General features: G+C 43.4%; 3 protein-coding genes across 6 annotated transcripts; all 3 read right to left on the bottom strand.

The window, feature by feature from the left end:
- Positions 1–449: 449 nt before the first annotated feature.
- On the bottom strand, positions 450–124418 carry acads (acyl-CoA dehydrogenase short chain). Of its 4 annotated transcripts, none has more exons than XM_068005661.1 (11): positions 124326–124418; positions 117405–117568; positions 107101–107250; positions 103778–103889; positions 100266–100417; positions 57037–57207; positions 26623–26697; positions 21523–21660; positions 20502–20597; positions 8323–8379; positions 450–1561 (listed from the first exon to the last, which is right to left on the bottom strand). In XM_068005661.1, exons 1-11 carry the CDS (start codon positions 124360–124362, stop codon positions 1409–1411), a joined length of 1305 nt encoding a protein of 434 aa, XP_067861762.1. In that variant the 5' UTR covers positions 124363–124418; the 3' UTR covers positions 450–1408. The 4 variants fall into 4 exon arrangements, with proteins under 4 accessions (XP_067861762.1, XP_067861764.1, XP_067861765.1 ...); XM_068005663.1 differs by lacking the exon at positions 124326–124418 and adding an exon at positions 123968–124295; XM_068005664.1 differs by lacking the exon at positions 124326–124418 and adding an exon at positions 119951–120017.
- A 10290-nt stretch (positions 124419–134708) lies between these two features.
- On the bottom strand, positions 134709–185886 carry unc119b (unc-119 lipid binding chaperone B). The gene is made up of 5 exons (XM_068005660.1): positions 185500–185886; positions 153993–154106; positions 151960–152071; positions 144230–144402; positions 134709–140192 (listed from the first exon to the last, which is right to left on the bottom strand). The coding sequence occupies exons 1-5, from the start codon at positions 185684–185686 to the stop codon at positions 140080–140082; spliced, it is 699 nt and encodes a 232-aa protein (XP_067861761.1). The 5' UTR covers positions 185687–185886; the 3' UTR covers positions 134709–140079.
- Positions 185887–200161: 14275 nt separating this feature from the next.
- Positions 200162–201121, bottom strand: LOC137342433 (zinc finger protein 436-like). Its single transcript, XM_068006352.1, has one exon. It carries the CDS (start codon positions 201119–201121, stop codon positions 200162–200164), a length of 960 nt encoding a protein of 319 aa, XP_067862453.1.
- Between the last annotated feature and the right edge of the window lie 40860 nt (positions 201122–241981).

Raw genomic sequence — 241981 nt, 5'->3', positions numbered from 1 at the left:
GTTATAGTCCAGCAATTTTATTTTAAATTCACAAGCTTTCGGAGATTTTCTCCTTCCTCAGGCAAACATTTGCCTGAGGAAGGAGAAAATCTCCGAAAGCTTGTGAATTTAAAATAAAATTGCTGGACTATAACTTGGTGTTGTAAAATTGTTTACAATTGTCAACCCCAGTCCATCACCGGCATCTCCACATCATGTTAAATTAGACCTTGGTTCAGACAAATGTAGAAGACTGATTAGCTCTCAATGCAATATGTGTCCTGGAACAGTCCAACCCACTGGAGTTCATCTTCATTAACACTACATACCATTCACCATTGCCACATACTTTCATTGTTCAAGCCTCACAGGCAGAATTCCTGTTTAGATCATGTTGAATTGATTCCATACTTTATGCAACATAAATTTGCTGTTTAATCTTTAAAAATATATAAATTAAATTGTCTGTATTTCTGTTAAAAAAAATGTTTTATTAATTCATTCAAAAGAGTTAGCAGTATTCTCAATTACTGCTGCAGTCGCTGATTTTGGCAAGACATAAAGATAATGTGCTTACTGCAGCTAGTGATTTCACAATGAATGTGTAGTGAAAAATTCAATTGCTAAATAATGATACCAAACTAAAAGTTGTCAAGGAGAAAATGAGTTGATCAGCTCCTCTATGCTGGACTGAATCAGCAGCAAGAACCCAATCACATTTTATGAAGTATAAATTCATTTTTATCAGTACAATGTAGAAAGCAAAGATCAGACAGAATATCATTATACTGTGCACGGCAAGAAAGTGCCTTGGTCATTACAGGGAAGCTTGCCTCTGTGCGCTAGATGTAGTGAACTCCTATGTGCGTCCTTTATAAATAGGTTTACAAGTCTAGTGCACAGAGGAAATCATCTCCCCCGCCTCCCCTATAACTCCTCCAGCTTGGTTGTAATTTTACACTGCAGCAGAATGAGTGCTCAGGGCAGTGGAGCCCACAATGGCAGTGGGAGGAAGAGAGCAAATGATGCAAAGTTCCCAGTTACATCAGCTTACTTGGCAGGGAGGATGAGTGATTGAAGAGCGATTTTTACTGTGTGATATATTCATCATTGAGTATCTTGTGTATTGGGTTTAAAGCCTTTGAACATTTCAAATGATAAATCATTCAGTTTCTTTCTGGTTTTAAATGTGATCATGGCTGTGGAATTCTCTTGCAATGTCGTGACACCTTAATTCAACTTGCTTCATATTCTGACAAATTTACTTCCAATTTGCAAAAACTTTTCTGTATTTGAGGTGTTAGAATGAGGTATCAGAATTATATCACAGATTAACAGCAATGGATTAGAATTTCATTTCCTGTTTACCAGCACTCTGGTTGCATTAGGCACTTTCACCGTTGTCAGCAGATTGTCCCCGAAGACTCTCTTAACCTTTGTATCCTTTTAGCAACTGGTTGGCTATGACCAGCCGCTGGATTTCGCTGGTTCCTTCATAGATCTCAGTTATGCGTGCGTCACGATAGTGCCTCTCTGCTGCCATGTCCGTTACGTAACCCATACCTCCCAGAATCTGCATGGCCTAAACATATGAGGAAGCAGAAGTCAGGCTCAACTAAACAACTGACAGTGCAATTACTAGGAACCGGGCGGCCTTTTTAAAAAAAATATAACATGCATTTTGTGGAGTGGCTGTACAGTTTGTTACACGGGGCTCACAGGAGAATAAAATGGCACATTGGGCATGATTTTAGCACTGAGCCAGGAATCCAGCGTGTAGGTAGATGTTTGCATGGGGAACCCAAAAGTCAAGTGAGTGTGTCGCATTCTGCGATCTCAATACAATTAAAGGTAAGTATTGGTGCTTCTGAATTTCCCATGCGATAGCCAGCCAGACTGACAGGCTGGCTGCCTTTCGGGAGGGAAAGATCTTGGGCCATGGACGACATCAGGGGTGGGGGTTCGGAGGGCCGTGGTGGACATCACGGGGGGGGGGGGGGGGGAGGGGGGGAGCATGGAGGACATCGTCGGGGGGGGGGGCATGGAGGACATCGTGGAGTGGGGGGGGAGGGGTGCCATGGAGAAGATCGGAGGTCGCCAGAAGATCGGAGTCGAGAGGAGTTGGGGAGGGGGTCTCGGCCATCAAGGTGGGGGTGGGGGTTGGACCATCGGGTAGGTTGGGCATCAGCGGTAGTGGGGGGGGGGGGGGGGAAAGGTTGGCTGATCATGGGGGTCTGATCACGCCAGGGCTTGTTGGGCCTGGGGGAAGCACTCCTGCCATGTTGGTGAGGCACTCACCTCATTGATCCGGCGCTTCTCGCCTGCTTTCACCTGATGAGAATTAGAAACGATGGGAAACCCGTGCAGGTAAGGTTAAATTTGTTTTACCTTTTTAATACACAAAATATTATGTGCCTCAACTATCGCAATGAGGTAAACTGCCCCTTTAACAATCCAACCGCCGGAATTAAATGGGGACGGGACTTCCGGGTTTCGGATGCACACATCCAAACACACCTGGTTAAACCCAGAAGTGGGCGCGCTGGAGCCGGCCTGCTGGTAATGTGAGGGTTTGCTTCCATAACTTCCCCACCACTACTATTTTTTTCAGATGTCATCAGCCAGAGTCACAGTGCAGCAACTCCAAGACCTTAACAGGTGCATTAACTCTAGGTTCTATGGGGCAGGAAGGAAACTACAATTATGCTTCAAACACCTCCACTTCCATGTATCCGAAGATGGGCTCAATCTTCCCTGTCTCCTGGACTGGTTTCGATTTTTTGCCTCACCCAGGAGATTACATGGCGGCGGGGGAGGGGAGGGGAGTAAGTGTTTAGCCGTGATGCTCTAGCCATCGTGCGGTGTGGGGCAGGCTTGATGGACCAGCTAGTCTTTTCCTGCCTGTCAATTTTGTATATTTGTATGTCTCAGGCACTACTACTGAGTGGCCCAATTCCGGGGAATTATGGTCTGTAATCTAATCAGCACATAAAACAATGTTTCCTGTGTTAGCAAGTACTTAGTTTAACTAAGCCTTTCAAAGGTGTGACAGAGTAACTGTTGCTCAGGATTTCCTTTTCTCACGTGCTGACATTTGAAATGTTCCAACCACGCAAAAAAATTAGTAACAGCTTATAGAAAATAACATAGATTCAGAATGTGAAAACAAGTGTGACAAAACACAGCTGGGATGAAACTGCACCGTGCACCATTAGCATCCAAAGATGTTAATTATCTTATTTTAAACGGGTTAATGCCACTGTTAAAAGGAATTCCATACAAAATGCATCGATGAACTAAACCCGTGCATTTATATTGTGCCTTATCGCATCTCCAGAAAAGCCCCAAAGCACTTCATGTGTAATTAATTATTTTGGTGCAATCATTGCTGTTACGTAGGTGAATGTGGCACATCGTAAGGGTGGCTCCTCCAACAGTGCAGCACTGGAGTGACAACATAGACTATGTGCTCAGCCCCTAAACCCACAACCTTCTGACTCAGAGCAGAGAATGCTACCAACTGAGCCAAGTTGACACCATATTACACATTCATATGCTAATATCACACAACATAATTTGACTCCATGTGTATTTCCTGAAGGAAGAGCAGCTGATGAAATTCTAGTGAATGCTGTAAGTAACGGTGACAACATCAACTGTGATGAGTTTTATCTCTTTGGGAACAGGGGCCCTGAAATTCCACTGGGTGTTCTCCTGTTCTCTTGCTGGTACTTCAGCAGTAGACTGGCAAAACCCCCAGAGAAACTGTGTTAATGGCTGAAATCATCAGCAAATCTCAATATGGTCCCTATGCCCAAGTCCAAATCATCTAGTGAGAACTCTGCTCCAATCCGAGAAACACCCATTAACTTTAGTTTCTTGTCCACCTATCAACTTTCTATCCACAGTGCTACATTTTTTCCTATACCATACATCTGAATTTTGTAACAACCATCATGTGAGGCACCTTATCAAATACCTTCTGAAAACTCGCATACATTGCATTCTCTTCAAAAAGCTATTACGTTTGTCAAACATAACTTGCCTTGAACAAAGCCATGCTGATCCCATACATCTCCAAAGCTCACTAATTTGATCTCCAACTATGGATGTTGATGGTGAGAGACATAACAATAGTGATGTCGTTGAAGGTCAAGGGGAGATGGCTGAGCTTTCTCTTGATCAAACTGGTCATTGCCTGGCACTTATGTGAGACGAATGCTACCTGCCACTTGTCAGTCCCAGCCTGGATGATATCCAGGTCCTGCTGCAGGCTGGCATAGGCTGCTTCATTATCTGAGTTGCAAATAGAGCTGAACAATTTGGAATAGTCAGTGAACATCTCCCTGTCCTGACATTATGACAGAGGGAAGGTCATTAATGAAGTACCTAAAGATAATTGGGCTGAGGATGCTTCCCCGAGGAACTCGTACAGTGAAGTCTTAGGGCTGCGATGATTGGTCTCCGACAATCACAACTGTTTTCCTGTGTGAGGAATGACTCGAGCCATTGGAGGGGTTTCTCTTTGACCTCCATTGACCTCAGTTTTCCAATATGGCTACTATATACTGTCTTGAGGCTGAACCAAACTGTTCACAACCTTGACATCCTATTTCCCAAGATGAGCTTCCGACCATATATCCGCTCCATCACCAAGACCACCAACTTTCACCTCCATAACATCGCCCGTCTCCGCCCTGCCTCGGCTCATCTGCTGCTGAAACCCTCATCCATGCCTTTGTTACCTCTAGACTTGACTATTCCAATGCTCTCCTGGTCGGCCTCCCATCTTCCACCCTCCATAAACTTGAGCTCATCCAAAACTCTGCTGCCCATATCCTAACTCGCACCAAGTCCCGGTTCACCCATCACCCCTGTGCTCAATGACTTACGTTGGCTCCCGTTCCGGGAACACCTCAATTTTAAAATTCTCATTCTTGTTTTCAAATTCCTCCATGGCCTCGCCCCTCCCACCTCTAACCTCCTCCAGCCCTACAACCTCTCTGTGCTCCTCCACTTCTTGCCTCTTGCTTCCCTGATTTTAATGGCTCAACCATTGGCAGCTGTGCTTCAGCTGCCTACGCCCTAAGTTCTGGAATTCCCTCCCTAAACCCCTCTGCTTCTCTACCTCTCCTCCTTTAAGAGGCTCCTTAAAACCTAACACTTTGACCTGTTCTAATATCTCCTTATGTGGCTCGGTGTCAAATTTTGATGGAAAATTTGCTCCTGTGAAGCGCTTTGGGACGTTTTACTACGTTAAAGGCACTATATAAATGCAAGTTGTTGTTAGTATCATATCACTCCATGGTCACAAATGCTTCTAGCTCTCCAATTTTGTTTGGTGTGCTTTGTGCATTCACATACATACCAGTCAAAATTGACACTAAATTTTGGCAATCTTATTATTAATTCCTCCTCCTTCTAATCTGTTCTTCAGTACTTTCCTATTTTTCTCATTTTCCTTTGCTATACCCCTTGCCCCTTTTACTTTCCCCCTCCCATGACATCAGTTTAAACCCTCTCCCACAGCACTAGTTACTCTTCCAGCAAGGACATTGGTCCCTGCTCTTTTCAGGTAAAGTCTGTTCATTCTGGAGAGGCTACACATGACCCAGACTTGGTCCCAATGCCCCAGGAATCTCAATCCTTCTCCCTATACCATCTCTCCAACAATGCATTCACTTCCTTATCTTGTTATTCCTATACTGACTAGCATGTGGTATTGGTAGTAATTCTGAGACTACTACCCTTTAGATCCTGTTTCTTAATGTATCTCCTAACTCTTGAAACTCCTTTTTCATTTCTCTGTCGCTGGCTTCAATGTGAACCATGACTTCTGGCTTAAATTACATGTCAATTGACCCCAAATTAACTACTTCGCTGGGAGTCTGTGCCACATGCCCACCATCTTGTGTTTTTTTTAATCTCTAGATTATGTTGTAAATGTTGTACTTGCGTCTAGTCTTATGCTGCCTGTGCAACCTTATCTGTACCTTCATTATCTGAAAAGCCTGTATCATATTTCCCCTCATTTTTTCACAAACTAAATAAGTTTAGTAACTTGAAGCTTTCTTTAAAACTTACTCCACCAAGGCCTAAATCATTCTGGTCACCCTTCTCTGTAGTCTTTTGAGTTAGGATGACAAAACTGCATACCACTCTCGCCATTGATCTGTACAGTGTGAGTACATCTTGTTCTGATTAGGGCTGCAGTGCCTTACAAATGCATCCCAGTACATTATTTGCCTTACTACTAACTGCTACACATTGACCAGATGGTCTCAGAATGTGATCGATGGTCATTCCAAACTCATTTTCCTCTTCAGCTACTGCCAGTGGAGAGCCTTTCATGTTTTGATTTGACCTGTTTTTACTGTAATTTTATTTTTGTTAAGTGTTAAAATCAGTTTGGATGGGCCACCCCTCCTTGAGCCTTTAGTGCTGCTCTCCCTTTAAGGGAAGGTACTTGCTTTAATCAATCCCACAATTTCACTGGCCTTTTGCAAAATAAGAGCCTCTCATGTCGAACACGTGTTTACTGTTACCTTTTCCTATAGATATTCTACATTTATTCACATTATAATCTGTCATTTTTCAGCCCATCTATATAATAAACCATCCAAGTGAATACATTCGATGGTGGAATTATGTGGAATTTAATGATGAAAATTAGCTTTTCACGAAAAAAATACTGAGAGTCGAGACATCAGAAATCAGGGATACATTCATTGCAAGGATCTGTCTGAAGATAGAGAGCTCATCTTTCATGTGTAATAAATTGACTGTTCTGGCAATTGCATTTCATTTCAACTGTTAAGTGTTTCTAAAGCTTTCCTTTTCATCTTTCAGACTTTATTAATGTGAGCTGCCAAACTGAATTTCCCTCACAATGAATGCTCCTGCTGTCACTTTTGTACAATTCAGAATCCAGATTTCTTTATTATTCTGAGCTAAATGTGTTTCATTACTTTGCTTCAAAAACATCATTTGTTCCAGAGCCAGCAGATCATTTAAATAAATTACAGACACTAACAGATCCAATGTCATATTTCCTTATATTAGGTGACTCCAGATGGCCTGTACACCCATTGACTCAACATCATACTTCTAGTTTGCCTTTTTGTGCCTCAAAAAATGAACTGACTCATGTTTTTCATATACTTCTATTCCAATGGCATTGTTTCTAATGAAATACTGGAAAAGCATAATAAAATTTGCACTGATTTTATCATGTTTTAAAAACAATCTTTTTTTTAATCCATAAACTAGCAGCAGATCCAGAAAAATTTCTGTCTCCCTGGACCAACCAGTTTGTTTGTTTTTAGGTCACACACTATGACACTGAGAAAAACACTAATTATTAAAGCTACTCAAGTGTCAAAGATAGCTTTATTTATGTAATATTAAAACTAAACTGTTAGAATAAATACCAAAACACAATTTTAAATGCAAAGATGTAAACATTTAGTTGTGTCCATCCATCATTCCATTTGTCCTCCTATTCTGTGTCCTAATTTCCTTGAATTTAATTTTACTCTTTTTCTAACTAAAATATCCATTTAATACATTCTAACCTTTTTTCCTTTTTTAAGTCATACTCAGAGACCCACAAACTCTGTCTGCTGCAACATATCTGTTGGAGGCCTGTTTCTAAATGGAGACCCACACATTGCAGATGCCCATAATGTTTGAAATTATATGTGAGTGAAGTGAGGGGCGTCAAGATGTGGTGCAGTCTCGGGGCACTAGGGAACTAACCTAGCATATCCAATGGCCTTAAATAATTTAGTTATGGATCCTAATAAAATAGTGTACAAAAGCAGTATGTAATAACACAATACTATATTATTTCCTATTTCAAAAAAGGTAACTTGGGTTTTTGTAAGGTTTTCCTGTTCTCCATACTATTCCCCAGCCGAGAGTGGGCAGTTAATACCTGTTGCCAGTGCTGCTCTGTAACCAGATTCAGAGGTATACAACAGCAGCCCGCAGTGAGTCAATCACTAATTTTCATTTAGAATCATAACAGCACAGAAGGCGGCCATTCGGCCCGTCGAGCCCATGCCGGCTCTCTGCAAGGGCAATCCAATTAGACCCACTCCCCCTTCCTCCGTTCCACTAGGTAAGTACCTTGACTTACCTAGTGGAACGGAGGAAGGGGGAGTGGGTCTGCTCCTGACCATTGTGTAGGGAATCTGATCAGGAACTTAATGTGTAGGGAACTCCTGGCGCAAACTCGCAACCCCTCCTATGCATCAATGTTGAAACACTTACACACAATGCCACCCAATCTAATGCAACTTTTCAATCAAAACTGGCTCATGAAACAACTGCAGCACTTACTTTATGAGCTATAGTTGTTGCCGCCTCAGATGCTGCCAGTTTGGCCATTGCAGCTTCCTGTAAATCAGTAAAAAAAAAATCAAAAATCAGTTACAGTAAACAAACAGCTTTTTATACTATATATAATATACATTATGCCTGTACTTTATTGCAAGTTCCAATGTTATGATGGATGATACTGATCTGAAATTAACTCTGAAGCCCTTTCAGGATTTCTGCCTCATTTTACATGGCAGAATTACTTCCAGTAAAAGTGGTCCTGCACCATGCTGGGCTCCCAGTACTCCGAAATCTGCCCCAAATCTGTCATGGGGTGGATTCCATAGCAGCGGCAATGAAGAACCAACTGCACATGTGCCGAGGCTGCTCATGTGTATTTGTTTTTAAGCTTTTGATAATCATTTTCTGTTTCTGTACAGACCACGGGTTTGCCCTATGTGCCTGTACAGATGGGCTTGGGTGCTTAGACCGCTTGCAGCCTGAAGAATGGCAGCTACAGCCAGCCCCCTGCATTTGCTGCCAGTGCTTGTAGTGGCAACACCTCATTTATTTTACAGCAAGTCAAGACTGCCATCAGCGACAGTGCTGTAATATTAAATAGCCGTAAGATGAATTGCAGCAAAATGTGTCTATTTTGCCCATAACGCATGATGTACTGCAACAGGCATGCCTTTGGAATGTTCTGTACTATAAGAAGATTTTTTTAAAATTACAAAATACTATGAAGCTGTTAAAAAAAAATCAAAGTTTCAGTAATGTGACACAGACTACAATATCGCTTGGAGCTAATGCTGGCAATATACCAGAAAATCAATAGACTTCAATAAATTAAAAATGTAAATTGTAAACTGGAATATAATGTGCCGCTTTACAAGATTGTCACCACAGGGCACATAATAAATTGCACTCAACTGTAATGTTGCCAAGCCCTGATTAACAGCACATACTCTGTACCACTTCAGTCCTCCCATTACCTATGTAGCATTACACAGTTTCAGTTTCTGATTCCAATTCAGCAGCATACACAAGCACTCTCCATCAGCCAGGGAGAAAAATAATTTTTCATGCAGATTAATGTTCAGTTCTGATCTCTGAAGACTTTCTCCTCCAGATACTGACTGACCTGTTGTGTATTTCATACATGCCAATCATCAGCATTTCACGGCAAGAGTCAGCAATTGGAGGGCCCAGTCAGCACGCTGGCATCTTCTGACACAAATCAGTGCAACCGGGTCACCCTCTGCCCCTGCCCTCTCCTCCTGAGTTTGGTGGTTAATGGACCATACAGGTCCTACTTCTCCTCTTTGCAAAATTCCCAGTGCTAGTGGCCTGGATTTCCATCTTGTTCGGAGGGCACTTTCCTGAGAAAGGGGCCTTCCTGCCTACAGTATACAGAGGCAGTAATCCCAGGAGTGATGCCGAGAGAAGAAGTGGCACCAGTTCGGCCCATTAGCACTGGACTCGGTTAGGAGCGGGCGGGGGGAAATGGATGCTAAGAGAAAGTGACGGGAGAAAAGATATTGCGGGTGGGGGATGAATGCAAGGAAAGAGGATGGAGGCAGTATGCATAGCAAGGATAGGAGAAAGAACAGAATGGGCGCTGAGGAGGGGGGGCAAAATGCATAGCAAGGGAAGGAGGCAGAATACATACTGCAGGAAACAGTTGGGGAGGGGTGTCAATGGGGTATGGATGGCAATGAAAGATTAGGGAGTGGATGGCAGTGAAAGGGAGAGGGAAGAGTAAATCAATGACAATGAAGGGGAGGTAAATACATGACAATAGAGGGAAGAGGGTTGGAGAAGTGAGTGTCTCACTTTTAATTTAAAAGTTAAAAGTCTGTTTTGTTGGATTGGCAGAGATCTATTTACACTAGGCAAATTATTTTTCTACATTTGTAATACCATCCCAATATACTGCAATTAGCAATAAAAATGACGTGGATCTTATCTACAATTAACCCTGTGGCAGCATTTTTCTAATCCGCACTGAAAGAGTTATTGTAATTGGGGATTACATTTGCCTACAATTTCTTTATCCATAAAGTCAAGTCACACAGGAGCACAGAATGCTTTATATTCCATTAAAGACAATCAAGCCTTTGAAAAGGCAAGGTGCGCTTACACTGACTACTGGGAATACACCCTGAGGCACAAATTGCATCTGACAGTGCAGTGAAGTAACATTCCAGTTTGGCAAATTTTGTACAAATCCTCTATCAATTATAATGCTTGCAATCCACATAATGGAGTTTTCTGATCTAATAAACAAAACAAGCCTGACAATCAGCCTTCCCGACCCCTCGCAAAGCCAGACTATGAACCACAAAGCAACAAAGTTACAGATTTAGATGTTTTCACCAATTAAATTCATTCTGGGTAGATAAGGCTTAGTTTGACCTTGAATCCTAATCGCAGCTTTAAAAGGAATTGACTTACTGAGAGCGAGTTATCCTCCTTGATCACATATAATCCAAATAACAATCACGGAAGCTGAACTGCTCTGCTGCCAAGAGATGTTACGGATAAGAAACTTTCTAACCCAAATCCAATATTTTGGGACGTAGGGTCTAGTGTTCCAGGGTCTGCATGCTTTCCGTTCTAGCTTGGCTTGGTGTCTTCATTTTCCTAATGCTAGGAAAACTTTGAATTTTTTTATTGTAAAGATTCTTTAGAAATAACAGGAAAAAAGTGAACCTTTCAGTAAATCCCACCCCTCCCCCCAATACACACACAACAATATGGCCTATTTTGAATTGAAGACTTTAACTATTATGGGCCAGTTATATCACACAGTTATCATTGATGCAAGACATTTCAGATGCAGCAAAGTGTGCAGGGCAGTTTGGGTATAGTCGCCTAGAGCAAAGTAGATAGGAGATGAGCGACCGGTTCCAGGAGACTGTCTCACACAGGCTGCAGTATAATTAGTTTGGTCATTAATAATTAACCGAGACGATGGATGTAGCAGCTTTGCAACACATCCAACAACAGTGTTAGAATTTCCCACTGTCACTTAATTACTGGGTGGTACTCCAGCTGACACATGCTCAAGAACTGGCAACTTTAGTCCAGCGAGGGTAGGTGAACACTGGGCAAGGCCATGTTTCGAACTTAGACCTTCTGGCTAAGAATATGATAATATAATATACCTAATAGTTTTGCTGTTCGAGCTGTTGGGCCTCATGAGGCACTTTCTTTTGAAGGCTCTGCAGAATGGCAGTAAAGCACTAAAAGATACTTGGTGCCTTGCTAATTTCTTCCTAACACCACAATATATCAGCTCAAACTGATTGCAATAATGCACAAGTTAACTGCTATTTGAACGAGAGAAAAAGTATAATCACTGTAGCACGATAATTGTATATCACAACCTTTCCAATAGGCACAATGAGACGCAAACAACTCATAATGCTTTAATGTCAATTAACTAACTAGAATACCTGAGTTTACAGCATTCCTTTTCTTGGCCTCTTAAGAGGCCTATTCCAAAATATAGAGGCCGGGAATTTCCTCGGAGCTGCTCCCACTCCGTTGCCGGAGGCGGCAGAGGGGAGCAGTTCTGAGGGAATTCCAGGCCAGAGTCTTTGCTACACTACTGGTTTCAGATTTCACCATAGTTCCTGTAAGCAGACTTGGTCCACTACAATCTGAAAGCTGTCTCTCTTTATCATGGACTCATACAGCAGTGGTCGAAGTGTGCCTGTGCCGGCTCTTTGAAAGAGCTATCCAATTAGTCCCACTCTCCTGATCTTTCCCCATAGTCCTGTAATTTTTTCCTTTTCAAATATATATCCAATTCCCTTTTGAAAGTTACGATTGGATCTGCTTCCACCACCCTTTCAGATCCGCCTTTGCAGAGGTAGTTTCACCCAAGTATCCCCAATTGCTGTAATCCGCAGACTGGAATTTACACAGAAAAAGACACCATCATCTTGGTATGGCAGAATGGAACAGAGAACAAAGGACAGAGTATTTACATAATTATCTTTGAATAATTGAAAGAAACAAGATTTTTAGAATAGCTCACATCCATTTTAGAGGACTATATGCAAGTGAGGTATACAAGTGCTTTAAGATTCATGATTATGGATGAAAACAATTACTTAAAGTTGTTACAAGTCCATGCATCATTGATCGGGAAAGTGGCTGAGAACACTGGATGTTGAGAAAAGCAGAGTCAAGTGGGAATGTTCTGTGTTAGAAGTCTGAATTGTGTCTATGCTTTTAAAGTGAGGTATAAGAACATTAGAACATAAGAAACAGGAGCAGGAGTAGGAGTAGGCCATACGGCCCCTTGAGCCTGCTCCGCCATTGAATCAGATCATGGCTGATCTTCGATCTCAACTCCACTTTCCCACCCGATCCCCATATCCCTTGATTCCCCTAGAATCCAAAAATCTATCCATCTCAGCCTTGAATATATTCAATGACTCAGCAGCCACAGCCCTCTGGGGTAGAGAGCTACAAATATTCACAATCCTCTGCACGAAGAAATTCCTCCTCATCTCAGTCTTGAATGGCCGACCCCTTATACTGCGACTATGCCCCCTAGTTCTAGACTCTCGAGCTAGGGGAAACAATCTCTTAGCATCTACCCTATCAAGCCCCCTCATAATCCTGTATGTTTCAATGAGATCACCTCTCATTCTTCTAAACTCCAGAGAGTGTAGGCCCATTCTACTCAACCTCTCTTCATAGGACAACCCTCTCATCCCAGGAATCAATCTAGTGAACCTTCGTTGCACCATATGAGGCAGCAGTACAGTGACCACTCACTAAAGAAAGTAATCTCCTGATCTTCTACCTCATTTACAGTGGAGTGTAAGGAAAGAAATGGACTTATCTGATTCTTAAACCAAGCCCAAGACCGCCTAGGGAGTTACTTCAGTGGCTGAAGCTGGATGGACTTTGAGTGTAGGTCTTGGGATTTGTCCCACTGAAGTTATCCCTGAAAATCAAAGATGACTTGAAGACTGGGTCCATTGAATTGCAAGTGGAAATAGGACTCAAATATTTGATTATCAAGGGTGAAAATCTAGCCTGTTACATCTTGAGTCTAACCATAGAATCAGGACTGCATTTAACTTGAGCTTTGCAAATTTTCCAACTTACACAATAAAATTATAATGATGAACAATTTGAAAAGGCTGAGAATAAAGAACACAATACTTTGAATTGCATTTGCATTGATTGAAAGCATAACATTTCTGCTGTGTTTTATGCTGGTTTTGAGAGTACATAAATGTAGCAAAACAAAGTCACTTTAGTATTCAAATACAACTTTCAAACAGCTATATAGCAGTGACTTCAGACGGGGGAATTTTAAAAGGTTGTGCTCCCGGCTTTTGATTTTTGAGTTACAGAGGACTTAAGACCCAACAGGATTTCCAATCAGGCATTGGCAGCAACACTGAAAAGATGACATATGTTCTTACTAATCCTTTAAAATATTATTGTGGGATTTAAACTGAATTTTATGAGAAAATAAAATGTTTAAAGAAAGAACTTACATTTATATGGCACCTTTCATTACCTCCAGACGACCCAAAGTGCTTCACAGCCAATTAAGTACTTTTGAAGTACCCCCTACTTAAACCCATAACTGCTGTAGGGGATCGGATTCTTCATTTATGCCATCTGCTTTTGCACTGCATTTTGGTGTAAATACAGTGTCCTTTTGGGTCCAGATCTGAAGCCAAAAACGCAGTATAACGTAAGGAAATTTGCAGCATTGCACCAGGTAAAGATGGGCAATGACTGCAGTAAGACACTTGCGTAAGAAACTCTCTCAAAAGGAACGTATTTGAAGCTAGAAACAAATTCTGCCTTCGAGTTGTACAATCATTCATACTAAGCTTCCCCAATGGGATTAAGATTAAAGGGCATGATTTTTGTTTTCAGGTGTAGAGGTGAGTGTCACAAGAAGGGGGAAGGAGGACAAAAATGTAGAAAGAATCTGGAGAACAATAAAAGGCATCTTAACTCATCAGCAACCTTTGCCATGGCTAGAGAAGCAGGGGACTAAGAAGTGATAGACCAGCTTGAAGGGAAAGGGACCATTAGGTGCAGGCATGAGTCTGCAGACAATTGACAGCACAGTTCAGCACCTGGACTCCTCTTTGCTGGCTGTTGGAGTCGAGGTGATGCTCCATGAGATACCATACTTGCAAGGAGAGTTTTATTTTGTGCTATTTCAAAGCACCATTCCATAGGTCAGCGCTGAAGCACGCCTACAAGAAGTGCAGGCACATTTCAGGCCACAACTGACCGTTACTATTTCTGCACATGTACAAGCCCTACATTGCATTGTAGATGTCCTTGCAGCAGATGGCACAGCTTGGCATTTGTCCCTCTGCTGATCCAGCCTGAGAAGGCAGGTTCCGATTGTCAGTCGCTGGTACGCTTGCTGGGCCCCGCAGATGCGCCTAGGGGCATCTTAGCAGGTAAATGCAAACAGACAACAGTGGCTGTTGATCACCTTGGCATGCCTTCCTTGATGCAGTGCCATGTAAAGCATAACATGCTGTGATTAGGTTGCTTCTGTAGAACCTTCCAGCATTTGGGTTAGTCAGGTATTCACAGCTCATTGTGATGCCACGAGAGATCTGCTGGTGCAGTCTCCTTTGGGAAGGGAAGCCTCCACCAACAATGTCTGCCAAAATGAGGTATGCAACCTCTCTGCGTATGTTGGGGTGTGGATGCTAGCAGGAGGGCACAAAGCAAATCTTGGGCAGTCTTAACTGTCTGGCTTCCCTCTGCAGTACGACGGCTCAAAGAATCAATAGTGACAAGCCTTCTGGCACCGTCCGTTCAACAGAAATGAAAATCGGGTGGTTTCTATAACGGGCAGCCAGTCCGCAATTCCAGTTTAACGCCCAGGTGGAAAGTTGAAAATCTATCCCTCCTCTTGAAAATTCCAGATCAGGGCAGTATATGGATGATTTTACACTGTCCATCACATATACAAAATGGTTGAGTTCAAAATTGTAATCACTTTTTAAAAAAAATCCAAAATCCAGAAGACTGAGGTGTAGAAATTTGTTTATGCTGCGCTAGTTTTACAGGCATAAAATGGGCACGTAAGGTTCCAATACGACATGAGCCGGAAGTGTGGCGCCCGCCATATTGGTGAAGGCTAGGTGTCCAAGGCCCACGCCTGAAATAGGCATTAGGACCTTTTGCACATGCAAATAGGGGGCTTAATGCCTGTTTCAGGACCCCCTTTCCGAAATTTGGCTGCCCTGAACTCAGCCGGCGCCGGACCAGATGCCTTTCAGGATAACAACGTCTACACGCGGTCTAACCAACGGTCCTTAAAGGAATCGGATCGCTGGAGACCGCCACCAAAAAGGTAGGTTTTTAAAAAATTACTTACCTGAACGTGGAGCCAGGAGGGGCCAGGCGTTGCCAGCTCCCAGTTGGCTACCTTCCTCCCGATCGCGCCCCCTCCCTCCTTCCAGATCGCCCCCCTCCTTCCAAATCGCCTCCCCCTCACTCATCCCAGGACCTACCCAAGTGCCACTGCCAGCAGCCCGAAATTTACATCCGCTTCACTGACGTGCTGCCTGGGGACAGGTGCCGGTCTAATTTAAACCGCTCCTCGGGCCCACCCGTTTCAGCACAGGGATTATGCCATTGGTAGGCCAGAGCTGTTCAGTTTCACCCCTTGAATTTCTGGTCTAGTTTTGAAAACATTTCCAAGTGAGTATGTTGCAAAGAAATGTTGACATGTAGTGGTTTACTCTTATGCCTGTCTTCACTGCTACTAATTTCTGCTCAAATCCCATATGTGTCACTACTCAGTGAATGGGGAGAGAAAATGAAATTTTTAAAAAACTCGAGGAATACAGTCCAGATAAGTCTGCATAAAGCCTCTTGGAATTTTAGGACCTCCATATAATCTGTCGGATGAAGCTCATGCGGCAACTGTGAAAGTTCCTGTTGTTCGAATGTTTCAGCAATTCTATACAAAAGCCTTCAGATGGATGCCTTGCTATTATCTACAGTACATGCTGGTGTGGACTGAAAAGCTCTTTACACAAAGAAGCCTCTGTAAAATTCAATGGCATACTCATGGAAATACCAGAGACTTCACTTGACCAAGCTCTATTGATGTTACAATGAGTTACAGTGATGGCTCTGTTGAGTCAGAAACATCTTACAGGAAGAACTCCTTTGAGTCAGACCAACAGACAACATAAAGTTTGTGACAGGTTCTAAAGAGAGAACAGGTAGGGAGGCAGGCAACTAAAGAGGCAATGTCTCTTTAACTGAAACAAGAGCAGGTGTTAGTGAGTGATTCACCGTGCAGCTGCCTCCTGAGCATACAGCTGGGGCTGACAGAGGAACAATTATACAGGGGTATCGTGCGTACAGCTGTGTGTTGAAACTGGGCGCACAGCCAGAGCAGATGGTTGTTCAAAGTTACATCTTAAGAAAAAGCCGTGAACAGAAGACAGTTACTTAGATCATTTTACATTTGCATGATGACTGACTTAATGAGTTATGGAGCACTGTGCTTGCTCTGTGGCCTGAAAACTGGTGGCATAGCAAGAATTGTCGGCCCACAGCATCCAATTCTCTAACAGGTCTAGGAAGACTCTGCTACCCAGCAGTTTGAACATCAATTTTTAACTGTCCAAGTTTCAGTACAGTCCAAATCTGAATTAATCCAAGTGTTCAGCCCCCTCTTAAACCTTTTTTAGAATGTAGTATGGGGTTTTACATTCCCACCATACTGCATTGATAAACTATTATATTGGAGTTTAAATTAGATGATTTCACAGTGACATTATTCACATAAAGCTGAGAAAAATTGGTGTCTTTATTATCAGATGTAATCTGGTCGAGAGGAAATTGGTATTCTAGCCATCTAAATGCAGTTAATATTTAACTGACAGTCCTCAAATTTAGAAATGCCTCAATATCTATCATATACATGAGGCCAAAGAAACTCATTGTCTGTCACACACAGAATCAGCCGCTTAGTTCGTCAACTGGTTCCAGAATTAGGTGACAGCAGGAAGGAATGGAAGCAGCCATTTTTTGCTCCTGGCAATTTTTAGCTACCAATTTTTGGTTCAATGACTTGTTTTCAGAATTTGCGGTGAAGTATGTTTGCTTTGCTTGCTGTAAGGATCCCAAGTAAAAACATTCTAGGCAGTCTGGAACAAGGTTTAAGACAAAAAAGTACAATAGACTGAACTTCACTGTCAAGGAAATAGAAAGGACAAACAGGAAGTGATGTTTCTTGGAGATTGCAGTGAGTCACATAGAAACACACAGAAGGAAGCCATTCAGCCCATCAAGCCCGTGCCGGCTCTCTGCAAGAGCAATCCAGTTAGTCCCATTCCCCCGCCTTCTCCCCGTAGCCCTGCAAATTTTTTCCCTTCAAGTATTTATCCAATTTCCTTTTGAAAGCCACGATTGAATCTGCCTCCGCCACCCCCTCAGGCAGTGTATTCCAGATCATAACCACTCGCTGCGTAATAAAGTTTTTCCTCATGTCCCTTTGGTTCTTTTGCCAATCACCTTAAATCTATGTCTTCTGGTTCTCGACCCTTCCGCCAATTGGAACAGTTTTTCTCTATCTACTCTGTCTAGACCCTTCATGAATTTGTACACCTCTTTCAAATCTCCTCTTAACCTTCTCTGCTCTAAGGAGAACAACCCCAGCTTCTCCAGTTTATCCACGTAACTGAAGTCCTTCATCCCCGGAACCATTCTAGTAAATCTTTTCTGCACCCTCTCTAAGGCCTTCACATCTTTCCTAAAGTGCGGTGCCCAGAATTGTACACAATACTCCAGTTGTGGCCGAACCAGTGTTTTATAAAGGTTCATCATAACCTCCTTGCTTTTATACTCTATGCCTCTATTTATAAAGCCATATTGGAGAAGATAGCTCCAGTTGAAGAGGTAGCAACTGATGGCCTGGACAGCCTCTTTCCATGCTGCAATTTCTATAGTTCTGTACTGGGCCAGTGCAAATCGAGGTTTCTCTCTTTATCATTTAGCTCCTGAGATACTGGGATTGCATGATTTTGGCACTTGGTACAGTACCGTAGCTGGGATTCTACAATATTGACACTGATGAAACAACTTACTCGAGATTGTATGATATTGACACCAGGTGCAATAGTTTACCTGAAATTGCATAATATTGACACCGGGTGCAATATATGGGGAGGGGATATAAACATTCTGTTCCCCACTGTTGACATCCTTCATGTGTCAAATCCAAAAAATGGCCCAACCTCTCTTCAAATTAAATATTTCACATTTCATATTAATCTAATACCGTAGTATCCAAATTACAGATAAATACACACTTTACTGACGCATCTTAATATTTGCCTTGAAAATACGGCCTTTTCACTGGGTACTCTAACCCATTTTCAAAAAGAAATTTCTTATCTGAAGCCTGTCAGCTGAAAGAGAAATGAACTGTATCTGCCAGCAATGTGTGAACAGTAATGGGATTTGCAGAAACAGCTTCCTTTCAATCTTGTTTTGCCAAGTAACAACTTTCAAATTGATCATTCATTTCCTTTCCAACACTGAGCTTTCTGTTATTATTGTGAGCAGAGGAGATCAGTAGTAATTCTATACATGAAAAACAATACAACATTCAGATTTCCCATTTTGTCAGACTGCTATAAAAAGACATTTTCCATGTACTATATAACTGCAACTGCTTTTCTGTGGAATGCAGTGTTACAGCTTTGAAGGTAGTTATTTCAGAATAAATTACATTTTTGTTTCAAACTATTTCTCCCAGTTCTCAAAATGACAGGAATAACATCATTTTTGTAAAAATGAATAAATGATACTCAAAAGTGTTTTCCTCCAGGCATTATTTATTAACTGTGATTGACAACGTTGAGCTAAGAAAATACATCACATCATACAACATTGTTTGATAGTCTTGCTTCTTATTACGACTATCCTCACCTCTCCCCTCCTCTCCTGCAGGTGTTGACTAATGCTGGGGCAGGCAGCCCTCCATTACTTTGCCCCAGGTAGCCACACTTCATACTTGAGCCTCACTAGTGAACAACAACAGGGTATTCCACTGCACAGGGCACCACAGTCACTCAAGGATACGAGCAATTTAAAGCAGCGGTCACTGAACAGAGATCAGGAGCAGGAACCCTGGTTGATTTTCCCTCTAAGACATTGAGGCCAATTGTAATTCCCCCACTGCTACGCTGGCTGAGATCAGATACCTCAGCACAGAACAGGTATTGATAATATGGAACTGTATGACTTACTTCCACACCATGCCATCAGGTAAGCTACTAGTGGTCATTTGTAAGTGCAGAATATTTGATAGGGGGGGTGGGGAGTTTCAGGGCAGAGCTCTATCCTGTGCTCACCCACCGTACATACAGACGCACTGTCCAGCAAAGACCTCTGCACAGTGATTGGAGCAGGAACGTTGGACGATATTTTTCCCCTCCTTAATCCAGGGATAAAAAGGTCAAATGGTAGCACCTCCATTGCCACCCCATCTAAGATCGGTTAATTCAGCACAGACCAGACCAGGGATAAGAGTTCGACCTTCCTGCACCGTACAAATCAATACCACTGAGCCATAGGGAGAAGCTGGGGAACCACTTTCTACTTTCTCAGGAGAGCAGTTGATTGCTCAATTATTTGAGTAGAATTTACCATCAGTAATTGGTATGTTAATATTACCAAGATCACAATATTACCAATACCAATATTACCAAGAAATGTACCTCAGCCACAGCTTTGGTAACATAATTATCATTTTTAAATATTACCACCAAACAATATCATTTTTATATTTCATTTATCACTGCAGCTTTCTTTGCTTCATCCGAATCTTTTACCTCAGAGGACAGGTGAATGTGCACTGGCTCCAGTAAGACCTCTGACGTACAATGGATGAAGTAGCATCTATCCCAACACAATAACGCTCCATCTGCCAAGATCACTTAATGCTTAACAAGTGGCCTAGGTGACAATTGACCGGGGACTCAGACCTGCAGCAGCAGTGCAAAGGAAGTTATCTATCGAAGATATTTAACAGAAGTTTCTGTCCTAACATTTTACAGGCATACTGCAGCGAAAATGGACAGGGACACACCCAAAAGAAAAACTGATTTCAAACATCGGAACTGTGTTTTGATACAAATGAAAGAGCCTTGCATTACCTTTATGTATGATTTGCCATTGTCCTTCAGCATGGCTGCTCTCCAGGTCAACAAGCGAGCACCCTCCAGTGCCAGGCCCATGTCAGCCAGTTTGAACTATAAACAAACAAAATTAATGTTATTAACACCAATTCTTTCAACTCACTTTTATTTCACCAAAAGATATACATTGTAGTTTGACTTGGTAACTTTAGCAGTAGAGTGCTGGATTCCCACATTGGGAATGGGTCCGTGGCTGGAAATCCAGTTGTGACTATCATTCACATGCACTACTGTTTACAACAGATGAGTTACAAGTTATTGCCGACAGATGAAATGGCTCACAGATAGTTGGGGGCAAATTCTAAATGTAGAGCGGGTTGGCAGTCCAAACTATGGCTAGACAGCAGTCCAATCTAAACCACTGCCATTGTTCTGGGGGAGGCGATACATCAATACTGAAAGAGTAACAGAAATGTAAGTCTACTATGATTTTTCCAATACTCCTTTTCAAGAGTTTAAAGTGAAATCTACTTGCAGGTAACATTATCTGGAGATCCTAGTTTTAAAACATTCCAAACAACTTGCTGTAAAGAGGGAGACAGATTTCTCACCAATTCTCCAAATTGTTATTTCTTTTTTTGCAAACAGAACCTTGTGGCAATATCACTTCAAACATACACAGCCAATGTGATGACAATACCAGAAAACAGCTGTGTTGGGCCAAATATCATCCAAACTGTCAAAGGTTTATATTAATCTATAAGGACAGTCAATGCCTAAATAGGGAGAGGCCTCACAAGTTTAGGTCATTGCCCAATCAAACGGAAGAAAATCCTTGTGGCCATGTTCTGAGTTAGCTCATTTTTATCTTCTAGATGTGTGTAAAGCCTCTGGGGTCGTATTTCTGCTGGGGTTCTCCCAAACATCTGCAGGAACACCGTTTATGTCATTTCTCCGGGGATTTCCATGGGATCTCCCACCGATGTTATGATGGGTGAACGGGAGAGCCTCCAGGGAAATAACTGGTGCCTATTTTTACCTGTATAGCCTGGAGTTTGGAGATCGGTGAGCCAAACGCCATCCTTTTCTCAGCATAGTCCACAGCACAGTCCAGTGCTGCCTGAGCAATTCCGAGCGCCTGGGAGGCAATACCTATCCGACCTGAATCCAATGTTTGCTGAAAGACAAATTGTGAAAACGTTTACCTATCAACATGATAAGTAACAATGTATGATTGAGGTAACATCCCTGCACCAAGGACAAGAGACATCAGAGAAAGTCCTGGCATACTGACAAAGTGTTACTTTGCACATACTAAAGGTGAGCAAGATTTGCACACACCCAGCTGCTTTGAAGTTGTGCTCATGGCATCTGAGCAACTACGCATAGCCACTTTTCCAGTTCATGCCAAATCCACCCTGTTGTTTAAATGAGACAGATTCATCAGCAAGGGAATCGAAGTTATACTATAGAATGACTTATGTTAGAAGTGGTTCAGTAATATAGAAATGGATCAGTGCGCACAAGCTACAAGCATGTGATCTGGTGATAACTTTGAGAGCGAACATTCAGGCAATGCAGGCTTAATGGCAATGCGCACTGCAGGCAGTATATACACGAGATATCTTAGAAAGTATCTTTGTTCTTCCTTGTCCTATTCTCTGCCAAATTTTCCCTCCTCCACTTTCCTAAAGGCACTGATCGCATGCTGAGGAAAGGCTCCATGGACACTAATCTTCTTCCGATAACTCCTGCAGGCAGCCATTATTGAAGTGTGAGCACTGATTTTGAGTGCCAGCTGGCTGTTTGACTTCAGGAATGAGGCGTAACAACTGATCTACTAAACAGTCCTGTGGGACCACTCATGAAACAGCACCTCAAGTCGCAGGACATTCAACAGTTCATGGAGAGTTTGGAATTTAAAACAAAATAATTTTAAATATTTTCATCAAACCTATCCGCACAAAAGTTTGAGAGCACCCATCAATCTTCAAAACATCAAAGTTATATAAAATAAAAAGAAGGAACGGCTGTTATTTCAAACTTTTTTTTTGGCCTGGAACCTGAAATTTACAAGCATATTCCAATTTGCAAACTTCCCTTCTAAACAGCAATTAAACTCTGGTTGGCCTCAGACTGTGTTTATTGACAGGAATTAAACTTTGGAGACATAAAGGGCTAGGCCAGCCCCACCTTAGTCACTGAAAACACACAGGTCCATTACATAGGATAATGCTCCATCGTCCAATTTAGTATGAGCAATACAATGTGAGATCCTCTAGAATTCTAACAATCTACTGAGTCTCATCTTTGTGCATGTTTTAATGTAGCAATTTGCACAAAGTTTTTATCAAAATAGCAAAGGGAAAACAGGGAAGTGATTTACTCAATACTGAAGACTACAATATTCACCCATTCTAAGGGGGTCTTCTCCAGGTGTTCCTAGCAAAAATTCCTGGACCTGTTTTGCAGGAGTACCTGAAAGCAGTCTGAAATTCAACTCCAGTAACAGATGATAGGCAGTCTTTGTAACACTGACTATTTGAAACGCTAGTGACAGGGTGGGTGAATTTTTAAAAATTTATTGTTCCTATTATTTTGAAGGAGTGCTGTTAAAATACTTATGGCGTAAAGTGCCCTTTCTAGAACTTTCTGTGCACACTTGACTGCAATCTTTCTATTTACAGTTTGCCTTTTTATTAATGTATTTTAGTAATGTGGTTTGGAGGAAATTAAGTGAAATAGTAAACCAAATACTGCACTTGTGCTATTTTTTTTAATGTGCCATAGCCCTCAGAAGTACACATCTGCAATATTCTATTAAATTGCTGTGCACTAGGTTATCTTAGAAGTAAAAATTCTACTTAATCCATCAACCTAGAACAGCATTAAACCATAGAACTGCAAACACTCACTCTTTCACTTTCAATTTACAAGATTATGGAGATGTGTGGAGTTCTTACCACCATATAGTCCCACTGAAAATTCTCCTGCATCATGAGATTACAAGGTGTTGACAGAGGAGGATCTGAATCTGTACACAGACGTAAGAATCTCCAAACACACCAGTTAAGCTGAACTGCTTTACATATAACTGGGGTAATCTTTTAAACATGTGCAAACTATTGCTTGCTCATTCAGTCTAAATAAATAGTTATCTTTTTGAATAATGTTATTAATACCATGTTTCAGCTTGCTGAACAGCATCGACTCTACTCTGTTTCTAGAGTTGCATTTATGCTGTTATCTCGAAACACATATGGGTAGATTTTGACTTTGTGCGATAACCTAAAATGTGTGATTGTGAATCAGCAGCCCGTTTTACATCTCTCCCGAATTTTATTTCCATTGACTTCAATGGAAATAAAACGCTGAGGCCTAACCAGTGATTCATAAAGATTTGGCATAACTTCTTTGCTCTTGTACTCCATGCCTCCATTTATAAAGCGCAGGATCCCGTATGCTTCCTAAACAGCCTTCTCAACTTATCCTGCCACCTTCAAATATTTGTGTACATACACCCCCAGGTCTCTCTGTTCCTGCACTCACTTTAAAATTGTACCATTTAGTTTATATTACCTCTCCTCATTCTTCCTACCAAAATGTATCACTTCCGTGTTAAATTTCATCTGCCATGTGTCTGCCCATTTCACCAGTCTGTCTATGTCCTCCTGAAGTCTGTTACTATCTTCCACATTGTTTACTACATTTCTGAGTTTCGTGTCATTTGCAAACTTTGAAATTATACCCTGTATACCCAAGTCCGGGTCATTAATATATATCAAAAAGAGCAGTGGTCCTAATACCCACCCTTGGGGAACACCACTGTACACTTCCCTCCACTACTCTCTGCTTTCTGTCCATTAGTATTATAAACTCAAAAATGTTACAATTCTATCCACATCCTGGATCAGCAGGAATAAGGGTGGGAGGTGCTGTGAATCTCGGAATGTAGCATTATCTTTGGTAAAGTGAGCTTAGGACATATTACTGACAGCAATTGTTAGTGAAGGTACATATCCTTGGTATTAGCCAAGAAATTTCTTCCTGGACAGCAAAGAAATTTGTGACTTTTTTGTACATCAGTGGCTTAACTGCAAGTTATTATGAAGGGGTTACTCACTCCCGCCACTTATGTACATCGACTGTCTGTGCAATACCCACAACTTTTAATCCCACTCCAGCAACCCTCGAACCTATAGTATATGGCAGCCTGCCCAGTGTTAAAGAAGAACAGTGGCAGTAGCAAGGCTGGTGTCATGAAAAACGGTGGCCCCCACAACAAAATCACAAATTATGAATCCATCCATTACACAGTCTTCCCCATCGAGATAAATGCTTTCTTTCAAAGAAATAAAGTCATTTCCCCCAAAAAATAAATTCATCCTAACCCATTGTCCAACCCTAACCCTAACTCTAAGCAAACCATAACTCTAACCCCAAGCCAAATCATAACCCAAAACTAACCTTAAGTCAAAAACAAAATCTAACCCCAACCAGGGAAGATTTTATTTTGGGACAGATTTAGTGAGATTTACAAGGGTAGTGGGAAAGGCAACAAGGTAAAAGGATTCTGTAGCAATGTCAATGGGGCAATCAAAAATCGGATAAAAGGTGTTAAGGAGGTAAACTTATCTACACTAGGAACAGGAAACTACTGGTCTGAGAACACTCGGGTGCAAATCAGAAGAACCAGAAAATGAAGCCAGCATGCAAAAGTCTTTTCCTAATTTCATAAAATCCAATGATCAATTAAATTAGGCCAATTTTGGAAATCTTGTGAGAAAAACAGGTACCCAGTGAAAAAAAAACATAAGTTGTGACAAAAATGAAGTATTTTGTCTGTGATATATCATGTTATTGATTTCTTTCTTTTTGCCTTGGTACATATGGGGTTTAGATCCAGATTTTTACTCAGAAAACATAACACAGTTTGTTTTGATATACAAAAGCCCCAGAACTGACATTGTGGCCTAGAAATTCGGGCACAACCATTTTTGGTTGCGCGGAGGGGCACAGGGAACGATCCCTGCGCCTGAATGGTGAGTCACAAGGCGCCTCGATATTGAGCTTTGGGCCTCATTACCACCGAGCTGCATAAATAACAGGCAGCCTGCCGGTGAAATGGGATTGAAGATTGGGCTACTGCAACGCCAGCATCGGCCCTAAGGTTAAGTGATGAAGAAGGAGGGCGACCTGGAAGTGGGGGGGGGGGGGGGGGGGGGAAGAGAAAACGGGTCAGGAAAGAAGCAATAGCCAGGGTGGAGGTAATAACGGTGATTGGGGCAGGGGTGCGGTGGTCGGCAATGGCCCATGTTCTTTGAATGTGGGGTCGAGTGGTGCACTCCAGTTCCTCCGGGCTCCACATTCAGAATATACTTTGACCGCCTGTTAGGCCACATGTAGACCTGGTTTTCCTGAGCGCAGCTCGCGCTGGCTGCCCCAGGGCAAATTAATCTTGCAATGGGGGCCTCAAATGGGTGTTAGGCCCCTTGGTTGCATAGCAAAGGGCCCTGCACAACGATTTTTTGGCCTTTACCAATATGGCGCGTGTCGTATTTCTGGCTCGTAATGAGCGTGCATTTCCTGCCCGCCATATTGGAGGCTTAGGAGGCCGTTTAGCGTCCGAAAAACAGGCACTGCATGGCTGAATTTCAAGGCAATTATGTCTATAACAGGAATCTGAAAGAGGGGCCAAGCCATTAAAACAAAAACATCCAGTGGGTTTTGTTAAGGCTATATATTTAATAGTCAGCTCTATTCGAGTTTAACAAGTACATGTTTAAATTTCCTTTGTCCTGGTCAGATTTTGAAATGATAGCCCAGATTTTTCAATTGGTATTATTTTAACACCAGCACTAACCCATTTAAACGCACACGTTAAAATATCCCTGATCAGAAAGTTTAGGCCTATATCTGAGCTTGTCTTGTTCTAAATGAGTACTCTGTCTGAAGCTGACAGGGGCAGATAAATAGACTAGATATATTCTGTAAACTGTACGCAGCGAACTGCCCCACAACGATTCACAAGAACCTTGAGCCCAATTCAGTTCATACTGAAGTTTACAGTAGCAGATTCAATTATTTATTTTCTATCTTCTAAAGAGCTTGTAATTATTGTAAGTATAAAGCAGGTTACCTCTGGAGTCCCCCAAGGGTCTATCCTTGGCCCCCTCCTGTTTCTCATATACATGCTGCCCCTCGGTGACATCATCTGAAAATACAACATCAGATTCCACATTCACACTGACGCCAACCAGGTCTACCTCACCGCCACTTCTCTCGACCCCTCCACTGGCTCTCATTTGTTCTTACGTTCTTGAGCAGTGTGACCAGAGAAATAGGAGAAGGAGTAGGCCATACGGCCCCTTGAGCCTGGTCTGCCATGCACTCAGATCATGGCTGATCTTCGACCTCAACTCCACTTTCCCGCCCGATTCCCATATCCCTTGATTACCTTAGAGTCCAAAAATCAATCGATCTCAGTCTTGAATATACTTAACAACTGAGCATCCACTGCCCTCTGGGGTAGAGAATTCCAAATATTCACAGCCCTCTGAGCGAAAAAATTCCTCCTCATATCAGTCCTAAATGTCTGACCCCTTATCCTGAGACTATGTCCCCTAGTTCTAGACTCTTCAGCCAGGGGAAACATCCTCTCAGCATCTACCCTGGCAAGCCCTCTTAGAATCTTATATGTTTCAATGAGATCACCTCTCATTCTTCTAAACTCCGGAGAGTGTAGGCCCATTCTACTCAATCTCTCCTCATAGGACAACCCGTACATCCCAGACAATCCAACATCCAATACTGGATGAGCAAAAATGTCCTCCAATTAAATATTGGGAAGACCGAAGCCATTGCCTTCGGCCCCTGTCACAAACTCCGTTCCCCGGCCACCGATTCCATCCCGCTCCCTGGCCACTGTTTGAGACTGAGCCAGACCGATCACAACCTCGGCGTCCTATTTGACCCTGACCTGAGCTTCCGACCCCATATCCTCTGCATCACCAAAACTGCCTACATCCACCTCCGTAACATCACCAGTCTCAGTCGCTGCGGATGTTTTATTACGTTAAAGGTGCTATATAAATGTAAGTTGCTGTGTCTTTGCTTCTGTTCAATTATCCATTTACTGGTTAGTAAGACTGTTTGGCAGTTTCTAATCTAAACAATGGTCTAGTGAGGGGTTTACTCTACCACCGTCCAAAGTTGAGGAAGATCGCGTGAGGGCATTTGATATAACCAGTAAACTGAAGTACAGTAATAAGGGATTTCTATTCAATCCCTGGGCTTGCTACAAATTAGCTAGACATTGGGCAGATATAGGCATAATTTGGGCCTTAGAGAATGAGGGCTTGCCGAAGAGAGACACTAAAACTGAGTATGTTATCCAACAACAACGTGCATTCATACAGCAGCTTTAACGTAGAAAAACAGTCCAAGGCGCTTCACAGAGGCATAGGCAAATAAAATAAATGTAACAACATCCTGGACTATCCTGGTCCATTTTATTCCCTGTATGTAGGAAGAAAGTAATGGTTAATAAGAGTCTCAGCTGATACAAGTTTTACACAATTGCACTTTGTTGAATCATGCAGTGGACTCACACATTGCGAAATAAAATGCAAGAATACCAAGACTTTTGCATTTATTTTAGAGATCCTCTGTACAGGTTTCACTGGTCATCTACTTCATAAAGTACAGTAGAAAAATATACTGAACACTGAATGGGTGGTAACGCTGTGCAAGAGGAAATCCAGTTTTCTGTAGTAAGGGTTACTATGGCATAATAGTACAAAAATGCAGGATAAGGGTAGATGATTAAGGACTTTCTGAATAGATCTCTTTGATAAAACTAAACTAAAAATATAGTTTCTTTAGCTACTTGGTGCCAAAACCTTTTTTTCCAGGCCTGTGGTCACATATAGAGTTGAATAGCATGAGCAAGATGTCAAAGTAAACTAGCACTACTTTCAACCGCAAATAATGAGCCCACTTTGTGAGAGCTCAGAGCAGCTGCTACATGCCATTCATAGATCTCCCTCCTCCAAACACCTTGAAGTGGAACACAAATTCCACTTTGTGCTTTTTAATTTTTTTTCTCTGCTTATCAAGATCAAGGATGTTAGTGCTGAGGAATGGAACACCTTCTATTTCAAGCACCCATTATCAGCATCAAGCACTCTCAGATCAAGTGTAGCACAGCTAGATGCAGAGTAAAGCTCACTCTATTTTGTCCCAGATGAGCACCCTGCTGCACCAGTATGACATTAATTGTCTGCATCCCTTTAAATTTCACCTACATGCAACCTTCAGCTCCCACCACTAGAATGCTCCTTGCACCTAGTCAAATCTGCACCTGGAGCTGTGAATAATTATGCAAATAGACTGATTTATGAAAATTGAGTGCTATTGGCACATGATCATTTAACAAAATTTGCACCAGTTAGAAGCGACACCATTAGACAAAATTGCTGGGTATGTACTGTAATCCCAAACTCACTAGGAACTGGAATGAGACCGTCCAAACTCATTTCACATACAATCCTTAAAGGCAGCATTCAGGGGAGACATTCCGCCCATCAGTTTGGAATGGATTTGGACTACAGTGCATTTCCCACGTTTTCTGTTTTATCAGCCGTTAGAGGGCAGGTTGCACATGATCTGTGGAAGGAACAGACTTGATGGGGTGAATGGCTTTTTCTTGTTCTAACCTCAAAGCTGAAAATACCAGCTTCATTACATTTCTACTTAAAATTTCAGAAAGAAAAGTCACTTGACTCTTGTAAAGGCCCAGAGTATCAATTAGGGAAAGTTTTGTGATATCTTAAACAATACCAGAACAATGGACGACTGTAACATTAACAATTGTGATCCAGAATACATTGAAGGCAGGCTCAAAATTGGCTACACTGAAGTGGTTTAATCCCCAGGTTCTACAATCTGTATCACCTTGAAACTGATTGCACGTGGTTTACTAGTTCCCTCAATCAACCTTTCCTTCATTTCTCATTCGGTTATCCTCCATTTCTTGACCCCAAGGTTTTCATCATTTTGCAATGTCTAACATTGAACGGTACTCGACTCAGCTCCAGGGTTGATCAGTATTTCAAATGTTGCTTATATTTCCACAAGCACTGCAAGAACAGCAGTTTTTTCTATTACACTTCTAAAGCCTAAAAGTACAGATTGGTTTCTGATTTGGTTGAAGCTGCAATTATGGTTACTGCTGGCACCTTTTATAAATTGCTGAGATCACAATTCACTTAGAAATTTTCTCTTTCTTGTATTTATGCCCAACATTTATTAAATAGCCATTCTTAGCTCTCACAGGGAATAGAATGAGCTGTTTTACATATATATAATAAAAAAAATGAAATATCTTATTGATTCTGCCCTCGAGCAAAGTATGGCTTAGCACAGTGCCATCATAACAGCTGAAAAGATGATAGACATTTTGAGTGTTCTGACAACCTTTTAGAAGTATATAGGAAACTTTCTGTTACCAATTGGAAAAACAAGCTAAAGCACACAGCAAGGGGTTATTTTTGAAAAATGCAGTTAGGCCTGAAGGAACACAGATGAATTAGGGAGTTCGAAACCAAATCAATTTTAATGCATGAGATCTCTTGTTAATTATAAGAACAAATCATAAATTTGTATGAAACAAGTTACTTGATGGTCGATTCTTGGGCTGCCAATCTCCCATTGTTATTAAGTCACACGTCTTGTTATCTTAATTGATTTAATTAAAATAACAGGTCATACCCTTTGTATTCTACAGATAACATTTATGTCTAATGGAAATTTAATTTATCTTTTTCCTTGTGTTAATGAGGTGACAAACAATAATGGACACATGAATATCTACTCTTGCCAAACTGATTCTAACCTTCTCCCAATCAACATTCCTCACTTAACCAATACCACCAACATTACATATTAACCTGCCATTCATCTCATAGCTGTTTGAGGGATGTCGCAAGAGCAGAATGGCCGCACATAGGCCCTCCAAAATGAATTCATTGTGTGAGGTGCTTTGAGATGTTTCATTGTGAGAGAGTGTTATATAAATGCAACTGTTATGCTGATTCAATAAAGGTCACATCCATTAATCAGTCAGCCTATGTTCGTGCTGCAAAGATAGCCATGCCAGCTTCTTTATTCTGTCGTTTTTTTGGAAATTAATTTTCTCAATTTTTTCCATTCAAATTATCTCTTTGCACCACACACTTTCCTTGGGAGTTTAGCCAGCTACTAGAAGGTACATGGTACTGCCATTCTGATTTTTTTCTTCCTTTCCTCTGGAGAATTGGCTGGTGTCCATGTTTTATTAAAGGCGTTTCAAAATCTCAGGCCAAGTGAGAGTGTCGATTTAGTTTCTTTTTTTATTATTAGTTCATGGGATGTGGGCATCGCCGGCAAGGCCAGCATTTACTGCCCATCCCTAATTGCCCTTGAGAAGGTGGTGATGAGCCGCCTTCTTGAACCGCTGCAGTCCGTGTGGTGAAGGTTCTCCCACAGTGCTGTTAGGAAGGGAGTTCCAGGATTTTGACCCAGCGACGATGAAGGAACGGCGATATATTTCGAAGTCGGGATGGTGTGTGACTTGGAGGGGAACGTGCAGGCGGTGTTGTTCCCATGTGCCAGCTGCTCTTGTCCTTCTAGGTGGTAGAGGTCGCAGGTTTGGGAGGTGCTGTCAAAGAAGCCTTGGCGAGATGCTGCAGTACATCCTTCCTGTAGATGGTACACACTGCAGTCACAGTGCGCCGGTGGTGAAGGGAGTGAATGTTTAGGGTGGTGGATGGGGTGTCAATCAAGTGGGCTGCTTTGTCCTGGATGGTGTCGAGCTTCTTGAGTGTTATTGGAGCTGCACTCATCCAGGCAAGTGGAGATTATTCCATCGCACTCTTGACTTGTGCCTTGTAGATGGTGGAAAGGCTTTGGGGAGTCAGGTGAGTCACTCGCCGCAGAATACCCAGCCTCTGACCTGCTCTTGTAGCCACAGTATTTATGTGGCTGGTCCAGTTAAGTTTCCGGTCAATGGTGACCTCCAGGATGTTGATGGTGGGGGATTCGGCAATAGTAATGCCGTTGAATGTCAAGGGGAGGTGGTTAGACTCTCTCTTGTTAGAAATGGTCATTGCCTGGCACTTGTCTGGCGCGAATATTACTTGCCACTTATCAGTCCAAGTCTGGATGGTGTCCAGGTCTTGCTGCATGCAGGCTCGGACTGCTTCATTATCTGAGGGGTTGCGAATGGAACTGAACACCGTGCAATCATCAGCGAACATCCCCATTTCTGACCTTATGATGGAGGGAAGATCATTGATGAAGCAGCTGAAGATGGTTGGGCCGAGGACACTGCCCTGAGGAACTCCTGCAGCAATGTCCTGGGGCTGAGATGATTGGCCTCCAACAACCACTACCATCTTCCTTTGTGCTAGGTATGACTCTAGCCACTGGAGAGTTTTCCCCCTAATTCTCATTGACTTCAATTTTACTAGGGCTCCTTGGTGCCACACTCGGTCAAATGCTGCCTTGATGTCAAGGGCAGTCACTCTCTCCTCACCTCTGGAATTCACCTCGTTTGTCCATGTTTGGACCAAGGCTGTAATGAGGTCTGGAGCAGAGTGGTCCTGGCGGAACCCAAACTGAGCATCGGTGAGCAGGTTATTGGTGAGTAAGTGCCGCTTGATAACACTGTCGATGACTACTTCCATCACTTTGCTGATTGAGAGTAGACTGATGGGACGGTATTTGGCCGGATTGGATTTGTCCTGCTTTTTGCGGACAGGACATACCTGGGCAATTTTCCACATTGTCGGGTAGATGCTAGTGTTGTAGCTGTACTGCAACAGCTTGGCTAGAGGCACAGCTAGTTCTGGAGCACGAGTCTTCAGCACTATAGACGGGATGTTGTCGGGGCCCATAGCCTTTGCTGTATCGAGTGCACTCAGCCATTTCTTCATATCACGTGGAGTGAATCGAATTGGCTGAAGACTGGCTTCTGTGATGGTGGGGATATCGGGAGGAAGCCGAGATGTATCATCCACTCGGCACTTCTGGCTGAAGATGGTTGCAAACGCTTCAGCCTTGTCTTTTGCACTCACGTGCTGGACTCTGCCATCATATTCTCATGTTTCTTACTAAGTTCCATGGCTTTCGCTGGAAGGAGGCCTTATCCTTTCTCCTTCCCTGCAGTATCTCTTGTTATGATTCTCCTGAATCTTCCTGTCATTTATTTTACAGCTCTTCAATTCATATGCTTTATCTCACCCTCACACACTTAGCGCTGTTGCAAGTCTCACACCCACAACTCACAGTTCACACAAACTGATAGCTATTCAACCATGACAACCACATCACCCAAACATTCTACAGGACACTCAATGACACACTTCCCTCTTTCCCGCAGAAGGTGGCACATAACATGAGGCAGCAAGAAACAACTGGAGGAGGACACGTGCACCTACATGTCCTAACTCCCATGGAGGAGATAGTACTGGCCATCAAGGGAAGGACCAACACTCAGGCCCTGGCCACTGGCAGTGCTGGAAGGATCGATGATGAGGGTTTCTGCATACCTAATCCTCCTTCTCTCTTCCCACTTCTCCCTCATCCCACAATCGTTTCAGACTCACGTGCTGCAGATGGTGTAAGCATGCACTTCTTACTTTCTCTTCCCCTCACCACAATCCAACCCTTGTCCCTTTGACATTTCAGATGCCCAAGAATTTGAACCTTCCCAGTCAGATGAGGCAGAGGAAGAAGACAGTGATGATGAAGAGACAACATCACTTGAACTTACACAGCCACCAGTTCAGAGACTGCGTGTACTTTAAAGGCTAGGATAGAGGAGAGATCTGCACATGGTGAGACACCGGGCACAAGTGAGCAGGAACAATGGCGGGGGAAAGGATACGGCTGGTGCCAGCTCACCGGAGGGCGAGGTCGCACACTAGTTCTGCTGCAGAGGATTCAGATGAGGACTTCGATGGGTCAGGCTACACTCACCGACATACTTCCCTCTTTCTTGCAGAAGGTGGTGTATAACAGGAGGTAGCAAGAAAGACCTAGAGGAGGACAAGCGTGCCTACACATTTTTACTCCCATGGAGGAGACAGTGCTGGCCATCATGGGAAGGCCCATCGCTGAGACCACGGCCACTGGTGGCACTGGAGGGATTAACCAAATGCTTGGTGCACTGGAAAGCCTGCCAGAAAGCCTGTCACAATGTCAAGGAGCATGGAGGAGTCCAACTTCAACTTGGCACAGGGCTTTGCTCAGAGCTTGGAGCCCATCCTTTCCAACATGGAACGGGTGGTCACCTCCATCAGCAAACCTGTGGAACCCACCATGATGCAGCACCTAATGACCGATGTAACAGCTTCCATCAAAGGTCTGACTGCTGTCATCATGGCTCTGGGTACCACATCACAGCAGTCCAACAATCTGTTCTCCAACAGATCACCAGGATTGCTGAGACGCTGCCCCGGGAGAGTGGCAGTGGCTTCATGGAACCAGAACCTGCTGTCCTCTCTCAGGATGACAGCATTCCTGCTCCCACCCCTGCCACTCTGCCAGTGCCCTTGCTGTTGCCTGTCAGGCAGCCAACCCACTCCCTGTAGAGTATTGAAACTTTATCCAAGTAAAGGAAACCTCCAAAAACACGTACAAATGCACCAATTGCCAGAAGAAATAATCCAGCAACTAACCTGTAACTATTTCATCATCCCTTTAAATAACGCTGGTGTGGGGGTCCTTCATGCCATTTAAGTCATGTTCAGCTGTGCGAGGTTAAGACAGTGCATTGGATGGAGTGTGGAGTTCCAAAATAGCAGCATTGCCTTCAAATCAGTGTTGCACACTGATTCGCGCCATATTCCCTCTATGCTGCATGCTGCCGGCGGCCATTAGGTGCGTGTGCGCAAACCCCTTTACCAAGATGGCGTCCCGTGCACTTCCCACTGGAAATGTGCACGCGTGCATCTTGGACCCCATTTTCGAGGCTTAGTTGTCTGCGTAGTGCCTAAAAATTAGAGCTAGCCCGTTCAGGGTTGATGTCAGAAAGCACCTCTTCACACAAAGGATAGTGGAAATCTGGAACACTCTCCCCCAAAAAACTGTTGAGGCCGCGGGTGGGGGGTTCAACTTAAAATTTCAAAACTGAGATTGATAGATTTTGTTGTTAGGCAAGGGTATTGAGGGTTGCGGAACCAAGATGGGTAGATGGAGTTAAGATAGGTTGGTGGAACAGGCTCGAGGGGCCGAATGGCCTACTCCTGTTCCTATGTTCCTAATATACGGCCAAAGTTTACGGTATGGAAAGTGATCCATGCTACCCTCAATGAAAAAACAAGATGGTCGTTAACGTGGCCCCATGCAGCGTAAATGCTCCTCAGGCATTGGGAACATTGGGGACGAGTACAGCTGGCTTCTCCAGGTAACGCAGGATCGGCTAATTTGAATATCAGTGTAGCACTCCAGTGAGTAGTACAGGTACGCTGGCAGCGCTCAAGGATTAGGGGGCTGTATTTCCTGAGCAGCATCTATTAAAGGACTGTTAGTCGCTCTTAAAGCCACTCTTCTACAACAACGACACTTGCATTGGTAAAGCTCTTTAATGTAGAAAAAACTCCCCAAGGCACATAACAGAAGTGTAATCAGACATAAATCAACAACGAGCCAAAGAAGGTGATATTAGGAGAGGTGACCAAAAGCTTGGTCAAAAATACTGGTTTTAAGAAGGGTCTGGAGGAGGTTACAGACATAGGGAGGGGGCCAGGCCATAAAGGGATTTGAACACGAGGATGAGAATTTTAAATTTGGGCATTGGTGAACTGGGAGCCAATGTTGATCAGCAAGTACAGGGGTGATGGGTGAGCAGGACTTAGTGCAGGATAGGATACAGGCAGCAGAGTTTTGGATGAGCTGAAGTTTATGAAGGGTGGTGGATGGGAGGTCGGCCAAAAGAGCATTGGAATAGTCGAGTCTGGAGGTGACAAAGGCATTATATTACCATTGTTTATTTGCTTGTTCATCTATTGTTTAATAAATTTGCTTGATAGTTAAACGAGGTCTGAAGTTTTGATGCTTTTTAAAAATGCGAGAAAGATCTTGTGGACGCACATGATAGATCCAGGAGCTAAAAAATATTTTTAAAGAAAGGGTTTATGTTCATTATCATGGACACGATATCAAAACCTATCTAGATAGCAGGGCCAGTGAAGGTACTCTCAAGCAAGACAGTAATCCGAAGCACAGAAGCCAAAGTATCTAGATAAGGAGGACAGAAAAGACCTAAAAACTTAACACTCCTTTCTGCTTGTGAAGGAGGAGGAATTGGGGGTAATGACTCATATGGCCATACACATGCCCTACACTTTGGGAAATTCAGATAGACTAGGAAAGCGTACAGATCTCTTTTGGGATGCATTGCCATGCTCAGTTCACATAGGTACTAAGTATGCTTCAGCCCGCAGCACCTGATAAAATGAGGCGCCGGCATCACCATGGTTACCAAAAGTAGTTTCGTCGGCCCTGAGGCATATACCCTACATTCTAGTGAAGAAATTTTTTTTAAATTAAAAAATCTAAAGACTCCAGTCAGCTAAAATAATAAGAGTGGGTACATGCCAATGACACCCATTAAAGGGGATCTCCTTGGAGCTGATCTACTTCCCAGCATTAGTTTAGTCTCAAAAATATATTTTCCTCTTCCACCCTCCCTCATTTCGTTATCTCCAGTCGATGTTTCTGAAGAAAAATAAATAGCAAGAATCTCATGCACACTGATGCATGGATTAGATGTAGGAAGGCTCTGGACTCATCCTATGGCACACCCCAGCACATATTCTGTGGGTCTTTCTATGTATCCATCAGGTTAAACATCTGCTAACGTTAAAGTTGTCTCTGGCTGCACAAAATTACAACATCCGACACCCAAAGTACAAAACTGTTAGGACTTGATGCCTAACTAATGGCTAATTCCAGCTCATGCTCATGAGTGTCCTCAAACACGTGCCTGGAGCTCTAACTTGCTGGCCTCTGACTGCCAGTGAAATTTTGCCAATGTCATTCAAAATTGAAAAGTGGTACAGCAAGCTATCCAAGTTCTTTTCAAGCTTCAACTTTTATTTACAATGTCCAGTGTGAATCAGCTCTAGCAGCTGTACTGCAGCCAGCACTAGTGAGATGAAATTCCCTTTCCCAGGCATTCTTACCACTAATATCAAACTGCTAATTTCTGTGAATTTAGCAGCGTTCACTGGATATTTGACACACCAATGACAAACTGAGGCATAAGAGAATTACATCAGCAGCCTGATGGAAAACAGATATAATAGCATATCACATCCCAGAAAGGCCACATTCCAGGGAAGGCAATTTTAAAATAAAATTGGAGCACCTTCACGAGAAGAGATGCATTATGGTAACTCTGATGATGAAGATTATTTAATACGCTGACTGTATCCTAAGCCTGGATTTGTATTTAGGGAGAAAAAGGGAGAAAAGAATAGACCCAGTAATTACAGGCTAGTCAATCTAACCTCGGTGGTGGGCAAATTATTGGAATCAATTCTGAGAGACAGTATAAACCGTCATTTAGAAAGGCACGGATTAATCAAGGCAGTCAACATGGATTTGTTGAGGGAAGGTCATTTCTGACTAACTTGATTAAAATTTTTGAGGAGGTAACAAGGAAGGTTGATGAGGGTAACGAGTTTGATGTAGTCTACATGGATTTTGGCAAGGCTTTTGCGTGGCAGACTGATCAAAAAAAGTAAAAGCCATTGGATCCAAAATTGGCTCAGTGGCAGGAAGCAAAGAGCAATGGTTGATGAGTGTTTTTGTGACTGGAAGACTGTTTTCGTGACTGGAAGACTGTTTTCAGTGGGGTTCCGCAAGGCTCAGTACTAGGTCCCTTACTTTTTGTAGTATATAGTAATGATTTGGACTTGAATGTGGGGGGCTTGATCAAGAAGTTTGCAGATGATACAAAAATTGGCCGTGTGGTTGATAGTGAGGAAGAAAGCTGTAGACTGCAGGAAGATATCAATGGACTGGTCAGGTGGGCAGAAAAGTGGCAAATGGAATTCAATCCAGAGAAGTGCGAGGTATTGCATTTGGGGAGGGCAAACAAGGCAAGGGAGTACACAATAAACGGAAGGATACGGAGAGGTGTAGAGGAACAAAGGAACCTTGGAATGCATGTCCACAGATCCCTGAAGGTAGCAGGACAGGTAGATAAGGTGGTTAAAAAGGCTTATGGGATACTTTCCTAAATTAGCTGAGGCATAGAATATAAGAGCAGGGAGGTTATGCTAGAACTGTATAAAACATTGGTTAGGTCACAGCTTGAGTACTGTGTACAGTTCTGGTCACCACATTATAGGAAAGATGTGATTACACTAGAGAGAGGACAGAGAAGATTTACAAGGATAGGCTGGGGTTGTTTTCTTTGGAACAAAGGAAGCTGTGGGGAGATTTAATTGAGATATATAAAATTATGATGGGACTAAATAGAGTGGATATAGGGAGGACCTATTTCCCTTAACAGGGGGGTCAGTGACCAGGGGCAAAGATTCAAAGTATTTGGTAGAAGGGTTAGAGGAGAGCTGAGGAGAATTTTTTTCACCCAGAGGGCGGTGGGGGTCTGGAACTCACTGCCTGAAAGGGTGGTAGAGGCAGAAACCCTCAACTCATTTAAAAAGTACTTGGATGTGCACCAGATGTGCCGTAACCTATGGGGCTTCGGGCCGAGTGCTGGAAAGTGGGATTAAACTGGATAGCTCTTTTTCGGCCGGCACGGACACAATGGGCCAAATGGCCTCCTTCTATGCCGTAACTTTCTATGATTCTATGATTATACTGCTCGCCACAAGTGTCAATGATTTAAAGACCTCTCTTACAAATGCACATGATGTGAAAAGCAGACTCTTGTACCAATATTGAACTATGTACTTGTGTGTCAGACCATTCGTATGGGCAGAAGATGTTTACTGACTTCCGTAAAGAATTATATTAATAAAAGTAGCTTGAGTAAAGTACAGAGGGATTGGTTTGATTGAAGGTTCGTAAATCCTCAGATGAGATTGGCTGGAGTCCAGTAGTTTAGTTGTTCTACTGTTTCAAGTCTACAGGTCTCTGCTTCTGAAGAGCATTTTAATCCTGTGCTGACAGCGATTTTTGAAAATATTATGCAGTTTTAAATTAATTCTTACATTTCTGATGAATAATTTTTCACCCATCAGTCAGTAACATTATAAATCATAATCCTTATCCTGTTGTAGATTGCTTTTAATATTCCAAAAATGATCTGGAAAACTAACCAGGAATAACATTTACTAGAAATACATAAACTATTTGTTCAGAGAAAGACTTGATACAAGAAGCTTATCTAAATTTTAAGTTTTAAATGCTAACAGAAGGAGTAATAATGCAAATGTTCGACTTCAAAATAAAAACAGAAATACGTAAATCAGTGAGCCTCTGAAAGAAGATAGGTTCGTGTTTTGAGTGCACAGAGGAAGGGTCATGCCCAAAATGTTCACTTATCTTTCTCTTTCAGATACTGGGGGAAAAATTGGATAAGGGTCCGTTCTGGGTGATGGTAGCATTATGCGCCAAACGGAGCCTGGACAAACAAGACGCAAGTTTGGTCCCCAGGGAGCACTTACCTGCAACCAGCATTCCTTTCCAGGCCTTGCATGCGGAATGAATGCAATTTGCAATTTCCACCACCAGAGGGAGCTCCATCTCTTAAAGGGAGGGTGTTTTTTAGAAATCTCTTAAAGGTAGCTGGTACCTGTTATTTGCTGAAAATAACAGTCTACTGTCTGCATGGAGATCAGACATCACACACGTAAAACACAGATGCAGATTCCATCCCTATGTTTACACACTGATGAGTTATGTTAAAATGTTGAATAAAGGTTGCGCATTACTAAATCCCACATCCTCCAATCTGCACACCAGACCTCACCAATCTGCCGATCTGAGTTGGTACCAGGGCCTGCGAGAGTGCATGCACCAAGGTTCTCTGCTGATGCACTAGAGATCTTTGGTGCAAGAGGTGGACAGAAGGAGGGACATCCTATAACCGCAGTGGTGGGGGGGGGGGGGGGGGGCGCGGTGGGCAAGAGGCCCTCCAGACATATACCCAAAAGACAGTGGGAGGCAGCGGGGGACGAAGTCAATGCCAGGCACACAGCATCATGAACATGGATGCAGTTCAGGAAGAAGTTCAATGCTTTGACATGAGTGATCAAGGTGAGTGAGGTCAACTGTCAAGTGACGTCTCATACCAACTGCACCACGCACTACACCCCCATCACCCACATACCAACAAACTCTTTCCATCAGTACTCAACTCTTCCAATCAGATGCTTCTTCCCGCCCTTACACATTACCACTGTTTCAAGCCGCCCACCCACAACTCACAGGCCACACACACTGGCAGCTATTCAACCATGACAGGCACATAACCCAGACACACGTCCCACTTTCTTGCGGGAGAAGGTGGCGCATATCAAGATGCAGCAAGTGGCAGTGGCATTTAGCCCCTCGAGCCTGTTCCACCATTCAGTAAGATCATGGTGGACCTGTGACCTAACTCCATATACCCGCCTTAGCCCCTTTTGCCTTAATACCCTTGGTTCACAGAAATCTATCAATCTCAGATTTAACATTCACAAGTGAGCTAGCATCAACTGCCGTCTGCAGAAGAGCGTTCCAAACATCTCCCACCCTTTGCGTGCAGAAGCATTTCCTAACTTCACTCCTGCACGTCCTGGCTCTAAATGTTAGGCTATGTCCCCACGTCCTGGTATTGACGTCTAGGAGACCTCCAAAAACAGTTACAAATGTCTTGGCAGCCAGAGGCAATAATCCAGCCACTAACCTGTAAATCCTGCATGGTCCTGGTGGGGGGGTCCTCCAGGCACTCTAAGACACGTTCAGATGGTCGGGGTTAAGACTGTGCATTGAGTTGAGCGTTAAGTCCCAAAATTGTGCCTATCACTTTAAATCAGCATTGCACACTGATTGAAGCCATTTTCTCCCTACTTCCTACTTTACATGATTCCAGCGTTCGGGGTTAGCGTGCGCTAACTCCTATACCAAGATGGAGTCTGGTGCACGTCATACAGGAAACGTGCATGCAGATCCAAGACACCAAAACAACGGGCGCTACACGGCCCAATTTAGCGCCCGCTGACTCATCTGTTGTGCACTTTCTATTATAGTTCTGCTTTGCATCATTCAGTAATTTGATTCTCTTTTAGGTCATTTTAAAAGTGTTCAGAGATTGAGAGAAATTATACATTGATACTAATGGTTAACTCAGCTAGCTGAGTATTTAATTTAAGTCATGAATTAAGCAAGAGAACCTTGAATGAAGCAGCTCACCAAGTGATTTGGAAGACACTGCTATGGGTAAGGCATTGGGTCATTTACTCGTATGCGGCCACAGTAAAGAGGGGTGATATTAAGAGGGCATTTTTGATTGATTAGCTAAAAAGGGTCATTGTAATGACACTTAATCACTGCTTTTGTCCAATAAAATTAATATACACATAGCTATAAACTAAACACTTGCCACTCTTCAGCTTATGTTTACTTTGTGCATTTTTGGCTCTAGAAGCTGCTGAGGTACTCCAGTACTGCAGTAGTACAAGGGAGCCTACCACTGTCATTATAGCAAATCCTGCTCAGATACTGCTGCTGTTATTTTTTTGTGGGGAGGGGGAGGGGAGATGTCCAAATTATTCCCAGCCATGTTGGGGAATGTTAATCATAACTGGAATCTTAAGGAGTCTGAACATTTCATTGCCTCCCATATAGGATGCCAGTTATGTACACGACTGTGTTGCCTTGACACATTTCTTCAACCTCACTGCATCCATGAGAAAATGTAGTCACTCTTGCGCACTAAGCGCCCAGTTAGAATACAGGTATCCAAGATCAGTACTTGAAGAAATGTCACACTTGTCTCAGATGGAGATCTCTATTATAACTGGCCCTTTAGTGAGCAAGGTAGCTAAATTGCCATCTTTCAGATGAAACCGAGGCCCCATCTGCCCTCTCAGGTGGACGTAAAAGATCCCATGGCACTATTTCGAAGAAGAGCGGGGAGTTTTCCCAGTACCGTGGCCAAATTTATCCCTCAACCAACATCACTACAGCCTGGTTATATGGCTATTATCACATTGCTGTTTGTGGGACCTTGCTGTGTGCAAATTGGTTGCCACATTTTCTACATTACAACAGTGACTACACTTCATTGGCTGTAAAGCGCTTTGGGACGTCCTGAAGTCGTGAAAAGCACTATGTAAATTCAAGTCTTTCTTTTTCTTTCTTGGATGTTGCAAAGTTGAAGAAGTGTGTGTAGCGCCATCAGTGCAGAATGGTAGGATGAATACTGGGAGTCAGTGCAAGAGGCGAACCTGCTAACAAGCACTTTAGAAAAGTTGGGGAGAGCAGTTCAAAGAATGAACCAAAGATCATTAAACAAGAAATTAGACTGCATCAGTCAAGGAATTGCAGTGATAAGACCAGGAAATGGTTTACCACTCACTAAACATGATTATAAGGAATCAGGAGTCAAATACTTTTACTTTGTGCAAAAGAGGGCTGTTTGGGGAGGGAAAGATAATTAACCATAGAAATATGATAAAATTCACTAAGTATGCATTCACTTTATTACTTACTACTTATTGTACTGACAGAGTACATTTTTGTTTGGAACATTGCACATGTTGTCCATCTAACACTGTTCCAAGGGCAAGACAAATACCCTACCCAACTGGTGGTATTGAAGGATTATGGACTTTTGATTCTTATTTTAAAGAAGACTAAAATAACGAAACCCTCGATTTCTTGGTAAAAGAACACAGAGCTGTCAGCTTGACCAAAAACAGAATGCATGATGGTCTTTGCCCATTGCCCAGAATGCTTAGAGAAACCTACGTGTCAGCAAGACTAAATGGAACCTCCGAAAGATAAAATCTGAAGTAACTGATAAGAAGAAATAATGCTGACAGTTGCAGAGATAAGAAAGCAAGACCTGCAAACTGATAAGAGATTCCTTGATGTTTAAAACACCTCATTTGATTTAAACAGCAAATTTGAGAGAAAACCATATAAAAGACCCCATTCTACAAGGGTTTTCAGGAGAATCACAATGCAACGTCCAGACAAGACAGCGTAGGACCTTCTTTTTCTTCCAGGACAAAGAACTTGATCAAATTTTTGTCCTGTGTTGTACTTGCTAGAAATAAGGTTGTATGAAAAATTACTACTTTCTGGTTAAAACTGTTGCATTCTATGTTAAATTAAATTCTTTAAAGTTAGAAAATAACCAGAGTGTCTCTCTTGTATTCTGAAGGAGAGAAAAGTAATCCTACAGTACAATAGAGGGTCTTGGATCTCTTGTCTTCTAAGTATATTACATGCACGCAATCTAACAATCCATTAAGTTATGAACAGTAAATATCTAGCATTCAATTGTGTATTTACTACACCAAGTCCTTTTGAACCGTTAGAACATTTCCCAACACAGTTGAGCTTCTGATACGTAACTACCTAGAACTGAACATTGGCATTCTTCTCACATGTAAACATTGTAGTCTAAATTGATACTCTGGTTAATTTGTGTACTGTATTCAGTGTCTGTGAATACCAAATATTTGGTTGTGCTGTTGCTATCATAATTATGACATCGAGCCAAAGGAGACATTAGGACAGGTGACCAAGGTCCAAAGTGATGTTATCTTTGCTGATGGCACCACCCTATGCGGAGATATACACTCTTGGTCAAAGAGGTTGGTTCTAAGAAGTGTTTTAAAGAAGGAGAATGAGGTGGAAAGGTTTAGGAAGGGAATTCCAGAGCTTAGGGCCTAAACAGCTGAAAGCACGGTTGCCAATGCTGGGCGAAGTAGGTTGGGGATGCAGAAGAGGCCAGAATTGGAGGAATGCAGAGTTCTCGGAGGGTTGTTGGATTGGAGGAGGCAATAGAGATAGGGAGGGGCGAGGCCATGGAGGGATTTGAATACAAGGATGAGAATTTTAAATTTGAGGCATTGGTGGACCGGTAACTGAAGAGAGCATATAACTGAGGTGAATTTGCAGCCCTTTAGAGTAGAGGTGGGTGGCAATATCATTGTCAATCTGTCTCGATAGTTATTGGCTTGACCTTCTCAACACCCATTGCCCAGTTCTGTCCGAATCTACGTGTAGTGTTTCAGTCAGATGGAGAGTTTATATCTCCGCGTAGGGTGGTGCCATCAGCAAAGATAGCATCACTTTGGACCTTATCCACCAGATCACCGATAGAGATGAGGAACAAAGTGGGATCAAGATACTTCCACAAGAGGCCTATGCATAGGTGTTGTGATAAGACAAATATCCACTTATAACCAATAATTATGTCCATTGCCAAAGTTGTGTATCCAATTTAACAGATCACAACAAGCCAGCTTCCTAATGAACGTTATATAATATTAGAAGACAACTACTGAATTCCTCAAACTTTGAGTTATATAGTAAGAAAAAAAAAATTTTTTTTCTTTTTTGTTGCATTAAAGTGAACAATGCACATGGCCACTAACACTGTTAACACTGCTTTTAGGAATAAGGGTTGAGTTAAGATTTCCTGAGAGACAGGACACATCCAGACCTTGTTTATAAACTAAAACACTAACATAATATGGCTAAAAATAGACACATACTGGAATTGGGGACAAAAACAGCTGATTATTGCTGTGTCTGGTTCAGTGGTTCACCACAGAGAAAGCAAGACTGAGAGGAGACATGAACCAGGTTTTTAAAATTGAGAGGAATGGTTAAGGCAAATGCAAACAGGTTACTTAACCAGGACTGAGAGCACAGAATGAGATGACATGAATATAAAATTAACAAGTCTCAAGCAGCATGAGAGATTTCTTTACAGAATCATGGATACGTGGAATAGATTCCCAGATAATGCAGTGGCGGTTATCACCCTTAAAAGTTAGCTGGGTAAATGATTGGCTAGGACCAGGATTGAGTTATAAGGATAAGTTCAGAGAGAGATAATTGAACACTGTAGAACATGCAGGAACATAGAGATGTCATACAAGGAAAAAGAAAAAAAGACTTGCATTTATATAGCGCCTTTCATGACTTCAGGATGTCCCAAAGCGCTTTACAACCAATGAAGTACTTTTGAAGTGTAGTCACTGTTGTAATGTACGAAGTGTGACGATCAATTTTGTGCACAGCAAGCTTCCATAAACAGCAATGAAATAAATGACCATATCATCTGTTTTAGTTGTTGGTTGAAGGATAAATGTTGGCCAGGGTACCGGGAGAAACTCCCCCCTCTTCTTCGAATAGCCATGGGATCTTTTACATCCACCTGAGAGGGCAGACGGGGCCTCGGTTTAACATCTCATCTGAAAGGAAGGCAACTGGTTAAAGATTTATAATTGTGGATGTTGAAATTAAATCAGCATTCGTGTTCTGAAGTTTTGTCCAATTTATCTGGGGTGGGGGAGACAAATTTGCAGAACATTCCTCGGGAAACTAAATGGTTTGAGAGTGTCAGTAATAGAGCAGATTGTACATGATCTACAGAAGAAATGGCCTGAACATCTTTTCTCGTTCCACACGTTCTTAGGTTCCCCATGTTTGGTCCCTTCTATTTTGTTGAGCTAGCGAATAGCAGCTGCAGTGGTGCTACAGTTGGTCTCAGAATCATGCTTCTGTCAGGTGAGGGCAGGACAGGCTCAGACAGGCTTGACAAGTTCCTAGGAGAAGAGGACTTGGCCAGATATGGGGGGGGGGGGGTAAGTAGTTAGTTTAGATTGTGATGCGTCATCAGCAACCACAGCCTCCTTGTACCTGCTTGATTGCCTTAGGGAGCCGGAGGAGAATTTCCCAAAGCTTTTCCTGAATTGGCTACATTTTCTTTTTTTTTGGCTTCTCTCAAGAAATAGCATTAGTAAGGGGTGGGTATATGGTGTGGGAGGTTACAATGTCTACTCATGGAACAAGCTTGATGGGCCTGACGGTCTTTTCTCACCTTTTTTCTCATCTGTTCCTAAATATCTCTGAACACTTGATTTTTTTTTGTTGCACAGTAGATACAAGTTTTACATTCCAGAGAAACCAGGTACTGGTGTTACTGGAGCAACATCACCCGGAGGCATGAGGTCATCTTCCATATGTATCCCGAGATTGATCACTGAGGAGCAGGGGTCTCTCACAAACCTATCTGGACCACATCAAGCAGAGTTCAAATCAGTTGTACTGCCCTTTGGAACCTGTATTATGCTGGAAGTAGGAAAAGTTCCAGTTTCGGAAGGACTGAATATTAAGCATTCACTTGGCCTTACTTCTAATTCTAATTTGGGAGGTGGCCATCTCAGATCCAGTTCCCATTTCCTCCTATTATTTCGCCTCTAAGTGTGAATATTAATCTGGATTACTGTTGCCATATTTTTTATACTTGCCAGTCCTTCAGGGTTTTTTTTATGCTTACATCTCTGGGATTATTAATCACATCACCAGACTCTTAAAATGTCTAGGTCACAGGCACGGTTGGAAACTACAAGTCCTGAAACTATCAGGGTGAGAGATGCATCATCACAAGCCTGTTTGTGCTCTAATTGAGCTAATCCTTAAATTTTGCTTTCACAGCAATAGGGACTAGTGGCAGATCAAATCAAATTGAAAGAGCGACTGACTAAGCTGGGCAGTCGGCCAGCCTCAATGTGGTTCAAGGGCAGGAAAACAAATTAGATAAAAGGCAAAGGGAATGGAAATTCATGAGGTAGGAAAATTTACATTTCAAATGTTTTTATGAAGGGATTATCATTACAAAATAAACACTAAAATATTAAGGGAGACCGCCTGAGGAGCTAGCCACATAGGATTGCTATGAGGGAATGAAGGGAAACACGGAAAGGTAGTGACTGAAAGCATGTGTGGCAAAGGAAAGCAAGAAAATAAATCATTCAGTGCAATTTCAACTAAGGGTCAAGTAATTAAAGCAGGCATCATGGCAGAAAGATTAAGGTAAAAGGGTTTTTTGAGAAACCAATTTTTTTTTTGAAAACAAATACACACAGCATACTTTTATTATACTAGAGCTGCAAAGAGGAAGCAAAAGAACTCCAGCACCCACTACATTATATCACATTTCAATTTTGGTACTGATGACCACATAGAAACATAGAAAATAGGAGCAGGAGTAGGCCATTCGGCCCTTTGAGCCTGCTCTGCCATTCAATCTGATCATGGCTGAACCTCTAACTCAATACCATATTCCCGCTCTCTCCCCATACCCTTTGATGCTTTTTGCGTCTAGAAATCTATCTAGCTCCTTCTTAAATATATTCAATGACTTGGCCTCCACAGCCTTCTGTGGTAGAGAATTCCACAGGTTCACCACCATCTGAATGAAGAAATTTCTCCTCATCTCAGTCCTAAATGTCCTACCCTGTATCCTGAGACTGGGACCCCTCGTTCTGGACCCCCCAGCCAGGGGAAACATTCTCCCTGCACCCAGTCTGTCTAGCCCTATCAGAATTTTATATGTTTCAATGAGATCCCCTCTCATTCTTCTAAACTCGAGTGAATACAGGCCGAGTCGACCCAATCTCTCCTCATACGACAGTCCTGCCATCCCAGGAATCAGTCTGGTGAATCTTCACTGCACTCCCTCCATGGCAAGTATATCTTTTCTCAGGTAAGGAGACCAAAACTGCACACAACACTCCAGGTGTGGTCGCACCAAGGCCTTGTATAACTGCAGTAAGACAGCTTTGCTCCTGTACTCAAATCCTCTTGCAATGAAGGCCAACATACCATTTGCCTTCCTAACTGCTTGCTGCACCTGCATGTTTGCTTTCACATTTCTGCTCACCCAAGAACCAATAAAACCCACCCAAGTCCAAGTGATAGGAACCGTGGAAGTAAAACTTATGTGGTCACCCAATTCCTATTCCTTCACTGTATGTTTAATATTTAAAAACCCGCCTTCATTTCCACAGGGCTCATGGCTTACATAGGGGTAAATTTTAACCCCGAAGAACAGGTGGGTTGGGGGCAGGTGGGCAGTGAAAATTGTTGGTGTTGGGAGTGGGACCGCATCCCGGATCCACCTCCCCGACTTCCAGGTTTGACCCAGACCCAGCGCGTGCGTGTTTCTGAAACCCGGAAGTCCCGCTGACATTTAAAGCCGGCAGGACGATATTTAAAGGGCCAATTGAGCTATTTAGACTACTTAAGGATGTTAAATTTTTGTGGTTTGAACTACAAAAGCCATTTTATCTGCTTCTGAATGTATCTCCCATGGCCTCTGAAACACGCTATGGAAACAGAGGCGAGTTGCAGCCGGCACCCATTTGGACCTTTAAACCAGTGACTGACACGTGAAGAAAAGGTGAGTTTTTGCAGCAGGGCAATCCGTTCCCTCAGACAAACCTTTGGCTGGAAGTGCGTTGTGTTTAGACTGAGATTACTTTGTCAGAATTCTTGTGTTCAGACATATTTACCTACATTTTGGACCCCCTCAAACTGACACCATCAGAATAGGGAGTGCAATAGATTTATTTAGCAGTACATCGGAGGAGGAGGCACATCACCATCCACTGCAGGTACAGCGTGCAGTTCTGGGAGCTGCACGTGCAAAAGACAGAGGTGTGCCACCAGGACTGCAGAAGAGCAGAGGGGGGACCAATGGAGGGGCTGAGGTTGCAGGAGGCACTACCCACGTGACAGGGTCTACAGACAGACGCTGAGCTTCCTGGACCTCTCTGAGGAGCAGTGCCTACGAAGCCTCAGATTCAGTCACCAAGTGGTCACAGACATGTGAAGGCTCCTTCATGCAGAGCTGCTCCAGGCTGGGCCTGGTGGCCACGCATTGCCAGTCACAGTTAAAGTCACCACTGCCTTCAATTTCTTCGCCTCCGGAACCTTCCAGGGCACTACCGATGACATCACCAGGATCTCTCAGTCTTCTGTCCATAAGTGTATACGACAGGTCACAGATGGCTTGTTTGCCAGGGCATCCGACTACGTCAACTTCCCCATTGACGATGTCAACCAGACTGAGAGGGCAGTGGGTTTCTACACTCTGGCTGGCTTCCCACGGGTACAGGGCGCAATTGATTGCACCCATGTAGCAATCCGAGGACCTCCACACGAGCCAGGAGTGTTCATCAAGTGAAAGGGATATCGCTCCATCAATGCGCGGCTTGTTTGCGACCACTGGAGAAGGTTTCTGCTGGTGTGTGCCAAATTCCCTGGCAGCTTTCATGATTCCTTCATTTTGCATAAATCCAACATCCCGGCCCTCTTCTATGCACAAGACAGACTTAAGGGCTGGCTCCTTGGAGACAAAGGATATCCCCTGCAGATGTGGTTCATGACACCTCTGAGAAACTCAACCAGCAAGGCACAGCAGCAGTACAACAAAAGTCACATCACCACCAGGTCTGTCATTGAAAAAGCCATAGGAATGCTCAAGATGCGCTTCAGATGCCTGGATCAATCTGGGGATCCCTTCAATACTCACCGGCAAGGGTGTGTAGAATAATAGTCGTGCATTGCGTCGGTACAACATCACTCAACAGAGAGGGTTACACGTTGATGAGGTCCCATGCGCTCATGAAGCATCCACACCTGCATTAGCATTGAAGAAAACGAGGAAGATGGGGAGGAGGATGGGCAATCAATCGGCAGAGCAGCGGTTACCCTGGCCACGCGTGATGCCAGGGAGTCACTCATATTTGATAGATTCTCATAAGGAGATCTGCAAAGTGATGATAGTGAAGCACTCGGACCACCTGGAATGACCACCAACATCACCAGCCACCACCCCCTACCCTCCAAATCCGTTTCCACAAAACAGTCCTACACCCACACATACACCCATTGTAAACGCGCCCAATAAGTGGCATCAAGTCTCGCCGTTCATGATGAGGGACATGCAAGGGCGAAGGGTGCTTTCACAAAAGGGACTCCAAAATTGACAAGATGTGGCAGTGGTAGGTGACAAGTATGACATTCATTGTGAATATAAAAAACATCCAGAGAAATGAAAAACATGACATTGCATCAGACAACCTTGTGCATACCCTTGGTGATCACAAAACCTTCGCCTTCCTCTTCCTACTACTTCTGCGGGTGCATCTCTTGTGGCTTCAGCAGAGGTAGTGGCAGATTGCTCAGGTCCCTGCCCTGACTGCTGAGATGCTCTTGGTATACGCCCTCTGGGTTTTGGAGCCCGTGAGGGCTCCGCCAAAGACTGCTCCACCTGCACCTGTGCAGGGGCAGACTAGGCCATGGGGAGAGGAGGCAGCATTGCAGATACTGGTTGAGGGGGGCGGGGCAACGGGTGAGACATGGGAGCACTTTGAGTGGAGTCCCCACTTCCATGTCTTCTTTTGTCATCATCCCTCTCCTGGGCCAAGGCCACATCACTCCTACCATTCTGCTGGACTCCAGTTTGGAACAGATCTGTGACTTGTTCTAAGGCCACGGCTAAAGTGTCTGTCTGCCTGTTTAAGGCAGCAGACATGTTAGCTTCCAGAGTCTCCCCGCTGTTGTCAGGGCCTGAATGGACTCATTTGAGAGCCGTGCTTCAAGCTCAATGGAGGCTGCCATTCTCTCCATTGCAGACATTGCCACACTTCCTGCGTCACCATTCCATTCAGTGGACTCCTCTATCCTCTCTGCTAATGTGGAGACTGAGTGTGGCACATCTTCCAGTACGTTGCAAAGGTGCATCTGTACCTCGATCATTCTCCTTTTGAAGGACGGCCCCAGGGGTTCAGCTTCTGTGTCCAGCCGAGCAGAGCCTGGAGAGGGGTGCACCCAACGACGCAGACTCTCCACAGCTGCCCCTACCACCAATGTCTGCTCGTGCTCACTTGTGTGTGGTAAATTACTAGTTGACAACCCAACTAACTCTCTAACAGGATCCACTGAGGTGTGAGGCATGGAGCTCCTCTGAGGAATCGCTCTCGTCGTGGGCCTCTTCAGCAATCCTTGAAGGCCCTGGAAGATAACACACAGCAATATTAAGAAGCATCGCAGAAGTGATGTTGCGATGAGCATCCTGAGGTGTGCAACAGGTCACTCATTGATAACATCAATTCATGTTGTGTGTGAGGGCTGTTAAAGTTTTGTTACCAGACAGTTGTGGGCTGCCAGTCTCACCATCTCCGACAGCCAGGCATTCCTGCGTCCAGCTGAGTTCCAAGGCCTCCTCCTCTGCCTCTGTCGGGGCCACTATTTGTGGAGGCCGCCCTCCAGTCCTACCCATCTCACGTGCATTTTGTGCTCTTCTCCTACAAGGGGAGAAAGAACAGACCTGTGAGTGAGTGAAGGTGACGGGGTCACCCGATGGATGTGCTGTTTTGGGTGAGGCTGGCAATGAAAGAGATGCAATGAGAGGGTGACTATCAGACAGATTCATGACATTGCAGCAGGATTGGGGTGAGTGGGAGTGGTGGGTTCACAAATGGGCAGATGAGGAAGTGCACAGAAAGTGAAGGTAAGTTGATAATGAGACTTAAGTGGGTGTGAGGAGTGAGTGAGAGGGGGTGTGATGTGCACCACAGGATGTAGGTGGATGAATAACTGTACTCACTTTTTCTGACCTGGTTAGGTCATTAAAGCACTTCCTGCATTGTACCCATGTCCTAAGCAAAGTGCTCCTGCTGCTCACCTCCTCTGCCACCTCAAGTCAGGCCTTCTTGGTGGCAAAGGCAGAGTGCTTCCTCCTATCTCCCGGGCGTGGGACTTCCCTCCTGCACCTCGCACCGGCCAGTATCAACTCAAGTGAAAAGTCAGTAAAGCGGGCTGCTGGCTTTGTCCTTTGTTGTTCCATTTCTTTAAATTGCTCCTTTCTCCCTCGAAATCCATCGTTGCAATGTCCTTTAAATACTCCAGCTGCCAGCATGTCATTCGGGTGCGCAGTACGCCCGCTGCACAGCTTGGAGACACGAAACCCAGAAGTCACCTTAAGGGCCTTCGATTGAGTCGCGACCACTTGAGAGAACGCACAATAAACTTTTCCTGGTTTCCCACCCGCGTATTGACCCCCCCCTGCTGAGATCCCGCCTCTATGTTAAAATTTACCCCATGATGTCTCAATGCACTTTATAAGGCGAGGGACAAAAAGAATGGGAGCATGCAAAAAGAAGCTTCAGGGGGCGTGAAAGGACAGTTAAAGAGAAAGGCCAGGAGGAGATTTTTGACAATCAGGTAGAGTGATGATGTGACAGAGATGTTAAGGGAGGGAGTTCCAGAGTATTCAGCTTTAGTGGCTGAAGCATGGGCACCAATTATAGAGTTGAGAACAAGGAGTAGGCCAGACTCAGAGGAACAGAGGGTGTGCACAGAGATGTACGGCTGGAAGAGACCGCTAAGGTAGGGAGGGGTGAAGCTATGGAGGGATTTGAAAGCAAGGATGAGGATCGGCAGCATTGGGAGTCAATGGAGCTTGGCGAGAACAGGGATGATGGGGTATGAACTTTTATGCAGGTGAGGATGTACACTACTGCATTCTGGATGAGTTGTAGCTTGTGTAGGGCAGAAGCAGGAAGGTCACAAGGAGAAATTGGGTCTCAAGGCGGTGAAGGCAAGATTAGGGTTTCATTCAGCAGAGAGGGAGATGTTGGAGCAAGGGCAGTTGATGTTTCGGAGGAGGCAAAAGGCGGTTTTGGTGATGGATCACACATGGGGAAGGAAATTGAGACTGGCTCCTGCACGCATTTATGCACAAGAGAATGGATTTGGCTTTACCAACATTTAGCTGGAAGAAGTTATAACTCCTCCAGGTCTTAATACTGGATGAGCAATTGGAGGGAGTAGCAACAGCCTTGAGGCCAACGAAGGAGGCAGAGAGTTAGAGCTAAGTGTCGTCAACATATAATTATGGAAGCTGGTCTCATACGTAAAGATGTTATTGCCGAGGGAAAGCTTAAAAATGAAGAGGATAGGACCAAGGATGGAGCCCTAGAGTGCAGCAGAGGTGACTAGAGGTGGTATAATGTCTAAAATCTGACAGATAGCAGTGGAACCATGTGAAAGCAAGTCCCATGGTGGTGGGCTTTGGAGGAGAAATATGGGAAGGAGTGGTTGACAGACTGAAAAGCAGCGAGAAACATGAAGAAGGACAGAGAGTCATAGTCACAATCACACAGGCTATAGTTTGTGACTTTGACCAGGGAGGTCTCAATGCAGAACATTGAGAGGTCTCAAAACAGTGAGTGGTGGTAGCGTAGTTGCAAGGCAATGATGCATTCCAGGACTATGGAGAGGAACAAAAGGTGGAAGGTAGGGCGATATGGAGAAAATGGACTGACGGGCTGAAAGCTCGGTACTAAAATATTTTTTTTTCTCTCTTAACAAAGGCTTAATTTGGAGTATTGTTTTTAGTCTGAATGTTTTTTTTTAAAACAGAGAAGAAATTTTGTACATGAACAAGTGAAAAGATTTCAGCAAGCAGATTACACATTACAAAGCTCAACATAATACATCAATCTCACACATGTATCTTTTTTCATATGCTGACTTGGGGAAGCTACATCATACCCCGGCCTAACTGATTCCTATCTTCTTAAGGTATTTAGAAAGAAGGATGAGAAAGGACCATTCAACCTAACAAGCTTACCCTGTTGTTTAGGTTAATATCCAGGACCGTTTTTTTATCTCCCCTCTGCCTTGATATCAGGCTCATGGTTCCACTGTTGATTCAGGAATTGGTCCACTTCTTTTTTGAATGATTGAACTAAGCCCACGGCTGCCTGCTCCACAAGTTAACAAATTTAAATGTACAGTGGCAGGTCACCTGAGGTAACAGCTGCTTACGATTTAAGCAATTTATAAAATCATGTCCGCCGCTAGCTCTCAGTGGACGTGGTCCCCAGATCAGGTTGCAGCATGTGGCCCAATTGATTGATGGTATCCCTTTTGAGGCGCAGCCCCGGTCAGGAAAGACAAACAGCAACAAAGACACGAGACTGAGGCTTCGAAAGCAATACGGGAGCGCACAGGACGTTATATACTATAACAGTGGATTTTTTTAAAAATCCTGTACACATACAAGTAAAAATAAACAAATATGGGAAGTACTTTGATTGGTTCTGTACTTTTCCTGGTGAATTCAAATGTGTGTGAACACCAGAAAATATACAGGAAAAAAGAAAAATTAAAAATACAGGAAAATAAAGTGTGATGCACACAAAAAGTCTGCAAACAGCATGGTGAGGGATGTTGGCCCTTTGATATTATGTAGGAGTCCACCACACTTTGTGGAGAATAGGGGCTATCTAGTTTCTGGTGCTTCTGAGCTATATTTGGCTTTTATATTTTCAGCTAGCTGGCTGGGCATTAACAGCCCAATGTATTTTTTGGGAGTCGAGGGTAACTATGAATTTTGACTCCTGGATTATGCAGCAGATAGTTTTGTTTATGTAGTACTACCAACTTTATAACATTATGTAAATTGTATCAAACAAGAAATGTAATTCTCTGCAACAATAATCCCTGGATTACTTAACGAGTATTTTGTAGGTATAAACAGCAAAACGAAACGCTTTTAACACTTGCACCCACCACTCTCTGTAGTTCCCTATCTTTGTTTCAAAAAATGGGTAATGTGAATTTGCTTTAAAACATATTTATATACCATAAATAAGAATCTAAATGTTGGGATCTGTGCCCACGTATGCCCTCAGCAAAAAAAAGATCTACTGTGATTTTTTTTAAGATCTACATCTCTACGGCTTTTTAAATTGAAAAAAACCCAAGGGAAGGAGAGATTGAGGATGGTATGGAATTGCTCTGCCGTAAAGTCCTTGAAAAGAATGTGTTAACAGATTAGGAGATGGTACAGTATGCCTAGGTTTTGATACTGGTGGATACATTTTCAAAAATGGTTCCAATGGGCCATGAGAGAAGAAAGACAAAGGTCCAAACACAAAGCCTGCATGCTTGGAACAATGCATGACTCAGAAGTGGTCACGCCTAGAATCAGAAAACAGCAAAAACGTGACAAATGATAACAACGTCAGATCGGAAACTCTAAGCCTTGGCACGTACCTCGGCAGCCAATTAAAAAAAAACAAGGACAATTCACGCACAAAAAACAAACTTAATGTGAATTAATTTAGTTCCATCAGCCAGTTTATGAAACTATGAATTGCTGTAAAACAAGCTTGTCTGATCCTATGATGTTAGCAACCCTGTAATAAAAATAATTCACCGTGACCAACGCTAGTATTAAGATCAACGTACTGAAAAAACAAAAGATTGAAAAAATAACATAGAGACATGCTGTACTAAACACTTAATCTCTCTAGTATGACACTGAATTTCCTTGATTTATGGTTCTGGAGATTACAGATGCATTTATTCTGTAGCTACATGCAGAATCCAGCCAGGCAGTATGCTGTTTATACTCCCTGGCTCCAAACCAGGGTGGAGGACAGGAATGATTAAATAACAACGGGGTTGATGGTGCAAGGCAAAGGGGGTGGTAAATGCCATTTACAGCTCCTCTAGACCCATCTTTTGTTTCTTTGCTTGTCCCATTACCACCCCCTTTTGTTATTTAATCACTCCTGCCCTCCACCCTATCATAGACCTTCCCTTTTATTCCCCCCACCCCAAACTTTCCCTGGCTCTGTACTTGCTTAAAAACTGTTAAATCTTTACCTCTTCCAGTTCTGACGAAAGGTCATCGACCTGACGACCTGAAACGTTAACTCTGTTTCTCTCTCCACAGATGCTGCCTGACCTGCTGAGTATTTCCAGCATTTTCTGTTTTTATCTTAGAAACCGTACCAATAGGATGTTGCTTTTTACCAACTGGAGTCCTATAATGGAAAGTAGCATTGCTCTGCACGTTGAGGAGTTTTAAGGCAGGCTTAGTTTCTGGCACAGCCTGCACTGACAGTCTGCTCAACATCCACAATGTTGGTCACCCAGGAAGTTTAATTCTGCCGCAAACACTATATATGCCGCAGTGTGAACTTTTCACATTACCGATTCTGTTTACAAGATTTCTAAATAATTTGCTGCACCAGAAATGTTTAGATTGCAGAAAATTTACAGAAAAGTCATTGCACCACAGATCATGTGATTTAATATGAGAAACCAGCATTTTCGTAGTTCTGGGACTTTTTATGTAAATTGTAGCACTCGGGCAGCAATTCACATAAATACTTGTTAAGTGTCGAAATTCACAGCATTAATCACAGGTGTTGCACGCATCACTGATTGGACATTCCTCAATACACATAGTTGAGTATCTTGCAAAACACTACCATGACAGCAGAGCCCCTCTAAAATGGACAGTTGCCGGTGTATGTTCTTCAGCCAGAAATGCTGAGTGGATGATCCATCTCAGCCTCCTCCCGATATCGCCACCATCACAGAAGCCAGTCTTCAGCCAATTCAATTTACTCCATGTGATATCAAGAAACGGCTGAGTGCACTCGATGCAGCAAAGACTATGGGCCCTGACAACATTCCGGCTGTAGTGCTGAAGACTTGTGCTCCGAAACTAGCCGCGCCTCTAGCCAAACTGTTCCAGTACAGCTACAACACTGGCATCTACCCGACAATGTGGAAAATTGCCCAGGTATGTCCTGTCCACAAAAAGCAGGACAAATCCAATCCGGCCAATTACCGCCCTATCAGTCTACTTTCAATTATCAGCAAAGTGATGGAAGGTGTCGTCGACAGTGCTATCGAGTGGCACTTACTCACCAATAACCTGCTTACCGATGCTCAGTTTGGGTTCCGCCAGGACCACTCGGCTCCAGATCTCATTACAGCCTTGGTCCAAACATGGACAAAAGAGCTGAATTCCAGAGGTGAGGTGAGAGTGACTGCCCTTGACATCAAGGCAGCATTTGACCGAGTGTGGCACCAAGGAGCCCTAGTAAAATTGAAGTCAATGGGAATTAGCTGGAAAACTGGAGTCATACCTAGCACAAAGCAGCTCGCTTGATTGGCACCCCATCCACCACCCTAAACATTCACTCCCTTCACCACCGGCGCACTGTAGCTGCAGTGTGTACCATCCACAGGATGCACTGTTGCAACTGGACAAGACTTCTTCGACATCACCTCCCAAACCCACAACCTCTACCACCTAGAAGGACAAGGGCAGCAGGCACATGGGAACACCACCATCTGCACGTTCTCCTCCAAGTCACACACCATCCCGACTTGGAAATATATCGCCGTTCCTTCATCATCGCTGGGTCAAAATCCTGGAACTCCCTACCTAACAGCACTGTGGGAGAACCTTCACCACACAGACTGCAGCGGTTCAAGTAGGTGGCTCACCACCACCTCTCAAGGGCAATTGGGGATGGGCAATAAATGCTGGCCTCACCAGCGATGCCCAAATTCCATGAACAAATTTAAAAAAAAATATACTCTGCTAAGCAGCAGTTATAGGATGTCAGTGTAGCAACATACCATACTCTTATTTCAGTACAGGTAACACACACTGGGTTAAAATAGTATAAGCACATACCATGGCTATTTTGAATCCAAAGCCTGGTTCTCCTAATATGTTGTCCTTTGGAAGTCTGCAGTCTTCAAAAATGAGGTTTCCAGTAGATGATGCTCTAATTCCCAATTTATCTTCTTTCTTTCCCAAGGATAGCCCTGGTGTAGGCATTGGAACTAAGAATGCACTTATTCCCTGTAAACATGATGCAAGCAAAACACATTAGATACATTGGAATAGAAAAATGGAATATATAAGAGAAATTCTTTAACAGTTTTAATTTTATATTACTATATTCCTATTCTCTCTCCTACCCCTTCCCCTAATAATGCCAATCTGTTTGGCTGAGGTTGGACACTCTGACACCATGAAAAGTTTTCAATCTAATTATTTCCTTGACCCAGCTGGAGATTTGCTCAATTTTTGTGGAAAGGCCTCCCCCTGCAAGTTTACTTATTGGCCTCTCCACAGCCAGGATCAAAACTTGGATGTCCTTGATGGGAAGCCAATAATCTGAAACCACAGTTAACAAGAAGCAAGACTGGGGACAGAGAGGGATCTACAGTGTCTAGTGGGTGTGATAATGTGCCAAAGGTGAAACAAGAACAAAGGCAAATAGTAATAAATGAGGGAGATGGCCAAAACTGGAGATTAACAGCAGGGGAGGCAAAATGAAATAGGAACAAGACATTGTTAGAACAGCAAACACAATCAGGAACTCACACACAGTAAGTATTAGTGATACAAATAGGACTGCACAGAAGATGAGGGAGGAAAAGCTTCAAGGAGAAAGATAAGTCTAACATAAAGATTAGTGCTTAGGTTAAATACAGAGGTTAATTAAAGACCAATGTTATGTGGAAGGTGCCCATCCGCCTGTGCTGATGCTAGCCCTTCAGCTGGAGCTATCTACTCTAATCCCATTTCCCTGCTCTTTTTATATTCTTCCTTTTCACATACTTATCAAATTCCATTTTAAATAATGTTATAATATCTGCCTCAATAGCAGGTTGTAGTAAAGCATTCATAGGAACAAAGGTCCCTCGAGCCTGTTCCATCATTCAATTAGATCATGGCTGATCTATACTTCAACTCCATTTATCTGCCTTTGATCCATATCCCTTGATACTCAAACCTAACAAAAGTCTATCGATCTCAATCTTGAAAATTTCAATTATCCCAGCAACCACAGCCTTTTGGGAGAATGAGTTCCAGATTTCCACTACCCTTTATGTGAAAAAGTGCTTCTGATTTCACTCCTAAATGGCCTAGTTTTAATTTTGAGTTTATGCCCCCTTGTTCTGTATCTATGCTACCGAATCCCTTTATCATTTTAAACACCTCGATTAGATCACCCATCAACCTCCTGATAGGGAATACAAGCCAAGTTTATGCAACCTGTTCTTATACTTTAACCCTTTAAGCTCTGGTATCATTCTGGTGAATCTGCACTGTACCCCTTCCAAGACCAATATATCTTTCCTGAGGTTCGGTGCACAAAACTGAATGCAGTACTCCAGATGGGGTCTGACTAAGGCTCTGTACAACTGAAGCAATACTTCATTTTTATATTTCAGCTCCCTTGAGATAAAGGCCAACATTCCATCAGCCTTTTTGATGACTTTTTGTACCTGCGCACCACCTTTTAGTGATTTGTATACATTTAAATCCCTTTACTCCTTCACAACTCCTAGTCTCTCACCATTAAAAAATATTCCGATTTGTCTTTCTATGATCCAAAGTGGATAACCTGATACTTCCCCACATTGAACTCCAATTTTCATAGTTTTGCCCACTCAATTAGTCTGTTGATGTCCCTTTGTAACTTCCTGCCCCCACCCACACAACTTACTGTGCCTCCCAACTTAGTGTCATCTGAAAACTTCGATATATAACTCTCTATTCTTTCCCCAAGTCATTAATATATTCGGTAAAAAGCCCCAGTACAGATCCCTAGGGAACACTATTTGTCACATCCCACCAATCAGAAAACGAACCCTTCATCTCTACTCTGTTTCTACCTCCCTACTAATTACCGGACCCATGTCACAAGGTTACGTGCACTCTCATTTTGGCTAATAATCTCTTGTGCGGAACCTTATCAAATGCCTTCTGGAAGTCCAAATAGACAACATCCATAGACACTCCCCAATCCACCATGCTAGTGACCTCCTCAAAAAACTCAACTAGATTAGAGAGCTACGACCTACCCTTCACAAATCCATGCTGACTCTCTTTGATCAGCTGATACTTGACCAAGTGCTTATTCACTCTGTCTCTGATTTGAGTCCAGTAACTTCACCACAATTGATGTTAAACGGACAGGTCTGTAGTTAGCTGGTTTCTCCCTCTCTCCCTTCTTAAATAATGGAATGACATTTGCAATTTTTCAATCTAAAGGAACAATTCCGGAATCCAGAGAGCTTTGGAAAATTATGACTAATGCATCTGCAAGGTCCTAATCTATTTCTTTTAATACCCATGGGGTGGAAATTATCATGCCCTGCATCTTAATGACTATTGTAAAAGAGAAAGGGTACTGGTGGCACAGGGGGTTAACACACATTCTATTATTTTTACCATTACCATTTTTTTACTTCATAGAATGATACAGCACAGAAGGAGGCCATTCAGCCCATCGTGCCTGTGCCAGCTCTTTGAAAGTCCTACTCCCCTGCTCTTTCCCCAAAGCCTTGCAAATTTTTCCCCTTTAAGTATTTATTCAATTCCCTTTTGAAAGTTACTAGTGAATCTGTTTCCATCACCCTTTCAGGCAGTGCATTCCAGATCATAACAACTTGCTGCGTAATTTTTTTTTCCTCATGTCGCCTCTGGCTCTTTTGCCAATTACCTTAAATCTGGGTCCCCTGGTTACCGACCCTTTTGAAATTGGAAACAGTTTCTTCTTATTTACTCGATCAAAACCGTTCATGATTTTGAACACATCTCTCAAATCTTCCCTTGACCTTCTCCGCTCTAAGTCTTTCATCCCTGGTACCGTTCTAGTAAATCTCCTCTGCACCTTCTCTAAGGCCTTGACATCCTTCCTAAAGTGTAGTGCCCAGAATTGGCCACAACACGCCGGCTAGGGCCTAACCAGTGTTTCATAAAGGTTTAGCATAATTTCCTTGTTTTTGTACTCAGTGTCTCTATTTATAAAGCCATGGAACCCATATGCCTTTTTAGCAGCCTTCTCAACTTGTCCTGCTACATTCAAAGTGTACGTATACCCCCAGGTCTCTCTGTTCCTCCACCCCCTTTAAAACGGTACCATTTAAGGTTAACATTTGAGGAGGCTGCATAAACATCCCCATCCTCAATGATGGCAGAGTCCAGCACGTGAGTGCAACAGACAAAGCTGAAGCATTTGCAACCATCTTCAGCCAGAACTACCGAGTGGATGATCCATCTCGGCCATCTCCCGATATCCCCTCCATCACGGAAGCCAGTCTTCAGCCAATTCGATTCACTCTACGTGATATCAAGAAACTGCAGAGTGCACTGGATACAGCAAAGGCTATGGGCCCCGACAACATCCCGGCTGTAGTGCTGAAGACTTGTGCTCCAGAACTAGCCGCGCCTCTAGCCAAACTGTTCCAGTACAGCTACAACACTGGCATCTACCCGACAATGTGGAAAATTGCCCAGGTATGTCCTGTCCACAAAAAGCAGGACAAATCCAATCCGACCAATTACCTCCCCATCAGCCTACTCTCAATCAGCAGCAAAGTGAAGGAAGGTGTCGTCGACAGCACGACAGTGCTATCAAGCGGCACTTACTCACCAATAACCTGCTCACCGATGCTCAGTTTGGTTCGGCTAGGACCACTCGGCTCCAGACCTCATTGCAGCCTTGGTCCAAACATGGACAAATGAGGTGAATTCCAGAGGTGAGGTGAAAGTGACTGCCTTTGACATCAAGGCAGTGTTTGACAGAGTGTGGCACCAAGGAGCCCTAGCACAAAGGAAGATGGTAGTGGTTGTTGGAGGCCAATCATCTCAGCCCCAGGACATTGCTGCAGGAGTTCCTCAGGGCAGTGGCCTGGGCCCAACCATCTTCAGCTGCTTCATCAATGACCTTCCCTCCATCATAATGTCAGCAATGGGGATGTTCGCTGATGATTGCACAGAGTTCAGTTCCATTCGCAAGCCCTCAGATAATGAAGCAGTCCGTGCCCGCATGCAGCAAGACCTGGACAACATCCAGGCTTGGGCTGATAAGTGGTAAGTAACATTCGCGCCAGACAAGTGCCAGGCAATGACCACCTCCCCTTGACATTCAACGGCATTAACATCGCCGAATCCCCCACCATCAACATCCTGGGGGGTCACCATTGACCAGAAACTTAACTGGACCAGCCACATAAATACTGTGGCTACAAGAGCATGTTAGAGGCTGGGTGTTCTGCAGCAAGTGACTCACCTCCTGACTCCCCAAAGCCTTTCCAACATCTGCAAAGCACAAGTCAGGAGTGTGATGGAACACCCTCCACTTGCCTGGATGAGTGCAGCTCCAACAACACTCAAGAAGCTCGACACCATCCAGGACAAAGCAGCCCGCTTGATTGGCACCCCATCCATCACCCTAAACATTCACTCCCTTCACCACCGGCGCACTGTGGCTGCAGTGTGTATTATCCACAGGATGCACTGCAGCATCTCGCCAAGGCTTCTTTGACAGCACCTCTCAAACCTGCGACCTCTACCACCTAGAAGGACAAGCCAGCAGACGTATGGGAACACCACCACCTGCACGTTCCCTTCCAAGTCACACACCATCCCGACTTAGAAATATATCGCCGTGCCTTCATCGTCGCTTGGTCAAAATCCTTGAAATCCCTTCCTAACAGCACTGTGGGAGAACCTTCACCACATGGACTGCAGCGGTTCAAGGCGGCTCACCACCACCTTCTCAAGGGCAATTAGGGATGGGCAATAAATGCTGGCCTCGCCAGCGATGCCCACATCCCATGAACGAATAAAAAAAAGATTAGTTTATATTGCCTCTCCTCATTTTTCTTACCAAATTGAATCACTTCACACTTCTCTGCATTAAATTTCATCTGCCATGTGTCTGCCCATTTCACCTGTCTGTCTTCCTCACATAATAAAATCAACCCTTGACTTATTCTTAGGTTCCCTTGTACCACTAATGTTTTGTCCTCTTCCTCCACTGTGAAAATCAATTCAAAGTACTCATTTAACAAGTCTGCCATTTCACAATTATCTATTATAGTCTCACCTGCATCTGTCTTTAATGGGTCCACATTATCCTTTACCACTCTTCTTCTCTTAACATATTTATAAAAAGTTTTGCTGTCAGCTTTGCTATCCCTTGCCAGTTTTTTTTCATTTTCCCTTTCTGCACCTCCTATTACTTTCTTTGTATCCCTTTGTTGCTTTATAGAGTTCTCCCAGTCCACTGGATTTCCACTTTTCCTTGCATTTGTGTAAGCCTTTACTTTTAGCTTGATACTGTTTCTTACCTCATTTGTTGACTACTCAAATGGAGCCTTTGCCTTTTAGGGGTATGTACTGATTTTGTAGTGTACCAAATACTTTGAATACTGTTTGTCTGTAGGTTTACCAATTACCAGTTCAGCCAGTTTATTGCAGTCAATTTATTTCTCCTTCGAAGTTTGCCTTACATAAATTTAAAACCTTGGTTTATGACTCTCCCTTCTCACTGTCAAACCTAATACCAAATTCAATCATATTATGGTCACTATTTGCAATTTCCATATCTTAATATGTATGTTCTTTTTTGCAACTTCCCCCTTGTTCTCCATGTGATAATCCTCAATGTACGCCCCCTTGTTACCAATGTGCATTAACCCTCTGTGCCACCTGTACCCTTTCTCTTTTACAATAGTCATATTCCCTTCTTTAAGTTCCTATGCATCAAGGGTCATTCCTATGCTTACGGCACTGATGCATTGCAACCTGAAGGAGGCTTCCTAGTTCTCCCAGGCCTTGGTCAATCCCCGTCATTGGACAGCCCAAGACACTCCTTCAGATTTTCTCTCCCTTCATAGAAATCCATTCCCCACCCATGTGATCCAATTGAATTCCAAAACTTGCAGTGAGACACACAATGGGTGTGAATACAAGTGCTACTATTCTGTGTGCAGTATGTTAAACCAACCAAGGTGATAGTTAAAATAATACTAATGCAACTTGTGCATGGATCATGGAAAAGGCATTAAAGGCCAACTGCATGAAACAGTACATTAAGCAGCATAAGACCATAAAAAGTACAGAATGAGAAAAGACCATTTGGTTAATCATGCTTCTTTCTTCCACAAACTGTGCACTCCATCAGAGACTCTACCCCACCCATTTAACCGCTTGAGCAAATTTTCTCCCTGTCTCTCAAAGGTAATTCAAAGAATTTTCCAGAATATCTATTTAATCGTACTTGCTCCATTGTTCAATTTTGACAGATTGCCTTCCTTGCCAAGACATTTTCATGTTCCCAGTAGTTCAGGACCTATTTTGTTCCACACAGCATTTGATCACATCCATCTGTAGTTATCCTTGTAACCCACAATCTTGCTCATAACTGGATGTCCATCCAGTTCTTTTTCCATATTATTTGCAATTAGCTGCTTTAGCTGGGATTTTACAGTGTGTATCCACCACTCTATGGAGAAAATAATCATTCAAATCCCAAGTCTTTCTTGTGCTGGCTTGATGCTCATTCGCCAGCCTAACTCTGAAAGTAAAACAGCATATCCTCCAGGAGTAGTTGTGCCAAAAGGAGAGAATCAAAGTAACTGAGTAACGGCCTTGCAGAGTTTTACCAGTTAGATGGGAAAAGCCACAATTATAATCCTCATTTCCAAAATAGGAGTGGGGAGGGAGAAAAACAAAACTTTAATGTCAAGTTATGAAAACAACTGCATTCTTAAGCAACTCCATCAAGTGGTTAAACTGCAGGAAAAGGGAGTCACATAAGGCGAGTTTGTCAGTATACACCACTGGCAGAAACTGTCTTTTGTGCTAAAATTGTAGCTGACAATAAGGCACAGTAACGGCGGAATTTGTTGATAGCAGGAGACAAAATTCCACTTGTACATTTGAATTTGCATCTGGCTGCGGAAACAACGCCTTTCATCATCATCTAAAATACGGGGTATTCATGCAAAAAAAGCAAAATGTCAAAGCACAACCATTCAAATCTTATAACAGCCATAGCTTGAATAACATTACAGCTGACAGTCTACAGACAGTTTTGCCAGTGATCCCGCAAGCACCAATGAAATCTAAAGCTCTTAATGCACACCCTGATTTGTTCTTCGAGAACAAGATGCTATTTATGTGGAAACCTAACCCACTGAATGCTTGTAAAAAAAAATCACTGGGCCCAGGTGTCAGCTTAGCAAAGTGAAGAATAAAGAGAATACATTTCACTGGCTCAAACTATAGTGGCAGGCATTGTCTTCAGAGACAGACCTGTCAAATGTGCATTTAAGGCAGTGAGTAAATTACATTCGGTTTTCACGAGCCTCTAATGGGCTTTTTACATAACTGAACCACTTCCATTGGATTTGTGTCAGTTCCTGTTGTCATCAAGTTGCCCCACTGAGCGGCAGGTTCTGTTATAGAAGTGCGACTAGCACATTCACTGCAGAAAGTCAGTTTCGCCAAATGATATTATCATGTCCAGGGCCATTAAAGATGAAAATCCTACACCACACCAGCTCGGTAGTCATATTATTGTCTGATTATCGCCTTCCCTATCTCTGTAACCTCCTCCAGCCCAGAACCCTCCGGAATCTCTATGCTCCTCCAATTCTGGCCTCTTGCACATCTCTGATTTCCTTCACCTCACTACTGGTGAGCGTGCCTTCAGCTGCCTAAGCCCTAAGCTCTGGAATTCCCTCCCTAAACCTCTCTGCCTCTCCTCCTTTAAACTTACCTCGTCACCTGTCCTTTATCTTGTGTGGCTCAGAGTCAAATTTTGTTTAATAGTGCTCCTGTGAAGCACCTTGGGACATTTTATTACGTTAAAGGCGCTAAATAAATGCAAGTTGTTGTTGTTGTTGTTGAAGAGGATCATTAATCACTTAAAGCTTCCCTCCCTGATTCTGTCCTGCTGGGCTGTCTCCAATTTCTAACATCCATCTTTGGAGAAATTGCTTCACCAGGAAGGAAATGAGCCAGGAAGGAAATCTGAGGGAGGATATGATCCACAGATAAGACGGCCATTCTTGGCACCAAATAGGGTAATAAATTACTGATCTTACGTGTGAGCCAAGCACTATCCTGTCCTATGCAAGGTGCGTACATGTGTACTTTCAAGGAAGGGTCATTAGATAGCTATCAAGAGTTGTCTTATTTTTCCCTACCTAACCCAGGGAAAATGTTTTTGTCTATCGTTTATAGGTCTTCCCTATAAGTACTAAAACGCTTACTTTATCCCACCCTGATCATTCCCCCGGTACAGCCCCCATCTTTGTTCCCTTAAGTCCATGGGCCGCAGACTTGAACATAAATGGCGCACAACTGGTTCAACCATTCATCATCAGATCTGACTGGACCAAATCAAGCACTATATGGCCCTGCTCTCCTTTGCTAAAACTGCTCACTACTCCAGAATTATCGTGCAATGCAAAGATAACCCTTGGCTTCTTTTCTACACTACCAACCAACTCCTTAAGCCCCTCTCTCCTGCCCCCTCCATCCTTACCTCCAACAAATGCCAGGAGCTGATGGACTTCTTTAAGATTGAGACCATCCATTGAACTGCCTCTGTCGCATCCCTCCCTTCCCATTTGCCATCAAGCCAAGGTTCACCCCTTCCCTAGCCCAGAACTCGCATCTTTCTCTTGGTTCTCTCCTATCTGTCATGTCTTCTCTGAGCTCATCTTGTCCATGAGGCCCACCTCCTTCCCTCTCGACTTTATTCCCACTAAACTGCTGACTACCCAACTTCCCTTCCTGGCCCCCATGGTAGCTGGTTTTGTAAAAAGTTTCCTCTCCTCTGCCAACATCACCCCTCCTCAAAAAAAAATTCTTGACCCCTCTGATCTTGCAAACCACCACCCCATCTCCAACCTTCCTTTCCTCTCCAAAGCCCTTGAACGTGTTGTTACCTCCCAAATCCGTTCTCATCTTTCCCACAATTCCACGTTTGAACCTCTCCAATCAGGTTTCCGCCCCTGCCACAGCAGTGAAATAGCCCTAATCGAAGTCACAAAAGACATCCTCTGTGACTGTGACCTCATCCTTTTCGACCTGTCTGCAGCCTTTGACACGGTTGACCACACCATTCTCCTCCAATGCCTTTCCTCCGTTGTCCAGCTCAGTGGCACTGTCCTTGCCTGGGTCCCCCCTTACTTATCCAGTCGTAGCCAAAGAGCCGCCTGTAATAGCTTCTCTTCCCGTCCCGCTCTGTTTCCTCTGGAGTCCCCCAAAGATCTATTCTTGGCCCCTTTCTATTTCTCATCTACATGCTGTCCCTCGGCAACATCATCTGAGGACAGGATGTCCATTTCCACATGTACACCGACAACACCCGGCTCTACCTCACCAGCTCCTCTCTCAACCCCTCCACTGCCTGTGTTGTCAGACTGCTTGTCTGACATCCAGGTCTGCACGAGCCGCAGTTTCCTCAAATTAAACACTTGGAAGACTTAAGTTATTGTCCCCTGCCCCAAACTCCATTCTCTCGCCACCGATTTCAGACTGTTTGAATTTGACCCGGAGCTTAGCTCCCATATCCTCTCCATGACAAAGACCGCCTACTTCCACCTCCATTACATCGCCCGTCTCCCCCGCCTTAGCCTATCTGCTGCTGAAATAGTCATCCATGCCTTTGTTACATCCAGACTCGACTATTCCAATTCTCTCCTGGCTGGCCTCCCATCTTCCAACCCCCATAAACTTGACCTCTTCTAATACTCTTGTGCCCTTTTCTTAACCTGCACCAAGTCCCATTGACCCATCACCCTTGTACTCACTGACCTACATTGGCTCCCGGTCCACCAGTGCCTTGAATTTAAAATTCTCATCCTCGTGTTCAAATCCCCCTCTGGCTTCGCTCCTCCCTATCTCTGTAACCTCCTCCAGCCTTACAACTCTCCAGGAACTCTATGTTACTCCAACTCTGGCCTCTGGTCCATTCCCCCCTCTCCCTTCGCCTCACCATTGGTGGCTGTGCCTTCAGCAGTAAAGGCCCTAAGCACTGGAATTACCTCCTTAAACCTTTCTGCTTCTCTGCCTCTCTCTCCTCCCATAAGCCCCTCCTTAAAACTACATACTTAACCAAGCTCTTATTCACTATCCTAATATCTTCTTCTTTGGCTCAGTATCAATTTTTGTCCGGTTATGTTCCTGTGAAGCGTCTTGGGGTGTTTTCATATGTTTAAGACACTATGTAATTACAAGTTGTTGATGTACATGACGCTGCTTAAAAAACAATTTTTTTTTTAAGAAAGTGAACCACCCCCAAATTGCTTCTGCCACTGTATGCTGGGAAATTGGCTATATTTTTTCTGGCCCTGCCTGAAGCATATCTGAAAGAAGCCAGTCAAGCTGGTGATCCCTAACAGATATAGCCTAAGGGAAACAATGATCGAAGCGCTGGACACATTTACCGAGCACTTAAGCAATGTCACAATCTAATCAGGACAACCTTAGTTGAGACAGCTGTGATTGAACCCACAAGTGGTCTTTCACAGACCTTTGTATGTGAATTTAGATGGCCATCCACTGTACTCGTAATTTCCTTAGTCTCAATGGCAAAGGGTGCGTACAAAAGCATGCAAGGAATATAAGATCTGGACATTTCTGACATTCTAGTTATGATTAAGACTGAGTCGTAACAGACACAGAGGCAAAATGTGAACTTGTAGGTAGGAACAACTACACCATCTCAAATATGAATGTAATCAGTAGGGATTAGGGTGCTACTGAGCTACCAAGAAGAGCCTACTATATAATCATTTAAAAGTTTTACAAAGAAAAACCATTGAAAAGACCGGTTTGCCTGTTCATGGGCTCGTTTAAAGCTACAGTACTGTGTTATGCAAACTGACTTCAATAACTGACTTAATTGCTGGAACTGTAGAAGAGTATCTGACTAAACCTGTTTAGTCTGGTGCGACATTATCTGACTTGACTGGTAGTAATTGTCCTCTGAAATGATGTGGGTACATAGTGGCAATCCCACGAATAAATCCAGAGCAATAAATGCATCTATTGTTCGCCCAAGGCACAGTATCCCAAATTACTAGGTCACATTTAGGATCCTAGGGAATGAAAGTGCTTTTCAATGAGACCTGACTATTGTGCTGGGTGCCAAAAAACCATCTGGTAAGAACTCGAACCATAACATAACACACATGCACACATGTAGGAGTCATTGGTTAGCTATCAGATAGCAGGAACCTTTGCTGTTTTGTTTTATCCCCCTCTCTAGTCCAAGGTGTTTGGGCCAATTGGCCCAGCTGACATCAACTAACTCAGCGCAGACCAAGATTGAACCTGGGATTTTCCTGCTCTGTATGTCTCAGTATAACACCGCACACTGCATTAACCCACAAGCGCTCTTTGGGGTAGCTACTAGACCGAGGGCAGAACTCTCCGAGGCAGGCAGATTATCAGAAAATCACAGGTGCATTGCCTGTGATTTTTTTCCCATTAATGTCAAATGAGAGAGTAGGGTTGCCCTGAACACAAAATTGTTGATCCATTGAGAAGACATGGGTGGGGGGTGGATTTTGACTTTAGACGATAGTGTAAACCGCTGATATTGGCTCGGACCCTCCCTTAAACGCCTCTCCCAGCTGACTTCAACGGAAACAAAAATCGAGAGGTCTTTAACGGGCAATCCTAGCCAATAGCGCCCGTTTTACACTATCGTCCAAAGTCAAAATTACCCCCTCAGTGTCCTAATTTTACATATTCAAAATTCGATCATCTTAATTGATAAGCAACATCACATTTAACATGACTTAAAACAGCTTGATTTAAGTAACAAGTACTTCAATTCCCATTGAAATAAATGGGAAGGCATCTCTTGTGAGCAGCGTTATGTTATTGCACCACAGAGGCAGCCTGCTCCTTTCCAGACAGGTTTATGAGAAGGTAAATTACTTACCCTCTGTGATGAAGCTCACCTATAATGAAGTGACTACCATACTTAGGGATTAATTATCAAGTTCAGACGCAATTATTTCCCTCTCATGTAAATATAAAAATCAAAGAGTTTGCCTTCGTTTCTTACCATTTCTGATGTACTGCTCTTGAATCATACATGCTTTGACATATTTAAGAGGTGAATAATACACTTTTATTATGAATTGAGAATACCTTACAGTCAGTTAACAGGCTAAACACTGTGAAATACCCTCCCGATTCATCCTGATGCTGCATGTTTCTTCATATAACAATTTTTTAAAAATTCTAAAAAAGGAGCATTTTATGAAAGGCGAAACAGAACTACCTCTGCGTTTATACTGCAGGGTGCATTCAGTAATAATTGTAAACAATTTTACAACACCAAGTTATAGTCCAGCAATTTTATTTTAAATTCACAAGCTTTCGGAGGCTACCTCCTTCGTCAGGTGAACGATGTGAAAAGTTCACATCGTTCACCTGACGAAGGAGGTAGCCTCCGAAAGCTGGTGAATTTAAAATAAAATTGCTGGACTATAACTTGGTGTTGTAAAATTGTTTACAATTGTCAACCCCAGTCCATCACCGGCATCTCCACATCAGTAATAATGGTGCAAGATTTACGCAGTTCCTCACACTATAACTGTCAGTTTAAAGCTGCTGCGCGTGCTGGTTATTACAAAATCATCTTTGTGACTCTGTTATTCTGGTCAGTACCTTCCCTGATGTAGAGGGAAAGTCTGTGCAGAGCGGCAATGCTGAAAACGCATTAAAAGAAAGACTTGCATTTATATAGTGCCTTCACAACCTCAGGACGTCCTAAAGTGCTTTATAGCCAATGAAGTGTGGTCACTGTTGTAATGTGGTGAAATGCAGCAGCCAATTTGCGCATAACAAACTCCCAAAAACAGCCATTAGATAATCTGTTTTAGTGATATTGATTGAGGGATAAATATTGGCCAGGACACCGGGGAGAACTCCCCTGCTCATCTTCGAAAAAGTGTAATGGGATCTTTTGTATCCACCTGAGCGGGCAGATGGGGCCTCGTTGCAACATCTCACCCAAAAGATGGTACCTCCCAACAGTACAGCACTCCCTCAGTACTGCACTGGAGCGTCAGCTTAGATTACACGTTCAAGTCCCTAGAGTGGGATTATGAACCCACGACCTTCTGATTCAGAGGAGAGAGTGCTACCCACTGAGCCACAGCTGACACCCTGTATGGATTAACTGAGCAATTGACCTGTGGCTGGAGACAAATACATAGGCAATGCCAGCAGAAGCCATACATATTTGCTGCCTCAGCACCCAGGCATTGGAGGCACCCAGCAAAACCACCTCCCAAGGAGGCCTTCACTGCAGTTAGCTGTGATAGCATTCTTCCTCAGAGGAAACCCCATATTATAAAGGGGACATTAATAATTTCTTAATCAGCCTCAGGGGCTTCTATAGAGACCTTCCCAAAAACGCCAAAGTATCAATGACTTATCGGATAAACTGATTACAGCTCAGAAATGTTGGGGTCAATTTTTGTCTCCGTTACATGGAAAACAGATGCAGACAGGGCAAAACGGAATTGAAAATGCAGCAGAGATCAGTCCCGACTGATTTTCCAATTGGCGTTGGAACGGGCGTCCAAAACTCCCATCTGAAACAGGCAAGAGCTTCATTCAAGTATTCTAATGAGGGCAGGGGTGCCCAGAATACAATTTCCTGATGTGCAGACATGGGGGACATCAAGTGCACCCCATATCCGGGAGACCAGGCATTCAGTGTTGCTAGGCACTGACAGCTCAGGTGGCAATTCATTTAAAGGACATGGAACGCAAATATTTCTCATCCATTTCTGGGCCATTTGCTTAATTTTTTAAAAAAGAAAATTGCTGCTGACACCTAGACTTTCAAAGCTTTTGCAATGATTGGTTTTAATTATTTGTTCCAGCAGCATTAAAGAAAGAACATGTATCAATAAAACACCTCTTACATCCCCAGAATTCCCCAAAATGTTTCACAGCCAATGAAATACATTATTTTGAAGTGCAGTCATTGATGCTGTGAATCCTCTGAGTTGACATATTGATAAGAGGAAGGCCACCTATGGAGTGATGCCTTTTGAAACTCTCCAAAGGCATTCTGAATCTATGTCCTTCTATTCACTTGGCTTTAATTGGCATCATCCCTTTAAAATTTACTTAACATGCAATTTTCCTCTACTATCACTCGTGCTCCCTAGACCCATCCAAGTCAGGACCTGTGAATAATTATGCAAAGGAACTTATGCCAGAAAACAGAGTGCTCTTAGCACTTTCCCATTCATACAGGATTTGCACTAGTTCTTAAACATTTAGAACCGATTTACACCAGTATACCAAAATCTGCCTCACTATGCTTTATCAGTTTCAACAGATATGTGCACTGAGTCAATTAGAATCAACAGGAAGGAATGCTTAGAAATGTCTCAAAAGCGAGATGCATCTTTTTGCAAACACAGCGCACCTTTTTGCTTAACGAATAACTAGGGCTGCAGATAGGGCTTTAAACTAAAAAGAGGCGGGGAAGGGGTCAGGTGACAGGAAATTTAGAAATCTAATGAGAAAAGTTAAGACAATCGAACAGTGTAGTGACTTGGGTAAAGAAATAACAGAGTGTGGCAGGAAGGGACAGAGATTTTACCGATAATAGTGCAACAAGAAGTAAGGTCAAAGCAGGAAAAAATGGTAAAAAGTCAAAATTAAAGGCTCTTGATCTGAATGCACGGAGCATTTGTAACAAGATAGATGAATTAATTGCACAAATAGAGATAAATGGGTTTGGCCTAATAGCCATTACAGAGAAATGGTTGCAAAATGACCAAGGTTGAGAACTAAATATTCCAGGGTACATGACATTTAGAAAAGACAGGCAGACTGGAAAAGGAGTGGGGGGGGGGGGCCTAATAATAAAGGGTGACATAAGGACAGTAATGAGAAAGGATCTGGCACCAAAGATCAGGAAGTAGAATCAGTATGGATGGAAATAAGAAATAACAAGGGGCAGAAAACACTGGTGGGAGTAGTTTTTGGGCCCCCTAATAGTAGCTGTTCCATTGGACAGAGTATTAATCATGAAATAATAGGAGCTTGTAACAAAGGTAATGCAGTAATCATGGGGGACTTTAACCTGCATATAGACTGGGCTAATCAAATTGGCAAAGGTAGTTTGGAAGGCGAATTCATGGAATGTACATGGAATGTTTTCTAGAGCAATACATCAACCAGGGAACAGGCTATTTTAGATCTTGTATTATGTAATGAGATAGGGTTAATTAGTAATTTCACAGTAAAAGAACCTCTGGGGAAGAGCGATCATAATATGATAGAATTTCACATTGAGCTTGAAAGTAACGTACTTAAGTTAGAAACGACAGTCTTAAACTTAAATAAAGCGAATTACATAGGTATGACGGGCGAATTGTCAAAGGTAGATTGGGAAATTAAATTAAAGGGTTTAACAGTTGAAAAGCAATGGCAAACATTTGAAGAACTATTTCAATAGTCTCAACAATACACATTCCATTGAGAAATAAAAACTCCAAGGGAAGAGTGATCCACCCGTGGCTAACTAAAGAAGTTAAGGAGAGTATTAGATTGAAAGAAGAGGCCTATAATGTTGCCAAAAAGAGTAATAAGCCTGGGGATTGGGAGAGCTGTAGAAATCAGCAAAGAATGACCAAAAAATTGATAAAAAGGGAGAAAATAGAATATGAAAGTAAGCTAGCAAGAAATATAAAAACAGATTGTAAGAGCTTCTACAAGTATGTAAAAAGCAAGAGAGTAGCAGAAGTAAATGTTGATCCCTTAGAAGCTCAGACAGGAGAAATTATAATGGGGAATCAGGAAATGGCAGATGCGTTAAACAAATATTTTGCATCTGTCTTCACAGTAGAAGACACAAAAAGCATACCAGAAATAGTGGGAAATCAAGGGGTAAATGACAGTGAGGAACTTAAAACAATTAATATCACCAGAGAAAAAGTACTGGAACAAACTAATGGGACTAAAAGCAGACAAATCCCCTGGACCTGATGGCCTACATCCAAGGGTTCTAAAAGAGGTGGCTGCAGAGATAGTGGATGCGCTGGTTATGATCTTCAAAAATTCTCTAGATTCTGCAATGGTCCCAGTGGAATGAAAGGTAGCAAATGTTACCCCACTATTCAAGAAGTGAGGAAGAGAGAAATCAGGGTACCACAGGCCAGTTAGCCTGAAATCGGTCGTCGGGAAAATGCTGGAATCCATTATTAAGGAAGTGGTAACTGGGCAGTTAGAAAATCATAATATGATTAGGCAGAGTCAACATGGTCTTATGAAAGGGAAATCATGTTTGACAAATCTATTAGAGTTTTTTGAGGATATAGCCAGCAGGGTAGATAAAGAGGAACCAATGGATGTAGTATATTTGGATTTTCAAAAGGCATTTGATAAGGTGCCACATAAAAGGTTGTTACACAAGGTAAGGGCTCATGGGGTTGGGGTAATATATCAGCATGGATAGAGAATTAGTTAAAGGACAGAAAACAGAGAGTAGGGATAAACAGATCATTCTCAGGTTGGCAGGCTGTAACTAGTGGGGTGCCGCAAGGATCGGTGCTTGGGCCTCGGCTATTTACAATCTATATTAATGACTTAGATGAAGGGACCAAGTGCAATGTATCCAGGTTTGCTGACGATACAAAGCTAGGTGGGAAAGTAAGCTGTGAGGAGGACACAAAGAGTCTGCAAAGGGATATAGACAGGTTTAGTGAGTGGGCAAGAAGGTGACACATGGAGTATAATGTGGGGAAATGTGAGGTTATTCACTTTGGTAGGAAGAATAGAAAAACAGAATATTTTTAAATGGTGAGAAACTATTAAATGTTGGTGTTCAAAGAGACTTGGCTGTCCTTGCACAAGAAACACAAAAAGTTAATATGCAGGTACAGCAAGCAATTAGGAAGGCAAATGGCATGTTTTCCTTTATTGCAAGGGGTTGGAGTACAAGAGTAAGGAAATCCTACTACAGTTGTACAGGACAATGGTGAGACCTCACCTGGAGTAGTACGTACAGTTTTGGTCTCCTTATCTAAGGAAGGATATACTTGCCTTAGAGGTGGTGCAATGAAGATTCACTGGATTAATTCCTGGGATAAGAGGGATGTCCTATGATTTAATTTAAGCATGAAACATAAATATCACAACACTGTGCAAGTCGCACCTTCTTTACAGATGTGAAATTGCAGGCACTTTTATAAGCCAATATTTTGAAACTTGGTGTAGGTGTAGGGATTGTTATGTATTAAACTCAGACAACTGAAGAACAGCTAAATTGTTTTGTACAAACCTTGCAACAGAGTCAGTTTTTATACTTAAACATTCTTCTCAATTACATGAGATCTCATTTCACTAGTGGTTAGAAACCACACTACATAGCTGGGAAAGTAATCTGATTCTAATCATAAAGAAGTATCCATCAGTCTGGCTGTACGCTGTGTAGAACATGTAGAATAGCGTCCTGCTACTCAGCCACAAAACTTTAACATCCCTTTCAGACAATCTTAAAAGCTCCATTTATCTGTTTTCCTAAGGGTATATGAATGTTACCACTAATTGCATTGATTATACAGTCATGAGTTAAAATTGTAATATATAAATAACATCTCTATTAAAGTACCACAAAAAATAATTTTCTATGAACACGTTAACACATTCACTACTAATATTGCACAGTCCCAATTACATTGTCTGTACCAGTCAAAGTCACCACTGCCTTGAATTTCTTTGCAACTGGATCATTCCAGGCAGCATCTGGTGAACTAGTCAGAGAGCAGCTCACCACTGCATCAAAGAAGCTGACTCTTGCTCTCTTCATACAATTTATATCTTTCCCTGTGGAATCAGATAAACAAGGAGACAGAGTTATCCAGTTCTGCAGACTGCCAGGGTTCCCACCGGTGTAAGAAGCAATTGACAGAACACATCTGGCACTCAAAGCCCCACCTGAGATCCGCCTCAATTTCATAAACAGGAAAGGCTTTCGTTCGATTAATGTGCAGCTAATGTACAATGCCAATCACCTGATCCTGCATGTGAATGCAGGACACCCAGGAAGCTGTCATGATGCTTTCATCTAATTCCAGTAGACAATCCACATGGACCAAATCTAAACCTTTCATTATTTGAAAGGCCTCAATCAAGTCTCCTCAAAGTTTATGCTTTTCTAGAATAAAAAGCTCTCTAAGCCTACCATGGTAACTGAGAGCCTTTAAACCAGGCACCAATCTCATGGCACCCCTCTGAACCTATTCCAGGGCCTCTATATCATCCACCTTGTAAGGGGACTAAAATTGGACACAGTACTCTAGATGAGGCCTACCCAAGGTGTTATACAAAGACAGTTTTTGTTTTGTATTTGATTGTCCTGCCAATACATTCAAACACTCTATTTGCTTTTGCTATAGCCTTGCAGTAATGGTTGTGAACCTTTGTAGATTCATGTGCTATAACACCTAGGTCTTTCTCCACTTAATGCCTTAAGTTCACAATCCTGCACGTGTACGAATGCCTTTGAAAATCCAAATATACTACATCCACTGGTTCCCCCTCATCTACCTTGTTAGTTACACCCTTAAAAAACTCTTAATAGATTTGTCAAATACGATTTCCCTTTCATAAAACTGTGTTGACTCTGCCTAATCATATTATGATTTTCTAAGTGCTCTGTTACTGCATTCTTAGCAATAGATTCTAGCATTTTCCCTACGACTGATGTCAGGCTAACTGGCTTATAGAATCATAGAAATAGAATCATAGAAAGGTTACAGCATGGAAGGAGCCATTCAGCCCATCGAGTCCATGCCAGCTCTATGCAAAAACAATCCAGCTAGTCACACTTCCCCGTCCGATCCCCGTAGCCCTGCAAATTTTTTCCTTTCAAGTACTTGTCCAGTTCCCTTTTGAAAGCCATGATTGAATCTGCCTCCACCACCGCCCCGGCAGTGCATTCCAAATCCTAACCACTCGCTGTGTAAAAACGTTTTCTCTCATTTCACCTTTGGTTCTTTTGCCAATCACCTTAAATCTATGTCCTCTGGTTCTTGAACCTTCCACCAATGGGAACAGTTTCTCTCTATCTACTCTGTCTAGACCAGTCATGATTTTGAATACCTCTATCAAATCTCCTCTCAACCTTCTCTGTTCCAAGGAGAACAACCCCATCTTCTCCAATCTATCCACGTAACTAAAATCCCTCATCCCTCGAATCACTCTAGTAAATCTTTTCTGTACCCTCTTTAAAGCCTTCACATCCTTCCTAAAATGCAGTGCCCAAAACTGGCACAATACTCCAGTAGTGGTCGAACCAGTGTTTTATAAAGGTTCATCATGACTTCCTTGCTTTTGTACTCCATGCCTCTATTTATAAAGCCCAGAATCCCGTATGCTTTTTTAGCCGCTTTCTCAACCTGCCCTGCCACTTTCAACAACTTGTGCACATATACCCCCAGATAGAATCATAGAATCATAGAAGTTACAACATGGAAACAGGCCCTTCGGCCCAACATGTCCATGTTGCCCAATTTATACCACTAAGCTAGTCCCAATTGCCTGCACTTGGCCCAGATCCCTCTATACCCATCTTACCCATGTAACTGTCCAAATGCTTTTTAAAAGACAAAATTGTACCCGCCTCTACTACTGCCTCTGGCAGCTCGTTCCAGACACTCACCACCCTTTGAGTGAAAAAAATTGCCCCTCTGGACCCTTTTGTATCTCTCCCCTCTCACCTTAAATCTATGTCCCCTCGTTATAGACTCCCCTACCTTTGGGAAAAGATTTTGACTATCTACCTTATCTGTGCCCCTCATTATTTTATAGACTTCTATAAGATCACCCCTCAACCTCCTACTCTCCAGGGAAAAAAGTCCCAGTCTATCTAACCTCTCCCTATAAGTCAAACCATCAGGTCCCGGTAGCATCCTAGTAAATCTTTTCTGCACTCTTTCTAGTTTAATAATATCCTTTCTAGAATAGAGTGACCAGAACTGTACACAGTATTCCAAGTGTGGCCTTACTAATGTCTTGTACAACTTCAACAAGACATCCCAACTCCTGTATTCAATGTTCTGACCAATGAAACCAAGCATGCCGAATGCCTTCTTCACCACCCTATCCACCTATGACTCCACTTTCAAGGAGCTTCTGTCTCTCTGTTCCTGTACCCCTTCTATAATTGTGCCCTCTAGTTTATATTGCCTCTGCTCATTCTTCCTACTGAAATGTATCACTTCGCATTTTTCTGCGTTAAATTTCATCTGCCACGTGTCGCCCATTTCACCAGCCTGTCTATATCCTCTTGAAGTCTATCACTATCCTCCTCACTGTTCACTACCCTTCCAAGTTTTGTGTCATCTGCAAATTTTGAAATTGTGCCCTGTACACCCAAGTCCAAGTCATTAATATATATCAAGAAAATCAGTGGCCCTAGTACCAACCCCTGGGGAACACCACTGTACACCTCCCTCCAGTCCAAAAAACAACCGTTCACCACTACTCTCTGCTTCGTGTTACTTAGCTAATTTTGTATCCGTGCTGCTACTGCCCCCTTTATTCCGTGGGCTTCAATCTTGATGACATACCTATTATGCGGCACTTTATAGTTCCCTGTTTTCTCTCTACCTCCTTTCTTGAATAGCAGGATTACATTTGCTTCCTTCCAATCTACGGGAACCGTTTTAGAATCTAGGGAATTCTGGAAGATCAAAACCAATGCATCCACTATCTCTGCAGCCACCTCTTATAAAACCCTAGGGTGTAGGCCATCAGGTCCAGGGCATTTGTCAGCTTTTAGTCCCATTAATTTTTCTAAAACGTTTTCTTTACTAATCTTAATTACTTTAAGTTCCTCCCTCTCATTAGACCTTTGGTTCCCCACTATTTCCGGTATGTTTTTTGTGTCTTCTACTGTGAATTGAACAATGGGAGACCTTCAAGGAGGAGATGGTTCGGGTACAGAGTGGACACATTCCCACGAGGGGGAAAGGAAGGGCATCCAAAGCTAGAGCTCCTTCGATGACTAAAGAGATAAAGATTAAAATGAAACAGAAAAAGGAGGCGTATTACAAATTTAAGGTACATAATACAGTAGGGAACCAGGCTGAATATAGTGGCCTTGATATTAGCAGGGAGGCGGGACAGCAGCGGGGTTAACCCGCCCAATAAAATCTGTCCATTCCCCACGCGATCGCGGGTTAATTGGAGCCACTTAACTTGGCTTCCGGGTTTGCCGTCTGAAAGCTGCGCAGCGGGCGGACTGCGTACCCGCTTCACAGGCTGTCAGCTGGAGCAGCTCTACTTAAAGGAGCAGTCCTCCAATGGCTGCTCCTGGAGCAAACACCCACACAGCACAACAGAGTAGCACAGGGGAAAGGCTGCTCCTAGATTGATGCCTCACTCCAGGTGCTGCTGGATGGGGTGAGGAGGAGGAGAGATCTCTTCTACCCGGCAGATGGGAGGAAGTGGCCTGCCTCTGCCACCAAGAAGGCCTGGCTCGAGGTGGCAGAGGAGGTCAACAGCAGCAGCATCTCCCGCACCTGGATCCAGTGCAGGAAGCGCTTCAATGACCTAACTAGGTCAGCCAAAGTGAGTACACTTACTCATTCTCCTACATTCCGTCTTCCACATCATCACCCCCATCCCCCAACTCATTCTGCACTGCCAACACTACTCTATCACATCACTCCTCACACCCACTCAAAGCTCATCCTCAACTTACCTGCACGTCCTCACCTCCCCATTAGTCACCCCACCACGACCAGTCAACCCAATCCTCATACAATGTCATGGCTCTGTCTCATACTCAACCTCTGATGCATCTCTTTCACGGTCAGCCGCACCCAAACCAATGCCTTTATTGGTTGGCCACGTCACCATCACTCACTCACGCATCTGTACTTTCTCCCCTTATTAGGAGTAGAGCGCTCAGAATACACGGGAGAGGGCGAGGACCGGAGGGGGGTCGCAACAGATCGTCGTCCTCACAGATGCGGAGCGGGAGGCGCTGGAGCTGAGCCGCTCCCTGGGGAACCGGTCCGTCGGGGATGCCGAAACTGGCACCTGACAAATGTCTGGTGACAGAACTTTAACATTCAGCACGCACAATATGAATTGATGTTAACATGCCTTGCCATCTTCAGCACTTCAGTATACTCATCACAACATGACACATCCGTGATCATGCTCAATATTGCTTTCTGTTCCCTTACAGGGCCTTCAGCAACCGCTGTGACGGCAGAGGGAGATTCCTCAGAGGACCTGCCAGCCTCAGAGGGGGCACCATCACATCTGAGCGAGCCATCCACCAGCACAGGTACACACACCTCGGTGAGTCCCAGTCCGCAGTTAGTTGGGGTTGCACATAGTGAGTTTGGCAGGGGCAGCTGTGGAGAGTCCGTGTCGTTGGGAGCACTCCTCTCCAAGCTCTGCTCAGCTGGACACAGATGCTGAACCTTGGGGGCCACCCTTTAAAAGGAGAATGATCTAGGGTGCAGCAGCACATTTGCGAGGTGCTGGAACAGGTGCCATGCGCACTCTCCACAATCGCGCAGAGGATGGAGGAGTCCAACTCCTGCATGAGTGGAATGGTGGCACAGGCACGGGAGGGAATCTCTGAGATAATGTCACAGGGACATGAGGGCATCTCTGAGATAGTGTCCCGGGTAAGTGCGGGAATATCTGCGATGGAGGGAAGGCTAGCTTCCATTGAGCTTCATGCACGGCTCACAAACGAGCCCATTCAGGCCCTGACAACGGCCGTTCGGACTCAGGGTGAACAACATTCTGCCGCCTTAAACAGGCAGGCAGCTACACTAGCACCGGCCTTACAAGGCTTCACACATGTCCTCCAAACTGTCGTCCAGCAGAGTGGTAGGAGTGGTGTGGGCCTGGCCCAGGAGAGGGATGATGGCGAAAGGGGACATGGAAGTGCAGATACCACTCAAAGCACCCCCACATCTCACCCATTGCCCCCCTCTCAACCAGTACCCGCAATGTTGCCTCCTCTCCAGCTGGCTGAGTCAGCCCCTGCACAGGTGCAGGTGGCGCAGTCTTTGGAGGGGCCCTCACGGGCACCAAAGCACAGAGGGCGTAGGCCCAAAGCATCTAATCAGTCAGGACATGAACAAGAGCAACCGGCCACCACCTCTGCTGCAGCCACAGGGGATGCACCACGTAGAAGTAGTCGAAAGCGAAAGGCGAAGGTTTTGTAAGCACGAAGGGATGCACAAGGGTGTTTGATGGTTGGTCATGTTTTTTATTTATATTTGCTTTTTGTTGAACTCACATTAAATATTACTATTGTCACCACTACTGCCACGTCTTGGCCATTCTTGACTGGCTTCTGTAATAAGGCCCTTTCATGAGGTTCACCATGAACGCTGACACTTGATGCCACCCATTGGGTCACTCTACAGTGGATGTATGTGTAGTTGCAGGACTGTTTTGTGCAGGGAGTGGGTGGGCTGGCGTGGGTGCTGCTTTATCCAGGTGGTGAGAGAACTGGACTCGTCACACTGTCTGATGTTAGGAGAACCATTCACATATCAGTGACTCCCTGGCCTCACGAGCAGCCAGGTGAGCCGCTGTTCTGCCCATGGGTCGCTCCTGCTCCTCCTCCCCCTCCTCAATGAGGGTGGCAGATGTGGATGGGGCCTCCTCAAGCGGCATTCCTCTCTGTTGTGCCATGTTGTGCAGGGCACAACACACGACTATAATACGTCCCACTCTGTCTGGTGCGTATTGAAGCGTTCCCCCAGAATGATCAAGGCACCTGAAGTGCATCTTGAGCAGCCGTATAGCATCTTGAGCAGCCGTATATAGCATGCTCAGTTGTAGACCTGGTAGCGATGTGGCTGTCGTTATATCGACGCTGTTGCTCGGTGGTGGGGTTCCTCAGAGGTGTCATGAGCCATATGTGCTGGAGGTATCCCTTCTCCCCGAGGAGCCAGCCCTTACAGGTGTTCGGTGCGTGGTAGAGGGGTGGGATGTTGGATTCCCGGAGAATGAAGGAATCGTGGCAGCTGCCAGGGTATCTGGCGCACACGTGAAGGAATCTCTTGTGGTGGTCACAAACGAGCTGAGTGTTGGAGTGATAGCCCTTCCTGTTGATGAACAGTCCTGGCTCGTGTGGAGGTGCTCGTATTGCTATATGGATGCAATTGATTACACCCTGCACCCATGGGAAACCAGCCACAGCGTGGAATCCCACTGCCCTCTCCATCTGGCTGAGGTCATCAATGGGGAAGTTGACGTAGTGGGAGGACCTGCGAAACAAGCAGTCGGTGACCTGCCTTATGTACTTGTGTGCAGACGACAGAGATCCCGACGATGTCTCCGGTGGCACCCTCAAAATTGATTCCAATAATTTGCCCACCACCAAGGTTAGGATGACTGGCCTGTAATTACTCGGTCTATCCTTCACTCCCTTTTTAAACAACAGTACAACGTTAGCAGTCCTCCAAACCTCCGGCACTACGCCTGTATCCAGTGAAGTTTGGAAAATGATTGTTAAAGCCTCATCCAGTCAGTCGGACAGGAAACCAACAAAAAAGACGTCCTTATGTCAAAATTGTAGGAACGTCCGGGAAACACGTACTAATGGGTTTCCCAACCTCAAATTGACCCCCCCCACCTCCTTCCCAGCTCCGTTTGAAAATTAAGCCCTTAGACTCAATAATCCAGGACAAAATTAATTGGCACTTGCTAATAAATGGAAGTCAGCACGGATTTGTTAAAGAAAAATCGTGTTTGACTAACTTGATTGAGTTCTTTGTTGAAGTGACGGAGAGGGTTGATGAGGGTAATGCAGTCGATGTTGTGTATATGAACTTTCAAAAGGCTTTTGATAAAGTACCACATAATAAACACGTAGCAAAATTAAAGCCCATGGGATTAAAGGGACAGTGGCAGCATGGATACAAAATTGGCTAAGGGTCAGAAAGCAGAGAGTAGTGGTGAACGGTTGTTTTTCAGACTGGAGGGAAGTATACAGTGATATTCCCCGGGGGTCAGTATTGGACCACTGCTCTTTTTGATATATAGTAATGACCTGGACTTGGGTATAGAGGGTATAATTTCAAAGTTTGCAGATGACACAAAACTCGGAAATGTAGCAAATAATGTGCAGGATGGTAACAGACTTCAGGAGGACATAGACAGACTGATGAAATGGGCAGACACACAGCAGATGAAATTTAACGCAGAGATGATACATTTTGGTAGGAAGAATGAGGCGAGGCAATATAAACTAAATGGTACAATTTTAAAGGGGGTGCAGGAACAGAGAGACCTGGGGGTGCATGTACACGAATCTTTGAAGGTGGCAAGACAAGTTGAGAAGGCTGTTAAAAAAGCATTTGGGATCCTGCGCTTTATTAATAGAGGCATAGAGTACAAAAGCAAGGAAGTTATGCTAAACCTTTATAATGCACTGGTTAGGCCTCAGTTGGTGTATTGTGTTCAATTCTGGGCACCACACTTTAGGAAAGATGTAAAGGCCTTAGAGTGCAGAAAAGATTTATTAGAATGGCCCCAGGGATGAGAGACTTCAGTTATGTGGAGAGACTGGAGAAGCTGGGGTTGTTCTCCTTAGAACAGAGAAGGTTATGGGGAGATTTAATAGAGGTGTTCAAAATCATGAATGGTTTTGATTGAGTAAATAAGGAGAAACCATTTCCAGTGGCAGAAGGCTCAGTAACCAGAGGATACAGATTTAAGGTGATTGGCAAAAGAGCCAGAGGCGACATGAGGAAACATTTTTTTTACACAGTGAGCTGTAATGATCTGGAATGTACTGCCTGAAAGGGGGGTGGAAGAAGATTGAAAAGAGTGAAAACTTTCAAAATGGAATTAGATGAATACTTGAAGGGAAACATTTACAGGGCTATGGGGAAAGAGCAGGGGAATGGGACTAATTGGATAGCTCTTTCAAAGAGGCACAATGTGCTTAATGGCCGCCTCCTGTGCAGTACCATACTATGATATTATGAAGATTAGTGAGCATAACCTTCCTTTCCAGAAACCGTGTTGAGACACTCTAATACCTGCTTCCCTGTCAAGGTAGTCATACAGTGCATCTCTAATTATCTTTTCTAGCAAATTGCCTATAAAGGAATTCAAGCTAATGGGCCTATAATTTCCTGGCACTGAATTATTACCCTTTTTAAAAATTGGCACCACATGGGCCTCTTTCCACTCCATAGGAACAATCCCGGATCCCAGCGAGCTGTTTATTATACGAGTAAGAGGCTCACAGAGCACAGCCCCACCCCTTTGAGCACCGTCAGAGCCACCAGCCTGAATTGTTTCGAGATTTCTTATTCTGGCCAGGAGAATATCCACATCCATTTTGACACTTTCAACTTTAACATCAACCCTACGATGTACTATTGGTAACTCAGCATCATCTTCTGTAATGAAGTAGCCATTTAAAACCTCTGCCATATCCCGAGGGTCCACCTGGCTCTGTCCTGAGGAATCATTCAAAGGACCTGTACAGTTCTTAATGGCCATTTGACTCCTAGCCTAGCTTTAAAAAAAATCCATGGATACAATGTCAACTGAGCTAGCTACATCCAGCAACCTAGTAACTTCCTCAAAAAAATGAGGTTTTCACTACACTTCCAGCAGTGGAGTGAGAGCAGCTCCAAGGAAATTCCCAGCCCTTGCTGATGCTGCCACAGCTCTCCACTATCTTCCTCTCCAATCATCTTCCAGCTGCTCCGATCGCAGCTTTCGTTGCCGTTAGCAGAGATCGATACCCATCTCTGTTCTCCTGAGAACTATTTTCTTTAAGTCTGTTTTGTCCTTGCACCTGACCTGTGAGCCAATTTAGCTTTGTTCTACCAGTTCTTTACCCAGAGTGGTTGGGATGAGGAACTCGCTACCACAAGGAGTAGTTGAGTAGGCGAATAGCATAGATGCATTTAAGGGGAAGCTAGATAAACACACAAAGGAGAAAGGAATAGAAGAATATGCTGATAGGGTTAGATGAAGTAGGGAGGAGGCTCACGTGGAGCATAAACAACGGCATAGACCTGTTGGCCCAAATGGCCTGTTTCTGTGCTATACATTCTATGTAATTCTATGTAATGTGCCCTTCTTTTAACTCTAGGGACATAGGTGGCTTCCTTTTGCAATTAGACAGTTTTAAAGGTATTCCATTTTTCTTTTGTGTTGGTAACGTTGCTACCTAGTAGGGTTGCCCAATTGATCCGATTCAAGTCCTCCGCCATCTTTACAAATCTAGCCCCCTTGAAATTTGGAACTAGCATTAAATTTTCAGAAACTTTGGTTCGGCTGATCAAGTTGAATCAAATAATATTGTGATTGCTGTTGTCCAGGTGCTCACCCACATGGAGATCTGATACTGCATCAGGGTTACTACTAAAACTTAAATCAAGTACGCCATTACCTCACTAACATGTTGTGGACGGAGACACTCATTTATTATATCTACAACTTTTTTTTTTTTTTTAGCTGTTTTGCCCTCTGCACTAGATGGATCACCACTGGACCATGCCTGCCTGGGAAATGAAAATCCCCCATTACACTGATATTACCTGATTCAGCTGTGCACAAGGTGACATTTACTCTTGAAGAGAAAGCAACTCAAGGTAAGGGCGCTGCAATACTTTGAGAAGGCGCAAGAAGCTGACACTACTTATGATAAACCTGGTGCTGACAAAATGACCCCCTCCCCCCCCCAACCCCACCGCAGCTCCTGCTCCTTCATCCATTCTAGCAGTTGTGCTTCCTGTTGCTGTAAAAGTGATGTCCCCTTTTAAAGGCTGCACCAGCACTGCGATGCTCTCCCTCCCAGCAGCGGTAATCCAATCAGAAGCGGTATTACCCACTCCTAACCCACCCGATATGGGTACCGAGAAGGAGTCACCTGGGCGGACGGAAGCCCCACGCTCTCATTGACTCATTAACAGGAGGAGAATTCAGCCCAATATATCTGAGACGTAGACATTCTTTTAAATTTGTCAACAACAGCTTGCATTTATAAAGCGCCTTTAACATGGTAAAACGCCCCAAGGTGCTTTACAGGAATATTACCAAACAAAAAAAAATTTTACAGAAATGTTTTGGATTTTTAAAAATGTTTCAATTTGAATGTCCCTTTTATAGGGCGTAACTAAAGGTAATCTTCTCCGCTGAGCCTGTAGTACCAGCTTGACTGTCATTCTTATAGGCTAAAATTAAACTGCATGTTATGACTGATCAAGTCACATGAGAGCAGCAGTTAACTGCTTTTCTGGGCCTACCACAGTCTAGACTTCACACAATAAGAAATTAAATAGTTAGTTATTAGTAAAGGTCACATTTAATACACATCACAAGTAAACAACCCCCCCACCCACCCTAAAAGAATAAGGCTGACCACATTAGCAGAGTTTAAAATGACAAACAGCTTGGGTCATTAAAAAGAGATTGGTGCGACTTTGCTAACCTTTGGCCTGAATTTATTATTTGGATTGATGAGAACGAACCAGTGGTCATAGTGCGCCATCTGCTGGTCTTATTGATATAAGCAATATTAGATTCAGTGCTGAGTAATGAGCCTGAATTAGTCAACAATCTAACAGTAAACATGATTGAATTCAATATTAGGTTCGAGAGGGAGAAGGGTGAGCCACGAACTAAGGTTTTAAATTTGGGTAAGGTGGACTTTGGAGGGACGAGGCAGAAATTGACCATAGTAGGCTCGGCAGAACTGTTAATGGGTAAAAATACAGATGAACAGTGGGAGGTGTAGAAAGAAGTATTTGGTAAGATACAAGACATGTACATACCCCTAAAGGGCAAGAGTTCTACTTGTGTAATTAAGCAACCTTGGTCAACAAGAGAAGTGAGAGATAGTATAAAAATAAAAGAAAGGTCTTATACGAATGCAAAGAACAGTAGAGATCCCGAGAACTGGGAGAGATATAAAGAACAGCAAAGAGATGCAAAGAAAGGAGCAAGAGCTGCAAAAAGGGAATACAAGAAAAACTTGTGAGGGATATCAAGGCCAAAGGTTTTTACAAGTATATTAAGAGAAAGAGGGTGGCTAACAGTAATATGGGCCCCTTAAAGACAGACGCAGGTGATCATAGTATAGTAAGTGCAGCCATTTGGCCCATCGTGCCTGTGCCGGCTCTTCGAAGGAGCTATCCAATTAGTTCCACTCCCCTGCTCTTTCCCCATAGCCCTGTAAATTTTTTCCCTTCAAGTATTTATCAAATTCCCCTTTGAAAGTTACTATTGTGATATTGTAGTTGAAAATCAGGAAATAGCAAACTTGCTAAGTACTTACTTTGTATCGGTCTTCACAGAAGAGGATGAGGATAAAGTACCAGAAATACAAGGAAAACTAAAAATAAATCAAGGGGAGGAACTTACTAGATTTAATATAAGTACAAAAATGGTAATGGAGAAAATGATGAGACGAAAGATTGACAAATCTCCAGGACCTGATGGTTTCCACCCCAGGGTATTAAAAGAAATAGGTGAGGAAATTGTAGATGCTCCACTCATGATCTTCCAAAACTCTCTCGATTCAGGAATTGTCCCCTTGGATTGGAAAACTACCAATGTCACTCCATTATTTAAGAAGCTGTGCCTCAGTTGGTAGCGCTCTCGCCTCCGAGTCAGAAAGTTAAGGGTTCAAGTCCCACTTCAGAGACTTGAGCACGTAATCTAGGCTGACCAGTGTAGTACTGAGGGAGTGCTGCGCTGTCGGAGGTGCCATCTTTCGGATGAGGCCCCGTCTTCTCTTTCAGGTGGACGTAAAAGATCCCCGAGCACTGTTTCGAGGAAGAGCAGGGGAGTTATCCCTGGTCAATTTTTTTTTTAATTCGTTCACGGGATGTGGGCGTCGCTAGCGAGGCCAGCATTTATTGCCCATCCCTAATTGCCCTCGAGAAGGTGGTGGTGAGCCGCCTTCTTGAACCGCTGCAGTCCGTGTGGTGACGGTTCTCCCACAGTGCTGTTAGGAAGGGAGTTCCAGGATTTTGACCCAGCGACAATGAAGGAACGGTGATATATTTCCAAGTCGGGATGGTGTGTGACTTGGAGGGGAACGTGCAGGTGGTGTTGTTCCCATGTGCCTGCTGCTCTTGTCCTTCTAGGTGGTAGAGGTCGCGGGTTTGGGAGGTGCTGTCGAAGAAGCCTTGGCGAGTTGCTGCAGTGCATCCTGTGGATGGTGCACACTGCAGCCACAGTGCGCCGGTGGTGAAGGGAGTGAATGTTTCGGGTGGTGGATGGGGTGCCAATCAAGCGGGCTGCTTTATCTTGGATGGTGTCGAGCTTCTTGAGTGTTGTTGGAGCTGCACTCATCCAAGCAAGTGGAGAGTATTCCATCACACTCCTGACTTGTGCCTTGTCGATGGTGGAAAGGATTTTGGGAGTCAGGAGGTGAGTCACTCGCCGTTGAATACCCAGCCTCTGACCTGCTCTCGTAGCCACAGTATTTATATGGCTGGTCCAGTTAAGTTTCTGGTCAATGGTGACCCCCAGGATGTTGATGGTGGGGGATTCGGTGATGGTAATGCCGTTGAATGTCAGGGGGAGGTGGTTAGACTCTCTCTTGTTGGAGATGGTCATTGCCTGGCACTTATTTGGCGCGAATGTTACTTGCCACTTATGAGCCCAAGCCTGGATGTTGTCCAGGTCTTGCTGCATGCGGGCTCGGACTGCTTCATTATTTGAGGGGTTGCGAATGGAACTGAACACTGTCCAATCATCAGCGAACATCCCCATTTCTGACCTTATGATGGAGGGAAGGTCATTGATGAAGCAGCTGAAGATGGTTGGGCCTAGGACACTGCCCTGAGGAACTCCTGCAGCAATGCCCTGGGGCTGAGATGAGTGGCCTCCAACAACCACTACCATCTTCCTTTGTGCTAGGTATGACTCCAGCCACTGGAGAGTTTTCCCCCTGATTCCCATTGACTTCAATTTTACTAGGGCTCCTTGGTGCCACACTCGGTCAAATGCTGCCTTGATGTCAAGGGCAGTCACTCTCACCTCACCTCTGGAATTCAGCTCTTTTGTCCATGTTTGGACCAAGGCTGTAATGAGGTCTGGAGCCAAGTGGTCCTGGCGGAACCCAAACTGAGCATCGGTGAGCAGGTTATTGGTGAGTAAGTGCCGCTTGATAGCACTGTCGATGACACCTTCCATCACTTTGCTGATGATTGAGAGTAGACTGATGGGGCGGTAATTGGCCGGATTGGATTTGTCCTGCTTTTTGTGGACAGGACATACCTGGGCAATTTTCCACATTGTCGGGTAGATGCCAGTGTTGTAGCTGTACTGGAACAGCTTGGCTAGAGGCGCAGCTAGTTCTGGAGCACAAGTCTTCAGCACTACAGCTGGGATGTTGTCGGGGCCCATAGCCTTTGCTGTATTCAGTGCACTCAGCCGTTTCTTGATATCACGTGGAGTGAATCGAATTGGCCGAAGACTGGCTTCCGTGATGGTGGGGATATCGGGAGGAGGCCGAGATGGATCATCCACTCGGCACTTCTGGCTGAAGATGGCTGCAAACGCTTCAGCCTTGTCTTTTGCACTCACGTGCTGGACTCCGCCCTCATTGAGGATGGGGATGTTTGCAGAGCCTCCTCCTCCCGTTAGTTGTTTAATTGTCCACCACCATTCACGACTGGATGTGGCAGGACTGCAGAGCTTTGATCTGATCCGTTGGTTGTGGAATCGCTTAGCTCTGTCTATAGCATGTTGCGTCCGCTGTTTAGCATGCATGTAGTCCTGAGTTGTAGCTTCACCAGGTTGGCACCTCATTTTTAGGTACGCCTGGTGCTGCTCCTGGCATGCTCTTCTACACTCCTCATTGAACCAGGGTTGATCCCCTGGCTTGTTGGTAATGGTGGAGTGAGGAATATGCCGGGCCATGAGGTTACAGATTGTGGTGGAATACAATTCTGCTGCTGCTGATGGCCCACAGCGCCTCATGGATGCCCAGTTTTGAGCTGCTAGATCTGTTCTGAATCTATCCCATTTAGCACGGCGGTAGTGCCACACAACACGTTGGATGGTGTCCTCAGTGCGAAGACGGGACTTCATCTCCACGAGGACTGTGCGGTGGTCACTCCTACCAATACTGTCATGGACAGATGCATTTGCGACAGGTAGATTGGTGAGGACGAGGTCAAGTAAGTTTTTCCCTCGTGTTGGTTCGCTCACCACCTGCCGCAGGCCCAGTCTAGCAGCTATGTCCTTCAGGACTCGGTCAGCTCGGTCAGCAGTGGTGTTACCGAGCCACTCTTGGTGATGGACATTGAAGTCCCCCACCCAGAGTACATTTTGTGCCCTTGCTACCCTCAGTGCTTCCTCCAAGTGGTGCTCAACATGGAGGAGGACTGATTCATCAGCTGAGGGAGGACGGTAGGTGGTAATCAGCAGGAGGTTTCCTTGCCCATGTTTGACCTGATGCCATGAGATTTCATGGGGTCCAGAGTCAATGTTGAGGACTCCCAGGGCTACTCCCTCCTGACTGTATATCACTGTACCACCACCTCTGGTGGGTCTGTCCTGCTGGTGGGACAGGACATACCCAGGGATGGTGATGGAAGAGTCTGGTACGTTGGCTGAAAGGTATGATTCTGTGAGTATGGCTATGTCAGGCTGTTGCTTGACTAGTCTGTGGGACAGCTTTCCCAATTTTGGCACAAGTCCCCAGATGTTAGTAAGGAGGACCTTGCAGGGTCGACTGGGCTTGGTGTTTTGCCGTTGTCGTGTCCGGTGCCTAGTGGTCCGATGCCGGGTGGTCCGTCCGGTTTTATTCTTATTATGACTTTTCGTAGCGAGATTTTACAACTGAGTGGCTTGCTAGGCCATTTCAGAGGGCAATTAAGAATCAACCACATTGCTGTGGGTCTGGAGTCACATATAGGCCAGACCGGGTAAGGATGGCAGGTTTCCTTCCCTAAAGGACATTAGTGAACCAGATAGGTTTTTACGACAATCCGGTAGTTTCATGGCCATCATTACTGATACTAGTATTTTAATTCCAGATTTTTATTTAATTAATTGAATTTAATTAATTAATTGAATTTAAATTCGCCAGCTGCCATGGCGGGATTTGAACTCATGACTCTGGATTTTTAGTCCAGTAACATAACCACTATGCTACCGTACCCAATATTTATCCCTCAACCAACATCACTAAAAAAGCACAGATTATCTGGTCATTATCTCATTGCAGTGCGCAAATGGGCTGCATTTTCCTATCTTACAACAGTGACTACACTTTATATTGGTTGTAAAGCGCTTTGGGATGTCCCGAGGTCGCAAAAGGCGCTAGATAAATGCAAGTATTTCTTTCTTCTTCTAAGGGTAGGAGAGATAAATTCAGAAGTTATAGGCCTATTAGTCTAATGTCTGTTGTGGGGAAGTAACTAGAATCTGTTATTAGGGACAGAGTGACTGAGCATTTGGACAGATACGAACTGATCAAAGAGAGCCAGTATGAATTTGTAAAGGGTAAGTCATGTCTAACGAACCTAGTTAATTTTTTTTGAGGATGTAACTAACGTGGTAGATAAGCAAGTGTCTATGGATGTTATTTATATGGACTTCCAGCAGGCATTCAATAAGGTTCCACATAAGAGACTGTTAACAAAAATGAGACCGCACGGAATTGGAGGTAACCTATTGACATGGATAGGGAATTGGTTAGGAGACAGAGAGTAGGGATAATGGTTATATAGTCAAATTGGCAGGATGTGACTAGTGGTGTCCTCCAGGGATCTGTACTGGAGCCTCAGCTTTTCACTATATTTATAAATGACTTAGATGAAGAAATAGAGAGCCATATATCCAAGTTTTCTGACGACACCATGTTAGGTGGCACAGTAAGTAGTGTAAGATGGGAGCAGAAAGTTCCAAAGGGACATTGATAGATTAAGTGAGTGGACAAAACTGTGGCAGATGAAGTTTAATGTGGGGAAGTGTAAGGTCATCCACTTTGGACCAAAGAAAGATAGATCAGAGTATTTTCTAAATGGTGAGAAACTGGGAACTGCAGATCAGCAGAGAAATTTAGGGATCCAAGTACAGAAATCACTAAAAGCTAGTGGACGGATTCAAAAAATAATTTAAAAGGCTAATGGAATGTTGGCCTTTATCTCAAGGGGGCTGGAATACAAAGGGGTGAAAGTTATGTTACAGTTGTATAGAGCACATATATGGAGCCACTAAATGGGGTCTATCTGTATATATACAGTTAGAGCCCATTTAGAGTACTGCGTTCAGTTCTGGGCACCGCATTTCAGGAAGGATATATTGGCCTTGGAGGGGATGCAGCACACATTCACCAGAATGATACCAGGGCTAAAGGGGTTAAATTAGTACAGGTTGCATAGACTAGGGCTTGTGTTCTCTTGAGTATAGAAGATTAAGGGGTGATCCACTTGAGGTGTTTAAGATGAGTAAATATTGGTAGGGTAGATAGCGAGAAACTATTTCCACTGGTGGGGGCATCCAGAACAAGGGGGCATAACTTTGAAATTAGAGCTAGGCAATTCAGGGGTAATGTCAGGAAGCATTTCTTCACACAAAAGTTCGTAGAAATCTGGAACTCTCTTTCCCAAAAGCTGTTGAGGATGGATCAATTGAAAATTTCAAAACTGAGATTAATAGATATTTGTTAAGGAAGGGTATTAAGGGATATGGAACTAAGGCGGGTAGGTAGTTAAGATACAGGTCAGCCATGATCTAATTGATTAGTAGAAAAGGTTTGAGGGGCTGAATGGTCTCATCTTTTTCCTATATTCCTAAAAACAACCATAGTCAGTATGAGATAGCAATCTACAGTGACAGGACATTTCACGATGTGGAGATGCCGGTGATGGACTGGGGTTGACAATTGTAAACAATTTTACAACACCAAGTTATAGTCCAACAAATTTATTTTAAATTCCACAAGCTTTCGGAGGCTTTCTCCTTCCTCAGGTGAACGGTGTGGAAAATTCCACACCGTTCACTTGAGGAAGGAGGAAGCCTCCGAAAGCTTGTGGAATTTAAAATAAATTTGTTGGACTATAACTTGGTGTTGTAAAATTGTTTACAAAGGACATTTCACATTAGACCTGGTGAAATACAGTAGTGCCTTGTGTCATCACTGGGCCACTGCCAGAATTTTTTTTCTCCTACTGTCGGGGAAGAGTGATTTAATTACCCTCATCCCCCGATATATCTCATATTATGTTTAGGATTTAAAAGTTTTTTTTAAAATAAATTTTAGACTGTTCATTTTTGCCTTGTTGTTTTAGCAGCATTTCGAGCAGCTTTGTGTGGTGCATCATGTGCTGCTCAATAAATCCACTCAAAATGGGCAAAAATTTAAAAATTCAAAGACTTTAGGAATCGTATGTTTTGGGGGATAAAACCTTGCAAGTTGAAATAAAAACTTGCATTTATATAGCACCTTTCACAACATCAGCACATCCCAAAGCGCTTTATAGCCAATTAAGTACTTTTGAAGTGAAGTCACTGTTGTAATGTAAGAACCGCAGAAGACAATTTGCGCAAAGAAAGGTCCCACAAACAGCAATGTGACAATGACCAGATAGTCTGTTTTTGAGTGATGTTGGTTGAGGAATAAATATTGGCCAGGACATCAGAGAGAACCCCCCCGTCCTGCTCTTCTTCGAATAGTGCCATGGGATCCTTTATGTAAGAGGACCTCAGTTTAACATACTCACGCCACGTGTGGTCAGCGCTACTTAGTGGCTTTAATTTCTTCTGCTCACTGTTAGCAAATAAGTGGTGTTCCCTGCTTTATGCACATTTTCATAACAAGTGAAAGGAGAAAATAAATCCCATGGAGCTTTTGAGTAATGCACTGATCCTCAATGGGTATATTGTATCACACAATACAATTTGTTTTAACTATGAGGCCCAGGTGAAGGGCCAAGGCCAAGGCCAAGGCCAAGGCCAAGGCCCATAGTGCAGGACACCACCCAGATTAATAATAGCATAGAGAGGAGATATAGAATGAAACTAGCAAGTGATGCTAAAATTGAGTTTTTAAATCAATTGATTGTAGGAGGAAGTGAAGGCTGAGGGAGGCAATTTTAGGTCAGGTGAAAGGATGAATTAAGATTGCTAATTTGGATTAACAGATAAGGAACACATGGTCGATGTGATCTCCTGGGCTGGTTTTGACTGCCTGAGGGGGTGGAAGAGCAATTTTCCAGAGTTTTTTTCCCCCTTATTGGTCCTGGATTTTTTCTGTTTTTTTGCCTCTCCCAGCACGACTAGGCATGTCTCAAAGCCCTGATCATCCTTCGTCTGCCAATTACACACTTTTCCCTAGCAACAAGTGTCAGGGAAAGTGCTGGAAAGTGGGATTAAGCTGGATAGCTCTTTTCCGGCCGGCACGGACACGATGGGCCAAATGGCCTCCTTCTGTGCCGTAACTTTCTATGATTCTAACATACCTGTTTTCCCAATTTATTTGCCCAGTTTATTCCCCTCCCACACAATTTGACCCTTTCTTCAGGCTTGTCTTGCCCCCAGTCTTGCTGGTCTATTTTATCTTTCTTGTTTCTAGTTCCAATTTCATTTCACCGAGCTCACCAACATGAACAGAGGGACAGATAAAGCTCCCAATGAGACTGGTCTTCAGCAGACTCCATTACCAACACCATCAGCCTGACGACCATCCCATTTCCTGACAACACAGGCCAATTGAAAAATCTTCAAAAGACAATAATATAACAAAACTAAAATCGCCAGGATGTATGGCGCAAGCAGAAAATACATATTGGACTAATAGTGGATTATAGAATGGTGACGATGAGTTATGTAGTCTCATGCTACTTGATGTTTCCTTTCACAACTTCCCAATATATAATCAATACATTTCCTGAACTTTGTCCGCATGAGTTTTTCTTAAAATTGAAATTAAAATTTGGCCTAAACTCATGCAGTTTCCGGTTTCGTTAGAAACAGAAGTACAAGGCTAGTCACTCAGCATAAAATGTGGGCAGGGCTCCCAGATCCTCATCAGCCATTTGAAAAACATTCCTGTGAGCTTCCTGTTTATCATCATTAAATCAATACACATTAAATAATTTAAAGACAGTTTAATTGTTTCCATTTTTTTTGTACATTCCCATGCTTTCGCACAAGGAAAACATACAGGGGAAAACAACACACAGAAAATAGAAGGAAAAGTCTGGTCATTATAATGAGAGCAATAATACAGCTAAGTTAAGGCGATTGCAAGAACTTTGAAACCTTGTACACTATTTCACAATGTTGGCATTGGGAGCTATAGGAAGCAACCACTCCCCAAGGGGTAATTTTCAGGGTGCAATGCACCCCCACAATCTTGTCATTAATTTTCAGACCCCAACCATCACCTGATGAATATCTCAGCCTTATTGTTCACCAATCAGCTAGGAGTCCTGACCTGGTTTTCAAAGGAAGGTGTTGACTGGCTTTTCACTAGGTTGGTTTGGAATTGGGTTTAGAAATTTTCATTCAAATTTTCAAAATTGACATCAGTAACTGTGGTGATAATCTTCAACTGAATGTCACACAATCAGCTTCATATACACTATTTACACGTACCACCACATATACATTATATGCACTAGCCATACATACCACCACAGATACATTACCCATATGTACAATCACATATACACTACCCATACATACGATCACATATACACTATCCACATGTACAACCACATACATATACAGGAGACATACATACAACTGCTCATACACTACCCATGCATACAACTACACATACACATATACACTAGCCATACATACACCTGCAGTGTGTACTATCTATAGGATGCTCTGCAGCAACTCGCCAAACTTCTTTGACAGCACCTTCCAAACCCACAACCTCTACTACCTAGAAGGAAAGGGCAGCAGGTGCATGGGAACACCATCACCTCCACATTCCCCTCCAAATCACACACCATTCCGGACTTGGACATATATCGCCGTTCCTTCATCATCACTGGGTTAAAACCCTGGAACTCCCTACCCAACAGCACTGTGGGATCACCTTCACCACATGGACCAGTGGCTCACCACCACCTTCTCAAAGGCAACTAGGGATGGACAATAAATGCTGGCATTGCTAGCGATGCCAATATCCCAAAAATTAATTTTTTCAAAATATGCACTACCCACACATACAACTGCATTAACATTATCCACACATACAACCGCACAGACACTACCCACACAGACACTACCCACATATATTGGATCAAAACAACATCTAATTTTGCTTTTCCACCTCCTCAGAATTAACATTTGGCCTATAAAGATCTATTTCCTTAAAACACAAATTTTAACATAAACATATTTGTGTATTAAAAAAATAGCAAAGGGCCTCACAACATTCACAAAAAACTCCTGAAACCTTTGGGAAATTCTCACTAAAAACAGCGGGGGTTATTTTGGATAACCCCCGAAACAATGCGCGGGGGTCGCGGTGCGCGATTAACCCGCACCCGGTCGTTGAGATGCAGGCAGCACGTAACATTCATGCTGCCTGGTGATTTACCTGATAGCTGTGAGATGGGCTGCTCAGTGGGGGTGGGCCACGATAACGCGAGTGGCTAACACCACTTAAAGGCAGCCTGCACCTCTTATTAGCAAAATATAAGCTACGGGTCCGCACAGAGTCTGAATGGAGATCAGACATCGCGCATGTAAAACACAGATGCTGGTCCAATCCCTATGTTTACGAACTGATGAGTCATGTTAAAACATTGAATAAAGGTTGCGCACTACTAAATCCCACATCCTCCAATCTGCGCGCCAGACCTCACCAATCTGCCGATCTGAGTTTGTACCAGGCCTGCGAGAGGGCGTGCACCAAGGTCCTCTGATGATGCACTTGGTGCAAGAGGTGGATAGAAGGAGGGGCATCCTATATCTGCAGGTGGGCTAGAGGCCCTCCAGACATATGCTCCCGAGGCAGTAGGGGACAACATCAATACCAGGCGCATAGCACCACGTACATGGATGCAGTGCAGGAAGAAGTTCAATGCTTTGACACGAGTGGTCAAGGTGAGTGAAGTCAACTGTCAAGTGGCATCTCCTACCAACTGCACCACTAGCCGCATCCACTGCTCCACGCACAACACCCCCCATCACCCAAATACCAACAAACTCTTTCAATCAGTACTCAACTCTTCCAATCAAGTGCTTCCTCTCACCCTCACACATTACCACTGTTGCAAGCCGCACACCTCACAGGTCACACACACTGCCAGCTATTCAACTATGACAGGCACATCACCCACACATCTTGCAGGACACTCACTGACACACGTCCCACTTTGCAGGAGAAGGTGACAGCATTCTTGTCCCACCCCTGCCACTCTGCCAGTGCCCTTGCTGTTGCCTGTCAGCCAGCCAGCCCACTCCCTGTAGAGTAATGAAATTTTATTATAGGAACACAGGAAGGTAAGAAAAGGAGTAGGCCATTTAGCCCCTCGAGCCTGTTGGGCCATTCAATGAGATCATGGTTGATCTGTGACCTAACTCCATATACCTGCCTTAGCCCCATATCCCTTAATACCTTTGGTTATCAAAAATCTATCAATCTCAGATTTAAAATTAACAATTGAGCTAGCATCAACTGCTGTTTGCAGAAGAGCGTTCCAAACTTCTCCCAACCTTTGCCTGTAGAAGTGTTTTCTAACTTCACTCCTGCAAGTCCTGTCTCTAGATGTTAGGCTATGTCCCCTAGTCCTAGTATTCAAGTATAGGTGACCTCCAAAAACAAATGCATCAGGAGCCAGAAGCAATAACCCAGCAATTAACCTGTAACTCCTGCATGATCCCTTTAAATAACATTGGTGGGGGGGTCCCCCATGCCATTTAAGACCTGTTCAGCTGTGCGAGGTTAAGACAGTGCATTGGCTGGAGCGTTGAGTTCCAAAATCGCATCTATCCCTTTAAATCGGCTTTGCACACTGATCTACCGCATCATCTCCCTACTTTACACGCTGCCGGTGTTTATTATCTGCGTGTGCGCAAACACCTTTACCAAGATGGCGTCCAGCACACGTCACGCTAGAAGTGTGTGCACCCATTCCAAATGCCATTTTTGGTCCTTAAGAGGCCGCGTAGCGCCTACAAAATGGGTGCTACACGGCCCAATTTATAGCCCAGTATCTGCTGACCACAAACTAAAAGCGAACTGCAGTGCTCAAAAAAAAGTCACTTCCTTTTGCAACTTACTTATGCTGTGTGCTCTGTTTATGTTATGCTTTAAAAGGACATTTACCATAACACTATAATTCTTCATGGTAATTTGCCACAATTTCTCCCTCTTGGAGATTTGCAGCAACTGCCACACGTTCTGCAAAAATTCACCGGAACATTCTCAATCCTTGAAGATTCACATGGATACTCTTATTCTTTAAGAGATTTCCCTTAGCACTCCACTTTTTCAAGTAGTCATTTCACACCAGATGTAGGGTGCAATACTGCTACAAACTCATCATGGAACCCTGCAATTACCCTTCAGGGGAAACTAAAGCAGCAAACATCCGGACAACTCAGATCCTGGTTACAGTGGTACTGGAGCAGTTCACGTTGGTTCTTCACTAGATGTACTCTCAATGTTTCAGTTCAGAATGGCACATTTTCCTCTGGATGCTCTCATCTATGCGCAGAGTCAATGTAACCGCAAGGATCGCGATAATTCTTATTTCTAGAGAAAGTTTGCTGTGCCATGCCAATTCCTTTCTTGCATTAATATCATTCCCTGCCATAGTCTTAAATAATAATTCCTCACTTTGTTTCTTACCCACTAGCTGAAAGTAATTTCTCAGTGCATCGTCAATTTCCTGGCTATTTAAAATTATACTAATTTTCTCGTGACAATTCACTGCAATCTTACTTCCCAATTCTGAAACTTTTGAGGGATTATGGGAACATCTTTATTTTCACGATTGTCATTTCTCAACACAATGTGATACTCCTGCTGCTTGTACAGGTTTGCTGTGTGCACTTATTTTCAATCAGAAATTTTTGAAAGTGCACCAGTTTTCTACAGCAATTCATCACAATGCTCTCGCATCACATCCAGCTTCCCGCAGATGATCCATCCACAGGTTCAGCTACGGGTACCTTGCTATAACGTTTACATCCTCTTGATAGCTAAGTTTGATCATTTTTACACAGAATTACATAAAATGTATAGTACAGAAACAGGCCATTCGGCCCAACTGGTCTTTGTCGGTGTTTAAGCTCCACACAAGCTGCCAGAGGCAGTAGTAGAGGCGGGTACAATTTTGTCTTTTAAAAAGCATTTGGACAGTTACATGGGTAAGATGGGTATAGAGGGATATGGGCCAAGTGCAGGCAATTGGGACTAGCTTAGTGGTATAAACTGGGCGACATGGACATGTTGGGCCGTAGGGCCTGTTTCCATGTTGTAAACTTCTATGATTCTAAGCCTCCTTAAACCCCTCTTCATCTAACCCTATCCCTTCTATTCCTTTCTCCCTCATGTGTTTATCTAGCTTCCTCTTAAATGCATCTTTGCTATTCATCTCAACTACTCCTTGTGGTAGCGAGTTCTACATTCTAGCAATGATTTTAGCAAGGCTTTTGACAAGGTTCCACATGGCAGACTGGTCAGAAAAGTAAAAACCCATGGGATCCAAGGGAATGTGGCAAGTTGGATCCAGAGTTGGCTCAGCGGCAGGAAGCAAAGGGTAATGGTCGACGGGTGTTTTTATGACTGGAAGGGCTCAATACTAGGTCCATTGCTTTTTGTAGTATAGATCAATGATTTAGACTTAAATGTAGGGGGCATGATAATGAAGTTTACAGATGTTACAAAAGTTGGTTATGTGGTTGATAGTGAGGAAGAAAGCTGTATTCTGCAGGAGGATATCAATGGATTGGTCAGATGGGCAGAAAAGTGGCAAATGGAGTTCAATCCGGAGAAGTGTGAGGTAATGCATTTGGGGAAGGCAAACAAGGCAAGGGAATACACAATAAATGGTAGGATACGGAGAAGTATAGAGGAACAGAGGGATCTTGGAGTGCATGTCCACACATCCCTGAAGGTAGCAGGACAGGTAGATAAGGTGGTTAAGTGGCATATGGGATACTTTCCTTTATTAGCCGAGACATAGAATATAAGAGCAGGGAGGTTATGCTCGAACTGTATAAAACACTAGTCAAGCCACAGCCAGAGTATTGCGTACAGTTCTGGTCACCACATTACAAGAAAGATGTGATTGCACTGGAGAGGGTAGATTTACAAGGATGTTGCCAGGACTGGAGAATTTTAGCTATGAGAAAAGATTGGATATGCTGGGGTTGTTTTCTTTGAAACAGAGGCGGCCGAGGGGAGGTTTAATTGAGGTGTATAAAATTATGAGGGGCCTAGATACAGTGGATAGGAAGGGCCTGTTTCCCTTAGCAGAGAGGTCAAAAACCAGGGGGCATAGATCTAAAGTAATTGGCAGAGGAGAGCTGAGGAGAAATGTTTTTACCCAGAGAGTGGCGGGGGCCCGGAACTCACTGCCTAAAAGGGTGGTAGAGGCAGAAACCCTCATCACATTTAAAATGTACCTGGATAGGCACTTGAAGTGCCACAACCTATAAGGCTACGGACCAAGAGCTGATAAGTGGGATTAGGCTGTATGGCTCTTTTTCAGCTGGCACAGACACAGTGGGCCAAATGGCCTCCTTCTGTGCTGTATATTTCTATGATTCTGTGATTCTATGATTCTAACCACTCTCTGGTTAAAGAAGTTTCTCCTGAATTCCCTACTGGATTTATTAGTGACCATCTTATAATTATCCTCTCAGCACTTTTGTGCCCAACCCCAATAAAATGCTGTCACCCCCAACAATCTATCTTAAAGGTATCATGTTAATTCCACTTTTGCATCTATACCTAGGGCTGTCTAGGGACATTTGTAAAACCTGGTACTGAACTTAATTTTTAAACTGTAATAACTGCACATAACAGCAATACCACTAGAACTATTACCCAAACTACCTCTGTACTGCAGAACTTTCTGGTATCCATCACCTCCCGTTACCTTGTGCTTGAGTGATTTGTCCGTGGTGGCGAAGACGATTGCAGCAGAAGCATCCCAGCTATTTGTGATCCAAGCCTTCGTGCCATTTAAAATCCAGTGATCACCATCTAGTCTGGCAGTGGTGGAGGCCGCACCGGCATCACTTCCATTCCCTGAAAAGTACAGAGGCAAAACACTAAAAGACTGTGCCAACCTTGACTGGCAGTCAACAACTCAAAAGTAACTTTCAAATACATAAAACAGTACGTAAGCATTATTATGTGTGAACCAGAGTCCAGACTCGAACCAAACCAATCTCCACTTCTTGACTAGCCGCCTTTTGTCTTTCATTTTTTTTTAAACTTAATGCTCACTTCTACATTTCTCAATTTAAAAAAAGGAGCCTGCATTTATTTTTTGGGTGAGATAAAGAATAGTACTAGCTTAGCATCCAGATCCGATCTTCTTTAGAATTTAGATCTTATTTTAAAGACCTCAATCAAATCTGCTCAAAGACTACACTTTTCTACAGTAAAATGCACCAGTTCTCTAAGCCTATTGTGGTATCAGATTATACCAATCTGGCGGCCCTCCTCTGAGCCTTTACCAGGGCCTCTGTATTACCCACATGTGAGGGGACCAAACCTGGACACAGTAATCTAAATGAGGCCTAACCAAGATCTTACACAAAGACAGTGTAGTATTTTTTGTTTTGTGTTTAATCATCCTGGTGATACATCCTAACACTCTATTTGCTTGTGCAATAGCCTTGCTGCACTGGTTGTGAACCTTCGGAGATTCATGTGCTTTGACACCTAAGGTCTTGAAAATCAAGGTATACAATGTCAACCTGCTTACCTACATCCACCAACCTAGTAACTTACTCAAAAAGTTCAGCCGGACACGGTGAGACATGACTTTCTTTTTCAAAGCCTTGTTAAGAGTCTGTAATAATCTCTTCTCTGTCAAGATGGTCGTACAGTACATCTCTAATGATCCCTTCTACCATCTTGCCTATAACTGAAGTCAAGCTGAAGGGCCTACAATTCCCGGTTTTGGCTTATTGTCCTTTTAGAATATTGGCACCACATGGGCCTCTCTCCAGTCTATGTGAACAATTCTAAACCCCAGCAAAGTGTTTAGTATATGAGCAAGAGGCTCACAGAGCACAGCCCAGCCCAGTTTCATTGAGCACCCCTTGGGTGAACGCCGTCAGGGCCTGCAGCCCAATCTGTTTAAGAGAGTCCTTATTCTGGCCAGGACGATACCGGCATCCACTTTGACACTGTCAACTTTTAATATCAACACGATGATGTACTATTAGTAACTCAGCATCATCATCTGCAGTGAAGACTGATGCAAAATAGACAATTAAACCCTCTGCCATATCATGAGAATCCACCTGGGTCTGCCCTGAGAAATCCTTCAACAGTCCTTAAAGGCTCTTTGAAGCCAAACATAGCTGAGAAAGACCTTGTTGCTGCTACCACAACTCTCCACTATCATCTTCTCCAATGCCTATCCCTCTTTTCCTGAGAACTATTTTCTGTAAGAATACAAACTAGGAAAATCCCAAATTCAATCCTCAATCTGTGCTGATTTGGCTGCTCTCAGGTAGGGCAGCAGTTTGGTGCTATGACTGGCCTCAGCATTTCTGGGTTAGGGAAAGGAAAATTGGCTAGTGACCTACCCATAATAGGCACATGTAGATAATGGTTGAAACAAGAACAGATTCAGCTGTGATAATCGCCCAAGTCGCATGACCTGGTGACACTCACTATCAAGGTTCAAAATTGTACTAGCGGGCACCCAGTACCTGTGGAACTATATCCCAACAAGGAGCCAATGCTTGCAGAAGAGGGAAGGAGAGAGATTTTGCAAGAACAACTACAGCACATCCAGAAACATGCAGGTCTGTACCACACAACAGCACACTGCAAACTAGTAATTTGTCACAATGGACAAGGTATTATGGGAGCTTCAGGACTCATAAGAGACTTTCACTGGTAATTTAGAAGGCTCCTAACATGTAACATAAAGCCCAGATACATACAGTCTATATGCAACAACAACTTGCATTTATATAGAGCCTTTAACGGAGTAAAACGTCCCAAGGCACTTTACAGGAGTGTTATCAAACAAAATTTGACACTCAGCTACTTAAGGGGATATTAGGACTGGTGACCAAAAGCTTGGTCAAAGAGAAGCGTCTGAAAGGAGGAGAGAGAGGTAGAGAGGCGGAGAGGTTTAGGGAGGGAATTCCAGAGCTTGGGGCCTAGGCAGCTGAAGGCATGGCCGCCAATGGTGGAGCGATTAAAATCGGGGATATGCAAGAGGCCAGAATTAGAGGAATGCACAGATTTCGGAGGGCTGTAGGGTTGGAGGAGGTTACAGAGATAGGGAGGAGCGAGGCCATGAAGTGATTTGAAAACAAGGATGAGAATTTTAAAATCGAGGCATTGCTGGACTGGGAGCCAATGTAAGTCAGCGAGCACAGGGGTGATGGGTGAACGGGACGTGATGCGAGTTAGGGTATGGACAGCAGTGTTTTGGATGAGCTCAAGTTTAGGGAGCATGCAAGATGGGAGGCTGACCAGGAAAGTATTGGAATAGCCGAGTCTAGAGGTAACAAAGGTATGGATGAGGTTTTCAGCAGCAGATGAGCTGAAACCCGGGTGGAAAAGGGTGATGTTAAGGAGATGGAAGTTGGCGGACTTGGTGATGGAGCAGATGTGGGGTCGGAAACTCATCTCAGAGTCGAATAGGGCGCCAAGTTTGCGAACGGTCTGGTTCAGCCTCAGCCAGTAGCCAGGGAGAGGGATAGAATCAGTGGCTACGAAATGGAGTTTGTGGCAGGGACCAAAGACAATGGCTTTGATCTTCCTAGTATTTAGTTGGAGGAATTTTCTGTTCATCCAATACTGGATTTCGGGCAAGCAGCATGAGAAATCAGAGTCAGTGGAGGAGTCGAGAGAGGTGGTGGTGAGGTAGAGCTGGGGTGTTGTCAGCGTACTTGCGGAACCTAACATGTTTTCGGATGATGTCGCGAGAGGTAGCATGTAAATGAGCAGTAGGAGGGAGTTAAGGATAGATCCTTGGGGAACTCCAGAGGTAACGGTGCAGGAACAGGTAGATTGCAGGTGATTCTCTGGCTGCGATCGGATAGATAGGAGTGGAACCAGGCCAGAGCAGTCCCACCCAGCTGGATGACAGAGGAGAGGCATTGGAGGAGGATGCTGTGGTCAACCGTGTCAAAGGCTGCAGACAGGTCGAGAAGGATGAGGAGGGACAGTTTACCATGGTTACAGTCACGGAGGATGTCATTTATGACTTTGATAAGGGCCGTTTCAGTGCTGTAGCAGGGGCGGAAACCTGATTGGAGGGATTCAAACATGGAGTTGCGGGAAAGCTGGGCACAGATTTGGGAGGTGACAACATGTTCAAGGACTTGAGAAGAAAGGGAGGTTGGAGATGGGGCGATAGTTTGCAAGGACAGAGGGGTCAAGGGTGCTCTTACTTAGATTGTACCCTACCTGGTTCACTCAGACCAAAGCAGCCAATTTTAGTTCCGTCTGTGAATGGGGTTATCCACTTGTGCTTTTGTTCTTCTGAACCAAATTTCAAAATTGGACCCAGATACAATGACTGTAAAAAGATGAGAAGATTCTCAAATGTTACTGCAATTTTAACAAATAAAATAACCGCAAGAGAAAGTCTGTTGAACTCAAGGTTGCACAAGGAGGCAAAGTACCTATCCGGTCCGACTGACATATGTGCAGGTGGCGGTTGATCTATTTACTAATTTTAGAATAATTTAGGAAAAAGAAAAATAAACCTAAAAATGAGCCTCCACACTTTCAGAAGTATCAATATGATATGTTCCTTAACAGCAAAGGCCTATTAGCTTTCAGTGTTATTACTGATGAATTAAGTACTACATTCTCAGCATCTTTTGCACTGTGAATTTGTAGATAATAGCTCAGATTACACTGAAGCTGTCTGAACTTCATTCACCTTGATAATCGAGTAACAACATAAAACATTAAATGGCAGTTCAACCTGTTGCCCTTTTAACCCATTAGCTTTGGTCAATAATATTCAATTGTGGGACCTCAGACCTTATCCACGTCCCAAAAAATGTTTTCAAGAGGCTTTAGGTAGTAAAATTACTGTTTATATATTTTAGAATGTAATTACTAAATTTCATATCTTTTTATATTTACCATATAAAGTTTAAATACAATAGCTGCACATATAAGCACAAAAATGGTGTCTAATTTCCCATTTTGATTTAGGAAAGTAAAACCATAGTTGAAATTCAGAACCAGTTAAAACTGGTAGGTGCCCAAACTGGCATTGGTGTATGCAAGATTGGGTCTCATTTACACCAGCAATGATTCAGATCTGGTAGGTTGGGTGGTTGGCACCCAAGTGAACTGATTGCAAGAAAATAAATGGTGATCCTCCTCACCACCTCAGTCAGACGAAAACGTGAACCCGTCCTCACAAAGACCCAACCAGTACATGTTTGTAGATAGACTTTTAAAACTGTTGTGTACGTTGATGCAAATTCTTTTTATTTTTATTCAGTATTTTCTTGCTCCTTATTCCACCATTTTTCTCCCCACCTCAGGGCATTGCCCCCTTCCTGGGACATAGCTTTTTAGACGCCATGGTGCCGCTGAAACCATGCCCAAGCATCAGTAATCTTATTCAAATTCAGGAAGCATCACAGTCTCACTCAATGTCCACATGTGTATTACACAGCTGAGATCACAAGGTGTTTAGAAGCCACAGCCCTGACATGTTTCCCCACCCCCACCCCCCAACTTTCCAAACGCAGCAGTGCTCAGAACCCATTGCAGCACCTCTGAGCTGCACTGTGGCCCCTGCTCTCCCAGCTGAAATCAGCTAAGAAAGCAGAGACTGGGTTTTGAAACTGGATCTTCTCAGTCTCTATGGTTCAGCTACTCACTGGTGTAACCAGCGGAGCGCTATGGGGAAGTAAAAATGAAAATCCTTTTAAACAACATCAGAAATACATCAATAATCATAGAATCATACAATGGTTATAGCATGGAAGGAGGCCATTGAGCCCATCGAGTCCATGCCGGCTCACTGCAAGAGCAATCCAGCTAGTCCCACTCCCCCGCCCTTCCTCGTAGCCCTGCAAATTTTTTCCCTTCAAGTACTTACCAATTCCCTTTTGAAGGCCATGATTGAATCTGCCTCCGCCACCCGCCTCTGGCAGTGCATTCCAGATCCTAACCACTCGCCGTGTAAAAATGTTTTTCCTCGTCTACTTTGGTTCTTTTGCCAATCACCTTAAATCCATGTCCTCTGGTTCTTGACCCTTCCGCCAATGGGGACAGTTTCTCTTTATCTACTCTGTCTAGATCTTTAATGATTTTGAATACCTCTATCAAATCTCTTCTCAACCTTCTCTGCTCTAAAGAGAACAAGCCCAGCTTCTCCAGTCTATCCACATAACTGAAGTCCTTCATCCCTGGAACCATTCTAGTGAATCTCTTTTGCACTCTCTCTAAGGCCTTCACATCCTACCGAAAGTAACAGTAGACCCAGAAGACTGATATCAACAATTCTGTAAAACATTCATAGTTTAAAAGTATACCATTTAGCAGGAAAGATTTTTTCAAAACAAGAAATAAGTTGTTTATCACAATACCATTCCACATGTTCTCAGTAATAGGAAGTCCTGCTGCTGCCTCCTCTGATGGTTCAGTGGGTGATTGCACCATTTGGTGTAGCATTGAACGATATAGGTCAGGAAGATCTGTGGTTCAATCCCCAATCTGTGCTGAGTTAGGTGATCTCAACCTGGTTTAGGTAGGATGGTCATAATTGGCCTTAGCACTTCAGGCTATGGACAAAGAAAAAACAGCCAGGGATTTTTTGTTTTTGTTTATTCATTTTTGGGATATGGGCGTTGCTAGCAAGGTCATCATTTATTGCCCATCCCTAGTTGCCCTTGAGGAGGTGGTGGTGAGCTGCCTTCTTGAACTGCTGCAGTCTGCAGGAAGGTACTCCCACAGGTAGGGAGTTCCAGGATTTTGATCCAGTGACGATGAAGGAATGGCGATATATGTCCAAGTCAGGATGGTATGTGACTTGAAGGGGAACTTGGAGGTGGTGTTGTTTCCATGCACCTGCTGCCTTTGTCCTTCTAGGTGGTAGAGGTCACGGGTTTGGGAGGTGGTGTCAAAGAAGCCTTGGCTAGTTGCTGCAATGCATCCTGTAGATTGTACACAATGCAGCCACTCCCAATTACAAGATTTGGCACTGGTGTGTTGCTCCGCTGACACACACTATCTAGGTTCACACATGAAGAATGGGAAAGGTACTGTAGGGCTGTTGCTGTCCATTTTAACCATACCCCAACAACGGTCAATGCATTCAGGAGAAAACTAGAGTGGAGGAGGCTACTTGGAGCCTATGAATGCCTCATAATAACTTTATGCATGTGTACGACCAAATCATACAACCCTGGGCCATAATATTCTGCCTGTGCATTATCCTTATTAAAATATCTTTACACGCAAGAGTAAAAGGAACAATAATTACCTCTAAATAACAAAAGCATTTTAAATATCAAATGTATCAGTACTAGTGAATCAGGACTGGTGTGAACGAACATCTCAACAGCTGCTAACTTGTCTAATGCAGTAGTGGGGGAGTTCACATCACACTCACTCTAATCAATAAGCTTCTAAATCCTAACAAATTAAAATTCAGAATTGTTAATAAGATCCTGAAAAAAAACAATTGAAGAATGAATGTCCTTGACAATAATCAGCAGGTGGAAATGTGAGACATTTATTATAGGTTGCAGACTTACATTATTTACACTCATGATGACGCCAGAGGAAGCACAGCCCCGGCTTATCTCCTCAATGGCGATGGCATACGCCAGATAGTCCAACCCTGCTCCACTGTACTTCTCGGGCACATCCATTGCCAAAAGCCCGAGTTCTCCCATTTTCTTTATCTGAGGATGGCATTGAGAAAACATAATTCGGGCTGCAAAATAGCAACAGCCAAAATTTGAGGATGACTCATAAAAAAAATCATTAACACATGGGGAGGGGAGGAGAGGAGAGGAGAGGGAAGAGGAGAGGAGAGGAGAGGTAAATAAATAACTAACTAACTAGCATTTATATGGCACCTTTCACGACTTCAGGTCATCCCAAAGCGCAATACAGCCAATTAAATATATTTTTAAAGCACACTGTCGTAATGTAGGAAACCACTGAATCAGAGAAAGCCATCACACCTGCCCCTTTCACAGACCACGTACAGCCTGCCCTATCAAGAGCTCTACTCCACCCATTTAATATCCAAAGGGAAAGTTCTGCGTAAACACTTTCATGATCCCCAAAAATAATCAAGTAAAGCTCTAGAACATGAACCCATTCCCACACTTCCACTCTTCAACCATGGCCTATTGCCCTCCATAGACAACACTGCCTCCTCCCTACCAAGCAACAGCACAGGGAAGAGTGAAAAGGGTTAGAAGAAATCTGATGGGGGCGAGGAGTAAGGCTCAGATTAAAGCAGGTCCTGACAGCTGCTACAAGTAACTTCCGAAATTTCAACGGCAGAAAATGGATTAAACGACTGTGTGGTAGTCTCTTTGAAATATATATTTTTAAACATTTAAAATTGCCAAAAAATGTACAATGAAAAAAATCTGTGCAGTAATTTGAAAATACACTTCCTAAAGATCATTGCACAGTCATTTAATCAATTGATATTTCAGAAATCACCAGCACTAGCTGCCAGACACTGTTTTAAAACACTTATTAATAAAAAGGAGCATTCAACTGCAGGTTCCTGCAAAATCCAGCTGCGTAAAGCTGGTAGGCTAGTTGCCCTAAGGCCAAACACAAAACAACCCTGTGGTTCATGTGGCTACCTATCTGATCGAATATTCATGTAACAAACCAGTGGGACTCCAGTGGCATTGCTCATGATGAGCCAGAACATAGGCTGATTATAAAGATTGGAGCATTACACCTGGTAACACAATGAATTGTATAGAAACATTGTTGATCTCCAGTGGTGTGGCTGTCTAAAAACAAAAATGAAAAAATGTACATAGATTCGATCCCAAGGACACCAATGGAAATCCCAGAATACCACTTAATGGGGATGCAACTTGATTTGTTTGGTCGTCATGGATCAGTGGCTTTAATGGTGCATTAGATGGCCTAACACTCCTATTTTTTGAGAGATAGTATGTGCTTCGCCTGACTGTTGGTAACGCCATGGGACATCCACTTATTCTGTCTACCTAGTCTTCTCAGACAAAGATAAAAGGATTACTGTTGACACTAAAACTAGGAGAGTGGCAAAGTGTGATGAGGATTGTGAAAGACTGCAGGAGAACATGGATAGGACAGCAGGATGGGCAGATAGCTGGCACACACAGCTCAATGTAGAAAAACGTGAAGAAATGCATTTTGGAAATAAGGATATAGGAAGGATAGATTTTAAATGGAATAGGGGAGAAGAGGACCTTAAAATGCAGGTGTACTGGTCATTAAAGGCGACAGTGCAGGCAAGTCTGACCATAAAAAGGCAAACAGAATCCTTGGGATTGTATCTAGAAGTATAGAATACAAAAGCAAGGAGGTAATGCTGAACAGGTACAAGACCTTAGTGAGGCAGCAGCTGGAATATTGTGTTCAGTTTTGGGTTCTCCATTATAGGAAGGCTGAACAGTGGAAAAGGTGGCAGCACAGATTTATTAGAATGTTAACAGCGATGCTTGGCTATGGTTATGAAAAGAGAGTTAAGAAGTTAGAGCTTTTTCCACGAGAGCTGAAAAGGTTAAGGGGTGACCTGATAGAGGTCTTAAAGATTATGAAGGGTTATGGTAAGGTAAATAGTGATGGACTGTTTTCACTGGTCAGTGAGATGGTAATTAAAGGACACAAATTTAAGATAATCACAAAAAGAATTGAAGTGAAAGTTAAAAAAGAAATCTTTACACAGGTGGTTAGAATGTAGAATTCTCTGCCACATCCGTATTGAAGCAAAGTTCACAAATTCTTTTTAAAGATAATTAGACAGTTGATTGAAAAAGAGGAATGTTAAAGGGTATAGCAGTCACATCTTCATTAAATTTTAATACAGACACGGCTTTCTGCAGTGGCACAGCAACACCCAACATAGTTCAGCATTGCCTATTGGACACACTGCTAGGATGAGACATCACAGCAACACGATCACTGTATATAAATCCACACAACGTAAGTCACCAGGCTAGTCACTACAATTGATTTCAGCATCTCTGAATCAGGGATGGGCAAGTAGCCCAGGCTTCCTGCCCCGCTCACTAATCAGCAACACCTACATGTGGATCTCAGATGAGAAAGGATGGGTTTGGTTGTGATGTCTCCTATGGTTGACAAGCTTTGTGGTGTTCAAAATCCCTTTAACAAAAGACATTTGAAGGAAAGAGTTAGCTGTACCCCTTTTAAACAAAGACATTTGAAAACCTGCAAACTAAGTAATGTGGTAAACTCTGTTCTCACAAATCCTGTTTTTCCCTCACTGACACTAATGGCATTGGAGAAGTAGAAGTTTCAGGATCGAAGACATTGTACTGCAAATAGACATCTAGATTATTAAATAAATAAGCTAGATGGATAATATTGAGCTTAAAGCATTGTCAGGCTTTCAAAACACATAGGCTTTTGGAAGCACAAGCTTTTCAACACAGCAGGGGGTAATGTAAGAAAAGGCAATAAGGACATATATCAAAGGCTTTGGATCAGGAACGCAATGATAGGTGTGAAGAAAAGCATGGACCTTTCATTCCTATCTGTAAATCTGTTCAAAAGAACTGGGTTTTGTAAAACATCAAATAGTATTGCATCCAACATATGGTCAAATGGTATAAGGAATGGATTTGAAGCCAATGAAGCAATCAAAATCGGAGATGTAAGGATCATTAAGAATGTCTGGCTGTAGAAATGTAAGGGGCTATCTCTACATGAAAGGCCATGAACAGAGACAGTAAAGCGATCTTTTACAACTTATAGTTCGAGTACATGGTCTTTTCTACATCAAAGGGTCTCCAGTCACATGATCAAAGCCTAAACTGTCAATCATTGAAGTATGTAAGTATACGACACAAAACTAGGTGGGATCGTGAGTTGTGAGGAGGATGCAAAGAGGCTTCAAGGCAATTTAGACAAGTTGAGTGAGTGGGCAAATACATGGCAGATGCAGTATAATGTGGAGAAATGTGAAGTTATCCAATTCAGAAGGAAAAACAGAAAGGCAGAGTATTACTTACATGGTGCTAGATTGGGAAATGTTGATGTACAAAGGGACCTGGGTGTCCTTGTACACCAGTCAGTGAAAGCAAACATGCAGGTGCAGCAAGCAGTTAGGAAGACAAATGGTATGTTGGCCTTCATTGCAAGAGGATTTGAGTACAGGAGCAAGGATGTCTTACTGCAGTTATACAGGGCCTTGGTGAGACCACACCTGGAGCATTGTGTGCAGCTTTGGTCTCCTTACCTAAGAAAGGATATACTTGCCATAGAGGGAGTGCTGCGAAGGTTCACCAGACTGATTCCTGGGATGGCAGGACTGTCGTATGAGGAGAGATTGGGTCCACTCGGCCTGTATTCACACGAGTTTAGAAGAATGAAAGGGGATCTCATTGAAACGTATAAAATTCTGACAGGGCTAGACAGACTGGATGCAGGGAGGATGTTTCCCCTGGCTACGTGATCCAGAACGAGGGGTCCCAGTCTCAGGATACGGGATAGGACATTTAGGACTGAGATGAGGAAAAATTTCTTCACTCAGAGGGTGGTGAACCTGTGGAATTCTCTACCACAGAAGGCTGTGGAGGCCAAGTCACTGAATATATTTAAGAAGGAGCTAGATAGATTTCTAGACACAAAAAGCATCAAGGGGTATGTGGAGAGAGCGGGAATATGGTACTGAGATAGAGAATCAGCCATGATCATATTGAATGGCGGAGCAGGCTCAAAGGGCCAAATGGCCTACTCCTGCTCCTATTTTCTATATTTCTATGTTAATGATTGAGGCATAGCAACAGGGAGCAATTGGGACAATGACCCTCCCCAATCCTACATCCTGTTGGTTAAAAAAAACAATATACAAAGACTTTGAGCGAAGAACAGTCTCTTCTTCACCACCCGGCAGTCACAAGGAACGCACACTGCAGTTGAACATCATGCAAGAAGAAGAAGAGGACCTTGAGTACTGAAGAGCTGATCAACCTTCAGGCCCGATAAGCAAAGAGGTTGAATGTGTATTCATGATTTGACTGATGTGTGTATGAATTGTTACGTCATTACATAATAATGTTGCGAATTATTAAGTGTATAACGGGATTTTATAGAGGAAAGTCATATGTACGGTTTGATTTTGCTTCATGAATGCTCGTAGGAATGGTATCATTAGATAATTACTTTTGATTAACCAAACTACCATGAGCGAGAGTGACTTTCTTTGCTTGACTATTTGTCCAGCGTCTAAGAATCACACAAAATAAGGAATTCCCTACAGCTTGTTGACACTCACTATCAAGACTCGGACATGAAGAATGTGGATTTGGGTGAGATACTGGAGGACCAGTGGAACCATGGAGTGATACTGGCAAGAAATGTCACATAGGATCATGTCAGGACTCTATCTTCTCAGCTGTGGAAGGCACATGATATGGGGAGACTTGAGGGGAGGATAAAAAACAGAAATAAAAAAAGTCAGAAACAAGGCAACCATACAGGCATTACAGTTGTCTTTGGTGCCCCTAAGCTAAGGAGGGAAAAATCAACCAGGATTCCCTCTCCTCTCTCCTGTGACAAGTGTTGGAACTGTGCGTGTGGAGGCTCGATGAGGATGTGACCAGACTCAACTGTGATGCCTCCCCTTTTGTTATATCTGGGCTCATGAAGAATGGCTGGCCACTTAGAGTATGCAGCAGTAGACCAAATGTGGGGGGCATTGAGACACCCTGCCTCATTGCTTACTGCTCCCAGTCTGCCCAGACCTGGAAAGCAGCATGGAAATATGGGGGGTAATTTTTATTTTAGGCGATTGTGTAAAACCGGCGATATTGGATCAGGCACCCATTATACATCTCTCCCATTTTTCTTTTCTATTGCAGTCAGTGGAAATGAAAATCAGGAGAGATGTATAACGTGCGGCTGTTCAGATATTGCCTGTCTTACACTGTCCCCCAAAGTCAAAATTACTCCCATTGTCTCCAAGTGGGAAGCTAATATTGGTATGTAAAAGTTTTTTTTTAAAACCTCTTCCACATAACATTCTGTTCACCCTATTGAGAATGATCTTTTTATCCAATTTATGTCGACGTTCCTTAAGCTTCCTATCCCTTCTTGAATTGTTCTATTTTTATCCACATATAATTAAGTGAGGGATTATCTCAAATTGGATTTCCCTGTTGCAGTCTCCTTCCCACAGTCACACAGTTATAGATCCCACAGAGAGTCAATACAAAACTGCACGTGTACCAGTTTCCCCAGCTGCTCATAAATTCAATGCTCTGGATAGGGGCTGGGAGAGAAGCCAAACTGGCCACTTTGCTCCACACACAAAAGAAAAGTCAGCCACCTACTTTTAAGGTCAACAGTGGCAATTCCCCGATTGATCTGACATTCTGAACACATTACCTGCTCCTTTCTCTCAATCAGCTGTTTCTGTGTACCAGTCGGAGTCTGCGGTTGTACGAGGGAAAGAAAGAGCATGTATAGAGTGCATTTGACTACATAACAACTGTCAGTGCATTCCAAAGCTAATTCATGGTTGTAAGTGCTTTAAGATGTTTCGGTAGCATTAGAAGGCACTATATAAACGCAAGTATTTTTTTTTCCTTTCTGAGATGTTTTGTTGTAGTTGTTGAACTGTTATACTTGGAAAATCTTGTCTTCTTGATGTCTAATATTCATCAGAAAATAATATATTTAGCACATATTTAGTGAAAGTCCTGCTGCTATTACGAGATGATAAACTGCACTTTTCCTGTATTAAATAGGGATATAAGAACAGGAATAGGCCATTCAGCCTCTCAAGCCTGGCCGCCATTCAATTAGATCATGGCTGATCTGAAATGGAAGCTATCATTAAAAAAACAGCAGCAAATTGTGTGTTAAACCAGTATTTATTCACCTCTGGGACCTGGTATTGTCCACTTCCAGTCCAGACAGAAACATTTGCTCTTTCAGATGGATATAAAGGGTGTGGGGTCCAAGGTGAATTGTGTTTGCAGACTCCTAAACCCACCATAAAAAAACTCTTCAAAATTGGCATAAATATTACACAAAATATATTTAAAAATAAACAAATGGTAACTGATACAACAGTGTCTATTCCACTTATGAGAAAAATTCATATACCACTTAAAATAATAGTCTCTCACAAGCCCTCATCCATGCGTTTGTTGCCTCTAGACTCGACTAGTATAATGCTCTCCTAGCCGGCCTCCAACCTTGCACCCTCCATAAACTTGAGCTCATCTAAAACTCTGCTGCCCGTATCCTAACTCGCACCAAGTCCCGTTCACCCATCACCCCGTGTTCGCTGACTTACATTGGCTTCCGGTGTAGCAACGCCTTGATTTTAAATTTCTCACCCTTATTTTCCAATCCTTCCATCACCACACGTCACCCCTATCTCTGTAACCTCCTCCAGCCCTACAACCCTCTGAGATCTCTGCACTCCTCCAATACTGGGCTCTTGCACATCCCTGATTTTCATCACTCCACTATTGGTGGCCTTGAGCCGCCTAGGCCTTAAGCTCTGGAATTCTCTCCCTAAACCTCTATGCCCCTCTACTTCTCTCTCCTTCTTTAAGACGATCCTTAATACCTATCTCTTTGACCAAGCTTTTGGTCACCTGTCCTAATACGTCCTTATGTGGCTCGGTGTCTAATTGTGTTTGATAATCACTTCTGTGAAGCGCCTTGGGACGTTTTACTCCATTAAAGACGCGATACAAATGCAAGTAGTTGCTATTGTTGATAGATCAAGAAAAGAAATGCTGTAACAGGCATGAATAGCCGAGAGGCATATCTCACCATATGCACTCGATAACCAACTTATCTACTCTCAGGGGTTGTATTGTGCTTTTACTCTGAAGTATAATTATAATTATACAAGTAGCTGACAGCACAAAGCAACTAATTTAATAGCTATGAATCATATCTGGCATTTAGCTATACATAGGAAGAGGTTGTGTGGATTTAATTGTGATTTGTTACCTTTCTTAAATTCGCTGCACTCTTAATTGTTTCCATGCGGTTCTTTATTTCATTTGTTCAGCTGTAAGATGCTATTTTACACAGCCCATGTAATCACAACGGAGGGCTGTGTAATCCCAGAACTGAGTACCTCCTCATTTCTATTAGCTCTTCCTGCACAGTCTGGCAACCTAACCAAATTTTGATTTCTGTGCAGTGTCTCATTTATATTGCAAGGTCTGCACCGTTCTGCAAAATCTTGAGTAGTTTTTTTTTGTATAAGCTTGTGTTTCAAAACATTCTTAATCTTTCTCTTGCAAATGTGTCTCATCTCTCTTTGTTCATTTACTGCACTTGGTTTCCACCAATTCAACACTAACATTTTTCACTACTAATTGTTTCCACACTTCAGTTGCTGCTTAAGGTCAGTCACACAGCCCAACCCCACCCCATCCCAAACTTGACCGACTAGGTCAAAGAAATGCACAGTAGGTTAAGCAGCATCTGATGGAAAAAGATAGATTTATAATTGAGGTGTAGAAACTCTTGAGCACTGATCATGGATTACACCGAAATGTTCAACATTTCTGTTTTTATTTCAGATTTCCACCTTTCACACTTTTCTATTCATCTTAACTTTAGTGAACGTTTTACACCTTTAGTATCTTGCTCATCTTAGTGAAGGAATAGCACTGTCAAAGTTAATCATCTATGAATTAGCTGGGGAGGAAAGAAAAGTAAAAGATTGGGTTTATTGCAATCTGTGAAGTGGCTGAGAAAGTGCTCATGGATGATGGAAATGTATTGATCAATGATAATTATGGGAAAAGAGCGAAATAGCAATCAGAGAGTGATTACAGCCTCTGTGGACACTGAAATCTGGCTGAGGAAAAGAGAAACAGCAGGTAGAGTGGCTTAACAAATGAGGCAATCAATTGCAATTGTGGAAAAAGAGCATGCAGAGTAAACGATTTGCCACATCTGAGAGACATTCATCTAAAGACTAAAACTCCGTCTTTAAATGATTTTTAAAAGAATCAGCAGAGCTCCCCTGAGGGCTCAGTGAATAAATGTACCATGTAGTGTGGTACTGAACTATACAGTCCAGAAATCCCAACTTCAATCCCTGGCCTGTGCTGAGTTAGCAGTGGGGTTACAATGGGCCTCAGCGTTTCCTGGCTAGAAATTTGAGAGAAAGAAAATCAATCATGGTACCCACAATTGACTGAAATTGATGACCCATGTAAATGTAATTCTGAAAGAAAGCTCGAGCTTTCTGAGCATAAATTTAAATTGGATTTATTTAAAGACAACCGCAAGTGACAAAACAGTTAATTGTTTCTGCTCATTTTAATCATCTATGTATACCTTTTTAAAAATCTAGGCCTAGAAATCCGATCACGCTCGGGAAATGGCTCGCAGGTGGTAGGGCACACTTTGCATGCACCTGTTAACATGGACTCAGGCAGCGCGCAATATTCGTGCTGCCTGATCATTATAATCACACAGACATGCAGCTAGCGCTACCCACAATACTCATTGACTGCAGACCAATCGGGGGGAGGGGGACCCAATATCTGGCATCTCTGACACTACTTAAAGGGGTGGTGCACTCAACAATAGTAAAATGGCTGCACTGAGAGAGCACCAAGGTTCTCTGATGCTGCCTTGGAGGCCCGGGTGCAGGCAATGGACAGGATAAGGCAGATCCTCTTCCCCTGCCTCCCCCTTCAGGGGGCAGGAGGCGCTCAAGGCATCAACTGAAGAAGGGTTTATGGGATCTACAAGTAGTGGAAGTGGCTTGGGCATGGGGACAGGGCAGAGACTGCTTGAGAGAAAGAGAGGGGATAGGGAGAGAGATTGGGGAAAGAGAATGAGAGATCATTCATTCCCAATAATAAAAACAGAAAATGCTGGAAATACTCAGCAGGTCAGGCAGCATCAGTGGAGAGAGAAACAGAGTTAACGTTTCTGGTCGATGACCTATCGTCAGAACTGGAAGAAGTTAGAGATTTAACAGTTCATAAGCAAGCACAGAGCATGGGGAAGAAGGTTGGGGGGAGATGGGGAGGAAAGAACAAAAGGGAAGTTCTGTGATAGGGTGGAGGGCAAGACTCATTAAATGATAAAAGGGATGATGGTGCAAGGCAAAAGTGGGTGGTAATGGGACAAGTAAAGAAACAAAAGATGGGTCTAGTGGAGCTATAAATGGCAACTTCAGAACCATTACTAGCACCCACTGTCCGAAAAAATGGGAGTAGTGGTTATGATCTGAAGTTGTTCAAATCAATGTTCAGTCTGGAAGTGCCTAATCGAAATATGAGGTGCTGTTTCTCAAGCTTCTGTTGAGCTTCATTATCAATACCTATTTCATTATAAATAGGTTATGATCAGAAAAGCTTGGTTCTTCTGTTCAAATTGCACTGGGAGGCGCATCCTACATTAAAGATCCGCTTTGTGAACATACAGCACATTAAGTTGTTTTTATTATACTTAACGGGTTTTCTTTTGTTTCTGTGTGACAGCAATGGCCTCCATGTGCTTCTTTAAATTTGGAACTGGTCTTCATGTACTTGTTGTGTAATATGGAGAACCAGAGTACAAAAACTCAGAATCAACTTCCTACATTTACTCTCCTAGAGCAGGCAAACTCCACTAGACCCACATTTTGCTGCTTATACCTAGGGATACAGACAATGTCGGGGGAAACTGAATGTCTGCAGTCAACTGCATTTGACGTCCACAGAATCATGGGATAACTCAAACCAATGGTCGCAGCCTTTCCAAAGAATCCCACACACTTCTGCCCACCAGCACAGCAGCTTTTTGTTAAGTGATCAAACCTTACTGCATTAGAGGGCCTGCCACCAGTGGCTTCGTTAACAGCTGTTACCTGTTCAGCAGGAAATTTGTGTTCTCTGTCCAGCTGCGCAGCGACGGGAGCGAGTTCCCTTTCCGCAAAACCTCTGCAGGTGTCCCGTAACAACTGATGAGTTTCTGGAAGCTCGACCATCTGATACACTGTGTGCAATCGGCGTAAACATCTTGACCTCACAGCTGCAGGAGGGAAAATACAGAACAACTGATCAGAAACAGTGGTCGCTACTTGGTAGGCTATCACTGAGTAAAATCAAGGATACTCTGAAATTGCTTGATTAATTCCATCAACGTTGCTCTAATCTGGGAGATGGTGGGTAAAGGTCAAGCACACCATTTCAAGGGTGCAAACAGAAGCTCCTCAGCCAAATGTTGCATGCCCAAGGTTAGTTGATTAAAGGCCAAACATCACTTGGGTGAATGTGATAGCAATCACTTCTCTTCTTTTCATTGTTCTGACACAGCAAATCACACTTGTCCTGACACGTGCCAAAGGGAAACCATTTCAAGGGGAGGAGAGACATAGCTTGGATTTCTGTGCAACTGAGTTGCTAATCACAGTAAGCCAAATGGAGATCAGCCCCCTTCCCACCACCCCCAACCCATCTTTAGATGGGAAGTTTTTAGTCCTGAGCCATATGACTGAGGTATCCAGTTGTGTCAAAAGCAAATATGGCTAAAAGAGGCAAGAGGGATTGGTCACCTGGACCCAAATGGTGGAGAAGTGCCATTAATATATCTTTCTCTCCTCTTTTTTGTCTTCTTTTATCTCTCTGTCTCTTTATTTCTTCACAGCTTGTCTGGCTGTAGAATTTGCAAGTGCTTTCTCTTGCCAGAGACTATCTCAGAATTCATAGCAGGTGTTAAAACTATAGCTTTATAGATTTAAGAGTGGACTTTCACTGCATGCCCTGTTGCAGTTCAGGCCTTTTCTATACACTTGTTCTGGCATTCGTGACTAGATGGCAGTTTCCATAAGCAGACCAAATCCATTAGGAACCAAAACTTCTGCCTTTATTCACTGCTATACATTGGTTAGTGTGCCCAGGTCTAACAAATAACTCCTAATCATAATAAACCGCTTATTGGATAATATGTAGGATTCCCACCATGTTCTCCCATCACTTCAAAAAGTGGAAAATACCAGGCTAAAATTAATTGGTCAGATTTATTTATGTACAAAATAATACATGGAAGTAAAAAGATACAGCAAGGTTAAAAAATTTTAATAATCAGACTTACACAATAAATAGCCATCTTTTAAAAACAAAAGAAAGTGTGAAATCATTGCACTTCTTTCAGTAAGTTCTAATTAACCATTTCTGATGGTAATTTACATGGGAAGAATTCTGCACAGAGTCCCTGTTGACAAATACCAGCAAAGCAAATAGGGAGCTGAAGACTCTGTTTATGGGTTGTAGCTCATCTTTTCCTTTGATAAATAATTTCTTCTCAATTATCAGGCAATTAAAATGTTAACCATTTTTTTAACATTTCGGTGAACAAGACGTGAAATCGAGACTTCCTGGCCACGTAATAGTCTATTTTTGAAACCCAGCAACAATGGAAAGCACAATCACATCTGGGTCATTGAAATGCAATCTGCATATAAACTAACCCTTGTCCTTCAAAGACGCTATAATTCAATTAACTTGGGATAAAATGTTATGGGACTTCAGCCCCTGTAGCATCCATTATAGTGTTCAAGAAATTTTTGTCAAAAATCAATCCATAGCACTCTCTTGCTTTTTCTCTGAGTCAGAAAATTGTAGGTTCAAACCCCATTACATACTTAAGTATAAAATCTAACATTTTAGTGCGGTACTGAGAGAATGCTGCATTGTTAGAGATGTGGTCTTTTAAATGAGACATTAAAGAAAAATGCATTTATATAGTGCTTTTCACATCCTCAGGACATTCCAAAGTATTTCACAGCTAACGGATTACTTTGAAGCGTTGTCAGCATTGACAAATGCGGTATCCAATTTGCACACTGCAAGGTCTCACAAACAGCAATGAGATAAATGACCGAATGATCTATTTTAGTGGTGTTGATTGTGGGATAAATGTTGGCCAGGACACTGGGAGAACTCCGCTGCTTCAAATAGTGCAACAGTATCTTTCACGTCCACCTGAACAGGCAGGCAGGCAGTGGTTTAACATCTCATTTGAAAGGCAGCACCTCTGGCAATGCAGCACTCCCTCTGCACTGCACTGACGTGTCAGCCCAGATGAACCAAGTCCCTGATGACTAGTTCAGATGGATGTAAAAGGTCTCTTTCAAAGAAGAGCAAGGGAGTTCCCCAGAGGTTCTGGCCAACATTCACCCCAAACCAAAACCACCAAAATAGATTAACTAGTCATTCATCTCATTGCTATTTGCAAGATCTTGGTATACACAAATTGGCTGCTGCATTTGCCTACATAACAACAGTGTCTGCACTTCAAAAGTAACTGATTGGCTATGAAATGCTTTGGGACATCCTGGGGACATGAAAGACACTATACAAATACAAGTTTGTTCATTCTTCCTTCTCTCAAACAAAAGAAAAACTGAATTACCTGCACAGTCAAAACACACGGGTAATCATAAACCTGAGGCAAGAGGGTACAAGATTGTGATCTCCCACGAGACTTCCACCAAATGCAGGCGAGTTGCTAGGTGAACCTATTATTGACAATAACAACAACCTGCATTGGTATGGGGCCTTTAATGTAGAAAAACATCTGAAGGTACTTCACAGAGGGGAAAAGTGGGCATCTTTGTGGGAGATTTAAGAGTGGTAAACAAATGTTTGATCTGAGTGATGGGTTCCAAAAAGGTTTTAAAGATAGGGTGGGAGGTAGTGAGGTGGAAGGGGTTAGGGAGGGAGTTGCAGAGTGTAGTGCTGAGATGGCTTTAGGCACTGCCACCTAAGATGGAGCAGAGGGTGCAGGGGATGCAAAGGAGATCGGAGTTAGAGGACCAGAGCGCAAGGGAGGAGAGATTTTGATGGTAGTAAGCTCTTTCAAAACCACAGTTCCGTGAAACTCAGTGGTGTCACTTTTACAAGTGGACGAGGCAGGTTATGTTACTACCTTGGGTCTAGGATTTTTTCCATTTTATTTCCTTGTGAAAGTCTTGTTCAGGAAGGTTTCTGTAGCATCTTAGATGTAATTTACATGCACTTTTGGGTTCACATCACAAGATAGTTATGGATAACAACACATCTTAGCTTATCCATGCAGAAAGATCCTAGAATGTCCCATTTAATAAAGAACTTGGATTTACATAGCGCCTTTCACAACCTCAGGTCATCCCAAAGCCCTTTACAGCCAATTAAGTACTTTTGATGTGTAGTTACTGTTTTAATGTAAGAAACGCGGCAGCCAATTTGTGCACAGCAAGGTCCCACAAACAGCAATGTGATAATGACCAGATAATCTGTTTTAGTGAGGTTGGTGAGGGCTAAATATTGGCTAGGAGACCGGGTAGAACTCCCCTGCTCTTCTTTGAATAGTGCCATGGGATTGTCCACCTGAGAGGGCAGACAGGGCCTTGGTTTAACGTCTCAGCCGAAAGACGGCACCTCCGACAGTGCAGCACTCCCTCAGTACTGCACTGGAGTGTCAGCCTAGAGTTTGTGCTCAAGTCTCTAGAACCAAAACCTTCTGACTCAGAGGCGAGAGTGCTACCAACTGAGCCACAGCTGATACTTAAGCGTCCAACTGTTTATTAAAACATTCCACAGTTTGTGTCTCCACTACTCTTCCTGGTGTCTATTCCATATGTTGATCACTCATTGTAAATGTAAAGTACTGCACATAGCAAGAAAAAAATAAATGACACATGTACTCCACGAATGGTAGAGCATGAGCCTGTGCCCCCTTGTCCTACTCTTGTAATATTCCAGCTTTACCTTTTACCATTCGCTTAACTACCTTATACAACTCTAGAAGATCCCTTTTCAGATGCTTCCATTCCAGGCTGAAGAGTGCAAGTTTGTCCAGTCTTTCCTCATAACTCAGATCTTGGATTCTAAGGATCAGCTTTGTGGCTCTTCTCTGCACTGCCTCCAGTCCACAAAGGTCGCACTTGATCTCGGCAACCAGAACTGGATGCAAGTGTGGTTTGATGAGAGCACTATACGGTTTGGTCATAACTTCTTCTAACTTTTATTCTACTGCTTTGGCTATGTAGCTTTGCACTCTGTTGGCTTTGTTAATCACTGATCTGCATTGGTCAGACACATTGAGCGGCAAGACTCCTAGGCTCTTTCGGTTTTGCCGGTTGCTATTTCAATACCATTCGTGGAGTACATGTGTGACTTATTTTTTTCTTGCTATGTGCAGTACTTTACATTTTTTTTGCCCACTTACATATTACATGCAACTCAATCTGCAACTTAGGGGCTGCCTCCTCCAATTCCACTGCCTCTCTAGTTTGGTATCTTCTGCAAACTTGACCACATTGCATGGAGTTTCTGAATCCAGGTCATTTATGTAAATGAGAAACATCAGTGGTCCCACCACCGAGTCCTGGAGCACCCCATTCAGTACTTCCCCCACTCTGAAATAACTCCTATAACGAGTTCTCATTGTTTTCTGCCCTACAGCAATTTCTTATCCATTCTCAGGATTTACCCTGAATCCCTACAGCTTTGAGTTTAACTAGTAGCCTTTTGTGTGGGACTTTGTCTGGAAGGCTGGGTTCAACACATTGTAGGGCTTCCCACAGTGCAATCGGGTTATCCATTCCTCAGAGGTCAGGATCTTCCTCTTCTAAATCTATGTTAACTGCTGCCAACTAAGTTATTATTGAACAAAATGAGAGTAAGACTAATGGGTCTGTAGTTGCCTGTGTTGGTCCACCTTTTTGAAAATGAGTAACGTGTTAGCTTGTTTCCAACCTCCTGATACCTCACCAGTGTCCACTAACTCCTTCATAGTGATTGGCAGTGCCTCACAAATCTCCTCCCTAGTCTCAGGACACTTGAGATAAATACAATCTATCCCTGGAGAGTTATTTGTTCTGAACCCTTTCAGCCTGTCGAGGCCTGCCACCGCATTTATATTGGTCATTGATTTTGCATAGGTTATCGCTGTTTAGGGAGGGCATGTTGCTCACATCTTCCCTTATGAATGCTTGGAGGTAAATCATTCAGAATATTTGCTATTTCCTGTTTATCCTCACTTTCAAGCCTGTTTATGTCTTTTAGGGTTTTCTTTTCTCTGACTGCCCTCTTACTGTTGTAATACTGAATGTTTCTTTTCACTGTTGTATTTAGCCTTTGCTGCAATGCTTTTTTCTAGGTTCCTCTTTGCTCATCTGATCATCTAATTAACGACTTTGCATTTTCTTATATTCATCTCAGTGAATCCCTTCCCCTTTCGTCATGTACGATTGGTAACGGTCATTTTCCTCCTATTTCACTTGATTTTAGAATGCATTTATCCTGCATGCTCAACATTATACTTGTAAAAGTGTTCCATTTATTCCCTACTGAAGTGTTGTTGAACAACCTACCCAATCCTTTTGCTTTAGTTGTTCCCTCGTCTTTGAATGTAGCCCTTTAACAGTTACATACTTGGATCCTAGTCATAAGATATATCTAATTTTCAGATGACAATGAACTTGACAATTCCGTGATCACTATCTACCCCCGCCCCTCCCCCCCCCCAAACAGGAGTGCTAAGACTTTGATTTCCTGTGCTTTGTCTGGGTCATTAATGAATACCCTGTCAAGATGAGCACTGTCTCTCACGGCTTCCTTCTCACACTGGGTCTTGACGCAGTCATGCATCACATTTACCGAGTCTAATTCTAAACTATTGGATTTTCCCAGTTTATATTTGGTTGACTGAAATCTCCCATTAGAATGACTTTCCTGTTTTCACGTACCCTTCCTATCTCTTAATAGAGCAAACTGTCCTTCTTCTTATGGAGGTCGATAGCATATCCCTTGTGTAAACTTGGATTTTTTTTTTCATATTGAGATGCCGAACAAGATTAGTTCATTTTGTAGGTTGCCCCCCACTACTAAAAGACAGAAAATATAACAAAGCAAGGTGCCATTTTGTAAGCTTCATTTCTGAAAGTATTGCTGTATTTAAAATGCTATTTATAACTAATAATTTGCTACGGCCAGAATTAATTTTACTTACAAACCTGATAATTGTTTATCTGTAAAAAGAAACATTTGCAGTGTTGCCACTGTTGCACTTATTTAGCACATATCTTGGCATCAATATGCTATTAAAAAAACTGCACCTAAGCCAGTATGCTTTGATGTCTGTCAATGCGTCAATCTGATATTTTCAATTTATCTCAACCCACCCCCACCTGTAAACACCAGTTCTTCGTCACAGTTTAAAACCGTTTAAAATGTTCGCTCCAAACACAGCCAAATTTGAGAGGACAAAACGTACAACCTCGTCGCACTGTTGCCCGTTTCGCACAGTTCAAGTAGATATGAAGATGTAATTTGTTCAGCCTCGAGCTGTAGTAATTTCTTAGTTTGTCTACATAATAACAATGACTACATTTCAGAAGTAAATCACTGATTATGAAGATCTTTGGAAGTGGCTATGAAAATGTACCTTCTTTCTAGTGAAAATAGCGCCTCCCATTACTTTATTCAGTAAAATCCTCGTGACAACGCAGCATTTGTTCACAGAAACCTCCTATTGGTTGTAATCTCATGGGGGGAGGGGATATCTAAACTTTGTAGCTCCTTTCACAGCCTGGATGTCAATAACTTTTAATGCCGGTGATGGAGGCCAGGCCCTGGGATCAGTCAATGGGTGAAAGGGCAACACTCAGTTGAGAGCAGTAGCCGCTTCCTGCTCAAGTGATTCCCCCGCAATGTGCTCGGTATCCGCGACAGATGAAGCGCCAGGTTGGGGTTGGCCATAGGTTCCCCCCTCCATTTACAGGTGTATCTCTTGTTAAACTCACTCGTTGCTCTGGTGACTCTCCACAGCAGCGAACCCATCCCTGCCGGCGCCGTGTACGTCCTGCACTGCGTCCCCTAACCGCTCCGCCCCACGCCGCTGCGTTCCGTCCCGAAACCCCACTCGAACACTTCGACCCGGAGAGGCTGGCGATTGTCGTGCTTGGTTTGGCAACCTCTGTTCTGATAAAGAAATGTTTTATTGTTGCAAACATTTACTATGCATTCATTTGTAAAACAAAAAGCCAACGATTTCTTATAGTTTGTGCACTGGAGGTGCAGGTTGAATAACTTCTTCCAGGGGACTGAGGGAGTGATTTCCAATAATTGAAATATTGGGCTAGAAATCAAGGTCACCGAAGCTCGTCCGAATTAAATTAACGAATTTACTTACTGAGGGCTCTGTAGCATCAAATTCCTTCAACTTGAACTTTAAAAAAAATGTCAACCCAGCCTCTGAGCAGTGTGAGTTGCCCTGTGGCTGGAAAAGTCTGTGAGAAGACTTACCCATAAAATCTGTCAGGAAGAGAAGTCAAGCCCACAGATTCAGGCGCATTCATTCAAAGTTAGTATTCTGTATGTCATTAAGAAAAATTACAATTTTTATTTGCAAATAAAAAGCCAAACAAATAATTAAATTAAAGAGACAGAGGGAAAAGTAAAAAAAAAATTTTTTTTAATTTTTAAAAATGTTTGTTTTAATGACCAAAAACGATTAAAATAAGGAGTAATGATACTCCACATTTAAAAAAAATTAACTTTTAGTTGTTTGGCAGTCATTAAGACTTAGCGCGTTGTTAAAACTTGGTTTCGACCTGGTATTTTTAAGCGTAGCTGTTTGGTGGCAAAATTAGTTACTTTCCAGCTGGGCAGATAACCAAGTTGGTGCTTTTTCAATGATTTCTCTGACTGCAGCATGCGATGACCCTTTAATTCGAAGCTGTCATATTGCCTGCAAACCACTTGAAGCAAGTTCCAGATTTCCACCTTACACTGCGCATGTGCGAATGCGGGAACTTGCTCTGTCAATTCGCCACTAACAATGCAGAGCAAAGGTGAGCTCCTCCGTTATTTCGGAAGCGATTTCTGGCCCATTGTTCTTTCAAGCAGCATTGCAACAGGTTATCTGTAAAGCGCCTTTTAAGAACCTTTTTAACGCATTTGTAAAGAAGGCCATGCAATTGATGGGTTTAAAGAGAATCTGGTCACTTTCAGGGAGATTCTAAGGAATGTTCTGGCTGAGGTTGGGAAAAAGGTGAAAAAAAGTCCACAGGAACGTTCTGGGATTGTACTTCCAATGGCCATCTCAAAGAATAAGAAATTCAGCTTTGATGCATTTTTTTTTGGAGAAATGTTTTCTGTGTTTAACTCAAAGTCAAGACAATTTGAGGTGTATGATCTCGTGGCCATTACAGAGACGTAGTTGCAAGGTGACCAAGGTTGGGAGCTAAATATTCAGGATTATTTAACATTTCCGAAGGATAGGAAAAAAGGTAAAGGTGGGGGGCTAGCTCTGTTAATAAAGGGTGAAATTAGTATAATAGTGAGAAATGATCTTGGCTCAGAAGATCAAGATGTTGAATCAATTTGGGTGGAGGTAAGAAATAGCAAGGGAAAGAAATCACTGGTGGGAGTAGTGTATAGGCCCCCTAACAATAGCTACACTGTAGGCCAAAATATAAATCAGGAAGTAAGGGGAGCTTGTAAAAAAGGTAATGCAATAATCATGGGCGATTTTAACTTTTACATAGATTGGACAAATCAAATTGGCAAAAATAGCCCTGAGGAGGAGTTCATAAGAGTGTATTAGGGACTGTTTCTTAGACCAATACGTGGGGGAACCAACCAGGGAACAGGCCATTTTGGATCTGGTAATGGGTAATGAAACAGGATTAATTAATGATCTCAAAGTAAAGGATCCCTTGGGAAGCAGTGATCATAACATGATAGAATTTTACATCCAGTTTGAGAGCGAGGATCTTGGGTCTGAAACTACTGTATTAAACTTAAATAAGGGCAATTATTACCTTGTTAATGAGGAATCTATCTAACTCAGCCTTAAAAATATTCAATGACTCTGCCTCCACCGCTCTCTGGGGAAGGGAGTTCCACAGACTCACGACCCTCCAAGAGAAAAAATTTCTCCTCGTCTGTGTCTTAAATGGGAGACCCCTCAAATGGCAGAGCAGGCTCGAGGGGCTGAATGGCCAATCCTGCTCTTAATTTGTATGTTTTTTAAACTGTAGCACCTAGTTCTGGTCTCTCCCACAAGGGGAAACATCCTCTCAGCATCTACCCCTTCTAGTCCCCTCAGGATCTTACATGTTTCGTTAAGATCACCTCTCATTCTTCTAAACTCCAGTGTATACAGGCCCAACTTGTCCAACCTTTCCTCATAAGATAACCCCCTCATCCCAGGAATCAGTCGAGTGAACCTTCTCTGAACCACCTCTGAAGCAATTATGTCTTTTCTTAAATAAGGAGACCAAAACTGCATACAGTATTCTAGATGTGGACTCACCAATGCCCTGCACAACTGTAACAAAACATCTCTACTTTCATATTCCATTCCCCTTGCAATAAATGACAACATTCCATTTGCCTTCCTAATCACTTGCTGTACCAGCATACTAACTTTTTGTGATTCATGTTCTAGGACATCCCGATCCAAAAATCTATTAATCTCAGCCTCGAACATATTCAATGACTCAGCTTCCACAGCCCTCTGGGGTAGAGAGTTCCAAAGATTCACAACCCTCTGCATGAAGAAATTCTTCCTCATCTCAGTCTTGAATGGCCGACCCCTTATCCTGTGACTATGTCTTCTAGTTCTAGACTCTCTAGCCAGGGGAAACAATCTCTCAGCATCTACCCTGTCAAGCCCCCTCATAATCTTATATGTTTCAATGAGATCACCTCTCATTCTTCTAAACTCCAGAGAGAATAGGCCCATTGTACTCAACCTCTCCTCATAGGACAACCCTCTCATCCCAGGAATTAATCTAGTGAACCTTCATTGAACCACCTCCAGGGCAAGTATATCCTTCCTTAGAAAAGGAGACCAAAACTGTATGCAGTACTCCAGGTGAGGTCTCACTAAAGCCCTCCACAACTGTAGTAAGATTTTCTTACTCTTATACTCCAACCCCCTTGCAATAAAGGCCAACATGGCATTTGCTTTCCTAATTGCCTGCTGCACCTGCATGCTAACTTTGTGTGTTTCTTGTACGAGGACACCCAAGTCTCTCTCAACACCCACATTTAATAGTTTCTTACCATTTAAAAAATATTCTGTTTTTCTATTCTTCCTACCAAAGTGAATAACCTCACATTTCCCCACATTATACTCCATCTGCCACCTTCTTGCCCACTCACTTAATCTGTCTATATCCCTTTGCAGAATCTTTGGCCCCGAGATTAGAGTGGAGGCAGGATGGCAGCAGGGGGGTGGAATTGGCGCATGGGTAACCCGACCAATAAAAATTGTCCGTTTCCCACGCCATCGTGATTCAATTGGTGCCACTTAACGGCTTCTAGGTTTGCCATCTGAAAGCTAGGCAGCGGGCGAACTGCACCCGCATCACAGGCTGTCAGGTGGAGGAGCTCTATTTAAAGGGGCAGTCCTCCAATGGCTGCTCCTGGAGCAAACACCCACACACCACAATGGAGCAGCACAGGGGCAAGGTTCATTGATGCCTCACTCCAGGTGCTACTGGATGGGGTGAGGAGGAGGAGGGATCTATTTTACCCGGCAGACGGGAGAAAATGACCTGCCTCTGCTACCAAGGCCTGGCTCGAGGTGGCAGAGGAGGTCACCAGCAGCAGCAACATCTCGCACACATGGATCCAGTGCAGGAAGCCTTCAATGACTTAATTAGGTCAGCCAAAGTGAGTACACTTACTGATTCTCCTACATTCCATGCTGCACATCACCCCCCCACCTACCCACCGCCACCGCCCCCCCCCCCCCCCCAACTCATTCTGCACTGCCAACACTATCACATCACTCCTCACAATCACTTAAGGCTCATCCTCAACTTACCTGCACTTCCTCACCTCCCCACTAGTCACCCCCACTACCACTCAACCCAATCCTCATCCAATGTCTCTGTCTCATACTCACCCTCTGATGCATCTCTTTCATGGTCAGCCTCACCCAAACCAATGCATTCATCGGTTGGCCACTTCACCATCACTCACATGTCTGTTCTTTCTCCCCTTCTAGGATGATGTGGAGATGCCGGTGATGGACTGGGGTTGACAATTGTAAACAATTTTACAACACCAAGTTATAGTCCAGCAATTTTATTTTAAATTCACAAGCTTTCGGAGATTTTCTCCTTTCTCGGGCAAATGTTTCAAGAGCTCCTTGAAGCCTACGCATTTATACATATTGAACAATACATGGTGTTTACAGACTGCCCCTGCAACTGCCCGTTGCCAAGGCAATCACCGTGTTCAGACAGAGAGGTGTCATCTGCAGAACCCCCGAATACACATTCAACAAAAAAACAAACAGGGAAAAAAAAAAGAGAAAAAAAAACAGAGAGAGGCAGAAACATCCGGAAGGCAGAGAGAGCCAGCAAATGACCCATTATATTAAAAACAGATAACATTTGTTCGCTGGTGGGGTAACGTGTAGCGTGACATGAACCCAAGATCCCGGTTGAGGCCGTCCTCATGGGTGCGGAACTTGGCTATCAATTTCTGCTCGACGATTTTGCGTTGTCGTGTGTCTCGAAGGCCGCCTTGGAGTACGCTTACCCGAAGGTCGGTGGATGAATGTCCATGACTGCTGAAGTGTTCCCCGACTGGGAGGGAACCCTCCTGTTTGGCGATTGTTGCGCGGTGTCCGTTCATCCGTTGTCGCAGCGTCTGCATGGTCTCGCCAATGTACCATGCTCTGGGGCATCCTTTCCTGCAACGTATGAGGTAGACAACGTTGGCCGAGTCACAGGAGTATGAACCATGCACCTGGTGGGTGGTGTCATCTCGTGTGATGGTGGTATCTGTGTCGATGATCTGGCATGTCTTGCAGAGGTTACCGTGGCTTCTAGGATGAGAGCACAAAATGCACGGGAGAGGGCTAGGACCGGAGGGGGGTCACAACAAATCGTCGTCCTCACAGAGGCGGAGCAGGAGGCGCTGGAGCTCAGCCGAACTCTTGAATGCCTGTCCATCGGGGACGCCGAGACTGGCACCCCACAAACGTCTGGTGACACAACTTTAACATTCAGCACACACAATATGAATTGATGTTAAAAGGCCTTGCCATCTTCAGCACCTCACTATGCTCATCGCAACATGACACATCTGCGATGATGCTTAATATTGCCTTCTATTCTCTTACAGGGCCTTCAGTGACTGCTGTGACAGCAGAGGGGGATTCCTCAGAGGACCTGCCGGCCTCTGAGGGTGCACCGTCACATCTTAGCGAACCATCCACTAGTGCAGATACTCACACTTCGGTGAGTCCTAGTCCTCAGTTAGTTGGCTTGGCACCTGGTGAGTTACCACAAACGTGAGCACAAGCAGACGCTGGTGGCAGGAGCAGCTGCAGAGAGTCTGCGTCGGTGGGAGCACTCCTCTCCAGGCTCTGCTCAGCTGGGCGCAGGTGCGGAACCCTGGGGGCCATCGTTTAAAGGAGAATGATCAAGGGACAGCAGCTCATTTGCAAGGTACTGGAACACGTGCCACACACTCTCTCCACAATAGCGCAGAGGATAGAGGAGTCCAACTCCTGCAAGAGTGGAACGGTGGCACAGGTACGGGAGGGAATCTCTGAGATACTGTCACAGGGACGTGAGCAACTCTTGAGATAGTGTCATAGGTAAGTGCAGGAAGGTCTGCAATGGAGAGGCGGCTAGCCTCCATTGAGCTTCAAGCACGGCTCACAAATGAGTCCATTCAGGCCCTGACAACGGCCATTCGGAATCAGGGTGAGCAACGTTCTGGCACCTTAAACAGGCAGACAGAAACTTTACAACTGGGCTTCCAAGGCATCATACATGTCCACCAAACTGTTCTCCAGCAGGGTACAGGAGTGATGTGGGCCTGGTCCAGGAGAAGCACAATGGCAAAAGGGGACATGGAAGTGGGGACGCCATTCAAAGCGCTCCCTCGTCTCACCCATTGCCTCCTTTTCAACCAGTACCCACAATGCTGCCTCCTCTCCAGGTGGCCGAGTCTGCCCCTGCACAGGTGCAGGTGGAGCAGTCTTTGGAGGGGCCCTCATGGGCTCCAAAACCTAGTGGGCGTAGGCCCAAAGCATCTAAGCAGTCAGGGCATGAACATGAGCAACCTGCCACTACCTCTGCTGCAGCCACAGGAGATGCACCACCTAGAAGTAGACAGAAGAGAATGGCGAAGGTTTTGTGAGCACGAAGGGTATGCACAAGGCTGTTTGACAGATTGTCATGTTTTTTTATTTATATTTAGTTTTTGTTAAAGTGATATTAAATTTTATGATAGTCGCCACTGCTGCCACGTCTTGCCCAATCTTGACTGGCTTTTGTGATAAGGCCCTTTCATGAGGGTCACATGAACGGTGACATTTGATGCCTCTCATTGGGTCACTTTACAGTGGGTGCATGTGTAGTTGCAGGACTGTTTTGTGCAGGGGTGGGCAGCCTGGTGTGGACGCTGCTCTTTCCAGGTGGTGTGACGACTGGACTCTTCACACTTTCTGATGCTAGGAAAACCGTTCACATATCGGTGACTCCCTAGCCTCACGAGCAGCCAGGTAAGCCACTGCTCTGCCCATCTCCTCCTCCTCCTCCTCCTCCTCCTCCATGTGGATGGCAGATGTGGATGGGGCCTCCTCAAGCAGCACCCCTCTCTGTTGTTGCCCCGTGTTCTTGTGCAGGTGCCTGTGTTGTGGAGCTGCAAGTGGCGGAAGTGCATGCCATGCCTGGCAAGGCTGGTGAGGTTGCTCGGTGAATGCAACCATGACGCCCCCCATCCTGATGGTGTAAGTTTGAGGGGGTCTGAAAAGTTGTTAAATATGTGTGAACAGAAGAATTGTGAGTGGAAAGTAAGAATTTTCAGTGAAAACACAAAGATCTTGGAACCAAAAGTTTGTGTGAAAGAACTGAGTGCCCTGCAGCAAAAACTCACCTTTTCTTCCCATCTGTCAAACATGCATTTGAATGTCCCACTGGCTGCTGGCTGAAACACGTCTGGCAGAACACGGAGTGTTTCCCACACACTGGGGATGTTTCAAAATCGGACCCCTGCCTTAATGTGGACAAAATTAAAGTACTTTAAGTATCTAAATAAGTGTCTTAACTATCATCCCGCTGACTTTAATTTCCGGTGGGACTTCCGCATTCGGGAGGCGCGCACGCACCCAGACGTGTCAATGGGGAACCCGGAAGTCTGCGGGTTGGAGCCAGGTTCCGAACTCGCTCGGGATTTGCATGATTTTCAGAGCCCCAACGCACCCACTACTTCACTGGAAAATCGAGCCCTTTGTATCCTCCTCACAGCTTACTTTCCCACCTAGCTTTGTATCATCAGCAAACTTGGATACATTACACTTGGTCCCTTCATCTAAGTCATTAATATATATTGTTAACAACTGAGGCCCAAGCACCGATCCTTGCGGCACCCCACTAGTTACAGCCTGCCAACCTGAGAATGACCTGTTTATCCCTACTCTCTGTTTTCTGTCCTTTAACCAATCCTCTATCAATGCTAATATATTACCCCCAACCCCATGAGCCCTTACCTTGTGTAACAACCTTTTATGTGGCACCTTGTCAAATGCTTTTTGAAAATCCAAATATACTACATCCACTGGTTCCCCATTATCTATCTTACTGGTTACATCCTCAAAAAACTAATAAATTTGTCAAACACGATTTTCCTTTCATAAAACCATGTTGACTCTGCCTAATCATATTATGATTTTCTAAGTGCCCGGTTACCACCTCTTTAATAATTGATTCCAGCATTTTCCCGACTCGAGGTAACGGCGTGGGAGCGGGAGGAATGCATGTGGTTATCTGGCTATGATTGGATAGATAAGAATGGAACCAGGCGAACATAGTCCCACCCAGCTGGACGATGAAGGAGAGGCATTGGCGGAGGATGGTGTGGTCAACTGTGTCAAAGGCTGCTGACAGGTCGAGACGGATGGGGAGGGATAGTTTACCATGGTCCCACAGCATGTCATGTGTGACTTTGACAAGGGCGGTTTAGTACTGTGTTGAATTCAAGACTACCTCCAGTTACTGTTTTGGTTCCTCTAGGTTAGCCAAAGTAGGGATGCTTAGCAGGCTGAAGAGAGAATACCTTGAATGGTCTTCCTCATGCCAAATTATTTCATATTCTACATGCTGCTGGAGTTAAGGCTGGATCGCATTCTGGGGAAACAAGTCGTGGGCAACAACCCCTTTTGATTTTTTACTGATATTACTTACATTGGATAACAGCAACCTACATGCTACCTCTGCTCCCATACCATTTAAAAGCTCTAACGTTAATACCTGCTTTTAAATAGCATAGGAGCAGAGATACATGAGTCAGTACGATTGTAGGATATCCTACTAATGTAGGATATTCAGTTTGCAAAACCAGTGGGGACTGCCAGATTTAGCTTTGCTCGCAACTCAGTGTGTTGCAGAAGATTTGAGCAATCAGGAATTGGAGGAAACACACACATGCATGTGCAAGAAAAGGAGGGGCTGGACATGCATCCAAAGTTCTCTATGGTGCTTGAGAAGAAACGTGGCAACTGGTGATTGTCTGACAAGATGAATAAGTCAATTTCCAGGTAACTCAAAGCACTGGAAATATCTTGGACCACCTTAGTGTAGATCTTTCATTCATGGGAGTGGACTGTCAGATAGTCAAGAGCTTCTGCAACTGATTTGTCTGCTCTGGCTAAATGTTGTGCAATGAGTGTCACATCATGGTTTAGGCACCAAAGGGCAAGCTGATTGTGTCTTGAGAGGGGTGGAGAATGAGTTCTATCTTGTCTATTGACATACTGGATGGCCTTCGTGTTGTCCGACATGCCAACTTGCTATGCTTCAGAGCTTTAATTTTTTTTGCGATTAACCCTAACACTATCTCCTGGTGATTCACGTGCCCGATGGATTTCTCTGTGCTCCACCCATCTTGACCCCATACGTCTTGAAGAGGAGGTCCCCACTTGAGCAGGGACGTGTCCATTGCCACAGTCGGTTGAGGATGTGATGGCTGCAGGAGAACCTCATGAAGGACATTGTGTTCAGAGGGCCATCACTTAAATTCCAGTGCAGAGACTTGGTCCATTCCCACTCACTGAGGTAACGGATAACACAAAAGAGTTACCACAAATGCTTTTGACAAAAAGAGCAGAATGATGTTCACAGAGTTGGAAGGCTGCTATTATCACATACTTAGCAAATACAAAGTTGAAAATCAAAAATCTTTATTACTATTCCTTTGTGACAAAATAACATTTTATACAAACAAGCCACCTATCACTTTAGAACATGAAAAATTGAAGACGGGGTGTTACAAAATACAGTTCAACATTCTAATGCAATTACAAAGCATCAAGTCACAAATGTGAATTTATGCATCTTACATTTCCTGTGAAAATATTAAACAAATTATCAAGTTCAAAAATATAAGATTTACTCAGCGACATTTATTACCCTTCATAAAATACCCCAAAATGCATTTCTCCTCACCAACTCAATTTGGTACTAATATGGAATGGACTATGGGTTGAGGAAGCAGTGAAACATTTAAAAAAACTGTGCAAGATACACCTGAAACACTATGAACACATTAGGGATGAGATTTGGATGTAAATACCAGAACCGTTGCACCACAACACCACCATGCAAATTTCCAAACTGCTTTACTTTGCATACATTCCCAAACACTTCTAGGAGCCGAGGCTTGTTCAAATGTATATTTTCATTTTTATACAGTATTGTTGGAAACCACCCCAAAATAGATTACTTTTTTTTAAAAATGAACTTTACATACAATTTGAAAGCCTCAAATTTCAGGGCAGAGGATTCACACAAATAAGACAAATTGCATACATTGACCAGTACTCCATTCTCAGAATGCAGTAACAGTAAATTATGAAAAGGTTAATTGCTCCCATTTGGTGTAACAGAACTCATCCAAATTCAATCAGCACATGCCGAGGAACGGGAAATTCACAGGGACAAGCTTGGTACCACAAGACTCTCCTACCCACAGAAACAACAGCACTTCATGTACACAGCATTTCACCCCTACTCAACCACAGGGTCAGCAATGAAATCACAGCTCACAGCTGCCATAACAGCCACGCTCACACTCTCTGCTATACTCAAGTAATCCAATTGACTGTCATCAATTATTGGTCACAAGAACAGAAATTACAACAGGCAACCTGAGAGAATTTCACTTCTATTTATTTCATCAAAAGCCTAGACCAATGCAGGAAGTGAGAAAGGTGGAAAATACAACATACGGAGGGTAACTCATCTTCCCAACAGCCAATGCTCCAGATACATTTCATGTATGACTGCAGGCCAGACAACCATTTTGGACTTTTCACTCTTGCAAGAAAACAAATTTGAACCCACTGGTATTTTTTCCCACATTCAAGCATTTTTACTCACTTACAAACAGTTTATGCACTTTTGTACTGATTCAGTGGGTGATGTATCTGGAAAACTTAGCATAGCAAAACAAGGAAGCCTGTGCGATAATGCCAATGGAAGGCTGCATCCTGAGTGTCTTGAGACAGACAAAGGAAAGCATAATGCAACCAAAAGGAACCATGTGCAAACCAAAAGCTTAGATGCTAATGGTTTTGATGGAATTCCTTTGCACTGGAAAACAGACCAAACTGGTTTCATGATTTTGCTTCCTCCTCCCAACTAATCTGTTCTCTTAAGGGCTTCGTCCCAGTATCACTAAACTTCTCAATTTGCTTCGGCTATTAAAGTGAGGTTCAGGAATCTCAGCCTGTGACCTAGAAAAATATCGGCGCTTTCAGAATTACTAGTGATGGAGCCCTTATTGAATTAACAAGTAGGAATTAGTCCAAGGGGTTAGGAAACATTTTGTTTTTTTTGTGAAACTCAAGGGCAAAGTATATTGCAAGCATCTCCATCTGATTGTCTACTTTTTCTCATAATAAAAGTAAGAATTACACAGCTTTCCTGTGGTAAGTAAAGCAGCAAGCTGGTTTTTTGAGGTCATAAGCTATAAACCATTGTATCCATGGTTCCATTCGAAGAACAATGAAAAATTGGTGTCTAGTGCTCAATTATTACATACAATTGTAATGTTCAACTGAAGTCAAAAAGCTACTGCAATACTGCCCAGGGTGTGGCATGATTACAAGACTGTCCTGTGGTGGAGCAAAGAAGTCAGCTAAGGAGACTTAAGGGTACTGTGCGTGGGAATCTCAGTAGGAGACTGAGATGCACTAACGCAATTACAGATGTGACAACCCTCACTGAATTTGCTATTTAGTTCACCTTCCTTATGTTTTTAAAGATTATTTGTCATGGCTCAGATTGGGTTCTTGCATTGGGATCACTGGCCATAACTTTATTGATCCCCTCCAAACCAAAGATTTTTTACCTTTTCTCGAAGTGCTGGCAACACAAATGCCATTAAGCTATTGCCAATCGGTATGCATAGAAAGATACCATTTCATCGTGGCAGTGACTGGGGAAATTTCCTTCATCCAGTTCAGATTTTAACCCCGATCTCAGCATATGCTGCTGGGCATACGGTTACTCTAAAAAAACAATTCACAACTACATGCCTCAGAAATACTATAAACTGTTGAATTTTCAGATTTCTCTCTTCCAGATAGATGTCAACATTAGAACATGAGGAAAAAAGTGGTCCAGTGAGGAATGCTTTTGTCATTGGCGGGGCGGGGGGGTGGGGTATAAAGAAAAAGTGTCAAATGGCACCAACCCAAGTCTCTTAAAAGACAGATACTACTAATTTTCAAGCTGAATGACATATCTTACATTTCACAAAGGACAAGAATAAAATTAATTGGTCAAAATATGTAGTGGCAGCGTGATGGGACTGTACATGGGAATCTTATACACTCCACAATTTGAATATCAGAGTAAGTTCAACACCACTTCACATCATCCCTATACTTGGAGGGTAAATGGGTGAGAAGACCCAAACAGTCTCCAAAGTGAAGTGGAGTGAAACTCCCTCCTCTAGGAGGTCTATCAGACACACTTTTGAGTGGAAAAACGCAAACTCAAAAGTACCAGGTGAAGACAGACATCCTCAACAATATTTCCACTGCAAGTTTGGAGATTAGCACTTGGGTATACAGGATTACACTGGTTTCAATTATGCACAAACATTTCAAAATATAAACAATTATATTGGCAACTGGATGAAAGGGGATATGGGGGTGTGGGGAAGAGAGAAGAGGAGAAAAGCAGGTGCTACACATTGTGGGTCTTATTAAACAAAGCAGCCTATCATACAAGCAAAAAATGTTGCTTATGGACTTACCATTCTGACTCCTAGCATTGCCAGGTAACAGCTCTGAAATACTTTAAAGACCCACGGATTTCCTTGCCAGAGGTAGATCAGAAATCAGAAGTGTACAGCTAAAAATATAAAAAGGTGCAAAACTACAAAAGAATACCAGCTGACAGAGTAATAAAGTTCTTGTTAATTTACATAAAATACATTTTCTGTGACTTCTATCCTCTTGTCTAGTCAAACAAAAAGTGTGGTCAGACCAAAATTAACTCCTAGTTTCTATCCAAAATAAATGTACTATCAGGTGTAAAAATACTTGCTCATTACTTTTACTGTTATCTTGTGCTCGGAGCAAATCTGCAAATGTGTTTTGGATGCATTCAAACTCAGTTTCAGGAATATCTGTGAAGAGCCATGAAACCTAAATCGAACGGGGCTGGTGAAAACTACAATAGATATTTATATGAAACATGCATTTCCCAGTCTCTAAAAAAGTATTTTTCCTTCCCCTAGCCCCACCATCAAAAATAACTATACAAGATATCTTTGTTTACACCAACTGGTCAACTTCAGGTTTCATGCAATTCAGCACATGGCCCTGAAAGCAAACCACTACTTCTAAAACCTTATACCTCAGTTCAGTAGCACATTCAATCATCCACATTCAAGCTCTTGCCTTATGGTTTACTTTCCAAAAGTTCTTGCTAGGTCTTCTGTTTTTTTTTGGGGTGGATCAAGGAAAAATAAGATGGGAGGAGAGTTGGAGGGTTGGGATGGGGGAAGAACACCAAAGATTCTACAAATTTAAATTTAGTTAATGCTTTGTCAATGCTAGTGAAGTCTCAAAGTCCTAATAGGTCAAAATGTACTTGCATTTTGTTTCAAGAGGACTCCAACCATCAGAACTTCTGTTCAGTTTTTTATGTTAAAAGCAAGTGCTAATGGTATCACTGCACTACTAGCATGGAAACATCAAAGAGTCTGGAACTAAGGGAAACTACCATAATACAATTCTGGATTAATGACAATTTCTAACAATTAATCTAACCCCAACATTCAATCACATGGAGCAAGTTCAACAAATCAGTATCCCCAATATCATCAGAACTCACTGTTTAAACTAAAATATTTCAAAAATCAGCAAGAAATTATTAACATTGTTCCATTTCATCTGGAACTTGACTATTCAATGACCTGATGGCAAGATTGCCAATTTAAAAACAAAACACAATATAAACATCTTTCAGAGTCTGAATGAGGTGAAGACACTGGCAGTAGTACCTACCACATTGTCAACATGTTCAGAGATTTTTCTTTTAAGAAAATCAACCAAGTGCCAAATGGCCTCCCTAATATGTTCAACAAATATTCTAAGAGCCCACCCAACAAGATATTATCTAAATTTACAAAAAAAATGTGTTCACAGGCCAAATGCAAGCATCTCTACATCTGAACTAACACTGGCATTCCTTACTCAATTGGCATTCAAATCACTCCAAAGCAGCTTCTTTCTGATCCATTACTGAAAAATGGAGACAACATCAGACTCTACTGTGTCCGGAATAATATCATTGCAAAGAAACTTCATGGATCTAAGTAACTGTGATAGACTTATGTGGCATTCGTGCTCTAAACTTTGAAATTAGAATCACAAGTGGAAGAACCAGCAAAGTCTGCCATTAGTTCTGAGAATCCATAGGTTTAGAAATCATGGCTTTTTTTTCACTACAAGCCAAGTCATAAAAGGTTGAGCAGTAATCAAAGATAATGCTTTAGGACTCTTACTATAGAAGTAACAATGGGACAGGGTTTTAGATGGAAACACCAAAAATGGTATGTAAAACTATACCATGTGTGCCTAAATTAGCTTTTACATTTCTTACAATTTAAAGCAGCCAAAGCCTGAGAAATCTGGAGTTATTTCATTTCATCTAATGGTGCCTTTAACATAAGGAAGGCAGTTATATTTTTCCCTAATCACTTATAATATTGGTAAATACATTCAAGTCATGTCAATGTAACTATATGGTATCAGTCATGTTCAAGCTGTAGTCCAAAATAAAATGTCAATTTTAGCAAATTCTGACCACTTTCTTGGCAGACTGTGCCCCTTATTTCCAACTTTTCTGGCTTGTAAACTATGGTGTATCATCTCATGGAATTAGACAGGAGAATTTTGCAAGTTAGAAAGGAAATAAAAGCAGTTAATAAATACTATTACATTGCAGCTTCTGATACAAAACTTCAAAGGTGGTCCTTGGATTGAGATGTATACTTTCATATATCACAACTTGGAAGTATTATAGTTTTTCCTGGACAAATATTCGTAACTGATGTAGAATATAGGGAAAGTAAATAAACCCAGGAACCTTTGGGGGTTCACAATAGGTTCTACACTCTAGTTTAGAATATCCCAAACCACAAAAACTAGATTTCTCTGCAAATTAATCTCCATAAAAGTTTTAAACGATGCGCTAATTTTGTCACCCACACCTACCAATTCATGTCATGAAAAAGCACATATCGACTGAAAAAGGATCATAGCTAAAATTTTAGATTGGCCTACGATGGTTGATGTGGAACCCAGCATAACCATGTTTTGTGAAGATTTTTTTGAAATGAGAAAAAAAAACACAATTTTGCAAAAATCTTCGCATCTAATCCTCTGAGAAGACTTATTAAACTGTAGCTGGTGATAAATATGTAACATTCAATGTACATTTTCAAGTTCAGTCTTGGATACTGCTCCATTTCTTCCCTCTTGTTTTGCAAAATGAGCAGATTTGAAGTACTGCAGCATGGTCACCAAGTAAATGTAATTTTTACATGCACTATAATAGAAAGAAGGTTAGCTAGGTGCCCTGTATCCATTTTTGTTTAAATGGGGAATAATTTGGTCCTCTAATCAAATGACCTCTAGTGTCTTCCACCTGTACCCAAACATAGTGCAAGGCCATGTTCACACGCAGTGGCATGAATCTTTTACTATAAATACAAAGAAAATATGTCCTTTTTTATGAGGAATCTTTCATCACAACTAGGCATTCATCTTAGGTATAGGTAACCACTACATAATGTATATGGGTGGAATTTCCAACTCAAAGTCTCAATCGCCTCAGCCACTAGAAAGCTTAACTGAATTTTTTTCCCCTCTAGTGCAGAATGCATAGAAATGATAAAAGATAATTAATTCACACAGCCAAAAAGCCACCCTCCATCATCAACGCAGGCTTAGACTGAATGGGCTGTGTCGCTGCTGAAATGTATATATTTCACACAGTTCCACTACTGTCCTCCATTATAGGCGTAATCTGCCTTGTTGTGCATGATCAGCTTGCCGTCCACAAAGTAAAAGCTGTCAGACCTTGTATCATAGGGATTATCCACCATCTCCTGAACTGCAAAGAGAGAGAATGTACAAATTAGCATTCTAATAGAAGCTCACTGAAAATATTAAAATTTCAAAATGAAATTTTAATATTTTGAACCTAAAAATTTAGGAGAAGGCACATCAATCATTTACTACCATAGAAGGTTACAGCACAATAGTAAGCCATTAGGCCCATCTATGTCTGTATTGGCTCCTTGCTAGAGAAATCCAATAGTAATCCCACTGCCTTACTCTTTCCCCATTGCCATATTTAAAATGAAAAGCCTTCTACTCGTTCATCCCTCCTGATGGATTTCCTTGATCTTTCGTCCTAACTCTGCTCAACCAATGAAAGGTCCATTATGTTCTGCTCCTACATTAGTCATGCAAAGAGCTCGCATACCACTGGAACTATTGGAGTCTTTATTTTTAGCTTTGAGATCACATTTTATTTTCAATTTACATTCAAGTTTATTCAGGAAATGCTCTGAATGATCCTAGTTGCACTAGAAATGTATAGAAAGTAAATTATGCAGATGGTGAATAGTCTAAAACCTGTGATGAGGATTCAGTCCTTAGAGCTATTTCATAAGCACAATCTACAAAATGGCTATTCAGTCTATCAGACTTGTTCCTTGCACAGAACATGCACGATCTGCCCCCATCAAGTAACTTTACCTTAAACCAACACAGGCAAAAATTCCAACAGAAATTTTTTGTATCATCACCTTAAAGAATTTTGTACCTTTGCACAGCCATTTTGATCAGATGATCTCCCCACCCCACTATATATTAAGCGTCGTTCTGAGCTGCATCCTTTTTGTTTTCAGGCTGGAGAAGACAGCGGAGATGCAAATATGTATAGTGAGAGAACGTAAATATGAACACCCCTGAATTATAACACATAGCCCCTAGCAGTGTCAGCTCAGAAAGGTCAGGCTGCCAAAAAGATCTGTACGTAAAGGTTGCAAAAGAAGCAAAGAATGTTCAGAACCATAATTACAATAGATAATACAACACTCCTTATTGGTTCAACCTGTCCATACAACAGAATTGTACCAAACTAGTGAAGAAACATGAAGTCAGGCTGTGAAAGCACAAATGTTGAAGTAAGCTTGGAAAGGAGCAGCACCAATGCGATGAGTATCCAAAGCTCTTGGCTAAAGTCAATAATGTTTCATGAAAGGATTCAAGTTATCCCAGGTAGTTGCCTTATAGATAGAAAATGGGGACAAATACTTACTACAATCCCTGCTGAAATTGTATTTTGGGAATTTTGATTGGGGGAACTTCAGATAATTTATACTAAAATATTGCTATTAAGTTAAACTCAGCTCAGCTGAGGCTATATTCACAACATAGTGTTTGGGAATGCAGATTCGAATTCAGCAAATAAGGAATTACTCCTAATAAACACCATCTATCCAGGATGGTATTTCCCGCATATCACATCAGTTTGAGACCATGTGGTGTGTTAACATCACAGAAAGGAAACTGGATGTGATATTTTGGGGTGGCTTCATTCATGTAAACCCACCAGGGGGTGTTGCTCGAGAAGCCGACCGCTTTGTAGGGAGAGGGGGAAAGGCCGGTATGATTTGCAACTTGACTGGCCAATTCCCAAATATGGAGAGCTTGTCAAGCTTTTGACTTCCTGAGCAGCCAAGTAAGGGCGCACAAGGAGATTCTACGGAAAATCTATTCAGAGAAATTACTGATTAGAAAAGTGTACTTGAGTGTGATGTGCTTTGAACATTAAGAAATAGGACTAGGAGCCTGGTCCACCATTCAATAAGATCATGACTGATCTTCTACCTCAACTCCACTTTCCTGCCCTATCCCCATAATCCCGCAATTCCCTTAGTGTCCAAAAATCTATCGATCTCAACCTTGCATAAACTCGATAACTGAGTATCCACAGCCTTCTGAGGTAGAGAATTTCAAGGATTCACAACTCTCTGAAAGACATTTTTCCTCATCTCGGTCCTAAATGGCCAACCTCTTATGACAACCTACCAACCCGAAAATGACCCGTTTATTCCTATTCTCTGTTTTCTGTCCGTTAACCAATCCTCAATCCATGCTAATATATTACCCCCAAACCCATGAGCCCTAATCTTGTATAACAACCTCTTGTGTGGCACCTTATCGAACGCCTTTTGAAAATCCAAGTACACTACATCCACTGGTTCCCCCTTATATATCCTCCTAGCTACATCCTCAAAAACTCTAATAAGGTTAGTCAAACATGATTTCCCTTTCATAAAACCATGTTGACTCTGTCTAATCATATTATGATTTCTTAAGTGTCCTTAATAATAGATACCCGCATTTTCCCTCCTACTGATGTCAGGCTAACTTGCCAACAGTTCCCCGTTTTCTCTCTCCCTCCTTTCTTGAATAGCGAAATTACATTTGCTACCTTCTAATCCACAGGGACCGTTCTTTGTTATATTCTGTTATGATGAGCTTTACAAAATAGGTTAAAATTCACTATAAACATTACTTCTTTCACATACTGATTGAATAAATCAGCCTATTTGGTTAATAATTGACCTTGTCTCAAAAAAGTGTTCCGCAGTCTATTGGAAGATTAGTAAAATGCATATGGAAGCACCTCTTCTTCCCCTTGATTCCTGTTGAAAACAGGCACGTTAGAAATTTCAGTGTCCACTAGAATATTAATCTGCCATCTTATCTTCGTTTTTCCTAAGGTTTTCTCTATAGATTGTAAGGACTATCCCACATCCTCACAAAAAATAAAAGTTGAGCAATCACAGGTTATAAACATAAAAATATCATTTTAAAATAAAAGCCCAATTGGAGGTTGATTAAAATGCTTTAGTGTAAATTTTCTAGCACAAAAAAGCTGATTATTAGTAGCATTTTAATTGTGTTTTGCTCGCTAGGTCAATTGGCTGTGTTTTTTTGAGAGGCATGCTATAAGATTTTTAATAAATTGCACTTAGAAATCGCCCTGCTAACTTACTTCAACAAAAATCTAATAAAACCTGACTTGTGTTGCCTCCTCTGTATGGGGGGGTGGTGGGGGGGGAAGAGAAGACAACTCATATTTGAAATTTTCCCAGTCTATGGGTCCAGAATCAAAAAACAATTGTAGGTTACAATAATTTATAGTTTATTCAACATCAAATCTGATGAAAGTCCTTTACCAACTTCAGTGAAAATCCTACAAAACAAAAAGCGTTAGATCAGCAAGTTTTTCCAGTGAATAGCTGGCACACAAAGACAAGAAGCTACCGGGTACAATCCCTGGACTATGTGGCGATAGTTGATCTCAGCTCACCTGATGGTAGGGACTAGAGAGGGAAAAGCTGTAAATGTTTCCTACTCCTCATCGCTACCCAGAGACTCTAACTGGAAGCGCATGAGTATGCATCAAGTGAGGACAGGATTGGGCTCATCTGCTATTCCCCTAATGGTCAAGTATCCTTCCAGTACTCATCGTGAAGGCTCACTTTTGAAGAATGGCCACTTAGGCAAAATACTGGCGGACAACCAGAGCATGTAGAACCATATCCCAGCAAGGAGTCAACACCTTCAGGAGAGAAAATTGCCATGGAAAAAAAATGAAGTTGCAAATTGATATTCAGGTACATCATACTTACATCTGATGCAATGAATTTCTTAGTATGACAGTTTTCAAAGGGGACCCAGAGTATGAAGAGCTTTACTAGCTGAGAGTTTAGCAATGCAGTAATATGTTTAGGAAATTTACACAAGAATGTTTTTTTTAAAAAAAAACATTCAAAAAAGAACATGTGCAGCTCTGAGCATACCCATTTCTCAAAAGGATCAGCATGAGATTAAATTCAGGACATTTGATGTTTTGTTAAAATCTGGTAAAGTTACAATTTACTGATGGTCACAACATAGATTTTCCTACTTCTAGTAAAAGGGATCGATTAACTAGGTTATAAAACATATAAACACATGGTGTGTTTTTAAAAAAAAAACAGAATGGCATCAAGAAATGTGTGAAATAAACCTGTTTAAACTGCAACATCCCCAACAGCATAGCTTATAAAAGCTAGAAATACATACTGATGTCTTCGGAAAGTTGAGGGAATTCATATATGTGTTCGCATGTGTTTCTGCTGTTAGGAATACAGAATCCAAAGTCAAAATCAAAGCTTTTCAGCAGCCGTTCCCTGAAGTAATGTCTTTCAATCATCCTGAAGCTACTTATAGGCTTGTCCCCAACTGTAAATTCTACCCTGTGAAAAAAGGGGGAAAAAGTACTTAAAGATAAAAAGCAGAGCCTAGTAGAATGCTAGAACAGAACATCGATTGCACTTTTAAACCAAGTTATACAATTATATTTTTCTTGTTAAAATCACAGATTAGATATTTTCTCATGTGTTTATCCATGTATTGTAAACATTGCTAGAACTAATCACAGTGCCTTCTAATTCAGTTTCAAAGTGTGCATTGCAGCCATGAAAAAGATTCCAAAACATCCCCCCTTATTTGTGTCAATTGCTCTCAACTCAAAAGTAACAAAATTCAAATGTTACAATGTAAAAGATCTGATCATTTTGAACTCAAAGACTTTAAGTATGCAGGATTGTTTAGTATATACTGTGGGAATCTGGTGCACAAAGCACCTCCATAGAGGTATTTTTATTACTGGGTGAAATGCCCACCGGTACAGTATTTTGCTGATCTCAAGTCACAGATCTGACTTACACTGGTGGGTCTCATACCTTTACGAACCATTAATGCTTTATTAAGGAGCTCAGAATACTTAATGGCAATAGCAGCAGAAGGTGGTTGCCAGATATGTAACCCATCTACACAATGCAGTCAATTGTGGGCCTCATAGTGTATTGGTTAATAAACCCATAGTTGTCAGTTGTCCGATGACCAATTAGTGACAATCCTCCTTTTTGGGGGAGGGGGGGAAGGAGAGGAGAGGAAGGGGAGGTAAACAGGATCTCTGTTCAAACTGGATCTGAAATGACATGCCCGGAGTTGGGACAATGGAACAGAATTGATCCTCTATGGAGGCTCAGTGGAAGGAATACTGTTAGTGGCTGATTTGTCCAGTAGCCCAAATAACCAACAAGAACAACAACTTGCATTTATATAGTGCCTTTAACGTAGTAAAACGTCCCACGCGCTTCACAGGAGCGTTATCAAACAAAATTTAACACTGAACCACATAAGGAGATATTAGGCTTGGTCAAAACCTTGGTCAAAAAGGTAGGTTTTAAGGAGCGTCTTAAAGGAGGAGAGAGAGGTAGAGAGGCAGAGAGGTTTAGGGAGGGAATTCCAGAGCTTGGGCCTAGGCCACTGAAGGCACGGCCGCCAATGGTGGAGTGATGAAAATCGGGTATGCGTAAGAGGCAAGAATTGGAGGAACGCAGAGATCTCGGAGGGTTGTAGGGCTGGAGGAGGTTACAGAGATAGGGAGGAGTGAGGCTGGATGGATTTGAAAACAAGGTTGAGAATTTTAAAATTGAGGCATTGCCGGACCAGGAGCCAATGTAGGTCAGCGAGCACAGGGGTGATGGGTGAACGGGACTTGGTGCGAGTTAGGATATGGGCAGCAGAGTTTTGGATGAGCTTAAGTTTATGAAGGGTGGAAGATGGGAGGCCAGCGAGGAGAGCATTGGAATAATCAATTCTAGAGGTAACAAAGGCATGGATGAGGGTTTCAACAGCAGATGAGCTGAGGCAGGGAGGGAGACGGGCGATGTTACGGAGGTAATCTCCACCAGCCCTACAACCCACTCTTCTGAACTCTCCAATCTCTAACTCTGGCCTTTTGTGCATGTCTCCTCTCTTTGCCCCACCAGTGGCAGTCGTATTTGCAGCCATCTAGGCCCCACGCTCTCAAATTCCCTCTCTAAACCCCTCCATCTTCTTCTCCTCCTCCTTTATGACCCTCCGTAAATCCTACCTCTTTGACCAAGCTTTTGGTCACTCTACCTAACATTTTCTTCTTTGGATGGTGTCCATTTTTTTTGGATTAAACCTGTGAAGCACTTTGGGATGGTTTTCTATGTTAACGGTGCTATATTGTTGAAAGACCCTGGATGGTACTTTTATCATGAATTAGAGGAATTTAGAACATGAAGGAAGGGCGGAGTTGGCATACAAAGATGTACTATGCAGCCAAAAGCATTTGCTTTTTTTAAAAAAAATTGTAGACAAAATTGTTCAAAAGTTTAATTGTGCACGTCAAGAAAATCTGAATTTACTTTAACAGTGTAAAGAACATCGGTTACTAATCAGCACAAGATGACAAGTTCATTATTCCATAAACCGGTCAGCCTGAGCTACACAATATTAGAGAGGACTTCACTTGCAATATTTTCCCACACATACAGCGAGAGCATTGTTGTGTAGAACAGGAATGTTTGATTAGATTAAAAAAAACACATTCAATTTTAATCGTCTTGGCAGGCTTACAAATGTTTTTTTTTAAATGTTCAGGAAAAAGCCTTACAATGGGCTTGATAAATACATCCTACATGTAATTTTTTTTTAAAAACAAAACAACTTAATTGTTCTTCATCTTGACTATGTTCCCAGGCTTAGTTGTCCACTTCCCATTGCTTTCAATGAAACCAAAATGTGTTTTACCAAAGGTTTTACAGCACAAAGGGAGGAAATTCGTCCCATCGTGTATGTGCTAACTCTTTGCTATAACAATCCAAAAGTAACCCCACTGCACTGCTCTCTCCCCATACTCCTGTATCTTCCTTTGCTTCAAATTTTATCCACTCTTCCCTTAAAAGATGCAATAATCTCTGCCTCAACTACTTTCTGTGGCAATGCATTCCATACTCTTGTCAACTTTGGGAAAAGAAATATCTCCTCATCTCTCTCATCACACTTAAATTATGAAAATAGGTTGCATCAACTTGGTTTGTATTCCCTTGAGTTTAGGTTGAAGAGTGATCTAATAGAGGTCTTTAAAATTATAAAGTGAAAGTCTGGGAAGATTGCAGGAGGGCTCCAGCGGGGCGGGAGGGATGGGGCAGGAGGGCTCTAGTGGGGGGGGGGGGGGGGGGGGGAGGGGTGCGGCAGGAGGGCTGCAGCGGGGGGAGGGGAAAGGAGGGCAAGAGCGGGGGAGGGAAAAAGGAGGTGGAATGGGGGGGGGGGTTGGGAAAGAGTACCAACGGGAGGAAGCGGGGAGGAGTGGGGGAGGGAGAGAGGAATGGGGGAACGGAGAGAAGGGACAGAGCGACAGGGTGGGGGGGGGGGGATAGAGAAGAGAAAGTGGGACAGGAAGAATGGGGAGGCAATTGTTACATGATTAAGTCACCCTGGACGCTACTACTGCTGTGCACTAGGACTGTAGTGGGGACAAGCAGCAGGTCACCTCAGGAAATGATTGAGGGATTATGTGGTCAAATTAGGGTCAATAGGCTGTTTCATGATAGACTATGATTTTTATTCCCCAAATTTTTTTTTAATTAACCTGTACAGTGGCTTACATCGTGAGCAAAAATTATGTCATTGTATTAAAAAAATGGCAATTTTCCTGTACAGCCACCAAGGGCTTGGGTCTGGACAGAATTCAGCTGCAGCAACTATTTTTTGATTTGAAGTTACATGCACGTTTAACATTGCACAGCCACTTTGTAATGCCACCTACAGGTGTAATAGGTATTTCAGGGAGATGCAGACACTTCGGGCATGATTTTAAATGGGAAAAACAGGTGGGTTGGGGGCAGGGGTGGCAGAAAATTTTTTTATAATCTAAAACCCGCCCATTTCCGGTTTTCACGGAGGTGGGATGAGGGGCAGGCAACCAACCCGTTCTTAAGAACATAAGAAATAGGAGCAGGATTAGGCCAATCGGCCCCTCGAGCCTGCTCCGCCATTCAATAAGATCATGGCTGATCTGATCCTAACCTCAAATCTAAATTCATGTCCAATTTCCTGCCCGCTCCCCATAACCCCTAATTCCCTTTACTTCTAGGAAACTGTCTATTTCTGTTTTAAATTTATTTAATGATGTAGCTTCCACAGCTTCCTGGGGCAGCAAATTCCACATACCTACTACCCTCTGAGTGAAGAAGTTTCTCCTCATCTCAGTTTTGAAAGAGCAGCCCCTTATTCTAAGATTATGCCCCCTAGTTCTAGTTTCACCCATCCTTGGGAACATCCTTACCGCATCCACCCGATCAAGCCCCTTCACAATCTTATATGTTTCAATAAGAACGCCTCTCATTCTTCTGAACTCCAATGAGTAGAGTCCCAATCTCCTCAACCTCTCCTCATATCTCCGCCCCCTCAGCCTCGGGGATGGGGAGGTCAGGCAGGTCAGTCAATAAAAGCTGCCTCTTAGGAGGCAGGTCAGTCAGTAAAAGCTTTCAAGGCGGCTGCGGGCCTCCATTTTGACAGGATTTTTGTACTTAGTCCCTGGGGGCCGAGATTCCCAGGCCTTCTACTTCATGCCACGAGAGGGGGCAAGAAGGCCTGAAACTGCAGGTAAGTGCCTTAATCACACAGCTTGTGGGCCAGGAGGAGGACTGCTCCCCCCACGCAAAAGAAACCTACCTGCAGTGACCACTCCCATGATCTGCGACCCCCCTTCCCCCATGACCTCAGACCCCCGAACCCCTCTGACTGAACTTCCTGCCTATCACCCCTGACCCCCCCGCCCCCCCATCTAACACTTAGCTGTTCATGTCCTCTTCCTCCTTCTTCTCCCGTCCGACTGAGACCAGCCTGTCAATCAAGCCGGCCTGTCGGGCGGGAAACTGTCAAAAAAGACGTCCTTCCGTCAAAATCGTAGAGATTCCAGGAATCCTGTACTTCCGGTTTACCGTCAGGAATTCCACCCCCCTGCCCCCTCAGCCTCTTCAATAAAATCACGCCCTTAAAATGGAAAATTCCATAAGGAACAGGTGACAATGTATTTTAAGTGGAATGCGGTGACCCACCTACCATTTTTAATATATTAATGGTATTTATGCATATTCATGTAAGTAATTGTTATTCAGATTTTTATCAAAAGATTAATACTCTAAACTGCAAAACTATACTAACACCCCTTACATTCAATGATATGTCTGCATTTCAGTGAAGAGAGCAGCTCAATCTTACGAGATTACACATATTGTGTTGTGTTCCTCTCTCAATCATGTATTTTGTTATTTGAAAACAAAAGCTCTTTGTTCCCGGTCTTTCAAAAATCTACAAAGTCATGCCAGAGAATGGTTTCCAGGATTAATCAGCAAGGTTATCGTGCACACAATAAACTGGATTTATAACTGTACAGCAGTATAATTCAACAATGAACAAAGAACCACTCTTTTCCAGTTGTGCATTTGATTAACGTACAATGGGGATGAAATTCTTTGAGCCTCACTCCATCGTTGGAGGTGCAGCAGAATGGGGCTTCCAGTCACTAGACTGGTCCAGCATTGACCCTGTCCCAAATCCTTTACTGCTCTATTGGGGAAAGTCACTGCAGCTCCTGAATTGCACTGTTGTCGCATACCCTAACAACAATCCATTGTTCTGGACCCACACCAACACATTGAGGCAGTATGTTTGCTTCATGCAGGCGTACTTTATATTGGCCGCAGGAAAAGCAGAACTGGCGGGGAATGTTATGCCATCAGTTCCGCTTCGTTCAAAGGCATCAGGAGAAAAGGGGATGGGAACAAGAAGCACCCTCTCCCTCCAATCAGGATTCCCTACATGCTAAAAAGGAGCAGAGACCCAGTAGAATTGGATCCCATCCTAAATTCTAGCCCTCCTGCCCCAAATCTCCCCCACCCCCATCCCCCGCCACCCACCTGATTTGTGTTCTTGTTCTGCCCAGGAATTTCGGGTCCAATATATTTTTGGTGTGTTGTCCTGTAATAACTGAGCTTAGAGGTGCAGCCAAATATTTTATAAAAATCGGGGAAGGAAAGGACTCCTAGATTAAGCAAAATGGCAGTGATGAGGACTCCATGGTTATGGCTCAACAGCATGTTACTGCTCCTGATTTTGTCCCCAGCATTGTGAAACTATTGGGAGATTTAAATGCTAATGATACTGGCTCACCTCAGGATGCCACACAGAGAAAAAAAAATGGGGGAGGGGGGCGGCGGAAGTATACACATTTCCCAGCGGCAGTGCACGTGATTTACTGCTCAGATGGCTGTCAGCAGAGGTGATTCAATATGGAGCACAATCTCAGAGGATACTGTTTTTATCCCAGTCATTGATGGTATCAAGTTGCAAGCAGTTCCGACTCAGGATTTTCGATTCAGGAACTGTCCCTCTGGATTGGAAAATTGCACATGTCACTCCGCTTTTTAAGAAAGGAGAGAGAGGGAAACCAGGGAATTATAGACCAGTTAGCCTAACATCTGTTGTGGGGAAAATGCTGGAGTCTATGATTAAGGATAGGGTGACTGAACACCTCGAGAATTTTCAGTTAATCAGAGAGAGCCAGCATGGATTTGTGAAAGGTAGGTCGTGCCTGACAAACCTGATTCAATTTTTTAAAGAGGTGACTAAAGTAGTGGACAGGGGAATGTCAATGGATGTTATTTGTATGGACTTCCAGAAGGCATTTGATAAGGTCCCACAAAAGAGACTGTTAGCTAAGATAGAAGCCCATGGAATCGAGGGAAAAGTACGGACTTGGTTAGGAAGTTGGCTGAGCAAAAGGCGACAGAGAGTAGGGATAATGGGTAAGTACTCACATTGGCAGGATGTGACTAGTGGAGTCCCGCAGGGATCTGTCTTGGGGCCTCAATTATTCACACTATTTATTAACGACTTAGATGAAGACATAGAAAGTCTCATATCTAAGTTTGCCGATGACACAAAGATTGGTGGCATTGTAAGCAGTGTAGATGAAAACATAAAATTACAAAGCGATATTGATAGATTAGATGAATGAGCAAAACTGTGGCAAATGGAATTCAATGTAGACAAATGTGAGGTCATCCACTTTGGATCAAAAAAGGATAGAACAGGGTACTTTCTAAATGGTAAAAAGTTAAAAACAGTGGATGTCCAAAGGGACTTAGGGGTTCAGGTGCATAGATCATTGAAGTGTCATGAACAGGTGCAGAAAATAATCAAGGCAGCAAATGGAATGCTGGCCTTTATATCTAGAGGACTAGAGTACAAGGGGACAGAAGTTATGCTGCAGCTATACAAAACCCTGGTTAGACCACACCTGGAGTACTGTGAGCAGTTCTGGGCACCGCACCTTCGGAAGGACATATTGGCTTTGGAGGGAGTGCAGCGTAGGTTTACTAGAATGATACCCAGAATTCAAGGGTTAAGTTACGAGGAGAGATTACACAAATTGGGGTTGTATTCTCTGGAGTTTCGAAGGTTAAGGAGTGATCTAATTGAAGTTTATAAGATATTAAGGGGAACGGATAGGGTGGATAGAGAGAAACTGTTTCCGCTGGTTGGGAATTCTAGGAGTAGGAGGCACAGTCTAAAAATTAGAGCCAGACCTTTCAGGAGTGAGATTAGAAAATATTTCTACACACAAATGGTGATAGAAGTTTGGAACTCTCTTCTGCAAACGGCAATTGATACTAGCTCAATTGCTAAATTTAAATCTGACATAGATAGCTTTTTGGCAAAGGTATTAAGGGATATGGGCCAAAGGCGGGTATATGGAGTTAGATCACAGATCAGCCATGATCTTATCAAATGGCGGAGCAGGCACGAGGGGCTGAATGGCCTACTCCTGTTCCTATGTTCCTATGTAACATTGCACACGAGCTACAAAAAAAGATAGTCATGACTCAATTTTAAGGTTGCTAAAAATAACGAAGTGCACAACTCACGTTGCACCAACTGTTGTCAGTCTCAAGAAGGCAGGAGTGAACTGATAACGAACAAAACGCCCAGAACTGGAATCCATCTCCCCGTTCTCATCATCATTGTCTTCTTCTAGTTCTGAAAGTGTAAATTCAGCATTTATAAACTGGAGTTCAACATGTACATTAAACCATATTTTGGAATACTCTGCTTCACATTTTAAAGAGTTACTGCAGTTAATTTTTTCCAAAAATGATTTAGTTCAGGATTATGATGGAAGTAATGTTCCCCTCATGGATTTTCTCATCTTGGCTCATTGAGACACTAGGACATCCATCTGCAATTGGAGTATGGTGCAGGAATAAAAAGCATTTCATTTTTTGCATGCCAATTCCCCCGCCATAATTTCTAAAAATTTGTTCTGTGGGCAACGCTGCCATGGCCATATTAATTGTCCATCCCTCGTTATCCTGACAAGGTAGTGATGGTCTTTTTTCATAAAATGATTGCTTGTACGGCTAAGTGGCTCGTTAGGCCACTTCAGAGGGCATTAAGAATCAACCACATCATGTGTACTAGTGGGCCAGACTGGGTAGGGTTCCCATCCCTGAAATCAGGCTTTGATGGTCATTTTCTTTTCTGGTGCCCGCCCAGAAATTACCATATTTCAGAATTTGCCATGGTGGGATTGAACTCATGACCTCTTGCCATAATCAATTTACTATCATATCAGAAACTATGCTACCATTTCTCTTCTAAGAGTTTGGTTTTACAGGTGTCATTTACCCTCTAGTACCAACCCAAGTGGCCATTATTCGTGTACAAGCCTTGACGGTTGAGTGGTGGGCAACATATTTGACAATGAGGGGGAAAAGAGACCAAATATGTCTTCACTGGAAGTTCTCACTTCCAGCAGGGGTTACTGGTTAGCAATCAGGAGCACATCCCACCGCCCCCCACCCCCCCAACTAAAACCCAGGAGTGCTGAAACAAATTGTAGTGCCTCTATCAGCACCCCAACTGAAATCAGCACATTCAGTGCAAATTGGGTGTTAAACTTGGGACACTCCTGAGATGTGTGGCTCAATGGTGAGGGAGCCAAAGTACATTCTATGTATTATAGTAAACTCTGATTAGGTAGATGAGTATTGTACCACAGTTTGCTCAGGAGTTTCCAAACAAGCTATGATTACAATAACAAATCTTTGTTGCTGTAAAAAACCTCAAAATCAAAATTGTGATGCACATTCTAATTGAGACACTTTATTTCTAGAAATATATAATCCATCATTCAGGTAAATAATTGAGAAGCTCAGTTACTATTCAGAGGCACACAATTGACTTAGATTACAAAGCATTAGGCTCATAATCTCCTAATCCACAGTTGTGTGCCTCAGTTGGCTCTGGACAAACCTGTTCAGTTTTTGTGAACATTGTAGATTTTGCCAAATAAAGTTTGGATCTTGAAATGCAAAATTAAGTCACTTGTCCCAGACTACAACTGAAAATAATCAGGCACTTCATAATCGCATTTATTAACCTTCAGAATACCTCAGGCAGATGTGATCACTCGCAGGCTAGTGGGACCTAGGAAGCAGTGGGAAATAAATAAAAGCCTTTCAAACTTAAAAAAGTTAGAATTGGATATACTAAAAAAAGTAAGAGAGGGAGAGGACCGAGGGAGAAAGAAGACAGGGCAAGCAGTGGAATTGAATTTTTTTTTTAAACATAGAAATAGGATTTAAAATTTACTTTAGTCACAGAGTAATTAAAGTAATAAAACTACTCCCGACAACATTACAATATTAGTGCACATTTCACAGCCAATTTGCTAAATGAAAATTTTTAAAGTTTCATAGCCTAGAACTCACTGGACCTAGGAATACATTAATGATTAAAAATTTGGCTGGACAGACTAAGCAAATAGTAAATAAAACAACTGAACCACTGACCAAAGCCAGCCGTATTAAACCATACATAATGGGTTATATTCATGAAATCCAACAATAACCTTTCAGCCTTCTGGAATGCAGGAGCCTTCTCCCAAGTGACAACGTACCTGAGGATGGTGGCTTGGCAATCTCAAACAAAATAGTCCCAGTTTCCATGTCTCGAATCTTAAATCGTGTAAAGTCAATGTTGTAAATGTTGTCTTCAGGCTTGCATAAGTAGTCTGAAAGAAAGTAATTTTTACTTTTTTAAAAAAAAAGCTTTACGGATATAATGAAAGCATCAAAAATATGTGAAACTATGTGGCACAAATAGAACATGACTAGTGACTTAGTTGAAGCATTTGATCATGGGTGGAAAATACTATTCACTGTGCACTAAGGAAGCTGGACCAGCCCATAGGAGATGTATAACAATAGCATATAAAAACTGACAGCTATAGTTTAAGAGCTTTAGTGCAAATTATGAAGACTATTTTTGTAATAACTACTTTTGCTAAACTTCTTTTGAGATTGCAGGCCAAGTGTATAATAGATCATTTTAAAAACAGAAAGCAGTCTAACTATCCAGGCATCCATATGAATGCTGGGTAGTTAAGGATAAAAGATAAGCAGAACGGTATTGTGAGTAATATATTTTTGTAGGTACAATATAACCAATTTTACTTGCATATCGCAGTTAAACATCTAGTTTTGCTCTTGCATAAGTGCATCTATATAATTCATGATCTATTACCTTGGAAAATAACTTCTCAAACATCTAGCCCCATTTAAGCAATAGTTATACATACAAAACACAAAACTCTCTCTATAGGACTCTGCTTATCTTTGCTGCATCACTCAGGCACCTCAATAGTCTGTAATGGTTCCTATATTTTCCAATTCGATTGTACTGCAATTGCGAAAAGGGAGTTCAGCAAAAATTGCTTTCATTTTTGCTCAATGTTTTATTAGAAAGAATTCCACTACACAGCAAAGAAAACTCTAATCCAAAGGGAGAACTAGAAAGTGAGCCAGGCTCCCAATTGTCCCCTGTGAAGAGAACTGCTGAATAGAAAAGGTAAATATTTCTAAAAAGCTGAAGTGTGATTTAGAAATGTACAGAGTACACGATAAATCAAAGTAAAAAAAAAACTGGCTTAATTTTTGTTTCCTTTGACTTTCAGAATGCAAATTTGTCAGCTGTGTGTTCACATAATTAAGATGCCAGAAAATTAGTCAGAATAACATGCTTTCCAGCCAACGGTCTCAGAAATTATTAGTCAGATTAGATGAGAACTAGGATTCTTTTCATTCTCCTCTTGCCCCCACCCCATCATTCCCACCAACATTGTTTCCCCTCCATTCAATTCTGGAAGTTTCTGCTGTAAGAAACTGCACACCAGCAGTCACAGCTGCTATACAGACATTGCCAAACTAAAGATACGGACTCCCAACTACTGATGCTTTTTGACAAAACTCCAAAGTTGGGGGAAACAATGCAACACAAAAGCGAAGGTACTGACAAAGTTTAGCATTAAAATTTGCAAGTTTTTTTTAAAAAACTTCTTGAAAATATGATGGATACTCACACTCTTTCTGGAATACCCATTTTGAAAAATCACCAGAAGTCTAACTGGAAGATCTCTCTCCAATTTGGTGCAAGCAGCCGGTAAGATGCTACAAATTAATTTACGGACACACAGAGAAAATGATTTCCAGGACACCTTCTCGTCCCTGATTCCCTCCAAAACTGACAATCAGAATTTGACTGATATTGCTTGGAGATATCTCCATAACTGCCTTCAGTAGGCCTACCAACACTTCCACATTTGATTGGTGCCCCACACATGAAACAGCAATCTCTTGCATGTTCTTTGTTTCTCTCATTAACATTAAGAGAAAGAACAGAATGATTTTGAAGCAGGACTACTCCAACATCTAACACAAGTGAATGGTCTCCATTAACATTGTAAAAAGTCCTTTCACTCATGATCCACCTCCATTTTCTTGCTCTCCAACGAGCAAAACAAAAAGAAAATCATAAATCCCGAAGTCTGGGAGAGAAGAACTTCCATTTACATTGCACCTTTCACGTAAACAAAACATCCCAAGGTGATTTAAAGGTGGAGTGGTACACACTGAGCAGAAAGCAGTTGCGAAGTTACCAGAAGTGGCAGAAGTACAGTTGACGAAGTCTTGAGGCAGCTTTGAAGAAGAAAACTGGTCGCGAAGAGGTAGAGTTCAGAGTGTAGCAGCATGATGGCTGAAGGCTCCATCACCATTTGGCAGAGTGGAAGAAAAAGTACAGTAGACCAGAGTCGGAACAGCAGGCGGTGCATGTTGCAATGCAGGGTTGGAGGAGATTACAAAAGCAGGGTGGAGAAAAGCCACGGAGGGCTATGAAGACAAGGCCTTTGAAATCAATATGCTACAGGAACACGAACTCAGTGGTTGGCAAATACAGGGGTGAACATGTGTATGACTCTTTGTCTAGATAAGTCGCAGTTTGTATAGGATACAGCTGAGGGAGGTCAGGAGAAGAATGTTGAAGATCTCAAGTTATGAGTCCAGGGGTGGTGGGAGTAAATTAGAAGCATAGGGAGGTGATATCCCAGAGATGGAAGTATGTGATGATCTTGATGAGGAGCAAGAGAGAGGAGACATAAAAAATTAATGCGACTTTTACAATGCACTGACAGGTGTAGCACTGTTTCAGTTTTCATAATGTGGAGATGCCGGTGATGGACTGGGGTGGACAAATGTAAGGCGTCCCACAACACCAGGTTATAGTCTAACAGCTTTATTTGAAATCACAAGCTTTCGGAGCTTTGCTCCTTCGTCAGGTGAAGTGAGGAGGAGTTGCATAAAGGCACAGCATAAATAGTCAGAACAATGCCTGGTGATTACAATCTTTCTAACTGCCCTTTATCACACCTCGGTAGACAGATAATCACAGCAATCCAAGCAGTGTTCAAACAGGTTAGTCAGGGAAACATTACATCCAAGAATACTGAGGTGGGGTCACCAGGGGTCAAATGTAGCAGATGCTGGGGTTTGTATTAAAAACGGCCGCATCTGTGTATGGAGAACAAGCCAACTACGACTTGAGTCTGGATGACTCTATGTCAGGTGGGATTACATGTAGCGTGACATGAACCCAAGATCCCGGCTGAGGCCGTCCTCATGGGTGTGGAACTTGGCTATCAATTTCTGCTCGACGATTTTGCGTTGTCGTGTGTCTCGAAGGCTGCCTTGGAGAACGCTTACCCGAAGATCAGAGGCTAAATGTCCTTGACTGCTGAAGTGTTCCCTGACTGGGAGGGAACCCTCCTGTCTGGCGATTGTTGTGCGGTGTCCGTTCACCCATTGTCGCAGTGTCTGCATGGTCTCGCCGATGTACCATGCTCCAGGGCATCCTTTCCTGCAATGTATGAGGTAGACAACTTTGGCCGAGTCACAGGAGTATGAACCATGTACCTGGTGGAGCATCGACGATATTTTCTTCCTGTGGACCCACGGCGAAGAATCACTGAAGAGACTACACGATAACATCAACAAGTTCCATCCCACCATCAAACTCACCATGGACTACTCCTCAGAATCGGTTTCATTCTTGGACACACGAATCTCCATCAAAGACAAACACCTCAGCACCTCACTCGACCGCAAGCCCACGGACAACCTCACTATGCTCCACTTCTCCAGCTTCCACCCTAACCACGTCAAAGAGGCCATCCCCTATGGACAGGCCCTGCGAATACACAGGATCTGCTCAGACGAGGAGGAACGCGATGGACACCTACAGACGCTGAAAGACGCCTTCGTAAGAACGGGATACGACGCTCGACTTGTCGATCGACAGTTCGGACGGGCCACAGCGAGAAATCGCATAGACCTCCTCAGAAGACAAACACGGGACACAACCAACAGAGTACCCTTCGTCGTCCAGTACTTCCCCGGAGCGGAGAAACTAAGCCATGTTCTCCGCAGCCTTCAACATGTCATCGATGACGACGAGCACCTGGCTAGGGCCATCCCCACGCCTCCACTACTCGCCTTCAAACAGCCACCTAACCTCAAACAGACCATCGTTCGCAGCAAATTACCCAGCTTTCAGTAGAACACCGTCCACGACACCACACAACCCTGCCGCGGCAACCTCTGCAAGACATGCCAGATCATCGACACAGATACCACCATCACACGAGAGGACACCACCCACCAGGTACATGGTTCATACTCCTGTGACTCGGCCAACGTTGTCTACCTCATACATTGCAGGAAAGGATGCCCTGGAGCATGGTACATCGGCGAGACCATGCAGACACTGCGACAATGGGTGAACGGACACCGCACAACAATCGCCAGACAGGAGGGTTCCCTCCCAGTCAGGGAACACTTCAGCAGTCAAGGACATTTAGCGATCTTCGGGTAAGCGTTCTCCAAGGCAGCCTTCGAGACACACGACAACGCAAAATCGTCGAGCAGAAATTGATAGCCAAGTTCCATACCCATGAGGACGGCCTCAGCCGGGATCTTGGGTTCATGTCACGCTACATGTAATCCCACCTGACGTAGAGTCATTCAGACTCAAGTCGTAGTTGGCTTGTTCTCCATACACAGATGCGGCCGGACCTGCTGCGATTTCCAGCAAAAAAAAGTTATCTGTTTTTAATACAAACCCCAGCATCTGCTACATTTGACCCCTGGTGACCCCACCTCAGTATTCTTGGATGTAATGTTTCCCTGACTAACCTGTTTGAACACTGCTTGGATTGCTGTGATTATCTGTCTACCGAGGTGTGATAAAGGGCAGTTAGAAAGATTATCTGTAATCACCAGGCATTGTTCTCTGACTATTTATGCTGTGCCTTTATGCAACTCCTCACTTCACCTGATGAAGGAGCAAAGCTCCGAAAGCTTGTGATTTCAAATAAAGCTGTTGGACTATAACCTGTTGTGCGACTCCTTAAATCAGTTTTCATAGCAATACAAATGAGAGCCACATTTACTTTTTTATACCGTTATTAAGTTGAATAAGGCATAGCTCCACAAGCTATTCACTGGCCTCCTGCTCCTAATGTTTTTCTTCCCATAGTTACTAAGAGATGTAACTCCCAACACTAATCCCTTTCCTTCTTTTGCTGGAGAGCAAAAAAATAGGAGGGGGAGTATTACTGAATCTCAGCTGAACATCCCAGTGGTAGGCAAACCTAAAGAAGCCTACAGGCACGAGAAAGTGCAAAAACCACAGATGAGGGCAAGGTAACCACCAAAAGCCCTTGGGTCATATTATGAGTGCCTGTACTACTGTTCCAGTTAAGTCAATTGAATGCCCTTTCCAAAAGTGGGGCTCAGCATTCTTACCATTTTCACCAACTCTACAATGTTTAGGTAAACCATACAACATAGGATAAAAGCAATTGCTGTAATGATTTGTTTTGCTCCTGTTCCCCAGTTCTGAAAGGTTTGTTGCTGCTTTGTCTGATCAAGCACCAATTCCAAGCAAGACAGTCCTTGGGAACCTACACGGGATGTACTTGCATGCAGCCGAAGCTGAGCTGCCTAGTAATCCGCCCACCCATCCCCCAAAAGGGGAAGTTCCACTCTTCCATCTTCTGAAAATCTTGATTGCCATGCCATGTTGAAGCAGCATCACACTCAGACACATTTAGTCAGTTTTGTGGCCCTACATATATGGCACAAATTAATAAAAGTTTATTCTTATAAAAAGTCACACTTATTTTTATGCAATTTGCTCTGTGCAATACTTAAAATCCCAGGTGGTTTCTAAGGTGCAGGATGTATAAGTATTTCTCTGGATCACCTTCAGCCTCGGTAATAGGAGTCAGGCTGAACATGGGCAGGAACACACAGCCACTCGTAAACAAAACCCTGAAACTGGATGGGAACTTAGTTACACATTTTATTTTGATTGTCATAAGGCCAAATTAAGGTCCACAGCCTTTTAATATACAGCCATTCTAAAATAGGAAACAATATTTGGTAGAAGAAAATATCCCTTTTCTGCACAGTTTGTATTTATTTTAAACCAACACAATGAGATTTCTTTTTAAATTAAGGTTCCATTTATTTTTTAAAAACCATTTTCACTGCATCAGTAAGGATAAAATTGGCAAAAATGTTTCAAATCTTTGTTCACCAGGAAAAATGCTTCCTTTTACCACCACAGTAAATTTTCTGCATCTGCAGGAAAGTTTAATAACTATCTTCCTTTCTTACATGTTGTGGAAAATGGTAACCAAAGCTTAATTTCATTCAAAATACGAAAGAAGGGCTCGAGAATTTCTCATTTCTCAATGGAGTAGACCTGCAATTTGTGCAGTTTACAGATTTGTTAATGGTGCCATGTATCTATCCACAAACCTTGATATAAAAGGGGTCTGTCAAGTGCAAAATCAGTTCAGACAGCTGTGCAGGACACCACTCTACATGAAGTTTGAGTGTATTTAAATAAAACAAATGTTGGGGATTGCCTATAATGGCAGATTGCAAACAGATGTAGTGTTAGCACGAATTAATACAATGTCTATTTCAAATCAGTCAATATTAAAATACAGCAACAATACATTGTTAATGAGAACTGACATGTTCAATATCAGTTATTACATCAGAACAGCAGACACAACAAAAACATTCCTGATCTTTTCCAGTTGGACATGTGTCAGCTGCACTGACAGCTCTGCATTGTACGTACCCTCTCAAGCGAGGAACTGCAAATCAGGTCTTATGTCAGACTAATAATCCCGAATCCTATTTACTAACATGAATTCATCCAGTCCTTCTTTAAAACCTGCCATGGTTTTCTGTTCCACCACCTCTGCTGGTAATTCGTCCACTAATTCCATCTCCTTTCTTCTGGAAAAAATTACACCTAAATTTCTTATTTTCATTTGACCAACGTTGGGGGACTATCCTGATGAGTACACCTCCGCATCATACCAGGAAGTGCACTCTACCACTGCAAAAAGTCCAATTTTTTTTCTTCCAAATTAAATTCAGGTTGAAACACAACAAAAAACCTTTATTTTTCCATGGTGGCACGCTGGAAAGAAGCCCATGGAAAACGCTACAGATCACACCATCTCCAACCACGGCCATAAGGCATACACAAGAAAATCTTAACATTCAACACATGTGCTTTATGGGAAAAAAAATCACATGGGATTGAGAAGTCTGCCAATTTTCTGGTGAATTTTCAATAAAAACTGTAAAAGAACCATCTTCATAGACACTATGAGGATAGATTGGAGACTACACATTAAAAACACTGTACTATTGAATAGCACTCCACAATAGTATTTTAAAAGCAACAGCTTTATGACCAACAATGTAAGCACCATAGCACATGCATTTTCTATTTTGCCCGACAGACAGTTCTAGATTTGTAAATAGTCCAATCACCGCAGTTTTAAAAAAGGCAAAAACAATCAGCTGTAGTTGATTGGACTTGCACATGTAATACAGTTAAAGACAGCTAAAAATGTGCTTGTTGCAGAAAACAAACAATATTGGTGAGAGAGGCCTAGTTGTGGTCATGTACAGTGTACAGTATGAGCTGACAATTTCTGTAGGCAGTTGCTACAATCCACTGTTTTACAGGATGTATATTAAGAATCCTACAATGCTAAAATATTTAATAGAAAAGTTGCATTGAAAAGGCACACTTGCACACATGCCATTTTTATAAACAAACATAGGACAGCAAAAAGATTCCATTGAACTATTACTTGCCTAGATTCATACATTTCTGATGAGCCAAGCAACAAAAAGTTTGTTCTGACGAAAGGTCTTTGACCTGAAATGTTAACTCTGTTTCTTTCTCCACAGATGCTGCCTGACTTGCTGAGCTTCTCCAGCATTTTCTGTTTTTATTTCAGATTTCCAGCATCCGCAGTATTTTGCTTTTGAACAAAAAGTTTGCATTATTCTACAAAACCCAATATACCAAACACTTAACTTACAAACCGCATTATACTATACCAAGCAATGATATATAGTAATGCTTCTAGGTGTTGCAACAGTAATTGCCTGTACAGGCAACTCCTGTTGCAACACCTAGTAGCATCACTTTTGACAAGAAAAGGGACAGCTCTATGCAAATACAAACACATACACATACATGGGATTTCGGTCACCAGCCTATTTTCCTAAGATTTCTAACTGTAAAGAGGCATTTGTCCTGTTAGCACCTATCTAAACATTAGACATGGATAGGGAGTGCACTGGATTATCATTCCCCTTCCTCCCCCCTCCCCCCGACTTTAAAACAGCTTTTAAAAAAATAACTACACTCGCTGCAGTTATACTGTACATTGTTAATATCGCAAGTCAATCCCACACCAGCAGAGGAAGACTACAAATCTTCAGTCAGAACAGCCCGAAGGATCATGCTGCTCTGAAGCAAGATCTACACTATAAGCTGGGGCATTCAGGAATCTGAGGGAATCACACCAGCAGATCACCACTGATAGTAAATTACTTCACTTAGGGAGGGGCTGAGAAAGTAAATTATTCCCCTGAATGAAGTTTCAAGTATCTGTAGAACTGCACAATTATTGGATATGTTCATGGTCGCAGGTACGGAAGGATTTCTGAAAGAGTTTCAAATCATTCAAAGTATGAAATTTGGATACTCGCACATTACATTACAAAGATCAAAAGAAATCTAACTTCCATTATGCTAACAGCATAAAATATTTCCCACATAATTACAATTAACAACTAAATGTCTAGAGTCCAAATAGTGCAGTGATTTTTTAATATTAAATGCAGACAGGAAGGCTTGGCTGGTGCCAACTTATCTTGCATCGGTAATTATATTATATCCCCAGTCCTCAATCAACACCTTTTTAACTCAACCAACATTAAAAGGAGCTGAATACTTTCACTTTAATAGAAAAGAAGCTTACTAAGATTGAAGACATCACCAAAATGTTTATCGTCAGCATTGTACAGTAGAAAGGTTTTTTCTTTGCTGCAACCTCATAATGATCTTTACATTATATAAGTCAATGTGGTGTTATACAAGTCCATGGTGGACCAGCCTAGCTGTTTGAAGAGCCAATTTAATAACTTCAGTTATGGCAAAGTTGGTAAAAGATCAGGTCAACAATTTTTTTTTAAAATTGCCACATCCTACATTATCAAAGCTTGATTTTAAGAATGGCATATATAGGTAAACTTTCAATTTTAGGGTTAAACCTGATTAAACCCATCAGCGACCCCCTCCCCACCCATTAAACTCAACAAAACCTGAAAATGTCACTGTTGATATGAAGTTCTGGTTTGACATTCCCTGCATGGCACAGCAAGCATAGTAAGCCACTCTGTTGTATCAAACTGCTAGAGAGAAAAATGAGAATCAAGCACATACAGTACAAAAGCAAGGAGGTTATGAAGAACCTTCGTAAAAAACTGGTTCGGCCACAACTGGAGTATTGTGTCCAGCTCTGGGCACCGCTCTTTAGGAAAGATGTGCAGGCCTTAGAGAGGGTGCAGAAGAGATTTACTAGAACGATTCCAGGGATGAGGGACTTCAGTTACGTGCATAGACTGGAGAAGCTGAGGTTGTTCTCCTTAGAGCAGAGAAGGTTGAGAGGAGATTTGATAGAGGTTTTCAAAATCATGAAGGGTCTGGACAGAGTAGATAGAGATTTAAGATCAGGAGGGAGTGGCCCTGGGAGTCCTCAACATGGACTCCAGACCCCATGAAATCTCATGGCATCAGGTCGAACACGGGCAAGGAAACCTCCTGCTGATTACCACCTACCGCCCTCCCTCAGCTGATGAATCAGTCCTCCTCCAAGTTGAGCACCACTTGGAGGAAGCACTGAGGGTAGCAAGGGCACAGAATATACTCTGGGGAGGGGACTTCAATGTCCATCACCAAGAGTGGCTCACTAGCACCACTACTGACCGAGCTGGCTGAGTCCTGAAGGACATAGCTGCCAGACTTGGCCTGCGGCAGGTGGTGAGCGAACCAACACGAGGGAAAAACCTACTTGACCTCGTCCTCACCAATCTACCTGTCGCAGATACATCTGTCCATGACAGTATTGGTAGGAGTGACGACCGCACAGTCCTCATGGAGATGAAGTCCCGTCTTTGCACTGAGGACACCATCCAACGTGTTGTGTGGCATTATCACCGTGCTAAATGGGATAGATTCAGAACAGATCGAGCAGCTCAAAACTGGGCATCCATGAGGCGCTGTGGGCCATCAGCAGCAGCAGAATTGTATTCCACCACAATCTGTAACCTCATGGCCTGGCATATTCCTCACTCTACCATTACCAACAAGCCAGAGGATCAACCCTGGCTCAATGAGGAGTGTAGAAGAGCATGCCAGGAGCAGCACCAGGCGTACCTAAAAATGAGGTGCCAACCTGGTGAAGCTACAACACAGGACTACATGCATGCTAAACAGCAGAAGCAACATGCTATAGACAGAGCTGAGTGATTCCACAACCAACGGATCACATCAAAGCTCTGCAGTCCTGCCACATCCAGTCGTGAATGGTGGTGGACAATTAAACAACTAACGGGAAGAGGAGGCTCTGTAAACATCCCCATCCTCAATGATGGTGGAGTCCAAAAGACAAGGCTGAGTGCAAAAGACAAGGCTGAAGCATTTGCAACCATCTTCAGCCAGAACTGCCGAGTGGATGATCCATCTCAGCCTCCTCCCGATATCCCCACCATCACAGAAGCCAGTTTTCAGCCAATTCGATTCACTCCACATGATATCAAGAAACGGCTGAGTGCACTCGATGCAGCAAAGGCTATGAGCCCCGACAACATCCCGGCTGTAGTGCTGCAGACTTGTGCTCCAGAACTAGCCGCGCCTCTAGCCAAACTGTTCCAGTACAGCTACAACACTGGCATCTACCCGACAATGTGGAAAATTGCCCAGGTATGTCCTGTCCACAAAAAGCAGGACAAATCCAATCCGGCCAATTACCGCCCCATCAGTCTACTCACCAATAACGATGCTCAGTTTGGGTTCCGCCAGGACCACTCAGCTCCAGACCTCATTACAGCCTTGGTCCAAACATGGACAAAAGAGCTTAATTCCAGAGGAGAGGAGAGAGTGACTGCCCTTGACATCAAGGCAGCATTTGACCGAGTGTGGCACCAAGGAGCCCTAGTAAAATTGAAGTCAGTGAGAATCAGGGGGAAAACTCTCCAGTGGCTGGAGTCATACCTAGCACAAAGGAAGATGGTAGTGGTTGTTGGAGGCCAATCATCTCAAACCCAGGACATTGCTGCAGGAGTTCCTCAGGGCAGTGTCCTAGGCCCAACCATCTTCAGCTGCTTTATCAATGACCTTCCCTCCATCATAAGGTCAGAAATGGGGATGTTCGCTGATGATTGCAGTGTTCAGTTCCATTCCCAACCCCTCAGATAATGAAGCAGTCCGTGCCCGCATGCAGCAAGACCTGGACAACATCCAGGCTTGGGCTCATAAGTGGCAAGTAACATTCGCACCAGACAAATGCCAGGCAATGACCACCTCCCCTTGACATTCAACGGCATTACCATCACCGAATCCCCCACCATCAACATCCTGGGGGTCACCATTGACCAGAAACTTATCTGGACCAGCCACATAAATACTGTGGCTACAAGAGCAGGTCAGAGGCTGGGCATTCTGCAGCAAGTGACTCACCTCCTGACTCCCCAAAGCCTTTCCACCATCTGCAAGGCACAAGTCAGGAGTGTGATGGAATACCCTCCACTTGCCTGGATGAGGGCAGCCCCAACACTCAAGCAGCTCGACACCATCCAGGACAAAGCAGCCCGCTTGATTGGCACCCCATCCACCACCCTAAACATTCACTCCTTCACCACCGGCGCACTGTGGCTTCAGTGTGTACCATCCACAGGATGCACTGCAGCAACTCGCCACGGTTTTTTCGACAGCACCTCCCAAACCCGCGACCTCTACCACCTAGAAGGACAAGGGCAGCAGGAACATGGGAACAACATCACCTGCATGTTCCCCTCCAAGTCACACACCATCCCGACTTGGATATATATCACCGTTCCTTCATCGACGCTGGGTCAAAATCCTGGAACGCCATACCTAACAGCACCGTGGCAGAACCTTCACCACATGAACTGCAGCGCTTCAAGACGACGGCTCACCACCACCTTCTCAAGGGCAATTAGGGATGTGCAATAAATGCTGGCCTTGCCAGCGACGCCCACATCCCATAAACAAATAAAAAAAGTGATTGGCAAAAGAACCAAAGGCGACATGAGAAAAAACTTTTTTTTACACAGCGATTGGTTGTGATCTGGAATGCACTGCCTGAGGGGGTGGTGGAGGCAGATTCAATCGTGGCTTTTGGCTTTCAAAAGGGAATGGGATAAGTACTTGAAGAGAAAAAATTTGCAGGTCTACGAGGATAGGGCAGTGGAGTGGGACTAGCTGGATTGCTCTTGCAGAGAGCCAGCATAGACTTGACCGGCCGAATGGCTTCCTTCCGTGCTGTAACCATTCTACGATTCTGTAGTATCATCTTTCCGTACTGACAGGCAGCATCAATAAAGAGGGCACCTTGAGTCGCCTGTGCCATCTACAGATGGTGGGTTCCATGGGCGGAGGAGATGTTGAGGATGCAGCTGATTATGAAGGTCAACTCCTTTCAGCATTATAATTTGTAAAGACTGTCATAAGTGGTTATTATTTAAAGTACTTTATTTGTTCTTTCCCAGATTTTTTTGCTGATTAAACCTGAAGTTTTCTGATTACAAACACTTTTATTTCTGAACCAAAAAAAATTGCTTTGCTCAGCTCCTTTCACCAGATTTTAAAAAAAATTGTTATGCAAGAAAATGTAAAACCCCGAAACCTTTTCATAGCTCCTTTAAAACAAAACACTAATGCTGGAAGGACACCATCTGATTGTGTACTATTCATCAACTTCTCAAATCACTACTGCCGTTTGTCCAACAGAGGATGCAGTTGTTCTTTTTACATGAAAGAGTGCAGCCAGAGTTGCCTGAGCCAATACTGCACAATGAGGCAAAACAGAATTGTGTTCTTCTGTTCATTGATAAAGTGATGTCTCTGTAGATTGGTTAATCGCGTGGGAGGAGGAAGAGAAACAAAATTCCAATGCTTTAACTTGGACTTTGCAGTCAAATACCAGTGACAGATTGTGAGGTGTACATCGCAATCTCTATGTAAGGGCTTCCAAGGATAATTTCGTTGGAAAAGCATTCACTGCAACACTGCGTGCTTGTATCTGATTGTGAACGTGCTAGTCATTCTCCTATCTCTTCCCCCACCGCTCTATAATTTAAGTTACATGGTAGACAGAATAGAGCTTTCTGTGGCAGCAAATCCATTGAACATTTTACAGTTTACTGCCTCCAAATCGATCATGGCACGAAAGCCACCAAGGAACCAATTTAGAAAGCAGAATTCACATGACTTCTTTGACCTCCAACTGCCAGGGTAAACAGGGTTTACAATGGGAGAAATGCTTTGAAAATATACCTCTGCATCTGCAAAGTGTAGTGTTGCACTGATCATTTGTAAAAAAAACTTGTATAGGCTGATCAGGACCTGTTCATAATCTTTTAACATAATCCACATCCTGGTAACCCACTACTATTTACAGCAATAAGTCTTGTAGAGTTGTGAAATATATACACATTTTCTGAGTGTGTCCACTTTATCACAAAACAGTTTAATTTTATCTTAGAATGGAGAATTTTTAATTCTATCAGGTCATCTATTTTACTTACACAACCACATCATAACAGATTTCACATTCTGCAAACTATTATTTTGTTTCAGTTATACACTACGCAGTTTATCATTTTTTTCTTCATCTTCTGTCTTATTCTGTTTTGTTTGCATATCTGATTACTCTTTTTTGCTGCCTCCAATATGGTGCACATCTAACTCTTTGCCACCTGAAATATTTTGTTGCTGGGGAGCTTTTATTTAATCCAAATTTAGAAATTCACCATCACAACACTCATTTTCCTTCACATAGTTGAGCCTGGGTATCAAAGTTTCTTTGCAATCTGGTCAGGGTTCTTTTGTGGTTGGGGGGGCGGGGGTGGAGAAACCATCATCATGAACCCTAAAGACAAATAGAACAGAATTCAATCTGTAGTATTCCTCTATTTAGGGCTTGCATTCACCACTTTTATTAGCAGGCACTACTGTTACCACAAACTCATAGTAGATCTATGTGTGTGCGTCTCTCTCTCTCTCTCTCACACATACATAATATCGTAGTATCATATTGTGCTACAGCACAGGAGGCAGCCATTCGGCCCATCGTGCCTGGTCTTTGAAAGAACTATCCAAGTAGTTCCACACCCCTGTAAACTTTTCCCCTTCAGGTATTTATCCAATTCCCTATTGAACGTTATTATTGAATCTGCTTCCACCACCCTTTCAGGCAGTGCATTCCAGATCATAATAACTCTCTGCGTAAAAAAATGTTTCCTCATGTAGCCTCTGGTTCTTTTGCCAATCACCTTAAATCTGGTTACTGACCCTTCTGCCACTGGAAATAGGGTAAATAAGGAGAAACTATCAAAACCCTTCATGATTTTGAACACCTCTATCAAATCTCCTCTTAACCTTCTCTGTTCTAAGGAGAACAACCCCAGCTCCTCCAGTCTGTCCACATAACTGAAGTCCCTCATCCTCGGTCCAATTCTAGTAAATCTCTTCTACGCCCTCATTGGGGATGGGGGTTAGGGTCACCGGGAAGGGGGGGTAGGGGTCGCTGCAAGTAGGCTTGTTGGGCCTGGGTGAAGCACTCATGCTCCTCCTGGCCCACAAGCTGTTCTATAAAGGCACTTACTTGCTGTTTTAGGCCTTCTCGCCTTCTCTCACATGAAGTGAAGTAGAAGGCATGGGAATCCCGGCGCCCAGGGATTAAAAACAAAAAAGCTGTTAAAATGGAGGCCCTCTCTGAAAGCTTTTAGTGACCAACCCGCCTCTTAAGAGCGGGTTGGCCGCCCACCCCTCGTTCTGCCTGTTAAAACCGGAAATGGGCGGGTTTTAGATTTTAAAATTTTTTTACTGCCTCCTCCCCCTAACCCACTCATTTTTCCAAGTTAAAATCATGCTCTACGCCTCGATTAATAAAGTCCAGGATCCCATATGCTTTTTTAACAGCCTTCTCAACTTGTCCTACCACCTTCAAAGTTTTGTGTGTATACAGCGCCAGGTGTCTCTGTTCCTGTACCCCCTTTAAAATTGTACCATTTAGTTTATATTGCCTCTCCTCATTCTTCCTACCAAAATGTATCACTTCACATTTCGCCGAGTTAAATCTCACCTGCCATGCGTCTGCCCATTTCACCAGTCTGTCTTTGTCCTCCTGAAGCCTGTCACTATTCTCCACATTGTTTACTACGTTCCTAAGTTTAGTGTCATCTGCAAACTTTGAAATTATTCCCCGTATGCCCAAGTCCAGGTTGTTAATATATATCAAAAAGACCAATGGTCCTAATACCGATCCCTGGGGAACACCACTATATACTTCCCTCCAGTCTGAAAAATAACTGTTTACCACTACTCTCTGCTTTCTGACCCTTAGCCATGGGCTTTAATGTTGCTAACAAGTCTGTTATGTGGTACTTTATCAAATGCCTTTTGAAACTCCATATACACAACATCAACTGCACTACCCTCGTCAACCCTGTCAGTCACTTCATCAAAGAACTCAATCAAGTTAGTCAAACATGATTTTCCTTTAACAATTCCTTGCTGACTTTCATTTATTAGCCCATACATTTCCAAGTGCCAATTAATTTTGTCCCGGATTATTGTCATTTCCCCACCACCGACGTTAGGCTGACCGGCCTATAATTGCCGGGTTTAACCCTCTCCCCTTTTTTGAACAGGGGTCTAACATTTGCAATCCTCCAGTACTCTGGCACCGCCCCCATATCTAAGGAGGATTGGAAAACTGTGGCCAGAGCCTCAGCAATTTCTACCTTTACTTCCATCAGTAACCTAGGATGCATCTGGAACTGGTTACTTTTCTACTTTGACTACTGCCAACCTTTTAAGTACCTCCTCTTTATCTATTTTTATCCTATCCAATATCGCTCCTACGTCCTCTTTTACTGCTACATTGGCAGCTTCCTCTTCTATAGTGAAGCGAAGTATTCATTTAGTACCTCAGCCATACCCTCTGTCTCCACAATGAAACAAGTCTGGAATCTAACATGCTTCCATCACAGTTCCATAAAATTTCCTCATTTCTGAGAAACTTGAGCCATATAATGATGCTTACTTCCCTGAAAAATATCCAAATCTTTTCAGTGAACATGTTACTTCTTTCTTCCTCCTCCAACTGCAACAATGTTACTTCCCACTCAACAAGAGCAACATTATGGGAAATCCACTTCAAACAGCTTCATATCAGTGCTCAAAAGGTGCTGTAATTTACAGCATTGTCACTTGGTTTATTTAGCATACTGGTACTAATATGCTACAAGAAAAATTGCACTCAAGCATTTAATATTGTAGGATTCTCTTCATTGCCTAACATTGCTCACACCACTAGTACTTCAGTCTGGTGATGTACAGCTTAAAACTTTGTCTTTTCAGGCACACACAAACTTTGGTAGAGCAAAATCTATAATTGTACTACAGGGTGCTTTTCAGTTCAAGTGGACATAGCAAAGATGCACATTCCCACCATTGTGCTTTACTGAATCCTAATGACAACATTGCTCATAAATGATTGACTTACTTGACCATTAAATTGCCTTGGCACCAGTCAAAGCTAAGTGCACCATAATTAACATCAATAGTGGTGACAATGCAGAGCACTGAACTCGGGCTTTCACTTCTGATTGCCACATGGCAAAGTTGCAGTCAGCTGTTTTTTTTTTATTCGTTCACGGGATGTGGGCGTCACTGGCAAGGCCGGCATTTATTGCCCATCCCTAATTGCCCTAGAGAAGGTGGTGGTGAGCCGCCTTCTTGAACCGCTGCAGTCCGTGTGGTGACGGTTCTCCCACTGTGCTGTTAGGAAGGGAGTTCCAGGATTTTGACCCAGCGACAATGAAGGAACGGCGATATATTTCCAAGTCGGGATGGTGTGTGACTTGGAGGGGAACGTGCAGGTGGTGTTGTTCCCATGCGCCTGCTGCCCTTGTCCTTCTAGGTGGTAGAGGTCGCGGGTTTGGGAGGTGCTGTCGAAGAAGCCTTGGCGAGTTGCTGCAGTGCATCCTGTGGATGGTGCACACTGCAGCCACAGTGCGCCGGTGGTGAAGGGAGTGAATGTTTAGGGTGGTGGATGGGGTGCCAATCAAGCGGGCTGCTTTATCTTGGATGGTGTCGAGCTTCTTGAGTGTTGTTGGAGCTGCACTCATCCAGGCAAGTGGAGAGTATTCCATCACACTCCTGACTTGTGCCTTGTAGATGGTGGAAAGGCTTTGGGGAGTCAGGAGGTGAGTCACTCGCCGCAGAATACCCAGCCTCTGACCTGCTCTCGTAGCCACAGTATTTATATGGCTGGTCCAGTTAAGTTTCTGGTCAATGGTGACCCCCAGGATGTTGATGGTGGGGGATTCGGCGATGGTAATGCCGTTGAATGTCAAGGGGAGGTGGTTAGACTCTCTCTTGTTGGAGATGGTCATTGCCTGGCACTTGTCTGGCGCGAATGTTACTTGCCACTTATCAGCCCAAGCCTGGATGTTGTCCAGGTCTTGCTGCATGCAGGCTCGGACTACTTCATTATCTGAGGGGTTGCGAATGGAACTGAACACTGTGCAGTCATCAGCGAACATCCCCATTTCTGACCTTATGATGGAGGGAAGGTCATTGATGAAGCAGCTGAAGATGGTTGGGCCTAGGACACTGCCCTGAGGAACTCCTGCAGCAATGCCCTGGGGCTGAGATGAGTGGCCTCCAACAACCACTACCATCTTCCTTTGTGCTAGGTATGACTCCAGCCACTGGAGAGTTTTCCCCCTGATTCCCATTGACTTCAATTTTACTAGGGCTCCTTGGTGCCACACTCGGTCAAATGCTGCCTTGATGTCAAGGGCAGTCACTCTCACCTCACCTCTGGAATTCAGCTCTTTTGTCCATGTTTGGACCAAGGCTGTAATGAGGTCTGGAGCCGAGTGGTCCTGGCGGAACCCAAACTGAGCATCGGTGAGCAGGTTATTGGTGAGTAAGTGCCGCTTGATAGCACTGTCGACAAGCCTAGGCACTGTTCCAGCAGAATTATATTCAGCACTGGTTTGAGAATCAAGGCTTGTCAGACACAGAGGATTACAGAAATCTGGATTAATAGTTATGCTGTACATGTGCAAAATTACATGTACTGGCTGTAGCAAAAATTACATATAGCTCTGTGATGCATTCAGACTGTGGAATCCAGAACAAGATTGCACACATTCTGCAGCCAGAATTTCAATAAAGCAGAACCTTGCATTAGTTTCCCTCATTTCAGTTTTTTACAATTTAATATCAGCTTTAAGAGGGTATACTACAAATTGAGAGGCTACTTTGCGCAGAATAGTGTAGAAAAGTCCTTTTCTCAGAAGCAGGGCCTCTTTCATTCACACTCCTTCCAATAGCCAGTTATAAAGAATCATTTGCAGAGCTGGAAGCATGTTACCTGCTTAGGGAAGAGGGGGAAATAAACCCTAAAAAAAAGTTAAAAGGTAACATGCCAGAGGGGGGGAAATTTGTATCATCAAGCATCAACATTGCTTGTAGACTGGCATAATTTGATTACCATACATGTTAGATATACATCTATACATTTTCAATGTAAATGTAATAAGCTTTTTTTTTTACCCCCCACAACCTTCAAAATACCAAAATGAATAAATGCGCACAAGTGTGATCGATCGTTAGGTCACTTATGATTTCAATGCTTCCACGTGGATCCATAAAGGCTTTCATTAACAAAGTCCACACCAACCAGACCAGAAATTGAAACCTGAGCGTCAAATTTAAAAATGCCCACCCTCAACTAAATACTAAATGTAATGAATACATAAGCATTTTTATGAACAGGAATAGGCTATTAGGCTCAAATATCACACCCTTTTTTCCACAGATTAATCTCACCTACGTCCCTTGTAACCATATCACACAATCCCTTCTCTCTCCAGAAATACATTCAATTGTCTCTTGAATCCAATTATACTATCTACTTTACCCATTTATACAACGCACACAAGCAGAGTCATTTCTTGGGGAAGGAAGATGGAAAATAGAAACATGGAAGACAAATTCTGCCTCAAAGCAGTATCCCCCCATCCTCTTTACCCCAGCAGAGCAGTTATTACACCCTTATAGTTTTGGTATTAGGGACAGGGGAAAACGCAAAATATACAAAATGCATCCTTCAATCACTAACGGGGAACTGAAGGAATGAACTATTTCCTTCAATGGTTTTCTCAGTGTCTTAGTACAAGCTTCAATATTTAAATTCAACATGCGAGCACCAAGGCAATGGCTACAATTGCAAACAGCCTAAACAACAAGATGGCAGGATCAGTAACTGACAAGTGACTGCTGAACAGCAGAAACCATTAGTCCATCAATATAACAGAAACTATAAAATTTGCTGTTTTACATGGCAGCATTTAGATGTCATTTGTAATTTTTGGTAAACATTGTGTTCATGGTGAGGAATGAGTGCTGAGAAATGGAACACATCCCTGTTTTGGACAGCCAGTGTCAGCATCAAGTACTTCCAGGTCAGATATAGCATTAGATGCAGAGTAAAGCTGCCTCCAACTCTTCCACAACAATGTGCCTCAGCCCGAACCTCAGATTTACCCTACTTCACTACTGCAATATGTTTCTAATTCACCATCCAACCTGCATCCTCCCTGAACAAGTTTTACTTAGTGCCAAATTTGGGCAGTTTACATTGTGAACCTGTGCCTACTTGGGTGCAGACGAGGGCAACTAGATTAATTCCCAGTTTGAAACATCTTAGTTACCAAGCTAGGTTCAAAGAGCTGTGACTCTACATTTTAGAGGAGCGTAGACTATGGGGTGATTTGATCGAGGTTTATATAATTAAGAAAATAGATTGTGTTTGTGCAGACAGCTTATTTCAACTAAGTAGGTTATGGAGGACCAGGGGGTCACAATTCCAGAACTAGGTTAGATGTCAGGAGGTGGTTCCTTTCGCAGAGAATAGTGGACTTGTGGAACGGGCTGCCGGCTCACGCGATGAACGCCGATTCGCTGAATTCCTTCAAGCGAGAGCTGGATCTGTTTCTGGCTGGGGCGGGGATCACCTCATCCAAAAGGTAAGTACCGTATGACAATAATCAGGGCCAGAGTGGTCTCCTGGGCTAGTTTTGATCACCTAAGGGGGCCAGAAAGGAATTTTTCAGATTTATCCCCCCCAAATTGGCCTGGATTTTTAAATCTGTTTTTTCACCTCTCCCAGGAAATTACATGACTTTGGATGGGGTGGGGAGGGTATATATTGTGATGCACAAGGAATCGCAGTTGTGTAGGACAGGCTGAATGAACCAGTAGGTATTTTCCTGTCAGTCATTGTTTGTATGTTCTATATTTCTTTATGAATTGAATTGAGTGCACCAAACTCATTGCACCCTTAAAGTCAATAAACAGACATGGACTGGATTCAAACCCAAGTCTCATTGGTGAAAAGCTAGTGTACAACCCACTGCACTATCCAGTCTCTGAGATCATTTGTAGAAAAACTTGCACAAAGCACCCTGAATGATTTGAATACATAAAACCACTGCCTGATGAAGCACTACACCATACAGGTTCCAGGTTTGATTCCCAATCTGTGCTGCATTAGTTAACTGGAGCCAAACAAGAGTTGGAGCACCATAATTGGCCTAAAGACTATGGAGGAGCGACATTACAATTGGCCTCAGTACTAAGCAGGGGCAAAATTATCCAGAGTCCCTGCTCCTGGTCATTATCCAGTAGCTACTAGAAAGCGCAGATGTGGACCTCAAATAAGAAGATAAGCTCAGGTAAGATTCCTTCCACAATCAACTGGACCACTGTTATGCATAGTCTATGCTCACATTTAAAGATCAGCCATTTGGGAAAGGCATTGGAAGACTGCCAGGATCCATGGTATGGAGTCTCAGGAAAAGTACCACCTTTAAGATAGATGTTGGGGGGGGGGGGGGGGGCAGGAGGGAGGGGAAATGGAAAAAAACTTGCACAAAAAACTTCTTGATTATTTTAATAAATTCCCTGGTCCAGTGGACCTGTCATACTTCTAGAGTCATTGATCTGTTGCTAAAACTGCTGATTTCAATCATGCAGATAAGATTTAATTGTTTGTTTATAAACAAACCAATTATTTTCATGAACAGCAAGAACTCAATTGGGAACTCAGTTTATGAATCCCAGTCTTGGCTCTGATATTTGCACTAGCCAAGTAATTTGCCAGACTCCACCAAATAATTTAAATTCTAGAAGTGAACAATCATCACAGCAGGCTTCCTGTACCACTGTTCAAGAACATTTCCTGTTATCTAAGGTCTGGGCCCTGCCACACTGCTCAAAGACTGCACAAATGTCTGGAGTATATAAATAAGCAACGCCGCCCCACCAAAAATAATTTAGGTAACAAGGTTAATTTGCAAATGTATGAAGATCTCAACCATTTGGAATGACTGATAATGCATGCAATTTGGTCATTTAAGTTGTATATGCAATACCAATTGAAGTGGCAAATCAGGCACTATTTCTGTTGTTTTTAAATCAAAGAACTCAATTTAGACAAAACCTTTCAAGGTATCGTTCTAGGCACACCAGTTGTTAATTGCATCCAAAGATATTTCTTTACTGTGGGTGTGGGGTGAAGTTATAATCCTTCAATACTTATCTTTGGCACAGTCATACTTAATTTCCTGCTACATATTATCACTGATGAAATCATTTAAGATTTATTCAACAGATTGACTGTTAAAACAAGCAACATTTTAATTTGCCACAGCCCAGCAGAATATTGCCGTTTCTGCCAAAATGACAAAGAAAAAAGAATATATTTCTAGAAACTATTTACAGTGAATCAGACTCCCACCTCACCAGGGCTATGATGGGGCTGAACAGACTCCAGCTACACATTCCTGTTTACTGGTTGCATAACCCAGTTGTCAGGGCCGCACATATTAGAACGAGATGTAATGTCATTACTCCCCTGACCCAGAGACAGGGTGCAAGGGAGGCAAAACCAGCTGGAAATTAGATCCCTACCTTAAGTATGTTTGAAACATTTTTTTTTTAAAAACGGATGGCATGCCCTTGAGGGTACATTATATACAAAAAATATACAGCTCAACTCTTTACAAATTACTTCCTTCCCACAAAGCTTCAGTGTAACAATTCCCAAAGTTCACTAAACTAAGTGATCAAAGGTAAGCCCCTGTGACCTACTGTCTTATTCAACTGAAAAGTAGTCCGCAATGCAATCTTTTAGGAAAATAGAGGTCACTCTCCAAATGCCACACAATATTGCAAGTGATCAATCTTTTGCGCATAATTCAGTAAAGCTTTTTTGTACTTTGTGATGCAAGGGTGTTTCAACCAGTTATTAAGTAGCCTCAAGCTATACATTTAAAATAAGCCCCTTCATTAAAGTAGTGGACAGAGGAATGTCACAGAAACATTAAGCATTCTTCTGCTAACTTCAGCAACAGCAATATTTATTTTTAAAAAATCATTAAAAGAGATGGAGGAAGGGAGATTGGGTGTACTAGCAACTTTTTCCTCCAGGATTTGGGTTCAAATCCAACCCAATTCAATGGGATTTTTGTCCCCACTTTCTCCTGATTGTCTCAGACCTATTTCATTCAGTCATGGCCCAGTTCATAGAATCACAGAAGTTTACAACATGGAAACAGGCCCTTCGGCCCAACATGTCCATGTCGCCCAGTTTATACCACTAAGCTAGTCCCAATTGCCTGCACTTGGCCCATATCCCTATGTACCCATCTTACCCATGTAACTGTCCAAATGCTTTTTAAAAGACAAAATTGTACCCGCCTTTACTACTGCCTCTGGCAGCTCGTTCCAGACACTCACCACCCTTTGAGTGAATAAATTGCCCCTCTGGACCCTTTTGTATCTCTCCCCTCTCACCTAAAATCTATGCCCCCTCGTTATAGACTCCCCTACCTTTGGGAAAAGATTTTGACTATCTACCTTATCTATGCCCCTCATTATTTTATAGACTTCTATAAGATCACCCCTAAACCTCCTACTCTCCAGGGAAAAAAGTCTGTCTATCCAACCTCTCCCTATAAGTCAAACCATCAAGTCCCGGCAACATCCTAGTAAATCTTTTCTGCACTCTTTCTAGTTTAATAATATCCTTTCTATAATAGGGTGACCAGAACTGTACACAGTATTCCAAGTGTGGCCTAACTAATGTCTTGTACAACTTCAACAAGACATCCCAACTCCTGTATTCAATGTTCTGACCAATGAAACCAAGCATGCCGAATGCCTTCTTCACCACCCTATCCACCTGTGACTCCACTTTCAAGGAGCTATGAACCTGTACTCCTGGATCTCTTTGTTCTATAACTCTCCCCAACGCCCTACCATTAACGGAGTAGGTCCTGGTCTGGTTCGATCTACCAAAATGCATCACCTCACATTTATCTAAATTAAACTCCATCTGCCATTCATCGGCCCACTGGCCCAATTTATCAAGATCCCGTTGCAATCCTAGATAACCTTCTTCACTGTCCACAATGCCACCAATCTTGGTGTCATCTGCAAACTTACTAACCATGAAAGCTTTCACCCACAACACAAAACCTCCCCCAATCTGGCGCTAATTGACAATCTCTCTCATTCAGAGGTGTCAAAAAGATGGCTAATATGAGAAGTAGAAAAATTCATGTTGCTGCAATAGGGACCAGCAATAAAGGTGCATTGTTGAAGTAAAATAAAATTGGAGCTTTGCTCTGTATCAAACGGTGTTATATTTAATCTAAGAGTACTTAATGCTGACCTTGGGTGATGGAAGTGAAAAATGTTTTACATTCCTCAACATTGACACCTTTCACAATGATGTGAGGAAAAAAAAGACAGAAAAAAATCCAGGTTTTTTCATTAAAAAGCCACTAATAAACTAGTCTGTTACAATTTTAGCCACCAACATGTTAGTCTATGGCGATGTTAATCCAAGGAAATACTAGCACATCTCCTATGTTGCTGCTCATGGTAAGCTGAATGATTGGATTTTATAGTACATAGTGTGCAATAAGTTATCAGGACCACGGAGGGTGAAGTTAACAATTTCCAGATATTTGTACAGTTGAAAGAGTACAAAACCATTTGTCGGTTGAGCTGTGTGAAGCAACTGACATTTCTACAGCAATCTCTACAGTTATGAGACAAGCATCCTATCAAATTGCTATTTAGTTATCATTGGTCACTTTATAAAGAGAATCACTAAAATAAAGAATCTGCATTTATATTGCGCCTTTCACGTTTCAGGATATTCCAAAATGCTTCACAGCCAACGAATTATTTTTGAAGTGTTGTTATGCACGCAAATAAAATTTTGACTATTAGTAAGATTTTGACTATAAAAGAATTCTGCCATGTTGACTTAGTTGATTGTCAGCTTGGCTCAGTGACAGCTCAGTTATAGGGAGCTTAAAGCTGATTCCCAGTCATAGTGGGGAGCAGGAACAAAGAGATTGGGTAGAAGGGACTGCCAGTCCAACAGAACCTTGCTTTGCGAAATTCACTGCCGCATTTGTCACAACATAACTGATCAGAAAGCAGACCAGCTCTTGTGAACTCCTTTACAAAAGCAAACAGTACTCAGAGCTATCTAGGAGCTTACTTATGGTCATTTTTCTGGTGCTGGTGAACAAATTACCAGATTTACTGAATTCAATTTCAACACTTGGATTTTAGGACATGACTGCTGGCCTGCTAGTCCGGTACAACAGCCACTACACTGCTGTACTTCAGGGTTCAAGTCAGGCTAAATCCTGGGGTTTGTTTTCTGGTCAGATCACTGGCCAATATAAACACTATCAGCAGCCACAGGTGAATTTGCAGTGGCAAAGTTAACATGCTCGTTGACCACCATGAAAACTGCTGGAAGGCTGTCAAGAGTGATAACTGATAGGATATCCTGCTGCTCACTTTTCCTTATTTTGAAAGTTCCCTGAAGCATAAACAGGGTGGTTTCCCAAAAAGGAGAGAGAAACTGAACTCTTTCCAATGCATGTCTGTAGCAAATGCAGTAGAATAACTTGCAGACCAATAAAACAGAAAGCAACCATTTTCAGTAATCTAAAGTAGTGAAACTTCAAAATGCATTCGACACAAATTCAAGACCCCAATTGAAAAGTGTGCCTCCTTCATCAATTGCATTCCTAAATACAGAAAATGTGCCAGTACTCTACACGTTCACAAAATACATGTAATCCTGAACTGCAGGGATTTTTGAAGGATCTGGACAGAGTAGATAGAAAGAAACTATTCCCAATGGCGGAGGAGTCAAGAACCAGAGGATATAGATTTAAGGTGATTGGCAAAAGAACCAAAGGCAACATGAGAAAAAAACATTTTTTTTAACACAGCGAGTGGTTGTGATCTGGAATGCACTGCCTGAGGGAGTGGTGGAGGCAGATTCAATCGTGGCTTTCAAAAGGGAATTGGTTAAGTACTTGAAGGGAAAAAATTTGCAAGACTATGGGGACAGGGCAGCGAAGTAGGGCTAGCTGGATTGCTCTTGCAGACAGCTGGCATGGACTCAACAGGCCGAATGGCCTCCTTCCGTGCTATAACCATTCTATGATTCTATGATTTAGTGACATTAACGAGATGCAGCCAAGTAAACTGCACCAAGGACATACATCTCATAAATGGGAACCTGGTGGTACCGGAAGTACATAATTGAGAAGTCACAGACTGAAGAACTGTTTTTCAGGTTATTAGCCAGACCGAAAGCAAGCTGCACATTTGAGACTGGAAATTCCCCTCTCTATGGATAAAAGAATCACAGCAGAGAAAAAGGACCCAACCATAAAATTCAAGTGGGCAATATTCAAAAAGCTAACTGCAAACAAATGTCCAAAGTTAAACAACCAGTTTTGGCTGAAAAACTTCAACACCAAGCTTTAATGGCATTAGTGAGAGAACAGAAAGCCTCCTCAAATTTGTGAGCCAATCTGTGAAGTATTCTCATTTCTGTAAGGATACAAGAAAGAGTTTCTGCTCATGAACAAGTTGCTTTCAACTCACCTGTGATCTTGTATTTATAGCAATACATTTAACAGTAGTTAGAATGTGGAACTTGCTACCACAAGGAGTAGTTGAGGCGACTAGCATAGATGCATTTAAGGGGAAGCTAGATAAAAACATGAAGGAGAAAGCAATGAAAGGATATGCTGATAGGGAGGAGGTTCATGTGCAGCATAAACACCAGCACAGACCAGTTGGGCCAAATGGTCTGTTTCTGTGCTGTAAATTCTATGTAATTTCAAGTAGCTCTGCCTTAGATTACTTTTTTAATCTTGACCCCTTGAATGCTTTATTGCACTATGATCTTCTGTATTATATGTTTCATATCCTGCATGGATTAAATCAAAGTAATGTTCAACCTCACCAATTCAGCAATAAAAGAACAGTTTTTACCTGTCATTCAACATCAGTAGAAAGATCTGTCAAAGTTGTCTTCCCTAGATGCTTTGTTCAAGACTAACCCATCCACTACTTGGCTTCATTTTAACATTGCTCTATCCATATCTACCTCTATCAAGTTTCACCATTTCTCAATCCCTTGTAATAATCATACAAACTACAGTCCCATGTGTGTGCTATATAATAATGATTTTTATAGCCCTGCAGTTCCAGCTATATGTTCAGTGGTGGTTAAGTATACAGAATATCATGGAAAGGACGTAGTAATATTAAGGTTAAGTTTTTATGTTGTTCCCCTGCTAGCACTTAGTTTCTCACAAGCCTTTGTGCCATTTGTACATTTATTTGTTTGTTTTTTGCCCCCAGTACCATTCGTGGCACCATTGGGTTTCCCAATGGGAATCACTCCCCTACCTGAGATGTTCGGAGGGAGTGTTTGGAGGGAGGGCCAACGAAAGAATGCCAGGCAGGTCAAGAAATGTTCTGTGTCCAACCACCAGTACCCATACATCAGCATCTGCAGAGCTGAACATACCTTGCATTGGCAGATGATTAGAGCATGCAAGGGTTTCTCCTCCGAAAGGAAGCTGGCACACCGGGGCAACAGCACCACCAAGATATTTGAATGCCAACTAATCGTACTTTTGGATGCTTCCTCAGTGGCACCCGATCACAGTATGTCATTGTTTTCAGGGGTATGGCATGAAACAAAGCATACCAATTGGCCAAACACATCAGAATGCCACCAACAAAATCTGCAAGTTCTGGCATACCTATCTGCCAATGACCATCAGCAACTACCTTCACAGGGTCCAGGTCAGAACTGTGATATTTGCTGCAAGGACTCCTGCAGTCACCATGCAGCACAGTGTCACTGGATATGCCAACTGATATATCCAGTGATAATAAGTTAGCTACAGCCTGAAATTTGGCTCCACCTCCTTGCAGGCATTCTGCAAATGCAGCACTTCAGCAGCCATCAAATAAGGAGTCAGCTGCCTGCAGACACACATGTACCTAGGGTTTCTATTTCCTTCATTTTTCCTGTTGTTTTAGTCCCCTCTTTCTTCGATCTTAGCAAAGGCTGCTAATAAGCTGAGATGACTTCTGAGCCTTTCCAAAGGCTTTCAACATTTTTGGCCCCTTATTATAACACTTCCCTTTAACTGTTCCCTTCCCATTAAATGTCACTTGCACAAATTTGTTGCTCCTACCAAAAGTGTGCTCCACGCTCCCATAACTGTGCAAATGGACTGACCTTGGAAAATTAAGTGCAAACAACAAGCTTCCATTTGTGTTTGTCTAAAACCCAGCACTAGCCATCCAGGTCTAAACTACACCAACAGCATAAAATATAGGCTGAAATGATAAATGAATCCCTTATTAGATTAGTAAAAACCCTGTTCCTTCCTAAACAGAAATAACTCTGGAGGGTGAGAATCATACTCATGTCAAGTCAGTGTAGCATCTATCATATTAGGCAGTTGAAAGCTTTTAGATACCTTTCCAATGCAAAAGTTCAAAAGATCGGATGGAATTTCGACAGGAATGAAACCCACAAAATAAGGCCGCATCAAGTATGATGTAACAAACTGTGCAAGGATTGAAGGCTGTTGAGCTAAAAGCACCAACAGCTCCACAGTCAACAAACAAAACAAAATCTCTGCTTGCGTCCAAAATGGTTCCAGCAGATAACTGCAATCAGTCTGCAAACATAATTTTTCTCATTGGTCTGAATGCAATGCAGTTAAGTACAAGGTCTGCAGCAGAATTCATTCACTGATTCTGTGACCAATCACACTCCCCCATATTGCTAAATTTACTGGTCTTGATCCAGTAGACCAGTGTTAATTTCATCATGATTATGTATTTGTAATTATAACATATACGTGCTGCAGTACATTTGATAGCTTGCTATTTTACACGGCATTCCAATTCTTTGTGACATTTAACAAATGCACTTAAATCAATACTACAGTACCACTAAGTGACACATGTTCACGCTGGAGTGCAAATTACAATCCATAAATGCACAGTGACGCATGGTGGGTGCCACTTCAATTAGCCACCAAATGTCAAGTTAAATTTGCTGGATACTGTCAAAGAAAATCAGGCCAAGTAAGTGACTAAACTTTCTTTTCTGAAGTCACGAGGAGCCCATCAGAAGTTTTACATAACCACCAGATTATCTGTATGGGACAAAAACAATGAAAAAGGTTATTTTTTTAAATATATGAAATGTGATAATATCCATAACATTTCTGTATTTGTAAAAGCTGGCCACACCAATGATGTCTCACACAGGAACTAACATGAGTGAATCTGAGAAAAACTGCCATCTCTCTGACTCTCAGCATTTCCACCCAAAGCTTCCTTTCATCACTAGGTTTGCTGATTTAATTTACAGTCGTTTAATAGCAAAGTAAAGAATTCTTTCCTCTTATCCCCAGAAAATCAGCCTGTTAGTGCAAACTCATACTCCGCTATCACAGGATTAACAAAGAAAATAATCTTCAGACAGTTCCTCAGTACAGCTTAGTAAAAAAAGATTTTAACCATAGGAATGAAAACAGCTAATCAAATTATCCAGGAGCTCATTTAGACTCTTCAGCACCAGGACAGCAACGAGCAGATTTTACCCACCAAATCCAGCAATATTACTAAAAGAACAGTGCACTCCAGAACTTAGTGTATGCTTTTCTTTTATTTGTATTCTCTCTCTCCTTCTCTCCTGAAGATGCCGACTCCTGGCAACCCCCCAGTACATCATCCAAGCAGACTTCTTCACATGTGATTTAGACAGCAATTGTCAGTAGCCTATTAGTTCAAAGGAGGTATCACAGCCAAGCTTGACTTTAACCTCATCCAATATTTACAAGCACATACTTTCCGGTAGGAACAACTGCAGAGCAATCAGGAGCAGATTTTGTCCCCCTCCCCACTAGCCCAGGAGAACACCACTGCTCCAGCTGCATTCAGCTAACTCATTACAGACCAGCAATTGAATCTTGGGACCTTCCTAGCCTGAATGTCACTCAATTATCACATCAGGAAGTGCATTTAACCACTGAGTTAGTGCAAGGTGCAGCCATTTTATACACTAACCAAATTACTGCTGACTCAATGCTTTCTGCTCAATGACGTGAGCAGAGAACCACACTTGTACCTTTTACTCACAATCTTAAAATTTGTGAAAGATATGCTCCATTTGTGTGCTCAAATATGTAAAAAGGGGCATTGCTGATCCATCTTCAACTGCCATTGAGTTTGTTTTAAGAACAACAAAAAAAGGCAAAAGGATCATTGACTCTTTCCAAATATGAATATCACTATAACAGCTCACCAAAATTGGCAGGCTTTGCACTCACTGCATTTATACTATAGCCAACATGCATGGTTATTAGTGCAAAATCACTACCAAGATTGTCTCATTACTGGCATATTTGTTTGTTTTGGACTGCATTTTGACACTGAGCCAAATCAGCAATATAATCTGCATACAGTGCGAATTATATAAAAACTGGATAAATAAGAGGAATTCAAACTCACTTAATTAAAGAGAAAACATATAAAAATTGGTTGAGATTAGAAGGAGCAGAAATTAAAACTGACACCTGTGTTATGAGTGGGAAGGGAAAAAAAATCAGCCAGGATTCCAACTCCCTAGAAATCATGTATGTATAGATATCGAATGATTGAGCTTGGTCATAATGCCCTTGCCACTCCACATGGCTAAATCAGCTGTCAATTCTCAGTGCCTAGACTCAGACAAAAAATGTGCACTTGAGCATATAATTCTGGAGGGCAGCCAGCACTCGTGGAACTGTACTTCAGCAAGATTCTGCTCCTCCAAAAGAAGTGGTGGAGAAAGGGAGAAAAAACTTGTACCAGCTAAGTAAACAAGAACTTCACACCCTCTTCAATGAGACACCTGCCAACGGGGGAAAGCATTGCGAGCAGCTGCCGATACAACTTGGATGATGCACTGTCACTGCATAAGCTGTTTGCCTTCCTACTTGTTCACATGTTCATTTCTCACATCACCAGCAGCCTGCACCATTAACTTTAAACAATGGAGCTTTTAGCAATGCTTATGACCTTTAACATATTAAGCGTGTAGTAGTAGTGCACGTAAGCATCTTTGTAAATTTAAGTTATTTAAATCTAATAGTGAGAGGGGGCTGGGGAAGATCATGCAAGGGCGATCCCAACATTTTCAATGTTTAAATTAGCAAACCGCTTCCTAACAGTGGACATAATGCACAGGTTTCGCTATACTTAATGCAGTGATGCAAATATGAAAACTAATTAAGACACAACAATGAAAGCTGAAGAGTTGACATGGGCTGATATTAGCTCCCTGTTTTAATGTTAATTTCCGTACTCTCAAGTGCAGAGTCTCCAGGTTTGCAATAATCCTACCCTCATTTAGCAAGCATTTAAAGAGATCAGTTTCTTCCACACCAACGTAGGCATCTACTAAAGCTTACTGTATGCATGACTTGGTTTCCAGTTAAATGCATCCCCAATTCATCAGGTCAGCCTGATTTGGAGATTTAACTCAAAAACATTTGTTTTGGAAAGGAGGGAGGTGTAGAGGAGCTCAATCAAGGCAGGCATCTTCCGGAGCTCTTTTAATCACCAACTACCCCGCTGTCACTGGGAATCATTAATTCAGAGCTGAATAGATTAAGTACCGCGCTTTCTTCAATGGATCGGAAGAAGTTAATTAAAGTGAATAATTAGCAATTAAATCAAGAGTATCTTAAATTTACTAAATGGATGGGAGAAAAGTCACTGCAACTAGATTACAATCCACTTCCCCTCACAACCAATTCTGCCGGGGAACACCAAGTCTGGGGCCTAACCGGCCAGAATGCTAGACATGACGATCGGTTCGCCGGCCGGACACCCATATCCCACCCACCCCGCTACCCGCCAGCTGCGAAGGTGAAGCAGACGCTTACTGTCGGTGGCAATCTGTAGACACAGCACGTTGAGCGGGCTGATGCTGTCCTTCTGCAGCAGCTCAGACTCAGTGACGGGGGATAGGCCGTCGGGCTCCGGGTTCTTCTTGCTCTTCATCCTGTTGAGCACGCTGCCGCCCTGCTTCTTCTTCTCTTTACCGTCCGTCTTGTTACCCGAGTTACTCATCTCAGCGGGGATCCAAACACTGCGGCCAGGGAGGGAGGGGAGTGGGGGAAGGGGATGAGAGTGAGCAAACTTTAAACCGGTAATAACCAAAGCTTCGCACTTTCTCTCACGGTCCAACGTTTGCCTCTCCCGGTCCCGCTCGGTTCCTTTTTGCTGACCAGCGGCCCCGGGAGCCTCAGTTCGCTGCCGCTGATTTCAAAATGGCGGCTGGTCGGTAAGACTCGGTAGCTATGGAGAGGCGGCGCTGGGGTCACCAAGGGGTCACCGCCAGCCAATCAGGCTCCGCTCCAGGTTAAGCACAAAGCAACACAAGGACTTGCTGGTTGCACTGGGCATTTTGGACATTGCATTTTCCTATACTGCTGCCTGCCAGTGTGAAGATTACTCTGTCCCTTTTAATGAGTCGGTAAATCAAGTTAACTTCTATTTGCTGATATGGGATCCATTCCAATTGTGCAGACCAGGAGCAGCACCAGGCGTACCGAAAAATGAGGTGTGAACCTGATGAAGCTACAACACGGCACTACATGCATGCTAAACAGCAAAAGCAATATGCTATAGACAGAGCTAAGCAATTCCACAACCAACAGATCAGATCAAGAGGGGTGATGATTCCAGGCAGCAGAGGCACTCAGGTCAAGGCCTCCCTGTACATGGACGACGTCGCTGTCTTTTGCTCGGATCAGCTGTCGGTCCGCAGATGAGCACCTGCGACCAGTTCGAACTGGCCTCGGGGGCCAGGGTGAATTGTACCAAGAGCAAGGCCATGTTCTTTGGGAACTAGATTGACCGATCCTTTGTCCCCTTCACCGTCAGGTCAGATTACCTGAAGGTGCTGGGGATCTGGTTCGGGAGGGCCGGGGCGTGCATCAAGAACTGGGAGAAGCGTATTGCCAAGGTCAAGCCGAAACTAGGACTGTGGGATTGACGATCCCTCTCGATCGTGGGCAAGAACCTGGTCATCAGGTGCGAGCTGCTCTTGGTGTTGCTGTACGTGGCGCAGGTCTGGCCCATACCTCGCTCCTGCGCCGCGACAGTCACCCGAGCCATCTTCTACTTTATCTGGAGATCAAAAATGGACCGTTTCTGCAGGGACACGATATACAAATCTCCAGAGAAAGGGGAGAAAGGCGTGCCCAACATGGCCCTCATCCTGATGGCCACCTTTGTGTGCGGCTGCATCAAGCTGTGCATAAACCCTCGGTACGCAAACACAAAGTGTCACCACATGCTGAGGTTCTACCTATCCCCGGTGTTGAGAAGGATGGGCCTGGCCACGCTGCCACGGAACGCTCCATCCAGTTGGAGCGTTCCGCCCCACCTGTCCTTCGTGGAAAAGTTTGTGCAGAAGAACACCTTTGACCACAAGACGATCAGCAAGTGGTCTAGACGTAACGTCGTCAAGACCCTGCGGGAAAAGGAGACGGTGGATCCTGTCAGTTGGTTCCCCGAGCAGACTGTCAATGTCATTTGGCAGAACGCCTCATCGCCAGAGCAGTCAAACAAGCACCAAGACCTAGCTTGGCTGGTGGTGAGAAGAGCCCTTCCCATCAGATCCTTCATGCACTCCCGGAGTCTCAGCGCCACCGCGCGCTGTCCCCGAGGAGGCTGCGGTGGAGACGAGACCGTCACCCATCTCCTTCTGGAATGTGCCTTTGCAAAGAAGGTCTGGAGAGAGATGCAGTGGTATCTGTCCAGGTTCGTCCCGAGCAGTTCTGTAACACAGGATTCTGTGCTCTACGGGCTGTTCCCGGGGACGGACACCGAGACGGAAATCAACTGCTGCTGGAAGATCATCAACTCGGTGAAAGACGCCCTTTGGTCTGCCCGAAACTTGCTGGTCTTCCACTGCAAGGAGCTGTCCTCGACTGAGTGTTGCAGACTGGCACATTCTAAGGTTCAGGACTACGTGCTCAGCGATGCACTGAAGCTGGCTGCGGCCGCCGCAAAGGCTCTGTGGGGAAAGGCAACCGTTTAGAACCTTCCCGCCATTGTATACCGAGGGGCTGCAATCAGGGAAAAACCCCCTCGGGCAGAATGTAAAATTAAAATTGATGTAATGTACCTGTAGTGAATCTGTAATGTACTTGTAATGAATCTGTAATCAATAATCTGTATTGAGTGCAATGAAATGAGGCACCCGAGAGTGTCATGAACTGTAATTATGTACAATATGTTCATTGTACTGGACTTGATGTAACCTGCAAATTGTATAATCTGTATTGTGTAAATTTGGAATGCGATATGACAACTATTGTATGTATTGTAAATTTTATGAATAAAGTATATTTTTTGACAAAAGAAACAGATCAGATCAAAGCTCTGCAGTCCTGCCACATCCAGTCGTGAATGGTGGTGGACAATTAAACAACTAATGGGAGGAGGAGGCTCTGTAAACATCCCCATCCTCAATGATGGTGGAGTCAAGGACGTGAGTGCAAAAGACAAGGCTGAAGCGTTTGCAACCATCTTCAGCCAGAAGTGCCGAGTGGATGATCCATCTCGGCCTCCTCCCGATATCCCCACCATCACAGAAGCCAGTTTTCAGCCAATTCGATTCACTCCACGTGATATCAAGAAACGGCTGAGTGCACTGGATACAGCAAAGGCTATGAGTCCCGACAACATCCCAGCTGTAGAGCTGAAGACTTGTGCTCCAGAACGAGCCACACCTTCAGCCAAGCTGTCCCAGTACAGCTACAACACTGGCATCTACCCAACAACATGGAAAATTGCCCAGGTATGTCCTGTCCACAAAAAGCAGGACAAATCCAATCCAGCCAATTACCGCCCCATCAGTCTACTCTGAATCATCAGCAAAGTGAGGGAAGGTGTCGTCCACAGTGCTATCAAGCGGCACTTACAAATAACCTGCTCACCGACGCTCAGTTTGGGTTCCATCAGGACCACTCGGCTCCAGACCTGATTACAGCCTTGGTCCAAACATGGACAAAAGAGCTGAATTCCAGAGCTGAGGTGAGAGTGACTGCCCTTGACATCAAGGCAGCATTTGACCGAGTGTGGCACCAAGGAGCCCTAGTAAAATTGAAGTCAATGGGAATCAGGGGTAAAACTCTTCAGTGGCTGGAGTCATACCTAGCACAATGGAAGATGGTAGTGGTTGTTGCAGGCCAAACATCTCAGCCCCAGGGCATTGCTGCAGGAGTTCCTCAGGGCAGTGTCCTAGGTACAACCATCTTCAGCTGCTTCATCAATGACCTTCCCTCCAACATAAGGTCAGAAATGGGGATGTTCGCTGATGATTGGACAGTGTTCAGTTCCATTCGCAACCCCTCAGATAACGAAGCAGTCCGAGCCCGCATGCAGCAAGACCTGGACAACATCCAGGCTTGGGCTGATAAGTGGCAAGTAGCATTCACGCCAGACAAGTGCCAGGCAATGACTATCTCCAACAAGAGGGTCTAACCACCTCCCCTTGACATTCAACGGCATTACCATCGCCGAATCCTCCACCATCAACATCTTGGGGGTCACCATTGACCAGAAACTTAACTGGACCAGCCATATAAATACTGTGGCTACAAGAGCAGGTCAAGGCTGGGTATTCTGCGGCGAGTGACTCACCTCCTGACTCCCCAAAGCCTTTCCACCATCTACAAGGCACAAGTCAGGAGTGTGATGGAATACTCTCCACTTGCCTGGATGAGTGCAGCACCAACAACACTCAAGAAGCTCGACACCATCCAGGATAAAGAAGCCTGCTTGATTGGCACCCCATCCACCACCCTAAACATTCACTCCCAACGCACTGTGGCTGCAGTGTGTACCTTCCACAGGATGCACTGCAGCAACTCGCCAAGGCTTCTTCGACAGCACCTCCCAAACCCGCGACCTCTACCACCTAGAAGGACAAGAACAGCAGGCACATGGGAACAACACCACCTGCACGTTCCCCTCCAAGTCACACACCATCCCGACCTGGAAATATATCGCCGTTCCTTCATCGTCGCTGGGTCAAAATCCTGGAACTCCCTTCCTAACAGCACTGTGGGAGAACCTTCACCACACGGACTGCAGCGGTTCAAGAAGGCGGCTCACCACCACCTTCTCAAGGGCAATTAGGGATGGGCAATAAATGCTGGCCTTGCCAGCGACGCCCACATCCCATGAACGAATAAAAAAAAAATCCGTTGAAATTTAAAGAGTAAATCTTTTTTTAAAAATCCTGGAGTACTGCAGTTTCTGTTTGAGTCAAGTGCCTGCATTTAAAGCTTTGTGAACGTATAGCACCTACTGTAAATAAGTGTAGAAGGAATTTCTGTTCATTTTGGGGCTAAAAGCAAAGAGGTGTCATCTTGTACTTATGCCCAATCCTCTCAGGTTTCCCTTCTTGCTGCTCTCCCTCCTAGACAAGCAATTTTGTCAAATTAAGTGGACCCAGCAGCAGCACCTTACCAGTGTATTTATATCAGCTATAGCTCCACTCAGTTTCTCCACTGCTATGCAGCTTTCATCCCTGACTTCTAACTTCAAGATCACACACCTAACTTGAGATCAGAGACTGCCCAGCAGGATAGCACAGAGAGAGGAGATTTTAAATCAGCAACAATAGCCATAGGAACATAGGAATTGCTAGATGAAAAAAGACCAAGGTCCATCTAGTTCGCCTTCTAACATCCTGGTAGTCACATGATACAATGATAATGGAGTTGTTGACTAATCATTACAATCAATCGCTATCAATTAACCTACACCAGACCCAGACATGACACGATGGAAATCCCAGTGGTGGAGAGCTTTGGGAGCCACAGGTCCAAAGTCACCTGTTCCTCCCAAGCATTCTACATTTATCACATGTCATGTCTCAAATTACTCATATATTGTAACCCAAAATGTCATTTTCTGAAAGAAATCTATCTGATTTGCATATGAATTAATTAATGTTAACCTTTGTCTTTTGTGAAGGTTATATTTTTTCATGTGGAATTTTGGAGAATCCTCTTATATGTGGGTCTCCCTATATATGCTGTTCCAGCTCACACTTCTTTCTAGTCAGGGGAAAGCAGAGCTCTTCGTGTGTCTGCTTACTGTCCTCCAATTGTTGATTATTTTTTTGACATTAGAAACTTAAAGGTAAATTTTAAAAGTTGGCATTACACTCGGTGAAGTTATGCTATCTGCTGGAAGTGACCTCATACCTGATACTTGATGCCAAATGTCAAACTGAGACAGATTTAGCTGCAGTTGCTCTGTGAATCTTGCATCACTGGAGAACAAAAAGCTGCTTTGCAATAAAGCAAAATATGTAATATAAAACAGCCATTCAGGTACCAAAGATTGTGATTGACTTTAATATGTTTGTGTGTATATTATATCCTGTGTATTTCTGTTGTTCTATTTAAAGGACAGCGTTTTTTGTCACAGGAAAAAAAAGGGCTAAAATGGCTACTTACCATTTTCCTCACTGCTATCTTGTGTAAGTAACACAATGATGTTTATGGGTTACAATGATATGTAAGTTACATTTGAATCTTATGCAGTGTTTGCAAGAAAAATAGTTTTGTCCAAGGTAGAATTCCTTTAATATTTTTGAACATGAGTGATGGTGTTGGCTGAGAAGATTATTGAGTCCAAAAGTATGAAGGAAGTTAAATTGATATCAATAGGTAGGGAAGATCTAAATCTGGAGCCAGTGATTTACAGAAAATAAACTACCGAGTGTCACTGACTGCCTTTGACACTTGTGAACTGTGTCAGCATCAACATGATTTATTTTCTATAATTAACATGTCCTCACCTTGTATCCTATTTATACAATACATGTAGCATTTGGATGGTATTCTTGAAGTGATTTCATAATATTTTTGACAATTTATCACTGTTTTCAGATGTACTTACCATTCTGGATGTGGAGTCATTACAGATTGAGAATATACGATGCACAACTTCCCTTGTCAAGAATCGCTAGAATTGGCTTGTCCATTTCAAGTTTATTTTTCCTTGTTCTCCTCTACTAAAACCACTTACTATTCCAAAATCTCCTGGAAGACAAGGAAAACCCTAGATTCCTCATCTCAATGAGAAATAGCCTACTCAAACCTCTTTATCCTTCCATCCTCCAATACTGAATGCAACAAGCTCATGGATTTCCTCGAACCTGTGGTTGTCCACCCGTGCAGCTGCCCCTGCTGCTTCCTCTCTCCCTCTGTCCAATTCTCCTAACCCTGAACTCTCACCACTTTGCAGATTCTCTCCTCTTGACCTCTCCAAATTTATCTCTGCCATGGGACTCAATTCTTGCTTTCCTGATGGCCTCTCTACCCAACTTCTGATCAGTCCCCCATGCTAGCTGACATTGTTAATAGTTCCCTTTCCTCAAGCACCATCCCTGCTTCTTTCAAACTGTTGTCATCACTTCCTACTCAAAAACCCACCTCCATCCATCTGCCCTCTCTATCACCCAATTTCTAATATTCCTTTATAAGGTCCTCAAGCATCTCATTGTCTCCTAGCTCCATGCCCTCTGTTTGAGTTCCTTCAATACAGGAACCATAGCCCACATCACAGTACTGAGACTGCCATGCCAAAGTCACAAATGATACCCTCTGTGACCGTGGTACATTATTCTTCATTATCCTCCTTGATCTTTCTGTAACATTTAACATGTTTGATCATGCTGTCTTTCACCATATCTCCTCCATTGTCCAGCTCCAAGGGACTGCCCTTATGTAGCCCCACTCTACCTATTCAGATGCAGCCAATGTGAGACGTGATTCCAGGATGGTATGTTGCCTCCCTGGTGCCAGGGTCAAGGATGTCACTGAGCATCTGCAGAACATTCCGGGCGGGGGGGGGAGGTAAAGCCAGAGGTCGCGGTCCATATCGTACCAATGACATAGGTAGAAAGAGGGATGAGGTCCTGCAGGCAGATTTTAAAGAGTTAGGAAAGAGATTAAGAAGCAGGACCTCAAAGGTAGTAATCTCCGGATCACTCCTGGTGCCACGCGCTACTGAGTATAGAAATAGGAGGATAGAGCAGATGAATGCGTGGCTGGAGAGATGGTGCAGGAGGGAGGGCATTAGATTCCTGGGGCATTGGGACCAGTTCTGGGGAAGGTGGGACCTGTACAGGCCAGACAGGTTGCACCTCAACGGAGCTGGGACCAATGTCCTCGTGGACTGGTTCGCTAGTGCTATGGGGGGGCGGGGGGAGGGGTGGTTTAAACTAATTTGACAGGGGGATGGGCACCAGGATGTAGCAATGGAAAGGAGAAGCAAGTGGCACAAAGGATCGGGGAGAAAAATAGCACTAGAGCAAGTAATAGTACGGCATTAGGTGGGATCAGACTAAGAGAGAGTACAAGAAAGTCTAAGACTGGTTTGCAGTGCATGTGTGTAAACGCACGAAGCGTGGTAAACCAGGTTGGTGAGCTACAGGCGCAAATAGCCACATGGGAAATCGACATTGTGATGATAACGGAGACCATGCTCAAAAAAGGGCAGGACTGGGTACTAAATATTCCTGGATACAAGATGTTCAGGAAAGATAGGGAAGGAAAGAAAGGAGGGGTGGGTGGCAGTATTAAGGAGAATATTGCAGTACTGGAGAGAGAGGATGTCCTGGAGGGTCAAGGACATAATCTATTTAGTTAGAGTTAAGAAATAAAAGAGGTGCCATTACACTACTGGGTGTATTCTATAGGCCACCAACTAGTGGGAAGGATATAGACAAGTAAATTTGCAGGGAAATTACAGAGAGGTGCAAAAGCTATAGAGTAGTGATAACTGGGGACTTCAACTATCCTAATATAGACTGGGTTAACAATAATAATATAAGGGGCAAAGAGGGGGAGGAAATTTTGAAATGTGTTCAGGATAACTTTCTTAACCAGTACGTTTCCGGCCCAACGAGGAAGGAGAAATTGCTGGACCTTAGTTCTAGGGAATGAGGTGGGCCAAGTGGAGCAAGTGTCACTGGGAGAGCATTTAGGGAGCAGCGATCATAGTATCATAAGGTTTAGAATAGCTATGGAAAAGGACACGGACCACCCTAAAGTAAAAATACTCAATTGGAGGAGGGCCAATTTCAATGGGATGAGAACAGATCTGGCCCGGGTAAATTGGAATCAAAGATTGGCAGGCAAAACTGTAATTGAACAGTGTGCAGCCTTTAAAGAGGAGATGGTTCAGGTACAGTCTAGGCACATTCCCACGAGGCAGAAAGGTAGGCAACTAAAGCCAGAACTCCCTGAATCACAAAAGAGATAGTGAGTAAGATGAAACGGAAAAAAGGGGCGTATGTCAGGTTGATAACAAAATTGAGAACTAGGCAGAATATAGAAAGTTCAAAGGGGAAGTGAAAAAGGAAATAAGAGGGGCAAAGAGAGATTATGAGAATAGACTGGGGGCCAACATAAAAGGGAATCCAAAAGTCTTCTATACGCATGTAAATAGTAAGCGGGTAGTAAGAGGAGGAGTGGGGCCAATTAGGGACTCATGGAGGCAGAGGGGATGGCCAAGGTACTAAATGAGGTCTTTGCACCTGTCTTTACCAAGAAAGAAGATGCTGCCAGAGTCTCAGTAAAGGAAGATATAGTTGAGATACTGGATGGGCTAAAAATTGATAAAGAAGAGGTACTTGAAAGGCTAGCTGTACTTAAAGTAGATAAGTCACCCGGTCCGGATGGGATGCATCCTAGGTTGCTGTGGGAAGTAAGGGTGGAAATTGCAGAGGTACTGGCCATAATCTTCCAAACATCTGTAGATACGGAGGTGGTGCTAGAGGGCTGGAGAAATGCAAATGTTACACCCTTGTTCAAAAAAGAGTGTAAGGATAAATCCAGCAACTATAGGCCAGTCAGTTTAACTTTAGTGGTGGGGAACCTTTTAGAAACAATAATCTGGGACAGAATTAAGAGTCATTTGAACGAGTGTGGATTGATTAGGGAAAGCCAGCACGGATTTGTTAAAGGCAAATAGTGTTGAACTAACCTGATAGAGTTTTTTGATGAGGTAACAGAGAAGGTAGATGAGGACAATGAAGTTGATGTGGTGTACATGGACTTTCAAATGGCATTTGATAAAGTGCCACATGGTAGGCCTATCATGAAGACTGTGGCCCATGGAATAAAGGGGGCAGTAGCAACATGGATACAGAATTGCCTAAGAGTCAGGAAACAGAGAGTAGTGGTTGTTTTTCGGACTGGAGGGAGGTGAACAGTGGTGTTCCCCCGGGTCGGTGCTGGGACCACTGCTTTTCTTGATACGTATTAATGACTTGGACTTGGGTGTACAGGGCACAATTTCAAAATTTGCAGAAGATACAAAATTTAGAAGGGTAGTAAACAGTGAGGTGGATAGTGATAGACTTCAAGAGGATATAGACAGGCTGGTGGCATGGGCGGACTCGTGGCAGATGAAATTTAACGCAGAAATATGCAAATTGATACATTTTGGTAGGAAGAACGAGGAGAGGCAATATAAAGTAGAGGGCACAACTCTAAAAGGGATACAGGAACAGAGAGATCTGGGGGTAAATGTGCACAAATCGTTGAAGGTGGCAGGGCAGGTTGAGAAAGCGGTTAAAAAAGCACACAGGATCCTGGGCTTTATAAATAGAGGCATGGAGTACAAAAGTATGGAAGTCATGATGAACCTCTTTAAAACACTGGTTCAGCCACAACTGGAGTATTGTGTCCAGTTCTGAGCACTGCACTTTAGCAAAGATGTGAAGGCCTTAGAGAAGGTGCAGAAGAGATTTACTAGAATGATTCCAGGGATGAGGGACTTTAGTTACGTGGATAGACAGGAGAAGCTGGGGTTGTTCTCCTTGGAACAGAGACGGTTGCGAGGAGATTTGATAGAGGTATTCAAAATCATGAAGGGTCTAGACAGAGTAGATAGAGAGAAACTGTTCCCATTGGCGGAAGGGTCAAGAACCAGAGGACATAGATTTAAGGTGACTGACAAAAGAAACAAAGGTGACATGAGGAAAAACCTTTTTACACAGCGAGTGGTTAGGATCTGGAATGCACTGCCTGAGAGGGTGGTGGAGGCAGATTCAATCATGGCCTTCAAAAGGGAACTGGATAAGTACTTGAAAGAAAAAAATTTGCAGGGCTACGGGGATAGGGCGGGGAACTGGGACGAGCCGGCGTGGACTCGATGGGCCAAATGGTTTCCTTCTGTGCTGTAACCTTTCTATGATTCTAATGCATCTCCAGCAATGGCTTTGCTCCCTTCCTTGCACTGACCGCTGCACAGCCGCTCCAAGGAACTATCATTGGCCCTCTCCTTTCCCACATCTACACATTGACTCTGGTATATAATTTGCAGGCACGGGATCAGCTTCCATATGTATACATGTGACACCTAGCTCTACCTCTGCAACAACAACAGCTTGCATTTATATAGAATTTTATATATATAATTATATAGAATTTACAGCACAGAAACAGTGCCCGCATGCAGCAAGACCTGGACAACATCCAGGCTTGGGCTGATAAGTGGCAAGTAACATTCACGCCAGGCAAGTGCCAAGCAATGACCATCTCCAACCAGAGAGAGTCTAATCACCTCCGCTTGACATTCAAAGGCATTACCATCGCCGAATCCCCCACCATCAACATCCTGGGGGTCACCATTGGACCAGCCACATAAATACTGTGGCTACAAGAGCAGGTCAGAGGCTGGGTATTCTGTGGCGAGTGACTCACCTCCTGACTCCCCAAAGCCTTTCCACCATCTACAAGGCACAAGTCAGGAGTGTGATGGAATACTCTCCACTTGCCTGGATGAGTGCAGCTCCAACAACACTCAAGAAGCTTGACACCATCCAGGACAAAGCAGACCACTTGATTGGCACCCCATCCACCACCCTAAACATTCACTCCCTCCACCACCAGCGCACAGTGGCTGCAGTTTGTACCATCCACAGGATGCACTGCAGCAACTCGCCAAGGCTTCTTCAACAGCATCTCCCAAACCCACGACCCCTACCACCTAGAAGGACAAGGGCAGCAGGCACATGGGAACACCACCACCTGCATGTTCCCCTCCAAGTCACAAACTGTCCCGTCTTGGAAATATATTGCCGTTCCTTCATCGTCGCTGGGTCAAAATCCTGGAGCTCCCTACCTAACAGCACTGTGGGAGAACCTTCATCACATGGACTGCAGCGGTTCAAGAAGGCGGCTCACCACCACCTTCTTAAGGACAAATGTACGGAGTCATACAACACCAGGTTATGGTCCAACAGCTTTATTTGAAATCACAAGCTTTCGGAGCTTTGCTCCTTCGTCACCTGACGAAGGAGCAAAGCTCCGAAAGCTTGTGATTTCAAATAAAGCTGTTGGACTATAACCTGGTGTTGTACGACTCCGTACATTTGTCCACCCCAGTCCATCACCAGCATCTCCACATCATTCTTAAGGACAATTAGGGATGGGCAATAAATGCTGGCCTCACCAGCGATGCCCACATCCCATGAACGAATAAAAAAAATTGAGCCCAACAGGTTTATGCCGGTGTTTATGCTCCACCCAAGCCTCATCCCTCCCTACTTCATCTAAACTTATCAGTACAACCTTATATTCCTTTCTCCCACATATACTCATCTAGCTTCCCCTTAAATACATCTATGCAATTCACCTCAACCACTCCTTGTGGTAACAGGTTCCACATTATCACCACTCTCTAGATAAAGAAATTTCTCCTGAATTCCTCATTGGATTTTGAAAACTGAACTTTTCCTGCCCAGACAGCCTGATTTTGGGGTTGGGCACTCAGTAATTCTGAGGAATCAAACCCGAGCAGGAACAGTTCAGTGTTTGACTTCTGACACAGTGTACACACACATTACATTCATGCGACCGACTATTTCACTCTTTCATGGTCAAGACACGTTTTATGTAGCGCCTTTAACATAGTAAAACATCTCAAGGCACTTCACAGGAGCATAATCAGACAAAAATCAGACAAATATTCACCACTTTCTCCACAGCCACCTCTGTGCTGTCAGACTGCCTCTTACACAACAAGTGATTATTGAGTCACATCATTCTTGGCCCTGCCACAAACCCCACCCCTTTGCCTCTGACTCCTTCGTGCCTCACTCGAGCTGAACAAGACCAGACGAGCCTTGGAAACTCGTTTAACCATAAACTGAGTTTCAAACCCAACATCCTCTCCATCACCAAGACCGATTATATCCATCTCCACAAATTATCTGCCTCCATCCCTATGTCAGCCTTTCCAATACTGAAAGCCTTATTCATACTTTTTTCACCTCTAAACTCGATTATTCCAATGCTCTCCTCACTGGATATCCTATGTTCTACTTCATAAAGTCCAACTTGTCCACAACGCATCCGCCCATATACTGTCCTGCTTTAAGCTCCATTCACCTATCGTCCCTGCTGTCATAGACCTACACTGCCTCATCCCCAAATGCATTAACGTTAGAATTCTCGTTTTACAATCACTCCATGGCCTCACTCCTCTGCAACCTCCTCCATACTTACTTTCCTTCATGCACCCTTCAGTCTTCCAACTCTGGCCTCTTGTGCATTCCCGCTCCCTTTGCCCCATCATTGTGTGTAGAGCTTTCAGGTCCCAATGACCTAAACTCTTCCACCTCTCTACTTCTCTCTCATCCTCTTAAAAACCATCTGAAAACTCAACTTTTTGCCCAAGCCTTCAGTCAGTCCTCTAAAACTCTCTCCTCATCGCCGAATTGCTGGGACACAGCTGATTCTGTGATCAGACCACAAAATGGCCTACGCTGACAGCTTGGCCACATTAGTTGAGTGGGAGCCAGATCCCACCAGATTCCACGGGATCTGGTTATTTGCATAGTTTAGCTAATCTCCTTGAGGAATTTCCCCATGCACAGGGAGAGTTTAGTCACATGCAACATTGCACCAAGCCTGATCCTAGCCTGGTGTGAATGGAACCTACAGCATGGTAAGAACAGAACAAGTTCGTCATGGCAGTGTTGGTATTCTGGAAGGATAAGAACAAATGGGCTGAAGGACTTTCTTCATATAAACATATCATGTGATCTTGAAGTCAACAATGCACAATTTCTATCATGGGTCACGGGTAATAATCAAGATGAACCTTAGCTGTTTTATTCCCCCTTCCCTAACCCAGGGCATCAAGGCCCAGTGTAGTAACCACAATGCTGCCCTGGCTGAGATTAGCTAAGTCATCACAGACCAGCATCAAACTTGGGTCCTGCCTGGTCTCTACAGCACAGTACCACAATGTCTGGTGCATTTAACCAACTGAGCCATCAGGGCAACAAATCTGTAAATTTTAGTCACACACTTCTAGAATCTCTTTGCTTATGTTTGTCGTAGCAAGGAGATCTTGTATCCTTTTTAGAGAGACAAGGATAGAGTGCAACAGGATTGCTCCATACCTCCATGGAGGCCACCTTATAGCTGACTGCCATTAAGAGAGTGGTGCAGTGTATCTTCCAGTCAAGCAGACCTTAACTTTCTTCCCAAAGCAGCATGGATCAGGTTAGAAACCCAACACATGGGGAATTTTAGGCACCTCCTTAACACAGAATTTTACTGCTCTAGTGCATGATGCCACTCTACTGCAATCTTTTCAATCGCACTGGGTTTGAAAAATTTAATTAGTGTTCTTAAAATCCAACACTTAAGAAGGTAACTTTTGCGGCATGGTTGAGTACGTGTACCACATGTACACTGAGCGTGAGAGGTTGCAGCCCCTGTTTCACTACTTAAAGCAGCTGCTCCTCAACTTCTGGCTCCACTTCAGTCCCAAGCTCCTGATCTTTGGCCAGCCGGTGCAGAGGTGGGCCGGGCAAATTGGAGGACCTCCTCATGGGTCTACTCCTGGGCCTGGCCAAGGTGACCATCCACAAGTCATAGAAAGGAATCATAGAAAGGTTACAGCACGGAAGGAGGCCATTTGGCCCATCGAGTCTGTGCCGCCTCTCTGCAAGAGCAATCCAGCTAGTCCCACTCCCCCGCCCGCCCCCGTAGCCCTGCAAGTTTTTTCCCTTCAAGTACTTATCCAGTTCCCTTTTGAAGGCCATGATTGAATCTGCCTCCACCACCCTCTCGGGCAGTGCATTCCAGATCCCAACCACCCGCTGCGTAAAAAAGTTTCTCCCCATGTCGTCTTTGGTTCTTTTGCCAATCACCTTAAATCTATGTCCTCTGGTCCTTGACCCTTCCGCCAATGGGAACAGTTTCTCTCTATCTACTCTGTCTAGACCCGTCATGATTTTGAATACCTCTATCAAATCTCCTCGCAACCGTCTCTGTTCCAAGGAGAACAACCCCAGCTTCTCCTGTCTATCCACGTAACTAAAGTCCCTCATCCCTGGAATCATTCTAGTAAATCTCTTCTGCACCCTCTCTAAGGCATACAGAATATTAGAATCCAGCCCAGTTTTCGGGGTCATTAACATCAGCTGCAACAAACTCCAGCTGCCTGAATGAGCAAGGTTCGGTCCTGGGAATCGGACAACTGTCGTCAACGGTGAACTCGCTGGTGTGTCTGCAGATGGGATGAGCGGGTGAACCCCTTCCCGCACACGGAGCAGGTGAACGGCCTCTCCCCGGTTTGCACTCGCTGATGTGCGAGCAGGTCGGACGAGCGGTTGAACCCCTTCCCGCACACGGAGCAGGTGAACGACTTCTCTCCCGTGTGAATGCGTCGGTGTATCAGAAGGTTGGATGAGTCCGTGAACCCCTTCCCGCACTCGGAGCAGGTGAACGGCCTCTCCCCGCTGTGAACCCGCTGGTGCTTCAGCAGGTCAGACGAATTGGTGAATCCCTTCCCGCACAGGGAGCAGGCGAACGGCTTCTCTCCCGTGTGAATGCGTCGGTGTATCAGAAGGTTGGACGAGTCCGTGAACCCCTTCCCGCACTCGGAGCAGGTGAACGGCCTCTCCCCGGTGTGGACGCGCTGGTGCGTCAGCAGGTGGGACGACTGAGTGAATCCCTTCCCGCACGCGGAGCAGGTGAACGGCCTCTCCCCGGTGTGAACCCGCTGGTGTCTCAGCAGGTGATACGAATTGGTGAACGCCTTCTCACACACGGAGCAGGTGAACGGCCTCTCCCCGCTGTGAACCCACTGGTGCTTCAGCAAGTGGGCTGACTGAGTGAATCCCTTCCCGCACACGGAGCAGGTGAATGTCCTCTCCCCGGTGTGAAGGCATCGATGAGTCTCCAGCTGGAGACGCTTATTAAATCCCTTCCCACAGTCCCCGCATTCATACGGTCGCTCCCCGGCGTGGCTGCACTCGTGCCTCACCAGACTGGACGATCCCCGTCCACACACGGAACACGTGTGCGGTTTGTCCGGGCTGCAATCGGCGCTCTCTCCTTCCACGTGCAAAGGCCGATAATACTCAGGTCCTGACGAGTCGATCGACTCCGTCAGATCTTGACGTGAGGTTTGGTTTGAGGATCCCACCTGCAAATCCTCCATTTCTAAGACCCTGTAAAACGAGTAAGGGGGAGGAGGAGGAGTAGGATGAAAAGTAGCAACAGAAAAATAAATAGAGAGCATTAAAAAAGCTTGCTACAGGCAAGAGGACACTCTCACTCCCTCAGATGGGAATTTAATCAACGCTTAATGTTTTAAATGAAGCGAATTAAACCTTTGGATTAATATATTCAGGCCGTTCCAACCACTGATGTCCCTTTCACCCAGCACGCCCCGTGTGCCTGAGAGGCCGATCGCCATGATTGGTCAACAACTCCATTATCTAACCCACGATGGGGAGAAGACGAATGAGATGGCCCTGGTCTTATCTCAGTCCAGCGATTCCCATGTTCTCCCCGGTGTCCTGGGGCCAATATCTATCCCTCAATCAAGATCACTTAAAAAAAAGTTCAAGTTGGATGCGGCCCCTGGGGGCAGTTGCTCTGTCTGCCTACCTTCCGTGGCCTTGTCCGCGCCCAGGTGGCCCTGGTGAAAAAGCATGTCCGCCGGTATGCTTGAGGCCTTCCCGACCAAAGGGCACCGCAGGGACCGGAGGGCATATTGGACACTGGTGGCAGTATTATTATTTAATTTGATATGTTACCTTTGTTTTTTTTATGATTTAGGTTTCCATTAGTTGTGCCTCTATTAAAAAGGAGGCACTTTTGTTCGATTTTTTGGTTTGATGACACTGGGGTAACACAGTGACTCCTTATGCCTTTCTACAAAAAAGCTTCAGAAGATCACAGTCACTATCTCAGACAATGCTGAGCAGTTTCTGCTGATAACAGTTTAAGCTCCTCCCTCCATAACATCCCCAGTGGGATGACAAAACAAGTTGAACTCACATCAGTGGTTAACATTAACTACAACTAGAAAAGGTTGAGTCATCCCCTTTGGGTGCTTATCATGCAGGTATCTTGACTTAAATACCTCATACTCACCCAAGCTGTTTCAACAATATATATTGGTCCCATGACATCATCCACAATGGTGCTAAGATGATCACTTTTAGAACAGCTAAGCCTTATAAAGGCAACAAGTGCTTTGCTGCGCAGTTCTTACTCAACGTTGTTAATTAAACATCCCACTCCAGGATGTTTCTGCCAAAGTTGCATATCCAGGGATTTAAACACACACATAGCAAAAGACCAATTAAAGCTACAAATATAATGATGTCCCAATACTTGGATGCTTTGTCTGTGGAACATTCGACAGGCACAAATTAATTCTCCTATCAGCGTTCTGCTATTTAAAGAGTTTAAAAATTTCCAATTTTCTCTTCAAGGTGCTGACTGATGCTGAGGTAGCTTCACAGATACCAGCTGCCCTCCAGCACCTCACCCAAGTAATCGTTCTTCATACGTGAGCCCAGGCAGTTTAATCATAGGGGTGTCACAGCCAATCCCAGGCCCATTCTCACCTGATATTCACACATGTACTTTATATCAGGGGTCACTGACAGGGATCAGCGGCAGGAACCCAAGTAATTTGTCCTCCTCCATTCCTTGGGGACTCTGAGACCGATTGTCGTACTCTTATTGTTTCCCCCGGCTCATTCAGCACAGATCAGGAACCAAACCTGAGAACATCTAGTCTGGCTCAGTTCCATGATGCATAGTCTATTTACCACTGAGCCATCGGGGGAAATCAGATTCTGTCAATCTTAATCTTGTAGCTATATTGCATTTACAGCACAAATTACACTCAAATCATGTGAATTGTGTTACATATTGTTAAGTACTTTTTAAAATATGGTATCTAATCTTGCACAAGGGAAGGGTATAGCAAATGTAGAACCTGGTCTGTAAGTATTTCTTCACTGCCATTTTAAATTATTGCAGTAGATGCCAGGACTTCTAGAATTGGAAAGGACTTTATCCAGCAACTAAGTCGTTCTGTAGTGCATATCAGAAAGCTCTAATGATTACTAATGGTCACTCTCTGCTGTCCTGCAAAGTGATTGACCCGTGGAGCAAACAGGCACTGGGGACTGTTTGGAAAGCGGGAGCACCTCCAAACAACAAGAAGTGGTTGCTAGTTCACATCTGCGGCCTAGTTGGTGGACTTGGTTCTTGTTGACTGCATCTAGGTGTCAGTGTGCATGTCATGGAATGATCTAAAGGCTCCCTTTGAGCTAGCCCATACCTGATTGCAGTAATCAAATGTAAGTCTCTTGTTAGCACTTAGCATCCCATAATGATGCAGATTGACATCAAAGCAGCACAATAAACTGATGATCTGAGGCTGTATCACAAACGCATTCTTTCAAAATCAGTTTCTTATTGAGTTGCACACAGAGATACGATGTTAGAATCAGTACTATCAACAGGGTCCCATAATGTGGGTAGTATTTGATCTCTTGCCCAATTTATAGAAGAATCTTGCTGTTATCTGGATAGAAAAGGACATATAAACAATTGGCCAAGTTTGCCATGGCTTTGAGATTGTGTGGAGGTTACGGTCATGTACTGGTGGTATTGGCCCTGGTATTTACGGGGAAGTGGTGAAGGTGCTGGGGAGGCCGAAAGTGGCCGAAGAATCCGGCAAACTGGGCAGGCGTGCAGTTAAAATCGCTAGTGGGACTTACCTGCTGAGGTCCCACTCTCTTCCCGCACATCTGAATATGTCACCGGGGTCCGACAGCTATTTTAACCAGAGACCTGCAGGGGGAAGCCATTGTGGCTTTCTCGCCTGACAAACCTGGTGGGAAGAGGAGTCAGAGACAGAAAAGGTCTAAAAAGTTAAGTTTTGAAAACTTTTTTTGACTTTCCTTGTGGAGCCTGGAGGAGAAGGAGTGCTCCTCTGGACCCGACAAGGAAAGTTTAGGTCTCCCTTACCCAGGGCTTTCCTGCCCTCCTCGATCGTGAGGCGTTCCCGAACCCCCTTCCAGTGACTTATTTGAATGCCGGGGACCATTCTGTTGGTCCCCGGTGACGACCTCCTGGCGCCTGATGTTCCCTGACGCTTCTCGTCGATTTCGGGTGGGAACCTGACTGCGCCAATGCAGATGAGGCCCAGGAGTTAAAATCCTCTGGGCCTTACGTTGCCGAGGTCAGGTTGGTTGGCGGCCCGCCTCGGCCCCTGCCCACATGACTGCCGCGCCAAGTTAAAGTCAGGGCTGAGGTGAATTTTGAAACCAACTAATTAGCTCACCTGTGTTTTGGTCAGTACTGATGGCTTACACCTGTGAGACAGAGATTCTAAATTCTAAAAGCTATGAAACAGGGAGAGACAAAGACACAAAAAGAGTGAGTGGTGGACAGGCATTTTCCTTCCTCATTCTAATTTGAGTTCTAAAAAAAAATTGAAATTTGACTGCAAACAAAGTATCTTTGAAGAAAACAGATAGGAAGGGAGGGTAGGAGAGAGATGGCAGAGGGAAACTATTTGAGAGTGAGGGAGCCTCTGGCCTCCCAACACCTGCAATTAGGGTAGCAAATAGGAGTGGGGGGAGGGTTAAGGGTGAGAGCAAGGTGCAGGGGAAGATAGAGAAGTTGAGCAGGTAGTTCAAAGGGGAAGGGTTGGGGTAGTGATGGGAGTGAGGGTGTGGCAGGAAGGGCAATGAGTAATGAGAAGATGAAAAGGTAGAGGATGCAATGTTTCCTAGGCTATTGAAGGAAGCCAGGGAGGAAATAGTGGATGTTCTGAGGATCATTTTCCAATCCTCACTAGATACAGGGGAGGTACCGGAGGACTGCAAACGTAGTACCATTGCTTAACAAGGGTACGAGGGAAAGGCCAAACAATTATAGGCCGGTCAGTCTTACCTCGGTGGTGGGCAAACTATTAGAATCAATACTGAGAGATAGGATAAACTGTCACTTTGGAAAGGCATGGTTTAATCAGGGATAGTCAGCATGGATTTGTTCAGGGAAGGTCATGCCATACAAATCTGATTGAATTCTTTGAGGAAGTGACAAGGAGGATTGATGAGGGAGGTGCAGTGGATGTTGTCTACATGGATTTTAGTAATGATGTGGAGATGCCGGTGATGGACTGGGATTGACAATTGTAAACAATTTTACAACACCAAGTTATAGTCCAACGATTTTATTTGAAATCTACAAGCTTTCGGAGGCTTCCTCCTTCCTCAGGTAAATGGATTTTAGTAAGGCATTTGACAAGGTCCCACGTGGCCGACTGGTCAGAAAGGTAAAAGCCCATGGGATACAGGGAAATGTGGCGAATTGGATCCAAAATTGGCTCAGTAACAGGAAACAAAGGGTAAAAGTCGATGGATGTCTTTGCGAATGGAAATCCGTTTCCAGTGGTGTGCCACAGGGCTCAGTGTTGGGTCCCTTGCTGTTTGTGCAATATTAATGATTTGGACTTGAATGTAAGGGGCATGATTGGCAAATTTGCAGACGACACAAAAATTGGCCGTGTAGTTGATAGTGAAGAGGATAGATGTAGACTCCAAGAAGATACCAAAGGGTTGGTGGAGTGGGCGGAAAAGTGGCAAATGGAGTTCAACCCGGAGAAGTGTGAGGTAATGCACTTAGGGAGGGCAAACAGTAAAAGGGAATACGCAGTAAACGGGATGATATTGAGAGGGGTGGAGGAAGTGCATGTGCACAGGTCCCTGAAGGTGGCAGTACAGGTAGATAAGGTTGTGAAGAAGGCATACGGAATGCTCTCCGTTATTAGCCGAGGTATAGAATACAAAAGCAGAGATGTAATGATGGAACTGTATAAAATGCTGGTAAGGCCACTGCTGGAGTATTGTGCGCAGTTCTGGTCACCACATTACAGGAAGGATGTAATTGCTGTGGAGAGAGTGCAGAAAAGATTTACAAAAATGTTGCCAGAGCTTGAAAATTGCAGCTACGAGGAGAGATTGGATAGGCTGGGGTTGTTTTCCTTGGAGCAGAGGAGGCTGAGGGGAGACTTGATTGAGGTGTACAAAATTATGATGGTCCCAGATAGAGTAGACAGGAAGTACCTGATTCCCCTAGCGGAGAGTTTAAGAACTAGAGGACATAGATTTAAGCTGATTGGCGGCAGGATTAGAGGGGACTTGAGGAAAAACTTTTTTTACCCAGAGGGTGGTGGGTGTATGGAATTCGCTGCCCGAATTGGTGGTAGAGGCAGAGACCCTCAACTCTTTTAAAAAGTACCTGGACCTGCACCTAAATTGCTGTAAGCTGCAGGGCTACGGACCGGGTGCTGGAAGGTAGGATGAGAATGGGCACTTGGTTGTTCTTCGAACCGGTGCGGACACAATGGGCTGAATATCCCCCTTCTGTGCTGTATCTTTTCTATGGTTCTATAGTTCTAAAGGGGTGGGGGAAGTAGGAGAGGGGATGGGAAGGGAACTGCTGACAACCGCATTTCTCCTGCAATCTCTACTCCAACGACAGCCTGCAACCATTGGTGGCTCCTTTCTATGCCACATCATGCCAATCCGTCCACCAACTGTACCCAAAAGGAGATGGAGGGTAGTAGTTAAATGGACCGGGGTCCATAGACATAATTCAGACCCAATTTTAAAGTCAAAGGCCCCGATATTTACGAGGAGGCAGGGAGGGTAAGCGTGGTAGTGTGTGGGAAAAATCTGTCAAGGCCGGGGGACGAGGAGGTCCTGCCAAATTTAATGGCCAGACCTCATTATAATTTTTTCCTTCCGTTTCCCGCCTGGTAGCCGGCCAAATTAACAGGCTGGTTGCCGAGTGGGAAAACCAGCAGCTGCAGACCGCAGCTGGGGACACTTGGGGACGGTCTCCGGCATTTGGGAGGGGATCAGGCTGCAGATTGGAGGGGCGTGTCAGCGATCACGGCAAGGGCTAGAAAGAGGCTGCGATCGGCAGAAGGGAGACCGATCGGCAGACTTCAAAAGCTCTTCCCACAGTGCCATCTCGTGGTCACAGTGTGCAATAGCATCATTACAGGCAACAGTTTACATACAGGATTTCCATTTTAAATGTGCACACAGACATTTTCAATGATAAATTTTGGCATAAATCATGACCAAAAGTTGTGACAACAGGAAATTGGATGGGATGTGTGCACATACATGAGATTTTGAAGAATGTATAGATTATTTGAAACACTGAGCAAGTTTTGTTTTATTCCTTCATGGGATGTGGGTGTCGCTGGCAAGGCCAGTATTTATTGCCCATCCCCAATTGCCCTTGAGAAGGTGGTGATGAGCCGCCGCCTTGAACCGCTGCAGTCCGTGTGGTGAAGGTTCTCCCACAGTGCTGTTAGGTAGTTCCTTGTTCAAGTGATCTGATTGGCTCATTGAGGCATGTTAGCTTTGGTTGATCTGATTCATGACCTTATTACTCTTCTAGTGATCTGATTGGTCCATGGGAACAATGTGATTGATTCCTCTCACTAGGCTACTCACAGCATTCTGAAGTCTTCCACAAGGTTGCTAATCTTTAATGACCACGGTTCTGTTTGTGCTAAGCTTCTTGTGGAGTTGAAAACAATAGGGGTAATTTTAACCCGCAGGATAGGCGAGGGGGGAGTTTAAAATTTAAAAATGGGAAACCCGACCCCAACCCGCCTCTAACATGCACACTTCCGTTTTTAACTGAGGCGGGTTGGAGGAGGGGGCGACTAACCTGCTCTCCGAAGGCAGGACCCTCATTTAAATATTTTAATGAGCCTGCATGCCTAAGATTTTATCTCTGTTTCAGGTTTAACAGCGGCCGGCCAGGTTTCCCAGTCCTTTGGAAACCCAGCAGCTGAAGGAGGCGAGAACGGCTGGATCGAACAGGCAAGTGCCTTCCCAGCACTGCTTGTGGACCAAGAGGAGCAGGTGCGTTCCCCCAGCCCACCAAGCTAACCTGCTTCACTCTCCACGATTGGACGCCCCACCCCACGATTGCATGATTGGCCCACCCCGCCCTATGCCCCCTCCTCCCAACCCCGGATCGATCGGACCCACGACCTACCTCTCCGGCCCCTCCGATGTCCATTCCTCCGATGATCTCTCTGGGCATCCCCAATGCTCGACCCACGATCTCTCCCTCCCTCCCTCTTCTCCACTCCCCGGCTGTGGCCTGGTGTCGCAGGCCTACCCAGCCGACAGCCAGCCAGCCTCCCAATGTGGCTGGCTGCGGCTGGGAAACAGATTCAAAAAAGGTTAATCAGGTCCTGCTGACCTCCACATTACCCGCACTTTCGGGTTTCCAGGCCGTTAAACCACCCCCCACACCACTCCTTCTCCACCTCCCCATAAATATCCAGGCCAATAAGTCTGTTCCTCAAATTACTACATTTTATTAAAATGTCCTTATTTCATATACTGTTAGATTAAACTTAACTTATATGGCTTAGATTTTATTTTCGATTCCAGAGCCCCGATATAAACGCGAAGTCGGGAACTGAGCGATAGCGGGTGACAAATGCGCAAGATCATGGGACATGTGGGAATGTCCGATTTCAATAGGGGTGCCTCATTATCATTTTACTTCTGTGTTTCGTGTCTCCACTGCCCGTGAGGGGTAGAAGCCGGTGACGAGTGGGGCACCGCAGGGATCAGTGCTTGGGCCCCAGCTATTCACAATATAGATCAATGATTTGGATGAGGGAACCAAATGTAATATTTCCAAGTTTGCTGACGACACAAAACTAGGTGGGATTGTGAGTTGTGAGGAGGATGCAAGGAAGCTTCAAGGCGATTTAGACAAGTTGAGTGAGTGGGCAAATACATGGCAGATTCAGTATAACGTGAAGTTATCCACTTCGGAAGGAAAAACAGAAAAGCAGAGTATTATTTAAATGGTGATAGATTGGAAAATGCTGATGTACAAAGGGACCTGGGTGTCCTTGTACACCAGTCACTGAAAGCAAACATGCAGGTGCAGCAAGCAGTTAGGAAGGCAAATGGTATGTTGGCCATCATTGCAAGAGGATTTGAGTACAGGAGCAAGGATGTCTTACTGCAGTTATACAGGGCCTTGGTGAGACCACACCTGGAGCATTGTGTGCAGCTTTGGTCTCCTTACCTAAGAAAGGATATACTTGCCATAGAGGGAGTGCTGCGAAGGTTCACCAGACTGATTCCTGGGATGGCAGGACTGTCGTATGAGGAGAGATTGGGTCGACTCGGCCTGTATTCACGCGAGTTCAGAAGAATGAAAGGGGATCTCATTGAAACATATAAAATTCTGACAGGGCTAGAAAGACTGGATGCAGGGAGGATGTTTCCCCTGGCTGAGGGGTCTAGAATGAGGGGTCCCAGTCTCAGGATACGGGGTAGGACACTTAGGACTGAGACGAGGAGAAATTTCTTCACTCAGAGGGTGGTGAACCAGTGGAATTCTCTACCACTGAAGGCTGTGGAGGCCAAGTCACTGGATATATTTAAGAAGAAAATCAATAGATTTCTAGACACAGAGGGCATCAAGGGGTATGGGGAGAGAGCGGGAATATGGTATTGAGACAAACGATCAGCCATGATCATACTGAATGGCGGAGCAGGCTCGAAGGGCCGAATGGTCTACTCCTGCTCCTATTTTCTATGTTTCTATGAAAGTTTCCTTGAGGGGCTGGGTGGAGCACTCTTGCTCCTCCTGGCCCACACGGAGTGCTGTAAAATGCACTCACCTGATTGAGCCGGCAGCTCCCGCCTCCATTTGGCTCCGGGTTTCCTGACCCTTGGGAAACCCGGCCGGCAACAGTTAAATTTAAATCAGGCTCCCAATTTCACTGTGGGAACCTGATTTAAATATGTTAATTAGGCGTCCCGCCTCCCCAAGATGGGACACTTGCATGCCATTCTACCGGCCACCGTATAAACGGCGGCAGGTGTGTACGCATCGGGTTGGGGTCGTGTTTCGTGTTTTTTACAGTTTAAGAATCTTTATAACATTTACGGTCAATTCATGCAGACAAACTTAGAATTATTTATGCCTTATTCAAACTGTAGAAAGTAGAAATAGCATGATAACAAAAGGAGATAAAACTACTGTCTAAATGATATAAGAAGAAAGAAAGACTTGCATTTATATAGCACCTTTCACAACCTCAGGACGTTCCAAAGTGGTTTACAGCCAATGAAGTACTTCTGAAGTGCAGTCACTGTTGTAATTTAGGAAACACGGCAACCAATTTGCGAACAGCAATGTCCCACAAACAGCAATGTGACAATGACCAGATAATTTGTTTGAGTGATGTTGGCTGAGAGATAAATATTGGCCAGAACATTGGGGAGAACTCCCCTGCTCTTCTTCAAATAGTGCCATGGGATCTTTTACGTCCACCTGAGAGGGCAGATGGGGCCTCAGCTTAATGTCTCATTTTAAAGACAGCACCTCCGACATGCAGCGCTGAAATGTCAGCCTAGATTTTGTGCTCACGTATCTGGAGTGGGACATGTACCCGCAACCTTCTGACTCAGTGATGAGAGTTCTACCACTGAGCCACAGCTAACAACTAGGGGGTAATTTTAACCCCAAAGGGCGGATTGGGGGTGGGTGGGAGGTAAAAGTAAAATGTTTTTGAAGTGGGACTGCAATCCGGCTCCAACGCGCCCACTTCTGGGTTTAACCCAGGCGCGTTGGGATGTGCGCACACATCTGAAACCCGGAAGTGCCGTTCCCATTTAATGACGGCAGGCAGATTCTTAAAGGGGCAATGTACCTCACTGAAATAGTTGAGGTACCTAATTTTTTGTGGATTCTAAAGCTAAAACGAATTTAATCTTACCTGCATGGATTTCCCATGTCTTCTGATTCTCGTCAGGTGAAAGCAGGCTAGAAGGGCCAGGTCCATGTGGTGAGTGCCTTTATTGCACTGCTTGTGGGCCAGGAGGAGCAGGAGTGCTTCATCCAGGCCTAACAAGCTCACTTGACGTGGTCGGATCCCCGCGATCAGCCAACCCCCATCCCCCTGCGATTGGCCGACCGCCCACCTACCTCTGACTCTTCATCCGACTGATGATCTGATCACCTCCCTGTCCCCGATTGTCTTCAAGGCACGATGTTGTCCACGGCCCACGATCTCTCTCTCCCTCCCTCCTCTCCGATTCCTGGCTGCTTTCCCTCCCGACAGGCAGCCAACCTGTCGCGCAGAAAACCCGGAAGCAAAAATAATGATTTCCAATTGAGTTGCGATCGCAGAATGCGACGCCCTCACTTGACTTCTGGGTTCAAGCGAACATCTACCCACCGCTGAGTTCCTGGCTCCAAGTAAAAATCATGCCCCTAATCACAGATGATTTGGGAAGAATTAGTTTCCAGGAGCAGTTTGGGGTTAATAGTTAGTTGGGTGATGCAGTAAAGTTCAAATGTACGAGGGACCTATCCATACAGGTAATCCACCATGGAATGATTATGCGTTGTTTTGTGTAGTGTGTTCAGGTTACTTTCTCTAATGAGAAATTGTCAGTGCCATGTCAGGATAAATGGACTGTAAAAGATGCTAGTAGCAAAGAATAATGAGGTGTCAAACAGTAACAAACGTACAGTTTTGGGGATACAAAACTCTAAGATAATAATCTAATATATCAAATGCATACATTATTAAAATCTATTATTCAGAAACCATAGTATCATAACTTCTAGTAATATCTATGTTATTTTAAAACTGACTAAATAAAATCATATACAAGATTACATTTTTATTTTAAAAAATGGATTCTCGAGTTAATTATTTCAAATGATTTTATCTAAATGAAGTCCATCTGTCCATTGTGTTCTGCCGCTAGGACAGGTCCTACCTCAAGTCTTGAGAAAATTACTAGGGAAGAGAGGCTGAGGTGGTTTTCTATAGCCTTCCTCATGGTTTTTATCTTTGGAGTACCTTCTTCTAGATGGGCTGCAACCAAGGTTAAAGAGCTCCACCTACCCTTTACGATAGGGGGACACCCAGACCCATCAGGCACAAGTACCCCCGCTGGTCACCAATCAGTATTCAGAGATGGCACTCCGGTCTATCCTCACCGGAGCTGTCTGAACTCAACCCTTCTGACTCAGAGGCAGGAACACTATCACTAAGTCAGTGGGCACTCCGTCTGGGCCCGCTGGATGTCCGCCCAGCATTTAGAGACCGTATTCTAGCCTCCACTCGTCAGGGTTGTCTGGAGTGGGGTTCAAACCTTTCACCTTCATCTCAGAGGTGGGAATGCTACAACTAAGCCAAAGGCTCGTTTCCCTAAAATAATAAACTAGGCACCAAATCTGGAGGAGGTGCTGCGCAAAGTCAATGAGCAGACTTGTAGATTTGCTTGTACAACAAACTCGATGCTACCATGATGATGAGTTAACAAGGAAAAGCAGTTTGCAGGGTTCAGCAGAGTTTCTCCATTGTTTTACACCAAATGTGATGCTATCAGAAATGAAAACTAATATTCCGCTGTCAACCCTGAATAACACTACAACAGGGCTGACTCCAAGCTGCCGTCTAACTGTCAACTGCCTCTTTGTGGCATCACTAAAGAGTCCAGTTATACTTTTCGGAACACTTCTCGGTCATTGTATTTATTGGACTTTGCAGAAATTGCACATCAACTCTGAAATACAAGTGTTAAAGTAGGGTCAATGAGGCTGCAGTTTGGATAATCTTGGTGGGACTAGAAAACAGTCTCATTGAGAGAGATAAATGAGTTTGGACACAATAATTAATTTGATGGTTCCTGCTCTTACCCAAAGTGAATGCGATGGCTTATTCTCATCTTTCATGTCCTTTATATCTTCAAGCTATAAATTTCTCATTTACAATCTGGACTAGATATTATTAGATCGAAAAGTCTGAAATCAAATATCTTTATTTGCACAAAGGTTTTCATTACAACAAGGCACACAACCAACAATGCAAATTATGGCACACAGATACCAGTGACAATTCTGAACAGGCCCAACTGGGTTGTTTAAACATTCCTGTTAATTGTATTTCTTTGGCTATTGCTTTCTACGGTACCCCACATGCAGTCTGTTGGATCATGTTTCCTAATCTAATTAGCACTGCTATATAAGCAATAAGAAACCTCCATCTTCAGGCTGATGGAACTCTATGTTGTCTCAAGTTTGGGCAAGCCATTTTTCTCTTACATGGGAAAACATATGGCTGCATCTCGTATAACCTACAATGTCTCTGAATTTACCTTTACAGATAGAAATGTCTCTTCTCTGCATGTCAGTATCTTTTATATCTTCTCATAGTATTCTGCAGTATATTCAGTGCTTGCAGGCAAGAATAAGTTTGTATGTGTCTGATTGATTAATGATGTTTGGAAGTATGATTCCAATTAATGGATCATCTTTAGTTCTCCAAAACCCAGGCAAATCTTTGGAGATTTACACCCATCAGGTCCACTGGGGTTTATATGTCTCAAGATTATTATTATTACTTAGTGTTTGCAGTCTTGGCATATATTTCCAGTATAAATGTCAGCCGTGGCTCAGCTGGTAGCACTCTCGCCTCTGAGCCAGAAGGATTTGGGTTCAAGCCACGCTCCAAAGACTTGAGCATATAATATAGGCTGGCACTTCAGAGGAGTACTGAGGGAGTGCTGCACTGTCGGAGGCGCAGTCTTTCGGATGAAACGTTAAACCGAGGCCTGTCTGCCCTCTCAAGTGGACGTAAAAGATCCCAAGGCACTATTTCAAAGAAGAGTAGAGAAATTCTCTCAGTCTGCTGGCCAATATTTATCCCTCAACCAACACCTAAAACAGATTATCTGGTCATTTATCTCATTGCTGTTTGTGGGACCTAGCTGTGCGCAAATTGGCTGCCACATTTCCCTACAGTACAACAGTGACTACGCTTCAAAAAAAGTACTTCATTGGCTGTAAAATGCTTTGGGACGTCTTCAGGTCGTGAAAGGTGCTATATAAATGCAAGTTAGTTGTTTCTTTCTTTCTGTCTTTCTTATTTTCTTTTTCTCTCTCTCTTTCTTTATCTCTCTCTTTCTCTCTCTCATGTTAGTGCCATTGGCTCCTGGTGTGTGACGGGGACAATATCCTCAAAATAAACCTGCTGGATTTGGTAAAGCCATGCCGGAAAGATCCATTTTTTAACCAGGTTTTTTGGTCACCAGCCTCAGCTGATCTGACAAGTTTACTCTGAGGTTGCCGCCGACTGAATGAGACCTGCTCATGGGTAGCTGGTGACACCTGTGTGCCAATAAACCAACTTAAAAGGCTTAAGGATTGAAGTTCCAATCCTACAAACATTCCAGTGAATCAAAGTTGCAGAATATGTCACAAGTATTTTAAGACCGACACCACATTTGAAAGATTTATGAAACTTTTTGGTATACAGTTTGATAAATCAGTTGGTGAAGCCAGAGTGTAAGAGAATTGTAATGTCCAGAGGTCTAAGGTTTATTTCTAGGCCGTCCTGAGTTAGCTGATCTCAGCCAGGTGTTAATTGTATCCAATGACATATCAATTAATGTTAATTGTATTCAGGGGCCATCTCCCTCTCAAACAGATATACCGTTTTGGATACTGTTGGGGGAGATGGCTTATCAGGGGAAAGTAGCAACAGCCAAGTTTGTGGCACCACGGGTAGCTCAGCTGCACAGGAGCGGAGGAAGAAGAGTGGCAGGGCTATAGTGATAGGGGATTCAATTGTAAGGGGAACAGATAGGCGTTTCTGTGGCCGCAAACGTGACTCCAGGATGGTATGTTGCCTCCCTGGTGCTAGGGTCAAGGATGTTGCGGAGCGGCTGCAGGACATTCTGGAGGGGGAGGGTGAACAGCCAGCAGTCGTGGTCCATATCGGTACCAACGACATAGGTTAAAAAAAAGGGATGAGGTCTTCAAGGTGAATTTAAGGAGTTAGAAGATAAATTTAAAAACAGGACTTCAAAGGTAGTGATCTCAGGATTACTACCAGTGCCACGTGCTAGTGAGTATAGGAACAGGAAAATAGACAGGATGAATGCGTGGCTGCAGGGATGGTGTAGGAGGGAGGGATTTAGATTCCTGGGACATTGGGACCAGTTCTGGGGAAGGTGGGACCTGTACAAGCGGGACGGGTTACACCCGAGCATGACCGGGACCAATGTCCTCGCGGGGGTGTTTGCTAGTGCTGTTGGGGAAGGTTTAAACGAGAGTGGCAGGGGGATGGGAACCTGAGCGGGGAGTCAGAAGGGAGTAAAGTTGAAAGCAGCAAGAGAGGGGAAGACCCAGGGGAAATTTACAATACAAATAGTACAAACAGTTGTTCAAGAACAAGTGAAAGGGAAAAGCGTAGAGTAGCAGAAAGACAGTGTACTTTAGACACTACAGATAAAAGTGAAAACTAGAAGGCGTAAGGCGATTAACCCAGCATCAAAGCTGAAGGTCAGACTAGGGTGTGTGGCCCAACTAAGAGTTCTATATACAGATGGAGTATAAGGAATAAATTAAATGAACTACAGGTTCAAATTCAAATTAGAGAGCATGACATGATAGCTATTACGGAGACATGGCTGCAGGATGGTCAGGATTGGGAACTAGATATACCGGGTTGTAAGGTCTACAGGAAAGATAGGGAAAATGGAAGAGAGGGAGGAGTAGCCTTAATGATTAGAGATGAAATCACTTCAATGATAAAGGAGGATATAATGAGTGATAAGCAGCCAACAGAGACCTTATGGGTTGAATTGAGAAATAGGAAAGGATCTAAGACTATAGTGGGAGTTGTGTATAGGACCCCAGGCAGCAGCTCTGAAGTGCTAGATTGTATAAATGCAGAGATTAGACAAGCGTGTAACAAAGGCATAGTGGTCTTAATGGGGGACTTTAACCTTCACATAGATTGGGAAAAGCAGACTAGCAACTGTCAGAAAGGTAGTGAATTTCTTGAGTGTGTTCGGGATAGTTTTCTACAGCAGTATGTCCTAGAGGCAACAAGGGGGCAAGCCATACTAGATTTAGTAATGAGTAATGAACCAGATTTAGTTAACGGCTTAACTGTACGCGAACATCTATCCAATAGCGATCATAACATGATCGAGTTCAATGTAGTGTTTGAAAGGGAAAAAAGTGAGTCAGCTGCTAAGATTCTAGACTTGGGATGAGACAGAGACTGTCCACAGTAAACTGGACAAATCTGTTAATGGGTAAAACGACTGATGATCAGTGAGAAATGTTTAAAGAAACATTTAATGTGAAACAGAATCGGTTTATACCCCTGAGGGGCAAGAACTCTACTTGTCAAAAAAAACAGCCATGGACAACTAAAGAGGTAAGGGACAGTACAAGACATAAGGAAAGGGCATACAAAAAGGCAAAAAATGGCACAGATCCTGGCGAATGAGAAAGATACAAAGATCAACAAAAGGTCACAAAACAGATAGTAAGAGCTTCAAAAAGAGAGTATGAAAAGAAACTTGCAAGGCATATCAAAACCAATACGAAGAACTTTTATAGTTACATTAGGAAAAAGAGGGTGGTCAGGAGCAGTGTTGGCCTCTTAAAAACTGAAAGTGGGGATATTGTCATTGACAATGGGGAAATGGCGGACATGCTGAACGATTATTTTGCGTCAGTATTTACAGTAGAAAAAGAGGATAGCATGTCGGAAATCCCAAGAAAACTAATATTGAATCGGGGACAGGGACTCAATAAAATTAATATAAGTAAAGCAACAGTAATGAAGAAAATAATAGCACTAAAGAGTGACAAATCCCCAGGACCAGATGGTTTCCATCACAGGGTTTTAAAGGTTACCAGGTTTTGAAATGTTCCAGATACTAATCGCAGGTGCCAGACCAGGTTTCAAAACTTTCAAGATACCAGACGCAAGCGTCAATATGACGGAAGGATTAAAGACAGCCAGATTGGTGCTGAAAGCAGGTGCAGCAAATCCAGTTATATCAACAGAAGACAAAATTGGGACAGTAATAACGAGTGACTGAATTCCAGGAATGCCCAAGGAAAAATCAGTAGATGCTTTAGATGTGACTCTAAGTATCATTATGAGGCGAATTGCCTAGAGCAAAGACACAGGATCTTTGAAATGACACATGAAGAAAGTAGTTCTGAGGAAGAGGATAAAGATAATGATGAATATAAACAGATTATACTAGCCACAAGGAGTTTTAATCCTGTGATGAATGTATTAGTCACTGATTCCTTTAATTGTGTGATGTTAGATAGTGCATGTACTTCAACTGTATGCAGGGTAGATTGGTTAAAATGTTATCTTGATTCACTAACTAGTGAAGATCAACGCAAGGTTAAGGAATATAAAAGTTCTACATATTTTAGGTTTGGAATTGACAACACCTTGAAGTTATTCAAGAGAACGGTAATTCCATGTAAGATAGCTGGAGTAAGCCATTTTATAAGTACGGATGTAGTCTCCAGTGAGATACCTATGCTTTTGGGTAAACCTTCCATGAAAAATACAAAAATGAAACTTGACACGGAACACGATGAGGCAATCATTTTCAGGAAATCGGTTGATTTGCAGTTTACCCAGTCAGGGCATTATTGTATCCCCTTAATAAAACCTGATGTATCTCATCAGCGTGTTAGACAAGTATTAATGACATCAGGCGATAAGGATAAGAGAGAAAGAAACAAATTGTCTTAAAGTGACATGGACAATTTGCCCTCCCTACTTGTCAACATTTAAAAATCCTGCTAAAAGATGCAGGTGTAGTTGATGAGGAGTATACGGGGCTAATAGAAGAGATTAGTGAGAACTGTGACATCTGCAAGAAGTATAGATAGACACCCCCACGTCCTATTTTAAGTGTTCCATTGGCAACTGATTTTAACAAGGTAGTTGACATGGATGTAAAGGTATGGGACAAAGACAGAAATGTTTTCATCTTACATTTTATTAACCTGCCCACGAGATTTAGTATTTCTACATTAATATATAGTAAGGAGAAGAAGGGTATTCTAGATAAATCATGGAAAATGGATAGGGACTGGACTTGGGACACCAGCAAAGTTTTTGACCGATAATGGAGGTAAATTCGCTAACGTAGAGTTCAGAGATATGTGTGAGAATGTGAATATAATTGTCATGGATACAGCAGTTGAGAGCTCTATTAGCAATGGTCTTTGTGAAAGGAATCATGCTGTGATTGATAGCACGGTGCATAAAATTTTCGCTGATCGGACAGAGTGTAAATTGTCAACTGCCCTAGCATGGGCAGTTCATGCAAAGAATTCTCTTCAGATGGTTGGAGGATATAGTCTTTACCAACTAGTCTATGGGCGCAATCTCAAATTACCTTCTGTTCCTTGTAATAATCCTCCTGTTCTAGAAGGTACTACAATTAGTGCCATTTTTTCCTGAACATTTAAATGCTATGCATGCAGGAAGACAGGCTTTTATCAAGGCTGAGGTATCAGAGAAAATTCGTAGAGCACTGAGGAATCGTATTAGACCATCTGAGACAGAGGTCAATTCAGGAGATTTGGTATACTATAAAAAAGAGGGTCATAGGGATTGGAAAGGTCCTGGTAAGGTTATAGGTTGTGATGATAAGACAGTACTTGTCCAACATGGCAATCAAGCCGTTAAGGTTCATTCCTCACGGATTAATTGGAATTAATTATAAAATCTCGGACTCTGAGAAGTAAACGAGGCATCCTGTGCCTCAGATATTCATGATTTTTTTGATGAGGTTCCTGAGGTACAGACTGAGGTAGATCAAGGGCTGGACAGTGGTAATGTCAGTGATCAAAAAACATATGACAGAGCTATCATATCCACAGAACAATTACCCAAAGTGGGTACACGGGTGACGTATGTTCCAGAAGGGACTAATGAATGGAGGGATGCAACAATTTTGGGACATGCAGGCAAAGCGACTTGTAGGTTTAAATTTTGGTTGAATGTTCAGGATGATGACCATGCAGCAAGGTCAATGGACTGGCAGAATGGGGTAAAAGAGTGGAGAGTACGAAAATGGAGTACAAGTAGTGATAGGGAGTCCCTAAGTGAATCTCACCTCAGAAAATGATCGCGAACTAGAGATGAAAGAGGGAGATCTCGCAGTAGTAGTCCCTACAAACATAGAAGTGGAAATAGAAGACGTACCTTGACTAGGTTAGTCAATGAAACAAAGGCCACAGAACAGTCACATAACAGAACTAGAAGCAGAAGTCCTCATGATCGTGAAGTTTTGGTGGCTGCCAATAAACTTGAGGATAAACGAGTAAGAGAGGCAAAACAAAGGGAGTTAGATAGTTGGAAAGAATTTGGAGTTTATTTTGAGATAACAGATAAGGGTCAACCAGCTTTGTCGCATAGATGGGTTTGTACTGAAATAGTCCTTGCAGATGGGACTTATAAGCTAAAGCGAGGTTGGTAGCTAGGGGTTTTGAAGAGAAACTGGGTGATACAGATGTTCGAGTGGATTCTCCCACTGCTGAAAAGATAATCTTAAAAATCTTTCTGGCTCTTTTGGCAACATATTCATGGGAGTGCAGGTCAATTTTTTTTTATTCGTTCATGGGATGTGGGCGTCGCTGGCAAGGCATTTATTGCCCATCCCTAATTGCCCTTGAGAAGGTGGTGGTGAGCCACCTTCTTGAACTGCTGCAGTCCGTTGACATAAAAGCCGCATTTCTGCAGGGCGATACTTTGCAGAGAGAAGTGTTTCTGAAACCGCCTAAAGAGGCAGCAGATGGGGAAGGAAAACTATGGAAACTAAGCAAATGCGCCTATGGCCTGAATGATGCTTCCAGGGTATGGTATTTTTCGGTGAGATCTGTTTTGCTGAAAATAAGTTTTGTTCAACTAAAATCAGATCCCACAATGTTTTATTGGTACCATAACTGAAAACTTTCAGGCATCTTCACGAGGCATGTTGATGATTCCTTATGGGGTGGTACTGCGGAATTTGAGAAATTCGTCATTAATAGGATTAGAGTAGAATTTAAAATTGGGAGTCAGGCCTGTGGGGCTTTTAAATATATTGGTTTAGATATTAATCAGAGTGGGTCTGGTATTACTTTAAATCAACAGTCCTATTTGGAGAGTGTTTCTCCCATCCCATTGAATCGTACTAGGTCATCACAGAAAGGTGATGTTATATCTAAAGAAGAGACAGAGCAATTATGAAGCTTGATTGGTCAGTTGAACTGGTTGTGCACTCAGACTAGGCCAGATGCTAGTTCTGATGTGTTGGAGTTAAGTACTTCAATGAAACACCCCATTGTAGACAATGTTTTAAGGGCAAATAAAACATTACGGAAATTAAATATAGATTAAATGCGTACTTAAGTTCCCATCCTTAGGTGACCCAAAAAAAATGAAGCGAGTTAACTTTAGCGATGCTTCACATGCTAATCTTCCGGATGGGTATTCTAGTGCAGCTGGTTTCATAGTGTTTTTGTTATGGGTGAGAATGGGAAATGTCCTTTAGCTTGGGAATCTAAGAAAATAAAAAGGATTGTTAAAAGTACCCTGGTTGCTGAAACACTGGCTCTTGTCGACGTCGTGGATATGGGATTCTGTACAATGGGAGTACTGAAGATAGTATACCCATTGAATGTTATATAGACAATCATTCATCGTGGGATAATGTACACTCTACGAAAAATGTGAGTGAGAAAAGATTACGGATTGACCTTGCTGGCTTGAAACAAATGCTGGAGAGAAAGGAAATCTCTAGAGTTAAATGGGTGGATTCAAGCCATCAACTGTCGGATTGTTTTACTAAAAGTATATGTACGAAGAAATTATTAGGGATCCTGGAGAAGGGTCGCCTCACAATGTAAATCTTTGAATAGTGTAAGTTGTACAGAGTATGGAAGTTTTTGATTTTTGAAATTTTTGTTTATATTTTATATGTAAAGTTTAAATTTTTTTATTTAAAGAGAGAGAGGGAAATCTGTGAATTGCATCCATATGGTTTATATCAATTAGTGTTAATTGTATTCAGGTGCTGCGTATCAATTGGGGACTCTCTTGTATCCATTTATATGAGAGCTTATCTAGGGTGTGGAGTGGGTGTAATGAAGAGCTCTGTGAATAAAGGCTTGGAAGCAACTGAAGATCAGGCTCTAGTACTCTATCCTTCACCACCTGGTTATCTAATTTATTACACTAGGGTGGCAGTTGGGCAGCGACAATTGAGTTCAGTCTATTTGAGCTAAGGAAGGGAAAATCCGACGTGAGTTCCCACTCCTGATTGCTATCCTGCGACTCCTATTGGAAATTGCACACGCATTGATGTGAGGTAAGGACATGACTGGGCACAGCCACAATGCCCCCCAAGGTCAAATAGCCTGACGACACTCAATGTTTAGTCTCACATATGAAAAATGGCCATTGGGTGAGGTAGCAGAGGGCAGCTAAAACCTATGAAACTGCACCTCAGCGTACACGAGCACCTTCAGAAGGAAGGATAGAAAACTGAAGGAGAAAAAACTAGGGGGCTTGATTTTCCTGTTCCTGTGTCTGGAGCTATTGGATTGTCTGGGCACAGTGAATACAGGAAAATTGGGCCGTTAACAGAGCCCACCTGATGTTCCTGTATAGGCTGCCAAGTGATCCAATACCTCTAGAGCAGGAACAGTAAAATGTGCCCCTATTGCTTTTAAAATAAATTTTCTGTTTCAATCTTCAGAACTTAACTTTTTTATGCATGGGGAGGAAGGAACTTATATTGGTGTTTAGTGTTGGATAGTGTGAGATTTTGAAAACTTGTGCACTGAGAAAACATTTACACCTGAATTTACGGTCAGCTATAGGATAAATGGTTTGCACAAGAATGAACTCATTCTGGTATTAAAATTAGCTGAAGGGCTTTTACTATTTCTGCAAGCAATCATGCAGTATTTTTTATGGCACAGAAACAAAAGTTTCATTTTAAAAAAAATTAGAAACAGAATTTTGGTTTACTGGGCCCTTAGTATTAGGAACGTATGAATGGATAGTACCGTAAAAGACCATCTCCGACTATCTACTCAGTCCCAGTATCCTATCCCATGATATCTCTTTTTTCCTTCTATTAAAGTTTTCTTCAGGTACTTATCCAACTCTCTCTTGAATTTGCTGATAAAATCAGCTCCTGCTTCCTTCCTTGGCAGTCCATTCCATATGTTCACCACTCACTCTGTAAAGAATTACATGAAAAGCAGCCATAATAATCACCAGAGCCTGCAGTATCATTCAGAAAAGAGGAAAGTCAACAGTTTTTACGTTTGGTTAGGAATGCCCACAACAATTTATAACAATATAATTGACTCAGGACAAATGCTTTCTTGGAAAATTCTCACTTAAATCTGCTCTTAAAACCTTGTGGTAAAATGTGACAACAAGGCAGGGCATGAAGCCATCTTGTAAATACACCATAAAAGGCAGCACGGTTCACAGAAGGAATACTGTCTTCTGGGCAGGGAATTTAGTGGGCCATGGCAGGAATCTGGAACAGCCTGGTAAAGCTCAGATGGCTCCTTGGGGAAGGGTTTTGCTGCAATAGAAATTCCCAATTTGCACAACAGCTCTCCCCCCAAAAATGACTTTAGCATTGATTACTTCCATTGCTGTTCTGCTGTGGGTACCATTTGAGGGTGCTGTGAGGCAGCAGTATCCGTATACCATTAGCTCCACATCCTTCTGTAGTCAGGGGAAAGGTAGAGCAGGGTGATTTAAAGGGTCAGAGCTCTGCTCAATAGTGTCCAAAAGCCAGCAAGATTTCTCAAACTTTGGTAAAGAGAAAACGAGGCAGTCCAATGAGAGGTTATAACTATCAGGAAAGACAGAACAGGCTGGGGCTCTTTTCTCTAGAAAAGAGAAGGCTGAGGGGTGACCTAATAGAGGTCTTTAAGATAATGAAAGGGTTTGATAGGTTAGATGTAGAGAAAATGTTTCCACTTGTGGGATAGTCCAAAACTTGGGGCCACAAATATAAGATAGTCACTAATAAAATAAGGAATTCAGGAGAAACTTCTCTACCCAGAGAGTGGTTAGAATGTGGAACTTGTTACCACGAGGAGTAGTTGAGGCGAATAGCATAGATGCATTTAAGGGGAAGCTAGATAAACACATGAGAGAGAAAGGAATAGAAGCGTATGCTGATAGGGTTAGATGAAGTAGAGTGAGAGGAGGCTCATGTGGAGCGTAAACACGGAATAGACCAGTTGGGCCAAATGGCCTGTTTCTGTGCCATATGTAATTCTATGTAATGAGCTGCTTGTTTCAGACTAGTTGCAGTTATATCTCCCAGAGGAGGTTTCGGACTTGATGCCAAACCCCAAACTGACACGGGTTTGGCTGCCGTTACACTGCACGTTTTGTGTTGAATTGAAGCCGAAATGGCTTTGCAGCAGCACAAAATATTTTAAGTAAATTATTTTAAGTAAAATGCTGCAATGAACTGTGTGGGGTGTTCCATTTATTATAGTTGGAAGACCCGCTAATGGGCATTCTGCTAGATTCTGATTTTGCTGGTTTCTTAAATTACAAAGCATAGACCTAAATTCTGAAGGCCCCGATAAACAATAAAGGGCTTCCTGAGTGTAATTGTTGATTCTCATGCTCTTGTACTTCACAAGATAAACAGATGAAGAAGGCCAATCAACTCATTTTAGCTTAGCCGTCCAAAAATAAATATAATTCCCCTATAATATTATCCAATTTCCTCTTAAATAAGGAAGAAAACACTTGCATTTACATGGCACCTTTCATAATCTCATGATGTCCCAAAGCACTTTACAAACAATGAAGTTCTTTTGAAGTGTAGTCACTGTTGTAATGTAGGAAACGCGGCAGCCAAATCGCACACAGCAATGTGATTAATGACCAGATAATCTCTTTTAGTAAAGGCGGTTGAAGGATAAATATTGACCAGGACCCATGGAGAACTTTGAAATAGTGCCATGGCATTTTTCACGTCCACCTGAGAGGGCAGACGGGGCCTCGGCTTAACTTCTCATCTGAAAGGTGGTACCTCTGACAGTGCAGCACTCCCTCAGTACTCCGCTGGAGTATCAGCCCTAGAATTTGTGCTCAAGTCTCTGGAGTGGGAGTTAAACCCACCACCTGCCAACTCAGAAATGAGAATACTACCACTGAGCCACGGCTGAAACCACAATCCCCAGGAAGTCCATTCCAACTGTTGCTCACTCTTTATGTGAAGAAGAACTTTCCAATACCAATCCTAAGTTTACTTTTTACCAGTTTACACTTATGCTCCCTCATCTTACTGTTGAGGATTATCTTGAAGCGTTTGCCAAATTTTGCATTACTGTTTAATATCTTAGGATGCATTCCCACTATAGCTGTAATGTTGGTGTGAAGCAGTTTTGCTTTGCACCAATGCTGCAGTTACAGTGTGAATACAGCCTGAAACCTGAGTCAGGGTCTGACTTGACACCAAACCAAAGAAGAGTGAGATTCCCCAAAGGAGGCAGTCTCACCCCCCTTCACTTTTGAGTCAGTTCAGGCCTTGAGACGCAATTCACACTCCATGGCCAAGGTTTCCTACTGTGGACTCACCAGCTCACGATTTTCCTGTCCATTAAAATGAATGTTGGGGGTGGTGGTGGTGGGTGGGTGGGTGGGTGGGTGGGGGGGGGGGAAATCGCAGGTTTAGCTGAGCCCATAAGTTTAGTCTCATTGCAAAGCCAAATCCACTTATAGTGTGAGTGCACCATCATATACCTCTATAAGCTCCCCTCTGAGGCATGCCCTTTCAAGGCTGAAGAGTCCAGGTTTCTCCATTACTTCCTCATAATTGAATCCTCTGACAAGATGGATCAGCCTCGTGACCCTTCTCTGTAACAGAAGAAAGAAAATAGCATGATTTTAAAATTTGGACAAACATGGAGCAGGAGCGGGAGTTTTCAATGGGTGCGCAGGCTTTCTCAGCATATGATGTGGAGATGCCGGTGATGGACTGGGGTGGACAAATGTAAGGAATCTTACAACACCAAGTTATAGTCCAACAATTTTATTTTAAAATCACAAGCTTTCGGAGATTGTCCCCTACTCACCTGACGAAGGGGACAATCTCCGAAAGCTTGTGATTTTAAAATAAAATTGTTGGACTATAACCTGGTGTTGTAAGATTCCTTACATTTCTCAGCATATAGATAGGTATTATCAGCTGATTTCTGAACATTGATTCTGCCAGCTGGCTTTTCCACAGAGAATGCTGTTTCTCCATTTTACAGGGTATAAATTACACTTGGCGCTGTTCTCATATGGAGCTAAGGCGGGTAAATGGAATGGAGGTGAGGGAGCACGGAGTAGCAGCTATTGACGGAGTCTGGTTTTGACAGAGTCTATAATTGGGAATTTGGTGAGTGAGGGGTGAGGTGCATTTGTTTAGACAGCAGAGCAGAGCGTACCGAGAGCGGGTCACAGCAACAACAAAACAAAACTGCAGTGTGACGTCACAGGTAAGGCAGGTAGGTGGTTGGTGGTGAGTATCTGTTCTGTTTTCTTCTTTCTTAGGGCTGTGGTCTAAGTAACTTATAGCATAAAACTACATTTAAAAAAAAACTTAACGTAATTTAGTTATAACGAGTAGCGTTTTTTAGTGAATCAAGGTCCCTAGTGTAGTTAACATTCTCTAAATTAAGAGTAATTTAAAGGAGTAAACTCCTTAAAGGGAGTAACTAACGAGCTTAATCTAAGGCAAGTCATGGCAGCAGAGCTCGCACCCGTGATATGCTCCTCCTGCGCTATGTGGGAAGTGATGGACATTACCGGTGTCCCTGGCGACCATGTGTGCAGGAAGTGTGTCCAGCTGCAGCTACTGGCTAACCGCATTTCGGAGCTGGAGCTGCGGGTGGATTCACTGTGGAGCATCCGCAATGCTGAGACTATCATGGATAGCAAGTTCAGTGAGGTGGTCACACCGCAGGTAAAGATTACGCAGGCTGAAAGGAAATGGGTGACCGCCAGGCAGAGTAAAAGGACTAGGCAGGTAGAGCAGGAGTCCCCTGGGGCCATCTCCCTCTCAATCAGATATTCCGCTTTGGATATTGTTGGGGGAGATGGCTTATTAGGGGAATGCAGCAAAAGCCAACACCGACGCACCACGAGTGATTCAGCTGCACAGGAGGGGAGAAAAAAGAATGGGAGAGCAATAGTGATAGGGGATTCCATTGTAAGAGGAGCAGATAGGCGTTTCTGCGGCCGCAGACGTGACTCCAGGATGGTATGTTACCTCCCTGGTTCTAGGGTCAAGGATGTCACGGAGCGGCTGCAGGACATTCTGAAGGGGGAGGGTGAACAGCCAGAGGTTGTGGTCCATATCGGTACTAACGACATCGTAAAAAAAGGGATGAGGTCCTGCAAGCAGAATACAGGGAGTTAGGAAATAAATTAAAAAGCAGGACCTCTAAGGTAGTAATCTCATGATTATTCACAGTGCCACGTGCTAGCGAGAGCAGAAATAGGAGAATAGACCAGATAAATGCGCGGCTTGAGAGATGGTGTAGGAGGGAGGGGTTTAAATTCCTGAGGCATTGGGATTCTGGGAAAGGCGGGACTTGTACAAGCTGGACGGGTTTCACCCAAGCAGAACCGGGACCAATATCCTCGTGGGGGCATTTGCTAGTTCTGTTGGGGAGGGTTTAAACTAGTGTGGCAGGGGGATGGGAACCAAAGGGCAGGTACAGATAGGACAAATTCAGACCAGGAAACGGGAAGTAGAAAAGCAGTTAGTGACGTAGTTAGCGACTCAGAAAGGCAAAAGAAGCAAAGGTTAAATAGTGTTCAGCACAGGAATTTGACGGGGTTAAAGGGTATATACTTCAATGCAAGGAATATTACAAACAAAGCAGATGAGCTAAGGGCACAGATAGACACATGGCAGTATGATATCATTGCTGTAACGGAAACCTGGCTTAAAGAGGGGAATAATATCTCTGGCTATAGAGTTTTCAGGCAGGATGGAGTGGGTAATGAAAAAGGAGGGGGGATAGCATTATTGGTTAAAGAATCAATTACAGTTTTTTTTTATTCGTTCACGGGATGTGGGCGTCGCTGGCAAGGCCGGCATTTATTGCCCATCCCTAATTGCCCTCGAGAAGGTGGTGGTGAGCCACCTTCTTGAACCGCTGCAGTCCGTGTGGTGACGGTTCTCCCACAGTGCTGTTAGGAAGGGAGTTCCAGGATTTTGACCCAGCGACAATGAAGGAACGGCGATATATTTCCAAGTCGGGATGGTGTGTGACTTGGAGGGGAACGTGCAGGTGGTGTTGTTCCCATGCGCCTGCTGCCCTTTTCCTTCTAGGTAGTAGAGGTCGCGGGTTTGGGAGGTGCTGTCGAAGAAGCCTTGGCGAGTTGCTGCAGTGCATCCTGTGGATGGTGCACACTGCAGCCACAGTGCGCCGGTGGTGAAGGGAGTGAATGTTTAGGGTGGTGGATGGGGTGCCAATCAAGCGGGCTGCTTTATCTTGGATGGTGTCGAGCTTCTTGAGTGTTGTTGGAGCTGCACTCATCCAGGCAAGTGGAGAGTATTCCATCACACTCCTGACTTGTGCCTTGTCGATGGTGGAAAGGCTTTGGGGAGTCAGGAGGTGAGTCACTCGCCGCAGAATACCCAGCCTCTGACCTGCTCTCGTAGCCACAGTATTTATGTGGCTGGTCCAGTTAAGTTTCTGGTCAATGGTGACCCCCAGGATGTTGATGGTGGGGGATTCGGCGATGGTAATGCCGTTGAATGTCAAGGGGAGGTGGTTAGACTCTCTCTTGTTGGAGATGGTCATTGCCTGGCACTTATCTGGCGCGAATGTTACTTGCCACTTATGAGCCCAAGCCTGGATGTTGTCCAGGTCTTGCTGCATGCAGGCTCGGACTGCTTCATTATCTGAGGGGTTGCGAATGGAACTGAACACTGTGCAGTCATCAGCGAACATCCCCATTTCTGACCTTATGATGGAGGGAAGGTCATTGATGAAGCAGCTGAAGATGGTTGGGCCTAGGACACTGCCCTGAGGAACTCCTGCAGCAATGCCCTGGGGCTGAGATGATTGGCCTCCAACATCCACTACCATCTTCCTTTGTGCTAGGTATGACTCCAGCCACTGGAGAGTTTTCCCCCTGATTCCCATTGACTTCAATTTTACTAGGGCTCCTTGGTGCCACACTCGGTCAAATGCTGCCTTAATGTCAAGGGCAGTCACTCTCACCTCACCTCTGGAATTCAGCTCTTTTGTCCATGTTTGGACCAAGGCTGTAATCAGGTCTGGAGCCGAGTGGTCCTGGCGGAACCCAAACTGAGCATCGGTGAGCAGGTTATTGGTAAGTAAGTGCCGCTTGATAGCACTGTCGACGACACCTTCCATCACTTTGCTGATGATTGAGAGTAGACTGATGGGGCGGTAATTGGCCGGATTGGATTTGTCCTGCTTTTTGTGGACAGGACATACCTGGGCAATTTTCCACATTGTCGGGTGGATGCCAGTGTTGTAGCTGTACTGGAACAGCTTGGCTAGAGGCGCAGCTAGTTCTGGAGCACAAGTCTTCAGCACTACAGCTGGGATGTTGTCGGGGCCCATAGCCTTTGCTGTATCCAGTGCACTCAGCCGTTTCTTGATATCACGTGGAGTGAATCGAATTGGCCGAAGACTGGCTTCCGTGATGGTGGGGATATCGGGAGGAGGCTGAGATGGATTATCCACTCGGCACTTCTGGCTGAAGATGGTTGCAAACGCTTCAGCCTTGTCTTTTGCACTCACGTGCTGGACTCCGCCATCATTGAGAATGGGGATGTTTGCAGAGCCTCCTCCTCCCGTTAGTTGTTTAATTGTCCACCACCATTCACGACTGGATGTGGCAGGACTGCAGAGCTTTGATCTGATCCGTTGGTTGTGGAATCGCTTCGCTCTGTCTATAGCATGTTGCTTCCGCTGTTTAGCATGCATGTAGTCCTGAGTTGTAGCTTCACCAGGTTGGCACCTCATTTTTCGGTACGCCTGGTGCTGCTCCTGGCATGCTCTTCTACACTCCTCATTGAAGAGAAGAGATTATATGCTAAATAGATCATCAATCGAGGCCATATGGGGTGAGCTAAGAAATAAAAAAGGGGCAGTCACACTACTAGGAGTGTACTATAGACCCCCGAATAGCGAAAGGGAAATAGAAGAACAAATATGTAGGCAAAATTCTGAGTGCAAAAATAAGAGGGCAATAATAGTAGGGGACTTCAACTACCCTAACATCAACTGGGATTCAAACAGTGTGCGGGGCACAGAGGATGCAAAATTCTTGATCGGTGTCCAGGAGAACTTTTTTAGCCAGTACGTGACAAACCCAACAAAGAGGGGATGCAATTCCAGATTTAGTCCTGGGAAATGAAGATGGGCAAGTGGGTGAAGTGACAGTGGGTGACCATATTAGGGATAGTGACCACAATTCAGTTAGTTTTAGCATTATTATGGAAAAGGACAGAGTTAAATCAGGAGTAAACGTTTTAAATTGGGGGAAGGCAAATTTTACAGAACTAAGAGGTGATTTGGCAGAAGTGGATTGGATACAACTACTTGAGGAGAAATCAGTGGCAAGCCAGTGGGAGGCACGAGAAAGTGAAATTCTATGGGTACAATGCAGATACGTCCCCTCAAAGAAAAAGGGTGGCACTGCCAAATTTAGAGCCCCCTGGTTGTCTAGAAGTATACGGGGCAAGATAAAGCAGAAAAAAAAAGCTTATGACTGTCACAAAAAACTAAATACTGCAGAAAGCCTAGAGGAGTATAGAAAGTACAGGGATGACGTAAAAAAGAAAATAAGGAAAGCAAAGAAAGGGCATGAAAAAATATTAGCTAGTAAGATTAAAGAAAACCCAAAGATGTTTTATCAGTACATTAAAAACAAGAGGTTAGCTAAGGAAGAGGTGGGACCTATCAGGGATGATAAGGGTAACTTGTGTGTAGAAGCAGAGGATGTGGGTAGGGTTTTAAATAAATATTTTGTCTCCGTATTCACAAAGGAAAGGGATGATCCGGACGTAGTAGTTAAAGAGGAGAGGTGTGAAATATTGGATAAGGTAAACATAACGAGAGAGGAAGTACTAGAGGGACTGGAATCCTTGAAAGTTGATAAGTCACCAGGGCTGGATGGATGTTTCCTCGGCTATTGAAGGAAGCCAGGGAGGAAATAGCGGATGCTCTGAGGATCATTTTCCAATCCTCACTAGATACAAGGGAGGTACCAGAGGACTGGAAGACTGCAAACGTAGTACCATTGTTTAAAAAGGGTACGAGGGAAAGGCCGAACAATTATAGGCCGGTCAGTCTTACCTCGGTGGTGGGCAAACTATTAGAATCAATACTGAGAGATAGGATAAACTGTCACATGGAAAGGCATGGTTTAATCATGGATCGTCAGCATGGATTTGTTCAGGGAATGTCATGCCTTACAAATCTGATTGAATTCTTTGAGGAAGTGACAAGGAGGATTGATGAGGGTAGTGCAGTGGATGTTGTCTACATGGATTTTAGTAAGGAATTTGACAAGGTCCCACATGGCAGACTGGTCAGAAAGGTAAAAGCCCATGGGATACAGGGAAATGTGGCAAATTGAATCCAAAATTGGCTCAGTAACAGGAAACAAAGGATAAAAGTCAATGGATGTCTTTGCAAATGGAAATCAGTTTCCAGTGGTTTGCCACAGGGCTCAGTGTTGGGTCCCTTGCTGTTTGTGGTAAATATTAATGATTTGGACTTGAATGTAGGGGGCATGATTGGCAAATTTGCAGATGACACAAAAATTGGCTGTGTCGTTGATAGTGAAGAGGATAGCTGTAGACTCCAAGAAGATATCGATGGGTTGGTGGAGTGGGCGGAAAAGTGGAAAATGGAGTTCAACCCGGAGAAGTGTGAGGTAATGCACTTAGGGAGGGCAAACAGTAAAAGGGAATACGCTGTAAACGGGAACATGTTGAGAGGGGTAGAGGAAGTGAGAGACCTTGGAGTGCATGTGCACAGGTCCCTGAAAGTGGCAGTACAGGTAGATAAGGTTGTGATGAAAACAGACGGAATGCTGTCCGTTATTAGCCGAGGTATCGAATACAAAAGCAGAGATGTAATGATGGAACTGTATAAAATGCTGGTAAGGCCACTGCTGGAATATTGTGCGCAGTTCTGGTCACCACATTACAGGAAGGATGTAATTGCTCTGGAGAGAGTGCAGAGAAGATTTACAAGAATGTTTCCAGGGCTTGAAAATTGCAGCTGCAAGGAGAGATTGGATCGGCTGGGGTTGTTTTCCTTGAAGCAGATGAGGTGGAGGGGAGACTTGATTGAGGTGTACAAAGTTATGAGAGGCCTAGATAGAGTAGACAGGAAGTACCTATTTCCTCTAGCGGAGAGTTCAAGAACTAGAGGACATAGATTTAAGCTGATTGGCAGAAGGATTAAAGGAGACATGAGGAAAATCTTTTTTACCCAGAGGGTGGTGGGTGTATGGAATTCGCTGCCCAAATTGGTGGTAGAGGCAGGGACCCTCAACTCTTTTAAAAAGTACCTGGGCCTGCAGCTAAAGTGCTGTAAGCTGCAGGGCTATGGACCGGTTGCTGGAAGGTGGGATTAGAATGGGCACCTGGTTGTTCTTCGAGCCGGCACGGACATGATGGGTCGAATGGCCCCCTTCTGTGCTGTATCTTTTCTATGGTTCTATGGTTTTCTAGGTACAGATCAGCCACGATCTAATTGAATGGTAGAGTAGGCTCGAGGGGCTGAATGGCCTACTCCATTCTAGGCTTTAAAGTGCTCACATCAAGGTACTCTGTGCTGTTTTAATGCAGGCATTAACCCAATTATTTAAACATTTATGATTGTGATGAGTCACTGGCCTTAAACGTGTTTTAGTGAGATGGAACTAACCCAGAACAGAAAAACAAAAGAAGCATTCTTTAAAACATTCTGACAACAGAGAGCTGATCAAATGCACAGGTAATCATTGCCAAAAAGTTAACATTTACACAAAATGTCCAGAACGATGAGGAACTATAGAAAATGAATGAGTAACCTGAAAAAGGTTGCAAGGACTAAAACGCAACACTCTACCAAAAGCTAACTGACTACTGCAGTGCACCAAGAAGATCATGGCCTGAGAAGATGGTGGCCCAACTGTGAAATCTCCAATGTGAAGATCAACTGTATCTAAAGTCTTCTGTGATATATAAGCCAGCAATATTTAGCATAGTCCTGCAAATCCTTGGGAATAATGTCTTGTATCTGTCGTCATATTCTGTGAAGTATATATATTTTTTATTATTGTATTCAGAAATCTAAGCAAGGGCCCCTGGCAACATAGTGCAAACCACCACCAAGATTGAAAAGAATGGGGAAAAGATGAGAAAAATTAAGAAATAGCAGTTAGTGCACGCCAAACTTAGTATTCAGATTCTAAAACAAAAGCAAAATATTGCAGATCCTGGAAATCTCAAATAAAAACAGAAAATGCTGGAAGCATTCAGCAGGTCAGGCAGCATCTGTGGAGAGATATGTTTCAGGTGGATGAGCTTTCATCAGAACTGGAAGATGCTGGCAATGAACAGCTTTTAAGCAAGTACAGAGCCAGGGAAACAGGGCAGGGAAAAAACAAAAGCGTAAGGTCTGTGAATGGGTGGAGGGCAGGAGTGTTTAAATGACAAAATGGACGATGGTGCAAGGCAAAAGGAGCTGATAATGGAATAATCATTGAAACAAAAGATGGGTCCAGAGGAGGTGTAAATGATTACACAATCTCCAAGAGAAAATGGGAGTGGTGATTAAGATCTAAAGTTGTTAAACTCAAAGTTAAGCTTCATGCAAGCTCGAGGAACAGCACGTCATCTCTCTACTAAGCACTTTACATCCTTCCGGCCTTAACATTGATGTGTACACGATAACATATTAATAGAACTGTTCATTAAAATGATTAGAAATACTCATGGAATTGTAAAATGTAAATGCTCACCTTAAAAAATGATAGCCTCCCACAGTAAAATTGATGGTCACCAACAATAAAAGTGATGGACTCCCAGAGTAAAAGTGATGGATTCCGACAGTAAAATTGATGGAATCCAACAGTAAGAGTGATCGACTCCCACGGTAAAAATGATGGATTTCCACAGTAAAGGTGATGGATTCCCATAGTAAAGGTAATAGAGTCCCACAGTAAAAGTGATGGATTCCCATGGTAAAAGTGATAGAATCCTATAATAAAATTGAATGACTCCTATAGTTAAAGTGATGAACTCACACAGTAAAATTGTTGGATTCCCACTGTAGAATTGATGGACTGTTACAGTAATAGTGATCGACTCCTATAGTTAAAGTGATGGACTTCCACGATAAAAGTGATGGACTCCAACAGTAAAAGTGATGGACTCCAACAGTAAAATTGATGGACTCCTCCAATAAAAGTGATGGACTCCAACAGTAAAAGTGATGGACTCCAACAGTAAAAGTGATGGACTCCAACAGTAAAAGTGATGGACTCCAACAGTAAAAGTGATGGACTCCAACAGTAAAAGTGATGGACTCCAACAGTAAAAGTGATGGACTCCAACAGTAAAAGCGATGGACTCCAACAGTAAAAGCGATGGACTCCAACAGTAAAAGCGATGGACTCCAACAGTAAAAGTGATGGACTCCAACAGTAAAAGTGATGGACTCCAACAGTAAAATTGATGGACTCCAACAGTAAAATTGATGGACTCCAACAGTAAAATTGATGGACTCCAACAGTAAAATTGATGGACTCCAACAGTAAAATTGATGGACTCCTATAGTTAAAGTGATGAACTCCTATAGTTAAAGTGATGGACTCCTATAGTTAAAGTGATGGACTCCTATAGTTAAAATGATGGATGCCTACAGTAAAATTGATGAAATCCTATTGTAAATTTGATGGAAGCCGACAGTAAAGATGATGGACTCCCATAGTAAAAGTGATGTAATTCCCACAGTAAAGGTGATGGATTCCCACAGCGAAGGTGATGGATTCCCACAGCGTAGTGATGGATTCCCACAGCAGAAGTGATGGATTCCCACAGCAGAAGTGATGGACTTCCACAGTAAGAGTGATGGACTTCCACAGTAAGAGTGATGGACTCCCACGGTAAAATTGATGGATTCCTACAGTAGAAGTGATGGAATCCCACAGTAAAATTGATGGACTCCTACAGTAAATGTCATGGAAACCGAGAGTAAAAATGATGGACACCCACAGTAAAAACGATGTAATTCACACAGTAAAGGTGATGGATTCCTACAGTAAAAGTGATGGACTCCCACAGTAAAGTTGATGGACTCCCACAGTAAAATTGATGGAATCATACCGTAAAGGTGATAGATTCCCACAATGAAAGTGCTGGATTCCACAGTAAGAGTGATGGACTCCCACGGTAAGAGAGACGGAATCCCACAGTAAAGGTGATGGAATCCCACAGTAAAGGTGATGGATTCCCACAATAAAAGTGATGGATTTCCACAGTAAAAATAATGGATAAAGCAGATCTACTCATGGAGGCAGAGGGGATGGCCGAGGTACTAAATGAGTACTTTGCACCTGTCTTTACCAAGGAAGAAGATGCTGCCAGTCTCAGTAAAGGAAGATATAGTTGAGATACTGGATGGGCTAAAAATTGATAAAGAAGAGGTACTTGAAAGGTTAGCTGTACTTAAAGTAGATAAGTCACCCGGTCCGGATGGGATGTATCCTAGGTTACTGAGGAAAGTAAGGGTGGAAATTGCAGAGGTACTGGCCATAATCTTCCAAACATCTGTAGATACGGAGGTGGTGCTAGAGGGCTGGAGAATTGCAAATGTTACACCCTTGTTCAAAAAAGGGTGTAAGGATAAACCCAGCAACTATAGGCCAGTCAGTTTAACCTCAGTGGTGGGGAAACTTTTAGAAACGATAATCCAGGACAGAATTAACAGTCACTTGGACGAGTGTGGATTGATTAGGGAAAGACGGCACGGATTTGTTAAAGGCAAATCGTGTTTAACTAACCGGATAGAGTTTTTTGATGAGGTAACAGAGAAGGTAGATGAGGGCAATCCAGTTGATGTGGTGTATATGGATTTTCAAAAGTGCTGCACGGTAGGCTTATCATCAAGATTGCGGCCCATGGAATAAAGGGGGCAGTAGCAACATGGATACAGAATTAGCTAAGGGACAGGAAACAAAAGAGTAGTGGTGAACGGTTGTTTTTCGGAATGGAGGCAGGTGTACAGTGGTGTTCCCCGGGGTCGGTGCTGGGACCATTGCTTTTCTTGATGCATATTAATGATTTGGACTTGGGTGTACAGGGCACAATTTCAAAATTTTCAAATGACACAAAACTTGGAAGGATAGTAAACAGTGAGGAGGATAGTGATAGACTTCAAGAGGATATAGACAGGCTGGTGGCATGGGCAGACATGTGGCAGATGAAATTTAACACAGAAAAATACAAAGTGATACATTTTGGTAGGAAGAACAAGGAGAGGCAATATAAACTAGAGGGCTTAACTCTAAAAAGGGTACAGGAACAGGGAGATCTGGGGGTAAATGTGTACAAATCATTGAAGGTGGCAGGGCAGGTTGAGAAAGTGGTTAAAAAAGCACACAGGATCCTGGGCTTTATAAATAGAGACATAGAGTACAAAAGTATGGAAGTCATGATGAACCTCGTTAAAACACTGGTTCAGCCACTGGAGTATTGTGTCCAGTTCTGAGCACTGCACTTTAGCAAAGATGTGAAGGCCTTAGAGAGGGTGCAGAAGAGATTTACTAGAATGATTCCAGGGATGAGGGACTTTAGTTACGTGGATAGAGTGGAGAAGCTGGGGTTGTTCTCCTTAGAACAGAGATGGCTGCAAGGAGATTTGATGGAAGTATTCAAAATCATGAAGAGTCTAGACGGAGTAGATAGAGAGAAACTGTTCCCATTGGCGGAAGGGTCAAGAACCAGAGGACATAAATTTAAGGTGATTGGCAAAAGAGCCAAAGGTGACATGAGGAAAAACTTTTTTACACAGCGAGTGGTTAGGACCTGGAATGCACTGCCTGAGGGGGTGGTAGAGGCAGATTCAATCATGGATTTAAAAGGGAACTGGATAAGTACTTGAAAGGAAAAAATTTGCAGGGCTATGGGGATAGGGCGGGGGAGTGGGACTAGCTGGATTGCTCTTGCTTAGAGCCGGTGCGGACTCGATGGGCCGAATGGCCTCCTTCCGTGCTATAACCTTTCTATGACTATGACTCCCACAGTAAAAGCGATGGAACCCTACAATAAAAGTAAACGACTCCTCTGGTTAAAGTGGTGGACTCCCAGAGTAAAAGTGATGGATTCCCACAGCAAAATTGAGGGAATCATACAGTAAATGTGATGGAATCATACGCTAAGGTTCCAGATTCTCACAGTAAAAGTGATGGAATCATACAGTAAAGGTGATGGATTCCCACATAAAATTGATGGACTCCCACAGTAAAGGTGATGGACTCCCACAGTAAAGGTGATGGACTCCCACAGTAAAGGTGATGGACTCCCACAGTAAAAGTGATGGACTCCCACAGTAAAAGTGATGGACTCCCACAGTAAAGGTGATGGACTCCCACAGTAAAAGTGATGGACTCCCACAGTAAAAGTGATGGACTCCCACAGTAAAGGTGATGGACTCCCACAGTAAAGGTGATGGACTCCCACAGTAAAAGTGATGGACTCCCACAGTAAAGGTGATGGACTCCCACAGTAAAGGTGATGGACTCCAACAGTAAAGGTGATGGACTCCAACAGTAAAGGTGATGGACTCCCACAGTAAAAGTGATGGACTCCCACAGTAAAGGTGATGGACTCCCACAGTAAAGGTGATGGACTCCAACAGTAAAAGTGATGGACTCCCACAGTAAAGGTGATGGACTCCCACAGTAAAGGTGATGGACTCCAACAGTAAAGGTGATGGACTCCAACAGTAAAGGTGATGGACTCCAACAGTAAAGGTGATGGACTCCCACAGTAAAAGTGATGGACTCCCACAGTAAAGGTGATGGACTCCCACAGTAAAGGTGATGGACTCCCACTGTAAAAGTGATGGACTCCCACTGTAAAAGTGATGGACTCCCACAGTAAAGGTGATGGACTCCCACAGTAAAGGTGATGGACTCCCACAGTAAAGGTGATGGACTCCCACAGTAAAAGTGATGGACTCCCACAGTAAAGGTGATGGACTCCCACAGTAAAGGTGATGGACTCCCACAGTAAAGGTGATGGACTCCCACAGTAGATGGTAGATTCGCACAGTAAAAGTGATGGACTTTTTAAAAAATTCATTCATGGAATGTGGGAATCGCTGGCAAAGCCAGCATTTACAGCCCATCCCTAATTGCCCTTGAAAAGGTGGTGGTGAGCCACCTTCTTGAACCGCTGCAGTCCGTGTGGTGAAGGTTCTCCCACAGTGCTGTTAGATAGGGAGTTCAGGATTTTGACCCAGCAACGATGAAGGAACGGCGATTTATTTCCAAGTCGGGATGGTGTGTGACTTAGAGGGGAATGTGCAGGTGGTGGTGTTCCTATGTGCCTGCTATCCTTGTCCTTCTAGGTGGTAGAGGTCGCGGGTTTGGGAGGTGCTGTCGAAGAAGCCTTGATGAGTTGCTGCAGTGCATCTTGTGGATGGTACACACTGCAGCCGCGTGCACCAGTGGTGGAGGGAGTGAATGTTTAAGGTGGTGGATGGGATGCCAATCAAGCGAGCTGCTTTGTCCTGGATGGTGTCGAGGAAGAGTAAAAGTGAGGGACTCCCACAATAAGTGATGGATTCCTACAGTAAAAGTGATGGATTCCCACAGCAAAATTAAGGGAATCATACAGTAAAGGTGATGGATGCCCCCACCCAAAAAAAGTGATGGACTCCCACAGTAAGATTGACAGATTCCCAAAGCGAAATTGATGGAATCATACAGTAAATCATTTGCACAATAAAATTGCTGGATTCCCACATTAAATGTGATGGATCCCCAGAGTAAAAGTGATGGACTCCCAGAGCAAAAGTGATAGATTCCCACAGTAGAAATGATGGAATCATATAGTAAATGTGATGGATCCCACAGTAAAATTATATTTTCCCACAGTAAAGATGATGTATTCCACGGTAAATTTGATGGAATCATACAGCGAAAGTGATGGACTCCCAAAGTAAAGGTGATGAACTCCCACAGTAAAAGTGATGGATTCCCACAGCAAAAGTGATGGACTTCCACAGTAAGAGTGATGGACTTCCACAGTAAGAGTGATGGACTTCCACAGTAAGAGTGATGGACTCCCACAATAAGAGTGATGGACTCCCACAGTAAAGGTGAAGGATTCCCAAAATAATGGGATGGATTCCCACAGCAAAAGTGAGGATTCCCACAGCAAAAGTGAGGATTCCCACAGCAAAAGTGAGGATTCCCACAGCAAAAGTGAGGATTCCCACAGCAAAAGTAAGGGAATCATACAGTAAAGGTGATGGATGGCCCCCCTCCAAAAAAGTGATGGATACCCACAGTAAACGTGATGGATTCCCAGAGTAAAAGTGATGGACTCCCACAGTAAGATTGACGGATTCCCACAGCGAAATTGATGGAATCATACAGTAAATCATTCGCACAATAAAAGTGCTGGATTCCACAGTAAAAGTGATGTATTCCCAAGTTAAATGTGATGGATTCCCAGAGTAAAAGTGATGGATTCCCACAGTAAAAATGATGGGACTCCCAGAGCAAAATGATGTATTCGCACAGTAAAGATGATGGATTCCACAGTAAAATTGATGGATTCCCACATCAAAATTGATGGAATCATACAGTAAAAGTGATGGATTCCCACAGTAAAGATGATGGATTCCCACAGTAAACGAGACGGACTCCCACAGTAAAATTGATGGATTCCCACAGTAAAGGTGATGGATTCCCACAGTAAAGGTGATGGATTCCCACAGTAAAGGTGATGGATTCCCACAGTAAAGGTGATGGATTCCCACAGTAAAGGTGATGGATTCCCACAGTAAAGGTGATGGATTCCCACAGTAAAGGTGATGGATTCCCACAGTAAAGGTGATGGATTCCCACAGCAAAAGTGATGGATTCCCACAGCAAAAGTGATGGATTCCCACAGCAAAAGTGATGGATTCCCACAGCAAAAGTGATGGATTCCCACAGCAAAAGTGATGGATTCCCACAGCAAAAGTGATGGATTCCCACAGCAAAAGTGATGGACTCCAACTGTAAAAGTGGTGGACACCCACAGTAAAATTGATGAACTCCCACGGTGGAAGTGACGGACTCACACAGGAAAAGTGATGGATTCCCACAATAAAAATGATGGAATCATATTGTAAATGTGATGGATTCCACAGTAAAATTGATGTATTCCCAGAGTAAAATTGATGTATTCCTAGAGTAAAGGTGATGGACTCCCACAGTAAAATTGATGGACTCCCACAGTAAAATTGATGGACTCCCACAGTAAAATTGATGGACTCCCACAGCAAAAGCGGTGGACACCCACGGTAAAAGCGATGGACACCCACAGTAAAATTGATGGACTCCCACAGTAAAATTGATGGACTCCCACAGTAAAAGCGATGGACACCCACAGTAAAAGCGATGGACACCCACAGTAAAATTGATGGACTCCCACAGTAAAAGCGATGGAATCCTGAGGTAAAAGTGATGGATTTCCACTGTGAAAGTAATGGTTCCCACAGTAAAAGTAAGAGTGATGAACTCCCAGAGTAAAAGTGCTCGACGCCCACACTAAAATTGATGGACTCCTACAATAGAAAGTGATGGACTCCCACAGTAAAAGTAATGAAATCCTGTTCCTGTAATGTCTCGCTTTAATACTAGCCTCATAAATTGACAGAAATGTTTTTTCCCTCTTTAAAAATCTATCTCTCGTGAGGTTAAAAAAATTATTGTAGAAATAACCATTCTCAAGACGAAGAAAAGAAAAATATGTATTGGGGGAGGATGCTAAGGCAAATCTGAAAAAAGAAAAGCAGGGAGGGAGGTGACACGGTGGAGTTGATAAGGCAGGGGGTTCCAGAGGGTTGGGGCATAATGCCCGAAGTGACAGATGCTGATGGTGGAACAAAGAGCAAGGAAGAAAAGGTACGCCAGGGTCAGAGGCAGAGCCGGATTAAAAATTCTTGGGGCCCTTGGCACAAAGAACATTCGGGTCCCCTCCGACCATCCCCCTCCCCTTGTACAGACCCCTTCCGATCCATTAAAGCACAACTGTTTAATAAAATGCATGAAGAAACAGTCCCATAGAATTTTCACACACCGCATTAATAATATCACAATATATTACGCTTAAATGAAACTGCCCCCTGGTGGGGGTTCCATTTTTGGCTGGGGGCCCTGGACGCAGGTACCATAGGCTCATGCATTACACTGCCCCGGTCAGAGGAATGGAGGTTCTACGCAGGGTCACACGGCTGGAGGAGATCTCATAGATAGTGAGGTACAAGGCAATGGAGTGATTTGAAGGTGAGGACGAGAATCTTAAAGACAGAGGGAGGCAATAGAGATTGGCAAGGATTGGTGTAGTGGGCATGTAGGTCTTTGTGCAGGTGAGAACATAGATCACATGGTTCTGTATGACTTGTAATTTGTGGAGGGTGGAAGCAGAGAGGGCAAGTCCAGCCTTGAGATGATAAAGGAGTGGATCAGGGGTTCAGGAGCAGAGGGGGAAGAGGTAGGGGCAGAGGTATGGCATTTTTTGGAAGTGGAGCCGAGGTCTTGACACCAAATTGGATTTGGGGAAAATTTAACCGGGACACCAAGGTTCCACATGTCTGGGCTTAGCCTGAAGTGGCAACCATGATTCAATGTGGGAGGCATGTAGGTGCCTGTGGGAGCCGAAGGAGCTTCAGTTTTGCTGACATTTAACTAGAGGAAATTTTGGCTTTCTTAATGCGAGCTAGACAGGTGTAGATGGTGGCAAGGGATATAGGGTCGATGGAGAGGCAGGGAATGTTGTCTATGTATATATGAAAATTGACTCCATGTTTTCGAATGATGTCACCAAGTGGTAGCATGTAAATGATGAAGAGGATCCTTGGGGTATGCAATAGGTGACTGTGGGGGGCACGGAAGGTTAAGCTATTGAAAGTGACATACAATGTGTCAGGTAAAGATGAACCCAGGAGAAAGCAGTGCCACAGAGGTGGCCTGTGGAGACAGACATTCGAGGAGGGTGGAGTGGTCAACTGTAGCAAAGGAAAGGTTGAGGAGGATGAAGTGGGCCACTGAGCCACAGTGTTGTTAGTAACTTTGACCAACGCAATCTTGGTACTCTGGAGAGGTGGAAGCTTGATTGCAGGGCTTTGAACAGGAAGAAATGAGAGATGAAAACACAATTGAGGCAACAACATGTTCCAGGATTTCAGAAAGAAAAACAAGATTGGAGATAGGGTGATAACTAGAGACAATCAAAACCTTGACAGTAGGTTTATTAAGAATGCGCTGATGACATTAATTTAAAGGACGTAGGGGTTGTACTGGAAGAAAGGGACACGTTCATGATGGCAAACGTGGAACTGAGGAAGGGAAGGTGGGCAATCAGAAGCTGAGGAAGCAAGTGGTGTGCTCTATAGACAAGATAAGTTTAGTAAAGGTTGGCAGAGATGGAAGAGAAACTATGAAATAAGGAGTTATGAGAAGGCAGGGGAGAAAACAGATGCCTTTGATTTTGAGCACCAAAAATTCCATAATTTCTTCACATTTGGTGTCAAAGGTGAGAATGGAGGGTTTAATGGACGATGTTCTCCACAAAAATATTATAGTATGAGGGCAGTGGTAAAGATGTTGAAAGACAAGGGGAGATTGGCAGTTGCATGGATAATATCCTGTGAGATGAGCCAGAATTGGGAGAGGTTGGAATGTGCGAAGGCATTAACACAGTTGAGGGATATGTGGTAAGAGAAAGGAATTGAGAGATGAGGAAGTCATTGCTGTTGGTAAGACACTTTGAAGGTCTTGAAGCCACATGTGATGAAAAGGTCGAGGGGATGACCTGGTGTGTGGGTA

Source organism: Heptranchias perlo, chromosome 25 (assembly GCF_035084215.1).
Source record: "Heptranchias perlo isolate sHepPer1 chromosome 25, sHepPer1.hap1, whole genome shotgun sequence".
In the NCBI taxonomy this organism is placed as follows: Eukaryota; Metazoa; Chordata; class Chondrichthyes; order Hexanchiformes; family Hexanchidae; genus Heptranchias; species Heptranchias perlo.
Note: the sequence above shows the minus strand (reverse complement) of the source record. Positions and strands in the feature narration are given on the sequence as shown.

Bases quoted from the DNA above. Each gene is read 5' to 3' on its own strand.
- acads (XM_068005661.1), bottom strand. From the start codon at position 124,362: ATGGGTTCGCTGCTGTGGAGAGTCACCAGAGCAACGA. The intron at 57,208-100,265 runs GTAACGGGAGGT...TCATGTTTACAG, and splicing joins ACAAATCACTCAAGCACAAG to GGAATAAGTGCATTCTTAGT. The intron at 8,380-20,501 runs GTAATGCAAGGC...ACTGATTTACAG, and splicing joins ATGGCAAATCATACATAAAG to GAAGCTGCAATGGCCAAACT.
- unc119b (XM_068005660.1), bottom strand. From the start codon at position 185,686: ATGAGTAACTCGGGTAACAAGACGGACGGTAAAGAGAAGAAGAAGCAG. The intron at 154,107-185,499 runs GTAAGCGTCTGC...ACTTTCTTTCAG, and splicing joins TCTACAGATTGCCACCGACA to ACTACTTATGCAAGCCTGAA. The intron at 152,072-153,992 runs GTACGTTGTCAC...TTACACTTTCAG, and splicing joins TGCCAAGCCACCATCCTCAG to AACTAGAAGAAGACAATGAT.
- LOC137342433 (XM_068006352.1), bottom strand. From the start codon at position 201,121: ATGGAGGATTTGCAGGTGGGATCCTCAAACCAAACCTCACGTCAAGAT.